Source organism: Coenobita brevimanus, chromosome 32, assembly GCF_032717465.1.
Source record: "Coenobita brevimanus isolate Jiangsu-jjx chromosome 32, ASM3271746v2, whole genome shotgun sequence".
NCBI lineage: Eukaryota > Metazoa > Arthropoda > Malacostraca > Decapoda > Coenobitidae > Coenobita > Coenobita brevimanus.
The window spans coordinates 7,006,519-7,294,876 of record NC_136985.1 but is presented as its reverse complement, the minus strand read 5'-3'; the positions used below and the strand labels follow the sequence as shown (position 1 = coordinate 7,294,876).

Sequence of the window (288,358 nt, the reverse complement as noted above, 5' to 3'; positions counted from 1 at the left end):
CCTCTTTAGTCTCTAAAGGGAAAATGTGATTCATTAATCAGATTCTGTTTCTTATTGTATAAAATGTTAAGCCAACAAAACCAACTCATTTCTGCATGAATTAACATCTCAAAAAAGCTAAAAAAAAATGCACGAGTCCTGATGCCATCCCCGCTGAGGGGGGTCACCTTGACGTGGTGGCGGGGCTTGAAGCGTGGCTGGCAGTGCCACCTACTTTGGAGGCATGCCTACCTTTGTAGGGTTCGGCATTTGTCAGTGTCGTGGACCAAGCACCCCCTACGTCACTGGTGGAGGAGGCCTGCTGGTGATGCTAGTCCCTGCCCACTTGCCATCTAGGGCAGGACTGTTGCCTCCCCACGTATTTGCCGTGCGTGGCGTCCCGTAACGCTGGGAGACGGGAGTCCTGGAGGTTGAGCGATGCTGCACGGTGCGCCCTGCAGCTAGCAATACACCTCTTTGGTCCCTTATTCTGGCTAGATGGGCGGCCTGGTTGGGCCTGATCAGGTCAATTGGCTGGTCATGCGTTGGCTAGGGTAAAGTGGGCACTGGGGGCCTGGTGGCTCCTATCATCCTGGAGTCACCCTTGCCCAGGTCCCCCGGTGCTTACCCGCGTATACTCTCCTGCTACCTCTGAGGTCGCCAGTGGTGATGTCCCTGGCATACGACCTCTCCTTGTTGGGCTCCATGGTGGGTGGAGGGGTGGAGGAATGACGTTAGTTATAGTCATATTATGGCTGAATCTCCCCCCATTTTTGATACTCGTGTGGCAGGTGGTCGGGCCCACGAGTCCCTATCAACTGGCCACGTTGGTGATCCTGTCGACCCTGTACCATGTAAGGGGAAGGAGCGCTTTCAAGGGAGTGGCACTCAGCTCTCCAAGAATTCCCTGTCACCCTTCACTGATACAATACCTGGCATGTTTCTACCTGACCAATATAAGAAATTCATAGTTTTGAAGTTGGCTGATGGTTCCTCTTTCAGGGACCACAATGCATTTAAGGTTCACCGTGATCTGGTCAAGGCTTGTGGATCATCCCCAAAGGTTGTCCCACAGGCAGATGGGTCACTCCTTATAGAGGCCAGGGATGCAGACCAAAGTGCCCGCATCCATGCCATCAAATGTTTAGCCTCCTGTGATGTCACAGTCACCAGTCATTCCACCCTGAACCAGACTCGGGGTGTTGTCCTCTCCAAGGAGTTCCTTAGGTACTCAGAGGAGGACCTTCTGGATGGGCTGAAAGACCAGGGAGTGGCGAAGGTGGAGAGGATAAAGAAAAAGGTAAATGGGATATTGACCGGCACACCATCACTAATTGTCACCTTTGATCGGTTGACATTGCCTGATGTCTTAGAGGCAGCTTACTACCGCCTTCGGGTTAAGGCATATGTGCCAAGACCTAGGCGGTGCTTTCATTGCCAGATTTTTTGGGCATGTCAGCAGCTCTTGTCGTAGGAATATGCAAGGTCTCCCACAGGTGTGCGTTAATTGTGGTGGCAATTCACATGGCGAGATGGACTGCCCGAATCCCCCCTCGTGTATCAACTGCCACGGTGCTCACCCAGCTTCATCAACACAATGTAACCAGTACAGGTTTGAGAAAGAAGTCATGTCAGTTCTCTAATGCCACAAGAGCCAAAACATAAGAAAGTCATGTAAGTTAAGGCTTTAGTACGTAAGCCATACATTTGTAAGTGTTTACCCTAATCCATTCTAGGGTTAAGGTATAGAAACATGCTTGTACCTAGCAGTTAATACATGTTCTTTTTGTTATTGTTTCTATAGCTGTAAGATCATAAATCTCATTTATACTGTGCTAGTCCTTAAGAATATTTGTACATGTTATGGGTGAGGCTTTGCTGGAGGCATGCGTGGGGTGTTTGAGTGGCGTGTCATCTGTACTCATTTTCTATTAAATCAGATCTGATGCAATCATAGTAAAGTCGTGGTGTTGTCGATTAACATGCTTATAGAGGAAGTAATGTCGTGTAGAGGTGGGGGAGCCGTTGAAAATTTTAGTTAGCTAGTACCCGGGGACATGACGTAATAGTTGGGTAATGTATTCCTCCGCCGAGAGGATGCTAACGACCGCTGTTGATTCAATTTACGACTCTTTGTGTGGGATAATTAGAATAACTAAATTTTCCCTGTCAGATTGAGAGTAAAGAAAATTAATATCTGCATCCGTTCAGAATCGGAAGTTTAGAGTTGTGACCCTCATGGGATAAAGCAAAAGTACCCTACACGTCATCCAAGTCGCTTAGTTTCCCGCGTAGAAGAGTAAGAGGGGGTGTTAGCCAGCTCCTGGCTCACTCTCAGTTTTATCTCCGTGCCACGTACAGGTGAGTTTCATTACTCTGTTTTCTTCCCTTCCCCCTTGTTCATACTGGCGTTGTGAAAGTTCAGTGATATTATGTGTGCCGTTGTGACCTAAGTTGTAGTGAGACTGACTCTCAGTTTTATCTCCGTGCCACGTACAGATGCTGTGAAAACGCCACCTCAAAAACTCCCTCTAACCGCCATATTGTTACTGCCCTAGCAAAGTTCGTTAGGATTTACATTGTGCACTCACCATTTACGCAAAACACAGTGATTAGTTCTTTTGATTATGTAATTGTTTAGTGAATTTATCTTGTGAAAGGAGAATAGTCGTGATTTTTCTTTTGGTATTCAGTGTATCGATGGAGTCGGGTGTAACGTTTCTTCTGGGCACGGCCTAGAGTTCTCCCGCGCTAGGTGAGCTCGGAGAGCACCCTAAGTCCCCAAGGCAAACTCCCTCTCCTGATGTGCTCGGAGAAAGACCTATATGCCCACGAGTGTACTGAATGTGGCGAACTGTTTGGTAGAAAGCGTAATCTCACTCAGCACCTGATAATTCATTCAGGAGTGAAGGATTTCAAGTTTAATGTAGGTGGTAAAATGTTGGTCAGAAGTACCGTCTTTCAAAAGGGTTACCAACTCGTCCAGGATGTTAAGTTTCACTGATGTTGGGGAGGAGTGAGATCTAAAGAGTAATAACATTTGTTGGCTAACTGAGGTATATATGCCTGTATAAAATTCTTTGTGGAGAAAATTCTGTGTACTGTGAATAAATAAAATGTTAAATGATTGAAAAATCTAGAGTTCTATCATAAAGTAAAGTTTCGTTTCTTAGAGAAAAAAATCAGTTTAAGTTGTCATTTATTAGTAAATTGAGTAGTATAATGTAATGTGATTTAAAGAAAGGAGAGACATTAGTAAATTCAGCATTTTGAAAAGTTTATTGAGTTTCACTGTCATTCCTCTCTTATATCTCTCAAATCCTGTATAACTTCTTCTCATAACCCTCGTGCCTTGGTGGGAATTGTTTTCGACCCCTGTGCTGAATCGGTTTTGGGCGTATAAAGTTCTGTTATTGCATTGTCACGCTACCCAAAGTTGTTATTGTTACGCTACCTAAAAATTCTCTTATTGTTACGCTACTCACGATCAAGCTACCAAATTTCTTTCCTATTAGTAATTATACAGAACGGCCAATTTTCCTTGTGTGTGATATTTGATAGAGAGAATTAAATTAATTTTGAATAATCTCGGATCCCAACCGATTCCACAGTTAGTCCAACAATATCAGGATAAGGGTCGAACGAACCCTAGGGATACAATTGTGGTGCTCGTTGTAAGTCAGCCTCAAACAACAACATCCAATAAAAGGGATCGGGCATCACAGTTCGAACCCATGAGAAGATTTCTTTTGTAGAGGCAAAGGAAAGGGTCAGAGGGATGTTTATCCTCCCTGGGGTCACTTTTGCTTCAGTTCTCTCATGGCGTAAGGAGGTCCCACAGTACAAGAAGACAACACTTCATATTGCCCCACCTATTTCTCAGGATAATCAGTCATCACAGACGTCCCAGTTGGGGGATGCTGCTGTGACAGCAACACATGGGAGAGATCCCATTCCTGTAGTCATTCCTTCAACTTGTGATATGCAGAATGCTGTTCCCGTGGTTAGTACTGTTTGTGAGAAAGACGGTTGCCCAGCCGCTACTCCTACTGTTTATGCCCCCACTTTGGTGGCTGAAAACTTACACTCTTCCGTGGTAGTGACGGATGTCCACGTTGACCGGACTCCTTCTCCTGTACCTGGCAAACGTCACCGTTGTTTGTCAGTGTCATCTGAGCATGATGACTGACCACCTAAGGTCTCTGTTGATGAACCTTCTGTCGACACCTCTCCTGTTCCCTCTGCCCAGAAGGCTGAGGGATCTAGTCAGGTCACATTTGAAACTGATGGTTTACCTCTGGTCCCGTCCCCACCTGGGGATGTTGGTGGAAAGCTCGTTGGTGCTTCAGATCTGAAGCATGGGATGGTCCCCTCAAAAGATTCGAGTCCTGTGGACTCTACTTCCACTTCTGGGGCTTCTGGTGGGAGCACCGACTGTCCTACATCTTCAAAGGTGGCCCCCCAAGCTGCCTTCCAAACAAACTGGTATGTTCACTCCAAGAAGGAGTGTAAAACTTACTTCCTCGTCCTCACGTTTGCCTTCGGATGTTAGACAGAGGGTGCGGGTTTCTGGTGCTGGGCAGGCTCCTCTAAAGGGCTTTCATAAGCATCAATCCAAACCCAGTCGGGAGGCAAGGTTATCTCGCCCCTCATCCTGACTCTTCCTCCACTACGGGTACTATGGCATTCTCACCCAGTATACTACAATGGAATTGTAAAGGTGCCATGGCAAATTGGGAAGAATTGCAGTTATTACTCTCTGCTCTGAACCCGCTATGTGTCTGTCTTCAGGAGACGATGGTGGGGGACAGACAGTTCCCTCCTATTAGGGGGTATGAGGTCTTCCATGCATCTCCTCCTGGTGATCACAGCGGTGGATGTGCAGTTTTGTGCCGTTCTGATGTTCCCTTTATATCCTTTACGATACAGTCCCCCTTTCAAGTTCTAGCAGTACAGATGCACGTTGGGAGGTGCTATACCATCTGTTGTCTGTACCTTCCACCTTCCTTTCCTGTTATGCGTGCTGATCTAGAAACCCTGATCTTCTTGCGTCCTTGGTTGGGGATTTAGATTTGGTTGTCCTAAATGATGGGAGGCCGACCCATTTTCATGTTCAGACTGGCATGTATTCTGTCATTGACCTTACCATCTCCTACTCTGACTGTGCCCTTGATTTTTCTTGGAAGGTTTTGGATGATTTACATGGTAGTGACCATTATCCTGTGATGCTCCAGTCTACTCACTCTGTTCCTGCAGCCCGTATGCCACGCTGGTGTCTGGATAGGGCTGATTGGTCTCTCTTTGAGGAACTATGTGTATTTGCCAACTGGGTTGCTGTTTTTTCAACTATCGATGATGCCGAATGTTATTTTACTAAGCCCATTTTCTCAGCAGGGGTTTATTCCATCCCACGGACTTCTGGTGTTTTTTTTCTGGTGCCATGGTGGAATGATGACTGCTCCATAGCAAAGGGAGCTTACAAAGCAGCTGCCCGTCGTTTTTTTGCCAATCATAATGTTGTTTTTCTAAAAGTCCAGTTTCTCAAAGCACGTGCTCACTATAGATGGGTCATGAAGAATGCTCGCTGTAACTCGTGGAGGTCATATGTTTCTACAGTTACATCCTTGACCCCAATGTCTATGGTGTGGAAAATGGTGCACAAGATTTCTTGTAGGTTCTTGCCCTCCTCTCCACCGGTGTTACAACTTCACGGAGAACTTGTGTCTGCACCAGATGCAGTAGCGTCTGCTTTTGCAAATCATTTTTATGCTGTCTCAAAAAAGGATCCTTCTAAGCCATTTGCTACCTTTCGTAGGAATCAGGAGATGCTGGGTCTTGACTTTCACTCGTGGTGGAGAGCCATATAATTTAGACTTCAGCCTCCGTGAGCTGCATGATGCCCTCTCAGAGTATCGTGACACTGCTCCTGGGCCTGACGACATTCCATACGCTATGCTTCGTCATCTGCCAACTAATTCACTTCAGTTTTTATTGGATCTCTTTAACAGGGTTTGGAGTGAGGGCTCTATTCCCAAGAGTTGGAAGTTGGGTATTGTCCTCCCTATTCCCAAGCCTGGTAAAGACCATTCCCAGGTCACCAACTATCGCCCTATCACTTTAACATGTGTGTGCAAGCTGTTTGAGAAGATGGTCAATGTCAGGCTTATGTGGTTTCTGGAGAAGGGTTGGTTTCTCTGTCACAGAGTGGTTTCCGTAAATTACGGTGCACTTCAGACAACCTTATCAGGCTTGAGGCGTCGATCTGTGAAGCTTTTGCTTCTAAGCAACATCTTGTGGCTGTGTTCTTTGACCTTGAGAAGGCTTATGACACTGCCTGGCACCATGGCATCCTCCAACAACTTCATGCCTTTGGTTTATGTGGTCGCCTGCCTGTGTTGTTTGGAGACTTCTTGTCTGATCGTGTGTTTAGGGTCTGTGTGGGTTCTACCCTCTCTGTGCCACTGTGCCAGGAGGAAGGTGTCCTGCAGGGGAGAGTCTTAAGTGTTTCCCTGTTTGCAGTGGTCATTAATGGTATCATTGACACTGTGCCTGCTGGGGTATCCTCATCCCATTATGTGGATGACTTAGCTATGTGGTTTTCTGGCTCCCGCATGTCTGCTATTGAGCGGCGTATGCAACTTGCTTTGGACAAGATTTCTGCCTTGGCAACTTCTAAGGGTTTTCGGTTTTCCCTTTCTAATACTGTGGCTATGCACTACTGTAGGATGAAAGGGGTACACCCAGACCCTGATCTCCAGCTTTGTGGCAGGAGACTCCGTTGTGTAACAGAGACGAAATTTTTGGGCCTTACGTTTGACTGACATTTGACATGGGTTTCACACTTGGCAAATCTTAAAACATCATGTATGAAGGCTCTCAATCTATTGAGGGTTCTCTCCCATACCTCATGAGGTGCTGATCGGAGGACGCTCTTGCATTTGTTTCAGGTTTTTGTAACCTCCAAGCTGTCATATGGCTGCGAGGTATATTCCTCTGCCACAGAGTCCAGACTAAAAACTCTAGATGCTGTCTATCATGCTGGTCTTCGCCTCACAACTGGGGCTTTTTGATCGTCTCCAATTCCCAACTTGTTGGTGGAAGTTGGTGTGCCTCCCTTAGATCTACTGCATCAGTCTGTTGCAGCACGGTGCTGGCTCCAGATTCGTCACCTTCCAGACTCACTTGTCTGTGAGTGTGTGACAAAAGAGTCTTGTTTTTTGTATTATAGTAGACATCCTCGCATGCCTCACCCGTTTGGCTATAGGGTTCGGGATATTATGAAGGAGTTTGGTTTGTCACCAGTACCTGTCAGTCCTGTTTGGATCCTGAGGGTTGCGCCATGGATATTGCCCAAAGTAACTTTCTGCAGGTCTTTTGCAGACTCAAAGGATTCTGTCGCTCCTTAGTGTCTTTTACAGTTAATTTTTGAACATTCTTCTAGTCATGGTGGTTCTGTACCTGTGTATACTGATGGCTCTAAATCCGCATCTGGTGTTGGTTTTGGAGTGGTATTTCCCAATTTTAGCCGTGGAGGTAGTCTTCCTTTGGTTACCTCAGTTTTTACTGCAGAGTTGTCAGCTATCATTTTAGCCCTGAAGTTGGTGTTTGTTCACCCTGACAATTATTTTACTATTTTTAGCGATTCTCAAGGGGCACTTTTGGCCCTGGACTCTTTTAACTCTTCCCATCCTATAGTTTTAGCTCTCTTGGAGTGGCTGTTCCTCATTCGTCGTTGGCGGAAGAGAGTGGATTTTTGTTGGGTTCCCGCACATGTTGGTGTGGTGGGCAATGAGAAGGCGGACGCATTGGCCAAGGCTGCGGCCTCTCAACAGACCCCAACCGAATGTCCGCTTCCTGCTTCTGATGTAACACCTTACTTGTAGTATAGAATTCATACATGTTGGCAGAGATGCTGGGATGGTGTTGCTCATAATAAACTGAAAGAGTTCTTTCAGAGAATGGTTGTGCCAAGGGTTTTTCCTTCCATGCCTCGGCAATTGGAGGTGGCTCTTGCTAGGCTTCGCATTGGGCACTCTCGGCTTACACATGGGTTCCTGATGAGTGGTGAGACTCAACCGTACTGTGATGATTGCCTTGTTCCCCTGACTGTCCGTCACTTGCTGGTTGAGTGTCCAAGTTTCGGGGACCTGTGTCAGAGATTCCTCCATAAGCATAGATGGGCAGATGGTGCCTCCTGTCTCTCCTCAATGCTTGATGGAGCCTATAGCGATTTTACTGATGTTTTTAGTTTTCTTCAGGAGACGGGCCTACTTTCACTTTTATAAGTAATTGATATTTTCTTTTAAAATTCTTTTATTATTTTCAGTGTTGTATTTCTAGTAATCGTTATTAACTTTATTTTGATTATGCACTGTTTATTTGCTGCGTCTTTTAGCTTGTTGACCGGCGGCATATGACCCTGGGAGTTGCGCCGCCAGTTCCTACTACAATCAATCAATCAATCCTGATGCCATCCATTGGTGTATGTCAAAATTCCAGTTGCGATCCTTGCTCTTGTGATAATGGAAAATCTACCTCTGTCTATTGCCAGACATCTTAATTCCGTAAAGGGTGGCCACAAACAAATCGCCTCCATGTCGCCCTGTCCCCCACCATTTCACTGTCCTTCCCCTAGCTCACACCCTTCTCTCATATACCTCTCCACTCTATCCCTCCAGCTTGTCCTCGGCCTCCTGCTCGCTCCCCCCCCCCTTCCACCTCACTCATGTACACTCTCCCGCTCTCCACCCTCTCTACATGGCCAAATCACCTCAGTGTATTTCCTCTAACTCTATAACATCCGCATCTTGAATATCTCTCCATCTATATATGTCTATATAACTATCCATTTATATAACTATCTATTTATCAATCTATCTATATATCTACCATCTATCTATATAAGTATCTCTACCTACCTGTCTATATAAATTGTTATGCTAGGTGTTTTATGGTCGACTTCTCGTCCCTAAAGCACCTGGCAATTGAGCTGGGGTCTTCTTTCAAGAACAGAGCTAGAGTACACAATGAGAAGAGGACACAAAACGCTAGGCAACAACCTTACACATATATTAACCAAGCCACAACCTTTATACCGTACAAATGAGAACTACACACAATACACTATTTATGATCACTTGGGCTGGATAGACTATAGGGTCCTGACTGGTTAGTGAGTATAACACAGGATACTGGACGGACACTATATAACACAAGATATTCACTTTATATAATGGGTTAGTTGGGCTGGAATATCAGTCTGAGTGCTGTATTAGTTGCATCACAGTGACCCATACACTAATATAACACCGTCTTATGCCTGGGCACAAGGGTATGTTGGGTTGTCCGTTAGGCCACAGGAATTACATTGTAATCACTTTTAGGAACAGTCACTGTTACACTGGGCAGGGCGAGAGACTCCGGTTGCACTATGGGGACTGGGTGAGCCTCAGGTATCAGCCAGATATTGGTGGGTCCTCGTCAGGTGTCCCTTCACTCGAGGACCACGGGACGACCTTCAGTGGTGATGTCAGTTGGGGGGCTGTGGTCGGGTGTGGAGAGGGGTCCTTTACTCGTGGGGCCTGTCGGAGTGGTCTGGTCCTCCGGGCTGGAACCAAACAGGTGGAGCAGGTGCTCTTGCCTGCTCCTATTCTGGGGAGAGGGTTGGCTGGTGTTGGGGAGGGCATGCCCCAGGGGCGTGGGGGCACTGTGAGGAGTCCGGCGTCTGTGGTCTCCCTTCTGCTGGGCCGCCATCGGGGTAGGACTGCGGCGTCACCCTGGGCAGGAGTCCGTCAGGGGGTCGTCGTCCACAGGCACTGGCTGATTGGCACACGCTCCCAGGGGGCAGAGCAGGGCTGTGCCACACTGTCTCCAGGCCGAGGGGATCCATCTGGAGGCTGCCTTGGGGAAGAAGAGCAGGGGGAGGGCAGCTAGAGGCTGTCCCTCTCCTGCAGGCAGGGCTGGAGGCCATCGGCCGTGCCCTGCAGGGGGACTGATGTGCAGTTGAGGTGCGGGTGGAGGCCGTCACCAGTGTCGTACTCCTGTGGTCAGCTACAGGAGGAGAGGGGACGTACCCTGTTCTCCCCAGACGCGACTGGAGGCCGTCACTGGTTTCTGTAGGAGGGGAGGGGGGAGGAGCAGCACCTGAGCAGCTGAAGGCCGTCTCTGATAGGGAGCAGCTGAGGCTGTCTCCCTTTTTTAGTGAGCGGCTGAGGCCGTCTCTTCTTGTGGCAGTGGCGGCCGTCTCTTTGTGTGTGAGCGGCAGAGACCATCTCTTTTTGTGTGTGGTTGGAGGCCGTCACGGGAGTGCTGCTCGGGACTGAAGGTTTAGTCCCACCCTGAACCTGTTGAGGGCTGGTCTGGTTGGGAGGTAGTGCCCTTGGACTGAAATCTTCCCACTGGGTCTGTTGTGGGCAATGCGGGAGCGGGGCCGTAGGGGACATATGTCCCCCTAGCCAGGACGACCCGTGCTCCTTACAAACCCCTCTGTGGTCTCCTCCTGGGGCAGGGGTCGTAACGTCTTGGCGGTGGTTTGCCACGGCGGGGTATTTCATAAATATCTATCAATCAATCTATAAATATCTATGTATAGTATATATCTATTTTTATATATATCTATCTGAATATATATAAATATATATATATATATATATATATATATATATATAAATTATATATATACTGTAATACTGTATGTATATATATATATATATATATATATATATATATATATGCGCGTGTGTGTGTGTGTGTGTGTGTGTGTGTGCCACACACACCACAAAGTCAGTCAGAAGATAGGGCGTGTGTACTGGGCAGTCCCCAAACCCTGTCTTCCCCCTTACTATTTTTAACTCTGCCCACACCCCACTGACCGGGCTAATGTATGGCCCGGCCCTCTCGATCTTTAAAAGAACGAACGAACGAACGTGTGTGTGTCGGGGGGGGGGGTAAAATTACATCATCTAACAGGAGGAAGTATATTAACGAACGCGGCTTGCTGGTTGTGAGGAAACAGAACTCTCCTTGGTCTTGTTAAAGGCAGTGAAGTCTGTATCATGAAGAGAAATATCTGAGAAATGCGGTCACAAAACCACCATCATTGCCAATCAGCTGACAGGGACATGTTTACCTGATGCTATTTTACGCCATCTTCCCACCCAATATATTTGGGACAAATGTGTTCCAATTGAATTGTTCATTCTCCTCTACTGTTTGCTGTCCATTGGTTATTTAGCAATATTTCAGTAAAGTGTACCATTTTGAAATTTTGGAGAAGTTTACTTTATTAAACAGTAAAACTATCTGGTTTTCGCAACAAGATGGTGCCCTATATGCTACCAAATATTGAGGTAAGCCAGCATTGTTTACCTATTGTGTCAACGGATCTACACCACAGAAGCAATAGCCTTATGCAAAAATAATCCCATTTTTCTGTCCTCTTAACTACTTGAAACTACAGATGGTTTTAAGGTATATGTGGTATTCTTGTAAGGGCGTTTATGAAGCTACAGACCTTCACCAGATGTATGTGAGTACTGTATAGTGTTGGGGGGGAGTGCAAAGATAGCATCATTTGTAAAATACCCGCCGCCAGACCACCCCCCCGCCACCCCCCACCCCACCACCGAGCCGCTACCACACCACTACCCCAGGAGGACACAACGGTGGGGCTAGTGACCCAGGTCAAGAGGGTCACCGGGACACTACTGTCCTGAGTCCTTTTTCCCCACAAGTACCCCAACACCAGGTGACCAGAAAAAGGAAACGACCTTGCGGGTGGGACAGCCGTCACCAGAATTGGGGTGGGACTGAACAAGATTCAGTCCCAGGTAACACCGTGTTGATGGCTATTGTTACCACCTCAAGGGCAGGAGGCCCAAGGGCAGGAGGCCCAAGGCTACGGCCAGAAGTGTGCACCAGGGTAAGGGGACCCTCGGCTACGGCCTTAGTGTACGCTGGAGAGAGAGTTGCCTCTGTGCATCTCTCTCCCGCTGTTCTATCCTACGGGAGCAACACCGTACCGACGGCCACTGTACGTGGTGGGGAAGGAGCGGCCATTGTATGCCCTTCAGTTGCTTCTTTATGGGGAGATCAGCTCCCGGCTATGGCCAAAGTATGTACCAGTGTAGAGAGGCCTTTGGCTACGGCCTCAGTACGTACTGGAGAGGGCGCGGCCTCTGTGCACCCCTCTCCTGCTTTTCCCTACTACGGGAGCAACACCAAGCAGACGGCCACTGTACGTGGCGGGGAAGGAGCGGCCACTGTACGCCCTTCAGTTGCTCCTCGTACGACGGGTAGGCTTACGGCCACAGCTGCAGTAGGTACCAAGGTAAGGCGACCCGAGGCTCCAGCTTCTGTACCTACCGGAGAGGACACGGACTCCGTGTATCCTTCTCCTGCCTCTTCCCCCTGTGGGAGCCCTTCGTCACCATCCGGGAGTGTTGCCCCGGAGGTGTCACCAGAGTGGTGGCAAGGCCCGATACCAGACCTACCTCCTACGCCTGGGAAATCTCTGTTCCTGCCAGACACCAGACGGAGACGGTGCTGCAGCCCAACTCTGTCGGCGCCTCTCCCTATAGGCAACCGCAGTCTCAGGACCCCCAGGCCCAACCAGCAGACTCCAGACGAGGCCAGCCCAGGCTCCCTCACCCCACGGAGCCAGAGGCGACAGGCCCGCCTCCTCCAGCTGTTTGGCCCCAGTCCCGAGGGCCACCTCTCAGGTCGAGGCCCCCAGACAGGAGGGCCTCCCTGCACCCCACCAACGAGGCTCCAGTGCGAGGGCCTCCTCTCAGGTCGAGGCCCCCAGACAGAAGGGCCTCTCTGCACCTCACCGACGACCAGGACCCGGGCAGTGACTCCCCTGTGAGCAGTGTATTGCCCCTTGCAGGCAGGGTCCCCCTAGGGCCCTCTCCTCACGCCCGTACTACAGAGTGAACTCTACCCAGGAAACACGGGTAAATAGTGACGCCCCTTGTACCGAGAACAAACCAGCGGAAATAACAGTGAACAGTGACCGAGTGAAGACCAGTGTAAAGCCAGTGACAGTTACTATTAGTCTATAAGAACCCGATACCAGGCAGAACAGAAAATAACTTAAACCCTCAGTAAGAGAACTTTTAGTAATTGTGTGAGTCCCTAAATAAAAGAACTTTCAGTAACTGTGAATGGAGACTAGGGTGCGCGGGTGAGTCAAAAGTCTGTGTGCAAGTGCCGCCGCAACTAAGTGACTACATCAAGTGTCGCGATCCGCACCCTGTCTTATTTATAGTAGCATTCCCCCCACGGACTCTTAATCTTGTTTATTCCCCTTGCTTCCAACTAAATATATATTCTGCCTAAAGATGAAATACGGGTATCGATAAATATAGTTCATGACATTAGTGTACATGCATTATACCGTGTGCTAAGTGTGACTGTGCATTGTGGTATCAAAGGCTAACTCTGTGTCCCTGTCTCCTGAATATCAAATATCACTCTGTGTTGTATTGTAACGATGTAGAATTAAGGCAATAGATGTGTTAAGGTATACTGCCTGGTTTTTGTCCTGTTCCTTTGTGGGTGCTTTACTTCCGGTCCGGAAAGAGGACCCAGCTCAGTCGCTAGTGTTTATAGGACGAGGAGTCGACCTAAAAACACTCAGCATAACAATTTGTTACTCTTGACTGTCATTGGTGTGTGGTTGGTCAGATGTGAGTATAGTGTTGGGGCGAGTGCAAAGGTTTTGGGACAATTCGCCGTCACAACTATAACAAGACAATTCGCCCTCATTAATGAAGACAGCTATGGGTGGTGCTAGAATATAATTCACAGCGAGGAAGAAACAAGTTACTTTTTGACTTAAGGTGCAACTAATAAAAAATATCCAAAGCCTACACTATTGAACATAGACTTTGATGGATCCCCCTGAAACATATTTATTAAAGTACTGATTAATTAATAATAAGTATATTTATAGATTGACAAAATCGTCCAGGGTGCGAGTTGTCTTCACGGGGAATCGTCCATATTTTGACGGGGAATTGTCTGACGGCGAACTGACTTGACAGCGAATTGTCTCGGAACCAGTGCAAAGATAGCAGCATTTGTTACCGTTGACTGTAATGGAGTGCTTCTGAAAAGCTTAGTATTCCGGTAGATGTCGCCACCATTGGGACAAACACATTCCCCACACTATTTAAAAAGCATATTTTTCTTTGTTAAATATTTACACTGTTGTGTGAATCTGTGAATCATAGTAATATCATATACCGTAATATAAATAATACAAATAGAACAAGTATATATAACGTAGCGTGAATTGTTTATATTTATCATAAACGGAAATTAAAATATCACTGATGGCATATGATAGCAACCCGCCATTTCAGTGGTCTTATATTATTTAATTTCTGCTACATGTAGTGCAAGTTAGGTTCTTAATACATAGTTTGTTCAGACTATAAATTACGCCTAGTGGGTATCTTGACTCGGTCTCTATGTGGGCAGAAATTTAATGTTGAGTAAATACTGGGACTCAACATTTTGCTCACTCCCTTCACGCATGCACACCACAAGACCCGTGTTGCCACGGTTTGAGAAGGCCGTGGTGTTGCCCTCTCAGACCCTCCAAAGCAATTATCTAACCTAACCATACCATAATTAATCTAAATTGTATTATTTTAAGCATTAGTCCTGTGCGTTTGCTTCGAAAACAAATCTCTCGTGAAAAAGCTTATCACTGGACTGTCTTTGTGCGCATGCGTGAAGGGAGTGAGCAAAACGTTGAGTCCCAGTATTTACTCAACATTAAATTTCTGGCCACCTAGAGACTGAATGAGTCAAGATACCCACTAGGTGTAATTTACAGTCTGAACAAACTATGTAGTAAGAACATATAGGACCACTGAAATGGCGGGTTGCCATCATATGCCATCAATGATATTTTAATTTCCGTTTATGATAAATATAAACAATTCACTCTACGTTATATATATGTGTTCTATTTGTACTATTTATATTACGGTATATGACGTTATTATCATTCACAGTTTCACACAACAGTGTAGATATTTAACAGAAAAATATGCTTTTTAAACAGCGCGGGGAATGTGTTTGTCCCAATGGTGGCGACATCTACCGGAATACTAGCTTTGAAAGCACCCCATTAGTGTGTGGTTTGTCAGATGTATGTGAGTATAGTGTTGGGATGAGTGCAAAGACAGCATTATTTGTTACTCTTGAATGTCATTGGTGTGTGGTTGGTCACGTGTCCAGCACCAACAACCCACAGGCATTAAGGTGCAGTTTGGATTAAAATAAGGGAATGAAGTGCTGATATGATATTCTCTCATTTTGGCAAATGTACCCTTTAAGCAGCAGAAGACTTTACCTTATCAATTCATACTCCTCCAGTTTGTTTTCTATATTTTTCTGATTTTTCAGGGTGGTAAATAGCCTTTTCCTGCTGAAAAAATTCCCATTTAAATCATCACTTTCCTTAAGGTGTACCTACAGTTGTTTCCAGCTTAATGGAAGAAACTATTAAACATACTCAAAAGTGAAATTCATTTCCCATTTCCCTACTGAAGGTTAGGTTAGATTAGGTTAAACTGTTTTGTACAGTTAAGCTAGGTTATGTTAGGTTTAGAAACTGTTCTCTTCCACCATTACGCTGATGAATCAAACAAGAGTTGCCAGCAGAACATAGCTAAAAACAACGGGGAAGCTGTTTTCACAAGAAACGTTTACTTACTGCTCCAGAAATAATGAGAAATCAGAATGAGAAAAAAAAAAAAAAAAAAAATGATTTAGTAAGGTGCTTCTGGTAGCTTTTCAGAATTACACCCAACTAGCGGATAGTGAAATTAATATGTTCGTCATTTAGTTTATGCAATTTTAATCAACTTTTCTTCTGCATATGTCCTTCACAAATGCACTTTGTAGTACTAAGTAGATAAGAAATGGGAGTGGGGGTTGTTCAGCTCGTAGGTTCATCTGTTACTGAATTTGTGCCCAGATTAGATTTAATTAGGTTAGGTTAAGTTAGATTCATTCAGACTATATTGAAATATGTCAGGTTAAGTTAGGTTCATCCAGACTACATTAGATAATGTAAGGTTAAGCTTAGTTTAAGTTAGATGCAATGGAAGACGGAGATAGGAGCTGGAGATGTCCCCTCCCCATCTCCTTTTCTTATATACGAAGAAAAGCATTTGTGAGGAATGCTTATAAAAAAAAGAGTGCTAAGAATTGCTGAAATTCAGCAAGGAGCATATTAATTTCAGTGTTAGTTGGGTGTAATTCCAAAAATTTACCGTGCTTCTACTGCTTAAGTAAAGAATATTTTTACCCTTACTTTTTTATGGACTATTGTATATATATATTGTTACATAGCCTATGATTTCATCATCCTTTGTATAATTCTAACGTACAGTGTGCTGCATGTTTGATCACGATTCGCTTCGTGGCTTCCATAGTGACCAAGCTTCCGTGTTCTACCTCGCCCCCCCCCTTCTCCTCCCTTATAGTAGAGTAAATCGTTCTTTCTGTTGTTCAGAGCAGGAGTGTCAACTCTTTGTCCCTTATGGCTTCATTTGCGTGTCCTTCTTACAAGTTGTATCAAGCTCTGCCGGCCCCTATATAATGAGCTCAGTCTCTGCATTAATTGCCACTTAGATCTACTCCTCATTTTGTTCACATCTCTGTCCTCCCCTGTACAGTTGTTATTAGTTTTGTAAGTGCTCAGGAAGTCTCCAACCATCTAGCTGCTGTGTAATTTGAGTATAAGTGTTATTACATTTTTTTCTTTTACTGTATAGCATAAGGTGTTAATTCGTAGGCCTGGTGAGGTTTTTGTGATTGGTGTGGAGTTTTATTGTCAGCCAGTAGTAATAATATTTTGTATCTGTAATAATATATCTTGCATTCACTGAGTATTATCTGGTATCTCATTTTATCAGGGCTGACTTAGATGAATTTACTCTTGCTAATTTCGTGTTAATAGAGGCTATTGCAGTTAACCATATATTTAACCTGTTTTTTGCCATTACATTATCCTTATGAGTCCTGAATGTTTAGTTGTTAGTTTGAGCATTAAACTTTAACTTGTAATTTTACCTAACTCTTTTGTTTTGAACCTGGAACTTTGCGGGACAGTTTTCTCTGTTCCGTAACATAAATTTGACGACCTCTTATCAGGATATTCAGGATATTATCACAAGGATATTGCTTGATATTTTGTGACTGTGATTTATTCATGATGTCTACTATTACTACTCTTGATGAAGCCAAAGATTTTTTGTCAAATGTGCAAACAGTGTGTGATGTAGAAAACAGAACAAAGAATGAACTTAAGCGTGTTGCTCAACAATTGGGAATTGCTGTTCGCTCTCATCATTCTAAAGATCAAATTGTTGGCATGATTAATAAAAGCTTGTTTAATGTAACTCCTCCAGATGAGCAAACGCTGATTGAAATAGCTAAGTTACAGCTAGCCCTGCAGGAGGCTCGTGCTATGGAGGCTGAGTTTCAGGCAAATGCTAAGGAGGCTGAGTTTCAGGCTCGTGCTAAGGAGGCTGAGTTTTAGGCACAAGTTGAACTTGCTAGGATTCAGGCAGACCATGAGTATCGCATGAAACAATGTGGAACTGGATCATCTAGCTCTGATGATTTTGATGTGGCTAAAAATGTTAAACTTGTCCCTCCTTTTAATGAATCTGATTTAACAAAGTATTTTCAGTTGTTTGAGAGGGTAGCTACCGGTTTTAATTGGCCCAAAAAGTATTGGCCAGTACTCCTTCAAACTGTTCTCACCGGTAAAGCTCAAGTAACTTATGCATCTTTGCCTCAGGATCAATCTGATAATTATGATGTAGTTAAGAGCTTGATTCTTAAGGCCTATGAGCTTGTTCCTGAAGCCTATAGAGTAAAATTTAGGACAACTTATAAGCAAGATAAGCAATCCCATGTTGAGTATGCAAAAATCAAAGAAGATCTGTTAGAGCAGTGGTTAAATTCTAAGAATGTAAATTCTGATTTTGATAAATTTAAGCAGATGATTTTGCTGGAGGACTTCAAAAGGTGTATTAATAAAGATGTAAGACTATATCTTGATGAGAAAAGAATAGATAATTTGTCTGATGCTGCAGTTTTACCTGATGAATATGTTCTCACTCACAAGAGATATTCTAAAGAAAAAGGGAAAGCTGAGAGTAAGTACGTTGCCTCTACTCAGAGTACAGGTAACAGGAAAGAGAATAAAGATGATGTTTCTCAGAAAGTAAATACCAGCTTCACCTCTAGATTTCAGAAAAGTAAATGTACTTATTGTAGTAAGCTTGGTCATACTACGGAGAAATGTTTCAGGAGACAGTGTGATGTGAACAAAAAGGAGTCTTTTAAATATTCAGTCAATTGGTCTAGTGTCCACCCTTGAGAGTTCCCAGAATTCTTTAACTGAGTTAACTGAACCTGCTTTGAGGGGTAAATTAAATCCTCATGATGAAGCTCCTCTTTTGAGCAGCAACGTGGGTGACACTCTCAAGAGTTCATGTGCTTTCCTGTCTGATGGTTTTGTCAGTCCTCTGGACAGTAATAACATGAAATCAGTTAAAATATATCGTGATACAGGTGCTTGCCAATCCCTTATGCTGACCAGTGTTCTAGGCTCTAATGTTAATTCCTCTGATGAAACTGTAATCTTACAAGCTGTAGGGAATAATTACTTCTCTGTCCCTCTGTGCAGAGTGAATTTAGAGTCTGGTTTTGTTAATGGTTCCGGTATGGTTGGGTTCGTTGAGACACTTCCAATGTCAGGTGTAACTTTCTTACTTGGAAATGATATTGATGCAAGTCAAGTGTGTCCAGCTCCTCAGTTGTCTAGTGAGCCAGTGGCTGCGACCCAGGATTGTGATGTCACTGATGTGTTCTCTGCATGTGCTGTCATTAGGGCTAAGTCTAAAGTTACTGGTGATTTAGAGGATGATGATGATGTTATCCTAGCTGACACTTTTCCTGCTGATTTGGACCACTCACCAGATGAGGCAGTACCCCCGTAGTGTTGATAATATGTCTCGTCAAGAGTTGGTTGAGTTGCAGGTTGCTGACCCTGAGTTGAAAGGTCTAGCTAACTCTGCTTGCAGTGAGGAAGAGTCAGCTGGTGCTTCTACTTGTTATTATATAAAGTCAGGAGTACTTATGAGAAAGTGGAGACCCCCAACAGCATCAGCCGACTGTGAATGGGAGGTTGTACATCAAGTCGTCATCCCTCGTGTTTGTAGGCAGGATATCTCTAGAGTGGCTCATGATTCCAGTTTGGCAGGACACCTTGGAGTGAGGAAGACTGTGGCACGCATTTTGAAACACTTCTACTGGCCAGGTATCTTCAGAGATGTTTCCTGGTATTGCAAGTCTTGTCACACTTGTCAAGTGGGGGAAGTGTAATCAGACCGAGAAGGTTGCACCTCTAGTTCCCATTCCTCCTTTTGAGGCGCCATTCACCCGTGTGTTGGTGGATATTGTGGGCCCTCTTCCTAAGACTTCTTCAGGATTTTCTTATGTGTTGACCCTGATTGATATGGCTACTCGTTATCCTGAAGCCATTCCACTTAGAAATATCTCAGCAAAGAACGTGGTTAAGGAAATGCTAGGGTTCTTCACCAAGTTTGGTCTGCCCAAGGAGGTACAGTCAGACCGGGGAAGTAATTTCATGTCAAATGTTTTCAAGCAGTCTCTGAAAGAGTTGGGCATCACCCAGATCACGTCTTCAGCTTACCATCCCCAGACCCAAGGAGCATTGGAGAGATATCATCAAACACTCAAATCGATGCTCAGGAAATACTGTTTGGAACATCAGAGAGACTGGGATAAAGGTCTTCCATTCGTTGTATTTGCCGCAAGAGAATCTCCAAAAGAATCACTGGGCTTCTCACCTTTTGAACTACTGTTTGGCCATGAAGTAAGAGGACCCGTTAAGCTACTCAAGGAATGCTGGCTGTCGGAGGAAGATGACGACAACCTGCTGGAGTATGTGATGAAGTTCAAAGAACGGCTGTCCACTGCTTTACAGCTGGCGAGAGAGAATTTAGGAGCTGCTCAGGAGATGAAGACTTGGTATGATAAGAAGTCCAGGTTATGCCACTTTCAGCCAGGAGATCAGGTTTTGATTCTGCTACCAGTGCATGGGCAACCTCTTCAAGCCAAGTTTAGTGGTCCTTATTTCGTGGAGAAGAAACTTAGTGATGTCAACTATGTCATCGCCACACCAGATCGTAGAAAGAACAAGCAACTTTGTCACATCAACATGCTAAAGTTATATCACAGGCTGGACGAAAATAACCCAGTCTGCACTGTAGCTGTTCCACCCGAGTCTGCAAGTGAAGTTCTCCCATGCAGCATGAGCCTGAGTGATAGTTTGGGGAAGAATCCTGATATCATGAATGATCTCCAGACTAAGCTTTCTCATCTAGCTCCCGAGGAAAGGCAGGAGTTTTCGGCATTACTGCAGGAGTACCCGCAAGTGTTCCGTGCCACTCCAGGAAGACCCACTGTGTTGATGCATGATGTCGATGTTGGAGACGCAAGGCCAATTAAACTGCCTCCTTACCGTGTGAACCCAGTGAAAGTTCCTCTCATCCAGAAGGAGCTTGGCTACCTGTTGGGCCACAAGATGATTGAGCCCTGTCAGAGCGAGTGGAGTTCTCTTGTCACTCTAGTCCCTAAGCCAGGTGGGTCACAGCGGCTTTGCATCGACTACAGACGTGTTAATTAGATAACCAAAACAGACACTTACCCTCTCCCTCGCGTGGAAGATTGCATAGACAAGATCGGAAAGGCTAGGTACATAAGTAAGTTTGATTTGTTAAAGGGATACTGGCAAGTACCTATGACTGAACGTGCTAGGGAGATCTCATGTTTTGTAACACTAGGAAAGACTTTTGCATGTTCTGTAATGCCATATGGTATGAAGAATGCACCAGCCACTTTTCAGAAGCTCATGAATGTTGTAACAGAGGGTTTGGCAGGGTGTGTTGTTTATATTGATGATGTATTAATCTTCAGTGACAACTGGAAAGATCACCTATGCCATGTCAGTAAATTTCTTGAGCATTTGGTTCAGGCTAATCTTGTAGCTAATTTATCAAAGTGTGAGTTTGGTCAAGCTAAAGTTCAGTACCTTGGGTACGTAATTGGTGATAGACACGTTGCACAACCAGCAGCTAAGGTTCAGGTTATAAGTGATCTTCCCAGATCTAAAAGTAGGAAAGAGCTACAAAGATTTTTGGGAATGGTAGGTTATTACAGGAGATTTGTTCTTAACTTTTCAATTCTTGTATCACCATTTACAGACCTATTGAAAAGGGGAGTTAAATTTGTCTGGACCGATGACTGTGAATCCTCTTTCAGCAAACTTAAAGATATCCTATTAAGTCAGCCAGTGCTCGCTACTCCAAATTTTTCTAAGCCTTTAAGATGGCTGTTGACGCAAGTGATACAGGAGCTGGGGCTGTTTTGCTGCAAGAGGATGATCAGGGTATTGAACACCCTGTATCTTATTACAGTAAGAAGTTCACTCCACCTCAAAAGAACTACTCAACTATTGAGAAAGAGCTTTTGGCCTTGATTTTGGGTTTACAGCATTTTTCATTTTATTTGTGTTTTGGTTTTGACCCCATAGTCATTTATACCGATCATAACCCACTGAAATTTCTTAGTAAGTTTAAAGATAAAAATCAGACATTGACAAGATGGAGTCTACTTCTTCAGGAGTATTCATTAGACATACAACATGTCAAGGGGAAAGAAAATGTTATTGCAGATTGCTTATCTAGACTTTAGACAGATTGTTTTAGAGTAATAAGAAATTTCCTTTGTAAATTTCTTTTCTTTTTTGTGCGGAGGTGTTACATAGCATATGATTTCATCATCCTTTGTATAATTCTAACGTACAGTATGCTGCATGTTTGATCACGATTCGCCTCGTGGCTTCCATAGTGACCAAGCTTCCGTGTTCTACCTCGCCCCCCCCTTCTCCTCCCTTATAGTAGAGTAAGTCGTTCTTTCTGTTGTTCAGAGCAGGAATGTCAACTCTTTGTCCCTTATGGCTTCATTTGCGCGTCCTTCTTACAAGTTTTATCAAGCTCTGCCGGCCCCTATATAATGAGCTCAGTCTCTGCATTAATTGCCACTTAGATCTACTCCTCATTTTGTTCATTCTCTGTCCTCCCCTGTACAGTTGTTATTATTTTTGTGAGTGATCAGGAAGTCTCCAACCATCTAGCTGCTGTGTAATTTGAGTATAAGTGTTACTATATTTTTTTCTTGTACTGTATAGCATAAGGTGTTAATTCGTAGGCCTGGTGAGGTTTTTGTGATTGGTGTGGAGTTTTACTGTCAGCCAGTAGTTATAATATTTTGTATTTGTAATAATATTTCTTGCATTAACAGAGCATTATCCGGTTTTCTCATTTTATCGGGGCTGACTTAGATAAATTTACTCTTGCTAATTTCGTGTTAATAGAGGCTATTGCAGTTAACCATATATTTAACCTGTTTTTTGCCATTACATTATCCTTATGAGTCCTGAATGTTTAGTTGTTAGTTTGAGCATTAAACTTTAACTTGTAATGTTACCTAACTCTTTTGTTTTGAACCTGGAACACTGTGGGACAGTTTTCTCTGTTCCGTAACAATATATATATATATATATATATATATATATATATATATATATATACAGTAGTTCATAAAAAAGTAAGGGTAAAAATATTCTTAAGCAGTAGAAGCACGGTAAATTTTTGGAATTACACCCAACTAACTAACACCGAAATTAATATATATATATATATATATATATATATATATATATATATATCATATATATATATATATATATATATATATATATATATATATATCATATATATATATATATATATATATATATATATATATTTCACTACTCAGTAAATATACGCTGCAGAAAGACCATACTAATTCAGTTGCTGTTACTCCAGTTTGTTTTCTGTATTTTCTGATAATTTTCATGGTGATAAATTTTTTCTGTTAAAATTTTTTCCTCTTATCTTATTCTTTATGCTTCACTTCACTGACGTTTCTAATGGTGGCCTTGCCAAAATACACTCAAATGTTGGTTAAGTTAGGTTAAAATGTAAGGTTAGGAAGAGTTACTAAAAGGCGACCTGACAGTGTTGAAAGTGTCCGCCATTACGCTTGGAAAGTCTTGGATGCAGCAGAAGGAACATGGCTAAAAACAACTGGGAAAGAAATTTAACATGAATTGTTCATTTCTATTTATCTTGGTGCTGTATCCCAGAGGACGTGGACTGTCAAGGAACGCCATTCATCTCGGTTCGTTGCCTTCTGTAACAATTCGGTCTTCTTGCTCGTCCCTCCTGTGGCTCCAACCAGCCCATCCATGAAAGTCTGCCTCAGTCTTCCTCTCCCTCTCTTGCCGTTGATTTTCCCAGTTAAACACACCTCCTCCAGTCCCCTCCATCTCATCAAGTGACACGTGAATATCATCTGCCTCTTCCTCATCACGCCGAGTAACTCCTTCTTCATTCCTGCCTCTTGTAGTACTGACTCATTCGTCCTCCAGTCTGTCCATGATATTCGTAACATTCTCCTCCAAAACCACATCTCAGCTGCCTCTAGTCTCCGCTCTTTTTCCTTGTTCAATGTCCATGACTAGCACCTGTACAAAAGTGTTGACCACACGTACATTTTTACAAATCTTCATCTTGTACTTATTGATATTTGTCAGTTGGTCAGGATTTTCCTCTTTCTGATATGCCGTCTTCGCTATTCCTATCCTTCTTATGACTTCTTGTGAGCTCCGTCCATCTGTAGTCATCGTACTCCCTAAGTACAGTAATCCCTCCAATATCTGATGGAATAGAGCCAAAGGCATATCCGGAAATTGGGTTTGTCTGGGAATGGGCCAATGCACTGAGTGGTCCTTCCATCTGGTGGGAATCTGTGAACTTCTCCCAGAAAAACGTTTTGCGGGTTTCAAAGATAAATTTTTCTATGCGCTATCATGTAGTTTCCTCAAATCACAAAATTTTTCAAATGCCTTTGACAATGATGTTATTGGTGTGTAAGTGGAATTAAAAAAAAAAAAAAATAAAAAAACAGGAATCATCATCTCCATGAAATTAACTTCTACATACAATTTGCTATTCAGTAAACATCCCATATAATTGGTGTAAGACTATAACATGGTAAACATATGAAGAAATGCTTTCATGCACAAATTTTGCCATATTTTAAAATTTGCTGCCAGAGCAATGTATGACATGCTTTCCTGGTTGCTCTCCATTCAACACCTCTTCTACATGGCGTCCCCCACAAATTGCGACGTTTGGTGTCCATCTTTGATGGAAAGCTGGCCCATCCTTTCATGTGTTTCATGAATGGGTCCTGGTCTGCATTGAAAGTTGAATTTGACTTGCAGTTAGCCACAGCACAAAGTTCGTCATTTTGGTAGCTGTTCTTATTGTCAGTTTCATGGAAGCAAGTCATCCCATCACTGACTCACCTCGCCAGTCTAGTGTTTGTTTACAATCATATGTGTGGAAGAGCCGAGTACCGAGTGCAAATGTCACATGGCGAATTTATTCATATCTTTCATCATTGTTTTTTTAAGAAAGAGAAATCCTATTACCCTTATTCGAATTATTTACCATCTTTATACATGCATGAAGGCAATATTTCCATATAAACCCTCTTTAATAGATCCCTAGAAATCACCTGATAGACAGGAGCAGAACATACGTTTGAATACTATTTTTTTCCTAACCGATCTTCTTTATAAGGCCATGAATATTGTAGAACCCTTAGTTTTATTGTTGTACACCTGATGTTCAATGTAACAACACTCACTTTTAGCTGGCTTTTGGCAGAATAACATCAAATATAGATAGCTGTAACCCTCACACCCGCAACAGCTGCATCTGGGAGAAGTTAACAGACTTCCACCAGATGTCAGGACCACTCAGTGCACTAGCCCATTGGGAAAAATGCCTCCTGGACAGGTACTTATGGACCCTAACCCAGCCTAACTCAGAAAACCACCTACATAACTCCCTACTGGACATGCATAACACCTGTTTAAGACCCTATTCACACAAATAAGGGACAGAAAACATGAAATAAATGAAAAGGAACCAGAGAATGAGGATTTAGAGGTATGGAAAATATTTAGCAGTATCCAGGGTACTTATAACACGTCCGTGGCCGTCGCGAAGAATAACCAGCCTCCTCTCAGACTCTGACAGTAACAAGGTGCACCTGAAGCACCTACAGTAATCCAGTGTTGCACTGCACTTAATCCTTTGCACTCTGAATTCTATTTTCTTATCACTGCACATTCTTTTCTTACTCGCTCTGCACTTGAAACTCACCAGTGTACAGTAGCACTCTGCACTTAAGCCTTTGCACTCTGAATTCTAATTTCTCAACATGGCACATTCTGTTCTTAACACTGCACAACACTGTAAATTCCCATGTGGTCTAGTGGCGAGTTTTTGCTGTTTATACACTGTCAGAGTCCGTGAGTGGGTGTTGCAGTCGGCCGAGGGGCGCGTGGCTGGGATGTGGTGATGGACTACCCACTGCAGAGGACTCTGAAGATAGCTACAAACTCACGTCCAGTGGCGACTCCACCATAGCCGATGTGCTGAGCTGTGGCTCGGAGGTAGAAGGCCAGAAGGCCTGTCTTGGGGAGGCAGTTGTGTGGAGCCAGGGCTGAGCACAGCTGGGGTCATGGGCCTGAAGGAAGTGTCAGTGGTTGATTGACATGAAGCAGGAAGCAATGAAAGGGACGAAAAAAGAGGGACCTATTCGTCTAGAGCGAGAAGTTGGGCAAGGTCGTCAACGACCTTGAGATGGAATGGCAGGAGTGCAGTACACCTATTCTATGTGTGTGTGTGTGTGTGTGTGTGTGTGTGTGTGTGATTTGTATCTATCTATCTATGTCTATATCTATCTATCTAATCTATCTATCTATCTATATATATGTGTGTGTGTGTGTGTGTGTGTGTGCGTGCATTTGTATGTGTGCATGTGTGCGTGATTTGTATCTATGTGTGTGTGTGTGTGTGTGTGTGTGTGTGTGTGTGTGTACATACAAGTGCTGTATAGGTGGGTAAGGGGTGAAGAGAGGAGAAAGGATGGATGGGAAGGAAAGAGAGGTGATGTTTTGAGTTTAGTTTGGGTGGTGTGAGGAAACTCAAAACATCACCCCTCTTTCCTTCCCGTCCATTATTTCTCCTCTCTTCACCCAGATTCTTACCCACCCACTGTATACAACACTTGTATGCACACACACACACACACACACACACACACACATACACAGTAGATACAAATCACGCACACACACACACACACACACACACACACACACACACACACAGTAGATACAAATCACGCACACACACACACACACACACACACAGTAGATACAAATCACGCACACACACACACACACACACACACACACACACACACACACACAGCAGATACAAATCACACACACACACACACACACACACACACACACGTGTGACACCGGCGCTCCATACCAAATCATCACGGCCTGTGGCATTACCTAAATAGTATCTTTGTGTGAGTCAAGCTCAGTACCAGGTTAGACTAAATGATTGTTCATTATTAAAAGGAAAAAAATAATAAGTTTAAACAAGACTTGTACAAACAGGAAATAGAACCAAGACGAAAGAATACGCTGAGTCATCCCTGAGGTTTGTTTAGACTACAACAACACGGAGTTTGTAAGTACATGCTTTGCACTTTAAGTATTGCAGAATGGATACATGCTTCAGTAAAACAAATTTGGAAAAGAAAAGGGATAAAGGTAAAAAGCAAAATGATGATTTCTACCAAGAACTGGTTGAAGTAGAGACCCACAATAGACTGGTTGAACGTGTAAACAAACTAGAAATGGCTTTCAAAAATGAAATTGATGAAATAAAGAAGCAAATGCACTTGCAAAAGGAAGAAATAGAAAAACTAGGAAGGGAGGCCAATAAGAAAGACACAACCATCAGTGAACTAACAGTGGAACTGAGTACACTTAGGAAGAAAGTGAGTGAAATGGGAAGTACAGTAGTCAATCACGAGAGTGTTATGGAAGAGTTCAAAAATGACACAGAGACAATTAGGCAAGTTAGCAGTCTTATTGACCAGAGCAGTGATATTGAGGAGAAGATAACACAAGTGAATGAAGCTGTGCAAAGCTACAAAAATGATGTAGAAACCACGTATGATGAAATGGTGAAAGTAAAGAAAGACTTAGAAACAAGGGTGGAGGAAAAAAGCATTAAAAAGGAGGTGAAAAGAATAATCCAAAACAACCCAAAGTTAGAGATTCAGTAGAGATAAACAAATCAATTGTAATCACTGGTATAGAAGAGGAAGAAGTTAAAAACAAGATCACAAGAGACAAAAAGGAGATGGCAAATGTAATGAGCTTACTGAAAGAAGTATCAGAGGAAATCTGTAGTAAAGACATAGAGGAACACAAAAGGTTTGGGAAATACGAGAAAAGCAAGACAAGACCTCTAAAGGTGACTTTCCAGAGTGTAAACACTGTGGAAGAGATACTAAAAAATGCAAAGAATCTTAAGGAAAGAGGAGTTCAAAAATGTATGGATAAAAAGATGCCTAACACAAGAGGAACTGGAATTACAGAAAGAGAAAAGGGAGGAAGCAAAAACAAAAAATGAGGGAAGATCAGAAGAGGAGGAGAAGGAATTTTTTTACAAAGTAATAGGATTGCAGGTACGAAAGTGGTACACAAACAGGATGGAAGAAAAAGGAGGAAGGTAGTAGAACCATGTCATGACAAGTATATAAACAAGATGATAAAGTTGATGTACTCAAATGTGGATGGAATGGTATCTAAATTACTAGAGATGAATGATTATGTCAGAGAAAATGAACCACAAATAATATGCCTAACTGAAACAAAATTAATACCAAGGATATCAAATGACACACTAAACTTAGAGGAATACAATATATGGAGAAGAGACAGATATTTAAAAAAAAGAGGAGGAATTATAATATTAACTAAGAAAAATCTAAAAGTCAAGGAAATAAAACTAGATATACCATCACAAGTAGAACTGATTGCAGTAGAGATCGACACATCTGAAGGTAAAGTAATTGTAGCCAATTTGTACATGCCACCCAGATCAAACACATGGGAAAGAGACGAATATGAGGACCTGGCAGAGAGTACAATTCAGAGTGTAAGATCATTGCTACATAAAATGGAAGAGAAATCGGAAAGAATTATACTAACTGGGGACTTCAATACAAATATAAATTGGAATACTCTAGATATAAATAGCCAAGAAAGCTGTTGGGACCAAAAGCTCCTGGATCTCGTACAAGAGTTTTTCTTAACGCAACATGTGAGGGAAACCACCAGAAAAAGAGGACTTGATGTACCTTCCGTGCTAGATCTAATATTTACAAGGCAAGAAAATGATATTGACAGTTTAATATATCACCCTCCACTCGGCAAAAGCGATCATGCAGTACTAAATTATAACTTCAGGATAGCATATGACATAGTAAACAGCAATGATAGTTACAAAAAGAGCCTAAACTATAAAAAGGGAAATTATCAAGACCTAAAGAAATATTTCTTAGAAGTTGATTGGGAAAATGAGCTTAGAGGACAAGATTTAAATGCTGTATATAAAAATTTTTGTGAATTTTATGAAATAGGAGCCCAGAAGTACATCCCACAGCACAAAGAAGCAGATAAGAAAATACAGAAATGGTTCAATACAGAATGTAAAAAATCAAAAGAAAGGAGAGATTTGTTGTGGAATAGATACAGAAGACACAATAGTGAAAGGGCGTATAATAATTACAAACAGGCAAGAAACGACTATACAAGAATAAGGAAGGAAGCCCAAAAACAGTTTGAGGAGGATATAATAAATAAAAGTAGTGATCAACCAAAGCTGTTTTACAGCTATATCAGAAGCAAAACCAAAGTAAAAGATATAATACAATCCATTACGGACGAGGGAACCACTTATACACAAGAGAAAGGTATTTGCGAAGCACTAAATAAGAATTTCCAATTAGTTTTTACAGAAGAAAAAAATTTTGAGAGGGACTATGTGGAACATGCATGTCCACACATACTACCAGATATACAAACAGCAGAAAAAGTAATACAGGAGGAGTTAAGTAGATTAGACAGAGGAAAAGCAAGTGGTCCTGATGAAATTTCATGTTGGGTATTACGAGAATGTGCAAAGGAGTTAAGTAAACCATTATTTTTAATTTTCAAGAAATCCTTGAGTCAAGGTAAACTACATGATATTTGGAAAAAAGCAAATATTGTCCCCTTATTCAAGAAAGGAAATAGACAAAATCCACTCAACTACCGACCAGTATCACTGACCAGTGTTGTAAGCAAGGTATTAGAAAAACTTATAAGAAAAGCCTGGGTAAATCATCTAGAAGAACACAGTATGATAACAGAAAGACAGTTTGGTTTCAGAAAAGGAAAATCATGTGTTACTAATCTGTTGAGCTACTATGACAGAGTAACAAACACAATACAGGAAAGGGAAGGATGGGTGGACAGTATCTATTTAGATTTCAAGAAAGCTTTTGACACAGTACCACACCAAAGACTTTTATGGAAACTGTACCATCAAGGAGGAATTCGAGGCAAACTGTTTTGTTGGATGCAAGACTTTCTCATAAAAAGAGAAATGAGGACAGTACTAAGAGGAAACTACTCATCATGGAAAGAAGTGACTAGTGGAGTACCACAGGGTTCAGTGCTGGCACCAATCATGTTTTTAATGTATATAAATTATATAAACAGTAACACTGGAAATGAGAGCTATCTGAATATGTTTGCAGATGATGCAAAAATACAAAGGAAAATTACTAACAGATTCTTGTAAAGAGCTACAAGAAGAATTAAATAAACTTCATGAATGGAGTAGTACATGGCAAATGGAATTCAATGTGGACAAGTGTCATGTAATCAAGTTTGGTAAAAGTGGAAAAAGACCTGATTGGGATTATAAGTTAGGAAATAAAACCTTATACACATCAGAAAGAGAAAAAGACCTAGGTGTGATTATCAATAACAGACTATCTCCGGCTGACCACATCAGCGAGAAGGTACGGAACATGTATACACTGCTTGCAAATATGAGAACAGCATTCACATACATAAATGAAGACATGCTGAGAAGGATAATAACATCATTCATTAGACTAACCCTGGAATATGCATCAGTAGTCTGGAGTCCTCATCTAAAAAAGCACATAGACAAGATTGAAAAAGTTCAAAAGGCCGCTACAAGATGGATACCAAGCTAAGGGACCTAAGCTACGAAGAAAGACTAAATAAACTGAATCTACCAACACTACAGGAGAGAAGGAAAAGAGGTGACATGATAATGCTATATAAATGTATATCAGGAAAGGAGAAAATAGACACAAATGATTACTTAACGTATGGAGAAGCATCAGCAAGAGGACATTGCAAAAAATTGCATAAGAAGAGAGGTGATAAAGACGTAAGGAAATTCAGTTTCCCAAACAGAGCAATTGATCAATGGAATGCACTACCGAATGAAATAGTGTGTGCCAAAACAATTCACAAATTTAAGGATATGTACGATAAATATGGTTTAAGACACGGGACAGTACGAGCTTGACTCATTCCTGTAAAGATACAATTAGGTAAGGTAGGTAAGAACACACACACACTGTACTGTTTTTGCATATTGTTATGCTAAGTGTTTAAGGGGCGGCTTCCCGTCCCTAGAACGCCTAGAGTGCAGCTGGGTTCTCTTTCTAGACCGGAGCGTGGATAAATAAGAGAGGGCCAGGGCATAAAAACACAGGGCAAGCAACCTTACACGTATATTGACAAATTCAACTGCTGTGGAACAGGTAGACAATCTTACACAATCTCATACGCAAAAATCAATACATAGGCTGGCATTAATGGGTCTAGTATGCACAGGAGTCAAAGTCTGGTTCAGGAGGGTAAGGCATTATTACACTGTTCGTGATGGTTAGGCACTGTCGTAAGGCGTTCACTTCTCTGACACTGAGTGTATAGGCGGAGTACAGGGGAGGGTGTTATTGACTTCCACAAGGGAGATATGAATCAGAGAATATCAGAAATGAGGGAGGAGAGGCACAACAAATATAGCACACAAGAGAGCATATAACTGCTGTTAGAATACTCGCATAACAGGAAGGCTAAAATGACAAAAGGTGTCAAGAAAGAGAAATGCAAACCCAACACCAGCAGGAGTTTTTGAAGCATCAGTGTATATACGGACTACAGAGGAATGGCAGGAGAGATGGTTCGAGAACTGGGAAAGGAGAATGAATGAAGAAGAACTGGACTTGGAATAAGGGAAAATGGAAGGACAAACCTGGGGTCGTGGAAGTAGCCAAGGGGGAAAAAACATGAGCGGAAAGAAAAAACATTGCTAACAGTAAGGGTGGAATGCAAGAGGAGAGTACAAGCTCGAACTGCAAATGGTGGCCTGATCGTAGGATGTGAGGAAAATGCGTCTAAGTCAGGACTGGAAGGAAGTAGAGAAGGGGTATTAGGAAAACAAAGCAACTTAGCATAGTTACAAACAGAAATTAAAGCATGACAGCAGAAAAGTGAAGGAATTCTTGCTTCAGCATAGTGACTCAACTGGCGAAAATCTAAAAGCGCCAAGAGCCAGACACAAACCGTGATGATGCACAGAATCAAGTTGTTGGAGGAAGGTGTCTGAAGCGGAAGAATAAACTTAGCAACCGTAATCAAGTTTGGAGAGATTGAGAACAATATGGAGGCGAATGAGAGTAGTTCGATCATCACCCCATGACACATGAAACAAAGTTTGTAGAGACAGAGGTGTTGCAAGGCTGAAATTTTGAAGATGGCATTATGATACTTCCAAATAAGAAAGAGTAAAAAAGAGGGACCAAGAAAAGAAGCAGAGGTTTTGTACAGGAGAAGAAAGCCATAGAGAAAACGAGGCAGTTGAGAAATAAGACGAGAGTGAGTAAAAGTAATAGCATGAGACTTAAGAGGAGAGAACCAGAAACTAAGTAAAGTAGTCCATTCTGAGGCGCCAGAAACCACACGTTGAATGACAGCACCATGGGAAGAGATATAAGAGTTTGAGGCATCCATTGCAAAGTCACCTACATATAAAGAAGAGCAAACACCAACTGGGAGGCAAGAAACAATCCCATTAATAGCCAATAAAAAGGGAGTAGTGCTATGAACACTTCCTTGCTGAACACCTTCATATTGTGGGAATGGATCCAAATAAGTGTGCTGAACACAGACCCTAAAGAAATGAGCTGATAGAAAATTCTTTAAGAAAACAAAATTCTTTAAGAAAACACCACAGTTACCATCAATACTGCAAAAACTGTGTGTAAAACATAATAACACCAGGTTGTGTCATAAGCTTTCTCAAGGTCAAAGAACACTGCAACAACAGATTGCTGAGTGGCAAAGGCTGAGCAGATTTAAGACTATAGATTTAGGAGGGGAGTTAAGGTACCGCAAGCTTTTCGAAAACCAAACTGTGAAGATGACAAAAGCTGTTTGGATTCTAGAAGCCACATAAGACAGATTTATAATATACTTGAACAGTTTGCAGAGACAACTAGTAAGACCAATGGGGCGATAATATTGAGAAGCATTGTCTAGCTTTCCCGGCTTTAAAAAATGGGAGAATGATGGCAGTACGAAAAGAGGGAGTAAAAACACCATCAGTCCGGATGCAATTATAAACAGCTAATAATAAAGCCAGGGCCTGGGGGGGGGGGGAGGTGACGGAGCATATTATAGTCAAGCCGTCAGGACACTTTCTTTTTTTGCAAGGAAGAAGGAACCAAAGGCCATGAGCCCGCAGTACAGTTCCCTCCAAGAGAAAAACAAAATACAATAGAGAGCCAAATTCAAGATCCAATAATTTTGAGATGCCTGGACACACTGCGTTTGAAAGACTGGAGATCACAGGCAGCAGGAAATACAGACAGAGGGAGACAGTTCCAGAGCTGACCTGTTGCATAAATGAAAGACTGGGAGTAACGGTTAACTCTTGCATAAGAGAGTTGGACAGAAAAGGGATGAGAGTTTGCTGCCAGACGGGTGCTACGCGCCCGTCGTAGAGGTGGAGGAATGCAAGCAGACAGTTCAGAGGAGCAGTGACCATTAAAGTAGCGATAGAAAAGAGATAAAGATGCAACAGTGCGGCAAAGAGACAGAGGTTGAAGGGAGTCAGTAAGAGGAGGAGAGTTAATGAGATGAAAAGCCTTTGACTCCACCCTATTGAGAAGAGCTGTATGTGGGGAGCCTCCCCACACATGAGAGTTGTACTCCACACAGGGGCAGATAAAACCCCTGTATAGAGTCAACAATTGTGCAGGGGTAAAGAAAGAGCGGAGTCGGCATAGCACACCCAATCTCTTGGAAGCAGATTTTACAAGAGATGTAACATGATCTTTCCAAGATAAGTCCCGAGTAAATGAAACCCCAAGCATGTTCAAGGATGATGCAGGATTAAGCTGAATATTGTTAAACATTAATGGGTATACCTGTGGAAGATTTTGTTGGGTTAAGTGTAAGAACTGAGTCTTAGATTCATTAAAAACAACTATATTATTTTTACCCCAGTCAGAGATACGAGCCAAGTCAGACATTAGGTGTGCATAGCCTTATCCCTTGTTTGTTGAAGTAACTGTTGAGATGGGCGTTGCGGGAACCGAATGGAAAGGTGAAGAGTGGATAGGGTTAGATGTACAGCTTAGATCATTGATGAATAAAAGGAAGAGAGTTGGTGATAGGACAGAGCCCTGAGGAACACCACTGTTGATAGATCTAGGAGAAGAACGATGGCCGTCTACAACAGCGGCTATAGAACGACCAGAAAGGAAGCTAGCGATGAAGGCACAGATAGAAGGATAGAAACCGTAGGAGGGCAGTTTGGAAATTAAAGATTTATGCCAGACTCGATCGAAAGCCTTTGAGATGTCAAGTGCAATGGCAAAGCTTTCGCCAAAGTCCCGAAAGGAGGATGACCAGGAGTCTGAAAGGTAGGTGAGAAGATCGCCAGTGGAGCGTCCCTGACAGAACCCGTACTGACGATCGGAAAGAAGGTTGTGATAGGAAAGACGCCTTAAAATTTTTCTATTGAGAATTGACTCGAAAACTTTTGAAATACAGGACGTTAAAGCAATTGGACGATAGTTGGAGGGTTGGGAGTGGTCACCCTTCTTTGGGACTGGCTGAATGAGAGCAAACTTCCAGCAGGAAGGAAAGGTACAAGTTGACAGACAAAGGCGAAAGAGTTTGCCTAGGCAGGGTGTAAGCACAGAAGCACAGTTCCTGAGAACAACAGGAGGGACCCCATCAGGCCCATATGCCTTGTTAGTACTGAGGCCAGAGATGGCAGAAAATACATCAACCTGAAGAAATTTTAATGTCAGCCATGAAGAAGTCAGAGGGGAGAAGTGATGGAGGAACAGCACTGGAATCGTCTAAGGTGGAATTGGAGGAGAAAGTCTGTGCAAAGAGATCTGCTTTATCAGTAGAAGAAATAGCTACAGAACCATCAGAGTAGAAAAGAGGAGGGAAGGATGATGAGGTAAAGTTGTTAGAAAGATTTTTGGCAAGGTGCCAGAAGGAGCGGGAAGAATTCGAGTTGGAGAGTTGAGAACATTTAGTATGGATGAAATTATTTTTAGTAGAGCGAAGAACAGACTTAGCACGATTCCGGGCAGAAACTTAAAGATGATGTGATTCAGGGGTGGGTTGGCTCTGGTACCTATTGTAGGCGCTCTCCTTGTTGTGGACAGCATTAAAACAAGCGTGATTAAACCAAGGCTTTCTTGCGTTAGTCAAAGGATATGAGAAAGGAATGTATGCTTCCATGCCCGAGAGAATAACCTTCGTAATGCGCAAGGCACACTCAGATGGCTCCCGGCCATGGAAGCAATAATCATTCCAGGGAAAATCAAAGAAGTACTGCCTGAGGGCCTCCCAGTCCGCGGCTCCAAAATCCCACAGACGATGTTTCCCTGGAGGGTCCACAGGCCGTACCGGAGTGATAGGACAGGTTAAGGTAATAAGGTTGTGATAGGAGGAGCCCAACGGAGAGAAAAGATTAACAGAGTAAGCAGAAGGATTAGTTGTGAGGAAGAGGTCAAGTATGTTGGAGCTCTCTCCAAGGCGGTCAGGGATACGGGTAGGGTGCTGTACAAGCTGCTCTAGGTCATTAAGGATAGAAAAGATATAGGCTTGTTCACCAGGTGGATCCGTGAAAGGAGAGAAGAGCTAAAGGTGGTGGTGAACATTGAAATCTCCAAGAATGGAGATTTCAGAGAAAGGAGAAATGGATAGAATGTGTTCCATCGTAGAAGTAAGATAGTCGAAGAATTTTTGATAGATTAGGGGATAAGTAAACGGCACAGATATAAGTAGTCAAAGAATGACAGGAAAGCCGAAGCCAGAGTGTAGAGAATTCAGAAGAACCGAGTTCAGGAACACGAGAGCAAGATAAGTCGTTGCGTATATATACACAACAGCCACCTTTGGCTTTGAAATGAGTATAGAGAAATTAGGAGGATACAGAAAAGGGTTTGCTGTCAGTTGCCTCAGACAGCTGAGTCTCCGTTAGAAAAAGAAGGTGAGGTTTAGAGGAAGAGAGGTGGTGCTCAACAGAGCGAAAGTTAGAGGAAAGGCCGCGAATGTTACAGAAATGAAGAAGAGAGTCAGACAGTGGTTCCAGGCACCTCGGGTCATCACCGGGAGAGGGGCGGATGGTGTTATTACAAAGGCGAAGAGGGTAGGACAATAAATGTCAAAGGAGCATGAAAAGTGCATTATACAACTGACAAGACGACAGCAGGAAGACAACAGGCATACATTCAGAAGTATCTTTAAAGGCATGGAATTCAGGAGAGATGAGAGCCACTACTGACATTTCTAAAATGAAGACCTAAGTCATTAGCAACTAGATGAGCATCTCCAAATGGAGGACTGGGGAAGGCATGGGAAGATGCATACCAGCTATTTTGCATATACGTTTCTAGATGGAAGCAGTGGGCATAATAGCAGTAAGAATGAAAACATATAATCTCCAACTATGGCATTTAGCTCATTTAACAGTCGTACAAAGAAAAGTGTGGGCCTTTTTAAACAATAGAAACGCACTCTGTTCATCCAGGGTGTTGCGTTTACGTAGGTACGATTTCCAACGTCGCGTTTAACATGGAGTGCCACAATACAATCAGAATCCCACCAAGGCACACATTTAGAAGTAAAAGGATGGGACAACCTAGGAATCGCAGTCAAAGCTGCACTCAGAACTAAAACACTAAAAAAGGTGAGCATTTATAAAACAACAGAAAAAGAAGGGGGTACAGAAAGACCTGTTAAAGACGTAAAAGACGGCCAATCAGCCTTCAGGAAACACCACTGAGGATGTCTGATTAAGGGGTAATATGAAATATGGGTCAGTTTGACAGGAAAGTGATCACCATATATAGCATCAAAAAGAACAGATCAATGAAAATCTAAAGAAAGAGAAGGAGAACAGAAGGAGATCCAGACCAGAAAAAATACAAGTTCTAACACTGAAATGTGCAAAAGATCCTGTATTCAATAAAGGTAAATCATTACTAAGAACAAAAGGCTCAAAGCAGCGGCCATTAGAATTAGTAACAGCATTGCCCCATAAAGCATGGTGGCAGTTAAAATCTCCCAGCAATAAAACTGCGGTGGGCAACTGGGACAGTAAAAGAGATAAGACAGGAAAATCAATAGACTGGGAGGAACAGAAATAAATGGAAACCACCGAAATCCAACATCCACGAAAAAAGAAATAATATGACATGGAAGAATGGTGTGAAGGGATAGACATTCAAGAGGAACTCTGTAGTGGACTAATAGCTGAAACAGGAAGAGAAGCAGGAGAAAACAAGAAACAATAGTCAGGTATAGGTACTGGAGGGGAAAACAAACAGGGTTCTTGTAAACAGACTAAAGAAGGACAATGAACCGAAAGTAGATAACGAAGGTCATTACGGTGGGTGGTAAAACTTTGAAGGTTCCACTGTAAAACAGACATACTAAGGTTTACAACACCAAATAAAAGTAAAACCAAAGAAAAGTAAAAAACCTAAGAAAGATTACAAATAAAATAATAATAATATAATAACTTTATTTAGCCTCAAACACAATACAATATATTAAGACATATCAACATAATACATATAACAACGCTGAGCCCATGAAATGTTTTCATTTTTTATGAGCTCCTTGATACTCCGTTTAGGAAATTTAGCAACAGTGTTCTGTATATTATTTAGATTTCACAGAATTACTGAGCCTTACATAGTGGGCATTGATAAGCTGGTACTGACAGTAAAAAATGTTAGCATTTCCGCTTAAATGTCAAGAAGTTATCAGCTACCTTAATGTCTTCCAGCAACCTATTCCACAGAATACTTCCAGAGTAAGTTATGAATCTTTTACTGAGGTTAGCATTTGGTCTGTGGGGTCTAAGAAGGTTTTTATTCCTAGTATTGTGACTGTGTATATTGTCAGTTTTATAAAAAGGTTCATTCCGTACATTACCAAGTTTAAGTGCCTCAATGTGATAAACTTCATGAAGCTTTAAAATGTGTAATTCTTTTAACAGAGGACTTGTGTGATCTAAAATTCCTACTTTGGATACAATTCTGATGCCTTTCTTTTGTAGTAAGAATATTGGTTGTAAGTTTATTTTATATTTTATATTCAGAGGAGAGATTGAGACAGTTGGTAGAGGAGTTTGGAAGGGTGTGTGAAAGGAGGAATTTGAAAGTAAATGAGAATAAGAGTAAAGTGATGAAGTGTACGAGGTTGATAGATGGTAGGGGGATGAATATAGTTTTGAATGGTGAGTTGCTTGAGGAGGTAGATTGTTTTAAATATCTAGGGTCACATGTTGCTGTGGATGGAAGAATAGATGCAGAAGTGAAGTTTAGAATAAATGAAGTAGGAAAGGTGCTGGGAGGAATGAAAAAAGTGTTTAAATGTCGTTCGCTTAGAATGGATGTAAAGAGAAGGCTGTATGAGGGTGTTGTGGTACCGACTGCATTATATGGGGCTGAAACATGGAATATGGGTGTAGCAGAGAGGAAAAGTTTGAATGTAATGGAGATGAGGTGTCTGAGGAGTATGTGTGGAGTGACGCGTATGGATCGGGTGCGAAATGATGAAGTGCGAAGGAGAACTGGAGTTGTTCAGGAGATGGCTGGTAGAGTTGAGCAGAGGGTGTTGCTATGGTTTGGGCATATGGAGAGAATGGATAATGAGCGATTGGTGAAAAAGATAACTAGATCTGATGTGAGAGGTGTAAGGCTGAGAGGAAGACCACGAATAGGATGGATGGATAGTGTGAAGAGAGCGCTGGATGCGAGAGGGATGTCTGTCGAGCAAGGAAGAGTGGCTGTGCGTGACAGAAATAAATGGAGAGAAATTGTGAATAAATAAGTGATGACGCAGCCCTGAGGGGATATTCTCCCGCATTTGGTCTGATCAGCTAGTCAGGTCAGGTGCGGGTAAGGGGATGGGTATGTTATGATGTGGCAGGGGTAAACCAGCTCTGCTGTCGGGCCCTGCTGCGGATGTCACTGATTGCATTGCGCAGTTGACCCTTGTGCGGTGTGGTGCAGTGAGGATCTGTCCATTCTCCCCTTTGGGGCTAAGATGTGAATGAATGTGTTTAAATGGATGAGTAAATGGAGAGTGTGTCGTCCTGTCTCGGCTACCTCCCTTTCCTTGGGGGAAGCAGCCTAGGTATATAGATATAGATAGAAGTTTATTTTTGTGGCTGAATCCCATATAGCATTACAATATTGCAAATACAGATAAATCAAGCTATTATGGAGACACAGTAATGCTCCTTTGGGAAGTAGATGTTTTACTTTGTATATAATGCCTAAAGATTTTTCTTTTTTTCTTTTATGTTCTTAATATGTTCTTTCCAATTAAGCTGATGATCAACATAAACTCCTAGAAATTTTGTTGAATTACATCTTTGTATTTTTTCATTACCTAACATCATATTGGTGTCATTTTGAATATATTTGTTACCAGCAAATATAATATAATGTGTCTTACTTATATTAAGAGACAATTTATATATTTATTAATAACCACTGGGATATTTTCAAGAGTCTGATTAATGCGATCAGTAAGTATTTGTATCGTCCACAAATAATATAAACTTGAGCAGAGTAGAACTATTTACCAGATCATTATACATACAGAAAACAGTAATGGACCAAGATTCGAACCTTGTGGTACATCTACTGAATTACTTTCCAAATCTGGCCTCACTCTGCTGAGTTCCGTATATTGTAGACGATTTGACAAATTTCGAACCATTTATATGTAGTATCCCTAACCCCATAAAAGAAGAGTTTATTCATTAAAATTTTATGATCAATTGTATCAAATGCCTTTCTTAAACCTAGAAAAACCCCAGTAGTGAACTGACCTCTATCAGTAGACTGGACAACATGATTAATTAATTTTAAAATAACAGTTTGTGGTGAGGCACCCTTTCAAAACCCGTACTGCTCATCCACCAAGATGCTATGTTCTTTCAAGACAGCTGACAAATGATCATAAACTAGTCGCTTGATAATTTTACCAAATGTAGGCAGAAGGGAAATAGGATGATAATATGAGACCTAGAGAGGATCACCACCTTTGAAGATCTGGAATAATGTTAGCTAATTTTAAACCAGTAGCAAAAATACCATTTTGAAATTACAGGTAAATTAGTTTAGTTTCGGTCCTTATATATGTGTTATTTTAATAGTGTTTTTATATGAATGTTGTCATATCCTGGACTGGTAATTTTTAAATCATTAAGTCTTTATTATTTCATTAGTTGAGACGGGTGACAAATTAAAACTCGGATATTGGCCTCTTAACTCCTTAACGGCGGGTGTCATTCCAGAATGACATTGAAAAAAATAGACCAAACTGCGGGTGTCATTCTGGAAGGTTCATGAATATTTTGAATACCACGTGCTTTTTCCACACTCCAGTTGTTTCAAGGGAGAATAGCTATTAAGTTCTTTCACCCCAGCCAACCCCCCACCTCCCTCCTCCCACCCCCCGGGGGCCCCCCACCCCTGCCCAAACATGCATCAGTCTCTGTCCAACTTTGTGCGTGGCAATGGCGCTGACGCGGCAGTGAAGTGTGGGCAATTACAGTGCCTTTTACCTACCTCAGTGAACACAGAGTGAGTGTTTATCGTATGTGCAGTGTTCATATACATTTACAGTATTATTATCAGAGTGTGGTTGGCATTTGGTACTGGTGTGTGGGTCGAAAAATAGTGATTTTGGGTCGCTCACTTCTAACGGCACTGCCCGTCCAGTGAAAGTCCATGAAGTCATGAAACCTACACCACTGCAAAGCTGAATGCTAGTACTTTCTAATGGTACCTTATTTTTTGCTCAAGCTTTATTCTGTGCAGAATTATAAAGGTTTAAAGATTTGTTTACATTTTGGCTGTCACCCCCCCCAGGGGGGGAGGGCCAGACAGGTCAAAACAATGCCTGCAGTTGAAGGGTTAAATATTGCAAAGGGGAACTAGCACAGGTTGGTAAATCATTTGCTAAGTTTCTTCCTCTTGAAGAAAAATATTTGTTCATATAAGTACATATCTATAGAGGATCTGACTCAGTATCATTATTTACCTTTACAGATTGAATCTCATTCTCTTTGTTAGCTTAATGGCACAACAGTTTGTTCAACACTCACCAAGTCTCTTTACTATCGCTCTTTCCCTTATTAAGTCTATTTTCATAATATTTGTTCTTTGCTTTTTCTAATATTTGGTTTTAAATATTCCTATCAGTACAATACTCGTCACCAAATGTCAGAGGCTTTTTAGTAAACTTCGTATACAATTTATGTCTATTTTTAACACACATTTTCAACTCACCAGTCACCCATGGTTTTATAACTGCTTTTTGATCACGATCGTCTTCCAAGGAAAACAAATGTGCACAGGATTTAAGACAGACGAGTACCATACACCAGCGAGTCAGTATGACAGTAGGAATAGGAGCAGAGGGTGGAAGAGGTGGATGAGCAGGACCGTCACTACAACTCGGTGGCATGGGGAGGGATAAAGGAAAGGGAGTAGAACAAAAAGAGAGGGGGGCAGGAGGAGAAGGAGGAAGGGGAGTAGGAGGAAGATTAGGAGCCGAATGGACTTCAGCCGTATGAAGCATGATTTCAGGACTCACGGGGTCTCATAAAGGAGTCGCCAGAAAATCCATGATGTCAGAGAAGGTTTCATCCTCGGCCACTGTAGGAAGCGTCATCTACGGTGCCGACAGGGGAGTCAGAACAGGTTGTAGAGTGGCTTGTGGAGTTGGGGTAGGGATAAGAACAGACTGTGGAGTGGAGACAGGGATCTTCATTGCAGTAGGTGTCAGAGAGCAAGGGACAGGCAGTACACATCTTATGAGCCGAGAGAGAATCTGACGGTTTTGTGGTACCCTTGTCATATGATGCAGTGCAGGGCAGCCCATGTTTACCAGAGGGAGGCGGACAGTGGGCACCACACTGTGGCAGAGGGAGTGGTCCTTGATGGAGAAGAGGAAGAGCGAGGGGGAGCACCAGAATGGTAATGGCAATGAGGGGAAGAGAAAGGAGTGGATAATTAAGGCAACAGGGAGGAGGCAGGAGCAGAGGAGTCTGGAATAGAGAAAGAGGTGGAAAGAGAAACAGGAAGGGCCTGAAAGGGGAGTAGAACAAGGAGGAGGAGAAGGGAAGGAAGAGAGGAGAACAGAAACAGAGGGACAGGAGACAACATTGACAGACAGAGAGATGGGCAAGGAGGTGGTATGAGCAGAGACAGAAAAAGAGGCCAAGATAGTAGAGGAGTTGGAGACTGGTGACACCAAGGGAGCAGGCATGTCAGATAGGAAGGTGAGTGCAGAAAAGGAGTTAGAGGCTGCGATAGTTGAAGTGGGGCAGGACTGAGAGACAGCAGAGGTAGTGGAGACAGGACGGGCCACTCAAGCATAAGTGGTACAGGAAGAGAATCATAAGCTATGCGCACATGATGAGCTGCACAGAGGGGGAGACCTTCTTTCCAACGAATCCTGGAGACTTCAGTTTCAAAGATGTAGACTGGACATTTCCAGAACGAGGCGGCACAAGAGCCTTGGCAGTTCGGGCAGACTTGTATCTCAGTTACGCAGGCTGAGGAGGTGTGGCCGGGTTGAGCGCTGGAAGGGCAGATCACCTCTGACCTACAGTATTTAGGTGGGTGACCATACTGCCAACAGGAATAACACTGTCAAGGACGAGGCATGTATTCCTTGGCCCGAAGGGGCCCTTGAAGATGATCTCTGCTATGTTGGCTGAATATTTGCAATGCCCCTGAGGGGTACACATGTGGCACTGAACAGAAAGTACATCATAGTGTTGAGCAGACAAAATTGCTTGAATGTCAGCAGAACATTCAGAAAAACTGCAGTCACCTATGGACATATAGGACGGGATCAGAACAGTTCTGGTGGTAGAATTTAGGTGGACATCTAGAACTGCAGTGACAGGGTGACCAGAGGGGTCAATAAGTGATAATACTTTCTCAGCTTGCACAGAGTTTGAACAGTCAGTAGTCGATCACCATCAGGGCGTGCACAGAATGTGATAATAGGACATATTTGTCAGAGAAGAGATGAAGAGTGAGGTCATTAGTCATCAGTTGAAGGTTCACATATTTTGGTCATGTCTGGTGCCCCCAAACTGAAGATATTGAGGGGGAGATTGGAAAGAAAGGAGGAGGAAGGAGAGGGGGGGGGAGAAGAAGAAATAGGACAGGAAGAAGAGGAAAGGGGTGGAAAAGTAGGGGAGGGGGGATCTGGTTGACAGAGAGAAGGTTTAAAAAGAGCATCTCCCATTGCTCCTTGAAGCAACGCGTGTAGATCCATTATTGGCCATGGTGAGCCGGACTGGTCCACTCCCAAGAGCCCGAGTCAGGGGTACAGGTGAAAGAGACAAAAGGCTATCGTACCCATTGTTCCCTGAGGCCGTTTGCAACTGACACAAAAGAGACAGCTTTGTATCCCATCAGCACAGTTCTCACACCTTAGCCCCTTTGTACACGATGATGCATTTGTTGTCAGTAGGGTGTGGCTGCACCCATACACATTGACGCTTTTGGTGTCATTAAAGCATAAAAACTTCCGTCAGAGAAAAAGTTTTTGGCCCATTGGCATCATTTTTGGAGGAGTCATAGCTTAGCTGCAGCTCGTCAAAAGTAATGAGTTGCCAAGCGTGGGTCCTGATACCAGCAAGAGAGCAGACAGGTTATTCAGTACCAAATGAGCTGTGAGTGGGGGAGGTACTGTGCGGTTTGGCCCTTTAAATTTCCAATCTTACCCCCGTCCCAGCCGTGCAACATATTTCACTATACCAATAGTGCTTGTGTATAGTGTCTGGTCACTGTTGTGATTAGATTTGGTGTTTGCAATAGGAAATTTGGTGTTTGTTGAAGCATTCCTGGTTGTTATCAGCCGTTGGTCCAACGAAAATTGTGGTACTGTTTCAAATCAACCACACTGCCTCTACCTTGCACCAAATGTGAGTATTCAACTACAAAAATAGTGACAGTGAATAATTTGAATATAGTGTGCATATCTAGTGTACAAGGAATTGGTGAAATATGTGAAAAGAGCTGAGACGGCAGGAAACCGCTCTACAGTCACGACACAACGTGGGTACACCGTAGTTTTTCAATTTTTTCTTGAAAACTATCTGGCCTAGGATCACTGTTGTTGGATCAAATGAAAGCCAATGAAATTCTGCATAGGATGATAAAAACATAACAGTGGCGAGAAAAGTTTTTCGGTAGAGCTTCCTGAAAAAAAAGCTCTTGTCTGTCAGAAATAGGTTTCACTTTTTCGCTTATTACTCGAACATCATACCTCGTATCAAACTGAGACTCCTGGCATTCGAAAGCTAATAAAATTCTCTTTCTAATGATGGTAAAACATATTGAGATTGATTAGTAAACATCCGACTTTTATGTCGGGAAGTGAGATCTTTGCTCCTGAATGTTTATTCTCAGGGCCCTAATGTATGTATAGTGTGTTTTTGTGTGTGTGTGTTTTTTTTGTTTATCATGTAGAACAAACATCGACGAACAGGAATAAGTGGGTTTTGTGGCAAAATAAATATGTTTGGGTGGTGAAAATCAGCCGAGAATACACTTTTTTGGATTGCGCGGCGGGCAGGGGGGGAGGGGAGATAAGGCGATGTGTCATGCCACAGAAAACTTATTAACTTATCCGCATGCGAAAGGGTTAGGAAGGTGAGGAGAAAAGAAGATAAATGCAGGAAATGTAGACAAAGGATCAAGCAATATTATTAGGATCAAGGACTGGGACTCGAGGGCAGGGGAAAGAGCACAAAGCAACACCATCCCCACCAACAAGCTCCAGCCCCAGAGCCCAGAGACCCCCCCACGACTGCAATGGGCTTGGTACTGGGGGGGGGGGTTCTGGTGTTCAGAAAGAGATGTACACATCTGGCCCAGAATGCAAACACATAATGTACGTTAAACACATACCAGTCGATCAACACTCTCACGATGTATCAAACACATGGGGTAAGTCAGTTAGCTTATGTGATGGAAATGTACCAAACACTATACACACACACATAAGAACACACACGTCACTCAACCAGTATTATATACCAAGAAATCAGAGGTGAGAGTCAGAGAGCCAGAGATAATCAGAGAAGGCAGAAGGGGATCGGTTGGACAAGACAAGGAAGCTTAGGAGATAGGGTAGAGTAGGAGATTCGCTGTAACGCTGACAGTACGTGGGACACGTCACTCTGTCCATCACATAAACATCATAACAGTGTCAATAAAACCCCGTAACTCCAACGTGTCTCTACGTCACCTTCACTTGTGATAAAAGAAAGACAGAGGGGCCTGCTATCACTCCAGGTTATATGATGCCTCATGACTATATAATGGTGGTGCCTCGACAATTTGTAACTACAAACCACCCTCCCCATCTCTCGGTTCACAAATGAACAGTACAGAGCTCTCAAGAAAACTCTCTTGAGAGTTTATGATTCAGTGTGTGGATGGACAAGGGGCCACAAAGATATAAGGTAACATGGCAGTGGGATGAGGATGTACTAGGTTGATCCAAAAAGAAACCAAACTTTTTATACAGCGCACAAACTAGTAGCCATATCGTGAGAATGCTGTGTACCGGCAACTTGGAGCCTTAGTCTAACATTAACCACACCACGTCATGCAATATGGCCATATCTGGAGAGCAGGGCTGATGGGGGATAACAGTCATTTCGTGCTTCACAAAAAAGTCACGGATAAGGAGCAGCATGTGAGAAGATGGATTGGCATGGTAAAGCATCCAGGTTTTGTTTGTCTATGCCTAAGGCCTCTTCCTTCACATTGCCTCCCTCAAACCCTTCAGGACGTCCAAGGAAGTCTTTATTGACTGTATGACCATGTGGAACAAAGTCATGAAGAACAATACCCATCCAATAAAAAAAAGTTGATCAACATCACCTTCACATTTGAACGACTGAGGTGCTGTTTTTGGCAACTGAGACAATATTCCATGCCACTGCAGTGCCTGCCCTCTTATTTCCACAATGTAGCTGTACACCTGTGTTTCATCACCTCGTGACATTTTGTACAGAGGAAAAGTTTTTCCCAATTTTAAATAACTTCACATAAACAAGTTGCTCTTCAAGATTCTTCATTGTTCAACCTGCAACCTATAGCCAAGTGCACTAAACACATGTTCACCCAAGTGCATATACACCCGTGGATATATGAACCTGCAACACTTCAAGTGGCTGGTTGGCGATACCCAACAACCTGCTGTAGTAAAGCGTAGAATTCTATGTATGAACCTCGTCACTTGTAACGGTGATCCCGGTTAGCTGCTTGATTTTGTGTAGTTGTTATGGAAAAAAAGGATTAATCGTCAACAAATATGTATGAATATTTATGTGAAATGATTATTTTTACTAGTGTTCCCTACAAGCTTTTTTTCCTAAAGGTGTGATAGAATTTAATTAGAAAGAAAACACCAGATTCGGCAATATCTTACTCCCAGGCTTACCACACGATATCGTAAGGCCAGCATGAATATAACACTGGTCATTGGAATTCAGTAGATAATAATGAAAATGACTTTTACAAGATGTAGACTAATACATTCTTATTGTTAAAGCACCAGTTGTCATAATACAATGAAAGTAACTAACTGAAATTAAACAGTGACAACAGTTTACCATCTTGCTTTGCCACCTCCACCACAGCAGGGTGGAGGCCCGTCGCATCAGGGTCACCAACTGTTCCATCCCATATTAGCTAGACATGTGATACACGTCTATATTAAAACGAAATTTAATAGTTAGCGACCTCATTATGTCTCCCATAATACAGGCAATGTTACTGTGAGATGTAAGGGCCAAGGTTAGCAGATCAAACCTTTCTTCAGCCCTCTATGAAAGTGGTGCATCTCCATGCATTATTACTATTATAGCCTGTTTGATGTGTAACAAAGAATAATTGGTGGAAAATAATATGAATAATTCTCCAAACGATAAAATATAAACACTACGTTATTACTTTTAAAAATGCCCGCCGCCGGACCATCCACCCTGCCACCCCCCACCCCACCACCGGGCCGTTACCACACCACCACCCCAGGAGGACACAAGGGGTGGGGTTAGTGACCCAGGTCAATTGGGTCACTGGGACACTACTGTCCTGAGCCCCTGTTCCCCGCAACTGCCCCAACACCAGGTGCCCGGGGAAAGTCAACTACCTTGCGGGCAGGACAACCATCGTCAGAAAAGGGGTGGGACTGAACTAGAGTTAGTCCCAAGTAACACCGTATTGACGGCAATTGTTACACCCTCTAGGGCAGGAGGCCCAAGGGCAGGAGGCCCAAGGCTACGGCCTAATACAGTGTACCAGGGTAAGGCGACCCAAGGCTCCGGCCTTAGTACACCCCGGAGAGAGAGTTGCCCCAGTGCATCCCTCTCCTGCTGTTCTCTCCTACAGGAGTAACACTGCGTTGATGGTCCCTATATGTGGCAGGGAAGGAGCGGCCCCATACGCCCTTCAGTTGCTTCTGGTCGGAAAGATCAGCTCCCGGCTACGGCCAGAGTACGTACCAGGGTAAAGAGCCCCTGCTATCATACGTGTAGCTTTTCCCTACTACGGGAGCAACACCGCACAGACGGTCCCTATACGTGGCGGGGAAGGAGCGGCCCTGTACGCCCTTCAGTTGCTCCTTGTAAATTGGGTAGGCATCCGGCTCCGGCCGTGGCATGTACCAGGGTAGAGAAGCCCCTGAAGATAGCCTCAGTACGTACTGGAGAGAGTGTAGCCTCTGTGCCCCTTACTCCCTCTTTTCCCCTAAGACGGGAGCAACACTGCGCCAACGGTCCCTATACATGGCGGGGAAGGAGCGGCCCTGTACGCCCTTCAGTTGCTCCTTGTATGATGGGTGAGCTCACGGCCACAGCCAACGTACGTACCAGGGTAAGGCAACCCAAGGCTCCGGCCTCAGGACATACCGGAGAGGACACGGGCTACATGAGTCCTTCTCCAGCCTCTTCCCCCTGTGGGAGCCCTTCGTCACCACCCAGGAATATAGCCCTGGAGGTGTCGCTAGAGTGGTGGCAAGGCCCGATATCGGACCTACCTCCCATGCCTTGGAGATCCTTGTTCCTGCCCGAGTCCCGACAGAGACACTGCCGCAGCCCAGCCCTGTCGGCGCCTCTCCCCCTAGGCGCCCGCAGTCCCAGGACCCCCAGGGCAGACCCACCAGCTCCTGACGAAGGCAATCCGGGCTCCCTCACTCCATGGAGCCAGAGACGACAGGCCCGACTGCTCCAGCTGTTCGGCCCCAGTCCCAAGGGCCACCTCTCAGGTCGAGGCCCCCAGACTAGAGGGCCTCCCTGCACCCCACCGACGAGTGTGACCCGGGCAGTGACTCCCCTGCGGGTAATCCCATGCCCTCTGCAGGCCGGGTCCCCCTAGGGCTCTACCCTCACGCCCTGGTCACGGAGTGAACATTACCCAGGGGATACAGGTAAATAGTGATGCCCCTTGTGCCGAGAACAAATCAGGGGAAATAACAGTGAACAGTGACAAAGTGAAGACCAGTGCAAAACCAGCAACAGTTACCATTAGTCCAAAAGAACTCAGTGCCTGGCAGGACAGAAAATGAACCTTAGAGTAAATATACAAGTCCCCCCAATAAAAGAACTTTCTGTGAACGAATAGGACTAGGGTGCGCGGGCAGATTAAAAGCCTGTGTGTAAGTGTCGCCGCGCCTAGGTGACTGTGTCAAGTGTCGCGATCCGCACTCTGTCTTATTTATAGTAGTATTTCCCCTACAGACTTCCAATCTTGTTTATCCCCTTTGTGATCAGTTCAGTGTATATCCTGCCTAAAAGTGACATATGGACAATAACCTATATAATTCAAGACATCCCTGTATGAGCATTGTATTGTGTACTAAGTGTGACTGTATCTTGTGGTGCTGAAGGTTAACTCTGTGTCCCTGTCCCCCAGTATCTCAAATATCACTCTGTGTTGTATTGTAACGGCTAGAATTAAGGCAATAGATGTGTTAAGGTGTACTGCCTGGTTTTTATGTCCTGTTCCTTTGTGGGTGCTTTACTTCCGGTCCGGAAAGAGGATCCCGCTTAAGTCGCTAGTGTTTTTAGGACGAGAAGTCGCCTTAAAAACACCAGCATAACACTGGTGGCAAGCGGTGGTTCTGGATCTGAGTAAAAGCACGGAGTAACAATAAGAGGAAACTTGCACAATGGCAGCAAAATTGCACATTCAGTTGCCGAGATTCAACCCGGACGAATGTGACATTGAAGTGTATTTAGATATGGTCAAACCCCTCTTAGACATAGGGTTCGACTCGGACAAAGAAAAGATTGTAGTTACATTGCCTAACCTAGGTAAAATAATCGCCAATGTCACTCCGAAAATCGTCCCGAGACTAAAATGGGATCAATTCAAACGAATTGTAAAACAGGCAGAGACGCCATCTCTGGGCACAGTTGTAGCCTTATCGCAACTAGACGCCCTCACATACGACGGAAGCCTCCATGACACCTTCATCCAGGCTAGGCAGCTCGTCACCGCCGCGTACTCGGGCACAGACGCAAAAACCCGGGAAACACGCATATTCCACAAACTCCTCAGGATCCTCCCTGATTTCATTAAAGACCACTTCATAATACATGAACTGACGAGGGACCTGGATAAAGAAATCAACTTAATAAGGTGCCTTCTAGCCGTCCACTCCTCCCCCAAACGCATCGGCGACATCAAGCAATTCTCCACAGATCTCATCGCCGTAAATCTGTGGAAATTTTCTCCTTGCTGCCCTGAGTGCTCAATCCACTACATTCATGAACAGCTAAAAGCTGCCCGGCACAGCAAACCAACACAAGAGCGCCTACAAGCCTCCCCACTATACGCCGATTGCCCCAAGCCTCAAAGAAGGAAAGTGAGATGAGGAAGGCACAGAAGGCGCCCCCCCACTGCCCCCGCATCCCACCGTAATGACGGGGGTCACCTCACATCTCCCCCAGTCTACGACAGGGGGAAACGCCATCTTTCCTTTTCCTCTCCTCTCACTATCTCTTCTATATTGCCCTCCCCTATTCCTACCCCTACTCCTAACCTTCCCACCTCACACACCACTTTCTCCGCTACTACCGCCTCCCCCCTTCCGATTCCTCCCCAACACAAAGCCTGCCTCCCCCTTCACAGGCCTCCTAGAACCCCTACCTCATCTTCCCCTAACCTACTTCCCAAAACCACCACATCCACCTCCACAACATACTACCTCCAGTCACGGGGTCGTGACTTTTCTACCACGGAGGGTGGTAAAATGCCCGCCGCCGGACCACCCACCCCGCCACCCCCCACTCCACCACCGGGCCGCTACCACACCACCACCCCAGGAAGCCACAATGGTGGGGTTAGTGACCCAGGTCAAGATGGTCACCGGGACACTACTGTCCTGAGTCCCTGTTCCCCGCAACTGCCTTAACACCAGGTGACCGGGAAAAGTCAACTACCTTGCGGGCGGGACAACCATCGTCAGAAAAGGGGTGGGACTGAACTAGAGTCAGTCCCAAGTAACACCATATTGACGGCAATTATTACACCCTCTAGGGCAGGAGGCCCAAGGCTACGGCCTAATAAAGTGTACCAGGGTAAGGCGACCCAAGGCTCCGGCCTTAGTACACCCCAGAGAGAGAGTTGCCCCAGTGCATCCCTCTCCTGCTGTTCTCTCCTACAGGAGCAACACCGCGCTGATGGTCCCTATATGTGGCGGGGAAGGAGCGGCCCCGTACGCCCTTCAGTTGCTTCTGGATGGAAAGATCAGCTCCCAGCTACGGCCAGAGTACGTACCAGGGTAAAGAGCCCCTGCTATCATACGTGTAGCTTTTCCCTACTACGGGAGCAACACCGCACAGACGGTCCCTATACGTGGCGGGGAAGGAGCGGCCCTGTACGCTCTTCAGTTGCTCCTTGTAAGACGGGTAGGCATCCGGCTCCGGCCGTGGCATGTACCAAGATAGAGAAGCCCCTGAAGATAGCCTCAGTACGTACTGGAGAGTGTGGCCTCTGTGCCTCTTACTCCGGCTTTTCCCCTAAGATGGGAGCAACACCGCGCCGACGGTCCCTATACGTGGCGGGGAAGGAGCAGCCCTGTATGCCCTTCAGTTGCTCCTTGTACGACGGGTGAGCTCACGGCCACAGTTAACGTACGTACCAGGGTAAGGCGACCCAAGGCTCCGGCCTCAGAACGTACCGGAGAGGACACGGGTTACGTGAGTCCTTCTCCAGCCTCTTCCCCCTGTGGGAGCCCTTCATCACCACCCGTAAGTATAGCCCCGGAGGTGTCGCTAGAGTGGTGGCAAGGCCCGATATCGGACCTACCTCCCACGCCTGGGAGATCCTTGTTCCTGCCCGAGTCCCGACGGAGATGCTGCCGCAGCCCAGCCCTGTCAGCGCCTCTCCCCCTAGGCACCCGCTGTCCCAGGACCCCCAGGCCAGACCCACCGGCTCCCGACGAAGGCGATCCAGGCTCCCTCACTCCCCGGAGCCAGAGACGACAGGCCCGACTGCTCCAGCTGTTCGGCCCCAGTCCCGAGGGCCACCTCTCAGGTCGAGGCCCCCAGACAGGAGGGCCTCCCTGCACCCCACCGACGAGTGTGACCCGGGCAGTGACTCCCCTGCGGGTAATCCCTTGCCCTCTGCAGGCCGGGTCCCCATAGGGCTCTAACCTCATGCCCTGGTCACGGAGTGAACATTACCCAGGAGATACAAGTAAATAGTGACGCCCCTTGTGCCGAGAACAAATCAGGGGAAATAACAGTGAACAGTGACTAAGTGAAGACCAGTGCGAAACCAGCAACAGTTACCATTAGTCCAAAAGAACTCAGTGCCCGGCAGGACAGAGAATGAACCTTAGAGTAAATATACAAGTCCCCCCAGTAAAAGAACTTTCTGTGAACGAATAGGACTAGGGTGCGCGGGCAGATTAAAAGCCTGTGTGTGAGTGTCGCCGAGCCTAGGTGACTGTGTCAAGTGTCGCGATCCGCACTCTGTCTTATTTATAGTAGTATTTCCCCTACAGACTTCCAATCTTTTTTATCCCCTTTGTGATCAGTTCAGTGTATATCCTGCCTAAAAGTGACGTATGGACAATAACATATAATTCAAGACATCCCTGTATGAGCATTGTATTGTGTACTAAGTGTGACTGTATCTTGTGGTGCTGAAGGTTAACTCTGTGTCCCTGTTCCCCTGTATCTCAAATATCACTCTGTGTTGTATTGTAACGGTTGGAATTAAGGCAATAGATGTGTTAAGGTGTACTGCCTGGTTTTTATGTCCTGTTCCTTTGTGGGTGCTTTACTTCCGGTCCGGAAAGAGGACCTCGCTTCAAGCGCTAGTGTTTTTAGGACGAGAAGTCGCCTTAAAAACACCAGCATATCACTTTTACTCACATGTATCGGATGAAAGCCGTGTAACGAGAAAACTAAAGGGATTGTTTCATGAACCCGCAACCCTTCACCTTAAAACTTGTCGCACTAAAATAAATTCGAGATATGATTCCCATGCATGTGATTCATGATATCTTTAATGGTGAACAAAATTATCATATCCATTGATATTACTCCCATTCATATTTATAGATCATCAAAATCATTAGTAACGCCAACTGTCTAACTGTCAGACATCCGGATTAACACCTCACATTTCCCACTTTATCAATTCGCTGACATAAATTATTTCCTCCCTCTCTGCCTGCTTCTATAGCTGTCCCGCCCTCTGTGTGTGAGGCGTCACCCGATTTTGTTGTATCTTCATGACCATAAATATTTTTTAACTGGTGTGCATGTTTGTTCTATCTACATGGATTAGTAAGCTGGAAAACATCAAGGAGCAAATGTTTTCGTTATCATTTGCTTTTTGCACAATGGAAACACGCCGTAGCAACTGCAATTCCATAGCATCTTATAATATCAGTCACTCGCACTACTCGCATTTTATCACCCATCTCTCCCACATTCCACACTGGTGACCTCTGTCATGCCTACCCTTATCACCTCCCACCACTACGACTTCTTGAAATCCTGACTCTGTCTCACCACTAACTCTCCCTATAAACCCATGATAGATAATATATAAAACCTATCATGGTTTGTTTCTTGTCTCAAGAAGCAAGGATGATGGCCATTTATAATTTAAACTGTGTGTTTAGAAGAATAGCCTCCCTTTGTGTCTGCACCATACTAAATATCAGGGGAGGCACATATCACAATACTTGCCAGCATTAAGCATAATTATATCATTAAGGATTTTTCATGTGGCATACAGTATATAAAATGATTAAGAGATAACAATACGTGTATTAGCAAGAATGGAAAGCATGATGATCGAATGTGTTTTTGTGAGTGTGAACTGAGGTAATGAGGGAGCATACGTTGATGGTTAGGCAGTTGGTGCTATTGATGATGATTCTGATGCTTTACAAAATATGTGAATGGGAGTAATATCAATGGATATGATAATTTTGTTCACCAATTGCTAGAGACATCATGAACCACATGCATGGGAATCATATCTCGAATTTATTTTAGTGCGACAAGTTTTAAGGTGAAGGGTTGCGGGTTCATGAAACAATCACTTTAGTTTTCTCTTCACACAGCTTTCATCAGATACATGTGAGGAAAAGTAATAACTTAGTGTTTATATTTTATCGTTTGGAGAATTATTCATATTATTTTCCACCAAATATTCTTTGTTACACATCAAACAGGCTATAATAGTAATAATGCATGGAGATGCATCACTTTCATTGAGGGCTGAAGCAAGGTTTGATCTGCTAGCCTTAGCCCTTACATCTCACAGTAACATTGCCTGTATTATGGGAGACATAATGAGGTCGCTAACAAATAAATTTCGTTTTAATATAGACGTGTATCACATGTCTAGCTGATATGGGATGGAACAGTTGGTGACCCTGATGCGACGGGCCTCCACCCTGCTGTGGTGGAGGTGGCAAAGCAAGATGGTAAACTGTTGTCACTGTTTAATTTCAGATAGTTACTTTCATTGTATTATGGCAACTGGTGCTTTAACTCTAATGCTAGGTGAAATTAGGCTCGACTTCTCGTTCCTATTTCACCTAACGTGGAGCGGGGTCCTCTTTCGAGACCGGAGCTTAGTGCAATAAAGAGAGGCAGGACACAAAAACACTAGGCAACAACCTTTACACGTATATTACCACAATCAGACACAGGACAAATCAGCAGATATTACAGCACAATACATAGCAATATAAAACCTTATCTAGGATATGTGTATCTCGCAGGATACTTGCTCCTCTGATAGTAATGACAACACAATCACTCCTAGTATATCAAGAGTGCAATAATTATAGGCGCGCGCGGGGGCGCGGGAGAGGGGTTGAATCTCACGAGGAGGAGATAGGGGAGGTGCGGGGAGTGACTTGTGACGGCTAGGGGAAAGTTATGGTAATACTGGAGAGCGGCAGATATTAGCCGTGAAGTTTATATGGTTTCCACTAGCCAAGGGACTTTGGTAATTGATTTTATTCTTGATTCACACTTACTCGGGATATCGGAGTGAGAGAGGGTGATAAACAAGATTTATGGGTAGCGTGGGGGAGGGAGAGAATACCATTAATACTCCCTTTCACAATATTCCTTCACAGTAATGGGGTATGTGTTTAGAGGGGAATCTCCAGGCGGCACAGGCTTACTAATTGTATAACAGGGATGTCACTCATAAGTATAGTTCATCAGATCTTGTTCCACACACTCGTCCTTTAACTTCTCACTGTAATCTTATTTACCTCGATATTCACTATATGAAATCACTGCACAATACTTACATTAGGGGAAATCACACTTAACCTAAATCACTTGTACTACAGTATCACACGTATTCATCAGGGGGATAGGCAGGAACATGTCGTCGGCGATCCTGCCGGGCTAGGGGCACCGCCAATGCGAAGTGTGCCGAGAGGGCATGGGATAACTCGTAAGGGCGTCCTCTCGCGTCCTGGGCTTCCCGTGGCTTCCGGGCTTGGCGCAGGTGTGTGGCCCTCGGGACTGGGGCCGAATAGCCCCAGGAACCTCTGTGATAAGTCCCGGCCTGTCATGAGGGCCTTACGGCATCGTGGGGGCGTAGGGAGATCGCACCCGGGTGTCCTGGGGAGAACCGAGAGAGACTGCGTGCTGCAGTCTCCAGCGTCTAGGGGCGCCGACAGAGGAGGGCTGCGGCAGCGACTTCCACTGGGGTCCGTCAAGTGCGTCTGCTCTAGAGCCAGACGTAGGGAACAGAGACCAGGGAAGGCTGTGAGGCCTGTCTGGGTCACTCTGGGACAGGAAGCCTGGGCTCTAGTCTCCGCCATAGGGACGTCTCTCTCCTTACCTCTCTCTGCACACCCTCGGAGCGACAGTAGATCGTCTTACGAGGAAGGGAGCGACAATGGGTCGTCTCTACCAAAACACTCTCGGAGCGACCATAGATCGTCTCACGAGGATGGGAGTGACCATGGATCGTCTCTACCGGAGCACTTTTGGAGCAACCATAGATCATCTCACGAGGAAGGGAGCGACCATGGATCGTCTACCGGAGCACTTTCAGAGTGACCATAGATCATCTCACGAGGATGGGAGCGACCATGGATCATCTCTACCGGAGCACTTTCGGAGCGACCATAGATCGTCTCATGAGGATGGGAGCGACCACAGATCGTCTCTACCGAAGCACTTTCGGAGCGACCATAGATCGTCTCACGAGGATGGGAGCGACCACAGATCATCTCTACCGGAGCACTTTCGGAGCGACCATAGATCGTCTCACGAGGATGGGAGCGACCATAGATCGTCTCTACCGGAACACTTTCGGGGCGACCATAGATTGTCTCACGAGGATGGGAGCGACCATAGATCGTCTCTACCAGAGGGGCGCCGTCTGGAGTGTCTATTACAACTCCACCCCTGGCTGACTCCACAATTCCACTCCGTGAAGGTAGTGTCTTTCTCCTAGGCAGCGACGGCGCGGTGGTTGCGTGACACAGGGGCGCATGGCCCGGGCTGACATATGTCGCTGTTGCCGGGAGTGGTTGTGACTGGTGGCGGCTACCCCGTGGGGTCCGTGTGGGGGTGTCGACGCATCCTCGGGCATACTGAGCTGTGTTTGGCTTGCCCTGTCGTCGGGGGTACTATGGTATATTTCGGGGGCACTGTTCTTTAAGTCACGCATTTTATTAACAATAAGAATGTATTAGTCTACGTCTTGTAAAAGTCATTTTCATTATTATCTCCTGAATTCCAACGACCAGTGTTATATTCATGCTGGCCTTACGATATCGTGTGGTAAGCCTGGGAGTAAGATATTGCCGAATCTGGTGTTTTCTTTCTAATCAAATTCTATCACACCTTTAAGAAAAAAAGCTTGTAGGGAACACTAGTAAAAATAATCATTTCACATAATTATTCATACATATTTGTTGACGATTAATCCTCTTTTTCCTTAACAACTACACAAAATCAAGCAGCTAACCGGGATCACCGTTACAAGTGACGAGGTTCATACATAGAATTCTATGCTTTACTACGGCAGGTTGCCGGGTATCGCCAACCAGCCAGTTGAAGCGTAGCAGGTTCATATGTCCACGGTGTACCTCAATGACTAAGTGACATGGTGTGCTGCTGCTAGTGTTAGACTAAAGCTCAAAGTCGCCGATACACAGTACGCCCGTCACTATCATGGCACGACAGCAAGTTGAAGCACTATTTAAAAAGTTTGGTTTCTTTTCAGGCAGACCTCACAGAAGCTGCAGTTAATCAGAAAAGGCTTTATTTGTTTTTGGAAAAGGGGTTGTAAGAGAAAGGACTACTTTGCTGCCAAGCATAGGGCTAGAAAGGAGATGTACAAGGAAAAATCTGAGTCTCAGAAACGTTTACTGGCTAACCGAATACTCAAAGTAAGAATAAAGGTGGCAAATCAAATGAAGAAGGAAAACAGGGATAGCATAGGTGAGCAGTGTGTGGAGAAAGATGAACTGTAGTGGTGGACAGTGAGGATCTTACACACGCCTGGAGAAAGCATCATAACTTGTTGCTGAATGAGACGTTTGACTGGAGCAGGGAATGTTTGGAGTTAGCGGATCGAGTGTTTGGCCGTTCATCTGCTACAGTGAGCAGGATAATGGGCATAATGCAGGTGGGGAAGGTGGCATGTGTCTGGGTTGACTGCTAAAATGTTGAAGGTTTCAGGAGATATAGGAGTGGGGTTTGTTACCGATACGATAAATATGAGTATACATGAGAGTATTGTTCCAGATCACTGGCTGCAGGGTTTGATTGTAAATGTGCCCAAGGGGAAGGGTGATGCCCACGAAAGGGGAAATTACAGAAACATAAAACTTTTGGACCAGATAATGAAGGTAAAGGAGAGAGTCTTAGAATGTATGATTAGGGAGTGAATATTGGTGAGAAGCAGCTTGAGTTTATGCCAGGCAAAGGGACCATTGATGCCATATTTATTGTTCGACAGCATTAGGAAAATATATAGGAAAGGAAAGAGATGGGGGCACCCATCATCCACTCACTCAATGTAGAGATGCCATATGATCTCTATACTGAATGACATGCCAAATGGTTTTCTGTACCCAGGAAACCATTTACTACGCTGGGTGGTAACCATATAACCGGGGCTTCTGGCAGGGTTGTCCCCCAGATTCCCCTATCCAAAATCACTTAACCCGTGAATTGCACAAGTACCCTTTTTTATCCCACCCCGTGGTGTGCAAAAAACAAAGGAAAAAAAGTTTTTTTTTTTTTTAGTTTTTGTTTATCATAAACTTGAAGATAAACATCCAGGGCATCATCTGGTGAAAAGAAAAAATCTCTCTCTCTGTCTTTACATAGGGCCATGCGTAAGTTTACGTATGGGAGTAATGAAAAAAATGAAAAAAAAAAAAATCATAAACTTGAAGATAAACATCCAGGGCATCATCTGGTGAAAAGAAATAAAATCTCTCTTCGTCTTTGAGTAGCGCCATGCATAAGTTTGAGTATAGTAGCCGCAGCGAGAAATGAACGCTGTGGTGGGGCAGGCGGGATGACCTGGGATTCCCCCATTGTTGCCATATCCACATGTCACCGACCATAGAGGTAGGATGTCACCGACCATCGGCCACCGCTGCAGCCCCGCTCCATGATCCTTACCCTGTGTCTCTGGCTTTCTCTTTCTCTCTCGGTTTCTATATAAACTGCTGTATTTCCGAAACTAATTATGAAATTATTATGACTTTTGTTCCACACCACCACTGAGGTAAAAATCAAGGAGAGTTTTCTGTATAAAGGTTTCCCCCCCCTCCTAAATGTGGCATATGAGCGGGGGAGTGCGGCCTTGCCGATACCTCCGCCTGACCTATAATTATACACTCGCCAGAACTGACCTGCCCTCAGACAAGGGGGGGGAAACCTTTATACAGAAAACTCTCCTTGATTTTTACCTCAGTGGTGGTGTGGAACAAAAGTCATAATAATTTCATAATTAGTTTCGGAAATACACCAGTTTATATAGAAACCGAGAGAGAAAGAGAAAGCCAGAGACACAGGGTAAGGATCATGGAGCGGGGCTGCAGCGGTGGCCGATGGTCGGTGACATCCTACCTCTATGGTCGGTGACATGTGGATATGGCAACAATGGGGGAATCCCAGGTCATCCCGCCTGCCCCACCACAGCGTTCATTTCTCGCTGCGGCTACTATAGTAGTGCAGTTGTTTACGGTGATCCACGGCCACCACAGCCTGAGCTGTGGCTCATAACGCGACGCTACCCAGCCAGACCTGTGGCTCGCAACCCATGGATTAATTGTGACAGTCGCTTCAGAAAGCTTCGGAGGGCCCAATACCTGCCCAGGGTCCCAAACCAAATTGGCAGATTCGCATGGTCATGTGAGATGTGTAAAAGAGGACAGCAAGAGTGTGGAAGTGGTGAATGTGTTCAAGTGCGAGATATGCGTGATGGCATTGTGTGAAACGAAGATGAAAGGGTGTGAAGTGGAGTGGGAGGGTGCGAAATGTGTAAGATCAGGAATGAATGGGTGAGGAAGATGCATGGAAGGAGTTGATATGTTGATGAATGAGGTGTGGCAGTGTGGAATGAGAGATTACAAATGCGTCAGCTCGAGGTGTATGCATGACAAGTTCAAGTCTGAGAAGGTGAAAGTGGCAGTGACTGTAGCATATGCACTGAGGACAGGAATGAGAGAGAGAAAGACAGGTTTTGGGATGAGCTAGATGATTTAGTGGGAGAAATGCCCAGGAGCTATAAAGCGATCGTAATGGGGGATATGAATGGAAGAGTAGGCACTAGTCCTGAGGATGACATAATGGGTTGTTAGGGAGTACCAAGAGAAAATGATAATGGGAAGTGACTAAAGGATATGTGTCAGGAGAGGAGGTTGTGCAATTTTAACTCGTATTTCAAGCAGAAAGATGCACATAAATGTAAATGGTATAGAGGGAATGGGATCGTGTTGAAAGAAGCCTGATTGCTTACGTGCTCGTAGAGAGGCCGATGATGGGAATGGTTGCTGATACGAGGGCCGTGAGAGGACGATGTGGAGGTCTGTCAGATCATATGGTTGTGGTATGCAAGATTAAGCTGAGAGGAGTGAGGTGGATCATGAGAAAGAGGAGCAGTCACGGAAAAACACTGAAAGTTGAGAAGCTGAAGATTAAAGAAATGGCAAATGAATACAGGACCAAAGTAGATGAGGAGTTAGAATCGGTGAACTGGAATGAAATGGATCTGGACAGCCTGTAGACTGCATATAGGGATTGCTTCATTAGGAATGCTAAAGTGGTGTGTGGTGTGACAAGAGTAACAACAAAGAAGAAAGGTACGGCATGGTGGGATGAAGAGGTTAAGAAAGCGGTGGAGGAAAAAAGGAAGAAGTGGCTAAAGTGGTTACAGGATAGGGATTCAGTTGAATAAGAACTGAATATATTGAGAGGAAGAAGCACATAAAGACACTAGTGAAGAGGAAAAAGGAGGAGGTAAATGATTATCTAGGAAGAAAAATGAATGTGAACTACTCTGAAAATAGGAAGATATTTTGGAAAGATGTGCAGAAATGTAGAAGTGAAAGCAGAAAGAAATGCGATGGTGTGAAGGATGTAGGTGGTAGATTATTAACCCATGGGGATGAATGAAGGACCAGATGGGAAGAATATTTTGAATGCCTGATGAATGGGAATAGAGAAAGCAGAGCAGCTGTAAACATGATTGGTTTTAGGGGGGTGCAGAGAAGAAATACAGTACCAGGAGACGTGACACTCGCACAGGTGAAGAGTGCTGTGAAGCGGCTGAAAAATGGGAAAGCAGCTGGGGTTGATGAGGTGTATGCAGCGATGCTTAAGTGTAGTGGAGAGACTGGAATGAAGTGCTTGTTGGAGATATATAAGAAGGCATGGATAAGTGAAATTGTGCCTGCAGAGTGGGAAAATGCTGTCATTGTGCCCTTCTTAATAAAGGCGAGCGAAGTGAGTGCAAGAATTATCATGGCATCAGTTTACTGAGAGTGGTACAGAAGGTATATGGAAGAATTATTACAGAGAAAGTAAAAAAGATATCAGAAGTCCTAGTGAGCGATGAACAAGGTGGCTTTAGGAGTGGCAGAGGATGTGTGGATCAAATATTAGAAGTGAGACAGATAGCAGAGAAGGCTTGTGAGAAGGACCATGTGTCTCAGAGGGCCATTGTCATGGGGATTTACAGGGAAATTACCAGGATTCTTTCTTGACATTTTATTTCTTCTATTACATATTGATATTCTGTTCAATCCCAGTCATTCCCGTAAAACTGAAAAGTAATAATTTCTTTGTCTACGAAATAAGCTCCAACATTTAACTTCTTGTAACTGCATAAATCAGCAATCCAACAGGTTAGGTCCTTTTCAACTATGTGTTAACGTCATGATACATCATTCACATACTGTACTACAAGCATACATGTAACAGAATACTATAGATATACTGAAATATGATACTGTACCTCGGTCACCTGTCATCTTGGCCTTGAGTCCGTGGTTGTGAGTCTGTGACGAGGTGGTCATTCGCAAAACATCAGGGCTGCGTTTCAACAGGCCTTAGCGCCCCAGAGCGGTCCGGGGGTAGTGGGGGTAGCAGTGAAACCACCAAATACTTGGAGCGCGAATTCGCTTTTACTCTAGATATCCTTCTTTCAGAATACTTAGCAGTTATGTATATTTGATCATTACTAACAACAGTATTAATGTTACATGATTATTTGTCAGCAAAATATAATTGTAAATGCATATTGCCGAAATACTTTGGAAATATTTAAGCTGTAATGAAGAACCATAACAAATCCTGCCTTCGCCACAGCTGCTTCCTCTTGTAATTTCCTCCGATTTTGAAGACGAAATGAACCCAGCAGTGCAAGACTACAGTGGAACAAGATGACTTTGGAAGGTATGATCATTGTACAGAGGTGAGGAGGTACAGACGACAGCAGAAGTTCGCTGCAAGCCTAGGTGAGTGCTGAGGGTCAGTTGGTCTGGCAACAGTGTGTATAGATGAGTTGCCACTGGTACAGATACTGCTATTGTATTCTTCAGCATTATTGTCATTAATAAAGGAATCAGAAGGGGAAATTTTATCATGCATAAATTATGTATTTAGCAAAAAATAACGTAAACACCGTCGGATCATATTATAAGTAATTCTATGATTCAGAATATTTTTGGCTGTAAACTCGTCCTCCCTCTCTCTCTTTCCACCATCCTGGTGTTCCTCCCCCCTCCCTCCATTTCTATTACTTCTCTCTCTCTCTCTCTCTCTCTTTCTTATACAGTCGGTGGGGTCTCCACAAATCAATGAAAGTAAAGTAGTTCAACTTTATTATTTTCCATTTCCTACCCACTCTTATCTTAATCCATTCATAAACGTAGCAGCCGTTACTTCTTTATTACAAGATATTTCTGTTTAAATCTTCGTTAGCAAATGACTTCACTCCTTAAGTTCTCATGCACCCATTCCATTTGTCTTGTTTTCAATTGATGCCGTCGCCAGCATTTTGTGAGTGATATTGTCCTTGTGTTCGGCTTATACTGGTGTATGCTTTTAGTGACCTCCTGATCGTTATAAAATATGCCGACTATATGAATACGATTTGTAAATTTATAATTTTCCATTTCTCTTTCGAAAGCGTAGCAAAAATAATTTTATGTCGTAACATCGCCCACTTACAGTTGCATAGATTACTTTCACCAAAAGTTATGATAAACACGATGATACTGAAATTATGTATACTGTAAGGATAACGTATTACATATGGTGCCAAGCATGAATATTGCCATTCTGTATAGGTCTGAATCAAAATCACCGATAATTTATGTCCATTTATTACATATAATAACATGCAAAAATAAAAATGTTTCACTTACCCTTCTAAATACAGCAATATATACCAGACTACACTTCATTTTTCCATTAGTACCCAATCCACCCACCGCCGTTTGCAATGATTTTCTGAAGCCTGTCCCTCATTGAAGCAACTGTTGTAAATATCTTCTTGCCTCCCCCGGAATCTTTCCCACTCGACTTTCGTGTGCTGAAGGAGTTGACGAGAACTTCTTTCTTCTCCAGGTATCCACGAGTTGACAATGCTACCCCAAATGTTCTCAATAGGATTCATGTCACAGCCCTTGCTTGGCCACTGCAACAAGTCTATGTCCCGTTGCTCGGCAAACCACCGTTGGACGATGCGAGCAGTATGGACTGGGCAATTATCCTGAGGGAAAAAAAAAAATATTCTGTATATCTATTTATCTTTGACACATGTTCCTAACAACTCCCTCTATGGGAATGGACACTGTTTGCGTTTCCTTAGCTATGTTATCTGAACACCTCGCCAGATAGTTGCAGTTTCGCAGTAGGCAGCTAACTTGCCTGTTTACCCGCACCCACCATGCCTAGCTATGCTAAAGCCAGGCGCCTGCCGGCGTGCTTTCTAGCTATTACACTCTCAAGCAGATTATCTGCCTGGAAAAGGATTCCCCCCCCTGCTTCCGATATATATATATATATATATATATATATATATATATATTTATATATATATATATATATATATATATATATATATATATATATATATTCATAAAACTAAAAGCTACATATATTCATAAATCTAAAAACCAAATGTATAACATTACAATCTATGAAAGTATGTTTTATTGGCGTCATTAGAGTAATTCTGTATTTACCTGCATAAACTGAATCCGCTCTGGGTAAGGAAGCGCCATTGCTCGCACAGTGGGGACCATCACCTCCTCAAGCAGTTCCAAATACTTTTCAGAAGTAAATCTACCTTCGATTTCAGCTAGTTCTCCAATGCCGTACAGATGGATCCAGCCCCAAACATTACAGGTCACATGGCCGCTTCTGGCAATTTCACATATGTTCTCAGGAGAATATCTGGTGCCAGCTGGGCGGTAACAGTGGAGTTGGCCATGTGTTGTTGAGGCAAAGGTCTTCTCATCCGAAAAAATTGTCGTTCCCCAGAATGCAAGGTCCTTGTTCACATGGGTTTCTGCAAATCTTAGTCGTAGTTCACGGTGTCTCGCAGTCAATTTTTCTTTTTCAGCAGGAATTCTGTGTTTTATGCCCCTCTCCTTCAAACGACGTCGCACTGTATCACTTGATACTTCTAGTTGGAGGTTGTCCCTAATTGCCACAGCATTCGTAATCGGATTCCTTGTTGCTTCCTCAATGATGCCATTGTCTTCCACAGGGGTAGTTCTTCTAAGTGCCCCTGACCTTGGTCGATCTCGCAAATCTCCCTCTGCTCTCCACCTTCACCATTTATCCACAGTTGTGTGAGACACTCCAAGTTCATGACAGACTTCAGCAGTTGTGTGACCTGCTTCCTTCATACCAATAATACGTCCGCGGAGGGCAATCTTATCGTGTATCTGGGCCATGATCTTGTAGATATTGACTGTGCGAGGTTTAGTGGTGTTCTTATGAAAGTCGTAGCAGCCATTATGACTACACTTCTGATAGGGTTTATGATACTGTTCACTGACTCACGAAGCAGAACATGTAATGATTCCGAACACTGCATTATCAGTGCGTCACTGTTTAATGATTCCGAACACTGCATTATCAGTGCGTCACTGTTTAATGATTCCGAACACTGCATTATCAGTGCGTCACTGTTTAATGATTCCGAACACTGCATTATCAGTGCGTCACTGTTTAATGATTCCGAACACTGCATTATCAGTGCGTCACTGTTGTGTATGCAAAAATGATAAAGGGAGGGGAGGAATAGGGAAAGAAATACAGCTGAATTACTATATTTCCATTCATTTGTGGAAATTCCCACCGAGATATACCGAATTCAACTGCGGCTACAGATTACACAAAAGAGAGAGAGAGAGAGAGTGGAGGGAAGTGGGAGTGGTAGAAGTAATAGGAATGGAGGGAGGGGGGAGGAACACCAGGATGGTGGAAGGAGAGAGAGGGAGGACGAGTTTACAGCCATAAATATTCTGAATCATAGAATTACTTATAATATGATCCGACGGTGTTTACGTTATTTTTTGCTAAATACATAATTTATACATGATATAATTTCCCCTTCTGATTCCTTTATTAATGACAATAATACTGAAGAATACAATAGCAGTATCTGTACCAGTGGCAACTCATCTATACACACTGTTGCCAGACCAACTGACCCTCAGCACTCACCTAGGCTTGCAGCGAACTTCTGCTGTCGTCTGTACATCATGGAAGTATGATTTTCGCGGGAACGAATGAAAACAAACCTTCAGTCTGTACTCTTAGATCCGCATAGCCTTTACTTTCAGCCGGAAATCAATACTTAATTGAAATGAAGAGGGTATTGTAACAAATCTTTTAATTTATGACATGTTCGTATTCAAAATCCGTTCATTCTCCCACATTACACAGAATAATACCCTGGCATTGAGAGTTCTGTTATCCTTTACACGACTGTGATCTAAACCATTTACATCTGTCAGATGTCGCCAGAGAGACCCACCTCTCCAAATAGTTCCAACCGCGATGGAGACCGCGACAACCCCTCCTTTCACGACCCACACTTTCGCTCTCGAAAGCGCCATCACGTTCGGTGGCTCCCCAGCCGTTGAAAAGCAGCCAAGAACAGATCCGGATTTGTAAACAAACTGCAAACGATTGAAGTGCACCTTTTGCATGGTGTCACTAAACTACAAATCAAGATACAGTTCTTAACACTAGTATATATTGAGTAACATATAATGGCATGGATATAATAAATATAACATTTACCTAGCTCCCCTAAATTGTGAGAGCAATTTACCTTATATTTTAATGAGTATAAAAGTAAAAAAATAATACTAGTATAAAAGTAGAAAATTAATACTAACATTACGAGGAAGAAAACACTGGCACAGTTTTGGCACTTAGGTAGGCTCTTTGGTGGGGATATCCCGGTCTCACTCTGCTTCAACTAACAAAATGAGTTTGTGAATTTGTCTTTCAATGAAGGTGATGGCTTGACTACGTTTACCTTGGTTATCTAACTTTGAGTCTGGCATCATTATCTTAGACCTTACATGACCATCTGCATCAGGAAGGGCTTCTACTAATTTTCATAACTTCCAATTATTTCTTACCAAAATCTCTTCTTTTACAATCATTATGTCGTTTACTTGCAAATTTCTATGTGGCTTTACCCATTTATTTCTCAATTGGAGAAGCTGCAAGAACTCCCTTTTCCATCTAGACCAAAACTCAATTGTTAAATACCGTCAAATGGGGCAATTCCGACCATGTGGGGTAAAGCTGACTGCTTTGAAAATATTAAGAAATTTTTAAATTGCGAAGTTATATACATGGTTATGATGTTTAAACTTCGTGTTGTTGTTAGTAAATAGTTTTGGAATGTTGTGTTAACATTTGGTTATGTTTCTGCATGCCATTTATTTTATTCAATTTTTTTACTGACTTCGAGATTTTTCATGTGTCACTGAACTCCAAATGCTAAGGTCTGCAGCCAGTTTCAAGATCTACTTAGCCTAATCAAACCTACTGCCATACATTCCACAATGACCAAGGTAAGTGCACACCACTTTGCTACAATCTCTGGCATTTATATATTGAGTTATAGACTTTATTCTTAAGTGGGGCAATTCCGGCCACTAAAAGGGGGCAATGCCGACCGCCATAGTTGTTACAGAAAAAAAAAATATATATATATATATATAACTTTTTTGTTCATTATAATTCAGATGGTGAGAAATTACAAGCGGAAGACTATCACAAAATACACCGAAGATGATGTTGTGAAGGCTCTTATGGATATGGATCAGGGAATGAGCCAAAGAGAGGCAAGTGAAAAGCATGGCGTACCCAAGACAACTCTTCAGGCACGAGCTGCAGGCACATATATACACCCAGGTTCACCAGGGCGCAAGACAGCCCTCTTACTAGAAAAGAAGAAAGCTATAGCTCAGAATGTTATTCCCCTAGGGGATTATGGGCTAGCATTCAGCATAGATAACCTCCGTAACTTCATTAAAGACCATCTAGATCGCCATGAACGTCACATTCCCGAGTTTAACCCGTCACATCCCGAGCTATTTCGCACCTCCAACACCCCCCAATCCCGAGGTATTTTCGAAAAAAAAATTTTTGGCTGAAACCTCCGCTTTTGGTGAGAAACATTGAAATTTCATAGAGAAATCACTCACCTGACATTTAAAATACTCGATCCAGGTAGCAGTACCTCCTTACCTGACTGGGTTTTCTAACAGGCTGGCACCAAAGAAAACGAGTTCTATGGGAGGGTAACTATTTCACACCACTCATAAACGGTATTTATTTATTTACTTGGTACGAATTTATATGTAGTATGAGAGTATATTGGTTTTCAAACAGTAATATAGGCATTATAAGCATTGTTTCACTCACTAACTCATCACCATACCTGACCTTTTGCCACATTACCTGATCATCATTTCTGACTGTTTCTTCCTCTAATGTTTGTCCTCCACATTGTCATCGATTGGGGAATCACTCTGGCCCTGAATGTCTTTATTGGCCAGGTCACTGGTAACAGGTGAACTGCCGAGACAATAGCATGCAGGGGGAGGGGGGAGGTTATGTGGTGTAAGGCATTGTCCCTGCTTGGCATCTTGTAGAGGAATAGAGGAAGGTGTCCCGTATATACGTACGAAAACTCATGCGCGAAAATTGAAAATTGTGCAAATTAGGGACCTTGCAATTGCACGACGTACCAGTACGTCGTCGGGACTGGCAAATGCAAAATGTTGCAACGTACCCATATGTCGTCGGGACGTCTCGGGTTAAAGATAACCTACCTGGAAGAGACTGGGCATATGGGTTCCGGAAGCAGTACGGTATGCTCCTTTCGTGTCACTACGGCCCTGTGAATCCAGACATTGCACTGACTAGGGTGGATCAAATTGTTATGAAGCTGAAAATAGCCCAAATTTACAAGACAAAGATTGCCTTCCATAATGATTTTGGCAACAGACTAGTGCGATGAACATGAAGTGAATGAAAATTTGAACAAAAGTATGTTTTAGCATATAATATTCACAAGAAGGGACCAGTTTTGTGTTGTGATTATTATTAACATGTTCCATATAAGTTTTAAGGATAACAATTAATCAATATGGACATTATATTGTGTTTTATATAATTTCTTTGTTGATGGTCTGAATTGCCCCACAAGAATTTTGAATGGGGCAATTCTGACCTCGCTTTCAAGTGCCATATTAAGTTATTTGAAGAAAAGCCACGAAAAATTAATGGACAGAAAAGGATTCCTCAACATTCCATGTATTTGTGTTAATCTAGCTAATAAAATTCACTTTCTCCAAAGTTTTATTTGTAAAATTCCAAAAAACACACCAAAATTTTGGTCGGCGTTGCCCTATTTGACGGTACTACTACCTACGCCAGCGCTTCCTTGAATACACATCTACCCTGTCATAGCTGCCTGGAGGAGGCAGTACAACTTTAGATTTCATGGTCAATAACATACTGGGTGTCATTGGTTCTATGTACTCAGCAGAGTTCAGTGTGTCTACAGTTAGAGGACGACCATTTACTATAGACTCAGCTTCTGTCATGAAAGTTCTTAAAGATTCATCATCTACCAGAGACCCATGCTGATCGAGCAATACTGAAAGTACATTTCTCACTGTACATATTTGTCTCTCCCATACGCCACCCATATGACTTGCATGTGGTACATTCCTTTGTAAATTCTATCCAGTCACAATGCTCTTTCAATAGTTCTGTTCATATTTTCTCTTGATCCATTTCTTTTAATCATGTCAGCAACTCATTCCTAGCACCAACAAAGTTTGTACATTGATCAGATCTCAACTGAAGTACTGGTCCCCTCCATCCTATGAAGCGACGGTAGGCACTGATGAATGAGTCTGTGTTCATAGTGATGGCTGTTTCTAAGTGAATTGCACGCAGTCATGCAAGTAAACAATACACCATACCTTTTCAGTTCCTTACGTCCAAAAAAGGGTCCAAAGAAATCAACAGCAGAATAAGTAAAACGAGCAGTAGTTTCTAACCTATATGTAGGAAGTTCTGCCATCTTTTGTTCCTGTGTACTTCCTCTAACCTTTCTACAAATGGTACACCTGGAAATGTGCTTAGTTACTAGAGAAGATCCTCCTATAATCCAATACCCAGACCCTCTAATCTCACTTTTTTTTTTTTTATGTGTTCGACTCTGGACATAGGTTTCACAGCCTGCTCCCGAGGCCCAGTAGTCTTCCTACCATACACCTCTACTGTACATGTCACCACTTCGGCGCTAACACCCACCGTCCATATTGAATACACGCTAGGGCTGTCTCATGCAGGACTGGTGTATTGGTATTAGCCAGGGTATTTTTATGACATGTCGGCGGGTCATCTGGTAGATCGAGAAAGTCTGCTTTGCATGAATTTCAAATCCTTAAACTGTTCCCTGCCCCAGCGTTAGTGTGATGCCACTACCTTGATGTTGTACCTTTTAATGGTAGTAACAAATCAACAAATCAGTTATGTGAGATTTCTTTGGTAATATGGCTAGGTGCTTTCTGTCTTTGTGCATATTTGCTCTTCTGATCCTTCCATCTACTCTGATGATCCCATCTTCATCCATGAATGGATCAAGCTTATACATCTGACTTGATTTCTTTAAGACATTTTTCTTGTTTCTTCCAACACTACAAATTAACTCTTCCTTGTTAACTTTGTTCATCAATGCTTTTTTTTCTTCTGGGAATGCTTGTGCCTGAAGTTGTTTTAGTATCTCATTTTCAGCTTCTTTCAGTTCTGGTGCAGTCACAGGAACATACTCAGACTTGACAATGTTTTGTTTAGCTGTTTGTACGCTTTGCTTACTTTGCTCTTTGCCTTTGAATTTTTTTCTGAAGTCTGAGGCATACTGCAGTAGCTCTGGTTGCACGATGCCAATCTGAGAAATACTTCAGTCTGTCTAGGGATGATGATGGCTCTTGAGCTTCAGTGAGACATGATACAACTTTCTTCACTTCGGGGTCATCTTCTGCAACAACGAAGTCTTCTACTGATGCTTGAGTTGTGTCAAGAGATTGCCAAAGAAAGTCTGGTCCATTCCACCACTTAGAACTGTGAATCATGGCTTGTACTGGCATGCCTCGTGATGCGTAGCCAGCTGGGTTATTTTCTGTTTCAACATACTTCCAATGTGCTGGTGATGTTTCATTTCATATCTGTTGAACTCTGTTTGCAACATACACCTGGAATTTCTTAGCATCATTACTTTGCTACTTTGCTATTAGTCCAAAATTCTTCTTTGACATCTTGGTAATTCAACTGTCTTCTCAGACCTGTGTGAACTCTTACTGACACAACTGCTGCTGCAAGCTCTAACCATGGAATAGTGATGGCTTTAAGGGGTGCTACTCTTGATTTTGCCATTACAAGTGCACAATGCATCTGACCTTTGTCATTAACCCCTACACCGCGGGCTTGTTTACCAACAACTTGCGTGTGCCGCGGGGTTATTTGGGCTCCGACAGACTCTCAAAAAATATTTGCCAAAAATCAGTTATTAGTCCTAGAATAATAAAATTATATATGCTTATGGCACATACCTTCAGCTTTCTCCTGGAATGATTGTTGAGCCTTCGTCGGTTACCGTAGGACTTGTGGAGACCTCTGAAGTAGGGTAACGAAGTCTCCACTTTACACTTCCCGACAACCCGTAATATGATTACCACAGCCAGATACAAACACTATAAACAATATTCTACAATTTTCAAGTAGTTTGGGATCCATACTAAAAAAGAAAAACACTGTGAAAGCAATGGAAATTACGAGCGCGTCTGATCGTCGCACTGGCACTAGTTCGCTCTTGGTAGTCTGTCATTTATTATTCATAAAACCCCTCACACTTTATATTTCTATTACTATATAACACTTATATATATCTATAGTCTTTATCCATAAGTTTCCTTCAGTAGTATTAGTTTATTGTCACTGTAGGGATTCAATTTCTTTCAGTAAAATACGTAGCATTCACTTTCTCGTCCTGTATACTGGCATTGAGAGTGAATGTCACTTTCATCTTCACTCTCATAACTCATAGCATTCAGACATGCTAGAGTGAAACTTTCACTTTCATTACTCCTAGGGTATATACTCGTATTCTTATAATACTACTCATTTACATTTCTATTTACGTTCTCTATTTTATTTACGTTATTTACATTTCTATTTTATTTACACTGTGTTGTGCACTGTCACTTGAAATAACTTATAAAACTATTTTCCATTGTTCACGTATATTTACATTCATTACTTTCACTTGCTGTTTACACATTATTTACACATTATTTACAATTCCACTTGCACTGTTTTACTCAATAGAAAGATCGTAGTCACTCTTTTATCAATTGTCAGCCCTTTACCTCTTTCCACACGAGGTTTAGTAGGGGGTAAAGGTCACAGGGCCATTTGCATGGGGGTGAAAAAAGGCCTTGAAGTCAGCAAGAAGAAACATACGTACTCTCGCTTTGGAAGTTGAGAGAGAACTGAGTGATAACGGAGGACCACCAGCGTAGAGGCCTGCTAGGGGTTATTCAGAGATACCAATATTACTTCTTGAAACAGCTAAGTCTAGCACTGATATGATTGGCAGGAAATCTAGACAATACATTATAAATTTGGTAGTTCCAGGTGAATGTAAATATCACTTAGGTTGCTCCCTTCCCTCCTTACATGTATATTTATTACGAAAATAGATTAGAGGCCTACTTAGGAGATATATATATTCAGAGCTACCAATGTTATATCTTGAAACAGCTTTGTCTAGCACTGATATGATTGGCAGGAAATCTAGACAATACATTATAAATTAGGTAGTTCCAGGTGAATGTAAATATCACTTAGGGTTCTCCCTTCCCTCCTTACATGTATATTTATTACGAAAATAGATTATAGGGCATATTTAAAGGGGAAAAAAACAGCGAAAATTAGCGAACGAGTGCACGTGAGGTGTTGTCAGGTGATAATTAGCCAATTCCAGGTGTATGGCACTCTCACTTACCTGATTTCTTTCTTGTATATATTATTTGGTATAAGAATAGGACATAGGGCTTATTTCAATGGATGAAATCAGTGAAAAATTCCAGGGAAGATTTACTTAGCGTAGCACGGCCGGGCAGGCGAGAGGATAGGGTAATGGAGGGGGGGTAGGGAGGGGAGTCAAGAACGGGGAGAAATGGCTAAATTGTCAACAATGGATGGGAGTACAGATGAGATTAGGAGTGCTGACTAGTGTTGGACATTGACAGTACCGATAGATGATACAAGCCCCCACTTGGAAGCCCGGGTGAATTCAAAATAACACAGAATCACAAAAGCGACGCCCCGCGGTATGATCCCTTGCTCCCAAGCGTCACGAAAGTGACGCCCCGCGGTTAAGGGGTTAATCAGTCTAATGTAAGAGCACTGACTAGCATCTGAGAAATGATGAAACTCAACTGCTTTAATTTCTCCAAATGCTTCAGGTTTGTAACATCTTGGTATTTTCACTTGCTGCAGCAAGTGCAGCTCATTTTTCCACTGTTCCCACATAGACTTCATGTTTTCTGGTACAGCATCATCCCAGCTTACCCCATCTTTACATAGATCCTGGAGTATTCTTTTCCATTTAGAATGGAGATACTAAACCTAGGGGATCAAATATGGAGCTTACAGTTGATAGAATACCTCTTCTTGTTACAGGCTTACTACTTAAATTGATTCTAAACTGAAATGAGTCAGATTCAACACACCACTCTACTCCAAGTTGTCTCTCAATAGGCAGTGAGTCCTTGCTGAGATTTAAGCTCTTGATGCTTCATGCCATTTCTTCTGGACTGATGGCTGCCAGTACTTCCTTGCTGTTGGACAAGAACTTATGAAGCTTGAAGCCTCCTTTCATGTACATTGCCTTACTGCTATTAATCAGTTGGATAGCTTCAGCTGCAGTAGGTACAGACTGTAACCCATCATCTACTGTACATAAAAATCATTTTTGACAAACTTGGCTGCATCAGATCCAAACTCAAGCTCATTATCATCATCTGTTTTCATTAATGTGAAAATTGCAACACTTGGTGATGAAGTACCTCCAAACAAATGCACAGTCATTCTATATTCAATCACTTCTTAGTCCAGATCTCTATTTTTCCACCACAAAAAGCGTAGCAAGTCCTTGTGTTCACGAGACACATGCACCTGATGATACATTGCAGAAATATCACATACAAATGCTACCTCTTCCTGGCAAAATCTACACAACACTCCAATGAGACTGTTTGTGAGGTCTGGTCCTTGTAATAGATGACTATTTAGTGACTGTTTCTTGTAGCTAGCACTGCAGTCAAATACTACTCTTAACTTGCCTGGCTTCTTAGGGTAATACACCCCATGATGAGGTACGTACCACACAAACCCATCTGCTCTTGCTAACTCCTTGGCTGGAACCGATTCTGCGTACCCATGTGTTATCATGTCTTGCACAGACTTCATATAATCTTGAAAATATTTCTTGTCATTTTTTAGCTTTCTTTTCAGTCTATCTAGTCTGTAAACAGCTAAGTCTTTGTTGTTTTCAAACTTGACATTTTCATTCGTGAGAGGAAGTGGCATCTCATAATGTTCTTCTTGTGGCTTGTATACTCCCTCTTTCATTTTTGTCATGAAAAGTTTATCTTCATATGAGATGGGAACGTCATCTGTCTGTCTGTCATTAAAGTCCAGCTCAAACATTTTCTTGATTTGCTGTGGGTTGACAACCTCCTTTACTTGAGTTGGAACAACTAGGAAGCTTTCCTTTCATTATTGATGATGACTTCTTGGGCCATAGTTCTGTGTACCTGTACAATGCTATGTTCTGTGCTTCTGTCGCTACAGACCTTTCCTATTATATCCCATCCTAACTCTGTCCTTCTAGCAAAGGGATCGTGTTCATTTCCGGGGATAATTTCCTTTGGCTTCAGTGCTTTAGTACAGCTAAGTCCTATGATGAGACCAATTTCTACGTTAGAGTCATATGGCATCAGTTTGTCTGCTATTCCTTTCAACTGTGGCCAATTGTTTGCAGTCTTGGGTCTTGGTACCTGATCTCGTCTGGGTGGTATATGTTCTCTAGAGTATGTATAGGGAAGGAACAATTCTTTCTGTTCATAAACTCCCTTTACCACAAACCCTTGTACGTTGGTACAAAGCACAGTATCTTCTCCCATCACAGTAGCCAACTGCAGATGTACTTGTGGTCCAGTTGCTTTAACTTTATCTAGAGTAGTCCCTTTAATAAAGCAAACATCAGACTGATCATCTAATAAAGCATAAACCAAGACTCTGATGCATCACTGCTGTGGTATAGCCACACTGGAACAATCATTCTGTGTGTATCTCCTACAAATGACCTGTTGATTTTAATTCTATATGAGACAGCATTGTCCTCTGTTATCTTGGACTGTTGTGATTTCTCAGTTTCCTTCTCTTTGATTCTTTCAAGTATGGCTTCATGAAGAGATGTTGGATGACGTCTCTTACATACTGTACATACTTTCCTTCTTTTGCAGTTTTTCATGATATGTCCATACTTTAGACAACCCTTGCAGATAAATGACTTCTGTACATATTCTACCTTGTCCTTATTGCTATGCTCACTGAACCTCTTACATGTGTCCAGTTCATGTTCTTCTTTGCAGTAGATACACTGTGGCCTTTTGATGTTTTGATTATTGTCATCCTTGTCCTTTTGAGTCCTTTGTTTCTTGTCACCCTAGTCCCTTTGATCCTTTTGTGCATCTGTCTGTTTCACTCCAGTTGTGTGCCATTACTGCACTATAGGATGAGACTGAATGACAAGCTTTTTTTTTTTTGTCTCATCTGCTATGAATAGACAAAGGCATAAAATGGAGGGTATTCTACGCTTGTGGAGAACTAGGTGTGGACTACTGAATTCCATGTATCAGTTAAAGGTGGGGGTAACTTCTGTAAGATTTTGCTATTTTCTTGAGGATCATTTAGAACATTAAGGAAATTTGTTGAGTTCATTATTGTCAAACAGTTCTGCAAGAAGTCAGATAATTTCTGTAGTGCTTGACCATCATTATTTGAGATCTTTGGCCACTCACTCATTTTTCTTCTATAAGCATTTGCTACTATGAACTCATTGCCAAATCTCTTTCAGTATACTTTTAGCCTTACTGAAAGCTTCTTCATTATGGATACACGAAAGTCCTCTAATAGCGTCTTTGGCTTCCCCATCAGTGTACCTTCCTAGGTAGAAAAGTTTCTCTGCCAGATTGGTGACTCGTGACTATGAATATTTCAAAATTCTTTATCCAGGATGGAAACTCTAATAAATCTCCTTTGAAAATCTCTGGCTCTGGGCGAGGCAGTTCACTTGCAGTTTTGCATGACAAAATATCTACCACACTTTTTAATATATTCATGTCCACTGACTAACTTGGTGTATCATGCTTACCTGATGCCTGTGACCGTTTTAATTCTGATTCAGGTTCAAAACTCTTAGCATGTGGGTTAAGCTTTGGGCTCACCTGCAAGAAAGTCTGATTTAGTTTGGACACTTCTCTCTCTAATTCACCCATGGCAGAAACAGATGAATCTTTGACAGTCACTTTCGGTTCTGATACGTTAGGTTTGATTTTCTCACCTTCTGTCAGTTCTTGTGATTCAAAGAATTTTTGAAGATGCTGTTCTTTACTATCTAGCTCATCATCACTCTTAGGCAAATCTAAAGGATCTTCCATTGAATTTACAACATTTAGCTCAGCTCGAGTAGCTGCTAGACCTTTATTTAAAACTAATCGTCTGTACTCATGTTCCTTTTCTTGCTTGAGCTTCTGATACTCAATTTCCATTTCTTGCAGGAATTTCTGATGTTGTATCTCCCTTTCTTGCAAGAATTTCTGGTGTTCTATTTCCATTTCTTGAAACTGCTGCTCAGCTTTTAGCCTAGCTAGTTTAGCATTTAACTGTTCTCTTTTTGTGGTGCTGGAATAAGATCTACTAGTGCAATGAGAATGCTTTGAAGTTTTAGTACTTTGTGACCTAACAGACTGTGAGCACTTGGAAGCTTTACTAACTTGTGACCTAACAGACTGTGAATCCTCAGGAGCTTTACTTACTGATTCAGTGTTCTGCATCAATTATTTTGTTGTCAATTCTCCTTATACAGGTGGTGTGCACTTCTTTTTCTTCCACTAACTCCTGTGACAATTTTTCTTGTAAACTTGGATCTGCTTCTGTTCTGCATTTGCATGATCTTTAAGCTGATTCAAACTTACATCATTCATACCTGACAATAGTTCCTTTACCACTTTTGTCCATGCTTGCCTTCATGATGCTAACCTTTTTGAACACCGTGTTATTTGGTACTCATGCCCTTTCTCTACTAAAGACCTTTGTCTGGTACTCTTCACTTCCTCATTTGCCTCAGTAGAATGGAGAGTCATTGGCTTCCTCATTTGCCTCAGTAGACTGTAGACAGTTATTGGCTTCATTTGCCTCAGTTAACTGGGGCAGGCCACTTACAGCTTGTTAAGTATAACTCATATTAACTATTATTATACTGTACCTAATTTGAACTCAAGACTAATATTCAATGTATACTTATTTGTAGTCGAAAGTTCCCTCTTGTTGTAGGTGAAGCTTAGAGAATGAAGAGTTTTCAGTGGTGAGCACAGACCAGTTCTGCAGTGTCAGCAATTGCACACACAAGTTCTAGAAGTCACTGTCAGGCAACCAGGAATGTTTTATTCATCAGGGATTGGCACATTCATCAGGGAAATCTTCTGCACCCATCTGTTGCTTTTGTTGATTGCAGGAATTCTTGTGGTCGCCTCATTCTTTGTTCATACTGCATAGCCCCACGTGCTGTGCTTCCAATTTTTATGGGCCGAGTTTTACACTAAGGTGACAGAGTTTTACTGTCTCAGAGGGCCAAGTCAAGGGGCTTTACAGGGAAATTACCAGAATTCTTTCTTAACATTTTATTTCTCCTATTACATCTTGATATTCTGTTCAATCCCAGTCATTCCCGTAAAACTGAAAAGTAATAATTTCTTTGTCTAAGAAATAAGCTCGTTTAACTTCTTATATTTGCATAAATCAGTAATCAAATACGTTAGGTCATTTTCAACTACATCTTAACGTCATGATACATCATTCACATACTGTACTACAAGCATACATGTAACAATACTGCAGATATACTGAAATATGATACTGTACCTCTGTCACCTGTCATCTTGGCCTTGAGTCCGAGGTTGTGAGTCTGTGACAAAGTGGCCGTTCGCAAAACACCAGAACAGATCCGGATTTGTAAACAAACCACACACAATTGAAGTGCATCTTTTGCACGGTGTCACTAAAGTACAAATGAAGATACAGTTCTTAACTTTAATATATAGTGAGTAACATATAATGGCATGCATATAATGAATATAACATTTACACCATGTGTTTATAGCATTCATGGATCAGGAAAAAAGCATACGACAAAGTGAACAAAGATGGATTGTGGAAAGTTTTGCACAGGTATGGGGTAGATGGTAAGCTGCTAATGCTGTCAAGTTTTTACGATGGTAGTGAAGCATGTGTTAGGGTTAATGGGCATCTAAGTGAATGGTTCACGATTGGTGTGGGCGTGCGACAAGGTTCTGTGATGTCCCCGTGGTTGTTCAATATATACATGGATGGAGTGAAGAGAGAAGTAAAAACATGAGTAATGGAGAGAGGGATGGCACTGGTAATGAATGGTGATGGATGGAATATCTCAAATTTGTTGTATTCTGATGATGCAGTACTGCCTGCAAGTACAGGACAAGAACTAGGTAGGCTAGTGCATAGTTTTGCTGATGTTTGTAAGCCTCGTGCCTTGAAAAGAAATGTAGAAAATAGTAAAAAAAATGGTTATTAAGAGAGAAGGTGACAACTAGTGTGATGTTACTGTGAATGGAGAGCAACTGGAATTGGTGAGAGTTCAAATATCTGGGTACAGTGACAGAAAAGAGAGGAAAATGTGCAAAAGAAGTTGAAAGCAGAGTGACACAAGGAAGAAAGGTAGCTGGTGCAATGAAGGCCTTGATAAAAAACAGAGGCCTGAGTGTTGCAGCTGCACGAGGCTTACATGAAGGAGTGTTAGAGCCAACTTTAACATATGGATGTGAGACTATAGTGTGGCATGAAAATGAAAAATCAAGAGTAAGAGCAGTGGAAATGGGACTGCTGAAGAATGTATGCAGAGCACAGAGGATGGATAGGATGCAAAATAATGTGATTCATGAAAGATGTGGAGTCAGGAAGTCGGTGGACACCAGAATCAAAGAAAGAGTACTGAGATGGCATGGTCATGTGGAGAGAATGGATAACAACAGGGTAGTGAAAAAGGTATATCTGAGCAAATTTAAAGGATGGAGGAGGCAAGATAGGCCAAGGAGAAGGTGGAGAGATACGGTGGATGAGTGTGTGAGGAAGAGAGGTTTTGAAGTCTGTGAGGCTAGGGAACTGACAAGAGATCAAGCTGGCTGGATGAATGTGGTGAGAAGAAGTGCATGATCAGGGATTTGGCACCCCTTTTTAACATGGCAGCGTCCGGATTGACTCAATCGGATTCATTTATGTGAAGCTACAGAACATGGTGAATGTTTTTGGCGTATCTGATAGAGCCAAGATTTCGGGGGCTTGAATGATGAGTGAATGGAAGCATGGCCCATTGGACTTGGCAAATTTGGGCTGTCTGGACATTGTTATTCCTCACCCTGCCCTAAGGTAGGAAAGGAGATCCGGATGATGATGATGATGCAAAGTGATCTGTATTTGTTTTGATGTTTTCAAGGAGGCCGTTGGCAGAGTCCGTAGGGAGGTGCTGAAGTGGGCAACGAGAAAGCTTGCCATCGAGGAGCCTGATTAGGGTGGTTATGGCTATGTACTTGGGTGTCTGCACCCAGGTGAAAGTGAATTGAGATTTAAGTGATGAGTTTTTCATGATGTTGGTATGCATCAGGGGTCGGTCTTGAGCCTCTTATCGTTCGTCATGGTGCTTGAAGCTCTCTTACGTGAGTTCAGAAACTGACTCCCATGGGAGATGTTGTATGATGACAACTTGGTATTGACTGCAGAGAATGAAAGGGAGGCGGAGGAAAGATTTAGGCAATGGAGAAATGGAATGGGGCACAAAGGTTTGAGATTGGATAAAAGAAAAGTGATGATGTTTTGGGCTGGTGGCAGGACTGTCAAAACAGATAGAGTGTAGCCATGTGCAATTTGTTGCAGGGGTGTAGGAAGTAACTCTCTGTGCTGTGTTTGTGGCAAATGGGGACATAAGAGATGTAGTGGAACTAAAGGTAGACTGCAAAATAATTATAATTTTGTGTGTGTAGTGTGCTGGGGAGAGGATGCAGAGATTGTCAGGCATCAAAGGATTAATCTTGCTGACGAGTCTCTTGAATGTGTGGAGGAGTTTTGTTATTTGAGGGACATAATATGTGAAGGAGGTGGGGCTGGAGCTTGCTCTGTGGCTAGGTTAAGAAATGATTGAAGGAAGTTCAGGGAGCTATTGCCTCTCCTAACACTAAGAGAACTCTCCCTCCATGCTAAGGGATCTTTGTGCACTGCATGTAGTAAAAGTGTAATGGTGTAAGACCTGGTCAGCAAAGTAAGAGGATTTTTTTGAAGGCTCAAACATGCAGAAACAACAATGATTACATGGACATGTTCTGCATTCTTAAATGCAAGGCCTGGGGTGCTAGGACTATGAAGAGTGAGGGGAAAGATGGAACGGCAATGTACTGGTGTTGTGATGAGGATGGGTGGACCGAGATGGTTCGGGCACATTGCAAGGATGGAGGATGACAATTGTGTAAGGACGGAGAGAATTATGAAAGTTGGAGATAAGGTTGCCAACATCAATCCACAAAATACGTAGGATGAGGTAACAGAGTATGACTTCAGGGATAAGGGACTGAATAGGGAGGCTGTTAGAGATCAAGCAGTGTAAAAAGCTGCTATCAAGTGACCAAGGTCAATGCATGCAAGCATATTAGAGCCTTCATAAATGATACAAGACAATCACATGCGCTTCTTCATTCTTGAATTTACCAGTAGGTGATTGGTTAGGGTACTTTTATAAGTAAGAGGTTTATAACATTCTTTACACTTGAAATTAACTCCTGAATGTATCAGTAAGTGCAGTCTGAGGTTACCTTTTATGGCTAAACATTTAACCACATTCATTTCATTTGAACTTTTTCACTCCTGAATGTATTAGTAAGTGCCTACTGAGACCATGTTTATGCCTAAAATGCTTACCACACTGAAAACACTTGAAATTCTTCACTCCTGATGTATTACTAAGTGCTTATTGAGGTAAGATTTGTGGCTAAACAGCTTACCACAGTGATCACACTTGAAGTTCTTCACTCCTGAATGTATTAGTATGTGATTACTGAGACCATGTTTATGCCTAAAATGCTTACCACACTGAAAACACTTGAAATTCTTCACTCCTGAATGTATTCGTAAGTGCTTATTGAGGTCAGATTTGTGGCTAAACAGCTTACCACAGTGATCACACTTGATGTTCTTCACTCCTGAATGTGTTAGTAAGTGCCTGTCGAGGGTACCTTTCCGTCTAAACAATTTCCCACAGTGATAACACTTGAAATTCTTTACTCCTGAATGTATTAGTAAGTGCATATTGAGGTTACCTTTCTGGCTGAACAGTTTACCACAGTGATCACACTTGAAATTCTTCACTCTTGAATGTATTGGTAAGTGCATATTGAGGCTATTTTTCTGGCTAAACAGTTTACCACAATAATCACACTTGAACTCCTTTATCTCTGAGTGGACAGGTAAGTGTTGCTTGAGATGGTATTTTTGCCTAAAAAGTTTGCCACATTTATCACAGTTGAATGTCTTCACTCCTGAATGAACAGTCAGATGCCGAGTGAGATTGGATTTACAAGCAAACAGCTTATTGCATTCATGACACTCAAACCTTTTCTTTCCTGCATGAACATCCAAGTGCTCTTTGAGAGTAACTTTCCGACTAAACTGTTTCCCACATTCATTGCACTTAAACTTTGTTCCTAAATGAATCATTACATGCTTGTCAAGGTTATCTTTATAAGTAAATGATTTACCACATTTATCACACTTGAACTCCTTAACTCCTGCATGAATGAGTATGTGGCTGGTGAGGCTGCTTTTACGACTGAACTGTTTGCCACATTCATTACATTTGAACATTTTCACACCAGAATGATTTTGTAGTAGGTGCTGTGAGAGATGGCTTTTACTGCCAAATGTTTTCCCACATTCATCGGACTTGAACTTTTCCACACCTGATTGGCTATGTATGTGGTGGGTGGGGCAATATTTTCTCCCAAATATTTTACCACAATTATTATACTCATAGTCCTTCTCTTCTGATTTAACTACTGTGTGCTGCTTAAATGTCCTGTTACCAGTAAACAGCTTACCACAGTCTAAAGACATGAATTTTTCAGCTTCAGCTGAGAGGGTGACTGGGTCTTGGACAAGCATATTTTCAATGACTGACATTTCCTCACCCACATCACACTCTACCTTCTCATCTGGTTCTTCCTTCACCTCCAGTATTTCCTCACTCATATCAAAGTTTACTTTCTCACCCGGTTCTTCCTTCACCAACTCCAACATTTCCTTACTTCCATCACGTTCTACCTGCACATCTGGTTCTTCCTTCACAAAGTCCAATATTTCCTCATGCACATCATACTCCACCTTCTCATCTAGTTCTTCCTTCATGAACTCCACTATATCATTACTTCCATCACACTGTACCTCCACATTTGGTTCTTCTTTAATGGACTCCATTACTTTCTTACCTGTGTCATAATCTACCTCCAAATCTAGTTCTTCCTTCACTAAGTCCAATATTTCCTCATCCACATCACACTTTACCTCCACATCAGCTTCTTCCTTAACCACCTCCATTATTTCTTTACTCATATCACCCTCTACCTCCACATCTGGGTGTACCATATTCATATTCATTACATTATCCATTGCAACTCTTAGAATGCCTCTCTAATTACTGTAACCTTCCTACTCTGCTCCAGCCTCACCATTTGCCGTACTATTTCCCATCAACATGGTTACTGACCAATATCAATATTATGCTAAACATATTTCCATTACTACTGAATAACAGATGTCAATATATAACCTATATAATTGCTGATGAAAAATACTGTCATCACATAGGTCATTATAAATGAACAATGTGCTAATACACACATAAATACAACTGACTCAAATTTATATACACAAGATATTACCATCAAATTATTTCATGCCAACAGAGACCAATTACCAATTTATCTCCATTTAAAAACCATCCTGTAGTTTCTATGAACAGTTAGATGAACCAAGCTTCACTCCTACAGCAAACCAAATGACTCATTTATTGCACTGAAGGACAGAAACACAGTAGCAGTTGTTGCAGATTAACCCCACTCTGATACAGCAGAACCATCAACTGAAGGTAAATGGTTGTCCCTGCAGGGCTGTCCCATGCAGTGAACTGATGTTCCCTTGCAGCAGACAGTGCCTCGTTGTGGCAAGTACTACCCATAAATTGTTGGCTGAATCACCACTTGTAGGATGTGCTCAGACAGCACAAGGTGTGACAGTCCTTTGTACACTAAGCATTTGCTACTCAGGCAGCTCCCTGATGACCACACTGTTGTGTCTGCTTCACTGATGTAACTTTACCTGTGGATCTGGAACAAGAGCTGCCATTAGACCAGTAACTCCATGAAGTTGATAAAACTACTGCACTTTATGCATAAAGCCAAGAGGGACAGCATGATCTTTGATTCATACCACAACAATGCATGGGGCTGGGGGCAAGCCCTAGGCCTTGAGGTTATGGCCAATGCTTTGAGAAATCCACAAGGTCAAGAACAAGGCTGGGTTACTTCAACAGGCCTGAAGGCCATGGCTAAGGTTTTTTGGGGGGCAGGCTTATGGGTCCTAAACTATTATATATACTCAATCCTTGAGTAACACTTTTTGTTCTGACACGCTCAGCATAATGAGGCAAGTCATAGCAACATGCAGAAAAAGTCAAGCTCATGCGGAAAGTCAACTGGCCTGGCGACAGAATTTGAAAGTCCCACGTGATGACATTACCCTCTAGATTCTCGGTACTTTTTCTGGGCGCATATTTCTGTTCCGTATGGGTATTGTCTCATTACCACAGCAAGCCACCTCAGCCAAGGAGCCCAAGTGCAATAAGTTAGGTTAGAAAATTTTGCCTGGGAAACACATTGCGCATATTTTCCAGAAAAACCTATGGTTAGTTTTGAAACGACAGGGCGGGCATCGTTCCTGGCTGAGTGTTCACGGTGGGGAGATGAACACGCATACAGAATGGAAATATGCTTCCTTGGCACGCTCAAGGCCAAATGGTTAAACAAAAATTTATGGATTTCACAATTTTAGGGGACGAAATGGAACAAAAATGTATGCTAATCAGAAAAAAAAAAAATAAAATTAATCCATGTGTTCTCGTAAGTTAGGGTTCACTTCCACATTCTTCGTTTGATTTCATGCTTCCCAACACATTTTGAACCAACAGGTATCAGTCCTTTCTCGCACCTCACCTAGTTCTTACCCACACTCATAATGGATTTTGCAGTTTTAAGGCACGAAATGCAATGAAAATGTTTGCTAACTAGAGAAAAAAAATACTCTTTCATCCATGTGTTCTCCTAAGTTAGCATTCAGTTCCACATTCTTCATCTGATTTCGTTTCCCAACACATATCCAACTGACTAAGCATACTGTTATCAATCCTTTCTCGTGCCTCACCTAGTTCTACCCCACACACATAATGGAGCAACAGCAACTGAATTAGCATGGTCTTTCTGCAGCAAGTAAAATGTATATTTACTAAGTAGTGGGGAAAAAAATATACAGTAATCCATAAAAGGGTAAAAATATGCTTTACTTAAGCAGCAGAAGAATGGTAAATTTTTGGAATGACTCCCAACTAACTGACACTGAAATTAATATGCTCACTGCTGAATTTAAGCAATGCTAAGCACTCTCTCTTTTATAAGCATTCATCACAAATGCTTTTCTTCGTATAGCCTATGAGAAAAGGAGATCGGGAGGGGGCGTCCCCAGTTCCTATCTCTGTCTTTCATTGCATCGAAATTAAACTGACTGAATTTAACCTAACCTAACATAATCTAATTTAGTCTCGATGAACCTAAATTAACCTAACCTGAAATATTTCAATCCAGTATGAGCCAACCTAACTTAACCTAACCTTACATATTTCAATTTAGTCTGAACGAATCTAACTTAACCTAACCTGACATAATTTAATCTAGTCTGGACACAGATTCAATAACAGATGGACCTACGAGAAATAGCAGTCAGATAGATTATTTTCTGGTTAGGAGGGCCGATAGGAGGTTAGTGAGGGATGTTAAAGTTATGGGAAGTGAGGAGTGTGTGCAGCAGCACAAACTATTGATATGTGATATGGTGCTTAAAGAACAAGTGATGAAAAAGAGGACTTATGTACTTAGGAGGAAAATATGGAAGCTCAAAAACCAAGTAGTAAGGGATGCCTTCTATAGCGAGTTGAGGAGAGTGGTGGCTGAACAGGGAGCTGTAGACAGAGGCGTTAATGAACAGTACAGAGCCCTCAAGAACAATATCTTGAGGGTTACTGATGTAACATGCGGCTGGACAAGAGGACCACCAAGACATAAAGTAACTTGGTGGTGGGATGAGGGTGTAGAAGCTGCAATTAAGGAGAAAAGAAGGCTTTTCCAGGAATGGAAGAAGGGTGGTAGCAAAGAGGAATATTTGGCTGCTAAGCTAGGGCTAGAAGAGAGGTATACAGGGCAAAGTCTGGGTCACAGAGACAATTACTTGATAACCTAAATCATGGGGAAGGGAAAAATATATTAAGGGCGGCAGGTCAGGTGAATAGGGATAATCGGGATATCATAAGTGGGCAGTGTGTGAAGAATGATGAAGGAAGGGTAGTGGTGAACAATGAGGATATTAAAGATGCACGGAGAGAGCATTATAACCGGTTGTTGAATGAGGAGTTTGACTGGGACAGGGAAGGTTTGGAGCCAGCAGATCCAGTGTCTGGCCCTTGGCCTTTGATTGATACTGCTACTGTGAGTAAGGCAATAGGCAGGATGAGGGTGGGGAAGGCAGCAGGTGTGTCTGGGTTGACTGCCGAAATGTTGAAGGCCTCAGGCGATATAGGAGTGAGTTTAGTCACTGACCTGATAAATAGGATTATTTATGAGTGTGTTGTCTCAGATGATTAGCTGAAGAGTGTAATTGTAAATGTGTATAAAGGGAGGGTGATGCCCTGGAAAGAGGAAATTATAGAGGTATAAAGCTTTTAGATCAGATAATGAAGGTAATGGAGAGAGTTTTAGAAGGTATGATTAGAGAAAGAGTGGATATTGATGAGATGCAGTTTGGGTTTATGCCAGGTAGGGGGACCACTGATGCCATATTCATTGTTCGACAGCTTCAGGAAAAATATATTGGTAGGAGAAGGGATCTTTATTTTGTTTTTGTTGATTTGGAAAAGGCCTTTGACAGAGTCCCTAGAGAGGTGGTGAAGTGGGCAATGAGAAAGCTTGGCTTGGAGGAGTGGCTGGTTAGGGTGGTTATGGCCATGTATGTGGGTGCTCACACCCAGGTGAGAGTGAATGGAGATTTGAGTGATGAGTTTTCCGTGAATGTTGGTGTGCATCAGGGGTCAGTCTTGAGTCCCATGTTGTTTATCATGGTACTTGAAGCCCTTTCACGTGACTTTAGAAACGGACTCCCGTGGGAGTTGTTGTATGCTGATGATTTGGTGTTGATTGCAGAGAATGAAAGGGAGGCAGAGGAAAGGTTTAGGAAGTGGAGAGATGGTATGGGGCAAAAGGGTTTAAGGGCAAATGCAGATAAAACAATAGTGATGATATCTAGGGTTGGTGGCGGTACTGTCAAAGACGAGGGAGAGTGGCCATGTGCTGTTTGCCACAAGGGCGTGGGAAGTAATTCCATCTTGTGCGGTGTGTGTGATAAATGGGTGCATAAGAGATGTAGTGGTATCAGAGGTAGACTGCGAGATAATGCTGATTTTATGTGTACGGTGTGCCGGGGTGAGCAGGTGGAGATTGTCAGGCGTGAAAGGATTGAACTTGCTGGTGAATCTCTTGAGTGTGTGGAAGAGTTTTGTTATTTGGGAGACATGTTGTGTGCTGGAGGTGGGGCTGGAGCTAGCTCTGTGGCTAGGGTGAGAAGTGGTTGGAAGAAGTTCAGGGAGCTCTTGCCTCTCCTGACATTGAGAGGGCTCTCCCTATGTGCTAAGGGGTCTTTGTATGCAGCATGTGTTAGGAGTGTAATGCTGTATGGCAGTGAGACCTGGGCAGTGAAGGAGGAAGATATTCGCCGGCTCAGACGTACAGAAATGACAACGATTAGGTGGATGTGCAGTGCGTCCCTGCGTCCAAGGCCTGGAGGGGCTGGGTTTACAATGGAAGAGTTGAGAGGTAGGATGGGACTGGAGTGTATTGGTGTTGTGATGAGGAGAGGTAGATTGAGGTGGTTTGGACATGTGGAGAGGATGGGGGATGATAATTGGGTGAGGAAGGTGAGAAGTGTTAATATTGGGGGTGGGGTTATGAGGGGTAGACCGAGAAAGACATGGGATGAGGTCATTAAGTGTGACCTTAGGGTTAAGGGACTGAACAGGGAGGCTGCAATGGATCGTGCAGCGTGGAGAGCCGCCATTAGGTGACCAAGGCCGACACATGCAAGCATGTTGGAGCCTTTAAAAACGAAAACTACGAGCTGAACAATCCCCACTCCCAATTCTCATCTACTTAGTACTACCAAGTGCATTTGCGAAGGAGTATGCAGAAGAAAAGTTGATTAAAACTGCATAGGCTAAACTAAATGATGAACATATTCATTTCACTCTCTGCTAGTTGGGTGTAATTCTGAAAAAATACCAGAAGCAGTTGGGTCTGGTTAGTACTTGGATGGGTGACCGCCTGGGAACACCAGATACTGTTGGCATCCCTACGTGTCAAGTGGGGTTGGTGGAGGATTAGTGCCCCTCCCTGTAAAACAATTAACTCTAAGCCCTTGGCCATCCCGTTTGGGATACATGGCGTCTGACAATGAATGAATGAAAAATCTTACTAAATCAGATTTTTTTCTTCGTCCTGATTGGTCTGTCATATTTTGTTCATTATTTCTGGAGCAGTAAATAAACGTTTCTCGTTAAATCTGTTTCCCCATTGTTTTTAGTTATGTTCTGCTGTCAACTCTTGTTTGATTCATCAGCATAATGGTGGAGGGGACTGTACTAACCTAACAGTTTAACTAAACCTAACATAACCTAGCTTAACTGTAAATAACAATTTAAGGTTCTATTATCGTTTCAACACCTAATGGAATTCATTATTTTTCTGTTCATCAATGGATAGTTCTCTCAATGACAAGAACTTTGAGTACCAACACCTACCACCACAACACATTAATAATGGCAATACAGAATTTTTTTAATTTTCTGAAATTTTGGTCCGACATTGGTCTTCTCTGCCAGATCTGGTGAGTAATGAGCGCGTGCATACGTTGGTTTCCACCACACTTTACAGGCCTAGAGCAGCGGGCAATTAGCGACCTGATGCCAAGGGTGGTCATTTTGAATGAATCATGGAGTATGGCCAATAAGCTGATGAATTTGCTCATAGTCAGCAGAGGTAACAAGGAGACACAGCAGCACATTATCCTCTTTAATATGACAGCTCCACATAACCGCCGCCATGCAGCGCCCACCGTTGCCAGCACCCAAAACAAAAACAAAACAAAACAAATGAAGGCAGAGATGCGACATTAACTTAACAGAATTCCCTCTCTTCTTTCTTTAAAAAAAAATGATACAACAATAATTTAACAGAATTCCCTCGTTTCTTTCTTAAAAAGAATAATAACTTTTCCAAAAAGACACAAACTTTAATTACATACCTATGTCAGTAAGATCTCCCTTTTGCAAAATGTTTAACAATTTGAAAGTATTCACTCCTTTCTTTGTAAGGCAATCAGACAATTGCAATTCTGATCTAACCCAAATCATCTTTAAACAACCTTCCTGTATTAGCTGTTTTAGTGTGGCTAAATCTATTCTCAATCTCTTTTCACTTACATTTTTCATGGAGTGAACATTTTCAACCAAAGAATGATTATCCACATAGCAACAAATAGGAATTACATTCTTTTCATGTTCATGAAACAGGATTTCAGACAGGACACTTCCCAAATAATAGCACATATCTACAGCATCTGATGCAGCAAGGGTTTCAGCAGCCAAAGTACTTTTAACTACTCTTCTTATTTTCTTTGCCTCCCCTGCAAGTGGACAACTTTTACCATCTTCTCCAACAAGAAATATTATGAACCCTTCAGCACTTGAATATCCATCAGGCAAACTAGCATGGGATGCATCACTAAAGGCTACCAGCTTGATCTTGTTCAAATCTCCTAAGTGAGAAAACTTTAAACTACAGTCCACCATTTCTGTTTTTCTCAAACACTTGTTGGCTTGGATCACATTATCTACCTTGGGATGGTTCAGAACACAACTCATGTCAAGCACATCATAACTCACATCAGGTCTAGTATTTGTACTCAACCATCCAATCTGACCAACTAGACTTCTAAGATTTTCCTGCTCTATTGCATTACAATATTCCATCTTATTACAGCCTCGAGTGACATTGACAGGTATAGGTTTTACATTCTTAAGATACTCATTTTGACTCAAGGTCATTCCACTATCATCTTGTTTCACTTCTAGACCAATATATTTGAAAACACCAGATGTTTCCATTCCTACCTGAAACTCTGACTTAATCTTGGCAATTACATGATCTCTGAACACTTCAGTCCCACCCCATATAAAATCATCTACATGCATTAGAAAAACACCTGACAGTTCACCTTCATGATACCAATAAAATCCAGCTGGATCTGCCTTCAGTTGAGTACATCCCAGTTTTATGAGTAATGTTTTGACTGTGAAATACCATACCCTTGCTGCATCATTCAATCCATAAACACATTTGTTGAGCTTCCACAGAACCTTCTCAGAACAAACAGCTTCTTTTGGTGGCCTCAAAAATACCTCTCTTTCAAAATTATCTCCTTGGAGAAAAGCAGCTTTGATATCAATGGAGTTACATTTCCAGTTCATAGAAGCCATAAGTGACAAAAATATTCTCAAAATCTCTTTGCCTCCAGTGGGGGAATCTGTCCTAATGTGGTGGGATTCCTCAAATCCACGTGCCACAAGTCTAGCTTTTACCTGTTGTTTACCATTTACATTTTTCTCAGTACACACCCACCTCACAGACAATGATTGTTGACCTCTGTCTGGTACTTCCTCATACACTTTAAATTTTTGCCAGTTCTCTAACTCTCTTTGTTTTGCTCTTAGCACATCAACATCACTTTGCCTATCATCAGATAGGAATACTTCATTGGTGTCTAGAGTCAATGGTTCATTATCCTTCTCTTGTGGTGGAATGGAGGATTCCTCCTGCCACTGTTTCACCCCTAAAGCCCAGTCTATTGACTTAGGCGCACAACCATCATCCTGAATATTCAACCAGTTTTTGTACATTCCTGTTGCCTTACCCGCACGACTTAAAATAGTAGCTACTCTCCATTCATCAGAGTCAACAGGTCTGTACCTCACTCTCTGTCCTACCTTCGGAATGCTAACAGATCTAATTGAGAGAGAGAATCCTGTTCAGTGTCTTTCCTGTGTATGTCCTCTATGATCTCATTATCATCTGAGGTGCTCTCATCAGCTTCATCGTCATCTACGTCATAAACAGTTCCAATGACATTATTATTTAAGGTACAAACATCATCATTATTTGACCTACTTCTTACTTCACCTAAAAGCCTCTCTTTACCATTCTCAATATCAGTGCTCATATCATACTTCATTTCCGTAACTCTTGTTACATGTACCTTACAATATAACTTCCATGTTTAATGATGACAATTTTACCTTCCTGACCTATTACTGTACCAAGTCCCTTCCATTCATTATCACTCTCTCTTTTGAAATACACAAGCTCTCCATTCTGGAAGGTCCTTCCAACAGGCCTAACCTGATGCCTTAATGCACGTCTTATTCTTTCTGAAGTCTCAGCCCTTATAAATGCCTGGCGACTTGTATGAAGAGCATTCAGGTGCTTACCAAGTGTTTCACTTATTGTTGTGCCTTCCAGAGCTGGTAATGAATCATTCATGACATTAGGGAGCTTAGGGTTTCTGCCAAAAACCAATTGATACGGACTGTAACCCCCCACCATCTGCAAACAATTTTTAGCATTTACAGCCCAAGCAAGTGCTATGTGTAGAGGACATGTGGGTTGATCAGCTATTATTTTCCTCACCATCTCATCAATTACTGCATGGTTCCTCTCACAGAGTCCATTGCTAAATGGACTCTCTGCAGCTGTGTGCATCACTCTAATATTTAAGTTCTCACACATGTCAGAAAACTCCTCATTGGCAAATTCTCCTCCATTATCAGCCAAAAATTTGTCTGGTGAACCTATACCAGTTCCTATCCACATTTCTACAACTTTATCAATGATCGTCTTCCTCCTCTTATCATATATAATTACAGACCTACTGTATCGTGTGGCAACATCAACAAGGTGCAAGAAGTATACCTCCCATTTCTTCCACTCTTTTAAATCTATGGCCACAACCTCATTAAAATCTCTGGCTAAAGGTAAACTCACCACAGGCCTAAAAGGGGTTTTCTTATACTTCCTACAAATATTGCAATCATCAGTTATTTCCTTCACTAATCTGAAACAGTCTGTATCATGTACCCCAGCGTCCTTCAATAACTGACTTAGACGTTTTACAGAGGGATGGGCAAACTGTTTGTGCAACTTCAACACACACTTCTTTTTTTCTTTCTTATCTGAACCTACAGTGAACATGACTTGCTTTACATCACTGGAATTGTTCTCTGTGATTGGAATACAATAATGACCCGAGACAGTACATTGTAACTTAATGCTCTTACCTAGCACAACTGCACAGTCATTTTCAACATCTAACTTAACTTTAGCTCTTTTCATTGATGGCTTACCAAATAGGAGAGGTATGTCACATTCTACTACATCAGATTTAATTTTACAATGGAAACCTGCCAAAACACATGGAAATGTAACCTTCTTTAAAGAGGGAACAACTACACCATCACCAAATTTAAAGGTAGCTCCACTATTTTCTTCGTGAACTTTCATACGTTTGTCATCAAGCAGTGAATCTAAGTAACTCTGTAGCCAATCCACCCCACAAACAGTAGATGAACATGCAGAATCCAATACAGCACAGTTGAAGGTGACACCAACTAAATTTCTCATTTCATCACAGGACCCACTTCCACATGTTAGGTACACTTCATCCTCGTCTTTAGGTCCACATTCAGGAAGTGACTCTACCTTTGCTTCATATACCTTTTTCTCTCTGTTTGTACATTTATTTGCATAATGATACTCAGATCTACATATATGACATCGCGTAACATTACCTCTTGAGTCCACTGGGTTCTTTCGTGTACCCTTTTCAGTTCCACTCACAAAATTCCTGTAGCTAGGTCTATGTCCTCTTGTGGTGTTGTTGTTTCCTCCGCCAGTGCTGTTACCATTCCTCTTGTATCTCCCTTTGTCCGTAAAATTCACTTCCTCAGCAACATACACTGGCTCTGTCTTTATGGTGATGCCAGAATGAGCTTGGGAACTTTCTTGTGCAGCACCCGATGCAGGTACAGACTTAATCCCGAAGAATTTTCTGAGAGCTTCTACCATTTGTTGAAACATAGTATCTGGCTTACTGTAATCCACTGCTGTTAAAGCTAATTGCTTGTCTCTATGTGATAGGCCTGCACAATCAAGTAATTTAAATGCTAGGATACAGTTAGGAATGATAATGCCATGCTTTGATAGTTTCTTGTGCCGTTTTTCAAACTCAGTTATGTAGGCCTCTATGCTGCTGCTCTCACTTATCCGGAAAGTATCAAATTCAGACCAAGAATCATAAGCACTGGTTAATTTATCCTTCATGTACCACTTATCAAGACTTTGTAGCAGTTTAGTCATACCATCTTCACAATTCAAGTCTTGGATATTAACTTCACTAAAAACTCTGTCCCTTACCTCCCTGCCCTCCAGAAAGGACAGGGCAACACTTAAAGCTTGTTTCTTAGGAGGTATAGTTGTCACTATCTGCCAAGCTTCCAGTTCGGTTTTCCACCTCTCATAACTCTTGTCCCCACCAAAAACAGGTGGAACACACTTCCCAGCTTGGCCACTCATCTTCTCAGTCGTATCTCGGTCTTCTTTAAATATACAGATCACCTCTGCTGACCCAACTACGCTCTGCTACCATTTGATGAATTTGCTCATAGTCAGCAGAGGTAACAAGGAGACACAGCAGCACATTATCCTCTTTAATATGACAGCTCCACATAACCGCCGCCATGCAGCGCCCACCGTTGCCAGCACCCAAAACAAAAACAAAACAAAACAAATGAAGGCAGAGATGCGACATTAACTTAACATAAGCGACCTCCTTACAATTTCTTTTATTTTTGGACAATTATTTAAAAACTAATTTTGCAAATTAGGGATGGAAGGGCCTTCAAATTAACCCTCTCGGGCACGTTGATGCGAATCGCAGTCCATGTGCTTTGGCACATAAATGCGAAATGCATTCCTAAGCATTAAAAAATTCGCCAAAAATAAAGTTTTCAGCCGATTTGCATCAAATTTTGGTGGGTTCTAGCTGGTGCGTCTCTCTTCTGAGGTAAACATTTGGCAACACTGTGACTGCTCTGATGAATCAATGTGCAGCAGAAAAACCTCAGTATCTCACGACCAGCCAAGCTGGAGGGTAGCGCTGGTGTCAGTTGTCCCTTTAAACCTGCCATTTTCCCCCTCCCACCCAAGGCAGAAGCCATTATTGAATATTGTGATTGTACAGTGTTTTTGACTATAATGTGAAGTGATTGTGTCTATAGAACATAGATATATTGTTTGTAAAGCACTGGGGCTTGTTATCAGCCGTTATGCCTAGAGGCAGGAGTCTGGTTTGTTATAAAGGGGTTTCCACTCTGCTTCACCCTGCTTGTAAATGATGTGAGTATTTTACCTTTATAGTGAGGCCAATACTTATATCTGTGAAACATATTGTGCCTGGATTTGTGAAATAACTGACCCATCATAGCAGGTGTTATGTATGCCACAGAGATGTGCCACGGTCGCTAAGGAAACAGGTGGTCATGTACGCCATAGAGTTGGGAAGGGAATAACAGAGGAGGTTGGGATGGAATCATGTGATAGTGTTTTATATTGCACATAGTTTTGTGTGAAAAATATGTATAAAATAGTGCAGCGAGTGTTCGTCGAGAAATATTGCATGCATTGACTGACTTAGCTCAAACCTAGTACAAGTATTAGAGACAACAAGTACCCCACACAATTACAGACTTCAGTGAAAAGGTATTGTGCCAATCTCAGTGCTATATTGCGTATGATTTAGTGTGAAACATACCTATAAAATAGTGCAGTGAGTGTTCATTGAGAAATATTGCATGCATTGACTGACCTAACAAAAAACATAGCTCAATTATCAGAGACATGAAATATGCCACAGCCACATACATATACGTATGTCATGCAGCGAATCTTTGTTGTGAAATCTGTTGTGTGCTAGGCAAATGTATTGCAAGGAGAGAACAAAATATGCCACACACACACACACACATGCATACACACTCAGCCACACACACACACATACTCAAACACTACATAACTCCTCATCTTCCCACCCTTCAATGTCCTGCCAGCATCTCAATGCCTGTGGAGTGAGTGAGTAATCCGTATTTTGTTGATTTGTATATTGACCTATTTCTACATTTTTTATAGAAGTATTGTTTTTTACATATACATATATGAGATGGAAGAAAGTTCAGCTTCAGTATCAGTACCTAGCAAAAAGACTAGTGGTCATGTCGAGTTTCTGAGAGCATCATCAAAGACCTCATGATATTTTACGTTTATACTATGAGTAAAAAAAGAAAATATTAAAACTTAATGAGTGAAAATATGTAGGTAAGGGTAAGGCAGTGAGTGTTTTTATCTCACCTGTGGGAGAGGAGGAGTATTCTACGTTTGTCGTCAAATTACTCCAAAACTATTGTAGGTATCGATTTCCCGTAAGAACCATGATGAACATCAGTGAATTCTACGTATATACAGGACATAACAATATAATATCTCTGTTATATAGGTGGGACTATAATGATTATTGTGCATGCATGACGAAAGTGCAGCACGGCCATGAGTACACAGTATTTTGCGATTTTCTTGGAAATTATGAGGCCTATCAAAAATCGGTGATACTCATGAGAAAGCTCATGAAACTCTACACAAGATTAAAAAATAAAAACATAGGGTGTGTGAAAAAACTTTCGTGGAAAAGCTCCCTAAACAAAAAAGTTTATTTCAAAAAATGGCTTTCAGTTTTTTGCTATTTTCTCGAAAACTACGAATTGTATCACAACCGGACTTTCTCATTAGAAAGTTGATGAAATTCTCTATCTATCTATTTATTGCCAGACACCTCAATCCCATTTGGGGTGGCCACAAACAAATCACCTCCAAGTCGTCCCGTCCCCCGCCATTTCACTGCCCTGCTCCCAACTCACACCCCCCTCTCTCATATACCTCTCCACCCCATCCCTCCATCTCATCCTCAGCCTCCCCCTCCCTCTTTCCCCCTCCACCTCACTCACATACACTCTCTTCAGCAGTCTTTCACCCTCCATCCTCTCCACATGGCCAAACCACCTCAGTGTGTTCCTCATAACGCTTCCTATCACATCCACATCAACACCACAACGCTCCTTTATATCCTCATTCGTCAGCCTGTCTCTCCATGTGACTCCACATGCTCCTCTTAAATAACTCATTTCCACTGCTCTCACTCTTGACTTGTGTCCTTCCAACAACGTCCAAGCTTCACTTCTGTACGTTAGAGTTGGTATCACAATACTGTAATGTAGTAACTTTTTCACTTCCATGCTCACTTCCCTGTTTCTTATCACTGCTTTCAAAGAACCAGCAACCTTTCTTCCCTGCTGTACCCTTTCAAGCACTTCACCCTCCAAACCTCCATCCTTACTCATCACACTACCCAAGTACTTAAACGTACTCACATTTCCAATTCCTCACCATCCAACCTCGCTGTACATTCACTGAATTCACCTCTCTCAAAGACCATCACTTTACTCTTCCCTACATTCACCTTTAGATTCCGTTTCTTACATACTCTCTCAAACTCATCCACCAAGCCTTGCAGCTCCCCTTCGTCTTCACTCAACATTTTTCTGTATGATGGAAAACATTCAAACTAGGATGTTCGGAATGAGATTAACGTTTCAAAATGTTTATTCAGGGTGGCCTAATGTCCTTTTATTTGTTTCCTACTTTATTTTATTTTTTTTTTTTGGCTTATCGGCTAGAACAAACCGACAAATAAGATGATGTAGGTTTCATGGCAATATACAGTATAGAGTTCTGGGTGGTGAAAATAAGGTGAGAAGACATGTTTTCAGCAGTGCACAGGGGGGTTGGTGGGGAGGGATGAAATAAAATTGCGCGCGGGAAAACTTAAAAACTTACTCGTGCGCGAGATGTGTATTTAGTCTAGCTATGGCAACCGTCCAATGCTCATGCTCGAGTTGTGACTATGGATTTTACAAAGTTATTGTAAAGTTTTTCAAAAATGACGATGATAAAACCGAGTACTTCCATCAGTATTTCGCCAGATACTTATTCCTAAAGAATACCACTGCAACATTCCACCGCTTCTTCATTGCTGCAGCCCATCTTTACAAGCCACACGGGCAAGCAAACAGCCAGTGAAATAAGGTTTGTTCAGGTGATACAGCGCAGCCTCATATAGATTAGGTTGTATGGGATATGTTACCGTATATAGGTTACGTTAGATTAGGTTAGGTTATATATGGTACCGTAAACTGGGGTGAATTCAGACGATTTTTTCATTTTTTTGTGCCATGTAATCTAGTTTTTAATTCAGTCCAAGATCTTAAGTACTGTATGTTGAGCTGGTCCACTAGGGTATCGAATCATAGCAGTACAAAATTTAAAATGTTTCATATATAATTATAGCAAATATAGTAATGAGTGTCCGAATTTGTACTCAAACTTTGGTGAATTCGGACACACTGTATAAATTTGTACATAAATAGAAAATGAATGCATGTGACTACCCTGGGTTCCCAGTTTAGTCTCGGATGTATGTGGGGCCATTTTGGACGCTCTTGGGCTTTTAAAAAAATGTTCTTCTAGTACAAAAATAATACCACTCCCTGACAAAATAAGCTAATGACTATAATGAGATATGAACACAACAGCAATTTTATTTTTTTCCTTGGTTTAAATAAAACATATTAGAACACATGTAGATAAGATAAATCTAGCTACAAACCTTAGTACTGTATATGGAACAATCATTTCTTGTCTAATAATTTCGTTTTTGGAAGACTGATGGATTATAAGTTACAGGTGATATTTAACATGATTATTTGGCTTTACCAGTTTTTTGCTTGCCTTTTTCACTACGATAAGGACCTTGATCTCCACCAGTTCTTTTCTTAAATGTTCGAGTCATTGGGTGACCTTGTTTAAACAGGTAGTACCATAAAAGCTCAAGAGTATACCTGTAAATGATACATATGAATCCAATTACACACAGTATCCACATCTGGCAAATTATAAGCAATTGTACATTGTAAAAAGTGTTACTTTTTCGTTCATACTTCCCCTGTCCGAGTTCACCCCATGTCCGAACTGACTCCAATTTGCATTAAAATTTTAAAAATTTCATTAAATGCCCAGTTAAGAGATTAATTGAGAAGATAACACCAATTACTTACTTTGCACTTTCACACTACGCATGAAAGTACATCCGGGCACCGAAGATTTTCCTGCATCTATTCATTAACATTTCTGCCAAAGAAAGTTTGCCAATGTTACAAATTTTATTCTTTTTACATATGTTTGCTTTTTAGTATATCTCTAGTATGTGTCACGTGATATATTAAGTATCTTTATACACAAAAGTACAGTAAAGAATTACAAACAATTGGGAGCAAACAGATTCCTAATATGTTTATTCATTAATTATTAATTAATTTAAACAACTTTTTATTGCAATAATATCCAAATTCGCCCCGAGTCCGAATTCACCCCAGTTTACGGTAGCTTAGGTTAAGTTAGGTTATATAGGATAGGTTAGAATAATGAAAAAAAAAAAAAAAAAAAAAAAAACACATTCAGCTAATACAGCACAGTGTCTTATACGTTAGGTTAGGTTAGGTTAATGATAACAAACACATTTAATCAAACATTTAAATTATTTTTATTGGCTATTTTGGTGATTTTTGTACGATTTTTTGGCTGATTACATCGCAAAATGAACGTTTCGAGGGGATGAAGTGGGGAAGGGGGGGGGGCTAAAGTGGCAAACGAGTATTTTGCGGTAAAAAATTGATATTCGGAATCGTAGAGAAAATTAAAATCAGGAGGTTTGTGAAAAAAAAAAAAAATAGAGGTTAGGGACTTCTATCTATCTATTGCCAGACGCCTCAATCCCGTTTGGGGTGGCCACAAACAAATCGCCTCCAAGTCGCCCTGTCCCCCGCCATTTCACTGCCCTGCTCCCAACTCACACCCCCCTCTCTCATATACCTCTCCACCCCATCTCTCCATCTCATCCTCGGCCTCCCCCTCTCTCTTTCCCCCTCCACCTCACTCACATACACTCTCTTCGTCAGTCTTTGACCCTCCATCCTCTCCACATGGCCAAACCACCTCAGTGTGTTCCTTATAACGCTTCCTATCACATCCACATCAACACCACAACGCTCCTTTATATCCTCATTCGTCAGCCTGTCTCTCCATGTGACTCCACAGGCTCCTCTTAAATAACTCATTTCCACTGCTCTCACTCTTGACTTGTGTCCTTCCAACAACGTCCAAGCTTCACTTCCGTACGTTAGAGTTGGTATCACAATACTGTCATGTAGTAACTTTTTCACTTCCATGCTCACTTCCCTGTTTCTTATCACTGCTTTCAAAGAACCAGCAACCTTTCTTCCCTGCTGTACCCTTTCAAGCACTTCACCCTCCAAACCTCCATCCTTACTCATCACACTACCCAAGTACTTAAACGTACTCACATTTTCCAATTCCTCACCATCCAACCTCGCTGTACATTCACTGACTTCACCTCTCTCAAAGACCATCACTTTACTCTTCCCTACATTCACCTTTAGATTCCGTTTCTTACACACTCTCTCAAACTCATCCACCAAGCCTTGCAGCTCCCCTTCATCTTCACTCAACAACACGGTATCATCTGCAAACAACAGTACAGGGAGTTTCCAAACACTGTCCTCTCTCACCAGGGCCACTCCAACATCCACTACCCTACCTTGTACCTCTTTTATTACCCCATCCATGTACAGATTGAACAACCATGGAGACATGACACATCCCTGTTTCAACCCAACTTTCAAAGAGAAAAATTCACTTAGTTCACCATCCACACGCACTGCAGCCTTCGCACCATCGTACATACTCTTCACAGCATTCAACAACTTCCCATCTATTCCATATATTCTTAACACTTTCCACAATCCTAGTCTATCCACCCTGTCATATGCTTTCTCCAAATCCATGAAAGCCGCATACAACTTCTTTCCCTTCTCTAGAAACATTTCCACTAAAGATCTGAGAATGAATATCTGATCTACACAACCTCTTCCCTTCCTAAAACCTCCCTGTTCTTCTCCAACTAATTTCTCTGTTCTTTCTCTAACTCTGTCAATAAGTATCCTACCATACACTTTTCGTATTATACTAAGAAGACAAATGCCCCTATGATTACCACACACTTCTTTTTCCCCTTTTCCTTTGTACAAGGGAATAATTATACCTGACTTCCAATCCTCCGGGACTCTACCTTCCTCCCAGGCCAATCTGCACATCTTCCACATCCATTCTACTACTATCTCTCCCCCATGCTTCAGCATTTCACCACACACTCCATCAATTCCTGGGGCTTTCTTCATTGCTTTCACAACTTCTATCCTACTGATTTCTTCCTGTCTTCTCACCTCCCTCCTTCTTCCAGCCATTCCCCAGCCACTTATACTCGTATTACTTCCATCCTCCACGTTCAACAATTCCTTAAAGTGTTCTCTCCATCTGCTCACTTTTTCTCCCTTCTCCACTAGTAATCTACCATTTTTATCTTTCACTCCCCTGCTAACTTCACTTCCACCCTGTCTTACTCTTTTCACCTCTTTCCAGAACATTTTCTTACAGTCCCTCCACTTTACACTCAAATTCCTTCCAAATTCCTCATCCACTCTCTTCTTTCTCTTACTAATCTTTTCACCTCTCTCTTTCTTTCTACATATAACTCTCTCTTCCGCCTCTCAACTTCTTCCACGCCCCTATTTCTCATCCATTCATTGTATGCTTTCTTCTTTTGTGCCACAGCCCGTTTCACCTATTCAGTCCACCACGCTGTTCCTTGCACCCCCCTCCGTCTTCTCTTCCTTCCACACACCACATCACATGCTGCACATATTTCTTCTGTAAATATTCTACACACATCTTCCACATCCCCCATCTGCTCCAACTCATATTTGCCCAATCGTTCCTCCACTTCTCTCCTATACTCTGCCTTTTTCTCATCCTCTTGTAACCTTTCCACTCTTCTTGCAACTACTCCTTCCTCTCGTCTTTCCCAATTTAACCCAACCTAATCTAATCTAATCTCCAGTAGGGAAATGGGAGACGAAATTCACCTCCAAGTATGTTTAATAAAGTTTCTTCCATTATGCTGGAAACAATCGTAGGTACAGCTTAACCCCTAGGTGTCGGTCCACATCACATGACATGTTGGTAGAGGCCTACAGTCTATGTCGTATGACGTTTTAATTTTTCGCGGACATGTTTGAACTTCGTAGCGCACCATATGGATTCAGAGTATTGTTCCGGCATGGCTGGTGCGCGAGGTAATGCTGGCTGGCCAGGGGAGGGGGTGGGGGTGGGGGGGGGAGGAGGGCAGCCCAGCAGTGAGGAGGGCTGTGGTGGAGGATGATGGGAGGCCGGCGGAGGGAGAGTGTGGGCTTGGAACCAGCTGATACTGGTTCAGGGTTGGGGTAGGGGTTGGGAGGGGTGGGGTGGTGGGGAGGGCTACTAGGGGGCCAAGAGGGGTGTGGGGGAGAGTGTATGGCAGTATCATACTGTCAAGAGTTACTAAAAACAGTGAAATAATGTGTAAATAATAGTGAATAAATAAAAAGACATAAATTTCTTAGAAAATAAGTATCATGGAAAACATAAAATAAGCCAATCTTTAATAGTTACTTTCTTGTGTTTTTTTTGCTATTTTAGTTGTAATATTGTGTTCATACGGCATTGTGAAACAGAGAAACAAATACACACTCAACACTTATTTTGGCACGAAGTAATCATCCATCTTCCCTTCATCAATACTGCCAACACATCACCGCAACCTTGAACATGCTCAGCCCAGCTGCCACACACTGGCTCCCTCACACCACACCACCACCTCCAAATTGCCAACAGAGAATAAGTATGTGCTTTTTATGTGTTTTTTGTCATTTGTGATTGATTTGTAATGAAAAAAAAAAAAAAAATGGGGGGGAAAATCGATTATCCTGAAAATAACCCGGTTCTGGGACATGGATAGGTAAACCCGTGGCCGGTGCCTAGGGGTTAAGGAACGTGATATAAAACAGGACAAACTTTTCAGCAAGAAAAGGTCATTTACCACCCTGAAAAATCAGAAAAATATAGAAAACAAATTGGAGGAATAAGAACTGATATGGTAAGGTCTTTCTGCTGCTTAAAGTACAGGGTACATTTACCACAATCAAAAAACATCCTATCTACACTCCATTCCTTAATGTCTGCGGGCTGATGCTGTTGGACACGTGTAACTAACTACACACCAATGCCAGTCAACAGTAACAAATGATGCTATCTTTGCACTCGCCCCAACACTATACTCACATACATCTGGTGAAGGTCCATTGCTTCATAAACGCCCTCACAAAAACACCAAGTATACCTTTAAAATAATCTGTACATTCATGTACTTAAGAGGACAGAACAGGATTATTTGTCCAGAATATTGCTTCTGTGGCGTAGGTCCGTTGGTTAAGACACAAATCACGGCTGCGTTTCAACAGGCCTTAGCGCCCCAGAGCGGTCCGGGGGTAGTGGGGGTAGCAGTGAAACCACCAAATACTTGGAGCGCGAATTCGCTTTTACTCTAGATATCCTTCTTTCAGAATACTTAGCAGTTATTTATATTTGATCATTACTAACAACAGTATTAATGTTACATGAATATTTGTCAGCAAAATATAATTGTAAATGCATATTGCCGAAATACTTTGGAAATATTTAAGCTGTAATGAAGAACCATAACAAATCCTGCCTTCGCCACAGCTGCTTCCTCTTGTAATTTCCTCCGATTTTGAAGACGAAATGAACCCAGCAGTGCAAGACTACAGTGGAACAAGATGACTTTGGAAGATATGATCATTGTACAGAGGTGAGGAGGTACATCATGGAAGTATGATTTTCGCGGGAATGAATGAAAACAAACCCTCAGTCCGTACTCTTAGATCCGCATAGCCTTTACTTTCATTAAGCCGAAAATCAATACTTAATTGAAATGAGGAGGGTATTGTAACAAATCTTTTCATTTATGACATGTTAGTATTCAAAATCCGTTCACTTTCCCAAATTACACAGAATAATACCCTGGCATTGAGAGTTCTGTTATGCATTACACGACTGTGATCTAAACCATTTACAGCTGTCAGATGTCGCCAGAGAGACCCACCTCTCCAAATAGTTACAACCGCGACGGAGGCCGCGACAATCCCTCCTTCACCCCTCACACTTACTCTCTCGAAAGCGCCGTCACGACGGTCACGTTCGGTGGCTCTCCAGCTGTTGAAACGCAGCCCTAAATACTGCTGGCTCATCTCTATATTTTATAGCATATCCGTCGCCATCTTGTTGCGACAGCCTGACGATTTTACAATTTATTACTGTAGTGTACTCCAAGTTCCAAAAACGACATACTTTAATGAATTAATGCTTAATAACCAATGAACAGACTAGAGTAATGGAGACTCAATAAAACAACAGAAACAAGTTAGTCAAAAGTAAATGGCATGGGAAGATGGCGTTTGTGACCACATCTCCCAGACAATTCTCTTGCTACAGAGTTCACTGCCTTTACTACATACAGCAAGGCCATGGAGAGTTCTGGGAATCGTCCTGACGGCGGAGAGTCCTGACTGTTGTGAGAGGACGAATTGACTTGACGGCGAATTGTCCCGAAACCGTTAGGACGAATGCAAAGATTGCTACAATGTTTACCTGATGCTGTTTTACTTCATCTTCCCATGCCAATTATTCGTAATTATATTGTTCCAATGGACTTGTTGATTCTCCTTTAATCTCCACTGTTCATTGGTTATTTAGCATTATATCAGTAAAGTATATTGTTTTGAAATTTGGAGTATATTTGGGTATTCAATGGAAAATCGTCAGGGTGTCGCAACAAGATGGCGACACATATGCTACAAAATAGAGACGATAAGCAGCATTGTTTATTGATTCAGATACTGATATGTATCTTAAAGGACTTACACCACGGAAGCAATATTGTTCTGCACATGTAATCCCATTCTTCTGTCCTCTTAAGTACTTGAAAATACCAATTATTTGGTAAATTTTTAGAAGTAGACAATACACCCCTTAGGTAGTGCAACAAATTTTTCTGGCAGTTTTTGATGCGATTCGAATGTTTCTAACCTTCATTTTTGCCGGAAATGCCCCTCACCGAACACAATAAAACTAACTAAACCAAACCCAACATATCTAACCTATCTTGAGGGAGTAATAATCAATTTCCGAATGGGGTAATGGGGGTTATTTGTGATCCTTAGGGACTATACTATACGTTAATGGTACTAAAATTACAAAACTGCATATTGTCCACTTGTAAAATAATACCGATTATTTTAAAGTAAAATGCCCGCCGCCGGACCACCCACCCCGCCACCTCCCACCCCACCACCGGGCCATCACCACCCTACCACCCCAGGAAGGGACAACGGGGGGGCTAATGACCCAGGGCAAGAGGGTCACCCGCCCACTACTGACCTGTGCCCCTTTTCCCTCAACCGCCCTGACACCAGGTGAACCAGGATCGGAAACAACCTCGCAGGCGGGACAACCATCGACAGCAGTGGGGTGGGACTGAACAAGAGTCAGTCCCTAGTAACGTTTTGGCGACGGCCATAGTTACACTCCTCAAGGGCAGGAGGGCCTTCAGTGAGCCACGAGGTGTCCCTACCTCTGCCACGTCCAGGGCAAGAGGCCCTACAGTGTGCCACGAGGGAGCAATACCCTCTGCCACAACTAGGGCAGGAGGCCCTTCAGTGTGCCACGAGGCTCCAGCACTCTCCGCCACGTCTAGGGCAGGAAGCCCTTCAGTGAGCCACAAGGTGTCCATGTCCTCCGCCACGTCTAGGGCAAGAAGCCCTTTGGTGCGCCACGAGGGGCCAGTACCCTCTGCCACATCCCGGGCAGGAGGACCTACAGTGTGCCACGAGGGAGCAATACCCTCTGCCACATTCAGGGCAGGAGGCCCTATAGTGCGCCACGAGGGGCCAGTACCCTCCGCCACATCCCGGGCAGGAGGCCCTACAGTGTGACACGAGGGAGCAATACCCTCTGCCACATCCAGGGCAGGAGGCCCTACAGTGTGACACGAGGGAGCAATACCCTCTGCCACATCCAGGGCAGGAGGCCCTACAGTGTGCCACGAGGCTCCAGCACTCTCCGCCACGTCTAGGGCAGGAAGCCCTTCAGTGAGCCACAAGGTGTCCATGTCCTCCGCCACGTCTAGGGCAAGAAGCCCTTTGGTGCGCCACGAGGGGCCAGTACCCTCTGCCACATCCCGGGCAGGAGGACCTACGGTGTGCCACGAGGGAGCAATACCCTCTGCCACATTCAGGGCAGGAGGCCCTATAGTGCGCCACGAGGGGCCAGTACCCTCCGCCACATCCCGGGCAGGAGGCCCTACAGTGTGACACGAGGGAGCAATACCCTCTGCCACATCCAGGGCAGGAGGCCCTACAGTGTGACACGAGGGAGCAATACCCTCTGCCACATCCAGGGCAGGAGGCCCTACAGTGTGCCATGAGGGGCCAGTACCTTCCGCCACATCTAGGGCAGGAGGCCCTACAGTGCGCCACGAGGGGTCTATACCCTCCGCCACACCCCGGGCAAGAGGCCCTTTAGTGTGCCACGAGGTTCCAGTATCCTCTGCCACTCCAAGGGCAGGAGGCCCTAGTAGAAAGCGAAAAGTGGGTCCCAGGGTAAAGCAACCTGGAGCCACGGCTGTGACAGAGACAGGAGAGAGAGTCGCCTCTGTGCTTCCCTCCCTGTATATAGGAGAGGACCAGGTCTCCGTGTGCACTCCACCTTCCGCGTTCCCCTGTGGGAATAGCTTGACACCACCCAGGAGAGTTGCCCCAAAGGTGTCACCAGAGTGGAGGCAAAGTCCGAGACCAGACCTGCCTCCCACTCCTGGGAGATCTCTGTCTTCCTCAGGCACCAGCAGGAGACGAGGCCGCAGCCCAACCCTGATGGCGCGTCCCCTGGCAGACCACCGCAGCCCCAGGACCCCCAGGCGAGCCCAGCAGACTACAGGCGAGGGTAACTCTGACCCCCTCACCCCGTGGAGCCACCGACGCCAGACCCGCCTCCTCCAACTGTTTGGCCCCAGCCCCGAGGGCCACCTCTCAGGTCGAGGCCCCCAGACAGGCGGGCCTCCCTGCACCCCACCAACGAGACCCTGAGGTAAGGGTCTACCTTCAAGTCGAGGCCCCCAGACAGGAGGGCCTCCCTGCAACACACCGACGGACCGGACCCGGGCAGTGACTCCCCTGCGGGTAGTGTGTTGCCGGCCACAGGCAGAGTCCCCCTGAGGTCCTCCCCCTCGAACAGAGTGACAGAGTGAATTAACCCAGGAAACACGGGTAAATCAGTGACGCCCCTTAGACCTAAGTAAACCGAGAAAGAGGAACAGTGAACAGTGACAGAATGACAGAGTGTGATCCATATGAAACCAGCGGCTAATGTTATTTAACCCAACAAACTCGCATGTCCCTTAAAGGAAAGTAATTCAGTAATTATAAGTAAAGTACTATCACCCTCCCAGAATAAAGGAACTTCTCGTAAGAGTGAATGACAATCAGAGTGCGTGGGAGAACCAAAACCTGTGAAGAGTGTCGCCGCGGCTAGTTAACTGAGTCGAGTGTCTTGATCCGCACCCTGACTTCCTTATGGTAATATTCCTCCCCCAGACTCTTAATCTTGTGTCTTCCCCTTGCTACTGTGAATATAGATATTTTGGGTTTAAATGAAAGACGGTCATCCACACTTATAGAACTAAAGCCATTGTTATATGTGTATCATATCGTGTGTTGAGTACAGTTGTATCTCGTGTCAACCCAACCTAACTCTGTGTCCCTGTATCCTATATCCTAAATATCACTCTGTATCATATTGTAACTGTTTTAGAATTAAGGCAATAGATGTGTTAAGGTATACTGCCTAATTTTTATGTCCTGTTCCTTTGTTGGTGCTTTACTTCCGGTCCGGAAAGAGGACCCTGCTCAGTCGCTAGTGTTTTTAGGGTGAGGAGTCGACCTAAAAACATTCAGCATAACATAAAGGTATATGTTTTTGTGAAGGCGTTTATGAAGCGAGGCGTGGACCTTACAAGAGGGGAACAAGTCAAGAGTGAGAGCAGTGGAAATGAGTTACTTGAGAGGAGCATGTGGAGTGACGTGGAGGGACAGGTTGACGAATGACGAAGTGAAGGAACGTTGTGGGTAAAATGCCCGCCGCCGGACCACCCACCCAGCCACCCCCCACCCCACCACCGGGCCGCTACCACACCACCACCCCAGGAGGACACAACGGTGGGGCTAGTGACCCAGGTCAAGAGGGTCACCGGGACACTACTATCCTGAGTCCCTTTTCCCCACAACTACCCCAACACCAGGTGACTGGAAAAAGCCAACGACCTTGCAGGTGGGACAACCATCACCAGAATTGGGGTGGGACTGAACAAGCTTCAGTCCCAGGTAACACCGTGTCGACGGCTATTGTTACCACCTCAAGGGCAGGAGGCCCAAGGACAGGAGGCCCAAGGACAGGAGGCCCAAGGCTACGGCCAGAAGTGTGCACCAGGGTAAGAGAACCCTTAGCCACTCCAAGGGCAGGAAGCCCAAGGCTACGGCCAGAAGTGTTTACCAGGGTAAGGGGACCCTTAGCCACTCCAAGGGCAGGAGGCCCAAGGCTATGGCCAGAAGTGTGCACCAGGGTAAGGGGACCCTTAGCCACGGCCTTAGTATACACTAGAGAGAGCATTGCCTCTGTCCATCCCTTTCTACGTACCGGAGAGGACACGGACTCCGTGAATCCTTCTCCTGCCTCTTCCCCCTGTGGGAGCCCTTCGTCACCATCCGGGAGTGTTGCCCCAGAGGTGTCGCCAGAGTGGTGGCAAGGCCCGAAACCGGACCTACCTCCCACGCCTGGGAAATCTCTGTTCCTGCCAAACACCAGGCGGAGACAGTGCCGCAGCCCAACCCTGTCGGCGTTAATAGGCGACCGCAGTCCCAGGACCCCCAGGCCCGACCAGCAGACTCCAGACGAGGGCAACCCAGGCTCCTTCACCCCCCGGAGCCAGAAACGACAGGCCCGCCTCCTCCAGCTGTTTGGCCCCAGTCCCGAGGGCCACCTCTCAGGTCGAGGCCCCCAGACAGGAGGGCCTCCCTGCACACCACCAACGAGGCTCCAATACGAGGGCCTCCTCTCAGGTCAAGGCCCCCAGACAGGAGGGCCTCCCTGCACCTCACCGACGACCAGGACCCGGGCAGTGACTCCTCTGCGGGTAGTGTATTGCCCCTTGCAGGCAGGGTCCCCCTAGGGCCCTCTCCTCATGCCCATACGACAGAGTGAACTCCACCCAGGAAACACGGGTAACATAGTGACGCCCCTTGTACCGAGAACAAACCAGGGGAAAGTAACAGCGACCGAGTGAAGACCAGTGTAAAGCCAGTGACAGTTACTATTAGTGTATAAGAACCTGATACCCGGCAGAACAGAAAATAATTTAAACCCTCAGTAAGAGAACTTATAGTAATTGTGTGAGTCCCCAAGTAACAGAACATTCAGTTACTGTGAATGGAGACTAGGGTGCGCGGGCAAGTCAAAAGTCTGTGTGTAAGTGCCGCCGCGACTAAGTGACTACATCAAGAGTCGCGATCCGCACCCTGTCATATTTATAGTAGCATTTCCCCCACGGACTCTTAATCTTGTTTATTCCCCTTGCTTCCAACTAAATATATACTCTGCCTAAAGATGAAATACGGGTATCAATACATATAGTTCATGACATTAGTGTACATGCATTATACCGTGTGTTAAGTGTGACTGTGCATTGTGGTGTCAAAGGCTAACTCTGTGTCCCTGTCTCCTGTATATCAAATATCACTCTGTGTTGTATTGTAACGGTGTAGAATTAAGACAATAGATGTGTTAAGGTATACTGCCTGGTTTTTATGTCCTGTTCCTTTGTGGGTGCTTTACTTCCGGTCTGGAAAGAGGACCCCGCTCAATCGCTAGTGCTTTTAGGACAAGAAGTCGACCTAAAAACACTCAGCATAATACTGGTGGCAAGCGGTGGTTCTGGATCCGAATAAAGCACGGAGGAACGATAAAGGAAAACTTGCACAATGGCAGCCAAACCGCACATTCAGTTGCCGAAATTCAACCCGGACCAATGTGACATTGATGTGTATTTAGATATGGTTAAACCCCTCTTAGACATAGGGTTAGACTCGGACAAAGAAAAGATTGCAGTCACATTACCTAACTTGGGTAAAATAATCGCCACTGTCGCACCAAAAATCGTCCCAGAACTGACATGGGACCAATTCTCACAAATTGTGAGACAGGCTTTCATGCCTTCCATGGGCAGAGTTGTCGCTCTCTCTCAACTCGACGCCCTCACCTATGACGGTAACCTAGACGACACTTTCGTCCAGGCTCGGCACCTCGTCAGCGCCGCTTATCCCGAGGCAGCCACAAATACTCGGGATATTCACACATTCAATGCCCTGCTGAGGATTCTCCCTAGCACAGTCAGGGAGCATTTCTCCATCTATGATCCCTCAGGGAACATGGACCAGGACCTGCAACTCGTCCAACATCTCCTTGCCGCCCGTCCCATGCCACAACGTCTTCATGCGGTGACAAGACTCCCCACAAACCAGAACCCCCCACCAAAACCAAAGCCGCCGCCTCACCAGTTACCCTCGGAGCCGCCTCCTACTGTGCCCAGGGCTTACCCGCATAAGAAACGCCCCAACCCCAGGGATCAAGGCAACCTTGTCACCATTAATCCTTGGGAGTTCACGGTCTGCAGTCGCACCTGCCCCCTGCACGACATAAGAGAGCAGCTCAAGGCAAGCAGGTGCAGGAATTTTCACCAAGGGCATAAGAAGGTCTCCTTGGACGACGACGCCCTGGAAGACGACGCGCCACCACTAGCCTACCCAGGACCGGACGATGAGGAACACGACAACCACGGCCAACCTCAGCAGATGGATTTTTAGGCCCGCCCCCGCACCTCCCCACGGTGGCAGGGGCCACCTCACACAACTGCAGACCCCCAGTCTATGACAAGATTTGGCTGAACGGGGTCAAGGCGAGACTACTTGTAGACACGGGAGCAGCCAGGTCATGCCTCTACTCCCACTTCTACTCCCGCCACACCTCTGCTTTCGGTCCTCTTCTCCCCACCTCAGCCAACCTCGTAGATGCGGGGGATGGCCCCCTACCCATCCGTGGGGAAACCTGGGCCCTTCAAACCAGCACTCACCAACGAGTGTCCACCAACCTCTCCTTCATCATATTTGATTCCACATGCAATCAATATGATGGATACCTTGGGCTGGACCTCCTCCAAAAACTCCATGCGACCATCGATTGTCATCAGCGTCGCCTCCACTTCGGTCCAGCCCGCCCCAACCAAACATCAATCAACAAAGGAAAAAAAAAATCTAGAAGAAAAAAGAAAAACAACACCACCTCCCCCACACCACCCCCCCACACACTCCCCGGACACTCACCTGCCCCAACCCACCTGTACATGTAACCCCACCCTGACCTCATTCAACGCCTCACTTCATCCCCCTCCATCCCCATCCCCTACTCCACTTCTACTGGCTCCCTCTCCATCTTTTCCTGCCACTGTCGCTTCCACAATCACCATTCCACCCCACCACGAAGCTTGGGTGAAACTGAACAGACCCTCAGGTACCTCTGTCCTTTTTTCACCATCCTTACCCACCGGACCCCTCTCGTCCTGTTTAGTGTCCCCCACCCTCCCCCCTATGCCCAAGAGATCCGTATTGCAAACCTCGCCACAACACCACTAACTCTACCGCGAGGACTCATCATTGGCGACACAGAAGAAGCCGAACCATGCCAAGCACCACCCCCTAATCACCCCACTCTCCCCGACCTACCATCACATCTATCCCCTTCCCAAACCAACAGCCTCCGACAACTACTCCTGGACTTTCAGGACCTATTCTCCTCCAGCGCAACAGACCTTGGACACACTACTTATCTCAGCCACGAGATACATACTACCGGACCTCCCATTCGCCAACCATCACGCCGAAAAAATCCTAAATAACGGGAAGAAGAAGACTGGCAGGTCCAGGATATGCTTGATGCCGGTGTCATCTCCAACTCCATTAGCCCGTGATCCTCACGTGTTGTATTCGTGCGTAAAAAAAGACGGAACCATGCGGTTCTACGTCGATTACCGCAGAGTGAACGATGTTACTATCAAAGACGCTATGCCCCTACCCAGGATCGACGACTCTCTTGACTCCCTGCATGAATCGACATGGTTCTCTACCCTAGACCTGCAATCAGGCTATTGGCAGGTCCTCATCTATCCAGACGACAAGCACAAGACCGCCTTCTCAACATCGAACGGGAAGCATTACGAATTTAATGTCCTTCCCTTCGGACTCTGCAACGCCCCTGCCACATTTTCCTGCCTCATGGAATCTGTTCTGAGCGGGCTGACCTGGGAGACCTGTTTGGCCTACCAGGATGATGTCATCTTCTTCAGTCACACCTGGGCCGACCACCTCCACTGCCTCAAACAGGTGTTCCAACGCATACGCCAGGCCGGGCTCAAACTCAAACCCACAAAGTGTGTTTTGGCCGAACGATCAGTCTCCTTCCTTGGACGCCTAATCAATGCCGAAGGCATCTCTCCTGACCCCGACAAGCTACGTGCGATCGCCGACATCCCCATACCTCGCGATGTACATGAAACCAGAGCCTTCCTAGGCCTAACCTCATATTACAGGCGTTCCGTGAAAGGCTTTGCAGACATCGCCAAACCTTTACACGACCTGACAAAAAAAGGCGAACCATTCATATGGACAGAACCAAGAAAAACTGCATTCACCACCCTCAAGTCCAAGCTGACTTCCGCCCCTGTCGTCGCATTCCCAGATTACAACCTCCCCTTCCATCTATATACCGGCGTCTCACTCATCGCCATAGGGTCTGTCCTTGCAAGTGCAAGACGGCTGTGAGCATATCATCGCCTGTGCCAGCCGCACCCTAAATCCTGCGGAAAGGAATTACGCGGCCACCAAACGCAAGTGCCTCGGAATCATCTGGTCCCTCGATTACTTCCGTTCCTACATCTCAGGCACCCACGTGATTGTCATTACTGACCACCAATCCCTACAGTGGTTACGCCAGTCCAGCACCACCAACGCACAACTCATACGATGGCGAGAAGCACTCGAGGAGTATGATTTTGAAATATCATACCGACCAGGCAAGCTCCACACGTATGCTGACGCCCTTTCCCGTCTACCCATCAATGCCATTTCCACGGAACCAGACCTTATCCAAATGTGGCACAATAAACAACGCCCTACCTGGATCCCGCCGAGCACATTCGCCAAACTCCACCTTCATGGCAATCACCTGTTTGATCCCAACAGCCACATCATCCTAAGCCTTACCACCGCCCACGACACTATGCTGCACCTTCACGCCAACAATGGCATCCACCTGGGGACTAAGAAACTCTTACAAGTCTTCAGTGATATGTACTGGACACCTAACCCATCCACCATTCCCAAGAACATCATACAATCCTGCCGTGCCTGTGCTTTGGGGAAGGACATCACTCGCACACCTGGCCCTTCAGAAAAACTAACAGCACAGAAACCTTGGCAATTGCATTCCCTAGATGTCGTCAGCCCCCTTACACCCAAAACAGGGTACAAATACATTATCACTTTTGTGGATGTATATTCAAAGTTCATCATTGCATGCCCCGCCAAAGATCACAGCGCGGTATCTGTCACCAACGCCCTAACTTGCCACGTCTTCCCGTATTTTGGCATTCCCCAAGCACTGCACTTGGATAATGCCCCAGAATTCACTGGCAAAGTCTGGGAAGAACTGGCGAATATATTCGGGTATCATATCTCCCACTCATCCCCCTACTGACCCCAAGGTAACAGCATCTGCGAGAGGAGCCATCGCTCCCTCATGAATCAGGTCCGCACACGCATCATGCAAACAGGGAATGACGATTGGCCTGCCCATGTCAAGATTGTCCAATGGGGCCTGAATACATGCCCACGAGAGGACGGTATAACACCCCATGAGCGAGTTTTCGGGGAAACTCTGCTCCTCCTACCCCTCCGCCACCACCTCCACCCACCCACCCCGCCCTCCACTACTGACCCTCTCCACCACCTCAAACGCCGCCTCCACCACCTACAAACCCAACAGGACCTGGCGCCCGACACCTACCACTCCAACCCATACAAACCTGGCCAGTTCGTCGTCATAGCACACTTTCCTGCCCCCACCAAGACCTCCCCACGGTTCAATGGCCCCTTCAAAATAATCCGAATCCCTAACCCCTACCAAGTAATAATTGACCAACAAGGACAGCAACGCACATACCGAAATCGCCACGTGCGACCCTTCCACCCACCCAACAATGACCACCCCCAACTCCATTAGCCCGTGATCCTCACGTGTTGTATTCGTGCGTAAAAAAAGACGGAACCATGCGGTTCTACGTCGATTACCGCAGAGTGAACGATGTTACTATCAAAGACGCTATGCCCCTACCCAGGATCGACGACTCTCTTGACTCCCTGCATGAATCGACATGGTTCTCTACCCTAGACCTGCAATCAGGCTATTGGCAGGTCCTCATCTATCCAGACGACAAGCACAAGACCGCCTTCTCAACATCGAACGGGAAGCATTACGAATTTAATGTCCTTCCCTTCGGACTCTGCAACGCCCCTGCCACATTTTCCTGCCTCATGGAATCTGTTCTGAGCGGGCTGACCTGGGAGACCTGTTTGGCCTACCAGGATGATGTCATCTTCTTCAGTCACACCTGGGCCGACCACCTCCACCGCCTCAAACAGGTGTTCCAACGCATATGCCAGGCCGGGCTCAAACTCAAACCCACAAAGTGTGTTTTGGCCGAACGATCAGTCTCCTTCCTTGGACGCCTAATCAATGCCGAAGGCATCTCTCCTGACCCCGACAAGCTACGTGCGATCGCCGACATCCCCATACCTCGCGATGTACATGAAACCAGAGCCTTCCTAGGCCTAACCTCATATTACAGGCGTTCCGTGAAAGGCTTTGCAGACATCGCCAAACCTTTACACGACCTGACAAAAAAAGGCGAACCATTCATATGGACAGAACCAAGAAAAACTGCATTCACCACCCTCAAGTCCAAGCTGACCTCCGCCCCTGTCGTCGCATTCCCAGATTACAACCTCCCCTTCCATCTATATACCGGCGTCTCACTCATCGCCATAGGGTCTGTCCTTGCAAGTGGAAGACGGCTGTGAGCATATCATCGCCTGTGCCAGCCGCACCCTAAATCCTGCGGAAAGGAATTACGCGGCCACCAAACGCAAGTGCCTCGGAATCATCTGGTCCCTCGATTACTTCCGTTCCTACATCTCAGGCACCCACGTGATTGTCATTACTGACCACCAATCCCTACAGTGGTTACGCCAGTCCAGCACCACCAACGCACAACTCATACGATGGCGAGAAGCACTCGAGGAGTATGATTTTGAAATATCATACCGACCAGGCAAGCTCCACACGTATGCTGACGCCCTTTCCCGTCTACCCATCAATGCCATTTCCACGGAACCAGACCTTATCCAAATGTGGCACAATAAACAACGCCCTACCTGGATCCCGCCGAGCACATTCGCCAAACTCCACCTTCATGGCAATCACCTGTTTGATCCCAACAGCCACATCATCCTAAGCCTTACCACCGCCCACGACACTATGCTGCACCTTCACGCCAACAATGGCATCCACCTGGGGACTAAGAAACTCTTACAAGTCTTCAGTGATATGTACTGGACCTAACCCATCCACCATTCCCAAGAACATCATACAATCCTGCCGTGCCTGTGCTTTGGGGAAGGACATCACTCGCACACCTGGCCCTTCAGAAAAACTAACAGCACAGAAACCTTGGCAATTGCATTCCCTAGATGTCGTCGGCCCCCTTACACCCAAAACAGGGTACAAATACATTATCACTTTTGTGGATGTGTATTCAAAGTTCATCATTGCATGCCCCGCCAAAGATCACAGCGCGGTATCTGTCACCAACGCCCTAACTTGCCACGTCTTCCCGTATTTTGGCATTCCCCAAGCACTGCACTCGGATAATGCCCCAGAATTCACTGGCAAAGTCTGGGAAGAACTGGCGAATATATTCGGGTATCATATCTCCCACTCATCCCCCTACTGACCCCAAGGTAACAGCATCTGCGAGAGGAGCCATCGCTCCCTCATGAATCAGGTCCGCACACGCATCATGCAAACAGGGAATGACGATTGGCCTGCCCATGTCAAGATTGTCCAATGGGGCCTGAATACATGCCCACGAGAGGACGGTATAACACCCCATGAGCGAGTTTTCGGGGAAACTCTGCTCCTCCTACCCCTCCGCCACCACCTCCACCCACCCACCCCGCCCTCCACTACTGACCCTCTCCACCACCTCAAACGCTGCCTCCACCACCTACAAACCCAACAGGACCTGGCGCCCGACACCAACCACTCCAACCCATACAAACCTGGCCAGTTCATCGTCATAGCACACTTTCCTGCCCCCACCAAGACCTCCCCACGGTTCAATGGCCCCTTCAAAATAATCCGAATCCCTAACCCCTACCAAGTAATAATTGACCAACAAGGACAGCAACGCACATACCGAAATCGCCACGTGCGACCCTTCCACCCACCCAACAATGACCACCCCCACTCTCACGTGCCCCGCACCTCTTCCCGCACACCTGTCCACACCGAGCCTTCCGAGAATTACCCCCCAGACTCCTACTCTTACTCCTTCTCACCCCCACCCTCCACCTTACTGACGACCATGCCACCTCCCAACACACCCGATCCTGACACACCACCTCCACCGCCTATATCACCGCCACCGCCCAACGCCACCACCTCCTCACAGCCTACCACTCACCTCCCTACCACCTGTCCACCCACCACCTCCCACACCACACCACCTCCACTGCCTACATCACCACCACCACCCAACGCCACCACCTCCTCACAGCTCACCACTCACCCTCCTACCACCTGTACACCCCCCACCCCACACACCACACCACACTCCAGTCCACCACGCACAGACACCTCCCACCCGACCTCACCCCCCCTCCCCCATGACCATTCTCATTATATGCGCCACACCGCATCCCCACCCACCTCCCCCCCTAACGGCCGCACGCCCTCACCACCACCACGTGCACAACCACCCTCACCATCCACACCCACACTCACTACCTACACCACCAGGTCAGGACGTCTTTCACGCCCACCCTCCAGATACACTCCAACACCACCTCCCATCGCACACCCATCCTGCCACCCACCACCACAAACCCCCCCTACCCCAAACACCTCCCCCATAACCCTCCCTATCCACCAAGCATGATGGAATCCTCCCAAATCCCAATTCCCCAAAGTACAATGCTCCTCCCACAGACCCATCCCCCATAAAAGCACCAATCTCCTGTCACTCTCCAACATTCAGCTTCTATCTCCTCACCAGGCACCATTCCCCGAGATGAAGATCACCAGAGTGCACTGGCTACCCCACGACCGCCCACCTGTCAGGATTTGGGAGACCCACCACCTTCTCCGCCTCCTACGCCGGACCGACCACCTGTCCTCCATCCGGCTCACTCTCAGCCCTTATTGGGAGCCTAACCCCATCACCTACCACTGGACCAGCCTCCTACAATGTCTCACCCTGGCCCACCAGACATCCATCTCCACAACATACCACCTCCAGTCACGGGGTCATGACTTTTCTACCACGGAGGGTGGTAAAATGCCCGCTGCCGGACCTCCCACCCCGCCACCCCCCACCCCACCACCGGGCCGCTACCACACCACCACCCCAGAAGGACACAACAGTGGGGCTAGTGACCCAGGTCAAGAGGGTCACCAGGACACTATTGTCATGAGTCCTTTTTCCCCGCAACTACCCCAACACCAGGTGACTGGAAAAAGCCAATGACCTTGCAGGCGGGACAACCATCACCAGAATTGGGGTGGGACTGAACAAGCTTCAGTCCCAGGTAACACCGTGTTGACGGCTATTGTTACCACCTGAAGGGCAGGAGGCCCAAGGGCGGGAGGCCCAAGGGTATGGCCAGAAGTGTGCACCAGGGTAAGGGGACCCTTAGCCACTCCAAGGGCAGGAAGCCCAAGGCTACAGCCAGAAATGTGCACCAGGGTAAGGGGACCCTTAGCCACTCCAAGGGCAGGAAGCCCAAGGCTACGGCCAGAAGTGTGCACCAGGGTAAGGGGACCCTTAGCCACTCCAAGGGCAGGATGCCCAAGGCTACGGCCAGAAGTGTGCACTAGGGTAAGGGGACCCTTAGCCACTTCCAGGGCATTAGACCCAAGGCTACGGGCAGAAGTGTGCACCAGGGTAAGGGGACCCTTAGCCACGGCCTTAGTATACACCGGAGAGAGTGTTGCCTCTGTGCATCCCTCTCTACTTACCGGAGAGGACACGGACTCCGTGAATCCTTCTCCTGCCTCTTCCCCCTGTGGGAGCCCTTTGTCACCATCCGGGAGTGTTGCCCCAGAGGTGTCGCCAGAGTGGTGACAAGGCCCGAAACCGGACCTACCTCCCACGCCTGGGAAATCTCTGTTCTTGCCAGACACCAGACAGAGACGGTGTCGCAGCCCAACCCTGTTGGCGCCTCTCCCAATAGGCGACCGCAGTCCCAGGACCCCCAGGCCCAACCAGCAGACTCCAGATGAGGGCAACCCAGGCTCCCTCACCCCCCGGAGCCAGAAACGACAGGCCCGCCTCCTCCAGCTGTTTGGGCCCAGTCCCGAGGGCCACCTCTCAGGTCGAGGCCCCCAGACAGGAGGACCTCCCTGCACCCCACCAATGACGCTCTAATACGAGGGCCTCCTCTCAGGTCGAGGCCCCCAGACAGGAGGGCCTCCCTGCACCTCACTGACGACCAGGACCCGGGCAGTGACTCCCCTGCGGGTAGTGTATTGCCCCTTGCAGGCAGGGTCCCCCTAGGGCCCTCTCCTCACGCCCATACGACAGAGTGAACTCCACCCAGGAAACACGGGTAACATAGTGACGCCCCTGGTACCGAGAACAAACCAGGGGAAAGTAACAGTGACCGAGTGAAGACCAGTGTAAAGCCAGTGACAGTTACTATTAGTCTATAAGAACCTGATACCCGGCAGAACAGAAAATAATTTAAACCCTCAGTAAGAGAACTTATAGTAATTGTGTGAGTCCCCAAGTAACAGAACATTCAGTAACTGTGAATGGAGACTAGGGTGCGCGGGCAAGTCAAAAGTCTGTGTGTAAGTGCCGCCGCGACTAAGTGACTACATCAAGAGTCGTGATCCGCACCCTGTCTTATTTATAGTAGCATTTCCCCCACGGACTCTTAATCTTGTTTATTCCCCTTGCTTCCAACTAAATATATATTCTGCCTAAAGATGAAATACGGGTATCAATACATATAGTTCATGACAATAGTGTACATGCATTATACCGTGTGTTAAGTGTGACTGTGCATTGTGGTGTCAAAGGCTAACTCTGTGTCCCTGTCTCCTGTATATCAAATATCACTCTGTGTTGTATTGTAACGGTGTAGAATTAAGGCAAGAGATGTGTTAAGGCATACTGCCTGGTTTTTATGTCCTGTTCCTTTGTGGGTGCTTTACTTCCGGTCCGGAAAGAGGACCCCACTCAGTCGCTAGTGCTTTTAGGGCGAGAAGTCGATCTAAAAACACTCAGCATAACAGTGGGGTAGTTGTGGATGTGGTTGAGAAGAGTAGGAGAAATACACTGAGGTGGTTTGGACATGTGGAGAGAATGAAGAATGAAAGACTGACTAAGAGGGTGCATGTAGGTGAGGTGGAGGGTGGGAGAGGGAGGGGTAGACCAAGGATGAGGTGGAGGGATGGAGTTGAGATGTATATGAGGGAGGGGGGGGGAGTTGGGGGGAGGGTAGTCAAATGGTGGGTGACAGAGCGACTTGGAGGCGTTTTGTCTGCGGCCACCCTTTGCGGGATTAAGGCGTCGGGCTAGAGATAGATAGATAGTTTATGAAGCTAGGGACCGTACGTGAGTATAGTGTTGGGGCGAGTCAATGATAGTATCATTGGTTACTGTTGACTGTCATTGGTGTGTGGTTGGTCACGTGTATCCAACAGCAACAACCCGCAGGCATTAAGGTGCAGTTTGAATTAAAATAAGGGAATGAAGTGTTAATAGGATATTTTCTCATTGTGGTAAATGTTCGCTTTACTTTAAGCAGTAGAAAGACGTAACTATCAATTCATATTCCTCCAGTTTGTTTTCTATTTTTTTGTGATATACAAGGGTGGTAAATGACATTTTCTTGCTGAAAAGTTTCCTCCGTTATTATTATCACGTTCCTCAAAACGTAGCTACGATTATTTCCAGCATAATGGTGGAAACTTAAACATACTCAAAGGTGGATTTCATTTCCAGTTTCCCAATTGGAGATTAGGTTAGGTTGAATTATTAGGCACAGTTAAGCAAGGTTTGGTTAGGTTTAGTTAACTGTTAGGTTAGAACAGTTCCTTCCACCATTACAATGACGAACCAAACAAGTTGACAGCATAACATAGTTAAAAACAACAGGGAAATAGATTTGGTAAATATGAAGTTTAGGACCAATATGGCTTTCAACATGCAGACAAGGTTTTTCTGATGTTTTTTGATGTGTTTTGAAAGAGTCTGATCTTCATTTCTGCCGGAAATGCTTCGTTTTCCCATCCCCCCCCCCTCCGTCTCCCTTTGGGTGTGGTAGAAGGGAAAACGAAGCATTGACAACAGAAAAGAAGGTCAGAATCTTTCAAGCCACATAAAAAACCATCAGAAAAATCTTGTCTACAAACCTAACCTAACCCAACCGAACCTAAACTCACCCAACCCAACCCAACCCAACCCAGCCTAACCTAACCTAACCCAACCCAACCCAGCCTAACCTAACCTAACCAGGGGGCTCCGGACCCCCCGTTGACGCCGTGCAATCGTCACTAACCTAACGGCCTACCACATACCTTATTAATTGAAGTCAAACTCAGGTTTACAAAGCACACTATCTGCGAAGCCTTCAGATGCATATTTGCTATAAAAAAAAAAAAAAAACTGCCTTTAAAATCACTAACAGAAAAGTTACAGTTTGTTTCTTACTCTTCGCTGTGCTATAGGAACGAGTACACCTCCAAATATATTTGTTTTCATGTAGGTAACATTGCTTTTGGCATTTCTCACATAACACTTGCGAAAGCAGGATTCTGTGTTTTCGTAGGAAATTTATGCTCCTCTTGTTTTTTCGCCAGTATCTTTGTATTATTTTATGGTGTAACGGAGCACACCCACACCAGGGGTTCCCAATCTTTTTTTAGCACTGCACCCCCTCTTGATCAGGACTGTATTCATGATCCCCCCTCCCCACCCCTCTGATGCCTAAACAATGATGTTTTTATCTGATCAATATGGATGCTTAACCCGTGCCGTCCCGAGGACGTACTTCCACGTCCTCACGTTTTGTCACAGCTAATCCCGAGGACGTACTTCAACGTCCTGCAATTGCAAGGTTCATAATTTCCACAATTTTCAATTTTCGCGAGTCATTTTTGGTACGTATACACGGGACACCTGCCTCAACAAGATGCCAGGCAGAGACAATGCCTTACCCAGCATGACCTCCTCCCCCCCCTGCATGCCCTTTTCTCAGCAATTCACCTGTTATCAGTGACCTGGCCAGTATAGCCATGTCATGCCATGGTACGAAATTCAGGGCCAGAGTGATTCCCCAATCAATGACAATGTGGAGGACAAACTTTACATAGCATTAGAGGAAGAAACAGTTAGAAATGATGATCAGGTAATGTGGCAAAAAAAGGTCAGGTATTAGCGAGTGAAACAATGCTTATAATGCCTATATTACTGCTTGAAAACCAATATACTTTTGTACTACATATAAATTCGTAACAGTAAATAAATAAATACCATTTATGAGTGGTGTGAAATAGTTATCCTCCCATAGAACTCGTTTTCTTTGGCGCCAGCCTGATAGAAAACCCAGTAAAGTAAGGAGGCTCTCCTACCTGTAATGAGTATTTTAAACCTCAGGTGAGCGATTTCTCCATGAATTTTCGATGTTTCTCACCAAAAGCGAAAGTTTTAGCAAAAAAAAAAAAGGTCAAAAATTGCCCGGGATTGGGGGGTACCAGTGGTCAAAAAGTGGCCGGGACTGGGCGGGTTAAGATGCTAAATGGCAACACTACATGTGATTGCTTGAAGTGACGGTTGTGAAGTTTTCCTGTCAAAGTTTCTCATTCATACATATCATAGGGAATACCCTGTATGAATTCGAATGGCCTAACCCTATGTTGAACTTTGTCTCACGCCGCCCCTAGCAATCTCAAACACCTCGATCCCCAGGGGGGCACGCCCCCCGGGTTGGTAAACGCTGCACTACACTGTTCTCCCGTTTCCATGTCTTTATGTGGACTGATGCTTTTGAAATTCAAACCCTGGGGTGACTCCCGCCCGTCACATCATCACGTGATTTGGAAAACTAAAGCGATTGGTTAATTACACGTCACCATGCAACGACTACCGGCTCCCGCCAGCTGCAGCTTACAGATCTACGAACACAAAACGGTCACAGGACGCTACAGTCAACATCACCAGAGCTAAGTCTGAAGTCAAACTCTGGAAAAATTTCAAAAATCATTTCCGATGTTGTTATACATTTGCGGCACCTATTAAGGGGGTTCAAAATGTCCAGAAGAGAGAGATTTAGAGGATAGTAAGACTGAAAATGCTGGAAGCCATATTGGTCCCAAACTTCACTAATACCGCAGATTTAACAAAAAACGTTTATTTACCGCTCCAGAAATAATCAGAAAAACTTAACACACCTATCAGGAAGAAGAAAAAGAACTGATTTGTTAAGGTGCTTCTGCTGCTTACATTAAAGGATATGCTTATTTTCTTATGGATTACTGTATTTTTTTTTTTTTTTTTTTTTTATCCTCTACTCAGTAAATGTACATTTTACCTGAAGCAGCAGAAAGACATCAGTAATTCAGTTACCAGTACCCCAGTTTGTTTTCTGTATTTTTCTGACAGTTTTGGTGGTGGTAAAATTATTTTCTGCAGACTATTTCCCATGTTCCGTATGCTTCATTGACGTTTCTAAGGGCGTATTTGCCAAAGCTTACATGAATCTTGGTGAAGTTAGGTTAAGTTAAATTGCTAGGTTAGGTTAAATTGCTTGGTTAGGTTAAATTAAATTGCTATGTTAGGTTAAATTAAATTGCTAGGTTAGGTTAAGTTAAATTGCTAGGTTAGGTTAAGTTAAATTGCCAGGTTAAGATAAATTGGTAGGTTAGCTAGATTGAGTTAAATTGCTAGGTTAGGTTAAGATAAATTATAAGGTTAGGTTGTTAAATTGCTAGGTTAGGTTTGGTTAAAATGTAATGGTAGGAAGAGGTACCGAAGTCAACTGGGATGTATGTTGGAAGTGTCCACCATCACACTCGAGAAACAGTTGACTCAGCAGAAGGAACGTGGCTGAAAACAATAATGAAAGAAACTTAATGTGAAACTTTCATTAATTTAGCACCCCAAAAATAACCAGAAAAATATACAAGACTATCAGGAAGAACTGATATGGTAAGGTGCTTCTGCTGCCTGAAGTAAAGCATATGTTTACCACAGTACTTGTTGCCAAACCAATTTTTACCCATCACTTTTTGAAAACTTACGGTAATTTATCTAGTTTGAAACAATTTTTTCGGATTCTGTAAGCTCACTTTCACGTAAACACCTCAATTAACTCTCTCCTCTATGCCTTTCCTGTGAAGGCAGCATCTTTTCAGAGTGTCTTCATATGAAAAATTCTAAAAATATAATATATAATTTTTGTCATTCTATGTACATTTTTGAAGAATTTTGGTAATCCTTAAGGAGATATGGGACCATCTTATTTTGGATTCCTTTTTTTTTTTTTTTTTTTTCCTTAGCTCCTCATGGGAGTCTTTGAGTATTTTCTGATTGTTTTCAAATTTCTATTTTTTTTTACCTCGTTTAAAAGTGCTGGAATGCATTTAATAAGCATTATCCTTATCAGTGCCTGGTTATCCAAACCTAATCTAAATTTGTTGAGGGTGTTGTCTCATATCTCATGCGGTGCTAACAAGAAGACACTCCTTCACATGTATCAAGCCGTGGTGGGTTCTAAACTTGCCTGTGGTTGTGAGATGTACTCATTTGTTACTGTGCCGTGGTTTAGTGTCCTGGAGCTTGAACAAAAATAAATAAATAAAAATTAAAATCTACAAAGAGGAGTGTGGTGTCGGTATGTTTACATCAGTTTCTACCACAGTCATCCATTTTTCCATTCGCCTTCCTCACAACCGATGAATTAACATCCAGAACCATCTACTTTTGTCTTAGTGAAAATCAAAAGCCTATTACCGCAGTGCTGTGAGCTTCTTACAACTTTAGCCATTTTTACTTGAAAACCCCCCTACCCCCTGGGGGTAGGGGGGGTTTCTAGAATACTCCCCCAGTATCCCTGCTTGTCGTATGAGGCGACCAAAAGGGTTGGTGGTGGGTTAGTGCCCCACCCCATAAAAAGAACTAACTAAACAAGTGAATACAGTGCCTCGGACCAGGACGGACCATACATTGATGACTAAGGAACAGACAAAGGACATTCCTAGGGTGGGGACATGGAATGTGAGAGGAGTGAATGATGAAGTGATAGAGAGATTGTGCAGGTGCCTGAGGATGCAAGAGTGGATCTATGTGGATTGACTGAAACTAAATGAAAAGGTGAAAGGGTGAGAGAATGGGAATACTGTTTAGGAATATGTGCAGGAGTTAATGAGAATGAGAGGGCAAGAGAGGGAGTATGTTTGATGATAACCAAGAAGTGGAAGGAGAATATAAGAGAGTATGGAACAGTGGGTGCAAGGATTGTATGGGTGTGGATGAAAGTACAGTAGATGTACAAGCATGGGCGATTGTGTGTGCGTATGCGCCGACAGAGGACCGAGTGGCAAGAATGAAAGATGAGTTTTGGGTGAGTGTAGAAGCATGTACGGACAAGTTTGAGAGGAGTGAGAGAGTGTTTTTGATTGGAGACATGAATGGCAAAGTCGGGAATGGACGAGTGGATGGAGTGGTTGGTCAGTGGGGTGTGCCAGCTGAAGTAGATGGGAATGGTAGTGCTTTGTTGGACATCTGTGCTGGTAAGGGGTTAGCAATAGCTAACACCTACTTTCGGCATAAGATGATCCACAGGTATACATGGAGGGTTATGAGGAGGATGGATGGTGAACTTGTTGAACGAAAGGCAATGATAGACTATGTGTGTGTGGATGACCGAATGAGAAGACAAGTGGTGGATGCAAGAGTGAGGAGAGGGTGGAGGAATGGAATCTCGGACTGTCACTTAGTGATGGCCAAGGTAAGGCTGCAAAGAAAATGGTTGAAGAGACAAAGGGGAAGACAGGAGGAAACAGCTCCTATGAGAAGAGTGGAGAAATTGCAGGACAGTGAGAGAATGGCAGAGTATAAGAGCATAGTGGAAGAAAGATTGGGAAGGTATGAGTTAGAGCAGATGGAAGGGATGGAAGACGTATGTAAGATATTCACGGAAGAGTTAGCTGCAGCGTGTGAGGTGGTTTGTGGAGTGAGGAGGAGATGCAGGGGTGTGCAAGGGACAGCATGGTGGAATTATGAGGTGAAACGAGCTGTGGAACAAAAGAAGAAGGCATATAGTGAATGGCTAGTGAGTAGAGGTAGGGGAGAAGATGAGCGAGAGAGAACAGAGAGGTATATGTGAGCAGGAGAAGGGAGGTAAAGAGATTGGTGAAGGAGAGTAAGAAGCAAGTGGATGAAGAGTTTGGGAGGAATCTGAGTGTGAAATGGAGGGAGAGTAAGACATTGTTTTGGAAGGAGGTAAAGAAAGTAAGGCAGTGTGAAAGGTGTAATAGTAGGGGAGTGAAATATAGGAATAATAGATTGTTGGTGGAGAAGAGAGAGAAATTGAGGAGATGGAAGGAGCACTATGAGGATCTGTTGAATGTAGAGAGTGAGAGCAGTGTGAGTATAAGTGGTTGGGGAATGACTGGGAGAAGGAGAGATGAGAGGAGGGAGGAATAGATCAGTAGGGCGGAAATAGTGGAAGCAATGAAGATGATCAAGATGAGAAAGGCCCCAGGAATTGATGGAGTGTGTGGTGAAATGCTGAGGTATGGAGGTGAGATTGTTGTGGAGTGGATATGGAAGTTATGTAGATTGAGTTGGGAAGAGGGAAGGGTTCCGGAGGACTGGAAATCAGGTATAATTGTTCCTTTATACAAAGGAAAAGGGGAGAGAGAAGTATGTGGCAACCATAGGGGTATTTGCCTTCTTAGTGTGATTGGAAAAATATATGGTAGAACACTCATTGATTGGGTTAGGCATATAACAGAGGAGCTAGTTGGAGAAGAACAAGGGGGATTTAGGAAGGGAAAAGGGTGTGTAGATCAGATATTTGTTCTAAGATGATTAGTGGAGAAGTATCTAGAGAAGGGAAAGAAAGTGTATGCTGTCTTCATGGACTTGGAGAAAGATTATGGCAGGATAGATAGACAAGGTATGTGGAAGGTACTGAGAATACATGGAGTGGAGGGGAAATTGTTGAGTGCTGTGAAGAGTATGTACGAGGGAGCTAGGGCTACTGTGCGAGTGGATGGTGAGCTGAGTGAGTTCTTTGATCTCAGTGTGGGACTGAAACAGGGTTATGTGATGTCTCCATGGCTGTTTAATATATACATGGATGGGGTTGTAAAGGAGGTGCAAGGTAGGGCAGTGGATGTGGGGCTGACTCTAATGAATGAGGGTGAGATTTGGAAGATTCCGGTGTTGTTGTTTGCTGATGATACAGTATTGTTGAGTGAAGATGAAAGGGAGTTGCAAGGTTTGGTGAATGAATTTGGGACAGTGTGTAGGAAGAGGAATCTGAAAGTTAATGGTGTTTGAGAGAAATGAAGTCACAGAATGCACGGTGAGGTTGGATGGCGAGGATGTGAAGAATGTGAGTGCATTCAAGTACCTGAGTAGTGTAATAAGTAAGGATGGAACTTTGGGGGATGAAGTGTGTGAAAGGGTACAGCAGGGAAGGAAGGTTGTTGGTTTACTGAAAGCAGTGCTGAGAAATAGGAAGGTGAATATGGAAGTTAAGAAGTCACTGCATGATAGTATTGTGATCCCTACCCTGACGTATGGAAGCAGGCATGGACCTTGCAAGAGGGGAACAAGTCGAGAGTGAGAGCAGTGGAAATGAGCTACTTGAAAGGAGCATGTGGAGTGACATGGAGGGATAGGTTGACGAATGAAGAAGTGAAAGAACGTTGTGGGGTGGATGTGGATGTGGTTGAGAAGATTAGGAGAAATACACTGAGGTGGTTTGGACATGTGGAGAGAATGGAGAATGAAAGACTGACTAAGAGGGTGTATGTAGGTGAGGTGGAGGGAGGGAGAGGGAGAAGAAGACCGAGGATGAGGTGGAGAGATGGATTTGAGAGGTATATGAGGGAGGGGGGAGTGAGCTGGGGGGAGGGTAGTCAAATGGTGGGTGACAGAGTGACTTGAAGGTGTTTTGTCTGCGGCCATCCCTTGCGCGATTAGGGCGTCGGGCTGTAGATAGATAGATAGATAGGTCCCTTTTTCATTACATTATCATATTGAAATACAAAGCTAGCTCCAAATTATAGTAACATTTTTCCCTTTTTGAATATATATCATAGTCGAATAAAAAGCTAACTCCTTCACTGGCATCTGTGGAGTTATAAGAAAGTGTATAGATTGCCAAACATACAAGATGGGGTCAGTCATGCTGTCCCTTCAATACTAAGGTAACTATTGGTGCTGTAAGTCAGCAAGCGAATGCCGATTAATTGTGGTATCGGAGAGGAAAAATTATCCAAAAATTGGAATTGCCTGAGTAACCATGAAAAATAAATGTTTCTTTTACCTAATGACCCAAGACTCTAGCACCTATTTCTCTACCATTTTATGTATGATCTTACACTGTAATGATGATTATTTTTCAAAGATATGGTATTATCCCACATTCTGTTGACTCTCTTAAATGGTAAAATGCTCGAACTAAAAGATATGGACTATTTAGAGCGTAGTATTATATCACTGGTTGAAGTGAAGCTTGACACAAATATCTAGACAGCAGTCTTGTCAAGAAGCTGCTGCGGACTGGCATGAATTTGCGAGTCAGTCGGTACCCACATACACACTGGTGGTGTCCCATGAATGGTATGACTTAGGATTAATGTTTACTTTCGGTGCTTCAAGAGCTGTGAGGAGAGATTCATTTTTTTTTTTTTTTTTTTGTCATTTTTCTATTAATCTTCAGGAAAATGTTAACAAATGAACAAGTTACACAATTACTGCTGCCTTTTTTTTTTTTAATTAAAGGAATTTAGTGCTAAATTCCGTCATTACTTGCAAATATTAATTTTGTTTAGTGAATGCCAAAATTGGTGGTATTTAAAAAATCATTAATATTTTAATTTGTATCAAAATCTGACAATCTCTTTAGCTTTTTTATTTGATTTGTAGTTTAAAGGTTTAAATTGTACTGTACTGTACCTTTATATTTTAAAATGTACTCAAAAGTAAGTACCGGCAATGTCCATGCCACTGGCCAAATAATAGGAAACATAAAGCACATACCGTAACACACAGATTCACATAGGTGATGTTCTGGGAGAGGCTGTTAAGCCTGTGACTCCAGCTCTTTAGCCTCATCCCTACTTGGACAGTGGCTTCATGTGGTGGATATTTGTGCTTTGTAAGAAAATCTCTGCTCTTGGTTTTTCCAAAATCTCGCTAGGTTTGCCACAAATTTTTCTACTGTCTTGGCCCCTATTACTCATTTTGGCAGTTTGTTCCAGTTATCAGTCACTCTGTGCGAGAATGAGTACTTCCTGATGTTCAGATTTGTTCTGGCCTTGAATTTTTTTTTTATTTCCTCAGGTAGAGTCGCCTTCTTTCATCTGAAACAGACCTGCAGTGCATGCTTGGTCATATTTTCCAGATATGATTTTGTATGTCTCTATCTGGTCTCCCCTTGATCTGGAGCCTTTCCGGAAATCAAGGGGACTAGCTTGGTGGCCCTACGTTGCACATTCTCCACTGCTTCAGTGTCCTTTACCAAGTGTGGGCACCAGATTTGACTGGCATACTCTAAGATTGGTCTCACTAGGGCTGTGTACGGGGGCTTGAATATTGAAGTATCCATGTGAACAAAGGTTCTTCTAATTAGCCGTGGTATTTTGTGCTTCCCTAAATGTAGGCAGCACTCAGTCATTAGACAAACTGTAAATGCACAACATTTAACTTGTAAATCTAAGTCAGATGTTAGTAATTAACGATATATGAAACACATGATTGTAAGCCTCTGGTCATTACCCAAGTAACAAAACACTGCATTTGTACTTGAAAGTGCCGTACCATATACTGGGGTGAATTCGAACTCGGGGCGAATTCAGATATTATTGCAATAAAAAGTTATTAACCATATCTGGTTTCTGGCCCGGGCTGTTTATGTCTGTGCCCGAGTCTGCCACTCACGCTAACCCGCATCTTCGCGGCAGATATTTTACTTTGATCGCTCTGTGTAAATACACTTTTCATGATAGACTGTTGGTTTTGGTGTCATTTTAAAGCTGAATAGTTGTACTTTATCGTAGTATGTTCAAAATAGGAGAACAAAGAAAATGAAATGTCAAAATTATGAGTTGAATTTAGGCGAAAAGCAAAAATTTTATACCTTGCTGTGGAAAAATATTCGGCAAAACATACTGAGTAAAGATACATAAATTTGGTTTAAACCATAGAAAAGTACAATAAAGTACCTTTACAATGATATATAGAATATGCTAATTTTTGCATTTAATTGTGCAGTAAAGCGAAAGGAAAGAGATGCACAATTTTATTTTAGTCTCGGCTGCGTATTCGCTTCGCGATGTTTTTATTTGATCGGTCAGTGTAAATACACTTTTTATGATAGGATGCTGGTTATGGTGTTATTTTGAAGCTGAATAGTTGTACTTTATCGTAGTATGTTCATAAAAGGAAAACAAAGAAAATAAAAAGTCAAAGTGACGAGTTGAAGTTAGGCAAAAACCAAAAATTTTATACCTTGCTGTAGAAAAATATTCTATCTACAGTATTGCCAGACGCCTCAATCCCGTTTGGGGTGGCCACAAACAAATCGCCTCCACGTCGCCCTGTCCCCCGCCATTTCACTGCCCTGCTCCCAACTCACACACCCCTCTCTCATATACCTCTCCACCCCATCCCTCCATCTCATCCTCGGCCTCCCCCTCCCTCTTCCCCCCTCCACCTCACTCACATACACTCTCTTCGCCAGTCCCTCATCCTCCATCCTCTCCACATGGCCAAACCACCTCAGTGTGTTCCTCACAACGCTTCCTATCAGATCTACATCCACACCACAACGCTCCCTTATATCCTCATGCGTCGCCTGTCTCTCCATGTAACTCCACAGGCTCCTCTTAAATAACTCATTTCACCAAGAATAAAGTTCTAAAGAAACAAAGCCATGAGTCAGACCAGCTGTGCAGTACCGCCACACATAGAGCAACCATTCCTTGACATCATGCACGAGCCTCTTTGTTATGGTGCGTAAACACGATTAATGGTGAATATTTTACAAAAGTTTCTTGAAATGACAATTAAAAGCGTCATCCGAATCTCTGAGGTTGGATTTGAAATGGCGATCAAAGTAGCCATTTGAATCTCAAAGGGTTAAAATTAATTAATAATTAATGATTAAACATATTAGAAATCCGTTTGGCTCAGTTATTTGTAATACTTTACTGTACTTTTGTGTATAAAGATCTTTAATATATCACGTGACACATACCAAATATATACTAAAAAGCAAGCATATATAAAAAGAATAAAATTCGTAACATTGGCAAACTTTCTTTGGCAGAAATGTTGAAGAACAGATGCAGGAAAATCTTAGTGCCCAGATGTACCTTCATGTGTAGTGTGAAAGTGCAAATTAAGTACTTGGCGTTATTTTCTCAATAAATCTCATAATTGGGCATTTCATGAAATTTTTACAATTTTAATGCAAATTGGAGTCAATTTGGACACGGGTCAGTTCGGACAGTGGGAGCATGAACGAAAAACTAACTTCTTTTACAATGTACTATTGCTTATAATTTGCCAGATGTGGATATTGTGTGTAACTGGGTTCATATGTGTCATTTACAGGTAAACTCTTGTGCTTTTATGGTACTACCTGTTTGAGCAAGACACACGATGACTCGAACATATAAGAAAAGAACTGGTGGAGAACGAGGTCTTTATCGTAGTGAAGAAATAAACAAAAAATTGGTAAAGCCAAATAATCATGTTAAATATCACCTTTAACTAATTTTCCATTAATCTTCCAAAAGAAGAAATTATTAGTCAGAAAATATTGTTACCCATCAGTGGCCAGAGTTCCTGTGAGAGGGGTTTTGCTGGACTGTACCACCCTTCGCCTATTGGCTCATAGTTGCGAAGCTCATAAGTCCCTAACTCGGGGTTCCCTTCTTTGCTAATTTTTGAAAATGCCTAGTTCTGTCCATTATTTTGGACACTGGGCACCAGTGGGTTAAGTACGTACAGTACTAATGTTTGTAGCTAGATTTATATTATCTACATGTGTTCTAATATGTTTTATTTAAACCAAAGAAAAAATTAAATTACTATTGTGTTCATATCTCATTATAATCATTAGCTTATTTTGTCAGGGAGTGACATTATTTTTGTACTGGAAGGATATTTTTTTTTTTTAAATCCAAAAACATCCGAAATGGCCCCACATATGGCCGAGACTAAACTGGGAACCCAGGGTAATCATCTGCATTCATTTTTTATTTATGTATGAATTTATACAGTGTGTCCGAATTCTTTTGAGTACAAATTCGGACACTCATTACTATATTTGCTATTATGAAACATTTTAAATTTTTTACTGCTCTGATTCGATACCCTAGTGGATCAGCCCCACATACAATATTTAAGATCTTGGATTTAAAAAAAAAAAAAAAAAAACTAGATTACATGGCACAAAAAATCGAAAAAATCATCCAAATTCACCCCAGTTTACGGTAAGTAAAATCTTGGCCGGCCGGTCATTAGCCATAAATTTAAAAATGTATACTTAAACATACGCAATATTTTGAACACTATCCAGTTCAGGCCAGGCCAGCCTAGACTTAGTGTATAATGGAAAAATACAATAGCTTTAATCCCAGAGATTGGATTAAACACACCAGTAATCAAGGACTGTTCCTCATATATATATATATATATATATATATATATATATATATATATATATATATATATATATATATATATATATATATATATATATATATATCACGATTAAAACCACTTGCCATGAAATAAACCATGAATGGCTTAAGTCCAGTGTATGGCATCCACATAGGTATACCTCATACCATTAATCTGGCCAGGCATGTATGGCAACACTGTTCCTGCCGAGATTCTGATTGGCTGGAGGTGTTTGTTCGATTTCGTTGTTGCTTAAACTGATACTCTCTTTATTATCAGATGTGATACTGAGTTTGTCGACAGTACAATCGTCAAAAGCAATGATAAATCCGTTATATACTTAACAACAATGAAATTTTCGTAGGAAGATAGAGATATGAGCCAACGAAGTATTATAACAGTCCAAGTCAAGGTCAGCATTCGAACAATTCCTTTACATCTCCAACACTCCGTAATATAACAGAAAATTAAGGAAACCTGCTTAATCTAAGTATTGGTAAAACACACATTTAAATTATAAGATCTGTCCTCACCCTTAAATCGTGCCACAACTCTGAATAATTAAAAATTCTAATGAAAAGACGAGTTCTGCGGGGAGGGAGGTTTGAAAAAAATCGCGAAAATCAAAGTAGCCTAAAGGAAAACTATTTCATTATATCTCCTCAATTATCACAGTACGGACTGATCTTAAAATTTAAATGTGCTATATCAATGCTTAGATTCTGGTTTCCTTAATTTTCTGTTATATTACTGAGTGTTGGAGATGTAAAGGAATTGTTCAAATGCTGACCTTGACTGGGACTGTTATAATACTTCGTTGACTCATATCTCTATCATCCTACGAAAATTTCATTGTTGTTAAGTATATAACGGATTTATCATTGCTTTTGACGATTGTACTGTCGACAAACTCAGTATCACATCTGATAATAAAGAGAGTATCAGTTTAAGCAACAACGAAATCGAACAAACACCTCCAGCCAATCAGAATCTCGGCATGAACAGTGTTGCCATACATGTCTGGCCAGATTAATTGGTATGAGGTATAGTATAGTGTACTGTAAAGGCTCACATTACACACACACACACACACACACACACACACACACACACACAAATGTAATGCATTTCTAGATTTTAAGACAGTCTTCAGTTAAGTATATCATATTTACTTTGAAGAATTTAGCATTGAAGGTTCTGTGGTGGAAGTGACCAACACTTGTAGGTCACAGTGTCTTCCACTATGCTAAATATTCATTCTGAAGTGACGCTTGAATCTGGGCATCATTTATGCACACAAACACTAGTAGCTTACACACGATCACTCATACATACACATCATCAGAAGATGTTCACACTCTGATTTACCATCTTTCCTTTGTGTATAGCTATGGTATATCTATCTGTCTACCTATTTATCTATCACACAGTACCCAGTTGCAAACCTCATGTATGTACCAGTATTGTGTAATAATGAAGAAGCATAGGCATGATCTGTATCTAATGTTTTCCCATCAGCTAAGGGACTGTTTCACAATATAAGCTGAGCTAAAACAAAGTTGCCAAATGTTGTTCATCCCCTCACCTCAGAGTTACTGTCCTCTTATTGCCCCCATCACTACCTTCTTTCTTATCATATGCAGTAAGTCACTTCTTTATTTAGATTACAGTGAGAAGAGTGACTAAATATTATGACTAAATTAACAGTATAAGTAATGGTTGCAGGCAGTTTGTGCATATTTTGACAGTGTGTACAGTATTTATGTACATAAACCCACATGGCTACCACACTTACACACCACACTCTCAACTCGCTGCTTTCGGCCTTCAGTTCTTTTTTTTTTTCTTTCCCACTCACCCACTTATTATTATGAACCTTTAATGGGTTTCAGTAAGACTATTAAGCTGCAGAACAGTGTCAAGGTAACAACATTGTTTCACACAGAATTAGAGAAGACAGTTACTAAACTATTCAATAAAAGAAATTTGAATTCTTCTTACATCCATATCTGATATCCTATTATCGACAGTAAATATCAGTATAGCCTACTGTAGGTTTGGTATTGGAAAAATGTAAATATTGGTGATATATCAGTTTGTCGAGTCACATCAGTTACAGCATTAGTAATCGTCCAATACACATATGGTCAGGGTCATGTATTAAGTTATTTACATGGAACTTTTTGCTGTAAGATGGTTAAATATAATAATAATAATAGTAATAATAATAATAATAATAATAATAATAATATTTTTTCACAACCTCCCACCTGGTATCAGCTGTTGGTACAGTATTTGTCCACCAGGCAAAATATTGAGTTAGTTGTGTTGTGTTTCAGGTGAGTGGTGAGAGAGCAACTGGAGAGTGGATGTCTAATGTACAAGACAGCCAGCAGTCAGTGCACCAGAGCAGCTGATGTGCACTCTGAGGACCCCAGCTGTATGTCTCTCTCTCTCTCTCTCTCTCTGAAGAAGCCAAAGGTGAGAAGCCCTCAAATCCTTCCCTCGAAGACAAAAAACAAAAATGCGGTAAAAGTCCTCCAATCCGGCCACCAATAATCTGAAAATCCCAGTGCTCCGAATTTGTCAAGGCAAAAGTTTTTGAATATTTCTGGTCTTTTTTTTTTTTTTTTTTTTTTCAAAATATTCTGGGTTTTATCTAAGGCATTATCTGGTTTGGACTTGCCCTTGGCCTTGGATGTACCTGCCTGCAACTGTTCATCTACACTTCTGTGCCTTTCCGGTGAGTAAAACAATAACCCACATCATTATAAGTAGTATTTAATGATCATGTACATACTGTATTTCTAACGTTTTCAAAGGGCCCCCCAATAGTCAAAGAAAAAACAATAGTCTGAAAGACCCTCATTCCCCTGCGATTCAGATTACAGAACTCTTACTACATAACAGTTCAAGCCAGGCAGTCCTCAGCCTCGTGGCCTCAACCTGAAGGCCACATTTTCAAGGCCTTGGCCTCTAAAACTTGCTCTATCCTCAACCTCAAATCCAAGTGACTGGTGTAAAGGCCTTGTGATATTTCCAAGTCTAAATACACGTAATGGCTCCATATATAAATTAAGTGTACACACACACACACACACACACACACACACACACACACTGAGGAAAGAGGGAGGGGATAGGCATGGTCCGAGATAGAGATCAAAGTCATCTCAGGTAGGGCTCATGTCAAAGGCTGATCACACCAATCAACAGCTGTCATAAATTACTGGTGTCAAGAATACAAACATTGTTTTTCTGTATATTCAAATGCTTGATACTAATGTTCTTGGTGAGTTTTGGGAAAACAAAGAGTGCTCATATCATCTATAAGGGCTCCACCATGCCTGCATGCGTTAATCTTGGTCACCTAATGGCAGGTGTCGATGCTGCTCAATCTCTGGCAGCCTCCTTATTCATTCACTTATCCCTGGGGTCACATTCTGTGATCATGTCCCAGATTTTTTTCGGTCTGCCTCTTGCAACCTTATACTCGATGTACTTTTTCACCTTCTGTGCCCAGTTGTCATCCTCCATCCTCTCAGCATGCCCAAATTATGTCTGTCCCTCCTCGTCACAACACCAATACATTCCACTCCCATTCTTCCTCTGAACTCTTCAGTCGTAATCCTAGCCCCTCCTCCCCCTACACACACACCTTGCACTCTAGGATGCACTACACATCCATCTAATCATTGTCATTCCTTTATGTTGGAGCCAACAAATATCCTCTTGCTTTACTGCCCAAGTCTCATACAGCATTACACTCCTAATACCTGCCATATACAAGGATACCTTAGTACGGAGGGAGAGCAATCTCAGTGTCAGGTGAGGCAACAGCTTCCTGAACTTCCTTCAACCACTCCTTACCCTGGCCACAAGCCCCACCTCCAGCAGTGTGTTGGGAAACGGAAATAGAGTGGAGGAAAATATTGAAGAGGAAATGTGTGTGAATTTGTTTGGGATTTAGGGTGGAGTGATGTATAATGGAGTACGAAATGGTAATCATGAGGGGATGAAAACATAGGGGTGGAGACAGCATGACAGAGGGACACACTGGTAAAGCTGTAAAGGGTTGGCAGGTAATGTGATGAGGAACACTTGTAATGCATTGGAAACATTAGTCTGTGGAAAAACTAGCACAGCAACAGAATTACATAATGTATTTGATCAGAGCCATGATCTAGGTTGACACTGTTCTCATTGGCTTTCTTCGTGTAGACTAGTTATACCATTGTAAGCTTCCTGGTATCCAGTAAAATTTCTCCCTCTGATACAGCATACATGGTGGGAGAGAGGGAGGGGGAGGGGAATGAATGGGGAGAAGATGACGGGGGAGTTGGGTGTGAAGAGAGGGTGAAGGGGATCATACAGGAAAGAGGGAGATGATTATGCAACACTCAGGTGATAAATACCCCGAGCTAATAAGGAATGAGGTGAATCAGTCAACTAGCTTGAGAGAGAGAGAGAGGTTGACTGCAATAGGCCAACAAGAGTGTGACTAAGGGACATTTTCACAGTCATCCCCAGTGCAGTCCCCAACAGCCTGCTCACTTCCAAAGAATGTTTTTGTTTTTACAGTCGCCCCCAACCAGCCTTCCGAGGCCTCTGTTGGGGACAGCATTCGAGACGTCCTGAACAAATTACTGGAACATTCTTGGGAAGCCTGGAACCTCCCCAACAGATGGTCCCAAAAGTAATAAAGTAAAAGAATAATTATGTGTACCGTATTGTCATTAATGTTTCAATATTAGATACCCAATCCAATGCTGCTGGGATAAATAACACACCCGGGATTTAAAAAAAAAAAAAATGTTTTTGTACTTTTATGACGTTCTACTGTGTATCTGAATACCAGCCTTTCACAAACTGGTGGAGGCTTAACACAAATGGACCCGAAAAAATGAGAATCGTTGTCTGATGCATATTTTCATAAAAATTCTAATACAGTGAACCCTCGATATAACAAACTAATTGGGGGGGAGGGGTGGTTCGCTATATCTGAAAGTTTGCAATATACGAGGGGTTCAGTATTTTCGAGGGATTCCTGGACTCGGGTCACTGTATAAGGGGAGTCGTTCGGTCCTTCATGCTCAAACATAACCTAAACTAACTGTATGAAGTTTTACATGGAAAATTCAATGGTTTATGAAGCTGTACATTTAAATACATTATGAAATTGTACAGATAAATACAGTACCTGTAACAGTGTTGGCATTGATTAAATTCATTCATTCATTCATTGCCAGACGCCATGTATCCCAGACGGGGTGGCCAAGGGCTTAGAGTTAATTGTTTTACAGGGAGGGGCACTAATCCTCCACCAACCCCACTTGACACGTAGGGATGCCAACAGCATCTGGTGTTCCCAGGCGGTCACCCATCCAAGTACTAACCAGACCCAACGTTGCTTAACTTCGCTGATCGGACGGGAAGCGGTGTACTCAACGTGGTATGGCCGTTGGCTTGATTAAATCAAATTGATTTAATCATGCAATTGTATCATTTATTTATTTATTTTAGCTTAAAAAATCATGATTCTTTTTATTTTTTTATTTTTTTGTTTTATCAAAAAGTTTACAAAAATAAAATCTGATGGTTTATAAAAGTTGTGTATAACTTTGTGTTGGCATTTATTTATTCAGATACTTAATCTTATTAACAGATTTTGGAGAATGGTGCCATTAGATTTTGCTGCATTGTGTGACAGAAAAAATATTTTGACATTTGTGTACTAAGTATTGAAATTATTTGTACATTGAAATAATGAGCCATGAATCAAAAACCAAAGCCATAAGACTAGGTAGGCTATGCTTGGTCACTTAAGGCCATGTCATAATAATATCAGCTTAAGATTTTTCTGTGTGGCAATATAATCAACTTTGGAATATGCTGTCTTGATTACCACTGGCAACTCAGCCTTAACCAGTAGTGTAGACTACAGACAGGACTTGAACAACTATGTATCTGTATTCTGGGCAGTGGCTTTCAGCCTGAACCATCAGTGGATAGACAGGACATGAAGTTAACAGTATTCAGTATAGTGCATTTGAAACATTAGCTATATAATGAATAGAGAAATCAGATAAATAAAAAATCAAATCGAGTAAATAAAAAAAATAATTGATTTTTTTTTAATGAAAAATCACCAACCCTGACCTATAATAAGAATACAGTATAATGTAGTACTGTTACAGTACACTTACTGTACCAGGAAGGGATGCTGCTGAAGTACACTTACTGTACCAGGAAGGGATGCTGTTGTCACCGTGGGCTGATTCGCCAACTTCCCCCACATTTTGAAACCTTTATTCGCATAATCCGGGGGACGTTCAGTCGTTATTTGGCAGTTCGATATATTCGAAATTCGCAATACCGGAGTTTGTTATATTGAAGGTTTACAGTATCTGATGCCTGATGTAATACAGTAGTTGATATAACTAAAACACCCCATTTAGAAAAAACACTCATGTTCATGTACTAACACTGCACTCAGTAATCATTAAATGTTATACATTTGTTACTTCTCCATAGTTATTTTTACTTAAACCCATTTTACAATACTTAGCATTCATTGTGACAACTTACTTCCGATTTCAAGTATACGCGCATGGTGAGGTTGCCATTATTTAGCTCTTCCTATTGGTTTTTCCTATTCATTATTTTTACTGTCTTCTGACGAATTACTCCCGAATATATTAGTAAAAATTGTGTGAAGTGGATTTTCCGGCCATACCTGTCACCACATGTATTACATTCCAGTTTCTAATATTCCCAACATATGGAAAGTGCTGGGTTTAGTGTCTTTTTCTTCTGTCAGTTTACTTCATTCATGTTTTCACCCAGAACTACCAACCCTACCGCAGACGTCCCCATGTCAGTAAGCTCCAGAAAGCCATTCAGAGCAACTATGAAATTGAAAGGTGCTGTTGGTTCTGGCCCGACCCATGTTCAGGCCCCAAAGTTTAGACACGACTGTGAAAATGGCCCTAAACTACTGAACTGAGAGAGAGAGAGAGAGAGAGAGAGAGAGAGAGAGAGAGAGAGAGAGAGAGAAAGACAGACAGTCAGAGGGGAAGACTGCATTAGGCCTGGTGGTCCATGCTAGGCAGCTCTGATAAGAGTATGACGACTAGAATTTGACAAGGATAGGAAAGAAGAGAGAGGGAGAATGAGGAAGTGGATATGAAGTTGTAAAAGGGGAATCTAGGAGAGGAAGATTTTTTTTTTTTCAGTACTTGATTGGTAGGTGGGGCACCCATAATCCATCCACTTAGGATAGTGGTACTCTGTTTTTTTGGTAGCTCTAATTTGAGTGGCAAGCCAAATGATTTCTTGTAAACCAGGAAAGCATTCACAATGCTGGGTGGTAACCTTATTGTAAAGCTAGATGTAAAAGGCCCGACTTGTCGATCCTAAAACACCTAACATGTAGCGGGGTTCCATTTCAAGACTGGGGCGTGGTGCAATAAAGAGAGGTAGGGCACAAAAACTCCAGGCAATAACCTTTGCATGTATATCACCACAGTCAGACACAGGACAAATTCAGCAGATAATACAACACAATATGTGACAAAAACAATACCTTAACTAGGATATTAGTATCTCGCAGGATACTGGCCTAACAATATTGATGCCAACACAATAAGTAATGATCCCAATGTACAAGGGAATACAGGACGGGGGCGCACGGAGGCGTATTGCGGGGGAGAGAGAGAGCGGGGGGGAGCAAGGGATGACGCGTGTAGAGCTAGAATGTATTTACGGTAATATTGAGAGGGGGAGGGTATTACTGTTGCAAATTTACTACTGTCTGATAGTACAAGGGTTTTGGCGATTGACTATCTCTTGCTCAATTTATTATATTCACACAGGCTGTCGGGTAGGAGATTCCTGAAGGGAGGACCGGACAAGGGAGGGGGGGGGGGACACACTGGGAATTTACACTCTTTATAGTAATACTTGTACAGGAGTATTCTAAACACTTCCTCTTCGCTGTTCCCTCACAATAAATGATATTTACCAGTTTCTCAATGGGACGATTTGTTGGGTAACACTGGCTGTTTTCAATAAGGGCGTCACTCATGATTTTACTAGTCTCTGTATCCATCCGTAAGTATTTGCCTGGGATCTCTCTCGTCCGACGTCACTTATCCCCAATCACTGTACCACTGTTTGAGGGCACTGTCTACTTAACCTAAGTCACTTCACTTATACTGAGGGCAACACATTACACAGTTCACGCCGGCGTGAATTAAACCGGGGAAAGGGCACCGTCATGGGAGGGCATGCCGAGAGGGCACGGGATTGTGCGCAGGGGTGTCCTCTCACATCCAGGGCTGCAGGGGGCGGAAGAACCGGCGGTCTCCGGACTGGGCTCAGGAGTATGGCCCTCAGGACTGGGGCTGAATAACTCCCGGAACCGCTGGTGTAGGTCCTGGCCTGAGGTGGAGGCCTTAGACCATCTAGGGGGCGTGGAGAGGTCGCGCCCGGGCATCCTGGGGAGGGCTTGGAGGGACAGCGGGCTGCGGTCCCTAGCGTCGAAGGGCGCCATCAGGGGAGGACTGCAGCACCGGTCTGGACTAGTGTCCGTCAGGTGCGTCTGCTACAGGGCCAGGCGCAGGGAGCAGAGACCAGGGTAGGCCGCGGGGCCTGACGGGGTTCTTGGGGGTGGGAGGGCCCAACTCTCGCCTCATACTGGGGCGGTGATGTGGGTGACACCTCCTACAGGTCGTGGGGCCCGGCAATCAGCCGTGGCTGCCCAAGGGCACGAATAGTCTGAGTCAAGGCCCGGCAACTGGCCGTGGCCTGGGCAAGAGGGTCAGGACGCCTCTGGTCACTTCCTGAGTGGCAGTGAACCGTCTTCTTCTGCAGGAGGGAGGAGCGGCAGTAGGCCGTCTCAGGGGCAGCGCCTCTAGAGCGGCAGTAGGCCGTCTCCTTCGGCAGGAGGGCAGAGTGGCAGTAGGCTGTCTCCTTCAGCAGGAGGGCAGAGCGGCAGTAGGCTGTCTCCTTCGGCAGGAGGGCAGAGCGGCAGTAGGCCATCTCTGGGGCAGCGCCTCTAGAGCGGCAGTAGGCAGTCTCCTTCGGCAGGAGGGAGGAGCGGCAATCAGCCATCTCAGGGGCAGCTCCTCCAGAGCGACAGTAGGCCGTCTCCTTCGGCAGGAGGGAAGAGCGGCAGTAGGCCGTCTCTGGGGCAGCGCCTCTAGAACGGCAGTAGGCTGTCTCCTTTGGCAGGAGGGAGGAGCAGCAGTAGGCCGTCTCAGGGGCAGCGCCTTCAGAGTGGCAGTAGGCTGTCTCCTTCAGCAGGAGGAGGTAGTGGCAGTAGGCTGTCTCCTTCAGCAGGAGGAGGTAGTGGCAGTAGGCTGTCTCCTTCAGCAGGAGGAGGGAGCAGCAGTAGGCCGTCTCAGGGGCAGTGCCTTCAGAGCGGCAGTAGGCCGTCTCAGAGGCGGTGCCTTCAGAGTGGCAGTAGGCCATCTCCTGCAGAAGAGTAGAGTGGCAGTAGGCTGTCTCAGTAGAAGCACCTTCAGTACGATGCTGGGCCAACTGACGAAGGCGGGAGCGGCAATCGGCCGCCTCCAGAGGGGCACTGTCAGGAGCTGAAATCTCAGCTCCACCCTGGGCTGACTTGGCGACCCTTTCCTCGAAGGTCATGTCTTTTTCCTGCTGGGATGGCGGTGGGGTGGCTGGGTGTTATAGGGGCGCATGGCCCGGGCTGACTTGTGTCGTTGTTGCCTGGACGTTCGGTGTTCGGCTGCAGCTACTCCATTGGGTCCGTGTGGGGGTGTCGGTGGTTTCTCGGGGGCACTAAACTCTAAGGGTGTCGGTAGTTTCTCGGGGGCACTAAACTTTAACTCATGCATATCACCACCCTCCTCTTGGAAAAAGTCACGTCCCCATGGTTGGAGGTGGTATGCATGAGTGTCATGCGTGGCGTATACCGGCTGGAGGTGTTTCAGTAGGGCCTGCCATCCAGTGGTGTATTGGTCCTCTTCTTGCTCTGCATCGCAGATCAGGAAGAGCTTGGAGGTGGTGGTGCAGGGCCGGAGGAGAGTTAGCAGGAGCTGTGGCCCTTGGAGTCGGCGGTTCTTGCCGAGGGTGGGCGTGAGTACGGTTTGTTGGACCTTCATGCTGGCTGTTGTTGCTGGTGTGGTAGGGTGCTGTATGCTGGAGACTGAGGGTCGGGGTCGGATTTTGTGCCGTGGTAATGCGGCGTGGAGTCTCTGGGGAATGTGGGTGGAGGGGATTTGGGCCTGATGTAGCATGATAGTGTGAAGTTGTGGGGAGGCGGGTGGTGTAGGAGAATGGGTGTATTGGGCGGGTGGGTGTGAGAGGCAGCCTGAGTGGGTAGTGGTGGTTTTGAGGGTGGGGGTGGGGGGGAAGTGGGTGGGCGGGGTCTTAGCAGTGCGGGCTGTCGTGCGAGCGGGGTGTGTGGTTGGGGGCGAGGTTGTTGGAGTGGACGTACGCAAGGGCGGTGGGCAATGGAAATGGGTCGGGGTGAGGGTGGGGCAGCGTGGTTGGACATGTGGGGTTGGGTGGCAAGGACGTGGCGGCATAGGGGGTGGGGGAGGGTGAGCGGGGGGAGCTTGGTGTGGCGGGTGAGGTGTCAGGTGTGGTGTAGGGGGTGATGGTGGCCGGGGAGGCGGAGGTGGTAGGGGGGGTAGAAGGGGAGTGCGAGGAGGAAATGTAACACTCGTATGTGGAAGTGGAAGGCGGTGCGGGAGCAGGGGGGGTGTGGGGGTGGGGTGGCCGGGGCGGGCGCGTGGAAAGGGCGCGTGTGGAGGTTTCTGAGGATGCGGGGGGTGCCGTGGTAATCCACGGTGACCTGGTATGGATTGGGGATGAGGGTGATAGTGTGGGGCCCCGTGAAGTGGGGGGGGAGTTTGTGAGGGGTAGGGAGTTGGGCGACGACAACGGTGTGGCCCGGTCGGAAAGGGTTGGTGGCTGTGTCAGGGCTGAGGTCTAAGGTTTGTTGTAGGTGGTGTAATCGGCCTTTCAATAGGTGCAGTGGGTCCGTAGTGGGAGCGGGGGTGGGTGGCTGCAGGTGTTGGCGTAGTGGCAGCACAAAGGGGGTTTCACCGAATACCCTTTCGTGTGGAGAAACTCCATCTTCTCGGGGGCAAGAATTCATGCCCCACTGGACGATCTTCACGTGAGCAGGCCAGTCATTGTTTTTCGTAGCCTCGATGTGTTTACGTAGCTGGTTCATGAGGGTACAATGACTACGTTCACACGCTGCGCTTCCCTGTGGCCAGTACGGAGAGGAGTGGGAGATCTTAAACCCAAAAATTCTGGCTAGCTCCTCCCAGACTTTTCTGGAGAATTCTGGGGCATTATCAGAATGGATGGCTTGAGGGATGCCAAAGTACGGGAATATGTGTCGGAGGAGGGCATCAGTGACGGCAACAGCATGATGCTTTTTAGCTAGACAGGCTACTACAAATTTTGAATAGGTGTCTACAAAAGTGATCACATATTTGTATCCAGATTTGGGAGGAAGGGGGGGCCTACTACATCTATCACCAGGAGCTGCCAGGGCTTGTGGGCGGTGATGTTGCTAGAGGGTCCGGCAGTCCGGGTGACATCTTTCCCCAGGGCGCAGGCACAGCAAGCTTGAATGATTTCCTTGGGAAGGGTGGAGGGGTTGGGCGACCAGTAGGTGTCGTTAAACACCTGTAATAATTTCTTGGTACCCAGGTGGATGTCGTTATGGGCATGAAGGTGGTGCAGGGTGTCACTCGCCGTGTCGGGGGTCAGGAGGATATGCCCAGATGGGGTTGGAAGGCAATCACGTTGCCGGCAGAGTTTAGGGAAGAGGTGGGCGGGAATCCAGGGGGGCTGTTCCTTCTGGTGCCAGAGTCGTAGGAGGTCGGGGTCTGGCTGTACCGCGTGGATGGGGAGGCAGGAGAGGGCACCGGCATTAGTGTGGAGTTTTCCGGGCCTGTAGGAGATTTCATATTGAAACTCTTCCAGGGTCTCGTGCCACCTGACGAGTTGTGCGCTGTGCGAGTCAGATTGGTGTAACCACTGAAGTGATTGGTGATCAGTGATAATTGAGACCTGGGTCCCGGAAAGGTAAGCCCTAAAATGCTGGAGGACCCATATTATGCCGAGGCATTCTCGCTTAGTCGTGGCATAATTTTTCTCAGCCGGATTTAGAGTGCAACTGGCGCAGGCGATGATGTGTTCCTGACCGGCTTGTACCTGGGCTAGCACGGCGCCGATAGCGGTGAGGGAAACATTGGTGTAGAGGCGAAAGGGGAGGGCATAATCAGGAAATGCCACTATGGGAGCTGAGATGATCTTGTCTTTCAGCTGTTGGATGGCGGCTCGCTTTTCTTCAGTCCAGACAAACGGCTCCCCCTTCCGGGTCAGATCGTGAAGAGGCTTTGCAACTTGGGCAAACCCTTTTACGAAGCGATGATAGTAGGACGTGAGCCCTAGGAAAGCACGGATGCCGTGGACGTCCTGTGGTGGCAGTATGTCCGCTATGGCGCGGAGTTTGTTAGGATCCGGGGAGATCCCTGCTTGGGATATCACATGCCCCAGGAACGCGACAGTCCTGGCGGCCAGGACGCATTTAGAGGGATGGAGCTTGAGGCCTGCCTGTTGAATCTTAGTGAAGACTCGGCAGTGGCGCTGCAAGTGATCGGCCCAGGTCTGGCTGAAAACGATGACATCATCCAGACAGGCCAAACGTATTTCCCAATTGAGGCTGCTCAGAACAGATTCCATTAGCCTGGAGAAAGTGGCAGGGGCATTGCAGAGGCCGAATGGCAGAACATTAAGTTCGTATTGCCATTACTGGTGGAAAAGGCCGTCTTCCCTCGGTGTTCTGGATGGACGGGGGCCTGCCAGTATCCAGACTGGAGGTCAAGGGCAGAAAACCAAGATGCCCCGTGGAGGGAGTCTAAGGAATCGTCAATTTGTGGGAGGGGGGTGACATCCTTGATGGTAACGTTGTTCAGTCAGCAGTAGTCGATACAAAATTGCATCGTGCCGTCCTTCTTTTTTACAAGAACAATGGGGGAGGACCAAGGGCTGGTAGAAGGGAAAATAACGCCCACCCCTATCATTTCCTGTACCTGGCGGCCCTCTTCCTCCCTTTGTCGGGGGTTCCTCCGTCAGGAAGGTTGTCTGATAGGTGGGCCTGTTGTATGAATTTCGTGGGACAGGTATGTGGTATGCCCTATGTCTGCTGGTCCGGTCGCAAACAGGTCCTGGAAATCTAGGAGGCGACGTAGGGTGTCTGACTGTTGGGCGGAGAGATGGTCGGGAATGGGGGGTAGGGGGGGGAAGTGGGAGGAGGGTGGGGAACAGGGCTCAGCTTCTTCCATCTCTCCAATAACGAGCCCTTTGGGGAGGGTCAGGGGGGAAGGGGCGTGGTTGGCTATGCGGACGGTGGTTTGGTGCGGAGGGAGGAAAGTAGGAGATAAGAGGCAGGCAGAAAGGGACCCAGGTGGGAGGAGGGGGGAGAACAAGACAGAGGGGCCGGAGGGCCGGTTAAGAGGCACCCAGGCCTCGTGGTGAGAGGGAATGGTAACAGTGGCGGAGACAGTAGCGGGGAAGGAAGGGGGAGGGGTGGCGCGGAGGAGGGGCACTGGAGGAAAAGGGGGAGAGGGCGGAGGAGGGGAATACAGGTCGGGGGAAGGGGGCGAATCTTCCATGCCGGGGCCGTGGCATGCAAGTGCAGATGACTTGAGTGGGGTGAGATGGAGGGCGGAACTGGAGCTGCCAGTAGCGACGGTCGATCGTAGCTCCAAGTTTTTGGAGCAAATCTAGTCCCAAGTACCTGTCGTAGCTCCGGCAGGAGGAGTCGAAAATAATAAATTTGTGTTGGGTGGACACTGGCTGGTGAGTGTCGACCCGTAGGACCCGAGTTTCCCCACGGATGGGCAGGGGGCCATCCCCCGCATCCACAAGGTGAGTGGTGGTGGGGCGGAGTGGGCCAAAGGTCAATTTGTGACGGGAGAAATAGTGGCTGTACAGGCAGGACCTGGTGGCTCCCGTATTGACTAGCAGTCTGGCCTTCACGCCGTTTAATTTCAAATTGTGGTACACTGGGGGGTGATACTGAGGGGTAATGGCCTGCCACCGTGGGTTGGTGCGGGGGTGGGCCTGAAAATCCAGCTGTCTAGGGCTTTCATTCTCCTGTTCCTGCTCTTGTTCTCCCGGCGGGGCCTCGTCCAGGGGTGCCAGTTCATCCTCGGGGGCTTCGCCTTCTAAGGAGGATACCTTGCTTGAACCCGGGGCCGATGGTTCTGCAGCGGGCAGCTTTAAGTTGATCCCGTATGTCATGTAGGGGACAGTGGGAGCTGCAGGCAGTGAATTTCCACGGATTCACCAAGATTAGGTTTGGGTTTTCTTGCAGGGCGGGGCGCCAGTGGGAGGGGTGTGCCCTAGGTGGGCTGGATGCTGGGGTAGGGCTGGTGCGAGGCAGAGGCAGACATGGCATGGTTGGGGGAGCTGGGGGTTGAGTGGGAAATTTCTTTACCACATTTATTTGTTGGGGAGTAGGGCAGGCGGTCAGGAGGCGCCGTATGAGCTGGACATCTCTATCCATGTCCCCAACTGGGTCATGGATAGTGAAGTGTTGTTTGACAACACTCGGAAGCACTCTAAGCAGAGTGTTAAAATGTATGCTGATCCCGTGTTTCTTCGTCTGCCTCTGGGTATGCAGCAGTAACTAGGTGTCTAGCCTGTATCAGGGTATTATCCAAATCCCCGTCAAATGAGAAGCTATCCAATTGGGATAGAGCCACCACTCTCCCTAATGATGGGGTGATGGCTTGAATCACGAACTTTGTGAAGTTCAGCCAGGTGAGCTCCGGGGTGATTTTTGGTGCTATGCTCACCGCTGCTTTGCCCAGTAGTGGAAGTGTGACGGCAATTCTCTGTTGGTCATTTTCAAAGCCAATACCCAGTAAGGGCTTGATTATTGCCAGATATGTGTGTATATCGTACTGGTCGTGGTCAAACTTGGGCATTTGTACGTGTAGTTTACTTGCCATCTTGTCAACTATTTCCCTGCTACCTCTCTTTTACGCTCGGGTCAAGAACCACCGTTAGCCGCCAGTGTAATGCTAGGTGTGAAAGGCCCGACTTCTCGGTCCTAAAACACCTAACGTGTAGCGGGGTTCCATTTCAAGACCGGGGCGTGGTGCAATAGAGGTAGGGCACAAAAACTCCAGGCAATAACCTTTGCACGAATATTACCACAGTCAGACACAGGACAAATTCAGCAGATAATACAACACAATATGTGACAAAAACAATACCTTAACTAGGATATTAGTATCTCGCAGGATACTGGCCTAACAATATTAATGCCAACACAATAAGTAATGATCCCAATGTTCAAGGGAATATAGGACGGGGGCGCACGGAGGCGTATTGCGGGGGAGAGAGAGAGCGGGGGGGGGGCAAGGGATGACAAGTGTAGAGCTAGAATGTATTTATGGTAATATCGAGAGGGGGAGGGTATTACTGTTGCAAATTTACTACTGTCTGATAGTACAAGGGTTTTGGCGATTGACTCTATCTCTTATTCAAGTTATTATATTCACACAGGCTGTCGAGGAGGAGATTCCTGAAGGGAGGACCGGACAAGGGAGGGGGGGGGACACACTGGGAATTTACACTCGTTATAGTAATATTTGTACAGGAGTATTCTAAATACTTCCTCTTCACTGTTCCCTCACAATAAATAATATTTACCAGTTTCTCAATGGGACGATTTGTAGTGTAACACTCTGGCTGTTTTCAATAAGGGCGTCACTCATGATTTTACTAGTCTCTGTATCCATCCGTAAGTATTTGCCTGGGATCTCTCTCGTCCGACGTCACTTATCCCCAATCACTGTACCACTTGTCTGAGGGCACTGTCTACTTAACCTAAGTCACTTCACTTATACTGAGGGCAACACATTACACAGTTCACGCAGGCATGAATTAGGCTGGGGAAAGGGCACCATCATGGGAGGGCGTGCCGAGAGGGCACAGGACTGTGAGCAGGGGTGTCCTCTCACATCCAGGGCTGCAGGGGCGGAAGAACCGGCGGTCTCCGGACTGGCTCAGGAGTATGGCCCTCAGGACTGGGGCCAAATAACTCCTGGAACCGCTGGTGTAGGTCCTGGCCTGAGGTGGAGGCCTTAGACCATCTAGGGGGCGTGGAGAGGTCGTGCCCGGGTATCCTGGGGAGGGCCTGGAGGGACAGCGGGCTGCGGTCCCTAGCGTCGAAGGGCGCCATCAGGGGAGGACTGCGGCACCGGTCCGGACTAGGGTCCGTCAGGTGTGTCTGCTCCAGGGCCAGGCGCAGGGAGCAGAGACCAGGGTAGGCCGCGGAACCTGACAGGGGTTCTTGGGGGCGGGAGGGCCCGGCTCTCGCCTCACACTGGGGCGGTGATGTGGGTGACACCTCCTGCAGGTCATGGGGCCTGGCAATTGGCCATGGCTGCCTAAGGGCGCAACTAGTCTGCATCGAGGCTCGGCAACTGGCCGTGGCCTGGGCAAGAGGGTCAGGACGCCTCTGGTCACTTCCTGAGTGGCAGTGAACCATCTTCTTCCGCAGGAGGGAGGAGCGGCAGTAGGCCGTCTCAGGGGCAGCGCCTCTAGAGCGGCAGTAGGCCGTCTCCTTCGGCAGGAGGGAGGAGCGACAATCGGCTGTCTCAGGGGCAGCGCCTCTAGAGCGGCAGTAGGCCGTCTCCTTCGGCAGGAAGGAAGAACGGCAGTAGGCTGTCTCTGGGGCAGCACCTCTAGAACGGCAGTAGGCCGTCTCCTTCGGCAGGAGGGAGGAGCGGCAGTAGGCCGTCTCAGGGGCAGCGCCTTCACAGCGGCAGTAGGCCATCTCAGGGGCAGCGCCTTCACAGCGGCAGTAGGCCGTCTCCTTCGGCAGGAGGGAAGAGCGGCAGTAGGCCATCTCAGGAGTGCGCCTTCACAGCGGCAGTAGACCGTCTCCTTCGGCAGGGGGGAGGAGCGGCAGTAGGCTGTCTCCTGCAGAAGAATAGAGCGGCAGTAGGCCATCTCATTAGAAGCACCTTCAGTACAACACTGGGCCGACTGACGAAAGCGGGAGCGGCAATCGGCCGTCTCCAGAGGGGCGCTGTCAGGAGCTGAAATCTCGGCTCCACCCCGGGCTGACTTGGCGACTCCACTCCTCGAAGGTCGTGTCTTTTTCCTGCTGGGATGGCGGTGGGGTGGCTGGGTGTTATAGGGGCGCACAGCCCCGGCTGACTTGTGTCATTGTTGCCTGGACGTTCGGTGTTCGGCTGCAGCTACTCCGTGGGGGCCGTGTGGGGGTGTCGGTGGTTTCTCGGGGGCACTAAACTCTAAGGGTGTCGGTGGTTTCTCGGGGGCACTAAACTCTAAGGGTGTTGGTGGTTTCTCGGGGGCACTAAACTTTAACTCACGTATTTCACTTCTAACCAACCAACGTGTTCCCCATGTGACAGCAAGTGGGTTGGCGAAGGATTAATGCCCCTCCCCGGAAAACAACTAATTTAAAATACGAACAAGAAGCCTCGGACCAGGACTGACCAACAGGTGACAACTAAGGACCCAACAAAAGACATGATATGGAGAGCTACATGGAATGTAAGGGGTGCAAATGATGAGGTGAAAGATTGATTCTCCAGGTGCTTAAGGGTGCGAAAGTTGATGTATGTGGATTAACTTAAACTAAATGGAGAGGTGAGAGTGTGAGAGAATGGGAGTACTGTATGGACGGGGTATATGTGCAGGAGTAGGTGAGAATGAGAAGGAAAAAGAAGGAGTGTGTATTGTTGTAACAAATGGAGGGAGAATATAAGAGAGTGTGGATAAGTTGGCCCAAGGATTGTGTGGATATGATTGAAAGTTGGACTACTAATGTGGGCAATTGTGTGCATGTATGCACCAATGCAAGATCTTGCAAGTAGAGTGAGAGAAGAGTTCTGGACAAATGTAGAAGCCTGTATGGAAAAGTTTGAAAGGAATGAGAGAGTGTTTTTGCTTGGAGATATGAATGGAAAAGTAGGGAGTGTGAAGGTGGATGGAGTAGTTGGTGAGTGGGGTGTGACTGCAGAGATGGATGAGAATGGCAGTGCTTTAGTGGACATTTGTGCCAGGAGGGGTTGGTGATAGCCAATACCCTCTTCTGGCACAAAATGATCCATAGGTATATGTGGCGAGTGATGAGAAGGGTGGGTGGTGAACTGAATTAACGGAAGGCAGTGAATGATTATGTGTGTGTGGATGACAGGATCAGTGGGAGCATAATGGATGCAAGAGTATAAAGAGGTTGGGGTAGTGGATTTTCTGAGCACCACTTAGTGGTGGTCAGAATCAAGGTCCACATGAAATAGAGAAATAGAAGAAGGGAAGGAAAGGAGGATGTGGTGCATACAAGGAAGGTGGAAGGGTTACAAGATAATAAAAAAAAGGCGGAATATAAGAGGAAAGTGGAGGAGCAATTGGGTAAATATGGATTGGAGGAGATGGGGGACGTGAAAAGTGTGTACCAGATATTCACAGAAGAAATCTGTGCAGCACATGAGGTGGTATGTAGGGTGAAGAGAAGATGAAAGGGGGTGCAGGGAACAGCATGGTGGAATGAAGAGGTGAGACAGGCTGTGGCACAAAAGAAGAAAGCATATAGCAAGTGGATGAGAAACAGGGACGTAGAAGAAGTTGAGAGAAGAAATGTTATATGTAGAGAGAAATAGAGAGATGAAAAGATTAGTAAGAGACTGTAAGAAGAGAGTGGATGAGGAATTTGGAAGGAATTTGAGTGTAAAGTGGAGGGAATGTAAGAAAATGTTCTGAAAAGAGGTAAAGAGAGTTAGACAGGGTGCCAAAGAAGTTAGTTGGGGAGTGAAAGATAAAAATGGTAGATTACTAGTGGAGAAGGAAGAAAAAGTGAGCAGATGGAGAGAACACTTTAATGACTTGTTGAACATAAAGAATGAAAGTAATGGAAGTGTAATTGGCTGGAGAATGGCTGGGAGACGGAGGGATGTGAGAAGAGAGGAAGAAATCAGTAGGATGGAAGTTGTGAAAGCAATGAAGAAAATTAAAATGAGGAAAGCCCCAGGAATTGATGGAGTGTGTGGTGAAATGCTGAAGCATGGGGGAGAGATAGTAGTAAAATGAATGTGGAAGATGTGCAGTTTGGCCTGGGAGGAAGGTAGAGGCCCAGAGGATTGGAAGTCAGGTTCCCTGTACAAAGGAAAAAGGGAAAAAGAAGTATGTGGTAATCATAGGGGCATTCGTTTTCTTAGTGTTATAGGGAAAGTATATGGTAGGATAATTATTGACAGTTAGAGAAATAACAGAATAAGTAGTTAGAGAAGAACAGGGAGGTTTTAGGAAGGGAAGAGGTTTTGTAGATCAGATATTCATTCTTAGATCTTTGGTGGAAAAGTGTCTTGAGAAGGGAAAGAAGTTGTATGTGGCCTTCATGGATTTGGAGAAAGCATATGACAGCGTGGATAGACAAGGATTATGGAAAGTATTAAGAATATGCGGAGTAGATGGGAAGTTGCTGAATGCCGTGAAGAAAGCTGAGAAATGCATAGGTGGTCTTTAATACAACAAAAGGTGCAGCAAGATGAATGCCAACTACATTCAGTATACAGTGTGTCCACAGGCTCCCTCTAACCCCTGCCTACTGATAATAGCTCAAGAATATCTGGACGCGCCACCTCTTCTCGCCACTCCTCCCCAAGCTAGCCCTAGTTGGAGGAAAAACTGCCGCCAGTGTTGGTTACACAATTCTGAGTCACACTGTGCATGGGAAACTGTCTGGTAGGCCTGCAACATATGCACCATGTACCGGAGAGCATAATTTAAATGCAAAAACTAGTGTCCATTGAGCCCAGACTCATTTGGTAGGTCCATATGTTTTCCATTTACCGGTTGGTATCCATTATGTACGATGGTTTGTCTTGGTGCCCTCAAAGTGTACGTTAAAGCTGATATCTGGTCTAGTGATGTACAGTGAAGCAAGGGTCTATCATAAATATTTGTTGCACTGTACAGTTGTATCAATATATCATGCCAGAGCAAAATCCCACTCTGATCTAAGCATGCTAAGTGAGCATAATAAGGATTAAGATTATAATACAATGTGTCTTCCTTGCAATACTTGCATTTTCTCTCTCAGTACGTGGCATATTATCATTTATTATTACCGAAGATTCACTTACAAGGAACTGAAGTGGCAAAGTTACACAGAATTGCCACATGAGAAAAAAAATAGCATATGACTTCATGAAATATTCACTTGTTTACTTATTTTTCTTCAGTTTAGTACTGACTATGTATTTGCAAGGTAGTTTTGTCACTATAAGTAATCCCTCCAGAGTCCGATGTAATAGAACCAGACATGTCCGGAAAGTGAATTTGTCAGGATACTGGGAAAATGCCTCCTGAACAGGTACTTATTGACCCTAACCCAGCCTAACTCAGAAAACCACCTACATAACTCCCTACTGGACATGCATAGCACCTATTTAAGACCCTATTCACAAAAATAATGGACAGAAAGCATGAAATAAAAGGAACCAGAGAATGAAGATTTAGAGGTGAGTATGGAAAATATTTAGCAGTGTACAGGGTAGTTACAACACGTCCGTGGCCGTTACGAAGATTAACCCATGGAGAGCGACAATCGTTCCGAAGCAACCTGCTGGGAAGTGACGACTTGGCCAAAATTCGAGTCTTACATAATTGAATGAAACTGACATCATCATCTTGGAAATGTTCGCGTGCATCTGGCAATATACTCGTGTATATATATATATATATATATATATATATATATATATATATATATATATATATATATATATATATATATATATATATATATATATATATATATATATGACCACATAAAGTCACGTGGTGGTGAGATAAATGGCCAGAACATGAACAGCTGGCGGCGTGAGCAACCCATCACCAGCGGTGATTGAGGTAACGAGGAGCATTGTCTGGGAAAAACAGCCTATGTTTACCATGGCCTTGGGCAAGGATCACGTGAGTACTGTATCAACCCTCTCTCTCTCTCTCTCTCTCTCTCTCTCTCTCTCGTGTGTGTGTGCAGATCCCTTTTATCTCTCTCTGTCTCTCAGAAAAATGCCCTTTAACTGTCTGTCTCTGTCTGTCTGTCTGTCTGTCTGTCTCTCTCTCTCTCTCTCTCTCTCTCTCAGAAAAATGCCCTTTATTTCTCTCTCTCTCTCTCTCTCTCTCTCTCTCTCTCTCTCTCTCTCTCTCTCTCTCTCTCTCTCTCTCTCTCTCAGAAAAATGCCTTTTATTTCTCTCTCTCTCTCTCTCTCTCTCTCTCTCTCTCTCTCTCTCTCTCTCTCACAGAAATGCCCTTTATTTCTCTCTCTCTCTCTCTCTCTCTCTCTCTCTCTCTCAGAAAAATGCCCTTTATTTCTCTCTCTCTCTCTCTCTCTCTCTCTCTCTCTCTCTCTCTCTCTCGTTATAAATGGAGTAGAGTCAGACTGGGCTCCAGTGACCAGTGGTGTTCCTCAGGGATCGGTGTTGGGACCAGTCCTATTTATTATGTATATTAACGATATCGATGTTGGCCTAAACAACTTCATTTCTAAATTTGCAGACGACACAAAAATCGGCAACACTATATTAACTGAAGAAGACAGAATTAGCCTTCAAAATGACCTTAATAGAATTATCAGCTGGTCAGAAAAATGGCAAATGCCCTTCAATGTAAGCAAATGTCAGGTACTGCAATGTGGGAAGAAAAACAAAAGGTATGATTACGAAATGAAGGGCCAAATCATTAGCAAGTCCTCACTAGTTAAAGATCTAGGCGTACTAATTTCAGGCGATCTGAAATGTTCAAATCAATGTATCTCTGCCGCCAATAAAGCCAACAAGGCCCTAGGCTTCATCAAAAGACATTTTACATATAAAAGCAAAGATATTGTAATCCCCCTATACAAAAGCATAGTCAGGCCACACTTAGAGTTTGCAGTGCAATTTTGGGCGCCTCACCTAATTAAAGATATAGAAATACTGGAAGCGGTCCAGCGTAGGGCTACCAAGTTAATCCCGTCCATGAGGAATAAACCTTATCCCGAGAGACTCAGGGAATTAAACCTATTCTCTCTTAGAAAACGGAGACTTAGGGGACAACTGATTCTAAAAGGCTTTAGTAATACTGATTCAAGCAAGCTATTCACAGTAATTGCCGAGACTGTAACTCGAGGAAATGGTATGAAGTTGCAAGCAAGGAGGGCTAATCTTGATACAACCAAAAACTTCTTCGCTTACTCTGTTGTAAGCGAATGGAATAAACTCCCTGGGAATGTGATTGAGAGTGGTACTGTAAATATATTTAAAAAGAGACTGGACATGTATCTCGACGCATTTGGTATCGTTTAGTTAGGATGGAGCAATTATTGCATATTCGCGTCTGCATTCATGTGTCTATTAGACACAGACAATATTTTAGAATATATATAATTGATAAACATTCTATTCATCTTTTGATTTAAAAAAAAATAAAAATTGCATGCATAGAGTAAATATGTGGCTGTATGCCCAAATTTTCCTTTTCCATATTATTCTACTTTCTGCCGATCCTATAAAATTCCTTCAGGTTTTTCATTCCTGCAAGGTATTACTTCCTCTCTTGTTTCCTGTACGGAAAATGCCGGAGGGTCTGGAGGGTGGGGGAGAGAGCCTTCTGCTATGCTATCCTTTTCTCCTGCTCCTATGCACTATATTAGGATTAAGGCCGGACCACCTCGTAGGGACCGTAAGGTCTGTGTGGTCTGTGTATCTATGTAACTCTATGTAACTCTCTCTCTCTCTCTCTCTCTCTCTCTCGTGTGTGTGCAGATCCCCCCCCCCTCTCTCTCGTGTGTGTGCAGACCCCCCCCCCTCTCTCTCTCTCTCTCTCTCCCCGAGAGAGGATGGAGGGAATGGAGAATGAAAGACAAGAGGGACGTCATTCATTCATTTCAAGGGATGAAGGGACGCTGATTGTGCCATTCCTGTATTTTATTCTCTCTCTCTCTCTCTCTCTCTCTCTCTCTCTCTCTCTCTCTCTCTCTCTCTCTCTCTCTCGCAGTCTTAGAAACAAGTTTAACGAACTCAAAATCCTAAGTGTCGAAGAATTTCATATAATAAACGTAACAGAAAAGCATCTTGATATAGGTAATAGAGATTTATTATCTGAATACCAGTTAGACTCGTATAAATTTCATTATAAATGCAGAGAAAATGGACGCCTAGGAGGTGGTGTTGGAATATGTGTAAAAAATCACTTAAACCCAAGAGAGTGAACCTTAAGTGGACAGAACACCGAACTGGTCTGTGTCAAATTACGTTTAAGATATATGAATATAAATATTGTTACAGTCTACCGTCGCCCTACTCATACTCCAGAGGAAGACACAGAACTATATAGTACCTTGCAGGAAGTTCTCGATGGGGACGAAACGTTGATTACCAGCGACTTCAACCTACTGTCAGTAAATTGGAATACAGTTACCGGTAGCAGTAATAATGACAAAAGGATGACGGATTTCATTAATTTAACTTTTTATTTCAATGTGTCACGGAACCGACAAGACAGGGCAATATCTTAGATCTTGTTATCACCACAAATGAAGATACAGTATGGTCTCAAGCCTCACTGTGGGTGAACATCTAGCATCTAGCGATCATAATCTAAGATTTTCCATGAACCTCTCACATAATAAGTGCACAAGTAAAACTAAGATGCCGGACTATAAAAACGCAGATTTTAACGGCCTAAGGGACGCCCTGAGTACACTAGCTGAACACATAGAAAGAATTAATGATGTAAACGAAATGTGGGCAGAATTTAAGCACGTATTCATGACCGCTCAAGACAAGTACGTGCCAATGAAATCTAGACAAAACAAGGGTAGAAACAAACCAGCGTGGTTTAATGCCGATATTAACAGAGCAGTTAAAGAAAGAAACCGTCTCCACACCTTGCTTAAAAGTCACACCAGTGAATTAGTCACAAGGCAATATATCAGTAGTAGAAGAAAAGTTAAAAAACTCATTAGAACAGCTAAACGACAATTTGAAATTGATATAACAAAAACAAGTCCTACGGATCCTAAGCTTTTTTATGGATACATTAACGGCAATAAGACTCAAGGCGGGCGTTGGTCCACTTATCAGCACGAGGATGCTCTTATCTCGGACGATAAGGTAATTGCCTCTACTTTAAATAAGTTTTTCAGTTCAGTTTTCACAGTAGACGCCAATGACATCATCGAAGAGCATCAAATGTCAATCCAAAACGCACTAAGTGATATGCATATTAGCAGTAATGAAGTGTGAGATAAACTTAATAAAATGAACAGTAATAAGACTCCCGGCCCAGACAATTTCTACCCTAAAATACTGAAAAATGTGGTGGATGTAATATGCAGCCCTCTAACATCTATCTTTAACAATTCCCTACAACAAGGAAAGTTTCCAGCAGACTGGAGACTGGCTAACGTGACTCCTATATATAAAAAGGGCAGTAGAGATCAGCCAGGTAATTATAGACCAATTAACCTAACCTCTGTCTTGGGAAAGATCCTCGAATCATTAATTAGAGATAGGATAGTTGAGTTCCTAGAAACTAATAACGTAATTAGGAACAGCCAGCATGGCTTTAGAATGTGGAGATCATGCGTTACAAATTTAATTGAGTTTTACGATACACTTTTTAAAATGAATGATTGTACCAGGTCACTTGATATAATCTACTTAGATTTCCAGAAAGCCTTTGACAAAGTGCCGCATGATAAACTAATGACAAAAGTAAGATCACTTGGAATTGACGGAAATATTCATAGGTGGATACGTTGCTGGTTGAGTGAGAGAAAGCAACGAGTTGTTATAAATGGAGTAGAGTCAGACTGGGCTCCAGTGACCAGTAGTGTTCCTCAGGGATAGGTGTTGGGACCAGTCCTATTTATTATGTATATTAACGATATCGATGTTGGCCTAAACAACTTCATTTCTAAATTTGCGGACGATACGAAAATCGGCAACACTATATTAACTGAAGAAGACAGAATTAGCCTTCAAAATGACCTTAACAAAATTGTCAGCTGGTCAGAAAAATGGCAAATGCCCTTTAATGTAAGTAAATGTCAGGTACGGCAATGTGGGAAGAAAAACAAAAGGTATGATTACGAAATGAAGGGCCAAATCATTAGCAAGTTAAAGATCTAGGCGTACTAATTTCAGACGATCTAAACTGTTCAAATCAATGTATCTCTGCCGCCAATAAAGCCAACAGGGCCCTAGGCTTCATCAAAAGACATTTTACATATAAAAGCAGAGATATTGTAATCCCCCTAAACAAAAGCATAGTCAGGCCACACTTAGAGTCTGCAGTGCAATTTTGGGCGCCTCACCTAATTAAAGATATAGAAATACTGGAAGCGGTCCAACGTTGGGCTACCAAGTTAAACCTGTCCCTGAGGAACAAACCTTATCCCGAGAGACTCAGGGAATTAAACCTATTCTCTCTTAGAAAACGGAGACTCAGGGGACAACTGATTGAATGTTTTAAGATTCTAAAAGGCTTTAGTAATACTGATTCAAGTAAGCTATTCACAGTAATTGCCAAGACTGTAACTCGAGGAAATGGTATGAAGTTGCAAGCAAGGAGGGCTAATCTTGATACAACCAAAAAACTTCTTCACTTACTCTGTTGTAAGCGAATGGAATAAACTCCCTGGGAATGTGATTGAGAGTGGTACTGTAAATATATTTAAAAAGAGACTGGACGTGTATCTCGACGCAATTGGTATCGTTTAGTTAGGATGGAGCAATTATTGCATATTCGCGTCTGCATTCATGTGTCTATTAGACACAGACAATATTTTAGAATATATATAATTGATAAACATTCTATTCATCTTTTGATAAAAAAAAATAAAAATTGCATGCATAGAGTAAATATGTGGCTGTATGCCCAGATTTTCCTTTTCCATATTATTCTACTTTCTGCCGATCCTATAAAATTCCTTCAGGTTTTTCATTCCTGCAAGGTATTACTTCCTTTCTTGTTTCCTGTACAGAAAATGCCGGAGGGTCTGGAGGGTGGGGGAGAGAGCCTTCTGCTATGCTATCCTTTTCTCCTGCTCCTATGCACTATATTAGGATTAAGGCCGGACCACCTCGTAGGGACCGTAAGGTCTGTGTGGTCTGTTTATCTATGTAACTCTATGTAACTCTCTCTCTCTCTCTCTCTCTCTCTCTCTCTCTCTCTCTCTCTCTCCGAGAAAGGATGGAGGGAATGGAGAATGAAAGACAAGAGGGTCGTCATTCATTCATTTCAAGGGATGAAGGGACGCTGATTGTGCCATTCCTGTACTTTTACTCTCTCTCTCTCTCTCTCTCTCTCTCTCTCCGAGACAGGAGGGAGGGAATGGACAACGAGAGAGATAAGAGGGACCGATGTCACGCCTGTCTCCTCATTCGAAAACATGCTGTTCTGGCATTTTTATATTTATATTTATTCTCTCTCTCTCTCTCTCTCTCTCTCTCTCTCTCTCTCTCTCTCGTATGTGTGCAGATCCCCCCCCTCTCTCTCGTGTGTGTGCAGACCCCCCCCTCTCTCTCTCTCTCTCTCTCTCTCTCTCTCTCTCTCCCCGAGAGAGGATGGAGGGAATGGAGAATGAAAGACAAGAGGGACGTCATTCATTCATTTCAAGGGATGAAGGGACGCTGATTGTGCCATTCCTGTATTTTATTCTCTCTCTCTCTCTCTCTCTCGCAGTCTTAGAAACAAGTTTAACGAACCCAAAATCCTAAGTGTCGAAGAATTTCATATAATAAACGTAACAGAAAAGCATCTTGATATAGGTAATAGAGATTTATTATCTGAATACCAGTTAGACTCGTATAAATTTCATTATAAATGCAGAGAAAATGGACGCCTAGGAGGTGGTGTTGGAATATGTGTAAAAAATCACTTAAACCCAAGAGAGTGAACCTTAAGTGGACAGAACACCGAACTGGTCTGTGTCAAATTACGTTTAAGATATATGAATATAAATATTGTTACAGTCTACCGTCGCCCTACTCATACTCCAGAGGAAGACACAGAACTATATAGTACCTTGCAGGAAGTTCTCGATGGGGACGAAACGTTGATTACCAGCGACTTCAACCTACTGTCAGTAAATTGGAATACAGTTACCGGTAGCAGTAATAATGACAAAAGGATGACGGATTTCATTAATTTAACTTTTTATTTCAATGTGTCACGGAACCGACAAGACAGGGCAATATCTTAGATCTTGTTATCACCACAAATGAAGATACAGTATGGTCTCAAGCCTCACTGTGGGTGAACATCTAGCATCTAGCGATCATAATCTAAGATTTTCCATGAACCTCTCACATAATAAGTGCACAAGTAAAACTAAGATGCCGGACTATAAAAACGCAGATTTTAACGGCCTAAGGGACGCCCTGAGTACACTAGCTGAACACATAGAAAGAATTAATGATGTAAACGAAATGTGGGCAGAATTTAAGCACGTATTCATGACCGCTCAAGACAAGTACGTGCCAATGAAATCCAAATAAAACAAGGGTAGAAACAAACCAGCGTGGTTTAATGCCGATATTAACAGAGCAGTTAAAGAAAGAAACCGTCTCCACACCTTGCTTAAAAGTCACACCAGTGAATTACTCACAAGGCAATATATCAGTAATAGAAGAAAAGTTAAAAAACTCATTAGAACAGCTAAACGACAATTTGAAATTGATATAACAAAAACAAGTCCTACGGATCCTAAGCTTTTTTATGGATACATTAACGGCAATAAGACTCAAGGCGGGCGTTGGTCCACTTATCAGCACGAGGATGCTCTTATCTCGGACGATAAGGTAATTGCCTCTACTTTAAATAAGTTTTTCAGTTCAGTTTTCACAGTAGACGCCAATGACATCATCGAAGAGCATCAAATGTCAATCCAAAACGCACTAAGTGATATGCATATTAGCAGTAATGAAGTGTGAGATAAACTTAATAAAATGAACAGTAATAAGACTCCCGGCCCAGACAATTTCTACCCTAAAATACTGAAAAATGTGATGGATGTAATATGCAGCCCTCTAACATCTATCTTTAACAATTCCCTACAACAAGGAAAGTTTCCAGCAGACTGGAGACTGGCTGACGTGACTCCTATATATAAAAAGGGCAGTAGAGATCAGCCAGGTAATTATAGACCAATTAACCTAACCTCTGTCTTGGGAAAGATCCTCGAATCATTAATTAGAGATAGGATAGTTGAGTTCCTAGAAACTAATAACGTAATTAGGAACAGCCAGCATGGCTTTAGAATGTGGAGATCATGCGTTACAAATTTAATTGAGTTTTACGATACACTTTTTAAAATGAATGATTGTACCAGGTCACTTGATATAATCTACTTAGATTTCCAGAAAGCCTTTGACAAAGTGCCGCATGATAAACTAATGACAAAAGTAAGATCACTTGGAATTGACGGAAATATTCATAGGTGGATACGTTGCTGGTTGAGTGAGAGAAAGCAACGAGTTGTTATAAATGGAGTAGAGTCAGACTGGGCTCCAGTGACCAGTAGTGTTCCTCAGGGATCGGTGTTGGGACCAGTCCTATTTATTATGTATATTAACGATATCGATGTTGGCCTAAACAACTTCATTTCTAAATTTGCGGACGATACGAAAATCGGCAACACTATATTAACTGAAGAAGACAGAATTAGCCTTCAAAATGACCTTAACAAAATTGTCAGCTGGTCAGAAAAATGGCAAATGCCCTTTAATGTAAGTAAATGTCAGGTACGGCAATGTGGGAAGAAAAACAAAAGGTATGATTACGAAATGAAGGGCCAAATCATTAGCAAGTTAAAGATCTAGGCGTACTAATTTCAGACGATCTAAACTGTTCAAATCAATGTATCTCTGCCGCCAATAAAGCCAACAGGGCCCTAGGCTTCATCAAAAGACATTTTACATATAAAAGCAGAGATATTGTAATCCCCCTAAACAAAAGCATAGTCAGGCCACACTTAGAGTCTGCAGTGCAATTTTGGGCGCCTCACCTAATTAAAGATATAGAAATACTGGAAGCGGTCCAACGTTGGGCTACCAAGTTAAACCTGTCCCTGAGGAACAAACCTTATCCCGAGAGACTCAGGGAATTAAACCTATTCTCTCTTAGAAAACGGAGACTCAGGGGACAGCTGATTGAATGTTTTAAGATTCTAAAAGGCTTTAGCAATACTGATTCAAGTAAGCTATTCACAGTAATTGCCAAGACTGTAACTCGAGGAAATGGTATGAAGTTGCAAGCAAGGAGGGCTAATCTTGATACAACCAAAAAACTTCTTCACTTACTCTGTTGTAAGCGAATGGAATAAACTCCCTGGGAATGTGATTGAGAGTGGTACTGTAAATATATTTAAAAAGAGACTGGACGTGTATCTCGACGCAATTGGTATCGTTTAGTTAGGATGGAGCAATTATTGCATATTCGCGTCTGCATTCATCTATTTATTGGACACAGACAATATTTAAGGGGATATAATTATAATAGATAAACATTCTATTCATCTTTATATATATATATATATATATATATATATATATATATATATATATATATATATATATATTCATTTAAAAAATTGCATGCATAGAGTAAGTATGTGGCTGTATGCCCAAATTTTCCTTTTCCATATTATTCTACTTTCTGCTGATCCTATAAAATTCCTTCAGGTTTTTCATTCCTGCAAGGTATTACTTCCTCTCTTGCTTCCTGTACGGCAAATGCCGGAGGGTCTGGAGGGTGGGGGAGAGAGCCTTCTGCTGTGCTATCATTTTCTCCTGCTTCTATGCACTGTATTAGTATTAAGGCCGGACCACCTCGTAAGGACCGTAAGGTTTGTGTGGTCTGGGTATCTGTGTAACTCTAAGTAACTCTCTCTCTCTCTCTCTCTCTCTCTCTCTCTCTCTCATTCTGTCTCAGAAAAATGCCCTTTCTCTCTCTCTCTCTCTCTCTCTCTCTCTCTCTCTCTCTCTCTCTCTCTCTCTCTCTCTCTCTCTCTCTCTCAGAAAAATGCTCTTGCTCTCTCTCTCTCTCTCTCTCTCTCTCTCTCTGTCTCATGTATGTGTGTGTGTGCATGCAGATCTCCTCTCTCTCTCTCTCTCTCTCTCTCTCTCTCTCTCTCTGTGTGTGTGTGTGTGTGTGTGTGTGTGTGTGTGCAGATCCCCTAGCGCCTGGTGTGGGGTTGGCGGTGTCACGGGAGGAAAATGAGGAAAATTTACGTGCGTTGCCCCATGGTGTCTGCGCGCACATATTCTGAGCATATGTGGGGCAGTGCGTGGGTGTTACCGAGAGTGGCCACCTGCCCCTATTTCCCATACATATTTCAGCCACCTACTCCTAATGGCGCTGTTTTGGTACGTCTTTGAAAATCGTGCTCATTTGAGGGCTATCACTTTCGACTGTGATAAGTCCTAAATGAGGCCTATTGCTCTCAGCAGGTTAACCCACCTCCTTTAAGGCTCTGGCAGTGGTGAAAATACTCTTAAAGCACGTACAGTAATCCGGTGTTGTGCTGCACTTAATCCTTTGCACTGTGAATTGTAGTTGTTTAACACTGCACATTCTGTTCTTTGCTTGCACCAACCCAGTTGCAACCACCATTTTGCACTCTGCACATAATCCTTTGCACTCTGAATTCTAATTTCTTAACACTGCACAACACTGTAAATTCCCATGTGGTCTAGTGGCAAGGTATTGCAGTTTATTTACTGTTTATTCACAAAAACAAGCATGTGCAGCAGCTATTGTGACGAGCATCTAGTCAGGGCGGTAGTTAGGCAGTATCTGGGGAGGGGAGGAAGCAGCGGACTGCTGTACTATGCACAAAAACACCGCTGGTTGGCGCCGCGCCTGACGTTAAATATGGGTGAAAAAATGTCAGATTTTTTTTTTTTGCCTTTTTTATGTTTTTTGGCCATTTGGGGGTTCCGAAGGCCCGTGACCAAAATGTCCGAACATTGGGGGTATCCGGTTATTGGGCGTCCAGATATTACAGGGATTATTGTACTTATCTTTGGTCCTATAAAACAACAGGAATTAAGATTAACTTTGTGACAAGTATCATGTTTAAATTTGCTGCCGTGTAGTGCACTGCTGTGTCACTCACTATTGTCTCTTTATTCACTGCTACACAGATTTATGTATTTTCATATACAGCTATTTCTGACGCATCGATAACCAATGATTCGCTAGACTGGACAGAAAAAATGGGGAAACATTCCCACAATCTGAACAGCCATGGATTTGCCAGTCCAAACAATCCACCCCTTCCTAGGTTTGAAAAGAGCGTGTCTGAACGGAATGTGGTGTTGCACACAGCTCTCCCTGTCCTCCCTCCATCCCTTCTCTTCTCCCCCCATCCCTCCTTCATCCTCCACCACACTCACCAGTGCCAGGTGTGTCTCCCCCTCCATCCCCTCGCCCTCCCCCACTCCCTGTTGTCTAACTCCCCCTCCCTCCACCCTCCCCCTCACCATCTTGTCTCCCGAGTGTGTGTGTGTGTGTGTGTGTGTAATTCACCGGGTTGGTCAGGATCAATGATGGTCATTATCATCAGCTTTTTACCCTCCCCGGAAGAGAGCTGAGAACTCATATGGTCTGATCTAAGTGCAAGGCTGTGACTTTTAACACAAGCACACACCCATCCCCTTGCTCAAGGGGGACAGTACCCATCCGCTTCATCAGTGAAACATATCGCATCGTGAACAAGGCATGAACCTCTGTCTTAGCAAGTGCTAGGTGAGAACGTTACCACTTAGCCAGCGAGTGGTTTTGTGTGTGTGTGTGTGTGTGTGTGTGTGTGTGTGTGTGTGTGTGTGTGAGAGAGAGAGAGAGAGAGAGAGAGAGGGAGAGTCAATGAGAGTGAGTCAGTGAAATTGAGTCAGTGAGAGTGAGTGAGTGAGTGAGAGAGTAACTGAGAAAGTGAGTCAGCGAGAGAGTAACTGAGAGAGTGAGCCAGTGAGAATGAGTCAGTGACAGTGAGTGAGACTGAGTCATTGACAGCGAGTGAGACTGGTTGGGGGGGATAGTAGGGCAGTTTGGCTTTCTTTTCTCCCTCCCCGTCCCCCTGCCCTTCACCCTTGCTTGTCTCCCTCGCCATCCCCCCACTTTCCCCCACCCCCACTTGTCTCCCTTCCCCACTCCAACTTGTCTCCCTCCAGTTTCCCCACCCACTCCCATCCCTGCTTGTCTTCCTTCCCCTCCCACTGCCCACCCACACCCCCGCTTGGTGCGCTACCAGCTGCCTGCCTATCACTTCTAAGTTGCCCAGAAGCATCTCACAACGCATGTCCCACCCACCGTACCTTCCTGCATGTGATGTTTGATTAGCAATAGTTTTGTTTATAAGGATAATAACATTACCTCATGTGTTTCTGTGTCAGTCACTATTGATTAAGGTATGTGAGAGTTTGGGTTTTGGTCTGGAACACAACTCTTGCTTTTCTTCAGTATCTTATGGGGAAAATTCCTTTGATGTCTTACATACTCGGGTACACAATACTGCTGGAAATCGGGGTATGGGTATATACTAAACCAGGGTACTGACACGTATTTGCAATATTTTCTGACACTTAGAAGTGTTTGCAGGTGTGGTAGACATGGATGCACAATCCCATACAAATGCCAATGTTGCACTTGATGCACATAGTCACGTGCTGCAGTCTTAGCCTCTTTTCTCCTCACTTCCACCACATCCCAGTTGGAATTGCTGTCAGACCTGTTGCTAGGTGACAACACTTGGGTGATTGAACATACTTCCCGCCCAGTTAGGCAGTGGGGGAAGAGAGGTAGTTTGGAGAAACAGGGAAATATCTTCACTTCAAGGTTGCCACTGGGTGACTGAGTGATGCAACACCGTCAGGCAGGCTGGGGGGAATGCACATGATCCTATCCTTGAGTACTGTGTAGTCAAGATTTAGGTGAAAATAGTTGAGAGTGACACTGGGGACAAGGGCTGAATAGGGAGGCTGCCAGAGATCGAGCAACATATAGAGCCGCCATTAGGTGACAGAGGTCGATGTATGCAAGCATGTTGGAGCCTTAATGAACAAAATGAAGCGATAAATATATTGGTTTAGGATTCACAAGGCTGCCCATAAAAGACCTTGGCTGTGGCCTTGACGCCTGTTGAAATAAGTCAGCCATGGCCTTGAACTTTTGGTTTTTTGATAGCCTTGGCCTTGACCACAAGGTCAAGGTGTTATCAAGTTCATTGAATTACTGGTCCAATGGCAGCTTTTGTTCCAAATCCACAGCTAAAGTCACATCAATGAAGCAGACACAACAGTGTGGTCATCAGGGAGCTGCCTGAATAATAAATGCTTAGTGTGCACAGGACTGTCACACCTTATGATGTCTGAGCACAACCTACAAGTGGTGTTTCAGCCAACAATTTATGGGTAGTACTTGCCACAGTGAGGCACTGTCTGCTGCAACGAAACATCAGTTCACTGCAGGGACAACTATTTGCCTTCATTTGATGGTTCTGCTCGATCAGAGTGGGGTTGATCTACAACTACAGCTGTGTTTCTGTCCTTCAGTGTGATAAATGAGTCATTTGGTTTGCTGTAAGAGTGAAGTTTGGTTCATTTTACTTTTTGTAGGAACTATAAGAATAATTGTTAAATGAAGAAAAAATGCTAATTTTTTGCTGTATTGAAATTAAATAATTTGATGGTAATAGCTTGTTTATATAAATATGAGTCAGTTGTATTTATCTGTGTATTAGCACATTGTTCAGTTATAATGACCTATGTGTTGACAAGTATTTTTCATTAGCAATTATATGGGTTATATGTTGACATCTGTTATTCAATAGTAATGGGATTATGTTTAGCATAATATTGATATTGGTCAGTAACCATATTGATGGCAAATAGTAAGGCGAATGGTGAGGCTGGAGCAGAGTAGGAAGGTTACAATAATTTTGTGAAGCATTCTAAGAGTTGCAATGGATGATGTAATGAATATGAGTGTGGTACACCCAGATGTGAAGGTAGAGGGTGATGTGAGTAAAGAAATAATGGAGTTGGTCAAAGAAGAACCTGATGTGGAGGTAGAGTGTGATGTGGATGTGGAAATATTGGACTTAGCGAAGGAAGAAATTGATGTGGAGATAGAATGTGATTCAAGTAAGGAAATATTAGACTTAGTTGAGGAAGAACTAAATGTGGAAGTAGAATGTGATGGAAGTAAGGAAATGTTTGAGTTGGTGAAGGAAGAACTGGGTGAGAATGTAAACTCTGATGTGGGTGAGGAAATACTGGAGGTGAAGGAAGAATCAGTTGGATGCTGGATGATAGGCTAAAACATTAAACTTTTTTTTATATCGTATTATTTACACATTTCCTGTAAGATTTCAGAATTAAATTCTCCTCCATTGTCACTTATTATCACTTTGGTGTGGTGAACCTACAGATAACATTATCTATAATTACCCATGCAACTGTTTCTGCTGTCTTGTTTTTACTTGGGAGCAGAATTACATATTGTGAAAAATGATCAGTATGTTCTGGTCCTAGTCATCACTTTTCATCACTTCCACAGAGTATGTCTCACACTACTACTACATGTTATATATATATATATAGATGTGGTTATTCATATTTAATGGGCATGTATTATATTGTTCAGATAAATAACCAAATACAACTTCAGTGTGAGTGTGGTGTGGAAAAGAGATGGGAGGCCAGACATGTAAAGGCTAGCATTTTCAGACGTAAACAGGGAGAGTAAAGGAGGGTGAGAGAAGGTTATAATTTCTGCATATGTCTAGGACTTGGGGAAATATATATGTTACTACTCCACATGCAATTAATACTGCCGTATTGAGATGTATGATGTGCATGGTAGAGCTGTAACTCACACCTACTCATGTCCATATCTCACTAAGTCTGAGAGATGTGGCATCTCTAATTTAGCTGACCTGAACTGATTCCCAGGGCGGGCAGTGAGGCAAGTCAGATCACTTTTAGCTCTCGTCAGAGGGAGACGCTCTATTACTTTGCTCTCTCTCTTGTCGCAGCTGTGCTTTTCTGTGGAATAATAAAGAGGAAGAAACACAACTGCTCCAGTTTTTCTGATTCACCTGCACGCTACCTTGCTCCTGTTTCACGGGCTCATCAACAGCAATCTCGGTGGCACTGTGGCAGCAGAGACTAAAGCTGCAGGAACATTATTTGGTGGCCTAGTGCTGGGATACGAAGATTGCCAAAAGGAACTCTATCTTAAGTGAAGTGAGTAACCCTTGGAACCGCTCTTTGCATCTTACTCTCAGGTGAATAACAGAAAATCGAAATTCCATTTTTGTAAAGGGACTAATTGCGGAATGAGGTAAAGGATAGAACAGTGAGAGCAGAAAGATCGTTCTCTCAAGATAAGTATCTTTGTCTCTAGCAAGAACTGGCGAGATATTTCTCTTTGTGAGGTAGAGACCGAGGCCAGGCGGAGAGAGGTGGCGTCATCCGAGGGCATCTGGCAACCCTGGCGCGAGAGAGAGGAGAACAGGATTGCCATTCGTACGATAATTATCGTACATGTACGATTAAACTGCATCTGGTACGATGTACGATGCCTTTTCTTATTATAGTACATTCTGTATGATAATTCTGTGTTTTATGGCATAAGACTTTTAATAAAAAAAAATGATAATAAAAAAAGCCTTTTCATCAAGAGTAAATCTTTTACATAGATAGTATGCTATCTGTAAAATGAGAAGTCGTAATTTTCCTTAGTGCACGTAGGGTAATTTTGTCTATGAGATAGCTAGGCTTGTGTTTGTACTGTACTAAATGTACAGGCACATTTCGAGTCAAATTGACGGTTTACCATTACGGTTTGAAGCGTTTGATATTCGTCAGTCGTCACCGTGAAGCTGTTGGGCGCAGTCACCTCAGTGACAGGCTCACTATTAGAGTTAGAAATCAGACACCATTTCCATGTCTTCTAATACGGGTCAATGGGTGATAAGGAGCAGGACAGTGAGCAGGAGATTTTTCCTGTAACACCACCACCACCACCAAAAAAAAAAAAAAAAAAAAAAAAAAAAAAAAGATAAGTTATATGGCATAGTTTTAGGCCGCTGTTCTTTTACAATTTAAAGTTGTTCTTTTACATGTTAAAGTGCAAGCCCAGACTGTAATGCTAGGTGAAATTTGGCTCGACTTCTCGTTCCTATTTCACCTAACGTGGAGCGGGGTCCTCTTTCGAGACCTGAGCTTAGTGCAATAAAGAGAGGCGGACACAAAAACTCTAGGCAACAACCTTTACACGTATATTACCACAATCAGACAGGACAAATCAGCAGATATTACAGCACAATATATAGCAATATAAAACCTTATCTAGGATATGAGTATCTCGCAGGATACTTGCTTCTCGGATAGTAATGACAACACAATCAATCCTACTGTATCGAGAGTGCAGTAAACATAGGCGCGCGCGGGAGGCGCGGGGGGGGGGGGTTGAGTCTCACGAGGAGAAGATAGGGGAGGTGCGGGGAGTGACTTGTGACGGCTAGGGGAAAGTTATGGTAATACTGGAGAGCGGCAGATATTAGCCGTGAAGTTTATATGATTTCCACTAGCCAAGGGACTTTGGTAATTGATTTTATTCTTGATTCACACTTACTCGGGATATTGGAGTGAGAGAGGGTGATAAACAAGATTTATGGGTAGCGTGAGGGGGGGAGAGAATACCATTAATACTTCCTTTCACAATATTCCTTCACAGTAATGGGGGTATGTCTTTATAGGGGAATCTCCAGGCGGCACAGGCTTATTAATTGTATAACAGGGATGTCACTCACAAGTATAGTCAATCAGATCTTGTTCCACACTCTCGTCCTTTAACTTCTCACTGTGATCTTATTTACCCGGATATTCACTATATGAAATCACTGCACAATACTTACATTAGGAGAAATCACACTTAACCTAAATCACTCGTGCTACATTATCACACGTATTCATCAGGGGGGTAGGCAGGAACATGTCATCGGCGATCCTGCCGGGCTAGGGGCACTGCCAATGCGAGGCGTGCCGAGAGGGCACGGGATAACTCGTAAGGGTGTCCTCTCGCGTCCTGGGCTTCCCGTGGCTTCTGGGTTTCGCTCAGGCGTGTGGCCTTCGGGACTGGGGCCGAATAGCTCCAGGAACCTCTGTGATAAGTCCCGGCGTCGTGGGGGCGTAGAGAGATCACGCCCGGGTGTCCTGGGGAGAACCGAGAGAGACTGTGGGCTGCGGTCTCCAGCGTCTAGGGGCGCCGACAGGGGAGGGCTGCGGCAGCGACTTCCACTGGGGTCCGTCAGGTGCGTCTGTTCTAGAGCCAGGCGTAGGGAACAGAGACCAGGGGAGGCTGTGAGGCCGGTCTGGGTCACTCTGGGACAGGAAGCCTGGGCTCTAGTCTCCTGCCGTGGGGTCGTCTCTCCACTCACCTCTCTCTGCACACCCTCGGAGCAACAATAGATCGTCTCACTAGGAAGGGAGCGACAATAGGTCGTCTCTACCAAGACACTCTCGGAGCAACCATAGATCGTCTCACGAGGATGGGAGCGACCATGGATCGTCTCTACCGGAGCACTTTCGGAGCAACCATAGATCGTCTCACGAGAATGGGAGCGACCATAGATCGTCTCTACCGGAGCACTTTCGGAGCGACCATAGATCATCTCACGAGGATGGGAGCGACCATAGATCGTCTCTACCGAAGCACTTTCGGAGCGACCATAGATCGTCTCCCGAGGATGGGAACGACCATAGATCGTCTCTACCGGAGCACTTTCGGAGCGACCATAGATCGTCTCCCGAGGATGGGAGCGACCATAGATCGTCTCTACCAGAACACTTTCGGAGCGACCATAGATCGTCTCATGAGGATGGGAGCGACCATAGATCGTCTCTACCGGAGCACTTTTGGAGTGACCATAGATCATGTCACGAGGATGGGAGCGACCATAGATCGTCTCTACCAGAGCACTTTTGGAGCAACTATAGATTGTCTCTACCGGAGCACTTTCAGAGCGACCATAGATCGTCTCTACCGGAGCACTTTCGGAGCGACCATAGATTGTCTCTACCGGAGCACTTTCGGAGCGACCATAGATCGTCTCACGAGGATGGGAGTGACCATAGATCGTCTCTACCGGAGCACTTTCGGAGCGACCATAGATCGTCTCACGAGGATGGGAGCGACCATAGATCATCTCCACCAGAGGGGCGCCATCTGGAGTGTCTTTTTCAACTCCACCCCTAGCTGACTCAACAATTCCACTCCACGAAGGTAGTGTCCTTCTCCTACGGTGGTGATGGCGTGGTGGCTACATGACACGGGCGCACGGCCCGGGCTGATATATGTCGCTGTTGCCGGGAGTGGTGGTGACTGGTGGTGGCTACCCCATGGGGTCCGTGTGGGGGTGTCGGTGCATCCTCGGGCATACTAAGCTGTGTTTGGCTGTTGCCGGGAGTGGTGGTGACTGGTGGTGGCTACCCCATGGGGTCCGTGTGGGGGTGTCGGTGCATCCTCGGGCATACTAAGCTGTGTTTGGCTTGCCCTGTTGTCGGGGGTACTATGGTATTTCTCGGGGGCACTGTTCTTTAAAGCGGCTACCAGCCATCACTGAGGTGCTGCATGGAACTGTATTTTCAGCTCCACCCCGATCCTGGCGAGGGCTGGCTCGGCCCGGTGGTAGTGCACTCGGACTGGGATGGTCGCACCAGGTGCACTCCGAGGAATAGGGGCACGTGGCCTGGTGGGACTTTATGTCCATACTATACAGACGTCACGTGAGCACCATATACTCCTCTGTAGTCGCCTCCTGGGGGTGTAGTGATGTCCTTAGTTGCCACAGCCAGTATCTCAGTTACTACTATTACCACTACTATAGTTATGGTATGACAAATCTAAACTGGTGGCGAGCGTGGGGCGCGAAGCTCTGTACAGTATTGCCACGCTTTTGATACGCGTGATCCCCCCCCCTCTCTCTTTCTCCCTCTCTCCTGGGGGGAGATGTGCGTCTCCCTAGGGAATTTTGTTTCTTTTATGAATGACTGTTATAAACTTATGCTTTCATTTCTTTATTTTGTTTTTGTTATATCTAATTATATTTAAAACTATAATTGTTTACATATGGCGCCAGATGACCTTGCTGGTGCAGCGCCATGATTTGTTTCCATTCAATCATTCTCTCCCTCCTTCCTCCCCTTCCTTCTTCGATCTCTCCCTCAGCTTGTCATTGCACTCAACACTGCCCCTGGCCTGCCTTCCCTCTCTCTCTCTCTCTCTCTCTCTCTCTCTCTCTCTCTCTCACTCTCCTGGGGGAGATGTGCGTCACCCTGGGGAATTTTGTTTCTTTTATGAGTGACTTATAAACTTATGCTTTCATTTCTTAATTTTTTATTATATCTAATTATATTTTAAAATATTAATTATTGTTTTACATATGTTACCAGATGACCTCGCTGGTGCAGCGCCATGATTTGTTTTCTTTCAATCACTCTCTCTCTCCTTCCTTCCCTCCCTTCCTCCATCTCTCCCTCAGCTCGACAATGTACTCAACACTGCCCCTGGCCTGCCTTCCCCCCCCCCTCTCTCTCTCTCTCTCTCTCTCTCTTGTCTATGGTATTTTTGGTTATTTTCTTTTACATTATATTGTACATATTGTAAATTTGACTTTACTTCCACACCACCCAGGAGGTAAAAGCCTTGGCACGTTCTTTTTAAGAGGTGACACGAGGAAGCTCTGGCTGGGTTAGACTAGGACTGTGTGAGTGTTGCCGCTCATGAAGGTTTAATGTATTATTTTTTTACTAAGCAATTGGCATATTTTTACTTATATTCCTGCACATTATCTTATAATCATAATTGTGACATTATTACCCACCCCAGAAATGCGGTAAATGCCAATAAAAGTGACTATTTTTTTTTTTTTTAGCAACACTGTAAATTATTTATGCCACATTTCTGTATTGGAGAATAAATATTTTATGCATAATAAGTTTACCGTTCTTTCATATATTATAATACACACGTTATCATTATATTCATATGTGTTTATCTTATTTGTGATGCCTTTTACATACATAACAGCCGTTTCACATCTCAGGTTTGGGAAACATAGCAACACTGTAAAGAGGTTCGCGCCACACCCTAGCCGCCAGTTTAGAGTTGTACCACCATAGTTTTATTGTCATTATTATTATTATTATTATTATCATCATCATCATCATCATCAACATCATCTGGACCTCCTTTCCCACCCTAGGGCAGGGTGAGGAGTAGTAATGTCCAGACAGCCCAAAATTGCCCCATCCAATGGGCCACGCTTTCATTCACTCACCATTCAAGCCCCCGGAATCCTGGCTCTATCATATACGCCAAAAACATTCACCACGTTCTGTAGCTTCACATGTTCGTATCTAACAGTCAATCTAGGCGTTGCCACGTTAAAAAGGGGTGCCAAAAATCCCTGATCATGCACTTCTCCTCACATAATTCATCCAGCCAGCTCGATCTCCTGACAGATCCCTAGCCTCACCGACTTCCAAACCTCTCTTCCTCACACATTCATCCACCATATCTCTCCACCTTCTCCTTGGCCTACTTTGCCTCCTCCCTCCTTCGAATTCGCTCAGATGTGCCTTTTTCACCACTCTTGTTATCCATTCTCTCCACATGACCATACCATCTCAGTACACTCTCTTCAATTCTGATATCCATTGACTTCCTCACTCTGCATCTTTCACGAATCACATTATTTCGTATCCAATCCACCCTCTGTACTCCACATACATTCCTCAGCAGTCCCATCTCCACTGCTCTTACTCTTGACTTTTCATTTTCCTGCCACACGATAGTCTCACATCCATATGTTAAAGTTGGCACTAACACTCCTTCATGTAAGCCTCGTGCAGCTGCAACACTCAAGCCTCTGTTTCTTATCAAGGCCTTCATTGCACCAGCTACTTTTCTTCTTTGTGTCACTTTACTTTCAACTTCTTTTGCACATTTTCCTCTCTTTTCTATCACTGTACCTACAGTAGGTATTTGAACTCTCTTACCAATTCCAATCTCTCTACATTCACTGCTACATTGCACTGGGAGTTACCTTCTCTCTCAGTAACCATCACTTTACTCTTTTCTACATTTACTCTCAAGCAACGACGCTTACAGATTTCAGCAAAACTCTGCACTAGCCTACCAAGTTCTTGTCCAGTACTTGCAAGCAGTACTGCATCATCAGCATACAACAAATTTGAGATAGTCCATCCATCACCATTCATTACCAGTGCCATCCCTCTCTCCATTACTCGTGTTTCATTATTATTATTATTATTATTATTATTAACTTGGACAAAATTTTTTGGATAGGGATAAATAAGGAGATTTAATCTGTACTACAAAAAGCGTTGTCTCGAAAAGATCCTGTCTCCCTCAAGCCATTCAATTTGAAAATAAATATTTAAACAAATAATCAAATGAAGAAACTTACATAGGATAATAAAATAAAAACATAAAAGTGCCGAGAAAAGTTTTTCGCTGGAGCTCCCCAAATAAAAAATCTGTTGTCTGTCGGAAATGGGTTTTACTTTTTCGCTTATTACTCAAACACCATACCTCGTGTCAAACTGGGACCTCATCCATTCGAAAGTTAATAAAATTCTCTTTCAAATGATTGTATAACATGTAGAGATTGATCAGTAAACATTCGACTTATGATGTTGGGACGTCAGATGTAAATTCCCGAATGTTAATTCACACGACCCTAATGTACGTATAGTGTGTGTGTGTGTTTGTGTGTGTGTGTAATTCACCGGGTCGGTCAGGATCACTTGATAGTCGTGATGGTCAGCTTTTACCCTCCCGGAAGGGAGCTGAGAGCTCATATAGTCCGATCTAAGGGCAAGGCTGTGACCTTCACACACGCACACACCCGTCCCCTTGCTCAAGGGGGACAGTAACCACCCACTTCGTCAGTGAAACTTTTCGCAACCTGAGCGAGGCGCGAACTCCCGTCCACCAGTTGGCAAGCGGGAACGTTACCACTGCACCAGTGAGCTGTGTGTGTGTATGTGTTTGTTGCTCATTGTGTGGAACAAACATCGATGAATAGGAATATGTGGGTTTTGTGGGAAAATAAATATGTTTGGGTGGTGAAAATAAGCCGGGAATACACTTTTCTGGAGCACACGGCGGCCTGGGGGGAGGGGAGTTGACGTGTCGTAGAACAGAAAACTTAAAAACTTATCCGAGCACGAAAGGGTTAAAGGGATTACTATACTCTCAGGATCGGCATAGTCGGGGAGTACGATATGGTGAAGGTTTTGTTAGGGTTGGTGCTGGGGGGTGGGAGGGGTGGTGGGGGGTTTGTGGCATTGTGTAAGGGGATGGGCTGGATGGTTAGGGGAGGTGGGGTGTGGGTGTGCGGTTGTGCACGGAAGTGGGCTGGGTCATTAGGGAAGGTGGGGTGTGGGTGTGGGAGGTAATGTGTGAGGGTGGGGAGGGGGTGGGTGGTGGGTAGAGGGGTGGGGGTGAGTAGGAAGTGGGGGTGGCAGTGGGGGTTGGAGTGGTGGGGTGGTTATGGGGGTGGGGGGTTCGGGGACAGGGTTGTGTGGGAGGTGGGTATGGGGTAGGGGGTTGGGAGTGGTTGGGGTAGGTTGTGAGAGGTAGGGGGTGGGGGATTGTGGGGGAATGGGGGTGGTTGGGGGATGGTGGGATAGTGGGGACGTGGGGAGTGGATGGTGGGGGTGTGAAGGTGGATGGTGGGGGGTGGTTAGGGGGGAGTTGGGGTGGGGAGGGTGTGAGTGGTGTGAGGGTGGGAATTAGGGCTGGTAGGGGGTAGTGTGGTAGGTTGAGGGGGCTGTGGAGGGACTTTGGGAGACTGTACAGGTTTGTGGGTGGGAGGTCTGGGGCAGTCGGGGAGCGGTGGGAGGGTGGTGATGGGGAAGGTGGGCGATGGTGTGTGGGTGTGGTGGTTGGGGAATGGGGTTGTTGGGGTGGGTGTGGGGGGTGGGGGGGCATGACCACATATGCGGACACCCGTCATTTTGCCCCTAGTACCCTCAGACAGCATATGTGGACACCTGTCTTTTAGGGGTTGATAGCCACCAGCGTTGAATGATGCCTTTCAGTGCCAGCGGTGTCGAATTAGAGAAACAACTGGAAACAATTATGGGATGGGAATGAAGGTCAGTGGTACGTTTCCACAACCCTACTGTACCATCCCAAGCACTCAGATAATAAGTTCATCGCAGATGTCATCGCCCATACGTTTATGTGTTAATGGTACATGTGCAGTAATTTCATTACTTTTTCTGTGAATCATAGTTAATATCAAGATGGGTTTTGGATGCTAATAAACACTACCAGTAATGCCAATGATTCTCCTGACATTTGTAAGAAAAAGAAATCAACTTTTGAAATTTGAAAAAAAAAAAAAATAGTGCCCGGGTTAGCATGGGGAGCAAGAAAATGTATTACCTCACAACCATCAGTGGGTTAAGGAATAGTTGGTGGAGAAGAGGACCTATGCACCCAGAAGGAAAATTATGGAAGTTGAAAAACCAAGCAGTGTGGGAGGCCTTCTACAAGATATGTAGAGTGGTGGCTGAACATGGGGCTGCTGACAGAGGTGTTAATGAACAGCACAGAGCTCTCAAGAACTTTCACTTGAGAGTTTCTGATTCAGTGTGTGGATGGAGAAGGGGCCCACCAAGACATGAGGTAACATGGTGGTGGATCCAGGGTGTACAAGGTCTGTCCATAAAGAAAGCAAACTTTTTATATAGCACACAAATTAGCAGCCGTATTGTGATCGTGACAGTCCTGCACACCGGCAACTTTGAGCTTTAGTCTAACACTAGTCGCACCATGCTACTCAATGTGGCCACATCTCGAGAGCAGGGCAGATGGGGGTTGATGGTCATCTTGTGCTTCACAAAAAGTCATGGACAAGGAGCAATGTGTAAGCAGATGGATTGTCATGGTCCATCATCCAGGTTTTGTTTGTCTATGCCTTAGGCCTCTTCCTACAAACTGCCTCCCTCAAATGCTTCAGGATGTCCAAGTAAATGTCTTCTACCCCTAACAACCCCCCCCCCTTAACATTAATACTTCTCACTTTCTGCACCCAATTATCATCCCCCATCCTCTGCACATGCCCAAACCACCGCAATCTACTTCTCCTCATCACAGCACCAATACACTCCAGTCCCATCCTACCTCTTAACTCTTCCATCATAAACCTAGCCAACACAGGCCTTGCACTCAGGGACACACTACACATTCACCTAAACATTGTCATTTCTGTTCATTTAATCCTGTGAATATCGTCTTCCTTTACTGCCCAGGTCTCACTACCGTACAGCATTGCACTCCCAACACATGATGCATACAGGGATCCCTTAGCATGTAGGGAGAGTCCTCTCAATGTCAGGAGAGGCAACAGCTCCTCTGAACTTCTTCCAACCACTCCTTACCTTAGCCACACAGCTAGCTCCAGCCCCAACTCCAGCACATAACATGTCTCCCAAATAACAAAACGCTTTCACACAATCAAGAGACTCACTAGTAAGATCAATCCTTTCACGCGTGACAATCTCCACTTGCTCTCCCTGACACACCACACATTATATAATCAGCATTATCTTGCAGTCTACCTCTAATACCACTACATCTCTTATGCACCCACTTATCTTAAACACTGCACAAGATGGATTTACTTCCCACACCCTTGTGACAAATTGCACATGGCCACTCTCCCTCAACTTTGACTGTACCGTCACCAATCTTAGATATCATCGCTTTTGTTTCATCTGCATTTACTTTTAAGTCCTTGTGCCCCATAGCATCTCTCCACTTCCTAAATCTTTCCTCCGCCTCCCTTTCGTCTTCTGCAATCAACACCAAATCATCAGCATACAACATCTCCCATGGGAGGTCATTTCTGAAGTCACGTGGGAGGGCCTGAAGTACCTTGATAAACAACAAAGGACTCAAAACTGACCCCTGATGCACACCACCCTTCATGGAAAACTCATCACTCAAATCTCCATTCACTCTTACCTGGATGCAAGCACCCACATACATGGCCATTACCACCCTAACTAGCCACTCCTTGACCCCAAACTTTCTCATTGCCCACTTCATCACCTCTCTAGGGACTCTGTCAAAGGCCTTCTCCAAATCAACAAAAACAAAGCAGTTCCCTTTTCTATCCTACATATTTTTCCTGAAGCCGTTGAACGGTGAATATGGCATCAGTGGTCCTCCTGCCTGGCATAAACCCACACTGCATCTCATCAGTATTCACTCTTTCTTTAAACTTACCATCTAAAACTCTGTCCATTACCTTCACCCTCTGATCTAAAAGCTTTATACCTTTATAATTTCCTCTTTCCAGGGCAATACCCATCCCCTTGTATACATTTACAGCTACACTGTTCAGTCAATCATCTGGGACAACACACTCATAATCCTAATTTATCAGGTCAGTGACTAACCTCACTCCTATATCTCCTGAGGCTTTCAACATTTCAGCAGTCAACCCAGACACGCCTGCTGCCTTACCCAGCTGCATTCTGCCTATTGCCCTGCTCACAGTAGCAGTGTCAATCAAAGACCAAGAACCAAACACTAGATCTGCTGGCTCCAAACCTTCCCTTTCCCAGTAAAACTCATTAAACAACCTTCTGCACTATGTAAATTGCCTGAAAGTGTTCTAAGAATCACAAAGACTATACCATAAAATCCAGGAATGTGTTTACTTGATCATGTATATGAGATTGAGTTGAAGTGCAATAAAGCAGGTGTTACTGGAATATCACAATCCAATAAAATAGGGATGAAAGTAACAGAGGCTGTTGCAGTGATAAATTTAGTACAGGAAAAGACCAAAGACTCTCCTGTCCAGAGTACAGACAAACAGACTGTAAGCGAAATTCAAGGTCACACACATCAAGCAACAGACAAGCTCAGAAATATGGGCATACTTCTGGTAGGTATCATGCTACAGAAAGACATAAATATGGTAAATCACATATCCCACATTCTCTCACATGTGAGAGAAGTCACCGCACCCTCCTCAACCAGGTACGGGCCAGGATAGAAGAAACGCGAAACAGGGATTGGCCAGCCCACATAAAATTTGTGTAGTGGGGAATGAACACCTGTCCCTGAGAAGACAGTATTACCCCTCATGAACGAGTGCTCAGAGAAACCCCACATCTCGTACCGCTCCAACACCACCTACAGCCCCCCCTCCACGTCCCCCATGTCTGACCCCCTTCACCACCTTAGAAGCCGACTGCATCACCTACAAATCCACCAAGACCTTCAACCCATCATTGCCCCTTCCAATCCCTACAAGCCAGGGGACTCAGTTATGGTAGCCCAATGACCAGTCCTCACCAAACTATCACCCAGATTCAAAGGACCATGTACAGTTATCAACATTCCAACCCCTACCGAGTAACCATCCAGTACCACAACACCCCGCGTACCTACCACAATCGCCACGTGCGTCTCTTCCGCCCCCCACCCGCCACCTCTCAAACACACAGCACTTACTCTCCCATCCAGCAAGCCACACCACCACCCACCTCCCCCAACAACACAACTGATTCGTACACCTGCTACCTCATACCATCACACTCATCACCCTCACTCACTCCCCCCTCCACAATCACATCTCCCACCTTACCCTCCACCAACTCCACACCCTCCCCACAGACCCCCCCCACGCACCTCACCTCCCATCTCAACAACTGCCGCTGCACTGCCACCACCAGACACATAGGCCCCATCATCCAACTGGGGAACCCTCCACCCCCCCCTGGTCACCTCACCATGTGACCAATGCTCCACACTGTCTACACCCACCCTGACCCCCGCCACCCCTAAGACTGGCAACCTCACACTCACACACTCCTCATCCTCACCCACTCTTCATTCCACACCCATGTCCTACATCAGACCCCACACGAGTTCCCCATCCTCACCCACCACCACACTGCCACCAATACAAAAACTCCACCACCTAAACCAAGAACCCCCCACCCCTAGCCAGCCGTCTTACCAAGTGCCCCAAACTCCTCGCCACCTACACCTGTCCTCACCACTGCCACTACCAGATCCAGCTGTCTCTCTCACCCACCAGCAAGATGCACACCCACACCCTCACTCCCACCCCCACCACCTCCAACACCACCTAGACCATCCACCTCCAGCCCCTCCACACCAAACACCTCCCCCATAATCCTCAAACTACATCAGGCAAGATGGAAAATTCCAGTGGCCAAGCCCACCAGGGCGATTAAGGCGAGTCCCCCACGACCTCATAAAACCCAGGCCGCTTCACCCGTCTCCAGCATTCAGCCCAGAGTCACCGGCCAGTCACCACCCTCCGTGCCTCCAGAAATGAAGATCAAATGCATGCTCTGGGCCCCTGCCCAAGGGAACAAACATCACCTTCCAGGGACACCACAACTTCTACATCTCCTGCGAAGAACTACACAGACCTCCACCCTCGAGATAATATACCAACCCAACCAGGGGCCAAAAGTACCCACACACCACTGGACCTCACTCCTCCAACACCTCATGCCAACCCATCAGACTCCTACTTCCGACACCTACCACCTCCAGCCACAGGGACGTGACTTTTCCAGCCGTGATGGTGGTGAAATACCCACACCAAGGGCAGACCACAGAGAGGTGCAGAAAGGGCCCGAGCAAGGCGGGCATACTTCCCCCGCCACCATGCTCCCCTCTTCCCCTCAACGGAGTCTGCAGGAGGTACACCACCCTGCTGCACCACTCTCTACTCAGACCAGCACTCACCAGAATCGGGGTGGGACTCATGTAACCACAGTCCCAAGTAGGACCATAACGACTCCCACTGTGCTCGTTGGGGAAAGTACGTCCACTGTACTCCTTTCACCTACTGCCCCCTGTAGAACCTCAACAACGCCCACGGTGCTCGTCGGGGAGGGAACATCCACCATACTTCCCTCACCTGCAGTCCCAGCTGTGAGCAGGACCGCGGCGATGCCCATCATGCTCGCCATGGAGAGGACGGCCTCCATACTCCTCTTAACTGTAGTCCCAGGGCAAAGCAGAACTGCGGCAGCGCCTACCGTCCCTGTCGGGGCGGGAACGTCCACTGTACATCCCTCGTTTGCTACCGCTGCAACACCTACCGAGGGCAACTCCCTTTGCTCGCCCCACTCCTCCAGAGGCCGAGTGGGACGCCCCTCTCGTTCTCTCCACACCCCAAGGACAGAGCTAGCCCCCTAGCAGAATTGCAGCTGGAGAGGGTTTGGAGCTGGGGATGTGCTTTCTGCAGCCAGTGCCCCTACAACAACCATTGCTATTGGACTCCCAGAGGAAGAGACACTGCAGGCAGCCCTTGAAGGCCTCTTGACAAAGGGAAGGCTGCAGCCCCCAGTCACCAAGAGAAGCCCCACGACTCCCGGCTGAGACTTTCCCAGACCAGCTGTCGAGCTGTCCTCCACCAAGGGTAGGCGCCTACTTGCCCTGTTCAGCCCCAGTCCCGAGGGCTGACACACTCACCGAGGCCCCTCCAGGGAAAGGCCATCCTCTACACTGCCCTGCAGCCCACATTGGACGATCCGGCCTACAACAGTGGTCCCCCGCCCCTTCAGACAGCACACACCTGATGGGATCCCTCCCACACCTGGGCGACACCTACAGCTACCCTGGCACCTGCAGTCACAACTCTTGTCCTTGTCTATCATAGTGTGTATAATCTGCCCCATTGTATTGTGTCCAGTACTGTATGTTTGTATGGTAATATACATGTAAGATTGGTTGGCCTGTCTTTTTGAGACCTGTTCCTCTGGTTGCATACAGTCCCAGGCAGCACTGCAAAAACTGCCACCGTCTGTGTCGGGAGGGAAGAGACAGCCACCGTACGCTCTTCTGCTGCTACCCCCTGCAGGACCTCAGTGATGGCCACCGTCCGCACCGGGGAAGGGATGGCCACAATACGTCTTCCTGCTGTGGCCCCAGAAAAGGGCAGAACCCTGGTGACGGCCACTGTCTGCACCGGGGAAGGGAAGGCCACCGTACGCCCTTCACCTGCTGTCTCAGGGGCATGTGGAACTGCAACGACGGCCACCGTCAGCGTCAGGAAGGGAACGGCCACCATACGTCCCTCATCCATTGTCCTTGTGACTGACCCTACGGAGGATGTCCCTTGCTCACCTCACCACCCACCCAGAGACCGAGCAGGACACCCTTTTCCTCTCTCCCCACAGGAGCAGTTCCCAGGCATAGTTGCAGCTGGAGGAGATTTGGCGAGGCCCTGTCGTAAGGCCTGCAGATAGCACCCCAGCAATGCCCCTAGCCGTCGGACTCCATGGGGAAAGGACGCTGCAGGCAGCTCCTGATGGCAACTCGACCCGAGGGAGACTGCAGCCCCCAGACACCCAAGGGCACTCCCAGGAGTCTGGGGTGTGACCGCCCCAGCCCCATCAGCAAGTGGTCCTCCTCCAGGAGTAGACAAAGGCAAGCCCACCTGCTCACCCTGTTTGGCCCCAGTTCAGAGGGCCACCTTCCCCACCAAGGCCCCACTAGGGAAAGGCCTCCCTCCAAGCCACTCAGCAGCCTACTCCAGACGCCCCAACCCTTGGCAGTAGTCCCGTGCCTCCTGCAGGAGGGCACACCTGACGAGATTCCTCCCACACCCAGACGACACCTGTGAGCAACCCAAGACCACAGCAGCCTGGGCCAGTGTTCACTTGTCCTATTGTGTCCCTGCACCTGCTCAGTGTATGATATTAATATTGTATTCTGTTCTAAGTTGTAATGGAGGTAATATACGTTTAAGGTTGGTTGACCCAAGTTTTTATGCCCTTTTCCTCTTGTTGTATACTCTAGACCTGGTCTCAAAAGGAAACCCCAGCTCAGTAGTTCATGTTCAGAGGGCGAGAAGTCGACCCTAGAGCACGTAGCATAACACTGGTGGCTAGCGGTGGTTCTTGATCCGGTCAGAGTGCAAAGAGAAACATAAGGGAAAGTTCAAAAAAATGGTGGCCAAACCACATGTGCAGTTACCAAAGTTCGTCCCAGGACAGTATGATATTAATACATACCTGCCTATGGTTAAGCCACTATTGGACATAGGATCTGACCATGACAGGGTGAAGATAGCAGCTACCCTGCCGCACCTGGGCAAGGCAGTGTCAAGTATTGCCACAAAGATCATCTCAGAGCTAACACTGGCGCAATTTACCCAAACTGTGAATCAGGCAGTCACGCCATTCTTGGGGAAAATCGTAGCTCTGTCTCAGCTCAATGCCTTCACCTACAACGGCAACCTGAATGACACACTAATCCAGGCCAGGTGACTCATCACCGCCGCCTACCTGGAGACTGATGCAGCCACCCGGGAAAAATACATATTTAATACAATGTTGAGGATCCTCCCTAGCAAAATAAGGAAGCATTTTACCATATACGACCCATCAGGAGACCTCAACAAAGATGCATAGCTCGTGCAGTGCCTCCTAGCCATCTGCTCCACCCCACAACACATCAGCGCAGTCAGTAAGTTCCCCACCCAGAGGATGATGCCACACTGAAAACCGTGGACACCCCCCCACCCACACAAGGCTGTCAACAACACCCACCATACCCAGGGTACACCCTACCAAGAGACGCCCCAACCCCAAGGAGAATACGAATCTGATCTCTATCATCCTGTGGGAATTCTCCACCTCCAGCTGCAGTTGCCCTCTCTGTGAGCAGCTAAAGGCTGCCTGGCGCAGGACAACCACCCAAGGGAGCCACAAAGTCTCCTCACTGGATAACGAGGGCGCCGAGGATGACGCCTCACCACTGACTATGCCAACCCCAGGGAAATGGGACCCGAGGAAGAAGACACCCCACAACAGCTGGATTTTTAGGACTGACCCCACACCTACCCATGGTGGTGGGGGCCATTTCACAGAAATATCGCCCCCTGGTCTACGACAAGATGAGACTGAATCGGGTAAAAGCGAGGCTACTAGTCGACACGGGAGTGGCCAGATCTTGCCTCTACAGCCACTTCTACTCCCGCCACATCTCGGCTTTTGGCCCACTTCTCCCCACCTCAGCTCACCTCATAGATGCGGAGGATGGCCCTTTGCCAATACGTGGAGAAACCTGGGCCCTACGCGCCGACACCCACCAGCAAGCGTCCACCAAACACAAGTTCATCATTTTCGACTCTACCTGACGTGCTTATGATTGCTACTTGGGGCTGGACCTCCTGCAGAAGTTACACACCAACATCCACTGTCACAAATGATGTCTCTATTTCCAGAAGCTTCCAGACCCCCCCTCACAGCCTCTCTGCACATGCACACCCCCACCTCCCCCCTCACCCTACCCCCCTCCCACCATGTCTTCCACCCTGCCCCTGTTCCCCTAGCCCCCCACTCCTCCACACCCCACCTTCCCCGCAACCATTGCCTTCACCCTGACCATACCCCTCCAGCACGAACAGACTCACCAGAATCTCCTTCCTGTTCTCTCCTAGCCTACCACCTGGGGACTTCTCCTGCCTACTGTCGCCCACCTTCCTCTCCCCCCCACTCGGAGCAGTACGCTTTGCCAACATCTCCACCACCCTCCTCACCCTCCCCATAGGATTAAGGGTCAGAGAAATGGAGGAGGCTGAGCCTTGTGCAACCCCACCCTCCTCCCCTGCCACCCTACCCCCCCTAACTGAACACCTCTCACCTCACCAAGCTGACAGCCTCTGACACCTCCTCCTGGACTTCCAAAACCTATTCTCGTCAGGACCAGCAGACATCAGCCACACAACATACCTGGCACACGAGATCCACACCACAGGACCATCTATTCACCAACAATCATGGCGGATAAACCCCAAACAACAGGCTGAGGAAGATCGGCAGGTCCAGGAAATGCTCGATGCTGGTGTCATATCCCCATCCACCAGCCCGTGGTCCTCATCAGTCGTCCAGGTCAAAAAGAAACATGGCACCATGTGTTTCTGTGTGGACTACAGATGACTGAATGACGTGACCACTAAGGACGCCATCCCTCTACCCAGGATAGACAACTCCCTTGACTCCCTATCTGGGGCATCCTTGTTCTCTATCTTAGACCTTCAATCAGGATATTGGCAAGTCCCCATACACCCAGAGAACCGAGGAAAGAAAGCCATCTCGACCAGTAATGGGAAACACTATGAGTTCAGCATTCTCCTGTTCGGTCTCTGCAACATCCCTGCCATGTTTTCCTGACTAATGGAGTCAGTCCTCAGCGGCCTCACCTGGGAAATCTGCCTGGCGTACCTGGACGATGTAAACATGGGCCAACCACCTCCAGCGCCTCAAGCAAGTCTTCCTGTGCATCTGCCAGGTGGGACCTAAACTCAGACCGTCAAAATGCGTCGTGGTTGAACAGTCCATCTCCTTCCTGGGCCACATCATCTCAAAGGAAGGCATATCACCTGACCCCGACAAGCTACAGGCCATCGCAGACCTCCCCCTACCATGAGACATCCACAAAGTGCGCGCCTTTCTCAGGCTCATATCTTACTACTGGCATCTTGTAAAGGGTTTCACCAACATTGCAAAACCCCTCCACAACATGACTAAAAAGGGCTAGCCTTTCATATGGACTGACGATCAGGTTGTTAGGACTCCATATTATAATTACAAATCATAATAGATAGATAGATAAATAGATAGATAGACAGCTCTATGCGAGCCTGGGAATGGGAAATGATCTTGCAAGTTACACTGAGGAAAAGCTGACGACAGATTACGAAGTAGCCAGTCAGTTAGTTGTCAGCAATTCACCAGGTGAACAAAGCCTTGTTGACCATACACACACATACACACATACTCACACACAGGCTTCTAGAACTTTCCAATCACAGGGAACACACGTGATACAACTCCTGTTTCACCAGAATTTAGGAAAGAGAGCTCAGAAGGAAGCTAGCCATAGAACAGGCAGGTCGTAGGGAGAAAGGCTTAGCAACTTGAGAGAGAGACAGAGAGAGAGAGACAGGGAGATAGCTAGCGGGACTCTATACTTCGCTCTGTGTGAGAGACTTGTTAATATTTCCAAGACAAATAAAAATAGTCCCATACTATTCTTTACCTCTCCTTGTCATTGAATGACAAATGGGAAAGAAGATTATCTACTTACAAAGCTACTCAAGTATAACAACCGCTCGTCCACAAGTCTAATATATATAACTCCACTACAAGTAATTACAAAGTCTTTTATGACATTTGGTAGCAGCAAACGTATACGAACCTCGTCTATGAATCAACAGTGAATTCCTACAAAATATCAAGATTGAAAACAAAAAAATACCTCTCACAACCAACAACTTACAACCAGGTCCTGACAGTTCTCTCCAACCCCCCCTCCGTCTCCACAATCAAAAGAACATTGTTAGTTACTTTGGAAAATTCTAATTGGATAACAGATGATGGAAAGATGTCCCCAGACCTCGTCGTGGACATCATTGGTTATGTAGCTGCCTTGTGTAAATTATCTGATAGGACCCTTAAGATCGCCAAGACGATCGCGTACACCCCAGGAATGTGCTTGCTAGACTTAATGAACGAGGTAGAGATGCAGTGCAGTAAAGCAGGTATGGTCGACACACATGCCACATGCACATTCTGGTAGAATGAGGGTACCTGAGACAGTATCAGCTGTGAAAACATCTACACCAACCCCAAACAGAGAACAAAATCGATCGCGACCCGAAAGCAGGCAAACCAAACAACCAAACATGACAAGGCCTCGATCACTGACGCCAGGCTACAGGCAGTTTCATAAGTTTTCGCGCAGCCCGAGCAGGTCTCGCGCCATAAACAACACTTCTTATGGGAAATCACATCGTAGGTCACAGTCAAGGGATAGGTCCATTCTATGTCATTATTGTGCAAAACCAGGACACACAAGGTATGGATGTTTTATCAAGGCAAAAGAGGACAAGCAAAAGACACAAGGATTTGGTCCTTACTGTAGGCATCATAGATACCAAGGGCACTGGGCCAGTGATTGCAAAACAGTAGAAAAAATTGTGTCTATGTTCAAATCGGGGGAAGACCAAGTCATGACAAAAAACGAACAAACGTAAAGAAAAACAAGTCTAAACTTCACATAGGAGGCATGTTGGGAAATGAGTGTATCTTGATACCAGCTGTATGTGAGGATCAAAACGTTTCCTTATTTTTAGATACAGGCTCTCCAGTGAACTTAATAACACATGAAGAACTAAATAGATTTCTTAAAAATAAAAAGAAAGTAACTTTTCTGGATGAAGCTGATTTAGATTTATACACAGTAGATGGACAAGAGATTACAGTGAAAGGTATGATAAGATTAAATATCAGTTTCACAGACTCTACAAGACCATTCTCTGCATTTTTCTATATCGTTGAAAACTTAGCAATTAAAGCTCATATGTTACTGGGCTTAAGATCCATGAGAGCTGAGAACATAACCATACTCCCACAAATGAATGGAATAGACTTTGACAATGAATTCATAGAAGAAATAACTTCAGAGCCCTCACCGATTGGTAGAAGAGAGCCAAAAAGAATTGGTAATATTAAAGGCTTAAACAAACATACACAAACAGATGAGTGTATAGATCCACTCCCACCACCAACCCCATCCTCCAGAATTAGTGACCCAGATAACAGTACTGATTTATCAATTTTTCCAGCCCATCTCACTAATGATTTAGTTATACCACCTAATTCATACATGAAGGTTACCATAAAGAGCAAATTACGGAATAGTACTGTTCTTGTCTTAGAAGAATTATGTAAAGTAAAGGGATTGTCAGTAGAAAACGCATTATGTCATACGAACGACGAAGGGCAAACTCAGATATTCATAGTTAATCACATGAATGGGGAAGTTCAGTTGAAAAAGGGAACTTGCATAGTTAATATTGAAAAATGTCCCGCCCCTGTGAAGGAAATAGTTATAGCTGAAGTGACAAGTGAGATAAAATCTACTGATAGAGAAAGAATAAAAGAGAATTTAATTCACTCAGGTGAATTTGATGAAGAAAATGATTTGTTAACCCTGCTGGAAACACACAGGGACACCGTAGCATTGCCCGGAGAACAATTAGGGTGTACTAACTTGATTAATCACATGATTAATGTGCACCCAGAAACATCACCAATTTTCGTACCAGCTTACCACATACCACACTCCCAACGTACACTTGCAAATCAGTATGTCGATGAAATGTTAAAACTTGGAATTATTGAGCCTTCAGTCTCCCCGTGGAATGCCCCCTTATTCTTCGTGCCCAAACGAAATGGAGAAATGCGTGCGGTAGTAGATTACCGTAAAGTAAATAATCACACAATCCCAGAAAGTTTCCCATGCCATTGCTAAGCGATGTTCTACAGAATATTGGTCCTGAGAATTATATATTCTCGACCATCGATCTCCTAAACGGCTATTATCAGATTCCGGTATCGAAGGAGTCACGTAAATACACTGCCTTTTCAACAAACAGAGGCCATTATCAATATACAAGAATGCCAGTGGGACTGAGGACAGCCCCAGGCACATTCCAGCATCTTATGAATTACGTATTGTCCGGAATTTTAGGACAAGGAATATTTGTTTATCTTGATATTATAATCGCAACGAAGAATATTAAGGATCATCTCAGGAAATTAGACTTACTCTTACAAAAGCTTAGTGATGCTGGTTTAAAAATTAAACTTTCTAAATGCAAATTTTGCTTTAAGGAAATAATTTTCTTAGGCCAAAAATTAAGTTCTCTTGGTATTCACACCACTGATGACAAAATACAGGCAGTGAGAGATTTTCCTGAACCCACTACGACTGATGGAGTTAGACAATTTTTAGGTCTGGCTGGGTACTATAGGTCATTCGTACTACAGTTCTCTCATATAGCCTTTCCTCTATTCCAACTACTCAAAAAAGATGCTGTATTCCAATTGGAAGAAGAACAAAAAAGGGCATTTAACAATCTACAAATTAAAGTAACAAATGCACCTTGTTTAGCATATCCAGATTACACAAAATCATTTCTTATTTGTACAGACGCGTCAGTTAAAGGATTAGGGGCTGTACTGATGCAGGAAGATAAAAGAGGAAAGAATCAACCAATTGCATTTGCCAGCAGACAAACAAGAGGTGCAGAGAAAAATTATTGCACTACAGAGTTAGAGGCACTTGCAGTGGTTTTTGCATTACAAAAGTTTCGAGATTTGGTATATGGTTACGAAATCCACTTATTCACCGACCATAAACCACTGGTGGGTATGTTTAAAGAAAAACTCCTTTCTGGAAGGAGAGCAAGATGGAAATGTACAGTTGAAAACTACAATGTACAAATTCATTATATACAAGGTAAAATGAACATAGTAGCTGACGCATTATCTAGGAACCCAAACACAATTCAGGTCGCGGCGTTAGATCTCAAAGGAAATATCCCAATCCACGAGGATATCGCAAAGGCACAAAGACTTGACCCAATATGGTCTAAAGTTATATACAAGTTAGAAAGTGGAGATGACATACAATTACCCAAACTGCATGTCCCACTTGAACAATTCACAATGGTCAATAATACATTATGCAAAATTAACTCTAAACAACCAAAACGCCAAAGAAATACTAACCAGTTGGTGGTACCTAATGACATGATACCCCAAGTATTACGATTGATACACGACAGCCCACATGCAGGACATCCTGGAAAGGATAAGGCATTCAACCAAGCCCAGCTGTTATATTACTGGCCTTCATTACGAAAAGATATAAACAATCATATAGACAAATGCGAATCATGTGCGAAACACAAAGGATACCCAATCACACCTGCACCGATGGGTAATTACCCTGTACTACATCAACCATGGGACGTTGTTGCTGTTGATTTACTCAAGATGCCATTATCATACAATAATAACCTATACTTATTCGTAGCAACGGATCATTTTTCCCGTTATGTTATTTTAGCTCCAATTAAAGATAAGACAGCAGAGACAGTAGCAAAGGCAATAACAGATAATGTAATATGTCGCTTTACTACCCCAAAGGAACTAATAAGTGATAATGGAGGAGAATTTAATTCTGAGATCTTACAAGAAATATGTAAACAATACAACATCAAAAAAGTTAACGTTTTAGCCTATCACCCAGCATCGAATGGGTTGGTAGAGAGACAAAATAAAAAAGTATTAGATGTGCTACGACACATTCTCAGTGAAAATTATGCAAGCTGGGATGATTGGATTCCCAGAGTAGAAGCCTCAATTAATGGATCTATAAATAAGTCCATCGGTGACACACCACATTTCATTATATATGGCACAGATAAAAAATTACCATATGAGCTCCTAGAAGGTGACAGCATGCCTATATACAATTACGATGATTAAACTCCGCTTACGTGAATTCCAGGACATTCACAAAAGAGTCAAAAAACAATTAACGATGTCCAAGGAAGAAATGACGGAGGCATTTAACAAGAAGGCAAGAGATTCACCTATCAGTTTAGGAGACATTGTTTACGGTGTCATTCATACGAGAGACAATAAATTATCCCCAAAATTTGAGGGCCCATACAGAGTAATTAACATAAAAGCAAAGTTTTAATTAAGTCACTTTCAAGTGGCGAGGAGAAACAAGTTCATATTGACCATTTAAAACGAGTTTCGAGGGAATTATCACATAATTATTCAGCCTCGGATACAACCGAACAGGCGAACGTACCTCAAGAAACCAAGCAAGAAAACAACAATGATTACAAAAAGAAATTAAGGTCATATACCAAACAATCGAACATAGGTGCAACTGTTCCAATCAAATCTACAGTACATCATTTACGAGAATTAAATATCGATTTAAACTCCTTCTATAAATGAAATAACAATCAACCGTAACGCACATCATCACTATCATCGACCACAGCATGACCATATTAGGAAATTAATAGATTTTTTTTTTTTCGGTAGGTTACGATGAGGGGACTTATGCTATGGATTCTCCTCTACATAGCAAGAGGATATGCGCACTTAGACCCCCAACACATAGTACGACAAGGATGCCTCATAGCTCCAACGGCCACGACTACAATCGTTAAGGACGTCATGAGTACTGAAATAAGTCTAGATTACTTGTATGAATTACCTACTTATCTAGACAGGCTTGCGACGCCGATGCGAACTCTTGACTTCATGATAGGAAATTATGTTTCACAAGCACATAACACCAAGGAAGTGAATGAAATGGTAAAGTTAGCGAAATGGAAACTAGAACAGGCAAAGTCAACTATGCTCATCATGATAGGAACAACATCACACGTACTCGCCAAAAGCGCGGTTTGTTCGACCTGGGTGGCGCAGTTCTTGGAAACATCTTTGGATTGGCTACAGAGGATGACCTTAAAGAAATAAACAACAAATTTAATAAGATAGCTCAGGTACTAACATACCAAGATAAATTCATCACAGAACAGAACTCAGCAATGAAGACAATTGTGAAAAATCTGAAAAAAGCAGAAAGCATAGCTCTCGAGAGTGTAGACAAAATAAATGAAATGGAGGGAAACAGTACACTTTTCCAACACTTCTCCATCATCACAGAACATATTGACACGATTATACTACAATTAGAGAATACTAGAGATCGTTTCAGGGCGCTTATGCAAGGAATTTCGAATGCTGGTGATGGCAAGATGACAATTGACTGACTCCCAGTTCATGAGCTACGTCAGATAGTTAGTCAAGGCATACATAAACATAAATTGAAGCCGTTGTTCCGCAGTAGGGAATTCATGCAATATTACCCATATTTAGAAGCAACACTAACACCAACATCAGTAGTAGTTCATGTACCATTCATCACTGAAGACCTGTTCACAGTATACCAAATACATCCCTTCCCCTATAAAAATAACAACACTTTGGTCATCATCAACACAGACACCGAACTCATCATGGTCTCCAAGAGACGGGACACTGTCACTTTCGCAAGTGAATCAACGATTGAACGAAAGTGCCGCACATCCTTACATGCTGTTCATCTTTGTCCTGCATACATCTTCACGTTTCAGCCTACTGATACAGTCCCTTGTGAAATGGCTATCATCAGAAATGACAATATTCATCATCATTGCAACTTCACTCTTGCTCCAGATAAACTTGTACACCATCAACGCATTGGACACTCACAGTTTTTTTATTTCCCTCATAACACATCAGTTTACATAGTCTGTCCAGATATACCACCATCTCATACATCAGCCTCAGGATTATACATAGCACCAGACTATTGTGCGGTATTTACACCAGCCATGTCTACTTTATCCACCATCAATCACTACCCCATTCTCAATCATACACACAAACATTTCCACCCACTGCCTGATATGAACTTAAACATGAGCACAAGTATTAAGTTGACTTCACCTAAGTTTGAAACTATGCAACTGATCAATGAAACAATGAAGCCCTGGGAAGATTTTAGTTTGAGTATGTTCAACCCATATTATGTGTATAGCCCAGCACCTACTGTCTTTATAATCTTCTGCATTGTAGTTGCAGTACTGCTGTTCGCAATGCACAGAATGCATGCAAGAATTGTTAATTTGGAGTCATTATTTAGTGGGGGGAGAGTTAACATCCAAGTTAACCCCCCTGAATGAAGTGTACATATTTTGTATATAGTATTAATTATATATATAAAAAAGAAAAAAAAATACAAAGAAGAATGACCCATGTATGACATACCAGTACCATTATCTTTAAATGAAATATTAATAACTCTTACCATAATCTTAATTTTAAACTATTTTTTTTTCTTTTTCTTGCATGTATGCATTTCACTACAACAACCCAAGTACATACTGTATTACAGTTAAATAATTTACTTTAATGCATTTATTCAAATATGTATACAACTTATTTAAAACGTAATATTACTGAATAATCACTATTTACCATGAATATTATATGTATACACTATTCATACAATTATGGTACTTTTACAATATTATGTATTTCACTTAATTAGCTTATAAGTTCATTATAATGTGTATATAATATGTATTAATATGTTATGACTATTAACTGTCGATGGTATGCCATTTTCGCGTGACCGAGCATATGTTAGGACTCCATATTATAATTACAAATCATAATAGATAGATAGATAAATAGATAGATAGACAGCTTTATGCGAGCCTGGGAATGGGAAGTGATCTTGCAAGTTACACTGAGGAAAAGCTGACGACAGATTACGAAGTAGTCAGTCAGTTAGTTGTCAGCAATTCACCAGGTGAACAAAGCCTTGTTGACCATACACGCACATACACACATACTCACACACAGGCTTCTAGAACTTTCCAATCACAGGGAACACACGTGATACGACTCCTGTTTCACCAGAATTTAGGAAAGAGAGCTCAGAAGGAAGCTAGCCATAGAACAGGCAGGTCTTAGGGAGAAAGGCTTAGCAACTTGAGAGAGAGACAGAGAGAGAGAGAGACAGGGAGATAGGTAGCAGGACTCTACTTTATACTTCTCTCTGTGTGAGAGACTTGTTAATATTTCCAAGACAAATAAAAATAGTCCCATACTATTCTTTACCTCTCCTTGTCATTGAATGACAAATGGGAAAGAAGATTATTTACTTACAAAGCTACTCAAGTATAACAACTGCTCGTCCACAAGTCTAATATATATAACTCCACTACAAGTAATTACAAAGTTTTATATGACAAGGTCACCGCATTCCACATCCTCAAAACCAAACTCATCATGACTCCGGTCATCGCATTTCCCGGCTACACCCTGCCCTTTTGCCTGTACTGTACACTGACGTGTCCCTAGTGGCGATCGGCACCGTCCTAGCCCAGGTACAAGAGGGGCAAGAACACAATGCCTGTGCCAGCCGCACCCTCAAAAAAACTGAGAAGAATTACACCACCACCAAACGTGAATGCCTGTGCATTATCTGGGCATTGGAGCACTTCTGAGCCTACCTCTCCGGCATTCATTTCACCATCATAGCAGACCACCAGTCCCTGCAATGGCTATGCCAGTCCCACAACCACAAAACCCAAATAATCAGGTGGAGGGAGACTCTTGAGGAGATTGATTTTGAAATCTCCTATCGGCCAGGAAAACTATACACCAACGCCGATGCCTTGTCCCACCTGCCGATCAACTCCATCAGCACCAGCTCCAGCCTTCAACACCAGTGGCAGAACAATGAGCACCCCCTCTGGATACCACCCCAGGTGCTCTCTAAGCTCCACAGGTACGGCAGTCACCTGTTTACCCAGGCCGGACACATAGTCCTCGATCCAGACACCGCCCTCCACGCATTGACCCATCTACATTCCAACAATGGCATCCATCTCGGCACAAAAAAACTCCTACAAGTATTCAGTGACATTTATTGGATGCCTGGCTCCAACCTGGCCAAACAAGTCAGCCAGGCCTGCTGGGCCTGTGCACTAGGCAAGGACACCACCCAAACACCTGGCCCCTTGGGAAGTATCACCGTCCACAAACCATGGCAACTATTGTCTGTAGGCGTGGTTGGCCCCCTACCACCCAAAGCCGGCTAAAAATACATCAATACCTTTGTAGACACCTACTCAAAATTCCTCATCGCTTGCCCCACCAAGGAACACCACACTGTGGCCGTGGCTGACACACTCGTCCGTCACGTCTTCCCCTAATTTGGCATCCCCCAAGCCCTTCACTCACACAATGCACTGGAATTTACCAGCAAGATCTGGAAAAAACTCGCCACCATCTTTGGCTGCCAAATCTCTCACTCCTTTCCCTACTGGCCCCAAGGGAATGGAGTATGTGAAAGGAGCCACCGCACCCTTCTCAACCAAGTTCAGGCCAGAATACAGGAAATGAAGAGTGAAGACTGGCCAGCACATGTGAAAATTATACAGTGAGGAATGAACACCTGCCCCAGAGAAGACGGAATCACCCCCCACGAACGGGTGTTTGGAGAAACCTCCCTCCTCCTACCCTTATGACACCACCTCTTCACGTCTCCCACGTCCGAACCCTTCACCACCTCAAGAGCCGACTGCACTACTTACAAAAACACCAGGACTTGCAACCCGACATCACCCCACTCAACCCATACAAGCCAGGAGACTTGGTAGTAGTAGCACAACTACTGATCCCAACCAAAATCTCACCACAGTTCGAGGGGCTCTACACCGTCATCAATGTACCCAAAGCCTATCAAGTTACTATTCAGTATCAGAACACCAGGCGCACATATCAAAATCGTCACATGCGACAATTTCGTCCCCCACCCGACACCGCTCAACCATACCACACCCACCCCAAACCCTCACCACACCACCCCACCACCACTTGCCACCCCAGACCACACATCTGACTCATACGCCTGCTATTTCACGCCCTCCTCCTCCTCAACCTCACCTACCCCCCCCCTCCACAACCACCTCCCCCACCCCACCCTCCATCCACGCCACACCACCCCCACGGGCCCCCGACATATCCACGGCGACCTCACCTGACACATCACATCCCACCGCCACGCCACCACCACAGGACACACAGGCCCAGCCACCTGGCTGAGAGACCCCCCACCCACCCCTATTCACCTCACCACATCACCTACACCACACACCACCCGCCACCACCCTTACATCCACACAGCTTTCCTCCCCACACGTCCCCTGCTCCACAACCACACTCTACACCAGACCATGCACAAGCCCCTCATCCACCACCACTGCCACAACTCCACGTACTCCACCACCAAGATGATCAACCACCTGCCCATGCCCGACCACTGCACCACGTGGCCCCACCACCTCACCACCCACACCTGTCCTCACCACCACCACAACCAGATCCTGCTGCCTCTCCTGCCCACAATCCAGGTATGCAGCCACACCCTCACCCACACCCCCAACATTACCACAACCACCCTACGACACCCAACTCAACCCCCATCACACTGAGAATATACCAGGAGCAGTGGAAACTTTCACTGATCCAATCCTCCAGGGAGAGGATTTGCATCTGCCCTCAGAACTCCCATAAAACCCAGGTCACCTCACCCATCGCCAGCATTTAGCCGGGAGAACTCGAACACTCACCACCACCAGAGATGAAGATACGCCGCATGACCTGGTCCCCTGCCCAGGGAAAATGCCACCATATCCGAGGGACACCTCACCTCCTCCTGAGGACACCGCAGACCTCCACCCTCCACGTCACCTATGCTCCGTACCAGGAACCCAACCTACCCACCCATCACTGGATCACTCTCCTCCACCACCTCACCAACACACTGGACCACCACCTCGGACACCTACCAGCTCCAGCCATGGGGACGTGACTTTTATCCCACCAACGGTGCTGAAATACTCACCCCAACAGGAGACCACGGTGGGGGTAGCGCAATACCCACCCCATGGAGGACCATGGACAGGATGTTGAAACACCCACCCCAGGGGGAGACCACAGGGAGGCACATAGGACGTGCATAAGGCCCATTCAAGATGGGCCTCTGTCCCCTATGACCTTGCGCACCTCTTCCCCTTAACGGAGTCAGGAGCAGGAATGCCACCCTGGCAGACTGCCCTCCAGCCAAGCCAGCCCTTGCCAGGATCGGGGTGGGACTTGTAGGAATACAGTCCCAGGCAGCACCGTGATGACGGCCATCGTCCGTGTTGGGAGGGAAGAGATGGCCACCGTATGCTCTTCTGCTGCTACCCCTGCAGGACTGTGGTGACAGCCACTGTATACCCTTCACCTGCAGCCACTCCTGGGAACAGCACCACGGTGACGGCCACCGTCCGCACTGGGGGTGAGAATGACCACCATACGTCTCTCTGCTGTGGCCCCAGAGAAGGGCAGAACCGCGGTTACGGCCACCGTCTACACTAGGGAAGGGACGGCCACTGTACACCCTTCACCTGCCCTCAGGGGCATGTGGAATCACGACGACGGCCACTGTCTGCGTCAGGGAGGGAACGGCCACCATACGTCCCTTGTCCACTGCCCTTGCGACTACCCCTACATCCCTTGCTCGCCTCACCACCCACCCAGAGGCCGAGCAGGACACCCTTCTCTCTCTCCCCATAGAAGCAGTTCCCAGGTGGAGCTGCAGCTGGAAGAGATCTGGGGAGGCCCTGTTGTAAGCCTGGGAGTCCGTGCGCTGCAGCCAGCACCCTGGCAACGCCCCTTGCTATCGGACTTTATGGGGAAGGGACGCTGCAGGCAGCTCCTGACAGTGACTCGACTCGAGGGAGACCACAGCCCCCAGACACCCAAGGGCACCTCCAGGACTCTGGGGCATGACATCCCCAGCCCCACCAGCAAGTGGTCCTCCTCCAGGAGTAGGGGAAGGCAAGCCCGCCTGCTCGCCCTGTTCGGCCCCAGTCCAGGAGGCCGCTTTCCCTACCGAGGCCCCACTAGGGAAGGGCCTCCCTCCATGCCGCCCAGCAGCCTACTCCGGATGCCCCAGCCCTTGGCAGTAGTCCCGTGCCTCCTGCAGGAGGGCACACTTGACGAGATTCACTCCATACCCGGACGACACCTGTGAGCAGCCCAAGACCACAGCAGCCTGGGCCAGAGTTCACTAGTGCTATTGTGTCCCTGTACCTGCTCAGTGTATGATATTAATATTGTTTTCTGTTGTAAGTTGTAATTGAGGTAATATGCAGTATGTATAAGGTTGGTTGGCCCAAGCTTTTATGCTCTATTCCACTTGTTGTATACTCTAGACCCGGTCTTGAAAGGGAACCTTAGCTCAGTAGCTCGTGTTCAGAGAGCGAGAAGTCGACCCTAGAACACGTAGCATAACAAATATATTTTTGCTGCTACTTGTTCCCATGGCTTTGGTCTCTGCTGCCACAGTGCCACCGAGATTGGTGGTGATGAGTCCGTGAAACAAGAGCAAGGTAACGTGCAGGTGAATCAGAAAAACTGAAGCAGTTGTATTTCTCCCTCTTTATTATTCCACAGAAAAGTACAGCTGCGACAAGAGAGAGAACAACGTAATAGAGCGTCTCCCTCTGACGAGAGCTAAAAGTGATCTGACTTGCCTCACTGCCCGCCCTGGGAATCAGTACAGGTCAGCTAAATTAGAGATGCCACATCTCTCAGACATAGTGAGATATGGACATGAGTAGGTGTGAGTTACAGCTCTACCATGCACATCATACATCTCAATACGGCAGTATTAATTGCATGTGGAGTAGTAACATATATATTTCCCCAAGTCTTAGACATATGCAGAAATTATAACCTTCTCTCACCCTCCTTTACTCTCCCTGTTTACGTCTGAAAATGCTAGCCTTTGCATGTCTGGCCTCTCATCTCTTTCCCACACCACATTCACAGTGAAGTTGTATTTGGTTATTTATCTCAACACTACAAAACATAATATTAAATATGAATAAACACATCTATATATATTACATGTAGAAGTAGTGTGAGACATACTATGTGGAAGTGATGAGAAGTGATGACTTGGACCAGAACTTTGCTCGGCCACACCTTTTCGACGTCCCCGTCGACACTGTAGTCCTAACTACCGTGTAGCCTAACCAGTGTGTAGGATAGCTAACTACTCAGGCAGATCCACTTTTAATCCGTGAGAACGGACCCGTGGTTTTAGTGGGTTTCCCACTTTAATGCCTTTCAGATAATAGCCCCAAACACAAACACAGGACAAGACCACAAGAGGTAGAAGACCAACGCCAGGACCAAAATAGGAAGGAGAAAGATATGAAGGAAGACAGGACAGTACATATGGTTTGAGATCAGTTTTGTTCAGGTAAGTAACAAACTACATTCCGTTAAACACATGAGACAGCCTGTTCACATTCAGCAAAGAAGCACTGAATGAAGGTAGGAAGGGTCGTAACTGGGACGAGAAATTCATCGACAAAGTTATATGTTGCTTGTTAGGCAGAATTACCATCTCTTTACTATGCAGCTCACAAAAATCAGGCCCAACATAGTATCCGACAACCTTAAGGAACTGGTGTTGAGATGCACACGTCAGTGTTACGTCCTCTGTCTCAGGAAAGAAGTATTGTTTAGCATGTACATGAGCATGGAAAACTGACCTCAGTTGGATGGGTTGGAAAGTTCATCGTTGCAGTGCAGAGGAAGTGTTCGTGTCCAACAAGGCCATCTTACACTCCTCTGCCTCTGATTGTGTAAAGACAAAATGGAAAGTAGGACGTACATAGAGATCAAGAAAAGAAGCCTTACACTTCTCAGACTCATCCACAGTCTTTTCTATTATATACCTTTTGTCATCAGACACAGCTAACACATCTGGACCTTGTTCAAAATGACAAGTGTGTTGTTAGCAGTAACAAGAGGGAAAGGAATGAACCGCCATGCATGGTATGTTATAGCATTCCTCATAAGTACCAATATCAGGATGCCATCATGGGTCAACTGGGCCTTCAATAGTGGATAATAATACTCCAGCTGATTTATACCAAAAAGTGGCGTAAGTCCATGCTTAACCATAGCTACGCCAAGACTATTGCTTAAAACACGTGTAGGAAGCAATAACTCATTAACCCTACTCAAACTTGCATCGACTAAGCCATCCACCATATTGGCTACGTGCAACTCCAAAGCAGTGACTGACTTATCGAGAGCATGTAAGTACTCAGCGATTAACACTAAGTTAGTTAGGGTTGGCAGGTTAGTTTGGATATTGTTCACAATTCCAACGAGATGGTTGGTAGTCACAATTATCTCGTTAGCCTTGTTAGTGAACTCACCCAGTTGTTCACACGTGTGTACGATTAGCCTGTTATTTGCCTTAGCTGCCAGTGCCAAATCATGCACCTGACTGCCCAATTGCACTACGTCTTTGTCTAGCGCCGTACCAAAGAGCTTTTGAGAGCATGGACATGCTGGGAAAGATCAGAATCTGCATTAGGTAAAGTGACATGTAATTTAGTAAGCCTGTCTAAGAGCCTGTCTATATGTTCAATCTGAAGTTCGACTAATGCATGTAAGGCTTGTACGAAAGCTTCACTGTTCAAGTCCATCAGCTGCTGTGTCAGGTCAGGTGACTTCCCTATTCCCATTAGCTGCTGTTTCAAGTCGTGTGATTTCCCCATCTTCAGCACTACGTGTTTTAGGTGAAACAATCTCTTGAAAGCACTTCTAACAGTGTCTGGAGCTCGGAGATAGTTATCCACAGGGTAGTGCACGCAGACTGCATCTTCTACCACCACGACTTCTCCTAGTGGGCTCTTCAGTGCTCCTGGCATCAGTGCAGTCGTGTCCGTGTCCGTTGTCGTTGCAAGCAACACGAGAGGAGTACAAGCCACAGCCACATTTCTGCAAGAGAAGATACTCCCTTAATCGCCTTTGCTGTGGGATCATAGCTTGCTGCGATACTCTTGGATAGGGACAGGTACAGACGACGACATAGAATGCGACGAAGACAGAGGGGACAACACATCAGACGATTGGTTAGTTAGGCCTAGCGCCTGTCTTACTGGCTTGATCCTGTCAGGATTTTGGACCATCACCTTCTGGCCTACCTCCAGCGTCTTTTCTTGACTACCTTTGTTTTGTTTCGCCATCATCTCCGCTCTTGAGGCTTTTAATCATTTCCGTGCTTCACTATGTATGCGTTGAAATTCCTTCTGCTGTAACACAGCACCCAGACCCGAACCTGAGGCATCCGTGCACAGGTAAGAAGGTTGAGTATAATTAGAAAATGCTAACACAGGTTCTTCAGTCATGGCTTTCTTGAGGTTGTTGAAGCTTTTCTCTTCCAATGATCCCCATTTCCATGGTGCAGCTTTCTTGAGTAGCACCATTAACGGTGATGTAATAGCAGCATACCTGTGGACAAAGCTCCTATAGAGCCAGTGAGCCCGAGAAACGAGCGAACGTCATCCTTGGACTTGGGTGTAGGGAAATTTATCATGGCAGTAACCTTATCCAGAAGAACCTTGATGCCATCACCGTCGACTAAGTGCCCTAGAAATCTAACACATGACTTTAGGAACTCACATTTCAACAGCTTGATTTTCAGACCCGTGGACCTTAAGATTTCCATCACTCGTTTTAACCTATTAAAGTGAGTGTCCATGTCCTTGCTCACAATTATCAAGTCATCTAGATACGCCAAGACGTCCTGCCCTAATGTCAACAACACTGTGCCACCACTCATATTTGCGATGAAGAGGGGCGTTTTGCGATGTAACTACTGGAGAGATCACCGGTACATTGTCAAGTCCCCTTGCAGGGGCATCATAGCATATCAAGTCGCCTACATAACAACCATCTCTGAGCTTAACTGCACCACCACTCATATTTGTGATGGAGAGGGGCATCATCTGGTCTTGTCCGACATTGCTCAGGGTGGACTCCAGCGACAATGCCTTATGTTTTACGGTCTACGGTAAGCATGTGACGTCAGTTCCCACCGACACATCAGGTACTCGGACAGGAATTTTGCACAGTTCGACTGGGCAAGTGGTGACTCCCATTCACTACAGCCTTTATCTGCTTCCAGCCCATGCCATTTCGTGTTCGTCCGGTGGTTCCCTTGACACTTCACCTGTCGGGGTAACAACTGGTTGAATGGCTTCTTGTTGGGCGCCACTATCTCCAGCTTTGGTTGCTGAGGAAACAAGGCCCACAAACTACTTCCCATTAAAGGAAATGGAATGTCTGTGAGGGTGTATAATCACATTATTCTCCTCCATGGACTAAAGGCCTAATAACCCATCAGCTGGCAGAGGGAAGTCCTCAACCACATAGAATGTAGCATGTAATACAGGAGAACTTTTATCTGCCCTCAGTGTCAACGGTACCTGGCTTACGATGTTCATTTTACTCCCTGTCACACCTGTCAAAATCACATAGGGTACTGATAACGTCCAATGTGTATGAGGCACCAGGTGTCTTAGTCTTTCTAGCACTTTACTAGAAATAATGTTTGCACATGCCCCGGTGTCCACTATCAAAGACACCTGGCCTTTCCCTATAATCCAAGGAATTGGCAATAAATTCACCTTTTTTATAGCTGCCACACACGCATCGGTGGACTATACGACCTTTCGGGTTATTCCTGCGTGCGGCTCTGAGCTTCCCCCGAATTCGCCATGATTCCTAATTGCTCCCTATTGGGAATGACAAAGAGGCAATAGTCCGACGAATGAGGACATTGCCCGTATATGACACACCAGCTTTGTACCTTTGACTTTGTGGCTTTGGCTTGGTCATGCTGTGGTGGGCTGGTTTGGTTGCTTTTTGCCTGACTGCTTTTACCAGAAATACTAGGCCCAGACGTGGCAATTGTGTTAGCCTTGGCTGCCTGGCGTGCCACCTTTTTAGCCTGCCAACACTTTATATGACCAGCCTTGTGGCACACAGTACAGAACTTACCAGCAAGGTTTTGTTTCTCTGTGTCCATGGCTAAGATAGTTCTTCCTCCCTCTCCTTCTGCCTTCGCCTTTAACTTGAAGTTCAAATAATGTCAGGAGGTCTTTTCGCCTGCCTAAGTACTCTATCTCTCCTAGCAGGGGCCAAACAAAGCAAGTACTGGAGGTACTCTTAGAGACGAGCTACTCTCTCGTGAGACAATCCCTCAATCATGTTTCCCCAGCTTGAAGTTACCAAAGCTTTGCTAGCTTCTGCATAACACCTACCTGCCTTCGCGTGAGCTTGGCCTTCAGTACAATTTGGATACTGTTGTGCCCTGTTTACTACTCTGAACACCCAAGCATCTGACACATAGCAGTCACTTTCGAATGTATTTATCATGGCTTTCTTAAACCTTTCGTATTCCTGAGCGGTGGGTCCGGTTTGAAAAATAGAGGCTTCAAGCATTTCAGCCGCCTGGGAATTTGGCTTAATATGGGCTTTAACATGCCAAATTTTCTCCCCATCACTAGCAAGCTTCAGCCTATGTATCTGAGCCTCACAATGTCTTAGGAACCTATGTGTCATAGTCATCCTCCCCAGTTAACTGCATTGTCGATTGTGCTGTAGGCAACACCTTTATACAGTCTGAGTTTAAAGGTGACTGAGAAATGAAAGATCCCTGAGATTACCAACCTGTGCTACAGTTGGTAATGTTTGAGGTATAGCAGTAGTAAGATTAGTAGTTGCCATATTAGGTACATACCATACAGAAGGAGGAAGATTAACATGGGTTTGCATGCCAAAACTGTCAGTATTCAGGCTCCAAGGATTAGCATAAGGAGCATTAGGAAGTAAATGATACTGCCTCTGTTGTCCTAAAGCCTGTGGAATGCTAAGCATGTTTGAGGAAAAAGTGGGTACGTAAGTGGATGCATTAATTTCAGAGTTTAGTGGAATTTGTGGATTTGTTAGAGTGTCCAAGGATGTTGCTGCAGCCTGTTCTCCAATTATCACAGTCTCTCTGCACTAGGAGTGCCTTCTTCAGAAAGACCAATGGTCATTTTGGAGCTAGTCTGACACTCAGGCACTGTCTGATATGTACAGTATGTCCTGAATGCAAATGCAAAGCGTTCAATTCTTCTTCACTATCTAATTGCCTAGAAGTGTCCTGGCTACCTTCAAGATTCCCAAGATTTACTTCACTCATATCATCCAAAATTTGTATATCTTTATCCAACTTCTCTATTCTCCACTCACGTAATTCTAACTCTGATTTTGATTGTAAGTCTGATTCACTAGACTCTAATTCTCACTGTTCCTGTCCTAAAGAGACAGCTCCTTCCTCAGTTGTTGGTTGTTTTGTATCTCCTTTAAACTTTCGTCCCCACCTTTTCAGCTTATCCATCTAATCCTTATCAGCAACTATTCCCCTCCCAGTAACAGGAGACTTAGACTGACACAAAGACACAAATAGATTAGTTATGGCTTAGCAGTCGAGAACGGGACACAGACAAGATACACAGAAAACAACAATTTAAAAGGGGGGGGGACTGAGAAACCTTTATTTTCACACATTTCCTAACTACCATGTGCTGATTAGAGAGTGTGTCTTGTGGAATGATATGCATGTACACTACCCTAGATGTATTTAGATGACGCTGAAAATCCAGGAAGATCCACACTGCAACGCCACGGGAATCACACACACTCGCCAGGTCTAGTCCCTCCAGCCACTCTGAGATTAGGTGACTGCAACTCGCGCGGCTCGCCTCCAGGGTTGCCAGATTTTTTTGATCGAGTTATCGTACTGATGTTTCAAAATTATCGTTTCTCCACCCAAATTATCGTAAAAATATATCGGATCCCTGTGAAAATTATCGTAAATTTTTACTGCTACTACTACAGGCCCACGTAACCATGGCCTGAAGTCAGGACTAGATTCCCATTCCTTCCTGTACTGTTGCTGAAGTTGTGAACCCGAACTCGAACTAGTCTGAGGAACCACATGCAACGATCTGTGAGAGCTCCTTTGTTTCCCGGACTAGTGATTAACATACATACTCTGTGGCTGCCATATACTCCATAACTGTACATGAATATACTAGAGTTTTCCATACAAGGAGAAGAGTACAGAAAATTTGAGACTAAAAGCAGAAAGGGAGTTTAAAGCAACCATGACAACGCAAGGAACCAAGATGGCTGCCCCCACTAGCAACGTAAACAAAGACAGGAATGGTAACGAGACAAAGGTTAGTGACGTATATCCCTGCAATGTCTGCCAGAATCACTGCAAATCCGGTATCAAATGAAGTAACTGCCAAATGTGGAGCCATTACACATGCACACTATTGCCTGATTATTTCATTATAATCCTGACGACAACAAACAGGAAGTACACATGCTTGTCTTGCACTAAGCAAACCCATGCAAACTACAATGATTTGGTTGATGAGCTTGTAGAATGTAAGGTAGCTGAGAAGGAAGAACAAAAAAGGCAAGTGGAGGGCTCAGAAGAAACTAGACCTGAGACTACTGAAAGCCAAGAGCCTGGGGTAACGACAAAGAGCGATGACCCTAGCAGCACACCAGAAGATGCTAGCCTCAGCCTTCTAGTAGCCACACAAAATACTGTTAAAAATACAAGCAGTAATGCCTCTCCAATGGCAGAAACCCAGACAGACAACCAGGTATGACAAATAGTTAGCTCTCCACCAGTGCAAAAAGGGAACTCCCGTGTTTGTCGTTACTACAGGAGGGAAAGTTGCAAACATGGGATCAGTGGCAAAGGTTGTAAGTTTAGTCATCCCAAACCATGCCAAAGACTGATAAATCACGGCCCAAGAGGAAAACGAAGCTGCAAACTAGGGAGGGAATGCCCTATCACCCAGTCCTCTGCCGAAACTCAGTGCATAAACAGATATGCCTCAATAAAGAATGCACTTACACACATATTCGTGGAACCAGACGGGAACAGTGGGAACGGGAACAAAAAGAGCCCCAAGATGACTCGCTGCCCCAACAGGCCCCCTAGAGACCACAACACCTTGCACCCAGATCACAGCAGTGCCTGGAGCAAACTACCACAGAGGCCAGCCACAGCAATTTTTTAGAAATGATTATGGAGATCAAACATACAATAGCCAACCTAGGCAAAGTGGTAGATGCTCAGGGACACCTGATTCAAAATCAGATAGGGAAACAAATAAACCTGCCACAACTGCAAACCCCAATGTCACCTCAAATGTTCCCCTGGCTCAGTGTAGTAAAGGGCCACTAGAATGCTTCCTTATGGGAAATATCCGAGGCCTGTACCCAAAATCAAACAGAAACAAAGTCCCTTTCCTAGCTGACCTATCATACCTGGAAGACTTTGCCTTCCTCGCTCTCACAGAATCCCACCTCAGTGAGGACATCAATAACGCTGAAATACAACTACAAAATTACACAGTGTTTAGAGCAGACAGGAAAAATAGGTCGCACGGGGGTGTCACAATATATGTTAGAAACGACCTAGCAACAAACACCCATACCTTACTCTCTTACTCAAATGGTGAAGCAGAACTAATAATACTACACATCAGAAAACTAGCAATGATTGTGGTGAACATATACCGTCCCCCACTCTGCAGCAAACAAAGCTTTAGTGAGGTCTTAACGAAGTTGAATTCCACCATCGAAGACCTACCTCCCCCCTTAAATGACCTTATTATCATTAGAGACTTTAATCTTCCCATTATCAAAAGGCCAGCAGGAACTATTGGGGGAGGAAGTCATGAGGACCAAGATCAGGCTAGAGCACTGCAACACCTCATAGAACAACTCTTCTTAAGTCAAGAAATTACTATACCAACCAGAGGAAACAACATCCTGGACCTCCTTTTAACAAACAACCAAGAACTAATACATGGATACAGAGCCGAGAAAACAAATATTTCAGATCACAACCTCATTACAGTCACACCGAATAGAGAGAAAACAGCCAGGGAGACTCAGATACATGAAACTAATAAAGAAGGATTTAGAACCCTCAACTTTAATAGCAACAAAGCTGATTGGGAGGGACTGAAATCCTCTTTGGCCACAGTGAAATGGAAGCAAACATTACAAAACCAAGATCCAGACAGTATGATGGAAACCATAATTATAAGAATATTCCACATCTGCAAAAATCATATTCCACAAAAAACGAGGCAGGGACTTAGAAGAACGACCATACCCAGGAAGAGTGAGAGAAGAGTTCTGGACAAATGTAGAAGTGTGCATGGAAAAGTTTGGAAGGAATGAGAGAGTATTTTTGATCGGTGGTATGAATGGTAAAGTTGGGAATGTGAAGGTGGATGGAATAGTTGGTGAGTGGGGTGTGCCTGCTGAGATAGATGAGAATGGGAGTGCGTTAGTGGACATTTGTGCTGGGAGGGGGTTGGTGATAGCCAATATCCTCTTCAGGCATAAAATGATCCACAGGTATACATGGCGAGTGATGAGAAGGGTGGGTGGTGAACTGAATGAAAGGAAGGCAATGATTGATTATGTGTGTGTGGATGAAAGGATGCAAAGATGTGTAATGGATGCAAGAACTTATAGAGGTTGGGGGAGTGGACTTTCTAACCACTACTTGGTGGTGGCCAGAATTAGGATTCAAGTAAGATGGAGGAATAGAAGAAGGGAAAGACGAGAGGAAGGAGTAGTTGCAAGGAGAGTGGAAAGGTTACAAGAGGATGAGAAAAAGGCAGAGGATAAGAGAGAAGTGGAGGAACGATTGGGCAAATATAAATTGGAGCAGATGGGAGACGTGGAAGGTGTGTGTAGGATATTTACAGAAGAAATATGTGCGGCATGTGATGTGGTGTGTGGAAGGAAGAGAACAGCGTGGTGGACTGAAGAGGTGAGACAGGCTGTGGCACAAAAGAAGAAAGCATACAATGAATGGATGAGAAATAGGGGCGTGGAAGAAGTTGAGAGGCGGAAGAGAGAGTTATATGTAGAAAGAAAGAGAGAGGTGAAAAGTTTAGTAAGAGTAAGAAGAGAATGGATGAGGAATTTGGAAGGAATTTGAGTGTAAAGTGGAGGGACTGTAAGAAAATGTTCAGGAAAGAGGTGAAAAGAGTAAGACAGGGTGGAAGTGAAGTTAGCAGGGGAGTGAAAGATAAAAATGGTAGATTACTAGTGGAGAAGGGAGAAAAAGTGAGCAGGTGGAGAGAACACTTTAAGGAACTGTTGAACATAGAGGATGGAAGTAATGTGAGTATAAGTGGCTGGGGAATGGCTGGGAGAAGGAGGGAGGTGAGAAGACAGGAAGAAATCAGTAGGATAGAAGTTGTGGAAGCAATGAAGAAAGTTAAATCGGGGAAAGCCCCAGGAATTGATGGAGTGTGTGGTGAAATGCTGAAGCATGGGGGAGAGATAGTAGTAGAATGGATGTGGAAGATGTGCAGATTGGCCTGGGAGGAAGGTAGAGTCCCAGAGGATTGGAAGTCAGGTATAATAATTCCCTTGTACAAAGGAAAAGGGGAAAAAGAAGTGTGTGGTAATCATAGGGGCATTTGTCTTCTTAGTATAACAGGAAAAGTGTATGGTAGGATACTTATTGACAGAGTTAGAGAAAGAACAGAGAAATTAGTTGGAGAAGAACAGGGAGGCTTTAGGAAGGGAAGAGGTTGTGTAGATCAGATATTCATTCTTAGATCTTTAGTGGAAAAGTTTCTAGAGAAGGGAAAGAAGTTGTATGCGGCTTTCATGGATTTGGAGAAAGCATATGACAGGGTGGATAGACAAGGATTGTGGAAAGTGTTAAGAATATATGGAGTAGATGGGAAGTTGTTGAATGCTGTGACGAGTATGTAGGATGGTGCGAAGGCTGCAGTGCGTGTGGATGGTGAACTAAGTGAATTTTTCTCTTTGAAAGTTGGGTTGAAACAGGGATGTGTAATGTCTCCATGGTTGTTCAATCTGTACATGGATTGGGTAATAAAAGAGGTACAAGGTAGGGTAGTGGATGTTGGAGTGGCCCTGGTGAGAGAGGATAGTGTTTGGAAACTCGCTGTACTGTTGTTTGCAGATGATACTGTGTTGTTGAGTGAAGACGAAGGGGAGCTGCAAGGCTTGGTGGATGAGTTTAGGAGAGTGTGTAAGAAACGGAATCTAAAGGTGAATGTAGGGAAGAGTAAAGTGATGGTCTTTGAGAGAGGTGAAGTCAGTGAATGTACAGCGAGGTTGGATGGTGAGGAATTGGAAAATGTGAGTACGTTTAAGTACTTGGGTAGTGTGATGAGTAAGGATGGAGGTTTGGAGGGTGAAGTGCTTGAAAGGGTACAGCAGGGAAGAAAGGTTGCTGGTTCTTTGAAAGCAGTGATAAGAAACAGGGAAGTGAGCATGGAAGTGAAAAAGTTACTACATGACAGTATTGTGATACCAACTCTAACGTATGGAAGTGAAGCTTGGACGTTGTTGGAAGGACACAAGTCAAGAGTGAGAGCAGTGGAAATGAGTTATTTAAGAGGAGCCTGTGGAGTCACATGGAGAGACAGGCTGACGAATGAGGATATAAAGAAGCATTGTGGTGTGGATGTGGATGTGATAGGAAGCGTTATGAGGAACACACTGAGGTGGTTTGGCCATGTGGAGAGGATGGAGGGTGAAAGACTGACGAAGAGAGTGTATGTGAGTGAGGTGGAGGGGGGAAGAGGGAGGGGGAGGCTGAGGATGAAATGGAGGGATGGGGTGGAGAGGTATATAAGAGAGGGGGGTGTGAGTTGGGAGCAGGGCAGTGAAATGGCGGGGGACAGGGCGACTTGGAGGCGATTTGTTTGTGGCCATCCCAAAAGGGATTGAGGCGTCTGGCAATAGATAGATAGATAGAAATACAAAAAAAAAAAAAAGCAAGTGGAAAAAACAAGTGATAATGACCCAGTTGATGGAAATAGAAACAAGTCTCCAAAACTCCCATGAAGAGCAACGAATTAGATAAGAAAACAAAGCAATCATGAACATCAAACAGAACCCCAGATACTTTTTCATTTACACCAAGCGGTCCCTGAAGTCGTGCAGCCCAGTCGGACCCTTGGTAACAGCCGAAGGAGAAATGAAAGAAGATCCCAAAGAAATATGTGGACTTCTAGCCGAACAATACCAGTCAGTGTTCAGCGAACCAGAAGAAACAAAGAAGATACTAGATCCAAGAACCTTTTTCTACAGCCCACCACAGACGCCTGAAGACATCAGCATATTACACAACACTGAATTCACAGAACAGGACATCACCATGGCAATTGAAGAGCTCAAACCAAACTCAGCATCTGGCCCTGATGGCATACCAACCAATCTTCTAATCAGGTGCAAAGATGCTCTGGCACATCCCTTGTATCTACTGTGATGCCATTCCCTAGACATAGGCATAGTACCTGCAGAAGCAAGGAAAGCCATGATAACTCCAATCCATAAAGGCGGAACCAAGGGATTAGCAAAAAACTACAGACCAGTTGCCCTAACCTCGCATACAGTAAAAATCTTTGAAAAGGTTATGAGAAATAAAATTTATGCCTTCCTCAACAGAAGATCTCTCTTCAATGCTGGCCAACATGGTTTCCGTAAAGGAAGATCCTGCTTGTCACAACTCCTCGCCCATCACGACAAACTCCTCCACCACTTAGCAGAGGGTGACAATGTCGACACTGCCTTCCTCGATTTCGCTAAGGCATTTGACAAGGTCGACCATGGTATCCTTCTGCACAAGCTACGAGACCTAGGCATACCTGGAAAAATAAGAGTGTGGATTCACAACTTCCTCACAAGAAGATTCCAGACCGTTGTAGCAAATGGAGGCATATCAGCAGAACACAGAGTTGTGAGTGGTGTCCCACAAGGTTCTGTTCTGGGTCCCCTACTGTTCCTAATAATGATAGGGGACATTGACAAAGAAGTTGCGCACTCCACACTTGCCTCTTTTGCTGACGACACCAACATATGCAAGAACATCAGAGCTAGAGAAGATGTAGATCTTCTCCAAGAGGACCTCGACAAAGTCTACCGTTGGGCGGGGAAAAACAACATGATGTTCAACGATGGCAAGTTCCAACTGCTCAGAAGTGGTACCAACCAAGATATCCCCGACAGCACCTCTTTGCTCACAAGTGAAAATGAGGCAATTGACACAAGCTGCCATGAAAAATGCCTTGGGGTATACCTAAGTGATGATGCCACTTTCAAGCACCACATAGAGCAAACCATCAAGAAGGCCAGAAGAATCGCTGGGTGGGCTCTTAGAACCTTCTATTCCCGGGAGAAGGAGTGCATGCTGACTCTGTGGAAGGCACTTGTCCAACCTATCCTGGACTACTGTAGTCAGCTATGGTCCCCCCACAGGATTATGGACATTCAGGCCCTTGAGTCCATACAGAGAGCATACACCAAGCAAATAAGGGGCATGAAAGAACTCTCCTACTGGGACAGACTTAAAAAACTGGGGCTATATTCTCAGCAGCGACGGAAAGATACATCATCATCTGCACATGGAAGGTCCTTGAAAAATTGGTACCTAACCCTTCCAACATCAGTGAGCTGGAACCACATTTTAACCAGAGGGCAGGTCGAAGGTGTGTAAGAAAAACCCCACCATCACAAGCACCAGCGAGGATCAAGACTCTCCTCTCATCCAGTCTGCCCTACAATGGTCCCAGAATCTTCAACTGCCTGCCACGAAGAATTCGGGACCTAACTAACTGCTATGTAAAATACTTCAAAGCCCGACTGGACGAATTCCTGAGGACGGTACCTGATTAGCCGCCAGTACCGGGATACACATCACTCTGCAGAGCGACTACAAATTCATTACCGGACCAAGTGGACATGCAACGCATGGATGCCAGGTTCGGAGGGAGTGTTGGAACACCATTGCTCTGAGGAATCTCCTCGCAACACCTACAAGAAAACAAGTAATATATATATATATATATATATATATATATATATATATATATATATATAAAATCATGTTCTTACCTAATTGTTCTTACCTAATTGTATCTTTACAGGAATGAGTCAGGCTCGTACTGTCCCGTGTCTTAAACCATATTTATCGTACATATCCTTAATTTTGTGAATTGTTTTGGCACACACTATTTCATTCGGTAATGCATTCCAATGATCAATTGCTCTGTTTGGGAAACTGAATTTCCTCACGTCCTTATCACCTCTCTTCTTATGCAGTTTTTTGCAGTGTCCTCTTGCTGATGCTTCCCCATATGTTAAGTAATAATTTATGTCTATTTTCTCCTTCCCTAATATGCATTTATATAGCATTATCATGTCACCTCTTTTCCTTCTCTCCTGTAGTGTTGGTAGATTCAGTTTATTTAGTCTTTCTTCGTAGCTTAGATCCCTTAAGCTTGGTATCCATCTTGTAGCGGCCCTTTGAACTTTTTCAATCTTGTCTATGTGTTTTTTGAGATGAGGACTCCAGACTACTGATGCATACTCCAGGGTTGGTCTGATGAATGATGTTATTATCCTTCTTAGCATGTCTTCATTTATGTATGTGAATGCTATTTTCATATTTGCAAGCAGTGTATACATGTTCCCTACCTTCTCACTAATGTGATCAGCCGGAAATAGTCTGTTATTGATAATCACACCTAGGTCCGGAGATAGTCTGTTATTGATAATCACACCTAGGTCCTTCTCTCTTTCTGATGTGTATAGGGTTTTATTTCCTAACGTATAATCCCAATCAGGTCTTTTTCCACTTTTACCGAACTTGATTACATGACGCTTGTCCACATTGAATTCCCTTTGCCATGTATTACTCCATTCATGAAGTTTATTTAATTCTTCTTGTATCTCTTTACAAGAGTCTGTGTTAGTAATTCTCCTTTGTATTTTTGCATCATCTGCAAACATATTTAGATAGCTTTCATTTCCAGTGTTACTGTCTGTATCATTTATATACACTAAAAACATGATTGGTGCCAGCACTGAGCCCTGTGGTACTCCACTAGTCACTTCTTTCCATGATAAGTAGTTTCCCCTTAGTACTGTTCTCATTTCTCTTTTTATGAGAAAATCATTCATCCAACAAAACAGTTTGCCTCGAATTCCTCTTTGATGGTACAGTTTCCATAAAAGTCGTTGGTGTGGTACTGTGTCAAAAGCTTTCTTGAAATCTAAATAGATACTGTCCACCCAGCCTTCTCTTTCCTGTATTGTGTCTGTTACTCTGTCATAGTAGCTCAGCAGATTAGTAACACATGATTTTCCTTTTCTGAAATCAAACTGTCTTTCTGTTATCATATTGTGTTCTTCTAGATGATTTACCCAAGCTTTTCTTATAAGCTTTTCTAATACGTTGCTTACAATACTGGTCAGTGATACTGGTCGGTAGTTGAGTGGATTTTGTCTATTCCCTTTCTTGAATAAGGGGACAATATTTGCTTTCTTCTAAATATCAGGTAGTTTACCTTGACTCAAGGATTTCTTGAAAATTAAAAATATTGGTTTACTTAACTCCTTTGCACATTCTCGTAGCACCCAACATGAAATTTCATCAGGACCATTTGCTTTTCCTCTGTCTAATTTACTTCACTCCTCCTCTATTACTTTTTCTGATGGTAGTATGTGTGGGCATGCATGTTCCACATAATCCCTCTCAAAATTTTTTTCTTCTGTTAAAAACTGATTGGAAACTCTTATTTAGTACTTCACAAATATCTTTCTCTTGTGTATAGGTGATTCCCTCGTCCGTAATGGATTGTATGATATCTTTTACTTTGGTTTTACTTCTGATGTAGCTGTAAAATAGCTTCGGTTGATCACTACTTTTTTTTATGATATCCTCCTCAAACTGTTTCTGGGCTTCCCTCCTTATTCTTGTATAATCGTTTCTTGCCTGTTTGTAATTATTATATGCCCTTTCACTATTGTGTCTTCTGTATCTATTCCACAACAAATCTTTTCTTTCTTTTGATTTTTTACATTCTGTATTGAACCATTTCTGTATTTTCTTATCTGCTTCTTTGTGCTGTGGGATGTACTTCTGGACTCCTATTTCATAAAATTCGCAGATTTTTTTATATACAGGATTTAAATCTTGTCCTCTGAGCTCATTTTCCCAATCAACTTCTAAGAAATAATTCTTTAGGTCATGATAATTTCCCTTTTTATAGTTTAGGCTCTTTTTGTAACTTTCGTTGCTGTTAACTATGTCATATGCTATCCTGAAGTCGCAATTTAGTACTGCATGATCGCTTTTGCCGAGTGAAGGGTGATATATTAAACTGTCAATATCATTTTCTTGCCTTGTAAATATTAGATCTAGCACTAAAGGTACATCAAGTCCTCTTTTTCTGGTGGTTTCCCTCACATGTTGCGTTAAGAAAAACTCTTGCACGAGATCCATGAGCTTTTGGTCCCAACAGCTTTCTTGGCTAATTATATCTAGAGTATTCCAATTTATATTTGTATTAAAATCTCCAGTTAGTATAATTCTTTCCGATTTCTCTTCCATTTTATGTAGTAATGATCTTAAACTCTGAATTGTACTCTCTGCTAGGTCCTCATATTCTAATCTTTCCCATGTGTTTGATCTGGGTGGCATGTACAAATTGGCTACAATTACTTTCCCTTCAGATGTGTTGATCTCTGCTGAAATCAGTTCTACTTGTGATGGTATATCTAGTTTTATTTCATTGACTTTTAGATTTTTCTTAGTTAATATAATTCCTCCTCCTTTTTTTAAGTTTCTATCTCTCCTCCATATATTATATTCCTCTAAGTTTAGTATGTCATTTGATATCCTTGGTGTTAATTTTGTTCCAGTTAGGCATATTATATGTGGTTCATTTTCTCTGACATAATCATTCATCTCTAATAATTTAGGTACCATTCCATCCACATTTGAGTACATCAACTTAATCATCTTGTTTATATACTTGTCATGACATGGTTCTACTACCTTCCTCCTTTTTATTCCCTCCTGTTTATGTACCACTTTCGTACCTGCAATCCTATTACTTTATAAAAAAAAAAAAAATGTGTTCTTCTCCTCTTCTGATCTTCCCTCATTTTTTGTTTTTGCTTCCTCGCTCTTCTCTTTCAGTAATTCCAGTTCCTCTTGTGTTAGGCATCTTTTTTATCCATACATTTTTGAACTCCTCTTTTTCCATAAGATTCCTTGCATTTTTTAGTATCTCCTTTTTGTCTCTTGAGATCTTGTTTTTTACTTCTTCCTCTTCTATACCAGTGATTACTATAGATTTGTTGATATCTACTGAATCTCTGACTAACTTTGGATTGTTCTGAATTATTCTTGTCACTTCCTTTTTAATGCTTTTTTCTTCCACCCTTGTTTCCAAGTCTTTCTCTACTTTCACCATTTCAGCATACGTGGTTTCCACATCATTTTTGTAGCTTTGCACAGCTTCATTCACCTGTGTTATCTTCTCCTCAGTATCACTGCTCTGGTCTATCAGACTGCATACTTGTCTAATTGTCTCTATCATTTTTGAACTCTTCCATAATACTCTCGTGATTGACTACTGTACTTGCCATTTCACTCATTTTCCTCCTAAGTGTACTCACTTCCACTGTTAGTTCACTGATGGTTGTGTCTTTCTTGTTGACCTCCCTTCCTAGTTTTTCTATTTCTTCCTTTTGCAAGTGCATCTGCTTCTTTATTTCATCAATCTCTTTTTGAAAGGCCATTTCCAGTTTGTGTACACACTCTACCAGTCTATTGTGAGTCTCCATTTCAACCAGTTCTTGGTAGAAATCGTCATCTTGCTTTCTACCTTTATCCCTTTTCTCTTCCAAATTTGCTTTACTAAAGTATGTGGCCATTTTGCAATACTAAAAGCACAGAGTACTTACATTCCCTGGGGCAGTTGTAGGCTAAACAAACAATCAGCTGACTGAGCGCATTCTTTCGCTACTCGGTTCTCTTTTCTGTTTGAACAAGTCTTGTTTAAACTTATTTTATTTTTTTAATAATAAAAAATCATTTAGTCTAACGTGGTACAGAGTTTGACTCATATAAAGATACTAATTTAGGTAATGCCACTGGCCGTGCTGGCTCGGTATGGAGCGCTGTCGGCTCACGTCTGCACTCCTTGGTGCGTGTGTGTGTGTGTGTGTGTGTGTGTGTGTAACGCATTTGTGTACTGACACGGAACGGGAAATTCATGTAAATTCAAAACACCATTTTTTTTTTTCTGTTCATTACGATATTCACACTTGTTAACAGAATTCCATATCATTGTTTTCTTTGTCTGTAAAATGCATGGCTTAAAGAACAGTGCCCCCGAGAAATACCATAGTACCCCCGATGACAGGGCAAGCCAAACACAGCTTTGTATGCCCGAGGATGCACCGACACCCCCACACGGACCCCACGGGATAGCCACCACCAGTCACCACCACTCCCGGCAACAGCGACATATGTCAGCCCGGGCTGTGCGCCCCTGTGTCATGCAGCCACCACCCCATCGCCACCGTAGGAGAAGGACACTACCTTCGTGGAGTGGAATTGTTGAGTCAGCTAGGGGTGGAGTTGAAAAAGACACTCCAAACGGCGCCCCTCTGGTAGAGACGATCTATGGTCGCTCCCATCCTCGTGAGACGATCTATGGTCGCTCCGAAAGTGTTCTGGTAGAGATGATCTATGGTCGCTCCCATCCTTGGGAGACGATCTATGGTCGCTCTGAAAGTGCTCCGGTAGAGACGATCTATGGTCGCTCCCATCCTCGTGAGATGATCTATGGTCATTCCGAAAGTGCTCCAGTAGAGAAGATCCATGGTCGCTCCCATCCTCGTGAGACAATCTATTGTCGCTCCGAGGGTGTGCAGAGAGAGGTGAGTGGAGAGACGTCCCCACGGCAGGAGACTAGAGCCCAGGCTTCCTGTCCCAGAGTGACCCAGACCGGCCTCACAGCCTCCCCTGGTCTCTGTTCCCTACGCCTGGCTCTAGAACAGACGCACCTGATGGACCCCAGTGGAAGTCGCTGCCACAGCCCTCCCCTGTCGGCGCCCCTAGACGCTGGAGACCGCAGCCCACAGTCTCTCTCAGTTTTCCCCAGGACACCCGGGCGTGATCTCTCTACGCCCCCACGACGCCGGGACTTATCACAGAGGTTCCTGGAGCTATTCGGCCCCAGTCCCGAGGGTCACACGCCTGAGCCAAGCCCGGAAGCCACGGGAAGCCCAGGACGCGAGAGGACGCCCTTACGAGTTATCCCGTGCCCTCTCGGCACGCCTCGCATTGGCAGTGCCCCTAGCCCGGCAGGATCGCCGATGACATGTTCCTGCCTACCCCCCTGATGAATACGTGTGATATTGTAGCACGAGTGATTTAGGTTAAGTGTGATTTCTCCTAATGTAAGTATTGTGCAGTGATTTCATATGGTGAATATCGGGGTAAATAAGATCACAGTGAGAAGTTAAAGGACGAGAGTGTGGAACAAGATCTGATTGACTATACTTGTGAGTGACATCCCTGTTATACAATTAATAAGCCTGTGCCGCCTGGAGATTCCCCTATAAAGACATACCCCATTACTGTGAAGGAATATTGTGAAAGGAAGTATTAATGGTATTCTCTCCCCCCCTCACGCTACCCATAAATCTTGTTTATCACCCTCTCTCACTCCAATATCCCGAGTAAGTGTGAATCAAGAATAAAATCAATTACCAAAGTCCCTTGGCTAGTGGAAACCATATAAACTTCACGGCTAATATCTGCCGCTTTCCAGTATTACCATAACTTTCCCCTAGCCATCACAAGTCACTCCCCGCACCTCCCCTATCTCCTCCTCGTGAGACTCACCCCCCCCCCGCACGCCTATGTTTAGTGCACTCTTGATACACTAGGATTGATTGTGTTGTCATTACTATCAGAGAAGCAAGTATCCTGCGAGATACTCATATCCTAGACAAGGTTTTATGTTGCTATGTATTGTGCTGTAATATCTGCTGATTTGTCCTGTGTCTGATTGTGGTAATATACGTGTAAAGGTTGTTGCCTAGAGTTTTTGTGTCCTGCCTCTCTTTATTGGACTAAGCTCCGGTCTCGAAAGAGGACCCTGCTCCACGTTAGGTGAAATAGGAACGAGAAGTCAAGCCAAATTTCACCTAGCATTACACTGGTGGCCAGCAGTGGTTCTAGACCCGGGCGTAAGAGAGAGGTAATCAGGAAATATTTGGCAAAATGGCAACCAAACCGCACGTTCAGTTACCCAAGTTTGACCCCAACCAGTATGATATACACACATATCTGGCAATAATTAAACCCTTACTGGATATTGGCTTTGAAAATGACCAACAAAAAATTGCAGTGACACTACCACTATTGGGTAAAGCGGCGGCGAACATAGCGCCAAAAATTGTCCCAGAACTCACCTGGCAGAACTTTACAAAGTTCACTGTACAAGCCATCACCCCATCATTAGGGAAAGTAGTGGCTCTATCCAAATTGGATAGTTTTTCATTTGACGGGGATTTAGATAATACCCTGATACAGGCAAGACGCCTGGTTACTGCTGCCTACCCGGAGGCAGATGAGGAAACCCGGGATCAACATACATTTAATACTCTGCTCAGAGTACTCCCAGGTGTTGTGAAACAGCACTTCACTATCCATGACCCAACAGGAGACGTGGATAGAGATATACAGCTGATGCGGCACCTCCTGACCTCCTGCCCTTCTCCACAACAAATTAATGTTGTTAAGAAATTCCCCACCCGACCCCTGGCTCCCCCAGCCACACCGCGTCCACCTCTGCCTCACACCAGCCCGACCCCGACACCTAGCCCACCCAGGGCACACCCCTCCCGTTGGCACCCCACCCCGCGAGAAAACCCGAACCTAATTCTTATCAACCCATGGGAATTCACAGCCTGCAGCTGCAGCTGGCCCCTTCATGACATACGGGACCAGCTTAAAGCTGCTCGCTGCAGAATCACAGCCCCGGGTTCGCGTAAAGTGCCCGCCTTAGAAGGGGAGGCCCCAGGGGACGAGCTGATGCCCGTGGACGAGCCCCATCCAGGAGAACTAGAGCAGGAACAGGAGAACGAGAGCCCTAGCCAGCTGGATTTTTAGGCCCGCCCCCACACCAACCCACGGTGGCAGGGGCCATCACCCCTAAGTTTCGCCCCCCAGTATACCACAAGATGAAAATAAACGGCGTGAAGGCCAGACTACTAGTTGATACGGGAGCGGCCAGGTCCTGCCTTTACAGCCACTATTTCTCCCGCTACAAATCGCGGTTTGGCCCACTCCGCCCTACTACCACCCACCTTGTGGACGCGGGCGATGGCCCCCTGCCCATCCGTGGGGAAACTCGGGCCCTACGGGTCGACACCCACCAGACAGTGTCCACCCAACATCCATTCATCATTTTTTATTCCTCCTGCCGGAGTTATGATGGGTATTCAGGGCTAGACTTGCTCCAAAAACTCGGAGCCACGATCGACTGTCGCCACCGACAACTCCAGTTCTGCCCCCCACCCCATTCCACCCCCGCCGTTTGCACATGCATGCCGTGGCCCCGGCCGGAGGATTCGCCCTCTTCCTCCCCCCAGTGCCCCCCTTCTTCCCTCCTTTTTCCACCTCCCTCTCCTCCTCCTCCTGTGCCTTTCCACCCCACTCCTGCCCCTTCTTTCCCTGCCACCATCTCCGCCGCCGTTACCATCCCCTCCCACCATGAGGCATGGGTGCCCCTTAACAGGCCCTCAGGTCCATCCATTTTGTTCTCCCCCTTCCTCCCCTCCGGACCCCTTTCTGCCTGCCTTGTGTCCCCCACCTTCCTCCCTCCCCACCACGCCGCCATCCGCATCGCCAATCTCGCCCCGTCCCTTCTCACCCTCCCCAAAGGGCTTTTCAACGGAGAGATGGAGGAAGCCGAGCCCTGTGCCCCATCCTCCTCCCACTTCCCCACCCCTCTACCCCCCATCCCTGACCATCTCTCCAACCAGCAATCAGACACCTTACGCCACCTCCTCCTGGATTTCCAGGATTTGTTTGCGACAGGACCAGCAGATATAGGGCATACTACATACCTGTCGCACGAAATCCATACGACAGGCTCACCTATACGACAACCTTCCCGAGGCAAGAACCCCCAACAGAGAGAAGAGGAGGACCGCCAGGTGCGCGAAATGGAAGAGGCAGGTGTTATCTCCCCCTCCACCAGCTCGTGGTCCTCCCCCGTCATTCTAGTAAAAAAAAAAGATGGCACAATGCGGTTTTGCATCGACTACCGCCATGTGAAAGACGTCACCATTAAAGATGCCACCCCTCTTCCCCGCATTGACGATTCCCTAGACTCCCTCTACGGGGCGTCTTGGTTTTCTACCTTCGACCTCCAGTCTGGATACTGGCAGGTCCCCGTCCACCCGGACCATCGAGGCAAGAAGGCCTTTTCCACCAGTAATGGCAAACATTATGAATTCAGTGTTCTGCCATTCGGCCTCTGCAACGCCCCTGCCACTTTCTCCAGACTAATGGAATCTGTCTTGAGTGGCCTCACTTGGGAAATATGTTTAACTTATCTTGACGACGTCATTGTTTTTAGCCAGACCTGGGCCGACCACTTGCAGCGCCTCCGTCGAGTTTTCACCAGAATTCGCCAGGCAGGCCTCAAGCTACATCCTTCTAAATGTGTCCTGGCCGCTAAGACTGTCTCGTTTCTAGGACATACTATTTCCTAAGCAGGAATTTCCCCAGATCCCGACAAGCTCCGTGCCATAGTGGACATTCCACCTCCGCAGGATGTCCACGGCATCCGCGCCTTCCTGGGACTCACGTCCTATTACCGTCGCTTCATGAAGGGATTCGCGCAGATCGCTAAGCCTCTTCACTACTTGACACGAAAAGGGGAACCTTTCCTCTGGACCGAGGATCGGCGAGCTGCTTTTCAACAGCTAAAAGACAAGCTTGTCTCGGCCCCCATCGTGGCCTTCCCAGACTATGCCCTCCCTTTTCGCCTCTACACGGATGTATCCCTTACCGCGATAGGTGCCGTCCTAGCCCAGGTACAGGCCGGCCGGGAACACATCATCGCCTGCGCCAGCCGCACTCTGAATGCAGCCGAAAAAAATTATGCTGCCACCAAGCGAGAATGCCTTGGCATAATCTGGGCCCTCCAATATTTTAGGGCTTATCTTTCCGGGACCCAAGTCACGATAATCACCGACCACCAATCACTCCAGTGGTTGCGCCAATCAGACTCCCATAACGCCCAACTCGTCCGGTGGCGTGACACCCTAGAGGAGTTTCAGTACAAGATTTCATACAGACCCGGAAAGCTCCACACCAATGCAGATGCCTTCTCCCGCCTCCCCATCCACGCGGTACAACCGGACCCCAACCTACTACAACTCTGGCACCACAAGGAACGGCCCCCCTGGATCCCTGCTCACCTATTCCCCAAGCTGTGCCGACAGGGCGACCACCTTCTAACCCCGTCCGGACACATCCTCTTGACCCCCGATGCGGCACGTGACACCCTGCGCCACCTACATGCCCACAACGGCATCCACTTCGGCACCAAAAAATTACTACAGGTGTTCACTGATATTTACTGGGCCCCAAATCCCTCCACCCTCGCCAAGCAAATTATCCAAACTTGCCGCGCCTGCGCACTTGGGAAAGATATCACCCGGACCGCTGGGCCATCTGGTCATATCACCGCCCACAAGCCCTGGCAACTCATGGCAATCAACGTAGTAGGCCCTCTTCCTCCTAAATCTGGATATAAATACGTAATCACTTTTGTAGACACGTACTCCAAATTCGTAGTAGCCTGCCCAGCTAAGGAACATCATGCCGTCGCTGTCGCCGATGCCCTGCTCCAACACATGTTCCCTTACTTTGGCATTCCCCAAGCCATCCATTCCGATAATGCCCCTGAGTTCTCCGGAAAAGTCTGGGAAGAACTAGCCAGGATTTTTGGGTACAAGATCTCCCACTCCTCACCATACTGGCCACAAGGGAGCGCGGTATGTGAACGTAGCCATCGTACCCTTATCAATCAGCTACGCACCAGAATCGAGGCTACAAAAGACGACTATTGGCCGGCACATGTAAAAATTGTCCAATGGGGCATGAATTCGTGCCCCCGAGAGGACGAGGTTTCCCCCCACGAAAGAATCTTTGGCAAAACCCCCCTCCTACTACCCCTACGCCATCACCTGCAACAGCCTGCTTCCGCTCCCACTACAGACCCGCTACACCTGCTAAAAGGGCGGATATACCACCTACAAAAGAACCTAGATCTTGGACCCGACACAGCCTCCAACCCTTTCAACCCGGGTGACAGTCGTCGTCGCCCAACTTCCCACTCCCCACAAGCTCGCCCCCCGTTTCACGGGGCCCCACACAATCACCAAAGTCCCCAACCCATACCAAGTAGTCGTAGACTATCACAGCACTCCCTGTACCCTCCGCAACCGTCACGTGCGGCCTTTCTGCACGCCCACCTCCCCCGCTCCGGCCCCACACCCCCAGCCCCCTCCGGCTCCCGCACCACCCTCTACAGTCACATATGAGTGCTATGTTTCCTCCTCACCCTCCCACTCCGCCCCCCCTACCATCTCCACCTCCCCGACCACCACCACCCCCAGCACCTCACCTGACGCCTCCCCCGCCACCCCTCCCTCACCCTCACCCCTTCCTTTCATGGCCTCCCCCTCAACGCCCACTCCCACATCTTCTGCCCAAGCCACCACACCCTCACCACAACCCACTACCACCCCCCCTCCCCCACCCACCATCCATACACCCACTCCGCCAACACCACGCCCCACCGTGCCCACAACACGCAAAACAACCCGCCCATCTCAGACGCCCACTTCTCCCCCCACCCCGACCCTTAAGACCACCACCACCCGCTCGGGCTGCCTCTCACGCCCGCCCACCTGATACTCACACACCCCTACACCACCCACCTCTCCACTACTTCACACCGTCAAGGTACATCAGGCCCAAATCCCCTCTACCTGTACTCCCCAGAGACTCAACGCCGCATTACCACGGCACAAAACCCAGCCCTTACCCACAGTATCCAGCATTCAGCCCCCAACCACACCGACAGCCACACCAAGCAAGATGAGAGTGAAGCGGGCCGTATGGGCACCTACCCTTGGCAGGAACCTCAGACTCCGCAGGCCACACCACCTGCTAAACCTCCTCCAGTCTACCACCGCCACTTCCACACTCTTCCTCACCTGCGACCCAGCACAAGAAGAGAACCCCTATACTGTCGCCTGGCAAACTGCACTGCACCTCCAGCCCGTCTACACCACCTCCAACACACAAGCGTTCCACCTCCAGCCACAAGGACGTGACTTTTTACAGGAGGAGAGTGGTAAAATGCGTGGCTTAATAAAGTGATGGCCTGTAGCCACACCCTCGTGACGGCCTGTAGCCACACCCTCGTGACGGCCTGTAGCCACACAAGAAAGTGACAGCCTGTAGCCGCACCTAAAAAGAGACGGCCTGTAGCTGTTCCAAGTGCTGCTCACTTCCCCTGCAGAACCCGTGATGGTCTGCAGCAACACGTGGGGAGAGAACGGTACGCCCCCTCTCCTTCTGCAGTTGTCTCAAAGGGCACGACACTGGTGATGGCCTGTAGCTGCACCAGTAGACAGGAGATGGCCTGTAGCTGCTCCTCACCTACATGTTGCCCTTCATACGGGACTGCAGTGACGGCCTGTAGCTGTGCCCGTAGGCAAGTGACAGCCTGTAGCCACACTTCGTCTGCAATCCAATCAGGAAGTCGGGCCCCGGTGACGGCCTGTAGCCACACCAACTGGGAAGGGATGGCCTGTAGTCTCCCTCCTCCTGTTGCCTAAGGGACCTCAGTGACAGCCTGTAGCTGCGCTAGGGAGGGATGCCACAAAAGTCCCTCGCCCCCTGTGACTTCGCAACCCTAGGACCACCTGCACTCAGCCCTACCCACCTATGGTGGTGTAGGTCACACCTCCACCCACCTGGACCGAGGCAGCCCCCAGGAGGAGAACTTCCCACTAGAGGGCTGGTGGAGAGGCCCTGTGCTGTCCCTGGGGTTGTACTCCATACAGCCAGCACCTGGGGGAGACCAACGCCTGACGGACTCCTGCCCGAGGCAACACCACAGTCCTAACCTGACAGCAGAGCAGCAGGAAGGAGACCGCAGCCGACAGACCCTCGATGGCACCCCCAGTACCCCGGGGCGAGAACTCTCCAGTCCCAGACAGAGGCGATGCCCTTCCCCCACCAGGCGCCTACGGGAGATTGTTTGGCCCCAGTCCTGAGGGCCAGACCCCCATCCCTAGCCCTGATAGTGAGGGGCCCTTCACCATGCCTGACTGCAGTCCATGGCAAGAGGTGACGACCCTGCAAGTTGTCCCATGGCCACTGGACGAGAGAGCTCCTGAAGGGACTCCACCAATGCCAGGCCAACACCTGTGATTCTCCAGGCACCCCTTCCCCCTTGCCCATCAATCAGTCATTGTGATACATACTCACTACAGAGTGAAAGCGAGAGATAAAAAGTCAGTGTCAAAGTAAGAACTCTTGTGACTGTGCCCATCCATCCCTGTGCAAATTGACAAGCCATACCCTAACCTCTTGCAGTGAAATAAGGCACTAACATAAGGACTGTGAAACTGTGTACCACCTATTTACCCAAACTTAGAACAGTGTCTGTCTTGTATCCTGTGCAATACACTTAACCTATCTGCCAGCCTGAGTATTGACTTTGTATAGAATATCGTGTAACTGTCTGTCTGTTCTGTATCTGAGATTTTGTTAATATATGTGTAAGGTTGTTGGCCAAAGTTTTTACTGTAAACCCTGTTCCTCTTACATTGTATCCTAGCTCTGGTCTAGAAAAGAACACTGCAATTTAGGTGTTTCCAGGACGGGAAGCCGACCTAAAAACACCTAGCATAACACTGGTGGACAGCGGTGGTTCTTGACCCGGGCAGAATAGAGAGAGCAGCAAAACAGGGAATACATCAAAATGGCAATGAAACTGCACATACAATTACCCAAATTCGACCAAGAACAGTATGACATCCACACATATCTATCCATAGTCAAACTGCTGCTGCATATTGGTTTTGAGGATGATAAACAGATGATAGCTGTCACCCTAACACTTCTGGGCAAAGTAGCAGCCAGCATTGCACCCAAAGTCGTCCCCGAACTGACATGGGTGAACTTCACTAAGATAGTAATTGAAACCATCACAACTTCTCTGGGAAGAGTAGAGGCATTGTCACAACTGGATGGCTTAACTTACAATGGGAACCTGGATGATACTCTTATCCAGGCCAGGTGACTTGTCACCGCCGCATACCCGGAGACAGATGCAGAAACCTGGGAACAACATACATTCAACACCCTCCTCAGAGTCCTCCCCAGTATGGTCAAGGAGCACTTCGCCATCCATGACCCAATGGGAGATCAGGACAAGGACATCCAGCTGATACAGCGACTCCTAACCTCCCATTCCAACCCTCAGCAAATCAATGTGGTTAGCAAATTCCCTACGAATAAACCAACACCACACAACAAGCCATTACCACCACCAGCTCACACCAGCCCCACACCAACACCCAACTTACATAGGGCACACCCAAAAAACAAGCCCCCTAGCCACAAGGAGAACCAAAACCTAATTTCAATCAACCTCTGGGAGTTCTCCTCGTGCAGCCACCGATGTCCACTGCACGACATCCGTGAGCAACTCAAAGCTGCCTGATGCAGACTAACCACCCCAGGGCAATGAAAGTATCATCCCTGGAGAACGAGGGCCCCAAGGACGACACCACACCAACCAGAGATACTGATCCTGGGCAAACAGAACCAGAAGAGATCCCACAACAGCTGGATTTTAGGCCCGCCCCCACACCTCCCCATGGTGGCAGGAGCCACCTCCCACAAATATTGCCCCCCAGTCTACAACAAGATGAGACTGAACGGGGTAAAAGTGAGGCTTCTGGTCGACATGGGAGCTGCCAGATCGTGCCCTCACAACCATTTTTACTCCCGCCTTAAGTCGTCTTTTGGCCCGCTTTTCCCTACGTCAACTCATCTTATAGACACAGGGGACGTCCCCCTACACATCCGTGGGGAAACCCGGGCCCTATGTGCCAACACCCACCAGCAAGTTTCCTCACAACACAAGTTCATCGTTTTCGACTCCACGTGTCATAACTACGATGGATATCTGAGACTGGACCTCCTGCAGAAACTACGAAAACCATCTATTGCCACAAGCGACAACTCCAGTTCTGGAAACCCCCAGCCTCTTCCCCCGATCCTCCATAATCCGTGTGCACCTGCACACCCCTTCCTGCCCCCCCTAGCACCACCCCTCCCCACCCCTTCTTCTACTGCCCCCATGGCCCCCCTCACCCACCCCACCTTCCCTGCCACCACCACCTCCACCATAATGATTCCCTCTCAGCACGAAGCTTGGGTACCACTGAACAGGCCTACAGGAGCATCTGTCCTATTCTAACCTGACTTGCCGCCCAGAACCCTCTCAGCCTGCTTCCTGTCCCCCACCTTCCTTCCCCTGCACATTGCAGCAGTCAGAATCACGAACATCACCATGACCCCTCTCACGCTACCTAAGGGGCTCGTGGTAGGAGAGATGGAAGAAGCGGAGCCATGCACCACCGTCCCCCCCTCCTCCCCCACCTCACTGCCCCCCATACCCCAGCATCTTTCACCCCACCAATTGGATACCCTCTGCCACCATCTCCTGGACTTTCAGGACTTTGCATCAGACCCTTCAGATATCAGCCACACCACCTACCTGACACATGAGATACACACCATAGGGCCGCTGATCAGCCAGCCATCCCAGCAGAAAAACCTGAAACAATGAGCTGAGGAAGACCGGCAGGTCCAGGAAATGCAACTCGTAAATGCCGGCGTAGTTTCACCTTCCACCAGCCCCTGGTCCTCCCCAGTCATCCTCGTGAAAGAAATAGGACGGTACCATGCAATTCTGCACGGATTACTGCTGCCTCAACGACGTAACCATCAAGGATGCCACCCCCCTTCCCAGGGTCGACAACTGCCTTGACTCACTGTACGGTGCCTCTTGGTTCTCTACCCTGGATCTCCAATTGGGGTATTGGCAGGTCCCTGTACACCTGGAGGATAGAGGGAAAACCGCGTTTTCCACCAGTAATGGAAAACGTTATAAATTCAACGTCCTGCCACTCGGCCTCTGCACTGCTCCCGCCACGTTCTCCCAATTGATGAAGTCCGGCCTCATTGGCTTCACCTAGGAAATCTGTCTGGCATACCTGGACGACGTCATCATTTTCAGCAAGACATGGGCTGATCACCTTCAACGCTTCAGGAAAGTTTTCCAACTCATCAGCTAGGCAGGCCTCAAGCTCCAGCCTTCCAGTGTGTCTTGGCTGCACGGTCTGTCTCTTTCCTGGGGCACATCATCTCGAAAGATAGAATATCACCCGGCCCTGATGAACTGAGCGGAATCACAGAGATTCCCCTATCATGACACGTCCACGAGGTCTGAGCCTTCCTGGGCCTTACCCTGTATTACCGACGTCACCAAGCCCCTCCACGACCTAACCCGGAAGGGAGAACCATTGACCCAGACTGATGAGCTGTGGGCTGCTTTTCAAGAACTTAAAAACAAACTTGTCACCGCCCTGGTTGTTGCATTCCCCGACTACACCCTGCCCTTCTGACTGTGTACTGACATTTCCCTGATAGCGATTGGCGCCATCCTTGCCCAAGTTCAGGCCGAACGGAACTATGCCGCCAATCGGGAGTGCCTGGGCATCAACTGGGCCTTGGATCATTTCCGGGCTTACCTATCCAGAACAAATGTTATGATCATCACAGACCACCAGTCACTCCAATGGCTCCGACAGTTACCCACAATGCCCATTTTATCAGATGGAGGGAGACACTAGAAGAATTTAACTATGAGATCTCTTATCACCCCAGCGAGTTCCACACTAACACTGACACACTCTCCTGTCTCCCTATCCACACAACTCAACACGAGCCAGAACTCCTCCAACAGTGGTGCAGCAAGGACTGGCTGCCCTGGATTCCACCCCACTTTTTCACCAAACTCCACCAGCAGGGTGACCACTTGTTCACCCTGTCGGGACACATCATCCTCGACCCCAACACTGCCCTGGACACTATGAGGCACCTCCACATCGATAATGGGATCCACTTGGGTATGAAGAAACTCCTCCAGGTGTTTAGTGATGCCTATTGGACCCCCAACCCCTCCAAACTGGCCAAACAGATCACCCAGTCTTGCCGAGCCTGTGCATTAGGCAAAGACACCACCCTCACAGCCGGCCCTTTGGTGAGCATAACTGCCCACAAACCTTGGCAGTTACTTTCTGTGGATGTAATAGGGCCACTGCCACCCAAATCAGGCTACCGATACATCATCACCTTTGTGGATACATATTCCAAATTTATCATTGCATGCTCGGTCATGGAGCACCATGCCGTTGTTGTGGCTGACGCCCTAGTCCGCCACGTTTTCCCCTGCTTTGGAATTCCCAGGGCCCTACACTCGAACTATGCCCCCAAATTCACCAGCACTACTGTATATGGCAAGAGCTAGCCAACTTATTCAGCTATCGCATCTCCCATTCCTCCCCATACTGACCACAGGGAAACGGAGTCTGTGAAAGGAGCCACCGCACCCTCTTGAACCAAGTACGCACCAGAATCGAGGAAACAAAAAACGAGGATTGGCCGGCCCACGTTAATATTGTCCAGTGGGGAATCAACTCCTGCCCCCAAGAGGATGGCATAATCCCTCACGAACAGATATTCGGGGAAGCACCTCTCCTCCTACCCCTACGCCAACACCTACAGCCGCCCTCCACACCCCCCACGTCTGACCCTCTCCACCACCTGCAAAATGGCCTGGACTTACAACCTGATGCCACCCTCTCCAACCCCTACAAACCGGGTGACTCCATGATGGTCGCAAAGCTGCCAATTCCCCACAAACTCTCCCCCCACTTCATGGGCCCATACACCGTCACCCACGTCCCTAACCCCTACCAGGTAACAATAGATTACAATAACACTCCATGCACCTACAGAAATCACCACATACGCCTGTTCTGTACCACCACCTCCCCTCACCCCGCCCCGCCTGCCTCCAACATCACCCCACCTGCAATCGCCACCCCAGACCCCCTTCCCAACTTCTACAATTGCTACATCATGCCCTCCTCCTCCATTCCTTCCTCCTCCTCTCCTTCACCACCAACTCCTTCACCCACCACACTGCACACCACCTCACCTCTAGCCTCACTGCCACTGCAAATCCTTCCCCCCAGCCAACACCCCACCCCCACACCATCCCCCCTTCACCCCCCACACCTCACACCACTTCATCTGCTGCCCAGCCACCACCACCCAGGCTGAGCACACCAAAGCCACCCACAATCAGGACCCCCTCACACGCCCGCACATCGCCTTCTGCCACCTTCACCTCCACATCACTTCCCCCGTCATCACATCACACTCCCCCTCCACCTCTGGACCCCCACCTCAAACACTTTCACCTCCTGGCACAACTCCACGTGCAACCAGAGCACCACGAGGCCGCACTCCTACATCACCACCCACACCCAACCTGAAAACCATCATCACCCGTTCTGGCTGCCTTTCACGCCCTCCCACAAGATACACTGCCACCCTCTCCCCTACCCCCCTCACCTCACCTCCACCACAGGATCCAACCACCTCCAGCCCCCACACCCCCAACACAAATCCCTATCACCCTCATCCTACGTCAGGTCCAATTTCCACCCACCCCTATCCCTGGGGAAAACACCTGCGCTTCTGCCCCAGCATTAAACCACCGCCACCTCCCCGGTCGCCAGCATTCAGCTGAGGTCCCCAGTAGAGCAACCATCTCCAGCCATGAGAATACAGCGTGCCACCTGGGCACCAACCTTCAGCAGAAAGCACAGCGTCCGCAGGCCTCATCATCTACCCCAGCTCCTCTGCCCAGCCTCCCAACCCTCCACCCTCATCCTCACCTGCACCCCTTACCACGATGAAAACCTGTCAACAACACAATGGACCCCTCTCTTGCAGCACCTGATGCCAGCCCACAGCACCAGCACCACCAAGACCTACTACCTCCAGCCACGGGGACGTGACTTTTCCCACCAAGACGGTGGTGAAATACCGGCCATGGCAACTAAGGACATCACTACACCCCCAGGAGGTGATTACGGAGGAGTATATGGTGCGTGTGCAACGTCCGTACAATATAGAAATAAGTCCCACCGGGCCGCACGCCCCTATTCCTCAGAGTGCACCCGGTGCAACTAACCCAGTCCAAGTGCACTACTTCCCGGCCGAGCCAGCCCTCGCCAGGATGGGGGTGGAGCTGAAAACACAGCTCTAAGCAGCACCCCAGTGACGGCCGGTAGCCGCAGAAACCCAGAGATGGCCTGTAGCAGCACAACAAAGCGACGGCCTGTAGCCGCACCTAAAAAGAGACGGCCTGTAGCTGCTCCAAGTGCTGCTCACACCCCCTGCAGAACCCGTGATGGCCTGCGGCTGCACGTGGGAGAGAATGGTTTGCCCCCTCTCCTTCTGCAGTTGCCTCAAAGGGCACAACACTGGTGATGACCTGTAGCCACACCAATAGACAGGAGACGGCCTTTAGCCGCTCCTAGCCTACACACCGCCCTTCATACAGGACTTCAGCAATAGCCTGTAGCCGCCCTCCTCCTGTTGCCCAAGGGACCTTGGCAACGGCTTGTAGCCACGCCAGGGAGGGACGCCACAAAAGTCCCTCGCCCCCTGTGACTTCACAACCTGAGGGTGACCTGCACTCAGCCCTACCCACCTATGGCAGAGTAGATCACACCTCCACCCACCCAGACCGAGGCAGCCCCCAGGAGGAGAACTTCACACTAGAGGACTGGTGGAGAGGCCCTGTGCTGTCCCTGGGGTTGTACATAATACAGCAGGCGTACAGAGAAGACCAACGCCTGACGGACTTCTGCCCGAGGCAACACCACAGTCCTAACCTGACAGCAGAGCAGCAGGAAGGAGACACAGCCAACGGACCCTTGACGGCGCCCCCGGTGCCTCGGGGCAAGACCTCTCCAGTCCCCGACGGAGGCGATGCCCTTCCCCCACCAGGCGCCTACAGGAGATTGTTTGGCCCCAACCCTGAGGGCCAGACCCCCATCCCTAGCCCTGATAGTGAGGGGCCCTTCACCACGCCCGACCGCAGTCCACGATGAAAGGCGACGCCCCTGCGAGTTGTACCTTGGCCACTGGACGAGAGAGTTCCTGAAGGGACTCCACCAATGCCAGGCCAACACCTGTGATTCTCCAGGCCCCCCTTCCCCCTTGCCCATCAATCAGTCATTGTGATACATACTCACTACAGAGTGAAAGCGAGAGATAAAAAGTCAGTGTCAAAGTAAAAACTCTTGTGACTGTGCCCATCCACCCCTGTGCAAATTAACAAGCCATACCCTAACCTCTTGCAGTGAAATAAGGCACTAACATAAGGACTGTGAAACTGTGTACCACCTATTTACCCAAACTTACAACAGTGTCTGCTTGTATCCTGTGCGATACACTTCCTATCTGCCAGCCTGAGTATTGACTTTGTATAGAATATCGTGTAACTGTCTGTCTGTTCTGTATCTGAGATTTTGTTAATATATGTGTAAGGTTGTTGCCCAAAGTTTTTATGCCCTGTTCCTCTTAAATTGTATCCTAGCTCCGGTCCAGAAAAGAACCCAACTACAATTTAGGCGTTTCTAGGACGGGAAGCCGATCTAAAAACATCTAGAATGACAGTAACAACAAGAATAATAGGGCAATGATTTTTTTCCCCTCAAAAGGATCAAATGCAACGAAACACCAAATCGGGAATCATTTACCAAATCGGCACTTTTAATTGGAAAGTATTATAATTTTTACAACCATAAGGGCCCATACACACCTAATTATCTGAAATTCTGTCAAAAACTTATGTATAATTTAATTATAAAAAAATCAAGAATCAATATAATTTTGCTAAAGTCAGCAGAAGTGTTGTGCCTTAGCTCGTCAATTCGCCTTGACAGGCTCCTGTTTTGTATAAATATATTTATTAGCAGACACAGTTGGCCAAGAAGATAGTTCAACCAAATATGCTGGTGTGTGGCGATATCTGCCAGCTGCTCCGTGGTATATACTCGTATTTTTTCAATGGATCACTCAGAATCTACAGCCTTTGTAAGGATGCACGTGATTGGCTGAAGCGTTCAGTATCGGAACAAATGTTTTTCCCTTATTTATTACTGAATATAAACTACGTGGCAGGAAGTAATGTATACAGATGATGTCTATGTACTAAATAAGCAAGCTGTAATTACAGTTATAGTAAGAATAACACGTAGCAATGAGTACCGATTAACTTATGGTATTGTGTTAGCATTGAGAAAGGTGTTTCAGGGGTTAGTTTCTAATTGGTGTCGGTATCTATCGAGATGCAAAGTTTCCTTACGAAATGGGATAAGATGAGACGTTAGGTAATTACACACGCTCTGAAAATTAGTGTAATATATAAATGATACAAGATTGGCCATTCCAGTTCAATATCACTAACAATGCATATTTTGTAAACCGTTTATGCAAGTCTTATAATATTCCCTCAGTATGATATCATTTATAATTAATTCATTTTGGTTACAGAAAGTTAAATTTAAATAAGAGAGAATAATTGCCTGCTCAACTAAAGGAACTACCTTAACTATTCCCCGTAGTATCATGATTCATTACCGAATACTTGATGCAGTTTAACAACTTCATTGCAAAGTGATACTGACAGCAGCGAGTGTCCACACTATGAATCTGGTAGCACGCTACTTGTAGTGCTCCACCCGTAAGTAGGGGTCTCAACCCCGGGTAAATTACCCTCAGCGCAGTCATTACAGTCATTCTACATTTAAACACATTTTTCGTTATACATACGCTAGGTCCATTGTCTGCATAAACGGATGTATTGTTTGTGCATATTATGGCCAACGATCCAAAAGTATTTGGAATATAAAAACAGCTTAGGTAGGCTGCAATGCTCTAGTAGGTCAACCAGGGATCAAACTCGCTACCCTAAACCTGCAGCCATTCACCCTTCCTCCATTTCCCCATGTCAGTGCACCTCACTGCATTACCATCAATTCGACAACAGATATAACCTGACTACCTTGCATATTGTGATGTTCGTGTAGAAACTATAAACACCTATTAAATGTTTGGATTTCGATATGATTCAGTGTTGTTTGTTTTAATTTCATAGGATGTCTACTATGAGGAGATTGCTCCAGTCGAATTGGAGGGACCTAAAAACCATGCTCGGCATACCTCTTCACACCACACGTTGTTCCCATGAATCCTTCCTCCCTTCTCATCTCACTATGGTGTGGAAAGGAGGGATAACTTTAACAATTATATATCCTCATGCCTGTCATTGCACCCATATGTATTGCTGCCGGGCATCAGTAATATTTTATTTTATTTTATTTTATTTTTGTCAACCATCAGTTATTTCTATGTAGTTCACAATACAGTAACTATTTTATGAAAAGGAGGGTAGGAATATCTAGGTAAGAAAACTGTGAAATGACGACAGAAAGACGATATGAATTTTTGGCATTTAAATTTACATTATACCGACACATGTATGTTACGTACTGTTAATTATACGAGGCTAGCTAAACTGATATCGTCAGATAGGAGTTTGTGCTTAGTAATACTGCGACCGAGAATATCTGAGAGCTATATCAGACACTAACACGTTCACCAGTAACGATTGGACTATATTCAAATATGTGAGATGATTAACTACGGAAACTAAAAGTGCTTTAATATCAGTTCATAATCACAGTAGTTGGCATCATAGCACACAGGAAGAGTCTAGCGGTAGAAGAATGGTTTCGTATAATGGTCTAAGTAGTGAAAGGCAAGTATTTTACCATGCATCAAAACCATTGAATATAATCCAATCTGTATTGTGTGAGTCAGTAATACCGATTAATGAAAGTAATTAATTAGATTATCATAAATATGTTGGTCTTGAATAGATAGTGAGGTTGAATCAATAGATGAGATAATAAGAGCGTGCTGCCATGAGGTGTCATTCATTGCCTCGCATCATAAAATTATGTGATCAGGGATCCATAGATCTCACCCACACCGTCATGGCGCGTCATGGCAGCAAATAGAGAACAACGTCAAGGTGACAAACATGCCCTGCGAGGGAGGATAGTGGGAATGAGAGAGAGTGGCCTATCAACCTGCAATATAGCAGAGGAACTTGGCATTCACCGCACCACTGTATATCGCTGGCTCGAGAGGTGGGAGGCGGAAGGCAACCTGAGAGATCACCCTAAACCTGGACGGGTGAGAAAAACTACGGCTGAAGAGGATCAGCGTATGAGAGTATTTTGAAACCCATCCATTCAGCAACGCGGTGGCAGCTAGATATCAGTTGCAGCTGGATGTGTCTGCAGAGACTATACGGCAGAGGATGAAGGAACTGGGCTATCGCCACCGAACACTAGCGATCAAACCCAGATTAACGGAGCATCATCGGGAATTTCGGCTCTAGTTTGCCCAGCTTTATGTGGTGGAAGGCTTGGACCACTGGGGGAGAGTAGTTTTCTCTGATGAGAAAACATTCAGCTCCACATCTCAAGGGAAACTTCATTCCTGGAGGAGAGACAATACATCAGAGTGGCTAGTCTTGAAAGGGAAACAGACTCTCATTCACAGCCACGTGGTTTCCGTCACAGAGCGCCTCCACAGTGTAATCGTGAAGACTGGTGGTTGGACAAAGTACTGAACTATTGCTACTTGCAACACTTCCTTGTCATGCCTTTTATGAAGTACATTTAATAACTCTCATGCATGTTGATATTTCTGCTTCTCTACTAATGTTAATAAGTAAAAATTAAATGTATTTATTTACAGTGGGATAATATGTAGAGGGTGGAAATATAAAACTTGTGAAGGTATGAACAGAATGTGTATAAATAAAAATAATGTAAAGCAGTGGTTTGATTTTTGAGCGCATGGCTACACTGTGAATTACGAGAACGTGTTGGAGCCCCGATACACACCTCCCTGTGATTAATAATATCTTAAAGTATCACTGATCAAAGGAAAATACAGTATTAACCTTCACTGTTCCTAAAGAACATGTAGGTATATTACTCATTACCAACCTTTATATATCTTGGTGAACGTGTTGGTGTCCAATATAGCTCTCAGATATTCTCGGTCACAGTATTACTAAGCACAAACTCCTCGGAGTTCCCAGGGGGGGGGGCATAAATGCCCCCACCTTCCGCCCCTCTCCCGGTGACGACTCGAGCTGCCTAGAACCACTGTCTGACTCATTTCTTCATTTCTGCAACATTCGTAGCCTTTCCTCCAATTTTCGCCCTGTTGAGCACCACCTCTCCTCCTCTAAACCTCACCTACTTTTCCTAACTGAGACTCAGCTGTCTGAGGCAACTGACAGCAAACCCTTTTCTGTATCCTCCTACTTTCTCTATACTCATTTCAAAGCCAAAGGTGGCTATTGTGTATTTGTACGCCACAACTTATTTTGCTCTCGTGTTCCTGAACTCGATTCTTCTGAATTCTCTACATTCTGGCTTCGGCTTTCCTGTCACTCTTTGACTAAATATATCTGCGCTGTTTACTTATCCCCTAATTCTACTGACTATCAAAAATTCTTTGACTATCTTACTTCTACAATGGAACACATTCAATCCATTTCTCCTTTCTCTGAAATCTCCATTCTAGGAGATTTCAATGTTCGCCACCACATTTGGCTCTCCTCTCCTTTCACTGATCCACCTGGTGAACAAGCCTACACTTTTTCTATCCTCAGTGATCTAGAGCAGCTTGTACAACACCCTACCCGTATCCCTGACCGCCTTGGAGAGAGCTCCAACATACTTGACTTCTTCCTTACAACTAATCCTTCGGCTTACACTGTTAATCATTTCTCTCCGTTGGGCTCCTCTGATCACAACCTTATCACCTTAACCTGTCCTATCGCTCAGGTACGGCCTGTGGACCCTCTAAAGAAACATCGTCTGTGGGACTTTGGAGCTGCGGACTGGGAGGCCCTCAGGCAGTACTTCTTTGATTTTCCCTGGAATGATTATTGCTTCCATGGCCGGGAGCAATCTGAGTGTGCCTTGCGCATTACGGAGGTTATTCTCTCGGGCATGGAAGCATACATTCCTTTCTCATATCCTTTGACTAATGCAAGAAAGCCTTGGTTTAATCACGCTTGTTCTAATGCTGTCCACAACAAGGAGAAGACCTATAAATGGTTCTGGAGCCAACCCACCCCTGAATCACATCTTTTTTATGCTTCTGCCCGGAATCGTGCTAAGTCTGTTCTTCACTCTGTTAAAAATAATGTCATCCATACTAAATGCTCTCAACTCTCCAACTCGAATTCTTCCCGCTCCTTCTGGCATCTTGCCAAAAACCTTTCTAACAACTTTACTTCATCATCCTGCCCTCCTCTTTTCTACTCTGATGGCTCTGTAGCTATTTCTTCTACTGATAAAGCAGATCTCTTCGCTCAGACTTTCTCTTCCAATTCCACCTTACACGATTCCGGTGCTGTTCCTCCATCACTTCCCCCCCTCTAACTTCCTTATGACCTACATTAAAATTTCTTCAGCTGATGTATAATCTGCCATCACAGGCCTCAATACTAACAAGGTATATAGGCCTGATGGAGTCCCTCCTGTTGTTCTCAAGAACTGTGCTTCTGTGCTTACACCCTGCCTAGGCAAGCTCTTTCACCTTTGTCTATCAACTTGTACTTTTCCTTCTTGCTGGAAGTTTGCTCTCATTCAGCCAATCCCAATGAAGGGTGACTATTCCCAACCCTCTAACTATCGTCCAATTGCTTTAACATCCTGTATCTCAAAAGTTTTCGAGTCTATTGTTAGTAGAAAAATTTTAAAGCATCTTTCCTATCTGATGGTCAGTCTGGGTTCCATAAGGGATGCTCTGCTGGCAATCTTCTCACCTACCTTTCAGACTCCTGGTCATCCTCCTTTCGGGACTTTGGGGAAAGCTTTGCCATTGCACTTGACATCTCAAAGGCTTTCGATGGAGTCTGGCATAAATCTTTAATTTCCAAACTGCCCTCCTACGGTTTCTATCCTTCTGTCTGTGCCTTCATCTCTAGCTTCCTTTCTGGTCATTATATAGCCGCTGTTGTAGATGGCCATCATTCATCTCCTAGATCTATCAACAGTGGTGTTCCTCAGGGCTCTGTCCTATCACCAACTCTCTTCCTTTTATTCATCAATGACCATCTAAGCTGTACATCTAACTCTATCAACTCATACGCTGATGACTCCACCCTTCACCTTTCCATGCGGTTCCCGCAACGTCCATCTCAGCAGTTACTTCAACAAACAAGGGATGAGGCTATGGCACACCTAATGTCTGACTTGGCTCGTATCTCTGACTGGGGTAGAAAATAATCTTGTTGTTTTTAATGCATCAGAGACTCAGTTCTTACACCTATCAACCGAACAAAATCCTCCACAGGTGCACCCACTAATGTTTAATAATATTCAGCTTAATCCTGCATCATCCTTGAACATGCTTGGGGTTTCATTTACTTGGGACTTGTTTTGGAAAGATCATATTACATCTCTTGTAAAATCTGCTTCTAAGAGATTAGTTGTGCTAAGCCGACTCCGTTCCTTCTTTACCCCTGCACAATTGTTGACTCTATACAGGGGTTTTATCCGCCCCTGTGTGGAGTACAACTTTCATGTGTGGGGAGGTTCCTCACATACAGCTCTTTTCAATAGGGTGGAGTCAAAGGCTTTTCGTTTCATTAACTCTTCTCCTCTTACTAACTCCCTTCAACCTCTGCCTCTTCGCCACAGTGTTGCATCTTTATCTCTTTTCTATCGCATCTTCAATGGTCACTGCTCCTCTGAACTGTCTGCATGTATTCCTTCACCTCTATGACGTGCACGTAGCACCCATCTAGAAGCAAACTCTCATCTCTTTTCTGTCCAACTCTCTAATGCAAGAGTTAACCGTTACTCCCAGTCCTTCATTTATGCAACAGGTCAACTCTGGAACTGTCTTCCTCTGTCTGTATTTTCTGCTTCCTATGATCTCCAGTCTTTCAAACGCAGTGTGTCCAGGCATCTCGAAATGATTGGATCTTGAATATGGCTCTCTCTTGTATTTTGTTTCTGTTGGAGGGAACAGTTATTGCGGGCTCGTGGACTTTGGTTCCTTCCTCACAAAAAAAAAAAAAAAATCTGATGAGATCAGTTTAGCTAGCCTTGTATTATTAACAGTACGTAGCATACATGTGTCGTTATAATGTAAGGTTAAATGCTGAAAATTCACATCGTCTTTATTTCGTCATTTCACAGTTTTCTTACCTAGATATTCCTACCCTCCTTTTCATAAAAGTTACTGTATCGTGAACTACATGAAAATAAGTGATGATTGACAAAAATAAAATAAAATAAAATATTACTGATGCCCGGCAGCAATACATATGGATGCTGTAATGCTAGGTGTTTAAGGCTCGACTTCTCGTTCCTAGAACACCTAACGTGTAGAGGGGTCCTCTTTCGAGACCGGGGCTTAGTACAAATAAGAGAGAGGTAGGACACAAAAACTCCAGGCAATAACCTTTACACATGTATTGTTCAATCAGACAAGGGACAACAGCAGATGTTACAACACAATATTTGGTCAATTACAAACACTTATAACTAGATAATCAGTATCTCCCAGGATACTGTGGTAGTATGCACTTGGAATGACACTCGAGGCGGAGTGTGCTGAATTAGTACAGTCCAAGGTCTCTGTGCACGTGGAGGAGTTAATGGTGCGGCTCGCTAGGGGAGGGCGTAAGGCACTGGGGTCTAATTGTAATTATAGTAATATGAGGTGGAGGTTATTGATAGCGTGTTCGATTTATTATTTTCTGAGTGCAAGGGACTTCTGGTAAATTACTGATACAAGCTCCGCAGGGTGGGTCTTTCTCTTATTTCAATACAGTCCGAGGTTTCTGTGCGTGTGGAGGAGTTAGAGATGAGGCTCACTAGGGGAGGGTGTAAGGCACTGGGGTCTATTTGTATTTATGGTAGTATGAGGTGGAGTTTATTGATAGCGTGTTCGATTTATTATTTTCTGAGAGCAAGGGACTTTTGGTAAATTATTAATACAAACTCCACGGCTTGGGTTTTTCTCTTATTACAATATGAGGGGTGTTGCACATGGGTCTTATTCACTATCACTTAGATTCTGCATGGGTTATTCACTGTTCCACCCTGTCGTATATTAGACCATTATTCCAAATTCACATAAACACTTGGTCTCTGGTACTATGAATGCACTTGATCGCCTTATCACTGTTACACTACACTAAGGGCGCAATCACTGTCTCATAAGTCACTGGGAGGCGGGTGCAGCGGGGAGACACACCGGCGACAGTTCCGCCGGGACAGGGGCACCGCCAGGGGAGGTCGTGCCGAGAGGGCACGGGACTACATGCAGGGGCGTCTTCTCTCGTCCGGGGCTGGAGGTGGCAAAGGGGCCCGTGCTTTCCGGGCTAGGAACAGGAGTATGGCCCTCAGGACTGGGGCCGAACAGTTCCCTGAACCTCTTGTTCATGTCTCGGCCGTAGGTAGAGGTCCTCCGCCGTCAGGGCATAGGGAGGTCCAGCCCAGGTGTTCTGGGGAGGGCCTGGAGTCCCCAAGGACTGCGGCCCCCAGAGCCAGGTGGCGCCATCAGGGAGGGGCTGCGGCACTGGTCTGTGTCAGGGTCCGTCAGGTGGGTCTTCTCCAGGGCCAGTCATAGGGAGCAGAGGCTGGGGGAGGCTATAGGGGCTCTCCAGTACTCTCCTACGTCCTCTGCATCGGGAGTCAGGACACTCGGCTCACACTGGGGTGGTGGGGCTGCTCTTGGCTGCTTCCAGCTGTGGGGCCCGGCTACTGGCCATGGCTTACCAGGGGCACGACCATAGGGCGCCGAGGCCCAGCTACTGGCCGTGGCCTGAGAGGGGGAATACTTACCAGCGCACCTCAGGACACCTTCGGAGCAGCTACCGGCCGTCTGACAAAGGCGGGAGAGGCTACAGGCTGACTCCTGCAGGAGGGGTGTAGAGCGGCTACAGGCCGACTCATGGGCAAAGCCTTCGGAGCCGCTACCGGCCGTCTGACGAAGGTGGGAGCGGCTACAGGCCGACTCCTTCAGGAGGGGGTGTGAAGTGACTACAGTCCATCTCCGGAAGGACACCTTCTGACAAAGGCGGGAGCAACTACAGGGCGTCTCCTTATTACCCTTAGGTCGCCTACTGGCCGATTCCTTTGCGAGGGGTGGGCGGCTACCGGCCATCCCAAGAGGGAAAACACCTTCGGAGAGGCTACTGGCACACTCATGAAGAAGGCGGGGGTGGCTACAGGCCAACTCCTTAGGGGTGCTGGTAGGAGCTGGACAGACAGCTCCACCCCGAGATTGGTTGGTGGAAAATCGTCCGGAAGGTAGTGCAGGATTCCTGCTATGGCGACGGCGGCAGGGCTCCGAGTCATAGGGGCGTACAGCCCAGGCTGACTTGTGCCGTTGTCGCGCCGAGTCTCGGTGTGCTGCAGCTGCTCCTCCATGGGGTCCTTGTGGGAGTGTCTGGGAGTTTCTGGGGACATTATGGTGAATCGCTGGTGGAGGTGATCGGACACTATGCTGTATTTCAGATGCAGTGATAGGCATGAGGTTATATAATTGTTAAACTTATCCCTCCCTTCTACACCACAGTGAGATGAGAAGGGAGGAAGGATTCATGGGAACAACGTGTGGTGTGAAGAGGTATGCCGAGCATGGCTTTTAGGTCCCTCCAGTTCGACTGGAGCAATCTCCTCATAGTAGACATCCTATGAAATTAAAGCAAACAACACTGAATCATATCGAAATCCAAAAAAGGTGTTTATAGTTTCTACACGAACATCACAATATGCAAGGTAGTCAGGTTATATCTGTTGTCGAATTGATGGTAATGCAGTGAGGTGCACTGACATGGGGAAATGGAGGAAGGGTGAATGGCTGCAGGTTTAGGGTAGCGAGTTTGATCCCTGGTTGACCTACTAGAGCATTGCAGCCTACCTAAGCTGTTTTTTATATTCCAAATACTTTTGGATCGTTGGCCATAATATGCACAAACAATACATCCGTTTATGCAGACAATGGACCTAGCGTATGTATAACGAAAAATGTGTTTAAATGTAGAATGACTGTAATGACTGCGCTGAGGGTAATTTACCCGGGGTTGAGACCCCTACTCACGGGTGGAGCACTACACGTAGCGTGCTACCAGATTCATAGTGTGGACACTCGCTGCTGTCAGTATCACTTTGCAATGAAGTTGTTAAACTGCATCAAGTATTCGGTAATGAATCATGATACTACGGGGAATAGTTAAGGTAGTTCCTTTAGTTGAGCAGGCAATTATTCTCTCTTATTTAAATTTAACTTTCTGTAACCAAAATGAATTAATTATAAATGATATCATACTGAGGGAATATTATAAGACTTGCATAAACGGTTTACAAAATATGCATTGTTAGTGATATTGAACTGGAATGGCCAATCTTGTATCATTTATATATTACACTAATTTTCAGAGCGTGTGTAATTACCTAACGTCTCATCTTATCCCATTTCGTAAGGAAACTTTGCATCTCGATAGATACCGACACCAATTAGAAACTAACCCCTGAAACACCTTTCTCAATGCTAACACAATACCATAAGTTAATCGGTACTCATTGCTACGTGTTATTCTTACTATAACTGTAATTACAGCTTGCTTATTTAGTACATAGACATCATCTGTATACATTACTTCCTGCCACGTAGTTTATATTCAGTAATAAATAAGGGAAAAACATTTGTTCCGATACTGAACGCTTCAGCCAATCACGTGCATCCTTACAAAGGCTGTAGATTCTGAGTGATCCATTGAAAAAATACGAGTATATACCACGGAGCAGCTGGCAGATATCGCCACACACCAGCATATTTGGTTGAACTTTCTTCTTGGCCAATTGTACAGTACATTTATTTCTACTTTAAATCAATATTTATGCAAAAAAAAAAAAAAAAAAAAAAAAGTCTTTCCAGGCGTGTTGACGATCTGATGGGGAAATACCCACAAAACCTTAGCAAGTTTTAGATCTAGAACCTGATTTTTAATTGATAGTTATATTCCGTATAATTTTTTGATCGGATTTAAGATGATTAGATATGTATGAACCTATATGGTGATTAAGATGATTAGATATGTATGAACCTATATGGTTATAAAAATTATATTATTTTTCAATTTAAAGTGCCGGTTCTGTGCCGATTCAATAAATGACCTCCGATTCGGTAATTCGTTGCAGCGGATCCCCTCTTAATTTTCTGAATCCTGGACGAATCACTTGCAACGGTGAAGTCACTCCCACTTACACGTTATTGGCGTAGACTAGACCTCTACATTCCTTTGACTGAAGCAGCCTGTCTAGTAATACTTTGTGTCTATAAACTGTTGACTTTTCATCGCGGTTAAGCATCTCATGGAGTGTGGTCGTACCTTGAGGCGGCAACGATTTACTGCATCGGCACAGCAATTACCCATTACGGACCGAATCAGCATCTTTAATTGCAATATATGATTCAGTTATCGAATTTATCCTTAACGATGAAGCTTCTAAGGTACAACAAGGGGCTCTCAAGCAGTGCAATACCCTCGCCCTTTAATCGGTCAAAGGTCGAATTTTTTAACTTCTGTGACCACAAGCTTCGACAGACAGTTCACGCTATCAAATTACTTAATCCTTGCCTGATCCTCAACCGTTCCACTATATTTGGTTCATACTGGATCAAGACTTTAAGATAACATTTCCCTGTGGCCAAGTACAGAACACAGCCCCAGTGTCTTCAATATCCTGGGTGTTTTCTCTGTACAAACTGTCACAGCCAACTCTGGATTCACAGTCATTTCCCTGTCACCTTGACCTTTGACCTCTTCTACCCAAAGCAGAATCTTTTCATCCTTGTCTCACCTTCAGCTTGTTCACCAAGTTTGGTCCTGATTTTTTTATTCGGTTTTCCTTCCTCTCTTCACCTCTGTGACTTTTACTTGTGACCTTGCCCTGTGATCTTTACCTGTGACCTTTACCTTTGACCTTGCTCTGTGACCTTTACCTGTGACCTTTACCTGTGACCTTGCCCTGTGACCTTTACCTGTGACCTTTACCTGTGACCTTTATCTTTGACCTTTACCTTTGACCTTTACCTTTGACCTTTACCTGTGACCTTGCCCTGTGACCTTTACCTTTGACCTTTACCTTTGACCTTTACCTGTGACCTTTACCTTTGACCTTTACCTGTGACCTTGCCCTGTAACCTTTACCTGTGACCTTTACCTTTGATTATTATCGAAAGTCAAACAGTTCATCCTTCCCTGACCCTCTATATCATCACTAAGTTTCTTGTAAATCAGGTCAATATTTTAAATTGACCTTGATCAGTGACCTATGACCCCTTGTTGACCCAGATCTGATCATTTGTTCCTATGCTGGTCCTCGGTTATTATTTGAGATTTGTGTCTGAATAGAGGTGGAGGGGAAGGGGTGGTGGAGAGGGTGGAGGGGAAGGGGTGGTGGAGAGGGTGGAGGGGAAGGGGTGGTGGAGAGGGTGGAGGGGAAGAGGTAGTGGAGAGGGGGGAAGGGAGGGGAGGGTGGGGGGAAAGGGGTGGTGGAGAGGGTGGAGGGGAAGAGGTAATGGAGAGGGGGGGAAGGGAGGGGGGGAAGGGAGGTGCTAGAGGGGATGGATGATGGGAATGGGGTGGAGGGGAGGGGTGAAGGGGACGTTTGGAGGGGGAGGGATGGTGGGGAGGGAGTGAAGGGGAGGGATGGTGGAGAAAGAATGAACGGGAGGGGTTGTGGGGAGGGAATGAAGGCGAGGGATTGAGGGGAGGGAGTGAAGGGGAGGGATTGAGGGGAGGGAGCGAAGGGGAGGGATGGTGGGGAGGGAGTAAAGGGGAGGGATGGTGGGGAGGGAGTGAAGGGGAGGGAATGGTGGAGAGAGAATGAAGGGGAGGGATGGTGGGGAGGGAGTAAAGGGGAGGGATGGTGGGGAGGGAGTGAAGGGGAAGGGGTGATGGGAATTGGGTGAAGGGGAGGCGCAAGTGATTGTGAGAGGGGTGGAGGGGGGGGGGAGAAGCTAGGACGCTGGGAAGGAGACAGGAGCTGAGTGAAGGAGCGTGATGGAGGAACCTGCAATGTGGAAGTTAGGGAGCCTGATGTAGGAACCTGCAATGTGGAAGTGAAGGAGTCTGATGGAGGAACCTGCAATGTGGAAGTGAAGGAGCGTGATGTAGGAACCTGCAATGTGGAAGTGAAGGAGTCTGATGTAGGAACCTGCAATATGGAAGTGAAGGAGAGGGAAGGGACGGTTGGGGGTCAGAGGTAGATGTACTGGAGTCTGGGAATGCAGTGAGGAGTCTGAGGTTGGCTGGGGAGGCACTGGGGGCAGATATAGAAGTGGTATTGGTACTGGGGGCAGGTATAGGAGTGGTATTGGTACTGGGGGCAGGTATAGAAGTAGTATTGGTACTGGGGGCAGGTTTAGAAGTGGTGCTGGTTAACTGTGATGAGAGGGACAGGGAGGGTGAGGTCCATGGCTAGGAAGGGTGGATCAGATGGGGTTAAGCTGATGAAAGGTGTGCGATAGCTTATGGTGAGACATGCAAGGCTCCCCAACACCTACTAAACCAACAGCCTCAAATTCCAGAAGTTTGAACACTGATTATTACCCTCCCCGTTTAATAACTATATTAAAAAAAATCTAGCTAAAACTATGGTGGTGATAATTCTTTTGAATGATATTACTGCACACAAAGCATTGGAATGAGACTTGTTTTTGCCCTACTGTTAAACTGCTCTGATGCTACTTCTCACTCCCGTAGGTAACATCTCTCATGGGTTCCTTTACATTTTATAACATACATTATGGCTAATATATGCTACAGGGCGTGTGGTTACACCCACGAATTTATAACCGCTGACTGTATATAACTATTTGCCGAAGGTGTGTAGCAGCAAGACTCACCACATTCTTTTGTTTTATAAGTATTCCATATACCTTTACAACAATAAATATTTCAATCAATCAAATCAGGTTATTTGTTTGTGAAACGATGTGAATATTATCATAATGTCGGTGAATAAGTTTTCATAAAATCGTCAAAAATATATCAGATTATCTGTGAATCTTGGTGTGAATATTATCATGTCGGTGATTTACAAGTATTGATAAAAATCTCAAAAATATCCTCTTCACCACCGTGAAGAACCTCCCCTGGACCTGGTGTGGGCAGTTCTCTGGTGTACTTTCATTCATTCATTGCCAGACGCCATGTATCCCAAACGGGGTGGCCAAGGGCTTAGAGTTAATTGTTTTACAGGGAGGGGCACTAATCCTCCACCAACCCCACTTGACACGTAGGGAGAACGTCTGAATAGAAAATGGACGTCACACCACTGACGCAGTATTTATGGTATTTTCTGATGTTTTGGGGGTAAAGCGTAAGCCTAGACCCATGGTCAGGTAAGGCTTATTTATTTATTCATTTATTTATTTGTTTTTAGCATTGACGGATAAGGGGAAGAGTCTCCTGTATGTCTGCCTTCACGGTGCTGTTGTAAATCTTTCCGATTCGGTAATTTGTCGACGGAAAAGCGTCAGTTCTCCCGAAACCATGGCCCGAAACATTCACCAGAACTTAAAACCTTAGGTTCCAGACAACTGAGCTCTACAGTATGGAGAGGCTTTCTCATGGGTAGCATCGCATAATTTATGTAGCCGCCGCCAGGGCAGCGCTGGTGTAGCGGTAGCCATGTTACGCCACGCCTGATGCCCGCGTTTTTGTACTGAGCTGCTCTGTGGGTTCTTGAAAGCAGCCGATGATTCCGGAAAATATAGTGCCATGGTCCACTGTGCAGCTTACGGATACAAAAATGGGCAGAGGAATTCATCGAAGAGAGATGGCATTATATTTCACAAGAAATATATCTTGTTGCTAATTCTATAACATGACTGCCCCCTGGGGTGGGGAGGGAAGATTCTTCCCCAGTATCCCTGTTTTATACTCATTGGCTAAATGTACCCGATATAATTCGTTGAACTAGGCAGAAAAAAAAAATCATAATCCATATATGTTTTTGTATTATAAGCCAGGAGTGTATCTTTATTAATAACCACTGCTTAGGGGAAATAAAGTATTTGAATTTGAGTGCTGGTGTTGCAATATTGCGGCCCAAATCACACGCTTGCGGCGGAGATAGCCTCTCCATACTATAGAGCTCAGTGGCCCGAACACATTTGCCCCCGAACATGTCAACGGCAGGACGAAACGAAGCACCGGCTAAGAGCTGCTTCAATATTCGAGTCTGAAAGTTGGACGGACCCCTGAGCCTCATTTCCTCTTGACGATCACATGTTCTAGGGCAAGTGTGTTCGGGCCCTTAGAAAAAGAACATAATTATCAATCCATAAGTACTACCGACCCCTGTTAAACCCTAGAACCATCCACCACAAGATCATCAACAAGAGAGAGAGAGAGAGAGAGAGAGAGAGAGAGAAGTAATGAAACTGGAGAACTAAGTTTCGGATTGTTTCTTAAATGACTCCACAGGGGTAGATCGCTTTATAGATACGGGTAAGAACTAATTAGACAAGCTGGGTTCCTTGTAAGATAAGGATCGTGAAGGAAAATGATAATCTCCTCAGCTACCTCCTTCAGACCTCTCAAGACGCAACACCAGAACACACAGATAGAGAAGACAACATCCCTGCTGGGTACTCGGATTCGCTGGGTGGGAGAGAGACACACAGGTCTGTATTTTCTCTAACGTTTCGGGATACACACAACCTATTTCCAGATTTTTTTTTTTTTTTTTTTTTTTTAATGGGATGAGGGTTCTGTGTAGCCCAACCGTTAGAGAAAATAAAGGATCCAAACCTGTGTCTGTCTCCCACCCAATATTTCCACTTGTCACAATGCAAGAGGGAGTTATATGCAGAAAGGAAGAGACAGGTGAAAAGATTAGTATGAGAGAGTAAGAAGAGAGGGGATGAGGAATTTGGAAGGAATTTGAGTGTAAAGTGGAGGAACTGTAAGAAAATGTTCTGGAAAGAGGTGAAGAGAGTAAGACAGGGTGGCAGTGAAGTTAGTAGGGGAGTGAAAGATAAAAATGGTAGATTACTAGTGGAGAAGGGAGAAAAAGTGGGCAGATGGAGAGAACACTTTAAGGAAATGTTGATCATAGAGAATGAAAGTAATGCGAGTATAAGTGGCTGGGGAATGACTGGGAGAAGGAGGAAGGTGAGAAGACAGGAAGAAATCAGTAGGATAGAAGTTGTAGAAGTAATGAAGAAAGTCAAATTGGGGAAAGCCCCAGGAATTGATGGAGTGTGTGGTGAAATGCTGAAGCATGGGGGAGAGATAGTAGTAGAATGGATGTGGAAGATGTGCAGATTGGCCTGGGAGGAAGGTAGAGTCCCAGAAGGTTGGAAGTCAGGTACAATTATTCCCTTGTACGAAGGAAAAGGGGAAAAAGAAGTGTGTGGTAATCATAGGGGCATTTGTCTTCTTAGTATAATAGGAAAAGTGTATGGTAGGATACTTATTGACAGAGTTAGAGAAAGAACAGAGAAATTAGTTGGAGAAGAACAGGGAGGCTTTAGGAAGGGAAGAGGTTGTGTAGATCAGATATTCATTCTTAGATCTTTAGTGGAAAAGTTTCTAGAGAAGGGAAAGAAGTTGTATGCGGCTTTCATGGATTTGGAGAAAGCATATGACAGGGTGGATAGACAAGGATTGTGGAAAGTATTAAGAATATATGGAGTAGATGGGAAGTTGTTGAATGCTGTGAGGAGTATGTATGATGGTGCTAAGGCTGCAGTGCGTGTGGATGGTGAACTGAGTGAATTTTTTTCTTTGAAGGTTGGGTTGAAACAGGGATGTGTCATGTCTCCATGGTTGTTCAATCTGTACATGGATGGGGTAATAAAAGAGGTACAAGGTAGGGTAGTTGATGTTGGAGTGGCCCTGGTGAGAGAGGGTAGTGTTTGGAAACTCCCTGTACTGTTGTTTGCAGATGATACTGTGTTGTTGAATGAAGACGAAGGAGAGCTGTAAGGCTTGGCGGTTGAGTTTGGGAGAGTGTGTAAGAAACGGAATCTAAAGGTGAATGTAAGGAAGAGTAAAGTGATGGTCTTTGAGAGAGGTGAAGTCAGTGAATGTACAGCGAGGTTGGATTGTGAGGAATTGGAAAATGTGAGTACGTTTAAGTATTTGGGTGGTGTGATGAGTAAGGATGGAGGTTTGGAGGGTGAAGTGCTTGAAAGGGTACAGCAGGGAAGAAAGGTTGCTGGTTACTTGAAAGCAGTGATAAGAAGCAGGGAAGTGAGCATGGAAGTGAAACAATTACTACATGACAGTATTGTGATACCAACTTTAACGTATGGAAGTGAAGCTTGGACGTTGCTGGAAGGACACAAGTCAAGAGTAAGAGCAGTGGAAATGAGTTATTTAAGAGGAGCCTGTGGAGTCACATGGAGAGACAGGCTGACAAATGAGAATATAAAGGAGCGTTGTGGTGTGGATGTGGATGTGATAGGAAACATTAGGAGGAATACACTGAGGTGGTTTGGCCATGTGGAGAGGATGGAGGGTGAAAGACTGACGAAGAAAGTGTATGTGAGTGAGGTGGAGGGGGGAAGAGGGAGGGGGAGGCCGAGGATGAGATGGAGGGATGGGGTGGAGAGGTATATGAGAGAGGGGGATGTGCGTTGGGAGCGGGGCAGTGAAATGGCAGGGGACAGGGCGACGTGGAGGCGATTTGTTTGTGGCCACCCCGAACGGGATTAAGGCGTCTGACAATAGATAGATAGATAGTCTAGAGAAGGGAAAGAAGTTGTATGCGGCCTGCATGGATTTGGAGAAAACATATAGCAGGGTGGATAGACAAGGATTGTGGAAAGTATTAAGAATATATGGAGTAGATGGGAAGTTGTTGAATGCTGTGAAGAGTATGTATAAGGGTGGTAAGGCTGTAGTGCGTGTGGACAGTGAACTGAGTTTTTCTATTTGAAGGTTGGGTTGAAACAGGGATGTGTCATGTCTCCATGGTTGTTCAATCAGTATATGGATGGGGTTATAAAAGAGATACAAGGCAGGGCAGTGGATGTTGGAGTGACCCTAATGAGAGAGGGCAGTGTTTGGAAACTCCCTGTACTGTTATTTGGAGATAATAATGTGTTGTTAAGTGAAGACGAAGGGGAGCTGCAAGGCTTGGTGGATGAGTTTGGGAGAGTGTGTAAGATACGGAATCAAAGGTGAATGTAGGGAAGAGTAAAGTGATGGTCTTCGAGAGGGGTGAAGTCAGTGAATGTGCAGTGAGGTTGGATGAGGAGGAAATGGAAAATGTGAGTACGTTTAAGTACTTGGGTAGTGTGATGAGTAAGGATGGAAGTTTGGAGGGTAAAGAGCTTGAAAGGTTACAACAAGGAAGAAAAGTTGCTGGGTCCTTGAAAACAGTGATAAGAAACAGGGAAGTGAGCATGGAAGTGAAAAAGTTACTATATGACAGTTTTGTGACACCAGCACTGACGTATGGAAATGAAGCTTGGACGTTGTTGGAGGGACACAAGCCAAGACTGAGAGCAGTGGAAATGAGTTACTTGAGAGGACCCTGTGGAGTCACATGGAGAGTCTGATAAATGAGGGTGTGAAGAAGCGTTGTGGCGTGGATGTGGATGTGCTAGGAAGCATTAGGAGAAACACACTGAGGTGGTTTGGCCATGTGGAGAGGATGGAGAGTGAGAGACTGACGAGGAGGGTGTATGTGAGTGAGGTGAAGGGGGAGAGAGGGAAGGGAAGGCCAAGGATGAGATGGAGGGATGGAGTGGAGAGGTATATGAGAGAGAAGGATGTGAATTGGGAGCGGGGCAGTGAAATGGCAGGGGACAGAGTGACGTGGAGGCGATTTGTTTGTGGCCATCCCGTATAAGGGATTAAGGCGTCTGGCAATAGATAGATAGATTGATACTTGTTAATCACCTAGGAATAAATAATCTCATCAAAGATTCACAAGATTGTTTTCAGAATAATCGCTCTTGCCTTATTAATCTCTTAGATTTCTTATAAGATACATTCAATATATACGATGAGACCAGATACACTAGCATTGTCCCTATCAGTTTTCAAAAAGCATTTGATAACTTTGCCCATGAAAGACTACTTCAGAAAGTTAATGTGTGTGGGGTCAGAGGCAATGTGCTCAAGTGAGTCATTAACAACTTACATAATGTAAACAGAGTCATAATAAATGGTAAACGATCAGACTGAAAAGATGTTACTAGTATTGTGCTGCAGGGCACAGTGTTGGGTCCTATTCTGTTTTTAATAAACGTAAACGATACAGGAAATTGTTTATTCTGTAAAATATTCCAATTTGCTGATGATAATAGTGTTAGGGACAGAGCCGACACATCTTTATAGAGGCAAGCAATTCAGAGTGACCTCAAAGAAACTTGGATTATTGCACAGAGTCCGTACCTTCTTCACTGACGAGCAGTTAGCTATAATTTATAAGAGTCATGTGTGCTCTCAGCTTGAATATTGCTCACTCTTGTTGAATGGATGTGGAGAGGTTGCATTAAAACAACTAGACAAGATTCAGAACAAAGCTGTTAGAATTATTAACAACCCTGCTATTACTAACAAACTACCTCCCCTACAAGTAAGAAGGAATGTTGCCTCCCGTGCATTATTTTACAGATATTATTATGGCAAATGCTCAGACGAAGTTACAGCCATGGTGCCACCTCTCCATGCCTTCCCTCGTGCTACACGGGCATCTGGTAGCGCTCATGACTGGAATGTCACTCAACCATATTGCAGAACTTCTGCCTATCAGAATTCTTTCATTCCCCGAACTGCATCTCTCTGGAACTCGCTTCCCCAGAGTTGTTTCCCTCCAAATTTTAACCCACAGCTGTTCAAGTCTAACTGTTACAGATATTTTATGAACAGAGGACACCAGTAATCTGGTGTATGGATTATTTTTTTTTTAATTCATTTGTTTTTCCTTCCTCTGTTCTGTTATTAAAAAAAAAAAAAAAAAAAATTGACCCAAACCTGGTTGATGGACCTGAATATTAGCAAATGTAAAGTGCTTAACATTGGAGATGGAAATAAATTAGCCATTTACATTATGAACGATATTCAACCAGATAATGTCAGTTATGAAAAAAAAAAAATATTAAGAAATATAGGAACAAATCATCTTAAACCAAGCAAACAGTGTACAGAGGCTGTTGAGAAAGCCAACAAATTACTCGAGTTCATTGGCAGAGCATCGATATAAATCAGACAACATAATCCTCACCTTGCATTATTTTCTAGTACTCCCTCACTTAGAGTATTGTGTCCAGTTCTGGTCACCTTATTACAAAAAAGACATTGAGAAACTTGAGAGAGTGCAACATAGGGTGACCAAAATGATACTTAGATTGAGAAATAAGCCATACGAAGAGCATTTAGACGCCCCGAATCTCTTTACCCTAACTAAAAGTAGGTTATGATGAGATATAATTCCAGTATTTAAAATATTCAAAGGACGCAATACCATGGCTGTCAATAAATATTCGCAGGTGATCACTGGAATTACACTAGAGGCATAAAATAATCGTCAAACGAGACCGGTCGCATAAAGCTAAGCATTTTTTCTTCAATAGAGTTGTTAAAATATGGAACAAATTGTCCTCTAATGTAGTAAACTGCAGTACAGTACTAACCTTTAAAGGTCGATCAGATTAGTATCTGACTTCTAGACTCCAGCTTAATATGTTTACTTTAGAATATCACATTTTTGTATGCTCTGTATGATTTTTTTTTTTTCCCAGGGTCCAGATGATACAACCCACAGAACAACATGGATAAATATTGTTGACATAACGTTACCTTCCTTTTCAGAAACATAGTGTAGAGACTAAGATTTCCTTTCCCTCATTCCTATGAAATTTCCTTGAGATTTTTTTTTTTTTTTTAAATACTTCAAGGTGGTCTTTCTCACTATTTCCTGCTGGCTTCAGCTGGAGGGTTCGGTGGGTTGGGGGGGAGGAGGGAGCTTTCCTGCTTTTCTGTCCTTGTCTTTAACTGATAGAGTAGGTTTTGCTAGTTATAACCTTCCCTATACCAAGCACTCACGAACTGACCAACAGGGCTGTTGCTGCTTGCTTTCCTTTGTACCTCCTTTGTACTTTCACAACATCATCCTTTCTGGTGGCTTCCTTCCAAAACCTCTTATCTCTTGTGATACAGCTAGCTCATGGACACTGAAATACAGTGTTTCTGATATATGCCCATTCACCATGATGACGTAGTGTTTGTTTTATTCCTGGTATTTCCAGACTATTTTATTCACTGAAGGAACGATCGCAAATTGGAGGGATAGCACAAAGCCTTAAATAGCCCTTCACTACTGGAAATTCTTTCTAGCTTGAACAAAGACAGAAAGTGGTAGCCTACATTAGGTAAAATTAAAAGTATGTTATCGTTCTGAAGGTGTACTACAGTCGAATAGCCTGCTACATAACCCTATTAGTGTGAAAAGGGTTTATAATATACTATTATCCGTGAACTTTTTCATTTGAAGAAACTGTGGTGCCACGCGATGGTCAGATATTATTATTTCAAAAATAATGCCCATTAATTTTTTCTACTTCCTCATAGTAATGGCGGTCCGTTATCAGATTCCTCTAATTAGCTAACTGATGTCTTATTTGTCTCCCCCAAGGTTGTGGGTGTGCTGGGTCTGGGAGTGGCTTGTGCAGGGTTTGGGGATCAAATCTGAAAGAAAAAGTTTATCTGTTATCTATCTCTGGACGTTCATCAGTATACTTATCTATCTGTTTATGGTTACTAATCTCTATAATGGTCCATCTGTGTTATCTGTCCATCAATCTACGGTTTTCTGTCCACTTTTTTATGTGTCTTTGGTTATCTTCCTATTTACCTGTCTATTATCCTAGCTATGTGTCTTTATTTCATCTATTGCTATCTGTGTGTCGACCTATTTATTTATTCTTAACTCTCTGAAAGTGGATTAGGATGGACTGAGGGATGGAATCTGAACTAAGAAGGTTGTCTGTAACTACTTCGCCGCCTTTGACTATCTGTCTACCTGTTTATGGCTTAATATGACCCTTCCCCCCACAACCCACCACCTGCCTTATGTACTCATCCATATGTTTACTCATTTACCTGTGGTAATCTATCTGCAGCTCTGTCTATTAGACATTAGGTTCCCATCTTACCCCCGAACATTTACATGTCATTCGACCCCATGGACGACCGCGAGATCTTTGGACACATCTCTTTACCCCAGTCTTTTCGCATTTGCAACCTGAATGGGGACATGGATTTGAAAGGTGACGGATGTGTGTCATTACCCCAGTCTGTTTGCACCTGAAATTGGAACAGGGACATGGATTTGCATGGCGGCGACTACCTGACGTAATACTGGGTAATATTTGTTAGTTGTTTTCCTATATCACGTCCACTGTGTCCTCACTGAGCAGTGACCCGTGTTGCCGTGACACACTAAGATTTAATAATACTCCTTGGATCCTGCTGTCTACAGAGTCTTTTATTTAAGTTTGGAAAAACCTCTGGCAGTGAAGGTTTGACAGTATTCCCTATAAAACACCAATGTAGAGAGTTTGGCCCAAGTAAATAAAAGTGTCAGGTGGCAGCAGGAAAAACAAGAATAAGTGTGCCCAGTCTCAACGGATTATCGTTGTTTCTTTAGCTCTATCGAATTCTTTTCTCAAACCTTCTCCCCTGTTACGCAGTTTTGATGTTTCTGTCCAACTACCTCTTTTATAGTAAACAGTACATCTATCGATCTGTAGCCCGACGCCCTAATCCCGCAAAGGGTGGCCGCAGACAAAACGCCTCCAAGTCTCTCTGTCACCCACCATTTGACTGCCCTCCCCCCAGCTCACTCCCCCCTCCCTCATATACCTCTCAACTCCATCCCTCCACCTCATCCTCGGTCTACCCCTCCCTCTCCCTCCCTCCACCTCACCTACATACACCCCCTTAGTCAGTCTTTCATTCTCCATTCTCTCCACATGTCCAAACCACCTCTGTGTATTTCTCCTAATCTTCTTAACCACATCCACATCCACCCCACAACGCTCCTTCACTTCTTCATTCATCAACCTGTCCCTCCATGTCACTCCATATGCTCCTCTCAAGTAACTCATTTCCACTGCTCTCACTCTTGACTTGTTCCCCTCTTGCAAGGTCCACGCCTCGCTTCCATACATCAGGGTAGGGATCACAATACTATCATGCAGTGACTTCTTAACTTCCATAGTCACCTCCCTATTTCTCATCACTGCTTTCAGTGAACCAACAACCTTCCTCCCCTGCTGTACCCTTTCACGCACTTCATCCCCCAAAGTTCCATCCTTACTCATCACACTACCCAAGTATTTGAATGCACTCACATTCTCCATATCCTCACCATCCAACCTCACTGTACAATCTTTGACTTCATTCCTCTCAAACACCATAAACTTACTTTTGTTTACATTAACTTTCAGCTTCCTTTTCCTACACACTGTCCCAAATTCATTCACCAAACCTTGCAGCTCCCATTCATCTTCACTCAATAATACTGTATTATCAGCAAACAGCAACACCGGAATCTTCTAAATCTCACCCTCAATCATTAGAGCCACCCCTACATCCACTGCCCTACCCTGCACCTCCTTTACAACCCCATCCATGTATATATTAAACAGCCATGGAGACATCACACAACCCTGTTTCAGTCCCACATTGAGATCAAAGAACTCACTCAGCTCACCATCCACTCGCACCGTAGCCCTAGCTCCCTCGTACATACTCTTCACAGCACTCAACAATTTCCCCTCCACTCCATGTATTCTTAATACCTTCCACATACCTTGCCTATCTATTCTGTCATAAGCTTTCTCCAAGTCCATGAAGGCAGCATACACTTTCTTTCCCTTCTCTAAATACTTCTCCACTAAACATCTTAGAACAAATATCTGATCTACACACCCTTTTCCCTTCCTAAATCCCCCTTGTTCTTCTCCAACTAGCTCCTCTGTCATATGCCTAGCCCTATCAATGAGTATTCTGCCATATATTTTACCAGTCACACTAAGAAGGCAAATACCCCTATGGTTACCACATACTTCTCTCTCTCCTTTTCCTTTGTATAAAGGAACAATTATACCTGATTTCCAGCCCTCTGGAACCCTTCCCTCTTCCCAAGCCAATCTACACAACTTCCATATCCACTCCACAACAAACTTACCCCCATACCTCAGCATTTCACCACACACTCCATCAATTCCTGGGGCCTTCCCCATCTTGATCTTCTTCATTGCTTCCACTGCTTCCGCCCTACTGATCTCTTCCTCCCTCGTATATAATTCCTCTCCCCATCCTTAGGGGCAAATTAGGTTTTGGGTGATGACGATTATAGTGATCATGATGATAATGATATGATATTGAGGGTGATTATAATGATGACGATGGTGATGATGATGTTAATGATTTTTCTTATCCTTCTGAATGATAAAAGTCACAATGCTCTTTCCTTTCCCAATATTTCTTCCCCACACTTTCTCACCGTCGCCCAGAATTCTCTTTTCTCTGTACCCTCGTGACCCACCAACCATGCCTGCCAGTCTGCCCTTCCATCATTCTGTCTGCATCACCTCTCACCCTCCCCCTACTTCTCTTGCCCCCATTCCACCTCCCCCCATTCCCCTGCCCCCTTCCACCTACCCCTATTCCCCTGTTCACCTTCCACCTCCACCAACTCCCCTGCCCCCTTCCACCTCCCCTCATTCCCCTGCTCCTCTTTCACCTTCGCCCATTTCCCTGTCTCCTTCCACCCACCCTTCCCGTTCCTCTGTTCCCCTTCCACCTCCCCCTATTGTATTCCTACGCCCCCCTTTCAGTTCCTTCAGCCCCTCCCCTCTGCTTTTATGACATTCAGCTTCTTTCCTGCTCCTGTCCTCCCTCTCTCCTTCTCTCCCTTCCCTGTTCCTCTCTCTCCCTTTACCACATACTTTTATCCCTTCCCTCTTCCTCTCCTTTTCCCGTCCCCTCCTCTGTTCTCCCTTTTTTTTTTTTTCTCCTTCTACCTTTCTCCCTTTGCCTTCCTCGTCCCTTCTCTCTCTCTCTCTCTCTCTCTCTCTCTCTCTCTCTCTCTCTCTCTCTTCCCTTTTTCCTACGCTTCCTCTCATCTCCCCTCTCCCTTTCTCCTGTCTCTCCTTCCCGCCCATCCTCTCTCCTCACCCTTGTCCCATGTTCTGACTTTCCTCTCTCGTTCTCTTTTTCCCTCCTCTTCCTCTCATCCTCCCTCACTTTCTCTGCCTATCTCTCTCTCTCTCTCCCTTTCCCCCTGTCCATCCATCACTTCCTTCTTTATCCAATCCAATCCCCACACATTCTCTCTCTCTCTCTCTCTCTCTCTCTCCTTCTCTCTTTTACTTCCACTTTCTCCCTCTTGCCTTCCCCTTCTATCCTCTCTCTTGATTCCTGCATTGCTTTCCTTACCTCACACTCACCCAGTATTCACCTTGGTCATAGCCTATCCTACAGTAAACAGCCTCCAAAGCAGTAACTGATATGTTGCTTTTCCTTACCCTTTACTCTCTCCTACTGTTTCCTTTTTATTCTTTTAGTCTTTTTTCTAATTCTCTCTAATGGCTTTCGTCTTTCCCATTTCTTCTCTCTCCGCTTTTCTACTCTCTCTCTCTCTCTCTCTCTCTCTCTCTCTCCCTTCCCTACACCATCCTTTCCCCTACCGTCCCTCACCCATATTTTTTGCTGTACATTCAGTCTCTCACCCTCCCTACATCCCTGCCTCTTCCTCCCACTTCCTCCATCCCACATCCCATCCTCCTCCCCCTTCCCTCCACCCATGCCTCTTGCTCTTACCCCTTCCCTCCTTTCCTGTCCTTCCCTCCTCCCCTGTTCCTTCTTCTTTCCCTATCCCTCCCCCCTCTCCTGTCCTTCCCTCTTTCCCTGCCCCTTCCTCCTTCACTGTCCTTCCCTCTTTCCTTCTCCCTCTACCCCTGCCTCTTTATTTATACACCTTCCGCCTTCCTCCCTCCTCCCTAGTCTTTTGTTTCCTTCAGTCCGTACATATCAGTTTTTTTATTTTTTTTATCTGTCCAACTCTGGATAGGATTCACAGCCTGCCGCCAAGGCCCAGTAGTCCTCCTACCACCACACACCCCAGCATGTCACCAGGGGTAAGATAAAAGAAAATTTGTTTTCTATTCTATCTTTTCTATGTAACTTTCACGACAGCTTTTCGATGCCTCAAGATAGTTCTTCTCATTTTTTTCCCCTCCACATAACAAAGTCAGAGGAGAGTGTTGTTATCACTGGGATCAACAGGTGTCCGTCCGTAGAGTTGGGCGGCAGGGTGGCAGCCTGGGTGCAGACATTTCGTTTCCGGACCAGAATTCAGAAAGTAATCGCTAGAGAGTCATGAAGTTTCACATAAATGTATGTCATATTGTGAACTGATGACTTCTGATAGGTAGAATGCTGTGTCTTAAGTAGATTTTTTTTTTATAGTAAAAAAAAAAAAAATCCTGAGATTTCAGTGCGACCTGCTTAAGAAGCCTGAATGGCCCAGATTGTGTCCTCAAGGCGTTCTTCTTACACCCACCTTTAAAAGAAATGATCTGGAGGGTGTGTGTGTGGACGAGATGAGGGCCGTTACGCTCTTCGTTTGGTGTGCAGGGAAGCGGGGGTAAATGCTTGGTCAGGTGGAGAGTTGGAACAGCGTACCATTGCCTATGTTTCTTTTTACTAGCTGCGGCTGAAGGGCGTGGTGACTGGGGGAGTGCCTTCTGCCCTGCTTTCTCTGTCATTGACTCATTGAATAGTTACTTGGGTTATTCTCTGCCCCATTTCAAACAGCCTCGATATGTTCTTATTAGTCTGTCGCTGTTTGCTGTCTTTTATATTCCTTTGTACTTTGTACTTATTAATCCCTGTCCCTTAACCCTCTGGCTCTCCTGCCGCCCTTCATCTCTTCCTTTTCTCCACCCAAGCCTTTACCTCTCGCTGTCTCTCCATCTTCTCCCTCACTCTATTCCTCCCTCTCCCTCCATCTCTTCCACCTCTCCACCCCTCCCTCTTTTCCGGCCGGTCTCTTCCCCTCCCTCTCTCCCGTCCCTGCGTCCTGCTGCATGCTTGTGAGCCTTGATGACCCGCGACCGATCTTCCTTCCTCTACACATAACCTCCTTCCTTTCTCCATCTCTCCCCCCTCTTTTCTCTCTCTCTCTCTCTCTCTCTCTCTCTCTCTCTCATTTTTCTCTTCCCTTGAAGAGCCGGTGGTGTTCTGGTTAGCACTTAAGGATCGCAGTCTCTTCCTTGTAACTAATATTTTCCTGTATTATGGTGGTACCTGCTGCCAAATAGTTTACTGTACCCCAGAAAACCATTTACTAGGCTGAGTGGAAACCATATAGCCAAATGACGCCTGGTGGTCCAGTGAGTTAAGGCTCTCCAACGGTATAGCCCCACAAGGGTGTACTGTACGTCTGAGGGGTTGACTGAGATTTATTGGTCACATAATGACGCTTGGGGCGAGTGAGACTGGGTACCCTCGCTGTGAATGTCAGGACAGACTAGTTTAGCTTCTGGCACTTACGCTTCTATGAAGAAGGCAAGGCTTAGAAGGTTGGTAGTTATGCTGTAGTTGACAGCTTGTGGTCTAGGGGTCAAGGCACTCCTGTCGGAGTGACGGACTTCCTATGTATGTAGTTTTGATATTGAAGAAGCGACTGGGGATTTACTAGACATGCAATATGGCAACGGTAAGTAAGCTATTCTTGTCCCCTTAAAAGTATTAATATATGTCAGCCTAGCCTCGGGCCCCTATTCATCGAAAGGGGTAGAAGACATTTTTTTTTTTTTTTTTTTGTACTATTCTTGCATCCCTCCCAATCCTCTTTCTTAGTGTCTCATCCATGTTTCCCTCTTCCGTCATTTCCATGTATCTTTTTAATATCCTCGTCAGTCACTAATACTCATTTTTATATTCTAGAAGCACAGAGACATAGAAATAGATAGACAGGCAGACAGGGGAGGGAGGGGGAGAGGAAGAAAGAATGAGTAAGGAATATGGTGATAAGAAGGGTAAGATGAAACAGGGAAACAAAGACAAAGGAACAGAATGAAGTGAGAACAGACGAAGGAAAACTATAAGGACAGATAAAGACAGAACAGGAAGAGGAAGAAGACAAAGGAGGAAGGAATGGATGAAGATAAGGGCAAGAACAAATATATGAAATTTGAGAGAGGGGAAGAGGAGAAGGGGGAAAGAGAAAGATAATTAAAAAAAAAAATAATGGAGATGGATAGAAAGAAGAATGAAGATAAATGTATAAAAAGGACGAAATAAGAAGGAAGAAATGAAGAATGGAGAAAGGACAAAGTTTGAAGAAGAAAATATAGAATAAAAGGCAAAAGGAAAAATGAGAAAGGGCAAGAAATTAGAAGGTAAAAAAAATGAGAAACGTAGAAATAGTACACGTTACGTTCTGCAAAATAACTGATCACACTAAAAGTCTAAGCTACAGGTACATGTCTGAGAGAGAAAAAAGGGTCATGTCCTCAGTTGTTCTGAGATTATGTAACACCTTTTCTTTAGCGATTTGTTATACACATTTCACCTCAATATCCTCTTGCAGGTTATTACCAGAATGCGCTAGGAAAAGTACCGTGAGACGGTTTGGCCATGTGGAAAGAATGGTGTGAGAGATTGACTAGGACAGTGTGAGTGAGGTGGAGAGGGAGAGGGAGAGGGGAGATCGAAGATGAGATAGAGGGATAGGGTGAAGAGGCAAGAGTGATGGTAGTAGGGGTTGGAGAGAGAAAGCAGCCTAATGGCAAAGGGCAGGGTGACATCGAGGTGATGCGTTTATTGCCTCCTCTTCCGGGATCAAAGCACCTGGCTATAAATAGAAAGACAGATGTTGTTGCTACAAAGTATGCCGATAAGTTGATAATACAAATACTATACAAGATAATTTTAAGGTGCAGGAGTAATCTGCAAAGTAGGTCGGTAAGGAAGAGGTGCTACTAATTAATGAAGACTCCCATACCACCTAGAACGGACGAAGGATGGATAAGAGGAAGGCTCCATCTGGCCCACGGTACGCTCCGGCACTCATGGTGAAGGAATCAACTTCATCAACCCGAGGATGTTATCATGCTCGTCACATTGTGATGATCATATTATATTTACTCAGCTTCTTGCTTCTTCTTTTTACCCTTATTATTACAAACACTTTGCAGTTTGGTGCCATTCTTTCATTTCTTCACAAATTCTTTTCAAACTTGGCACAGTTTTTCTTTGGGTATTATTCCTGGATGCCTTTTCACTTTTTTCGATTTAAGCAATTTAAATGGTTTTATGAGATCGACTTCAATCGATGTATCCACATATATTCTTAGATCCTGTGTTCTTGTGTTTTCATTAATCATGATGGAAATTTCCAGCGAAGTATTAGTCTTTTCATATGTCAATACTGTGTAGGTTTGTGGAGACCATCGTGCATACCCCTGGGAATGTTGGCAATCTTTACTAGTCACGATAATTGTGTTGTTGCCGTGCGATTTTACTCAGATTAAAAGACCACTCAAGTTGCAAAGATTTTAATGGTCAATATTTAACCACTGCAGCTCAAAACGTCTCCTCTAAACTGAATAACGAAATCTGGAGATAACAAAAATAATGGAAAAGGTATCGAACTGAAGGAGTTAAAGGGAAAATGGAGAGGATAAACGGCAAGAGGAAAACTTGAAGATAATATAAAACTAGACGGGAGGAACGATAAGAGGAAGAGGGGAAATAGAAATAAAGAGGAAAAAGAGGGAGGGAAAAAAGAGGAGGGGAACGTAGAACAGATAAAGAAAAAAACTACAAGACGAACGGAAAGGGAAAGAAACACGAGGTAGTAAAAGAGGGAGAGGGGAAAATAATGAGAGAAAAACAGGAAGAGAGAAATTAAAAGAGATGAGAATAGACAAGAGAAAGGGAAAGTGAGGAAGAAGGAACAAAGTAACTGTAAATTTTGTAGAAAACGAAGAGAAGAAGAGATTAAAAAGTGAAACAAAAAAGAAATTTAAAAAAAGGGAAGACGAGAAAAGTGAATGAAGGAGGAAAAGAGGCAAAAGGAATAAAAAGGTTGAGTATTGCAGAGAGAGAGAGAAGGGGGGGGGGGGAGGAAGGAGAGAAACATGGAGGTATGGAGGGTGAGATATTGCCAGAAGGGGTAAGAGGGGATGGGGAAGGCTAGGAAAGAGGGAGACAGGGAAGCATATAGAGGGAAAAATAAAGAATGACAAATAGATATATAGGAAAGAACGAGGCGTGGAGAAAAAGAGGAAAGGATGGAACGAGGGAATGGGAGGAAGAATGTCGAATAGTAAGGGAGGGAAGGAAAGAGACACGGAAAGAGGGAGGGAGGAAGCAAGGAATGAAGGAAGGAAGGGAACCAGGGAGGACGGGAAAAAGGGAAAATTGAGAATTACAAATAACATGCAGGGAGGTAGCAGGAAGAAGGCAAATACACACACACACACACACACACACACACACACACACACACACACACACACACACACACACACACACAGCTCTCTCTCTCTCTCTCTCTCTCTCTCTCTCTCTGTTTTATTATGAATGACGTCACTCACTGCCACATCGCTACTATGGTTTACCTACACGATTCTGAGTCCTTAAATTCCCTCGGTACCCCAATGACGGACGTAAAGGATGAGAAGGATCTAAGAGTTACTGTATTATCAGTAACGATCTCATAAACTGATAACAGTGTATAGCAGCCAATGACAAGGTAAACACAATGCTCGAATTCAACGCAAGGAACTTTGATCATTAAACGCCTGGTGTAATTACTAAGCTTTATACGTCATTAGTTAGATCACACCTAGAATACAATGTAAGGTACTGAAGTGGTCTTATTATGGACGAAGGTAGGCTGGAGAGAGCTCAGCGCGGAGCCACAAAAAAGATCCCATCGCTGTGAAATTTAACTTATGAGGAACAACTAAAGAAAATGAATATGTGTTATCTGAAAAAGAGAAGACTCAGAGGAGATTTAATGCAAGTATTTAAACGTCTCAACAAATGTGATAATGTTAGATGTGATAATTTGTTCGGAATACAGAATAATGCTGTGACTATAAAGAATCGAATGAAACTTAAAAGCAAGAGATACAGCACTAACATAGGGAAAAACTATTTAATATTCGCGTAGTGGAAGATGGAATAGGCTACCGGCAGCTGCATTTAACGTAAAAACTATTGATACCTCTAAAATTCGGCTAGACAAATATTTTCAGTCTATAGGCTGTAACTAACTTAGTGTTGTTTATTTTCAGGTTGAAGCGATGCTGGCGACTGGGATACGTTTACTTAATAACAAAAAAAATCGGCGTTTGTGTTCACTTTTCCTTTACAGATCTATAGAACAGATATTGCATAATCTATAGTCGTTCCTCTTCCGCTTCTCCTACAAATTTTCCATGCTTGTTCTTTCCAACAAGTGTTTTTTTTTCTTTTCGTATCTTTTTCCTGACAGTTCAGCCGGATGGTTTGGTGGATGGGGAAGGGACTTTCTCTAACCTTTCCTCCAACACGTTAGTTAGATCGTAGTACAATTAGCCTATTTTCTAACAGATAACCTCGTCATGGGTCAACAGGTCTTCTATTATCTGTACTTCGTATTACTCTATGGACTCTCTCTCTCTCTCTCTCTCTCTCTCTCTCTCTGTTTCTCATATTTTTCTCTCTACCTACCCTTCAGTAAGTCATCATCCCTCTCTCCCTTCATCCTCCGTCTCCTCTTTCTCCTCCTCCACCTCCCTTCCTCCCTTCATGTCTCTCCCTCAGCAACAACAGGCCCTCATATTTCACCCCTCCTGCATACCTCACCACCACACGCCCCAGGCCCACCTACCCATCACTCCCTGCGTCTTTTTTTTTTTTTTTTTTTTTTTCAAGGTGGTGTAGGAGGCATCTTAATACCTCCTTGGCGATTTACCTTATTAAATACTACCAATATTCTTTTGTATGTTGTTTATATCGTTTTGACATATGAAAAGGAATTATATATCAGTGATATGGAAAAGGATATTAAGGTGGAACGGGCAAAATACGTTTTTTTTTTTTTTTTTTTTCTACATACGCTTACACTGGTCTGGTGGTTTAGTGGTTTAGGATGCACGTGAAGGTATACGTCATGCATGATAGTCATGTGCCGATATCGGATAAGTTATAGAGGCCAAGGTATTTTAGAGCAGAATCTGTCATACAGTTGAAATAAGACCATTCAAGGGAGCTGATTCCGAATCTCTGTATGATATTCTCTATTCTTTGTCGTTTTCACAGGACACCTCAGTCAAGAAGCAGTGCCAAAATTGCATTTTCATGCAAAATCATCTGCATTCTATGCAGATTTGGACTCCAGTCTGATTGGATGAAGGATCCTCAGACACATAAATTGTGTCAAATCAATCAAATAAACACGAATGGGATGTTTGTTGAAGGGAAAGACAATGGTAATTCTTTTAGAACTTCTTTTTTCATGTGTTATTGTTGACACTGAAGCATTCAGCTCTACATCGGCATATTCCAGTACAAGGCATATTGCGACAGCCACAGTGGCGGGTCACAGCTGTGCCAGTGCAGCCATAGCTCACGAAGGTGATGCAACACTGTGGCACTGGCTCTGATGTCATCAACACTGGATGTAGGTAATTATTTTCCAACTTCCAACCACATTCAGTTGGTTGTGGAATACTAGTTTTTGGCTGTGTTTCTTGAGCCAAATCATTGCCAGCAGATGTGCCCTCATTACATGAGGTTTTAAAGCATCATTGGTTGGTGGGAGGTATTCCTGTGCTACTCCTCTCTTGAACAAGGTTGTCCTGCTCCATCATCCGAATTAGCTTTAGGGATATTATACGCAATGCAGATGAATTTTTCCACTTGGGCTAGTGTGACTGGTGTTTACGGGTCCTTCCAAGTCCGTGTAATAGTTCAGGATGACGTGTGAATACTGACAATGCTGCCCTTTTTGTGTGCTCAGCTAAGTATGTTGTGGTGTCTGAGCCTATCAGAGCACGAAAGGCTAACAAGGACAGAGACATATCATCGGTGAAGTCCCACGATACTACTATACCATTCACTGGTATATATTTTGGAGCTTTGGCAGGTCCAGCTTTTATTTTCTCTATATTTATTGTAGGACTGTGGGCCATAAGGAATAACGGCATGATTAATGTTGGATAATACTGGGACTCAACATTTTGCTCTCTCCCTTCACGCACACGCACCACATGAGACCTTCCAAAGCAATTACAGTACTTTACCTCATCTAACCTAACCAGACCAAGTCTAAATTGTATTATTTTAAGTATTAGTCCTCGTGCGTTTGTTTTGAAAACTAATCTCTCGTGAAAAAAATTAAACACTAGACTGTCTTGTGGTGTTCATGCGTGAAGGGAGTGAGCAAATTGTTGAGTCCCAGTATTTACCCAACATTAAATTTCTGCCCACATAGAGACTGACTGAGTCAAGATACCCACTAGGCGTAATTTACAGTCTGAACAAACTATGTATTAAGAACCTAACTTGCACTAAATTTAGCAGAAATTAAATAATATAGGACAACTGAAATGGCGGGTTGCCATCACATGCCATCAATGATATTTTAATTTCCGTTTATGATAAATATAAACAATTCACGCTACGTTATATATACGTGTTCTATTTGTATTATATATATTACGGTATATGACATTACTATGATTCACAGATTCACACAACAGTGCAGATATTTTACAAAGAAAAATATACGTTTTAAACAGCGCGGGAAATGTTTTTGTCCAAATGGTGGAGCCAGCTACAGGAATACTAGGCTTTTCAGAAGCACTCCATTACATAGTATGGTTACATGTAGCCCGGTCTTTTGTGGCAATGTTGACAAGCTTATCAGTGGTTTCATCAGACAAGACTCCCAAGGCACCAAGCTTCTCAATGACTCTGTTTTCCGCCTGTGTATTTTGTATCTGTCTTGTCATGCTGGACTCTTTGTGAGCAGTGGCATATCCAGGATCGATTCCAAACATCTCTTTGATTTCTTTTGAGATCTTAGACCTCAGATTAAACAAATAAAGGAGACAAGCTTTTATGGTTCCCATGGAACTCCCCTCCATTTTTTGAAAGGTACTTCCCTAGTAATCGTAAAATATCTCACTTGTATTATGTTTAGTGGAGAAGTATCTAGAGAAGGGAAGGGAAGTGTACGCTGCCTTCATGGACTTGGAGAAAGCTTATGACAGAATAGATAGGAAAGGTATGTGGAAGGTATTAAGAATATATGGAGTGGAGGGGAAATTGTTGAGTGCTGTGAAGAGTATGTACGAGGAAGCTAGGGCTACGGTGCGAGTGGATGGTGAGCTGAGTGAGTTCTTTGATCTCAATGTGGGACTGAAACAGGGGTGTGTAATGTCTCCATGGCTGTCTAATATGTATATGGATGGGGTCGTAAAGGAGGTACAAGGTAGGGCAGTGGATGTGGGGGTGGCCCTAATGAATGAGGGTGAGATTTGGAAGTTTCCGGTGTTGCTGTTTGCTGATGATACAGTATTGTTGAGTGAAGATGAATGGGAGTTGCAAGGTTTGGTGAATGAATTTGGGACAGTGTGTAGGAGGAGGAAGCTGAAAGTTAATGTAAACAAAAGTAAAGTTATGGTGTTTGAGAGGAATGAAGTCACAGAGTGTGCAGTGAGGTTGGATGGTGAGGATATGGAGAATGTGAGTGCATTCAAGTACTTGGGTAGTGTGATGAGTAAGGATGGAACTTTGGGGGATGAAGTACGTGAAAGGGTACAGCAGGGAAGGAAGGTTGTTGGCACACTGAAAGCAGTGATGAGAAATAGGGAGGTGAGTATGGAAGTTAAGAAGTCTCTGCATGATGGTATTGTGATCCCCCCCTGACGTATGGAAGCGAGGCGTGGACCTTGCAAGAGGGGAACAAGTCAAGAGTGAGAGCAGTGGAAATGAGTTACTTGAGAGGAGCATGTGGAGTGACATGGAGGGACAGGTTGACGAATGAAGAAGTGAAGGAACGTTGTGGGGTAGATGTGGATGTGGTTGAAAAGATTAGGAGAAATACACTGAGGTGGTTTGGACACGTGGAGAGGATGGAGAGTGAAAGACTGACTAAGAGGGTGTATGTGGGTGAGGTGGAGGGAGGGAGAGGGAGGGGTAGACCGAGGATGAGGTGGAGGGATGGAGTTGAGAGGTATATGAGGGAGGGGGGGTGAGTTGGGGGGAGGGGAGTCAAATGGTGGGTGACAGAGTGACTTGGAGGCGTTTTGTCTGCGGCCACCCTTTGCGGGATTAGGGCGTCGGGCTATAGATAGATAGATAGATAGTATTATAAATACCTCGATAGTAACTTGGAAACATGCTGTTGCATAATTATAGGTCCATAAATTTGCTATCTGTTTTGTTGAAGACATCATAAAAATTTAGCAGACAAGGTAGCTGAATGATTCAAAGAATCTCTTGAGCAACACCCAGCATGGTATTAGACACGGACTATTCACAGAAACTGCCGTCGTGCAGTTATCTAATAATATGGATTAAAAAAAAAGATGTCTCTGCTGTTTCTTTGTGATTTATCAAAAGCCTTTCTGAGTATGTCATAAAATACTTATAAAAAAGTGCAATCATCATAGGTTCATATCAGTTTCAAGATTATCTAACTAACAGTACTCTGTATGTGTTAGAATCAATATATCATCAAAACTGCATGGATCATTCAGAGTCCCACAGGGATCAATATTTGGTCCAGTTCTTTTCATTATTTTCATTGTATATGCCAATGATTTCTTGCATGATGTAAGAGATTGTTTTCTTATGCAGTTTAGTTATGACACTCAGTTCATACACAGGACAAGCACTTAAAATTTACAAGACCTTGTTTGTAGAGTAGAACAGACATCAAGCAAGATAAATCATTACTGTAATAAACATGGTCTCATGCTAAACATGAAAAAACTCAGTGTATGTTAAATGGCACGATAGCAGTTATATCAAGAAGACCTAAAAACACCACAATTCAAGTTGATGATGCTCATATTCAACCTAGTGGTTGTGTGGGGAACTTAGGCTAATTTCGATTGTCATTTGTTGTTTGATATACACACCACGGAAATGAATAAAAAAGTTTCTGGGTTTCCAGCACATATATACCGTGTTCAGGATGTGTTCAGTAAGCAAACCAGAATTACAGTGGTCACAACACTTGTTCTCTGCCTAATCAGTTATGAAACTACAATATAGGCAAACTAATGCCACACAACTAAGATAAGCAGAGAAACTACAAACCACTGCCGATAGATTGGCAGTGGAAGGAACGTCTGAGTATGACCACGTTACTGCACTATTAGAGGAATTACAGTGCGTAAAATTATCTCAGGAAAGCATTTCTGAGTGGGGTATAACAATATTTAACATAATGAGAGAGATTTATATATATATATATATATATATATATATATATATATATATATATATATATATATATATATATATATATATATATATATCTAAGGCTAGGAACATTTAAATTGGAAACACAAGGCAACACAATTTTCTCTCTGAACCAAGAACAGATACTAATTACGGTTCAAGGTTTGTATTAGTTAAGGATTCTAGATTATGAAATGCCTTACCTTCAAGTATAAAGGAAGCAAGCAGTGTGTATACTTTTAAGTAAATCGTAGCGAGTTACCTACCGCCTTGTGATATACCAGCATAATGGTTGCTTGAAAGAAAAACCTAATGAGTTTTCTTGTCTATCTTATCAACCGCGAGTACTTGTGCATTTTGTTTGTGGCCAGCATATTTTACCTATGAGATCAGATATCATTTTTAAACTTTATGCTGGCTTTGCATATTGTGCTAATCTTTTTTTTTTTTTTTTTTTTTTTTTCACATTCCATGATTTTTAAGTTTAGGTAAATGTCTGATTGCATGGCATATTTACACGTTGTAGTGGGTGTGAGCGAGAAAAGCAATTGTAAATAATGAAAAAAATAGTTGGTTTGATTTGATCTGATTCCACTCCCTCTCTTCTTGCCTCCTTCTCCTCCTCTTCCGTTTTCATAGCCTCTTACCCTCCTCCCTCTTCTTTTCTTCCTCTCCCTCTCACTCATTTTATTCTTCTCCCTCCCTCTTTATGTCCTCTTCCTATCCTTCCCTCTTTGCCTTCATCTCGTCCTCTCCATGCTTGTTTCCATCCTCTTCCTCTCCCTTCCTCATTTTCTTCACTTCATCTTCTCCCAACATGTTCATCTCTTCCTCTCGTTTCCTCTCTACCTCCGCTTCCTCTCCTTCCCAGTTTTCCTTCCTCTCCCTCCTCATCTGCCTTCCTCTCACTTCCCATTTACCTTCCCCCTCCCTCCTTCTTTACCTCTCCTTTCCACTTATTCCTCCTTCTCCTGTCCTTTCCACTACCAATTCCACCTCATTCTCCCTTCTCTGCATGTTATTCTCTCTTTTTCCCCTCACCCTCCCCTCCAGTACTTATCTCCTTCATGCTGTTAGATATTTATCTCCTCTTACTTCACTCGCACTTCTTTCCCCCTTGTCGTCTCTCTCTCTCTCTCTCTCTCTCTCTCCATGTCACAAGGTCATACTCTTCGTCCTCCCATACTTCTCCCTTATCCCCGCCCTTCCTCTCTATCCCCATTTCTTTCTCTCCACGCATATCATGTGTTCTTTCCTCTCAACTGTTCCTCCCCTCCTCTCCCCTGTTCATTCACTCCATTCGTCTTCCCTCACCTCTCCCTCTAACACCATTCTCCGCTGCCACTCTGTTCCTTGCTCTCTTCTCTCTACCTCCTTCTGTTCTGTCACTTTCTTTCCTTTTCACTCTTTTCCATCTCTTTATCCCTCTCTCCTGTCTCCTCTCTCCCTCAGTATTTACTTTCCTCCCTCCCCTCCTTCTCTTATGTTTCCATCAGTCAATCAGTTCCTTCGTCCCTCACACTTCGTCCTCCCCTTCCAACATTCTAATGACCCTACTAACACTCTCCCCACTCCCGCAAACACTGCCCACTTCGTTCATTTCTTCAATCCTATCACTTCTCACCCTCACGTGTTCTCTGTTCCCTAATTCTCCCCTTTATCTTCTCCCTTTCAAACTCCTCTCCACACTGCTCTCCATTATTCTTTTCCATCACCACCTACCCTTTGTACCTTGTCTGTAAAACCCCTTCCACCTCCTACGACTTCTCTTCCTTCAGTTTCTCCTCTTTCCCCTCTCTTCCTTTCTTCATCTTCATCCTGTCCTATGCACTTCCCTCACCGCTTCTCCCGGTATCTTTCTTTCTTCATTCCACCCGCCTCCTTATCCTTACTCTCATTTATTCTCCATCCTTCCACTTTCCACGCACTCTGTCCTTTGTTCTTCCTCCACTATCTTCAGTCCCTCCGCCTTCCTCATTCCCTCTTATTCTGCGTTACCCATCCCTTTTCCCCCTTCCCCTCCCATTTACCCCTCTCTCTCCTTTCCTTCCCCTTCACTCTTCCTCCCTCCCGAACTTCGCATCCTTGTACTTCTTCCTTCATTTTTTTCCTTCCTCCTCTTCCCTCTTTTCTTTCATTTTCTTCTCTTCCTTTCCTCCTCCTCCACTATTTCTCTCCTGCCTATCTTTGTTCTCCTCCATTCGTTGTTTTCGTCTCTCAAATCATTCACTTACTTTCCTCCTTTACCCATCACTTCTTTTTTTCTCATCCTACATCCTCCCTCTTCATTTTCTTCTTTCCACTTTCCCCTAGGCATCTCTTCCGCTGTTCCATGTCCCATCTACTCTTCAAATTTTCTCTGCCCTCCAGTCACCGTCCTCTCTAAGCTTACCGGTTCCCTTCAACATCCATCTCCATTAAAATAAAAGGGAAAACGTCAAGGGAAATATGAGGTGGGAAGGATGAATGCAACAAACAGATAATGAAACACAAGGTGGTGTTAGCAGGCAGTGACATAATATGTTTGGTTATTTGGTTGATCTCTCTCGACCCCCTCTCACCCTTCCACCCCTGCCTCTTCTTCCCTTTGTCACCCTTTCTTACCGTCCTCACCCCTATTTCCACCCCTACCGCTCGTCCTTCTCCCGCCAGCTCCCTCTCTTGTTATCTAAAGCAACCATGACCGGCACCACCAAAGTGCAACGAGGAAGACGGTATTGGGGAGTGTGTAAAAAACTAGTTACCCGGCCTCCCAGGGGAATCATGCTTTTCAAACCACTGGGCGTGACTTAGCCATCCAGTTAGGAGTGGTGTCTTTATACGCTCTTCCTCAATTAAAACAGGAAACACGAGGCTGGTATTCCTGTGGTATTTTATATAGGATTCGTGATAAACATGGACGTTCAAAACTGAGGTACGTCTTCATTAACCCTTTTTCGCTAAATATGTAGACTTACAAGGGTAAGCATATGAGTTTTTGAAGATGAACATATATATTTATTAAACTGGACTTAGTTTCTCATACGCAGTTTCCTCATAAAGCATATAGATTTACGAAGCTGGATATTCTTCTATTTCTGTGAATCATTGATTGCTAAATATATATGGAAAGCCGAGATTCATTCGGCGGTGTGAGCCCCTTCATGGAATAGTTTCACTAAATATTCTCGAATTCTTATTTCTTCTGCTCCTTCTCTTGCTTCTTTTCCTTTAGCACGGGCATTTCGTCGTCATCATCATCATCATTTTTTTACCATTGATAAATGGAAACATGACCAGGAATCCACAACATTACTAGACCTAACAGCATTGCACACAGAAATGGATGCTGCAGCCATTCAATCAATATTCACGTCTTTGTATTTATTGGCTCTGTTCCACAGGCAGATGATTACTACACAATGTGCATTTTTTTTCCAATTGGTAAGTCTCTTCAGTCTGATAACTTTTTAATGTAATATAATTTCAAGATGATTTTATTCTGATTAGACTAGACTTCGAGTTTCAGGAGTCGGCTACAGCCTTCACTAACCCCCTACTGTGGCAAGGGGTCTCACAAACTAGGTAAAATCATGTTTAGAACTTACTGCATGTGACCTAATTTTTGGTTTAATATGTGTCCATCCGTCCACAACCAGTCATCCCAGTTCTATTGACAATTAACCCATTTAATCCGATGATGAATAATCTATCTCATGAAAAGTTTGTTAAGCTCTGTTAGATGTTTAGAAGTGAATATTTTTTCATGCAAGGATCCAAAGGCTACAAGCCTTCAAAATTGTTCAATGTAAGAAAAAAAAAAAAAAAGAGAGACCCAGATTCAAGATCTGTTCATTTCGTGATGCCTAGATTCACTGCATTTAAATGACTAGAAGTCATAGGGAATAGGAAATACAGAATACAGAAAGATGAAGATAGTGTCAGAGTCGACCTGTTGCATATATAAAGGACTGGGAGTAACGGTTAAATCTTGCATTAGAGAGCTGGACAGAAAAGGGATGACAGTGTGCTATTAGACTGGTGCTAAGCACCCACCATAGTGGTGCAGGGATGCAATTAGAGAGTTCAAAGGAGCTGTGACCATTGAAGAATCGATAGAAAAAAGATAAAGATACTAAAGTAAGGCGAAGAGGCAGAGGCTGAAGGGAACCAGTAAGAGGAGGAGAATTGCTGAGAAGAAAAGCCTTTGACTCCACCTTGTTGAGAAGAGCTGTTTGTGAGGAGCCTCCCCACAGATGAGAGTTGGACTCTACACAGTGGCAAATAAAATCCTTGCATAATGTCAACAACTGTTCGTGAGTAAATAAGGCATGGAATCGGCTTGTGGCACCTAATCTCTTGGAAGTAGAGTTTACAATGTGAGAGATACTTTGATCTTTCCTTGATAAATTCCGGGAGAATGAAACCCCAAGTATGTTCAAAGAGAATGTAAGATTCAGTTGGATATTTTTAAAAATTTGAGGATACTCCTCAAAACATGTAAGAACTGGGTTTTTGATGTGATAAAGAACAAGATTACTTTTATCCTCATCAGAGATATGAGCCAAGTCAGACATTGAGTGTACCACAGTCTCATCCCTTGTTTGTTGAGGTAACTGCTGAGATCGATGCTGCAGGAAGCAAATGGAAAGGTGAAGGGTGGAGTCATCATTAGAAGGTCATTGACCATTAGAAGGAAGGGAGTTGGTGATAGGACAGAATGCTGAGGAACACCGCTAACGACAGCTGTAGGAGAAGAACATTGGCCGACTACAGCAGCAGCTATTGAAAGATCAGAAAGGAAGCTACAGATGAAAGCACAGGTAGAGGAATAGAAATCATAAAAGGGCAGGTTGGAAATCGAGGATTTACTCTTGACACGACCGAAGGCCTTTGAGATGTCAAGTGTAATGGCAAGGCTTTCGCCAAAGTTCCAAAATGAGGATGACCAGGAGAATGAAAGGAAGGTGAGAAGATCACCAGTGGAGCATCCCTGGCGGAACCCATACTGACGATTGCAAAGAAAGTAATGACAGGAAAGGTGCCTTAAGTCTCTCTTGCCTAAGAATAGATTCAAAAACTTTAAATTTACAGGATGTTAAAGCTATTGGGCGACAAGAGGGCTGGGAATGGTCACCCTTCTTTGGAACAGGCTGAATGAGGGCAAACTTCCAGCAAGAAGGAAAGTTACAAGTTGACAGACAAAGGCAAAAGAGTTTACCTAGGCAGGGTGTAAGCACAGAAGCACAGTTTTTCAGGACAACAGGAGGGACCCCATCAGGCCCATATGCCTTGTTAGTACTGAGGCCAGTGATGGCAGAAAAATTGAAGAAATTTTAATGTCAGCCTTGAGAAGGCAGAGGAGGCAAATGATAGAGGAACAATATCAGAATCGAGTAAGGTGCAACTGGAGGAGAAAATCTGAGCGAATTAAAGAGTTCTGCTTTATCAGAAGAAACAGCTACAGAGCCATCAGAGAAGAGAAAAGGGAAGGATGCTGAAAGTAAAGTTATTAGAACAGTTTTTAGCATGGTGTCAGAGGAAGCAGGAAGAACTTGAGTCAGAGAGTTCAGAGCACTTAATATGAATGAAAATATTTTTAGCAGAGTGAATAACAGACTTTGCACAGTTCCGGGGCTGAGGCATAAAAAAGGTAAGATTCAGGAATGGGTTGGTTCCGGTACATTTTGTAGCGTTAGAACAAAAATCATTATACCAAGATTTTCTGTATTAGTCTCAAAGAAGAAGAGAAAGGAATGTATGCTTCCGTGACTGAGAGAATAACCTCTATAATGTGCAAGGCACACTCAGATGGCTCTAGGCCATAGAGGCAGTAATCATTCCAGGAAAAATCAAAGAAATACTGCCTAAGCACCTCCCTATCAGCAGCTCCAAAGTGCCACAGCTGCCACTTCAGAGAAGGGTCCTCAGGCCTTACTGGAGTAATAGGAAAGGTCTGGATGATAAGGTTGTGACCAAAAGAATCCAATGAAGTGAAAAGATTAACAGCATTAGCAGAAGGGTTAGTTGTAAGAAAAAGGTTAAGTTTGCTGGAACTTCCTCCAAAGCAGTCAGGGATAAGAGTTGTGTGCTGTACAAGCTGCTTTTGTTCAATATGGATAGAAAAGATGTAGGTTTGTTCACCCGTTGGATCTTTGAAAGGAGTGGAGAGCCAAAGATGGTAGTGAACATTGACATCATCCAGTATGGAGATTTCATATAAAAAAGAAAATCACCTAGTCAGTTTCCTCGTCTTTCCTTCTTTCAACCCACATTCTTCTCATATCCGATCTACTCTAAATCCATACTATTTCATTCTACCTTCTACTGAGTCCTCATTTATTTCATCTATGCATTATCCTCTTCAAACTCCCTTTCCTAAGTGCAGTTACAAAGATAATTTCGCATAATTTTTCACTTCTGGCAGTATCTCTTCCCTCTCTGGGTCTTTATTCCTCAGCTGAGTAGAGGCTCATAATGCTCCTTTACCCAGCTAAGATGGTCTTTGTTGTGATGTGTCTGGAAGAAAATATTACCACAGTGCGGAGCAGACACTGCCTAATAGTAGGCGAACTTTTGCCCCTGACTGTACCATCCTTCTCATTCTTTTCCTCCTCTTATATTTCCAGTCTTCCCTCTACATTATTTCATCTGCATACCCACATCATTCTCCTCCCTTTCCTCCTCTGACTTTTTCCTCTTTCATCCCATGCATACTTTGGTTTCTTTCCTTACCTTCAGTAAGTACGTACTCTCTCTCTCTCTCTCTCTCTCTCTGATCACCTGCACATGGATGCCTCACACACCACCGGAAGCTAAGATAAAATGGGGTGTCCTCAGAAGGGTAGCAGTCAGTCAGTTTCCTTTCCCATGTCTCCCTGTTCCTGCTATTTCCTTCTCTGCCACGGTTTTCTCTTTCCTCCTCCTTCCCTACCTATCTTGTTTTCTTTTCCCCTTACCCGTTTAATCTTCTTTTCTTACTCTCTTCTCTGTACTTGTTCTCTCATGCCCATTTTCATGTCACGTGCCCTCTCCCTATTCCCCATACAATCATTGTTCCTTTTATTAACTTTTAGTTTGTCTTTCTCTCCCTCTCTTATACTTTCCTTACTCCTTTTACACATTTTCTTACTCCTCATATTCTCCTTGCCTCATCTGGCTCCTCCTAACTCAAATCCCCTTTCTCTATACCCCTTCAAGGTTTTTTTTTTCTCTCCTAGTCTTCATTTTACATCTCTCTCCCTGTCCTACCCTCTCATTGCTCTGTTTGTCATCTTACCTTATCCCTCCTTCCTTCTCACTTCCTCACCACTCCTCGTCCTACCCACACCCTCTCTTTTTGCCCTTTCCTTGCCGCTCCCGCTCTATTCTTTGTCTTCTTTCTCCTACCTCGCCTTATCTCTCCTTCCCTTGCCCTGCCCTTCTCCTTCTCATACCTCCTCTTTCCCTTTGACACATTCTCCTCATCTCTCATTTTCACTCTCTGTCATTTCATAACCCTCACATTGCCCTTCTCTCTCTCTCTCTCTCTCTCTCTCTCTCTCTCTCTCTCTCTCTCTTACAACCTTTTCCCTACCCTTAGTACCTTCACCAGTATCTCAAATTCCCGTAATAGATCTCACTTTTTCTCTTTCTCTCCCTTTTCAAAAGCATGTTCCTCTTCTCCAATCGTTCCATTCCACCTACTTTAACATATTTCTTCGCAACTTTCATCCGGTTAGTTGGGTCCTCTTCTCCTACCCTTCTCTCTGGGTCTTCTCCTACCCTTCATTGCTGTCTCTTCTTTTTTTCTTACCTCCTCTCTCTTTCCTTCTTTCTTTCTCATGTGCCCTTCTCTCCAGTTGTATACATTTGATAAGTCAGTGATTTTATTACATCTTGTCCTTGAAAACTTAGGAAATCGGGACAGGATGATGATGATGATCATCATCATGATGAAAATAAAGAACTCAACATTCTGTGGAGTTCTTATTGATAGTGTTGATATTATTTCTTTTTCTTTGGGGCGGGGGAGTTCTACAATGCTGGCATTTCAAGACCGTTCGAGAAGGAGACTTCAAATTTTCAGAACTGATGTATCTTGGCTGCAGGCTTCTTTTGATACATTTTTTTTTCCTAGCACTAGTGCCGCTGTACCGCCCACTGTCATTTTTTTTTTTTTTTCAATTTTTCTCTCTTGCGCAGCAAAAACTATAGAATCGATTGCTTTGCAAATATTCCAGCACATAGTTGTCAACATATACTAGTGGACCTCGGTACTGATGTTGACACCCAACAAATACTTTTTGAGATTGTTACATAGCCTATGATTTCATCATCCTTTGTCTAATTTTAACGCACAGTTGCTGCAGGTTTGATCACGAGCGTGTTCTGCCTCAGTCCCCCCCTTCTACCGTTATAGTAGAGTAAGTCGTTCTCTCTGTTGTCCAGAGCGGGATTGTCAACTCTATGTCCCCATGGCTTCATTTGCGCGTCCTTATTACAAGTTGTATCAAGCTCTCCTGGCTCCTATATAATGAGCTCAGTCTCTGCATCATTGCCACTTAGATCTGCTCCTCATTTTGTTCACATCTCTGTCCTCCCCTGTACAGATATTATTATTGTGAGTGCTCAAGAAGTCTCCAACCATCTAGCAGCTGTGTGTAATTTGAGTATAACTGTTGTTGCATTTTTTCTTGTACTGTATAGCATAAGTTTAATTTGTAGGCCTAGTGAAGTTTTTGTAATTCATGTAGGGTTCTTTATGTCAGTCATTTTTGATAATAGTTTGTATCTGTAATTATTTATTTGGCATTCACTGAGTATTATCTGGTATCTCATTTTATCAGGGCTGACTTAGATAAATTTACTCTTGCTAACTTCGTGTTAATAGAGGCTATTGCAGTTAACCATATATTTAACCTGTTTATTTGCCATTACATTATCCTTATGAGTTCTGAATGTTTTGTTGTTAGTTTGTGCATTAAACTTTAACTTGTAATTTTACCTAACTCTTTTGTTTTGAACCTGGAACTTTACGGGACAGTAGTGACTCTTCGTATTCTCACTTAAAGTGTACGTTATCTTTCTCTGTTCCGTAACATAAATTTGGCGACCTCATATCAGGATATTCAGGATATTATCATAAGGATATTGTTTGATATTTTGTGACTGTGATATATTCATGATGGCTACTATTTCTACACTTGATGAAACCAAAGATTTTTTGTCAAATGTGCAAACAGTGTGTGATATAGAAAACAGAACAAAGAATGAACTTAAGCTTGTTGCTCAACAATTGGGAATTGCAGTTCACTCTCATCATTCTAAAGATCAAATTGTTGGCATGATTAATAAAAGCTTGTTTAATGTAACTCCTCCAAATGAGCAAACGCAGATTGAATTAGCTAAGTTACAGCTAGCCCTGCAGGAGGCTCGTGTGAAGGAAGCTGAATTTCAAGCACGTGCTAAGGAGGCTGATGTTAAGGAGGCAAATGCTCGTATTCAAGAGGCACAGGTACAGGCTCAGGCACAAATTGAACTTGCTAGGATTCAGGCAGACTATGAGTATCGCATGAAACAATGTGGAACTGGATCATCTAGCTCTGATGATTTTGATGTGGCTAAAAATGTTAAACTTGTCCCTCCTTTTAATGAATCTGATTTAACAAAGTATTTTCAGTTGTTTGAGAGGGTAGCTACAGGTTTTAATTGGCCTAAGGAGTATTGGCCAGTACTCCTTCAAACTGTTCTCACCGGTAAAGCTCAAGTAACTTATGCATCTTTGCCTCAGGATCAGTCTGATAATTATGATGTAGTAAAGAGCTTGATTCTTAAGGCCTATGAGCTTGTTCCTGAAGCTTATAGAGTAAAATTTAGGACAACTTACAAGCAAGATAAGCAATCCCATGTTGAGTATGCAAGAATCAAAGAAGATTTGTTAGAGCAGTGGTTAAATTCTAAGAATGTGGATTCTGATTTTGGTAAATTTAAGCAGATGATTTTGCTGGAGGATTTCAAAAGGTGTATTAGTAAAGATGTAAGCCTCATATCTTGATGAGAAAAGAATAGATAATTTGTCTGATGCTGCAGTTTTAGCTGATGAGTATGTTCTCACTCACAAGAGATATTCTAGAGAAAAAGGGAAAGCTGAGAGTAAGTACGTTGCCTCTACTCAGAGTACAGGTAACAGGAAAGAGAATAAAGATGATGTTTCTCAGGAAGTAAATACCAGCTCCACCTCTAGATTTCAGAAAAGTAAATGTACTTATTGTAGTAAGCTTGGTCATACTACGGAGAGATGTTTCAGGAGACAGCGTGATGTGAACAAAAAGGAGTCTTTAAATATTCAGTCAATTGGTCTAGTGTCCACTCTTGAGAGTTCCCAGAATTCTTTAACTGAGTTAACTGAACCTGCTTTGAGGGGTAAATTAAATTCTCATGATGGAGCTCCTCTTTTGAGCAGTAATGTGGGTGACACTCTCAAGAGTTCATGTGCTAATTTCCTGTCTGATGGTTTTGTCAGTCCTCTGGACAGTAATGACAGGAAATCAGTTCAAATATATCGTGATACAGGTGCTTGCCAATCCCTTATGCTGACCAGTGTTCTAGGCTCTAATGTTAATTCCTCTGATGAAACTGTAATCTTACAAGGTGTAGGGAATAATTACTTCTCTGTTCCTCTGTGCAGAGTGAATTTAGAGTCTGGTTTTGTTAATGGTTCCGTTATGGTTGGGTTGGTTGAGACACTCCCAATGTCAGGTGTAACTTTCTTACTTGGAAATGATATTGGTGGAAGTCAAGTGTGTCCAGCTCCTCAGTTGTCTAGTGAGCCAGTGGCTGCGACCCAGGATTGTGATGTCCCTGATGTGTTCCCTGCATGTGCTGTCACTAGGGCTAAGTCTAAAGTTACTGGTGATTTAGAGGATAATGATGATGATGATGTTATCCTAGCTGACACTTTTCTTGCTAATTTGGACCACTCACCAGATGAGGCAGTACCCCGTAGTGTTGATAATTTGTCTCGTCAAGAGTTGGTTGAGTTGCAGGTTGCTGACCCTGAGTTGAAAGGTCTAGCTAACTCTGCTTGCAGTGAGGAAGAGTCAGCCGGTGCTTCTACTTGTTATTATGTAAAGTCAGGAGTACTTATGAGGAAGTGGAGACCCCCAACAGCATCAGCCGACTGTGAATGGGAGGTTGTACATCAAGTTGTCATCCCTCGTGTTTGTAGGCAGGATATCATTAGAGTGGCTCATGATTCCAGTTTGGCAGGACACCTTGGAGTGAGGAAGACTGTGGCACGCATTTTGAAACACTTCTACTGGCCAGGTATCTTCAGGGATGTTTCCTGGTATTGTAAGTCTTGTCACACCTGTCAAGTTGTGGGGAAGTGTAATCAGACCGAAAAGGTTGCACCTCTAGTTCCCATTCCTCCTTTTGAGGCGCCTTTCACCCGTGTGTTGGTGGATATTGTGGGCCCTCTTCCTAAGACTTCTTCAGGATTTTCTTATGTGTTGACCATGATTGATATGGCTACTCGTTATCCTGAAGCCATTCCACTTAGAAACATCTCAGCAAAGAACGTGGTTAAGGAAATGCTAGGGTTCTTCACAAAGTTTGGTCTGCCCAAGGAGGTACAGTCAGACCGAGGAAGTAATTTCATGTCAAATGTTTTCAAGCAGTCTTTGAAAGAGTTGGGCATCACCCAGATCACGTCTTCAGCTTACCATCCCCAGACCCAAGGAGCGTTGGAGAGATATCATCAAACACTCAAATCGATGCTCAAGAAATACTGTTTGGAACATCAGAAAGACTGGGATAAAGGTCTTCCATTCGTTGTGTTTGCTGCAAGAGAATCTCCAAATGAATCACTGGGCTTCTCACCTTTTGAACTACTGTTTGGCCATGAAGTAAGAGGACCCCTTAAGTTACTCAAGGAATGCTGGCTGTCGGAGGAAGATGACGTCAACCTGCTGGAGTATGTGATGAAGTTCAAAGAACGGCTGTCCACTGCTTTACAGCTGGCGAGAGAGAATTTAGGAGCTGCTCAGGAGAAGATGAAGACTTGGTATGATAAGAAGTCCAGGTTACACCACTTTCAGCCAGGAGATCAAGTTTTGATTCTGCTACCAGTACATGGGCAACCTCTTCAAGCCAAGTTTAGTGGTCCTTATTTCGTGGAGAAGAAACTCAGTGATGTCAGCTATGTCATCGCCACACCAGATCGTAGAAAGAGCAAGCAACTATGTCACATCAACATGCTAAAGTTATATCACAGGCGGGACGAAAATAATCCAGTCTGCACTGTAGCTGTTCCACCCGAGTCTGCAAGTGAAGCTCTCCCATGCAGTATGAGCCTGAGTGATAGTTTGGGGAAGAATCCTGATATCATGAATGATCTCCAGACTAAGCTCTCTCATCTACCTCCCAAGGAAAGGCAGGAATTTTCGGCATTACTGCAGGAGTACCCGCAAGTGTTCCGTGCTACTCCAGGAAGAACCACTGTGTTGATGCATGATGTCGATGTTGGAGACGCAAAGCCAATTAAATTGCCTCCTTACCGTGTGAACCCAGTGAAAGTTCCTCTCATCCAGAAGGAGCTTGACTACCTGTTGGACCACAAGATGATTGAGCCCTGTCAGAGCGAGTGGAGTTCTCCTGTCACTCTGGTCCCTAAGCCAGGTGGGTCACAGCGGCTTTGCATTGACTACAGACGTGTTAATCAGATAACCAAAACAGACACTTACCCTCTCCCTCGCGTGGAAGATTGCATAGACAAGATCGGAAAGGCTAGGTACATAAGTAAGTTTTTGTTAAAGGGATACTGGCAAGTACCTATGACTGAATGTGCTAGGGAGATCTCATGTTCTGTAACATTAGGAAAGACATTTGCATGTTCTGTAATGCCATGTACAGATTGTTTTAGAGTAATAAGAAATTTCCTTTGTAAATTTCTTTTTCTTTGTGGGGAGGTGTTACATAGCCTATGATTTCATCATCCTTTGTCTAATTTTAACGCACAGTTGCTGCATGTTTGATCACGAGCGTGTTCTGCCTCAGTCCCCCCCTTCTACCGTTATAGTAGAGTAAGTCGTTCTCTCTGTTGTCCAGAGCGGGATTGTCAACTCTATGTCCCCATGGCTTCATTTGCGCGTCCTTATTACAAGTTGTATCAAGCTCTCCTGGCTCCTATATAATGAGCTCAGTCTCTGCATCATTGCCACTTAGATCTGCTCCTCATTTTGTTCACATCTCTGTCCTCCCCTGTACAGATATTATTATTGTGAGTGCTCAAGAAGTCTCCAACCATCTAGCAGCTGTGTGTAATTTGAGTATAACTGTTGTTGCATTTTTTCTTGTACTGTATAGCATAAGTTTAATTTGTAGGCCTAGTGAAGTTTTTGTAATTCATGTAGGGTTCTTTATGTCAGTCATTTTTGATAATAGTTTGTATCTGTAATTATTTATCTGGCATTCACTGAGTATTATCTGGTATCTCATTTTATCAGGGCTGACTTAGATAAATTTACTCTTGCTAACTTCGTGTTAATAGAGGCTATTGCAGTTAACCATATATTTAACCTGTTTATTTGCCATTACATTATCCTTATGAGTTCTGAATGTTTTGTTGTTAGTTTGTGCATTAAACTTTAACTTGTAATTTTACCTAACTCTTTTGTTTTGAACCTGGAACTTTACGGGACAGTAGTGACTCTTCGTATTCTCACTTAAAGTGTACGTTATCTTTCTCTGTTCCGTAACAAGATATTGAGGAAAATCAAAATGGCCGCATCAAACCTGGAAGTGCTCAATCGGAAAGTATTCTGCCGATTTTGACCAAACTCAGTGGAAATGTAGTGAGTCATGGATGAATATGATTTGCATTGTATGAATGGCCTTGACCTTGATCTCAAGGTCACCAGTTAAAATCTGTATAAAATTTTGAATCGTAAGTCCCTTGATATTAGATGTACAGTGATAAAAGTATTTTGATTTGGAATGTGGAGTTCACTGAATATTGCTTCAGCAGTTTCAGAATTTTAGTTCTCTCCGACAAGGAGGATATGTTTTCACCCCAGTTTGTTTGTTAGCTAGCTAGTTAGCAGGATTACTCAAAAACTAAAAGAGAGATTTGAACCAAATTTGGTAGGTAAATAACCCTTGACCCAGGGAACAATCGATTAACTTTTGGAGCCGATCAGGGTTAGTTTGTCTGCTAGCAGGATTACTCAAAATCAGTGATTTGAAAATCTAACCCATTATGAAGAGTGGTTTGGAAATTGTGTTGCCCTTGTCGGAGAGATGGGCTCCACTGAGTGCCCCTTTCGTTTTTATTCTGATCATAATTATATTCATAAATATAATTGTTATTACTACTACAACAACAACAACTACTACTACTACTACTGCTACTACAGTATACCGATTTTACGCTACCAAGGCCTAGAAGCCACACCCACTTTCTATGGAAGCTGGTGATTGATTCATATCAAATGTTTGAGTGGCTACCTGTCTACTTATACTAACTGTGTTCTCAGTTTGTAATCAGGTCCGTACTTCTCTTCATTAAAGTTATTAATCAAGAAAAACACAAATATAATATGAAGGAATTAGCATTTCACAGAGGATGCAAAAAAAAGTTAAATATGTATCATAGACTGTCGAAGTTAAGGATACAATTAGTTTTCGAATGAAGCCTATTCACTATTTCTTTGTTTTGTATCAAATATAAATTTACTACATACAAATTACACCAAACATAGAGTACAATAGTCCGTGAAGCACAGTGTGTATAGTCTAGTTATACCCCAAATCATTATATAACTGATAATTTTAATATCATCATAGCCGTCCTTGGGGAGGTGAAAGGCTCAGGGGAACAGCCAGTCACTCGGCGTGAAATTAAACGTACCACCAGCCGGCTGATGCCATTTTCCAGCTGTCAAGTGTCAAAACCTGAAAAATTTCCTTAATTTCCTTTATTACCCAGTTACATACTGTATATTGCAGTACAAGTAAGCCTATATTATACTTTAAATTTTATCTATTTACCCCATCCAGGGACGAGCATCATATTCCACTATACCAATAGTGCTTGTGTTTACATTTTGGGCACTACTGTGATTAGATTTGGTGTTTGCAATAGGGAATTAGGTTTTGGTGAATCATTCCTGGCCGTTATCAGCCGTTGGCCCAATGAAGATTGTGCTAGGCCTACCCTGTTTTTCGGCTTGTCCAAAGAACTACACTCCCTCTACCCTGCACCCAATGTGAGTATTCAACCATTGAATAATAGTGACAGTGAATCAGGTGAATATAGTGTGCAATAGCCAGTGAGGACGGTGGTATGCAGTGTATTCTGAGTCCCGACTTCTCAGGTTCAGGTACGGTGCAACCTTGGGTTTTTTGTTCTCAACCGGGTCAGTCACAGGCAAGGAAGGAAAGTCCAAACACAACTGGTCAAAGGCACACTTATATATTAACAATAGACAACTACATACACACCTTTGATCAAAACCATGGGACATATAATAACCAGATAATCTCAGAAGGCTAGCCCTTACAATAAATATCTCCACCTAGTTCAGCGAGTTTGACCTTTACACAGTATTCTATCTTTTCTTACATATGATGATCTCCACACAGTGTCATACATATGGTTCATGCAATACAACAGGCGCACTTGGTCTCAGATATATAACAGAAACAATCAAGAATATCTCAATATACCCAAACACGTGACATAGACAACGGTATACACTCAACTCCTTATATATATATTCGTGTAACACAAATGGCTCCCTATGCTAGTTAAATGCATACACGTGACACAGACGATACCCTAGCTCTCCTTATGCTACATGTATGTTACATAGGACAAGAGGATATGGCATTCACGATCTATCCAGGCTTGGGGGCAGAGGAGGGGAAGGGGGAGGGGGGAGTGGTGATATAAACTCCCTTACGAGACAGGAAGTTGGGAGTATACCTCATATATCACTTTCTATTCATTTCATATGGCCAAAGCAAAAAGGGGGGGAAGGGGATGTGGCACTGATGCTGTCTGTCCGTATGTGATACCTGAGGGGGGAGGGTAGTTACACTTGGGGGTGATCCATGGCCTAGCACAACGCACTCCATGTGTGTGCCTATTGGTGGGGAGTTCACTATTCCACACAGGGAGGTAACACTGGGGGGGGGAGACACTGGGGCAAGGGGGCGGCCCACTGGGGTAGGGGCTTCCCAGACACTAGGGAACAAACAACCTCAGAGTCTTTTACTCATGGAACAGGCGGAGAGGAGTGCTTGGGTCATGGGCAGCAGGAGGCCCTGCTCCGGGGACCACAGGTTGCGGCCGGGTGTTGGGGATGGGCCGTCCGGAGTGTATTCCAGGGGTAGGTCACCTGTGGGGTAGCCACGAGTCCCGTAGGAGTTGGTGGGTGGCGTGGTGGGTGGCCCTCGTTCTGTAGAGGCCATGGATGATGCGGGGCTCTCTGGGCTAGAGCCGAAGAGGGCCAGGAGGTGCGCCGCACGGCACTGGCCCTTAGTCATCATCAACCTGGCGAGGCCCGGGCCTAGGGTCAGCTGTGGGGAGGGTGGTGCCCTGGCTAAGCTGCCATCTCGTCTGACAGGGGCGGCCATCAGGGAGGAACTGTGGCCACCTGCTCTGGGGGGAGGTCTGGCTACTGCAGCAGGCGTCGGGGGAAGCCCGTTGACTCTGGGGGCTGCAATTTCATCTGCAGGAGGAGGCCGTCAGGACTGGACTGCAGTCTTTCATCCTGGCAGAGTCCGTCAGCACCTGGGGAGGACAGGGCTGCAGGGACAGGACACTTGGCCTCAGGGACGTCACGCCTGGTCTGGTCTCTGGTGGGGTTCCTGAAAGGGAGCAGAAACCATCCTCTCGAGGGGAGAGGCGGGGAGAGGGGCGCCTCGTTCTGCCACAGGAGGGATGGGTGGAGCAAGAGGCAACTTCCTCTGCAGGAGCCTGGGGACTGGCAGAGGGAGAGTGGCCAAGGGCCAGCTCTCCTACTTGGCGGGGCAAGGAGGCTCTGCTGAAACTCCAGTCTGGGATGTGCGGGGGAAGTCTGGAGGACTTTCCCTCCATCAGGCAGCCCCGTTGGGCACTGCCTGGGATCCTACGAGGGACAGGGGTGCACAAAGAGTTGGGGGAGGCTCCTCTAGGCACTACAGACCCTGGTGGCGGGGAGAAGGCACCCGACGGGCACTCCCGGCTATTGCCACAGCTCCAACAGAGACTACACTCCAGCCATAGGGTCTGGGACTCCTGTCCTGGAGACAGCACTGGGGGACGGTGATGCTTCGTCCCGCATGGTACCTCTGACAGAGTGTACCCCAGGGCCCCCCTTCCTCCTTGGGAGTGCCGGCGAAGGTCGTCTGGTTGATGTGCCGACGTGCCGGCTCCCGAAGGTGGTTGGCAGAGGGTGGCTAACCGACGGCCCTTCCACCCACAGTATACCCGACGGGTAATACTGTGCCACTGCTCCCTTGGGGGAATAGCAACCCTTGAGGCTCCTCCTGAGTCCTCTGCTAAAAAGGAGGCTGATCCAGGGGACTCGGCGTCCGAGGGTTTGCTTGGGATCTTGCCACTGCAAGTCCCACCCCATTTCTGGCGAGTGTTCCCTCCTCTGAAGTGTAATGTACTTTTACTGTACACTTCCCGGTGGTCTGGCTGCAGGGAAGAGGGGCGTCGGGTCACAGGGGAGATATGTTGTTTATGCCCGGAAGGCTCGGCAGGTGAAAAGAACCTCCCCGTCATCCCTTTGTGGGGTGGGGGTCACCTCCCCGTACCCTCCTCCTAGGGTGGTGGTATCTGGCTCGCTCTGCCGAGCCGGTATTTCACTTGCAAATGATATACTGTTACCCCATACTTTGTCTAATATTTTGAGTCCATAAAAGAGCAGACAAAAGAGACCAGTTTCAAAGACCCCACCTGTTTTTTTTATGTACAGAATCAGACGGTGCTGTAAAATTTTTTAAAAATGGAGTATAGTGGTTAAGATGAGGGTGACCAGCCTCACTCATCCCTGAATGGCATTATGTGAGCAATAAACCACAACCATCCCTTGGATATAAACCTGCATTAGCTCAGTCAGATTGGAGCACCATTACTACTCACTGATCCACCACGTGCCTTAATTGTGCGTGTGTACTGAAGGTCCCGCCATCTGGTGCCATTCTTCTGAATCTCGCTGAGAGGAGCAAAATGCGGGTGACGGGGTGATAGTTACCATTATTTTGGTATTATACACTCCATAACCAGGAAAAACTGAATATTCTCATGTTAATTATTATAATGTAAATATCAGTAAATATTATGTGCAATCCATACCATTATAATAAGGTTGCTTTGGTAGTATAATATGACCAACCACTTTGTCCTCCACAGTGCAGTCCAGTGAATGATAAGGGGATCTTAATGCGGAGGAATGTAAAATAGTCATGACTTGCATGTTTAAAAGAAATTTCTTGGTTCAAATACCCATGACAATATTTTTTTTTTTTTTTTTTTTAAAGTGAAAGCAATACCAATAATTTCAACAAACGACATCCCAACAGCCACATTGTCTTGCCGGATGTACAATCGCGCTCACGATTCCCTGAGACACCTGTGGTGGAGGGTGTTTGGCCCACTCTGCCCTTACAGAACGACAGGTAGTTGAGTCAAACTGCCCTACCAACACAGTGAAGCTGAAAATGGAACCGCTTCTTATAACCCAGAGGTTATGAAAAAAGAGATGGGTGGGATATAAACAATAATGATGGACAGTATCATTGCACATAAGGTAATACAACACGGAATAATTTTACTGAAATAATTCCACCTACTATTGATTACATATAGCCTGAAAGAAGAAGAGATATGTTACGTGGTTTGTCGTCCGCCATTCAACTCCCCTGCAATTTGCCACGGACGGGTGATTAATGCATTAGTAAATTCCTCTACATACTGCGGGTTTGCCTATTAGTTATTTAGCAATAATAAATGTATTATAGAAAAGTATGGACATTTCACAATATCATGGTTGTATGACCGAGTCCCTTTTAAGTAATGCATTTACTTATTTCTATATACCCACACTGTAGTAAAAAGAATACAGCTAATCTATCTATCTATCTATCTATCTATCTATCTATATCTATATCTATCTATCTATCTATCTATATATATATATATATATCTATCTATCTATCTATCTATATATATATATATATATATACATATGTATGTATATATATATATATATATATATATATATATATATGTGTGTGTGTGTGTGTGTGTGGTGAGACAGGAGGGTGGAAGGGTTGTTGATAGAGCATTGATGGACTATGTCGTTGTGTCCAGGAATGTAATATGAAGATTGTTGGATGTGAGAGTTCTGAGAGGGGAGGGTGGAGGTATGTCTGACCACTACCTGGTGGAGGGGAAGTTAAGAGTGGGTAAGAGATGGGTGAGAGCTAGGAGAGTTAGGTGTGGCAGGGAGGTTTAGAAAGTGAGTGAGTTGGATAAACGAGAGAAAATTATAGAGTATCAGGAGAAATTGAAAGATGAGTGGAACGTAGTGAAAGATCAAGAAAATGGCAGTTTGGTGGAGGAATGGCAGTTGTTTAAGAGTGCTGTGGTGGGGCATGCAGAAGAGGTGTGTGGTGTGAGACGCGTGGGTGGTGGTGAAAGAAAAGGAAGTGAATGGTGGTGCGAGGAAGTAAGTATGGCTGTGGCTGAGAAGAGACGTGCATATGAAGTGTGGCTGCAGAGGAAGGATGAGATGTCATATGAGAGATATAAGGAAAAGAGGAATAGAGCGAGAAGGGCTGTGTGTGATGCTAAAGTGGCAGCAGATGAGAGGTGGGGTAGACGGTTGACTGAGAATTTTCAACAGAATAAGAAAATGTTTAGGAAGCAGGTGAAAAGGGTGCGAAAGGGAGAGTCTGGGAGGGAGGAGCGAGTAAAACCAGAGGATGGAAGGATGTCAACTGAGATGGATGCAGTAAGGAAGAGATGGGCAGAGTATTTTGAAAGATTGTTAAATGTAGAGGAAGAAAGTGTGGCTGAGATTGTGGTGGATGGAAGGGTGCAAGGAATAAATGTGTTGCGAGAGTTGAATGATTCTTTGATCACGAAGGAGGAAGTGGAGAAGGCAGTAAAAGAGATGAAAAAAGGGAAAGCTGCAAGTGTGGATGGGTGTGCTGTGGAATCCCTGAAGGGTGGTGGTGCAACTATTGTTGACTGGTTAGTAAGATTGTTGAATGTCTGCTTTGTGAAAGGTATGGTGCCAGTTGACTGGGCAAGTGCTTGTGTGGTCCCGTTGTATAAAGGTAAGGGTGATAAGTATGAATGTACTAGCTTTAGCGGTATAAGTCTGTTGAGTGTTGTAGGTAAGGTGTATGGTAGAGTGTTAAATAAGAGAGTTAGAGAGGGTACAGAGGGAGTGATTGGTGATGAGCAGTGTGGCTTTAGGAGAGGGATGGGATGTGTGGATCAGGTGTTTGCTGTGAGACAAGCGTGTGAAAAGTATTCAGCGAAAGGCAAGGATGTGTTTTGAGTATTCATGGATTTAGAGAAAGCGTATGATAGAATTGACAGGGAGGCTTTGTGGACTGTTTTAAGATTGTGTGGACTTGATGGTAGGTTACTAAAAGGGGTGAAAAGTTTTTATGTATATAGTAGAGCGTGCGTAAGAATGGGAAATATTGTGAGTGATTGGTTTCCTGTGACAGTGGGGCTGCGGCAGGGATGTGTGACGTTGCCTTGGTTGTTTAATATTTATATGGATGGTGTTGTACGGGAGGTGAATGCAAGAGTTTTAGGTGGAGGTCTGAATCTGGTGAATGTTGATGGTAGAGAGTGGAATCTGAAGCAGCTGTTGTTTGCAGATGATACTGCACTGGTGGCTGATTCAGAGGAGAGATTGAGACAGTTGGTAGAGAAGTTTGGAAGGGTGTGTGAAAGGGGGAAATTGAAAGTAAATGAGAATAAGAGTAAAGTGATGAAATGTACGAGGTCGGTAGATGGTAGGGGGATGAATATAGTTTTGAATGGTGAGTTGCTTGAGGAGGTAGAGTGTTTTCAGTATTTAGGGTCACATGTTGCTCTGGATGGAAGAATAGATGCAGAAGTGAAGTTTAGAATGAATGAAGTAGGTAAGGTGCTGGGAGATATGAAAAGAGTGTTTAGATGTCGTTCGCTTAAAATGGATGTAAAGAGAAGGCTCTATGAGGGTGTTGTAGTACCGACTGCGTTATATGGGGCTGAAACATGGAATATGGGTGTAGCAGAGAGGAAAAGTTTGAACGTAATGGAGTTGAGGTGTCTGAGGAGTATGTGTGGAGTGACGCGTATGGATCGAGTGTGAAATGATGAAGTGCGAAGGAGAACTGGAGTTGTTCAGGAGATGGCTGGTAGAGTTGAGCAGAGGGTGTTGCGATGGTTAGGGCACATGGAGAGAATGGATAATGAGCGATTGGTGAAAAAGATAACTAGATCTGATGTGAGAGGTGTAAGGCTGAGAGGGAGACCACAAATAGGACGGATGGACAGTGTGAAGAGAGCACTGGATGCGAGAGGGATGTCTGTTGAGCAAGGAAGAGTGGCTGTGCGTGACAGAAATAAGTGGAGAGAAACTGTGAATGAATAAACGATGACACAGCCCTGATGGGATATTCTCCCGTATTTGGTCTGATCAGCTAATCAGTTCAGGTGCGGGTAAGGGGATGGGTCTATTATGAAGTGGTAGGGGTAAACCAGCTCCGCTGTCCGGCCCTGCTGCGGATGTCACTGATTGCACTGCGCAGTTGACCCTCGTGCGGTGTGGTGCGGTGAGGATCTGTCCCTTCTTCCCTTTGGGGCTAAGATGTGAATGAATGTGTTTGAGTGGATGAGTAAATTGGGAGTGTGTCGTCCTGTCTTGGCTACCTCCCTTTCCTTTGGGGGAAGCAGCCTAGGTATATATATATATATATATATATATATATATATATATAATGCAGCATAGTGCCCCCTGGAACACCCAGCCACCCCCACAAGGAATACAGCATAGTGCCCCCATGAACTCCCAAACACCCCCACAAGGAGCCCACGGAGGAGCAGCAGCAGCGCACCGGGACTCGGTGCGACAACGGCCTAAATCAGCCAGGGCCGCGTGCCCCTATGACCCGGAGCCCGCCTGCCATTGACATAGCAAGAATACTGCACTACCTTCCGGGCGAGCCTCCACCAACCAGCTAAGGGGTGGAGCTGCCTATCCAACTCCTGCCAACACTCCAAAGGAGACGGCCAGTAGCTGCTCCCGCCTTTGTCAGGAGACGGCCAGTAGCCTCTCTGAAGATGTCTTCCTCTTTGAGACGGCCAGTAGCCGTTCGCCCCTCACTAAGGAAATGGCCAGTAGCCATCCTGAGGGTAATCAGGAGACAGCCGGTAGCTGCTCCCGCCTTTGCCAAGAGACGACCTGTGGTCGCTCTGAAAGTGTCCTTCCGGAGACGGCCGGTATTCGTGTTATGAGTCCATATATTTACAAATCATAATAGATAGATAGATAGATAAATAGACAGATAGAGAGCTCTATGCGAGCCTGGGAATGGGAAATGATCTTGCAAGTTAAACTGAGGAAAAGCTGACGACAGATTAGTAAGTAGCAATGTCAGGAGATGATGCAGTTAGTTTGTCAGCGAAATAGCAGGGGAACAAAGCCTAGTGACATACACACATACACACACACAGGTTTCTGGAACTTTCCAACCACAGTGTAACACACGTCACACGACCCCTGTTTCACCAGAATTTAGGAAAGAGAGCTCAGAAGGAGAGAGGACATAGAATCGGCAGGTAGTAGGGAGAAAGGCTTAGCAACTTGGAAGAGAGAGAGAGAGCGAGACAGGGAGGTAGCTAGCGGGACTCTACTTATACTCACTCGTGTGTGAGAGACTTTATTAATATTTCCAAGACAAATAAAAATAGTCCCATACTATTCTTTACCTCTCCTGTCATTGCATGACAAATGGGAACCAAGATTATCTACTTACAAACAACTCAAGTATAACAACCGCTCGTCCACAAGTCTAATATATATAACTTCTCTACAAGTAACTACAAAGTCTTTTATGACATTTGGTAGCAGCGAAAAGTACGCACCTCGTCTTCGAATCAACAGTGAATTTCTACAAAAGCAGACGACACTCTACAAGATTAACTTCAGTTCAACAGTGAATTGCTACAAAATCCAGCCTACAATGCAAATAGCCTACAAGTCTACAAAACAACTCTATAATCTTCACGTAACTTCAAGCAGCAGAAAGAAGAATAAAAAACAAAGCAAGTAAAGAAAAGGAAATATTAAAGCAACAAGCTAACATATACCCCTACCACTCTCTTCCGCCTACCTCCATCGCTGACGCAGAGGTCAAGACGCGCAGCAAAACACCAGAGCCACATTTATAACACGACTTACTCACCTTTCTTCACCCAGCTTAAGCATCGCTACTCAGTATTCACCACAGCTACCAGTGTGGGAAGCCGACGTCACCATGTGCTGAGATGACATCACATCGCGAGTTTGCCACGCCAAGCAACGTGTGACTGACACCAGGCACTTCTCACCCACTACTCATTACTCATTATTCACATAGCTCCTACTCATACTCATTTATTTCCACAGTATTGAGTTGGAAATTCGACGTTCTATGCTGAGGTTTGCCTGGGACAGCTGTTAACCACCACAAGCACCAGGCCATGGAATTTCCTGAGTAATATTGTCCATCAACACAGCACTAGAATTATCAAGAGATCTTCAATCAACCCTGCATTTTTCTTCCGAGATCGACTTTTGTATTGACACACCTCTACGATCTGTATCAAGTGGATAAAATTATACTTACTCATTTCTTGTCAGTGCTAAAATTAGCTATATTCAACTTTTTTTTACTTATTTCCATATATACACTTATACACTCACTATCTATCATTTAATTCAAATTATTTACTCATCTATTTTGTTAGGACATAAATAAACAAGAGGCGTATTTCATAACACCATATCTTAATGACAGGAATATTTTCGCCACCACCCACGTTAATACCAGATGACACACAATTTGCCACAACAACAGACTCACAATTAAGAGAGCACCAAGGCAACACACCAGATGACACACAATTTGCCACAACAACAGACTCACAATTAAGAGAGCCTCAAGGCAACCCACCCCTTGTACAAACCTCACCACACACTAAAGATCAAGAAACAAATACGGCAATTTCAGATGATG

At 44.7% G+C, this 288,358-nt stretch overlaps 1 non-coding gene across 1 annotated transcript; it reads right to left on the bottom strand.

Annotated features, from left to right (window-relative positions):
- Nucleotides 1-135,129: 135,129 nt before the first annotated feature.
- Nucleotides 135,130-135,248, bottom strand: LOC145395675 (5S ribosomal RNA). Its single transcript, XR_013896649.1, has one exon. It is a non-coding gene; the product is annotated as a 5S ribosomal RNA (ribosomal RNA).
- Between the last annotated feature and the right edge of the window lie 153,110 nt (nucleotides 135,249-288,358).